General features: G+C 38.2%; 5 protein-coding genes, 1 long non-coding RNA gene and 1 other non-coding gene across 7 annotated transcripts; 3 read left to right on the forward strand and 4 right to left on the reverse strand.

Annotated features, from left to right (window-relative positions):
• Positions 1-516: 516 nt before the first annotated feature.
• LOC134800376 (nuclear pore complex protein Nup88) lies at positions 517-74,490 on the reverse strand. The gene is made up of 15 exons (XM_063772876.1): positions 74,477-74,490; positions 74,221-74,412; positions 19,312-19,425; positions 18,324-18,536; positions 17,712-17,880; positions 17,080-17,199; positions 16,276-16,375; positions 15,048-15,219; positions 8,511-8,610; positions 7,377-7,490; positions 5,622-5,759; positions 4,715-4,803; positions 2,705-2,861; positions 2,219-2,307; positions 517-1,507 (listed from the first exon to the last, which is right to left on the reverse strand). Exons 1-15 carry the CDS (start codon positions 74,488-74,490, stop codon positions 1,441-1,443), a joined length of 1,848 nt encoding a protein of 615 aa, XP_063628946.1. The 3' UTR covers positions 517-1,440.
• Positions 61,301-62,332, forward strand: LOC134799816 (3-oxoacyl-[acyl-carrier-protein] reductase FabG-like). The gene has a single exon (XM_063772219.1). The coding sequence runs from the start codon at positions 61,518-61,520 to the stop codon at positions 62,298-62,300; it is 783 nt and encodes a 260-aa protein (XP_063628289.1). The 5' UTR covers positions 61,301-61,517; the 3' UTR covers positions 62,301-62,332.
• A 22-nt stretch (positions 74,491-74,512) lies between the features above and the next one.
• Positions 74,513-194,422, reverse strand: LOC134800158 (uncharacterized). The gene is made up of 2 exons (XR_010145517.1): positions 194,161-194,422; positions 74,513-74,609 (listed from the first exon to the last, which is right to left on the reverse strand). It is a non-coding gene; the product is annotated as an uncharacterized LOC134800158 (long non-coding RNA).
• On the forward strand, positions 154,082-154,155 carry Trnav-gac (transfer RNA valine (anticodon GAC)). Its single transcript has one exon. It is a non-coding gene; the product is annotated as a tRNA-Val (tRNA).
• A 15,837-nt stretch (positions 194,423-210,259) lies between the features above and the next one.
• Positions 210,260-211,037, reverse strand: LOC134799817 (A-factor type gamma-butyrolactone 1'-reductase (1S-forming)-like). Its single transcript, XM_063772220.1, has one exon. The coding sequence runs from the start codon at positions 211,022-211,024 to the stop codon at positions 210,260-210,262; it is 765 nt and encodes a 254-aa protein (XP_063628290.1). The 5' UTR covers positions 211,025-211,037.
• A 19,832-nt stretch (positions 211,038-230,869) lies between these two features.
• LOC134799818 (uncharacterized oxidoreductase TM_0325-like) lies at positions 230,870-231,643 on the forward strand. The gene has a single exon (XM_063772221.1). The coding sequence runs from the start codon at positions 230,870-230,872 to the stop codon at positions 231,635-231,637; it is 768 nt and encodes a 255-aa protein (XP_063628291.1). The 3' UTR covers positions 231,638-231,643.
• A 22,846-nt stretch (positions 231,644-254,489) lies between these two features.
• Positions 254,490-260,592, reverse strand: LOC134800132 (uncharacterized). Its single transcript, XM_063772597.1, has 2 exons — positions 259,514-260,592; positions 254,490-258,866 (listed from the first exon to the last, which is right to left on the reverse strand). The coding sequence occupies exons 1-2, from the start codon at positions 259,863-259,865 to the stop codon at positions 258,787-258,789; spliced, it is 432 nt and encodes a 143-aa protein (XP_063628667.1). The 5' UTR covers positions 259,866-260,592; the 3' UTR covers positions 254,490-258,786.
• Positions 260,593-288,358: the final 27,766 nt, after the last annotated feature.

The following is a 288,358-nucleotide window of genomic DNA, read 5'->3' on the forward strand; positions in this document are numbered from 1 at the left end:
TGACTGTACTGGTTGAAAATAAACGGAATCCTGAACCGTAGGAATGACAATAGTTATTGATGACATTATTATTGATAGTGTACTAGTCTGATAATTTGCAACTTTTATACTAAGTTTGTTTGTAGACATTCCTATTATAAGGCTTTTCTTATGAATTATGTAAGTCTTATGATTGATTCGCTCAATATTTGAGCGAAGAAAAAAAATATTATAAAATAAATATAAAATAAACAAAAAAAGAATCTCAAATAAAGTTCTGATAATAATTACTGGTTGAATTTTATTTTAACATTGTTAAATCAAATTTAGGCCCTTGGTTTTCTAAAAGTAGTTAGACCGATCGTCATGTTTTCTTGTTAATTTAAAACAAAATGAAACATAAAACTAATAATGATCATGACATTTATTTATTAATCTCAAACACCAATGACATTACTAAAGAAATAATCAACCGCTAATTACTAATTAATTATTGTAATTATTTTGTAGAAGTCAAGTCTTAGGCACAATTAGTGGAAACATAAAATACAGATAGAGTTAGGGCTGATTTAGACGGCACGCGAACTCGCATGCGATTTTAGTTACATTGCGGACTGTTGGTTACGTCCAATTCAACCGACCAATCAAAACCCGCAATGGTATGAAACTCGCATCGTCTAAATCAGCCCTAATACAGTTCAGTGAACTAATATAATGAAATTACATGTTACGAACTAGCAAAAAAGGGTGAAATTGACGATTATAATTATTACATGCGATACCTGCCTACTACCTACGTGGAAGGGTGGTATTCTACCTGTCCAATTTCTTGGCCCAATGTGCAATGTTGCGTCTCACTATCTCACTAAGCAAAATGTGAGACGCAAACACACATTGGACAATGAAATTGGACAGGTGAAATACCACCCTTAGTCACAGCAATTTTGTTTTCCTTCGAAAACTATTTGACAAAACGTCTACGCAATACTTTACAAAATACACATCTTGTAGGTCTACCCACTGAATAGCTGGAGAATTTAATACACTCTAGACAAATTTGGAATATATTTAAGTTCAATTCATTAGGGTAAACCCTTTACCAGGCTGACAGTTCAAAAACGACAATCGAATGTCAGTCTTACTGATCGAAAATAGAACACATGTTTAAAGTGCCGTATGTGGAAAATATATATCCCTTAGCCTGGTAAAGGGTTAATAGTCTGTCAAATCAAATTTGTCAGTAAATAAGAACAAAAAAACTATACTCATCCTTTTCTTTTGGGTGCTAGTGTAAGACAAAGATAGTATGATTCTCTCTGATGTTTGAAATGAAACAGTCCTTTGACTAACTATAATTATCAGTGGATATATCGAAATGGCACAGTTAGATGAAAAATTTAAGTAACATTCACATTTTCCAGAAGACTTTATAATTAAATTAATTCCGATTTTGTTTAGATATTACACTATACTGAGTTGATCTTTGAGTAACTTGGTTTCTTCAATCAGCGTCGAGATTTTAGCAGTTCTGAAATGAAAAAAACATGGTTATGGAAACTTCAAAATAATCTATTAATATGACTAAAGTCTCTAAAACACTAGAATCTTATTTTCATATATATTTTTTAAATCTTATTTGTGTAATCTATCTAATACCTTTAAACGAGCCATTCTTGTATATTTATTTATATATTTCGGGGATCTCGGAAACGGCTCTAACGATTTCGATGAAATTTGCTATATGGGGATTTTAGGGGGCGAAAAACCGATCTAGCTAGGTGTTATCCCTGGGTAAACGCGCATTTTTGGGTTTTTATATGTTTTCCGAGCAAAGCTCGGTCTCCCAGATATTATTTTATTATAGCAGTCTTGACTTGTGTCTACTTATTCTCATATCCACTCTCTACAATCCTGCACCATACTAATTGTTACTGTTTAGCCTAATGGTTGACTGGTAGAAAATGCCTTTGTCCTCTTTTTTATAACTTTGTGCAGTAAAGTTTAAATAGATAAAATCTTTGTAACTTTTTAACTCCGGAAACGACCTTGAGAAGAAAAGTAATATTTCCTTAAATAATACTACTGAGATATATATTTATCTTTTTTTTCATTATATTATCCTACACCTTATATACTTAGGGCATACTGAAAATTCCTGGACTGGCCACTTAGAAAAAATAAGTGGTCTCATATATCAGAATCCAGAAACTTTCATAATGTCCCACGTAATTTGACTTACTGTTGCTGCAAGATCGAGGAGATAGTGTCACTGTGAGACTTGCCGAGAGCTATGTCCTTCCGCTTGTATTCGTCTTGCCATTTGTTGAACTGAAATTTGAGCATAACGTTAATTAAACAATAATATAAATATGTATATGGTATACTAGCGACCCGCCCCGGCTTCGCACAGGTATCTTCATATTTCAACCAATTTACAGAAAATCTTAACAAATCATACACATTAAACTTACCTTTAGAATCACTATATTGATAGGCCAAAACCGCATAAAAAATCATTCAGTAGTTTTGGAAATTATCGCGAACATACAGTCATACCGACAGACAGACGTGATGGGAGACTTTGTTTTATAAGGTGTAGTGATTGGTAAATAAATGTGTTAGTAAGAAACAGACAAAAAGGAGAAATTTTCCAAGTTTTGTCAATAATGTGAAGCTGCTCTTAACGCGTCACATGGCGACCCTGCCAGTGCGACAGTATACTAACTTCATCATGCTTGTTGCGGGCGTGTTTCTTAAGCAGTTGTATCTGTTCGGCGATCTGTTCTCCGCTCCGCCGGTAGCGCTCCAGCTCGGCGAGCAGCGCGCGCTCGGCGGCAGTAGCGGGCGCGGACGCGCGCAGCTGGCGGATCACTGCTGAACATCTGGGAAGAAATAGAATAGAATAGAATTTATTTATTTGCCAGAATGCTTATAGTACAAGATGACAAAGGTTTTACATGTAAGTATCAGTATTCAGTCGAAGACACGACATGCAAATAATTGACAATTTAATAATTTTAACATAAAATAAAAGCACAATATTGGGTAAATTTTTCATAGTTAAAAAAAAATGTCATCCACTTGTATCAAATTGAATAGGTATTAAATAATAAAATGTCCAATTAAATAGTAAAATCGATAAATTAAAATATTATATGAAATGTCAAATTACAAAATAATAAATAAATAATAAATATTGGGGACATCTTACACAGATCAAACCTAGCCCCAAACTAAGCAAAGCTTGTACTATGGGTACTAGGCGACGATATACATACTTGTATAGATAAATACATACTTATATACATAGAAAACAACCATGACTCAGGAATAAATATTAGTGTTCATCACACAAATAAATGCCCTTACTGGGATTCGAACCCAGGACCATCGGCTTAGCAGACAGGGTCACTATCCACTAGACCAGACCGGTCGTCGAATAGTAAGATGTGTTTGATCCTTTCGCATTTTCTCAAAGGTTAGCTGAAAGAGATCCCTTTTAGGGATAAGTTCGCCTACATGTACATAACATTTTTATTTTTGTTTTGTTGTTGTCCGTTTTATGTAAACCTGTTTATGTGCAATAAAGTAACATACATACATACATACATACATACATACATGTCAAGAAATATACATAATACTACTTAAAATATTATTCTATCTGCTTTAACAATTTTTGCTCTAAAAATTCCCTTACACTATAAAAGCAATTTTCAGACAGCCATTTTGTAATCTTATTGCTAAATAGGTTACTATCAATTTGCTTTAGCTCATCGGGAAGACTGTTGAATATAGCTATACACATATTGTATGCATTTCTGTGTTATACAGTAGAATGTGAAGGAGGCTGATATAATAAGTTCTTGTATTGCGCTCTCCGATTTCCATTAAATACATCAAATCTCTCTTTAAAGAGTTCAGGGTGCTTTATGACAAACAGACATGCTTTTTGCTAAGCTGGCCAGTTACTGGTGAATTACCCTATAAAATAATAATAAAAAATAAAAATAATTCAGCCTATATACGTCCCACTGCAGGGCACATGCCTCCTCTCACTCGCAAGAGGGCTTGGGCTATAGTCCCCACGCTGGCCCAATGCGGATTGGGGACTTCACATACACCTTTGAATTTCTTCGCGGATGTATGCAGGTAATAAAAAAAAAAATGGTAGTTTAACAGCAATACTTTGGATGATTTAATAAAATTTGTTTAGCAATCATGAGATTGCCGTAGGCTACTTTATGTGTAGGAGTTACCCGTCTATTAGTGTCGTGTCCCGTCTGTTACACAATTAAAATTTACAAAAAATAAACTGGTAATATACATCATCATTCGCTTGCCCTTATCCCATTGTTTTGGGGTCGGCGCAGCATGTCTTTTTCTTCCATACCTCTCTCTCGCCCGTCATCTCATACACTCGCGTTCGTTTCATATCATCTCTCACACAGTCCATCCACCTTTTCCTCGGTTTTCCTCTCCCGTTAATTCCCTCCACATACATTCGTAATACCTTTCACGTCACATGACTTTCATCCCTTCGCATTACATGCCCGTACCACGCGGCTAGGCGATACTGCCGGCCTAGCCAAGGTTACAATCGCTATCGCTTCGACAACGAAAAGCATTATGTCTCTCTATCACTCTTCCATATTAGTGCGACAGTGACAGTTGCGTTTCGATCGCTACGGAGCGTAAGCGATCGGCATCTTGGCTACGCGGCCTGGTAATATACCTGTATTTAATATCGTCTTGGTGTTTTTCAGCAAGAAGTGCCTTTTCCTTGAGCACCGTCGACTGCAGGGTCACGTCTTCGATGTCTCTCTGCAAACATATTCAAAATGATAAAATCAATTAAGTATAGAATAGGCAAATATTGTTTGAGAAGAAAGTTAACTGATTCAATAATAGCTGTTTCCCCAGTGCCCCGTAGCCGCGATACCGCGTCGACTGAAGAGTATGAGTACCAAGAAAGAGATTAATAGTTATTTGTTTTACAAGGGGTTGTTGTTTAACCGCTCGTGCTAAAATTGATACCCGAACGTAGCGAATGGTTGAAAAAGTGGAATCTTGAGCGTTGTGAGGGTTTCAAGGCACGAGGGTTAAACAAAATTTGCCCCCGAGTGATACACAAAATTCTTACCACATCAACCCGAGGAAACTATTCACTGTAAGATATCAAACCAAATCAATTCAAATCAAATCCAAATGAATGTTATTAAATATTTATCATCCAAAATCATCATTTAAATGTCAATTCTACCACCCAACATAAGGAAACAACTCAAAATTTGCATCAGTTTACTTTGCCCCACATGTGGAGAAAATGCAACTTTCTCTTCAGTTTTTGAACAATCAAGAGAGCCTTTACCAGCTGGTGTGTTGAGAATAGTTATTTACGATACAAGTGCGGAAAAGAGGAAATTCGAAACGAATGGCGATCAATTAAAACACGACCGAAGGGAGTGTTTTAAATCGACACGAGTTGCGAATTACCTATTCGCACGTGTATCGTACAACGTTTTAAAGTACATATGGCCCTTTAAACTTTTGACATGGCACGAAAAGTGCTATTTTACGCACTAGTGCGGAAAATAGGGCCATATGTACTGTAAAATATGTATCTATCGTGTAATACTAACCTTCAAGTCCTTGTACCACTTGTCGTGTTGCTTGCTGAGCGACCGCAAGGCTGTCAGCTTCCTCGCGATGGCGTCCGCGGCTCGCTGCTGCCGCGACATGTACTCGCCGCGGAGCTTCAGAGTCGCAGCAGTTAGGAACTGAAAATGAATGCAAAACATGCTTAATAACTGACCATTTTATGACATATACCCGTGTAGCTGTAGTCAAACAAACTGAATTATTGTGGCATTTTTGAACTGTGATATAGAGTATTCATATATCTTTTAGTTGTATTCTGCATTGTATCGATATAGGTATCGATTTAGGTACCTACCCATATCTAAAGTTCCTAAAAACAATTCAAACTGCCACGAGAATTGCGGCCTCTGTAAATAATGTATAGTGTAGCACCAAAGAGTTATTGATTGTATTAATAGAGCGACAATGTCTATAAAAAAAACGGGCAAGTGCGAGTCGGACTCGCGCACGAAGGGTTCCGTACCAGAATGCAAAAAACGGCAAGAAAAAAAACGGTCACCCATCCAAGTACCCACCCCGCCCGACGTTGCTTAACTTCGGTCAAAAATCACGTTTGTTGTATGGGGCCCCACTTAAATCTTTATTTTATTCTGTTTTTAGTATTTGTTGTTATAGCGGCAACAGAAATACATAATCTGTGAAAATTTCAACTGTCTAGCAATCACGGTTCGTGAGATACAGCCTAGTGACAGACAGACGGACGGACGGACAGCGGAGTCTTAGTAATAGGGTCCCGTTTTACCCTTTGGGTACGGAACCCTAAAAAAAACCGGGCAAGTGCGAGTCGGACTCGCGCACGAAGGGTTCCGTACCATAATAAAAAAAAAACGGAAGAAAAATGCAAAAAAAAAACGGTCACCCATCCAAGTACTGACCACGCCCGACGTTGCTTAACTTTGGTCAAAAACGTGCTCCCTAGTTTGACAGATTTGGCAAAAACTTCTTAGATAACAGCCATGGATAAAAGCTTTTAAACATATTTATACTCGGGTCTATCGCGAATTTATTTTGTTACGATTATGTCCGACGTATAAATATGTTTTCATACTTATGTGTTCGAAACGCGAAAGTTTTCAATGTGATGATAGCTTTATAAGCCTTTATAAGATAGAGGGAATATATTTCCCACCCACTTTTGAACTTTATTTCAAAGTGATAGGGCTCAGGGCATAATTTCTGACACCCTTATACCTTATAAAGGGTGAAAATACTAGATATGCCATATTTATTTCATCATCATCATCATCATATCAGCCAGAGGACGTCCACTGCTGGACATAGGCCTCCCCCAAAGAGTGCCACAATGACCGGTCCTGCGCCACCCGCATCCAGCGGACTCCCGCGATCTTTACCATGTCGTCAGTCCACCTTGTGGGGCGTCTACCCACGCTGCGCCTTCCGGTACCTTAAGTGGCAGTGGGCGGGGCACATTGCCCGTAGAACCGATGGCCGTTGGGGCGGAAAGGTTCTCGAGTGGCGACCACGTACCGGAAGGCGCATATTTATTTATTTATTTAGAAATTTAAATCAGGCAACAAAGCCCATATTACAAATACCTTACAGACTAACATACATATGTTTTTTATAAACTTAAAACTAAACACTATTTACTCGACAAAACGGCGTGGCTCCGTTGTATCGGCTGCTCTTGTGTCGGATTCGGCAGTTTGCCCCGGAACCTCCGAAACACCTCTACCTCTAGACTCTCCTTAGGGCTAAATAAATACCATATTTACCTCTAGACTCTCCTTAGGGCTAGGTTCTTCCTTGCTGTTGATGTTGAGGATCGGCTGCGATACGTCTCTGGCCAATACTTCTTGGATAATCGCCGTGAATGACAGCTTTTGCCTCTGAAAAATGTTAAAATATTGCAACAATCAAATAACTGGAGTAATCAACATTATAAACAACCTTAGAGCATTTAGTAACTGGAGACGTCATGGCTGTCATTTTTGTACAAAACAGTCAAATGTATTGCTATTTCTACGTAACGTACAAATAGTCATGTCAGTCCATACAAAAGTTTATACAATTGTGCAAGGTTTTCGGCAGAGGGGTAAGCTCTTAAAGGCGACTCCAGTTATTAAATGCTCTAAGTCAACAACTACTTAATTCCGAATTTTAATTCAAGGCCAACCAAAGATTATCTGAAAATCACTAAGTAATAATTAACGTGAATTCAAGAAAAACAATAAAATGTTATGTCTACGTAGACATTCGGTGTTATCCAATTCCTTTGTTCAATGTGTATTGCGTCTCACATTTTGCTTTAATGAGAGAGTGAGACGCACTGAGATTGGACAAAGAAATTGGACAGGTGGAATAGAGTTAGACCAAGAAAAGTCTGCAACGATTTTGATAATTTCATAGAAATTTGACGTGAAAATAACACTTGTATTGCGTGAGCTATCATCATAGTTGCAGTCTGCACTTCTTGATCTAACTCTACCAAAGAGAATAGAGTGAATAGAGGTGGATTGTCAAAGGTATGGTGCAATCTATTCGAGCGATGGCGCCATAACCTTCAGCCTACTCTCGAATAGATGGCGTTAATATTAATATCTCTTCTCTTTGACTCTACGATCCTTAGCGGCAGTTTCGTCATTGTCATATTAGGTCACAGACAAAACATCCTCCAGACTGAGCATAGTCGCGCTACCCCCTCTGCCACGCATACGGTAATTTTACTCCATGTTCGAGTCGAAAGTGTCTTTGTGTGACGTCCGTGTCTTTGAACGGACCAATCACGGCACGGGACTTCGCTCACCTCGTCCCGCGCACCCCCGCACTTTTGGCGTCATCGGTTGCATGAAATAATTGCTCTAAACTCGGTCTAGAGGATTCCTAGTCTATGTATTAGGTAGATTTACCTCTTTCAGTATGTTGTTAATGTCATCCTGTTCCAGAGCCGGGTTCCGTAGCTGCAGCTCTTTGTATAGCTGATCCTCCAAATCATACGGTTCCAACGTCCTGGAATTATATATAAATAGGAAAGTTGTTGTAGATACGCTTAGGTAAGCATGTTCCATCCTATAGTCTGTATCTTTAGGTATTAAAAAAAACCGGCCAAGTGCAAGTCGGACTCGCGTTTCTACGGTTCCGTACATAAGTCCGACTCACACTTGACTGCACATTTCTAATAGGTTTTCCTGTCATCTATAGGTAAAGGACTATTTTGTGTATTTTTTTCAAAATGTTAGACCCAGTAGTTTCGGAGATAAGGGGGGGGGGGGGGGGGAATGATCATTTTTTGGCTATTTTCTTAAATAACTTCGAACCTATGTACCTATTTTAAAATTATAAAAAAAAACATGTCCATCTTTGGGTCACTAATTTACATAATTGTGTACCAAATTTCAACTTAATTGGTCCAGTAGTTTCTGAGAAAATAGGCTGTGACAGACGGACAGACAGACAGACACACGAGTGATCCTATAAGGGTTCCGTTTTTATGTGAACAAAGCCAACACAAATTATATCTAGTAAAGATAAATTGAAAGTAACAAAGATACTAATTAGTAAGTAACAAAATGAGGAATATTAAAGTAAAAATATTAATAATACATTTGTAGGTATTTAAGAAGGCGACAACACGCTCACTCAATAGACTCGAAATATCTCTGCACTACATTACGTCTCACGTTAGGGATTCTACAGTTGAATATATCAATATCAAATTCTTTAGACAACTCGTTAAGGTTACGACTGGCGCGCGTTAAAAAACTATTCTGTCTGTATTTGGAAGATGCATTTTTGATTGCTAATGGGGGATGATACCTTTTAGAACGAGAGGGGGTTTTGAAACACAGTTTACTTAGCAACTCGGGGCAATCGATTACACCATTAGTAATACTTATTAGGTAGCTAATATCGGCTACTTCACGGCGTTTTTGTAAAGGGACAAGGTGATGGTGCTTACATATTTTAAGATAGTTGGAAGAACTGTAGGGATATTTTAATTTAAAGCAAAGGTGTTTTACGATTTTTTGTTGAATGCGTTCGATTCTGTCTATATATGTATGGTAGCAAGGGTTCCAGACCTGAGAGGCATATTCTAACTTACTTCTAACATATGAACAATAAAGCACTTTAAGCGTCTTAGCCTGAGTGAAGTGAATAGAATTGCGCATTATAAAACCTAGTGCTTTATAAGCGCCACTAATAATGCTATTGATGTGATTATCAAAAATCAGTTTTGAGTCGTGCATGACACCTAAATCTCTCATACATGATACTTTGTGAAGAGTTTGGCCCTTTAAGGCATAGTTAGTGTCGATTAAGTTACGTTGGCGTGAGAAGGTCATTGTAAAACATTTAGAGGGATTCAAATCTAATCTGTATAATTGGCAGTAATCGTCAAGGCGTGCAAGGTCAGACTGAAGTAATATAGAGTCAGCAGCAGATTTTATCTTTAAGAAAACCTTCATGTCATCGGCGAAACATAGAAGCTTAGAATGCAGGAGACATTTGTCAATATCATTAATAAATATATTAAAGAGCAATGGCCCTAGTAATGACCCTTGCGGTACCCCACTAGGAACAGTGACCCAGCCAGACATATAATTATTTACCACAACAGCCTGGGTCCTATTCTCGATATAGGATATAAACCATCGCAGTAAATCCCCACTTATCCCGATGTTATTCAGCTTAGATATTAATAAACTGTGGTCAATACGATCGAAACATTTGCTGTAATCAGTATATATTACATCAACTTGGGACCCACTGTCCATAGCATCAGTAACATAATCGTTCAATAGAATAAGATTTGATACTGTAGATCTACGTCGCAAAAACCCGTGTTGATTAGCACTAAAATAGTTACTTAAAGAATTATAGACTTGTTCAAACACAATTTTTTCAAGCACTTTTGATATAATACATAGTTTGGAAATGGGCCTGTAATTCGCAATATCAGTTTTGGGTCCTTTTTTATGTACTGGGGTGATAAAAGCAGACTTCCAAATGGAAGGTATAGAGCACTCTGCGAAGGAACGCTGAAAAAGCATAACTATCGGCCTTGCTAGGTTCTCCGCACATTTAATTAAGAATTGTGCTGGGAGCTGATCGGGGCCTGCGGACTTGGAGGAGTCTAACCTAAGCAATAAGGTGGTGACGAGATCTGGGTCGACCTCAATTGAATTTATGTTGGCGATTGACTCAGTGCTAGAGACAAGTGAGTTACAACTTGTCGAATTAATAGATGGTGAAAAATTGGTAAAAAAATAATCAGAAAAGGCTTCACAAATATCTTGTCCTGTATTAACCGACTGATTTCCATACTTCATACTGCTGGGCAGACCGTGGGAGGTTGATCGTGATTTGACGAATGACCAGAATTGTCTAGGATTACTAGTAATATTTGTTTCAGCACGACGCACAAAAATAGTAAAGCATTCGTGTTCTAATTTACGAACTCTGTCCCGCAACACATTATATGAAATGAAGTCGGAAATATTTTTGTAAGTTCTGTATTTTTTTAAATATTTATATTTTTCTTTTATTGTTTTTTTTAAAGGAACCGAAAACCAAGCGGGATAATTGTCTTTTTTAATATTTTTGCTAGGAATATATTTGTCTCTAAGTCTACGAAAAGTCATGTAAAAGAAATCCAGCGATTGGGCCAGTGAGCGACCAGAAAATTCCTCTTCCCAGCATATAGACCCTAATTCACTATTGATAGATGTATAGTCACCTTTACTCCAATAATATTTAACTAAGGGAGCTGACTGTAGAGGGTTAATCGTAGTATACTCCATTTTAACAATAAGAGGCTCATGATATGGGTCAATAGGTACAAGAGGACTCGTGCAGTGACTAATAGATACAAGGTCATTAGATATAACCAAATCTAATATCTTGCCGAAACGATTTACAATGCCATTGTACTGGTTAAAATTAACAGCGTTAAGTTCGTCAACAAAACTGCACTCGTCGCTACTTACGTAATTAGACGGTACCATAATGGAGTCCTGCGCTGTCCATACAATATTGCTCATGTTAAAATCTCCAATTACCAAGAATTTGTCATCAGGGTTATTTAATACGATATTACTTAAGTTGCTCAGAAAATTATTTAATTGTTGCGAAAAAGTAAAACCATTGTTTTGTTTGCACAGATACAATACGCACAAATGTACTTTTATTGGTCTACCGCGGTTATCCTTGAGTGTGAGCGTAACCCATAAATCCTCTGCAGATGACTGGAAAGAAGGTTGCGGTGTTACCGTCAGTTCACGTCGAGTAGCTATGATTACGCCCCCACCGCGACTTTGTCCCGTTAAGCCGGCGTCCCGATCCCGCCGCCACACAACGTACCTGTCATCAAATAATTCGGAATCCAAAACTCCATCCACTAGCCACGTCTCGGTTAGAGTTACGATGTCAAAAGAGGCCAAACTTAAATTGCGATAAAATGTAAATGTTTTCGATCTAAGCCCCCGAACGTTCTGGTAGTAAATAGAAGGATAATTGTCACCTAACATATCATTAGCCATTTAGATAAAAAGACTAAGTAAAATTGAGTAAACAATAAATTATAGAGGTATTTTAAGCAATGCATACCACCAAAGGACATCAATAAATTAAATAGCAGAGCGCAGTGAAATAGAATGCGTAATTTTATTTTATAGTAGTTATAATCAACCATAGAATGAGTGCCATGAGTGCAAAAGAGAGCATAGACGAGCGAATTGTTAAAGCAATGCAACAGAGTGAAATAAGCATTTTTGAGTGAGCGTGTCGTGCATTCCTGGAAACTGCGCCGGGCAGCAACAAGGTCAAGCGCTAAACAATAAACAGGCCAGGTGTGCCGATCAGCGATGTTCAAACTTTTATCTGTCCGAATTAAATACACAAAACATGTTATGAAATTATACAGTAAATTGTAAACAAGCCAACTTAAGGTAATTTGTTTAAATCGCGCACGTTATTGATAATATGAACTTTAGAGTTATCGAGTAAACAAAATCTACCCCCAAATTGCTTCTTAAGCCAGTGAAGCACGTGAAGCACGTGGTCCGGCTGTGCAAAGCATGATGGCGGGCTACGCTAATTTGAGATAAGATGGCCGACAGTTGTCCCGCTCTAACATAGCTCGCGACTACGTCTGACTCACTGTAACCCACAGACATCTTCCAGACTGAGCATAGTAGCTCTACTCCCCCTGCCAAAAATATGGTAGTTTTACTTTATTTTCGAGTCGAAAGTGTCTTTGTGTGACGTCCGTGTCTTTGGACGGACCAATCACGGCACGGGACCTCGCTCACCTCGTCTCCCGCACCCCCGTATTTTTGGCAGCATCGGTTTCATGAAATAATTGCTCTAAACTCCGTACAGTGGCGTCGGTGCACAGCACCAGCAGCGCGGGCAGCGGCGGCGGCGTGAGCGCCAGGCCGGCGGGCGTCTGTCTCCCTCTAACCTACCTTGACAGTACAGTGGCGTCGGTGCACAGCACCAGCAGCGCGGGCAGCGGCGGCGGCGTGAGCGCCAGGCCGGCGGGCGTCTGTCTCCCTCTAACCTACCTTGACAGTACAGTGGCGTCGGTGCACAGCACCAGCAGCGCGGGCAGCGGCGGCGGCGTGAGCGCCAGGCCGGCGGGCGTCTGTCTCCCTCTAACCTACCTTGACAGTACAGTGGCGTCGGTGCACAGCACCAGCAGCGCGGGCAGCGGCGGCGGCGTGAGCGCCAGGCCGGCGGGCGTCTGTCTCCCTCTAACCTACCTTGACAGTACAGTGGCGTCGGTGCACAGCACCAGCAGCGCGGGCAGCGGCGGCGGCGTGAGCGCCAGGCCGGCGGGCGTCTGTCTCCCTCTAACCTACCTTGACAGTACAGTGGCGTCGGTGCACAGCACCAGCAGCGCGGGCAGCGGCGGCGGCGTGAGCGCCAGGCCGGCGGGCGTCTGTCTCCCTCTAACCTACCTTGACAGTACAGTGGCGTCGGTGCACAGCACCAGCAGCGCGGGCAGCGGCGGCGGCGTGAGCGCCAGGCCGGCGGGCGTCTGTCTCCCTCTAACCTACCTTGACAGTACAGTGGCGTCGGTGCACAGCACCAGCAGCGCGGGCAGCGGCGGCGGCGTGAGCGCCAGGCCGGCGGGCGTCTGTCTCCCTCTAACCTACCTTGACAGTACAGTGGCGTCGGTGCACAGCACCAGCAGCGCGGGCAGCGGCGGCGGCGTGAGCGCCAGGCCGGCGGGCGTCTGTCTCCCTCTAACCTACCTTGACAGTACAGTGGCGTCGGTGCACAGCACCAGCAGCGCGGGCAGCGGCGGCGGCGTGAGCGCCAGGCCGGCGGGCGTCTGTCTCCCTCTAACCTACCTTGACAGTACAGTGGCGTCGGTGCACAGCACCAGCAGCGCGGGCAGCGGCGGCGGCGTGAGCGCCAGGCCGGCGGGCGTCTGTCTCCCTCTAACCTACCTTGACAGTACAGTGGCGTCGGTGCACAGCACCAGCAGCGCGGGCAGCGGCGGCGGCGTGAGCGCCAGGCCGGCGGGCGTCTGTCTCCCTCTAACCTACCTTGACAGTACAGTGGCGTCGGTGCACAGCACCAGCAGCGCCGGCAGCGGCGGCGGCGTGAGCGCCAGGCCGGCGGGCGTCTGTCTCCCTCTAACCTACCTTGACAGTACAGTGGCGTCGGTGCACAGCACCAGCAGCGCCGGCAGCGGCGGCGGCGTGAGCGCCAGGCCGGCGGGCGTCTGTCTCCCTCTAACCTACCTTGACAGTACAGTGGCGTCGGTGCACAGCACCAGCAGCGCCGGCAGCGGCGGCGGCGTGAGCGCCAGGCCGGCGGGCGTCTGTCTCCCTCTAACCTACCTTGACAGTACAGTGGCGTCGGTGCACAGCACCAGCAGCGCCGGCAGCGGCGGCGGCGTGAGCGCCAGGCCGGCGGGCGTCTGTCTCCCTCTAACCTACCTTGACAGTACAGTGGCGTCGGTGCACAGCACCAGCAGCGCCGGCAGCGGCGGCGGCGTGAGCGCCAGGCCGGCGGGCGTCTGTCTCCCTCTAACCTACCTTGACAGTACAGTGGCGTCGGTGCACAGCACCAGCAGCGCCGGCAGCGGCGGCGGCGTGAGCGCCAGGCCGGCGGGCGTCTGTCTCCCTCTAACCTACCTTGACAGTACAGTGGCGTCGGTGCACAGCACCAGCAGCGCCGGCAGCGGCGGCGGCGTGAGCGCCAGGCCGGCGGGCGTCTGTCTCCCTCTAACCTACCTTGACAGTACAGTGGCGTCGGTGCACAGCACCAGCAGCGCCGGCAGCGGCGGCGGCGTGAGCGCCAGGCCGGCGGGCGTCTGTCTCCCTCTAACCTACCTTGACAGTACAGTGGCGTCGGTGCACAGCACCAGCAGCGCGGGCAGCGGCGGCGGCGTGAGCGCCAGGCCGGCGGGCGTCTGTCTCCCTCTAACCTACCTTGACAGTACAGTGGCGTCGGTGCACAGCACCAGCAGCGCCGGCAGCGGCGGCGGCGTGAGCGCCAGGCCGGCGGGCGGCCGCAGCGTGGCGCGCGGCCCCGCCGTGCACACAAGATGGCGGGCGACGCTGGTTCGAGACAAGATGGCCGACAGTTGCGTTTCGCTCTCCGCTGAAACATAAAAGGAAAATAAAATGATTGACAGAATCGTATTATGTTTAACAGTGGTGTTTACAAAGATTGGTCGCCTACACCTACTAAGGTTTACTGTCCCCTTGCCACCTAAAACTACGCCCCCGTCCCGGAATGGGACACCAGTAGTTTTGGTATCTTGGCAACGTTATTTTGGTATGAAGCTTACTGTTCTACATGATAAGGCTTCAATAATCAAGTCATTAATTCCCTGATTCATAAAACTTTTGACGACACAATCAATTTAAAACAACTAAATTTGAAACTTAATCGATTGAAATAAAACTTTTAATTCATCATCTCAAAAATGACATATGCTATCTGAAGAGTTTACCTCGAGCCGCCCGGGTGACTAAAGAACTCCAATTCCATTCTACTTTGAAATTTTATTTTGACAAATCATTCAAGGCGGGTTTTGACGTGTAGGCGGTTATAGAATAAAGCGTAACCTCACCTCATAATAAATGTTACACTTCATACTTTTTGTAGGGTTCCGTATCTCAAACGGAAAAAACGGAAGCCTAATAGGATCACTCATGCTTCTGTCTGTCTGTCCGTCTGTCACAGCCTATTTTCTCGGAAACTACTGGACCAATTAAGTTGAAATTTAGTACACATATGTAAATTAGTGACCCAAAGATGGACATGTAACGTAAACAAATGAATTTTAAACATGGGGAACTTTTAGGGGGTAAATGAGAAAGTTAAAAAATAAAGTTATTCAAAGTATATTGTGTTATATATCAAATGAAAGAGCTCATCGTGAGAATTTCAAATATATTTTTTTGCCAAAAAATGACCACCCCCCCCCCTTTATCTCCGAAACTACCGAGTTTAAAATTATGAAAAATATACACAAAATAGTTTTTTACCTATAGATGACAGGAAAACCTATTAGAAAGGTGCAGCCAAGCGTGAGTCGGACTTAATGTACGGAGTACCCTTGAAACGCGAGTCCGACTCGGACTTGGCCGGTTTTTTTTAATTTAACAAGTATCTTAAATGTTACTTGACATAATACCATTAAAAATTTACCATCATCAGCTAAAGCGTAGTCCTTAAGCTGGTTCAGCACGGGGAGCGTGACGGTGTGGACGCCACCAGCGTGCATGCACGCGTATGTGTTGTTTGTGCACTGGAAACATAGGATATATACAATTTATTTCATTACTTCGACCGCATGCTGTAGATCAGGGGTCTCCAAACTTTTTTAGCTGAGGGCCATATTGCGCCTCAGAAACTATCGCGCGGGCCACCGTCGGTTTTTGCGCCGGGGGAGGGTGTCTGGTTGCTGCTGTTAGGAACAGTTCCACTTTCAATGAATGCTGAAACCCTGGAGCCTGGCTCCCACGGGCCGGACAGTGGGCACTCATTTGGGTGTCCGGATTGGAACGCGTTGCGGGCCGGGGTTTGGAGACCCCTGCTGTAGATTATGCTCGGTCGACAAGCCGCATGTTTAAGAATAAGAAAATAATGTTCAAAAATTTATGAGAGTTAGACCAAGACAATTCTTCAACGATTTTGATAGCACACGCAGTGCAAGTGTTATTAACGTCAAACTTATATGAAATTATGACGTTTAAAATAATACTTGCACTGCGTATGCTATCAAATTCTTTGCAGACTTATCTTGGTGTAACTCTACCATTGATGACAATTAATTACTACCATAAAGGAAATGGCTAAGTAAACACATTATCAAAAAAAAAATTCAAAACAGACGCCGATCTAGGACCATGCATGATTTAAGTCTAACTGCATCTCGCATCACATCTCTAAAGTCTTGCTCAGAGCAAACTTACGGGCACTCTGGACAAGACAGCATATCTGGATACTTACCGGATAGAGATGGACTGGGTACGAGTACTGCATGTCTACATTGTCGTCCGGATTCAGGACTATGCTCAGCTCCACCGCCTCAACCACGTAGAGGGCGTGGCTGTCTTCCTTCTCTGTGGCCTGTGAAATTATCAAATAATACTTTTAAGTTCAGAAATATATGTTGCTGTCGTCCGCTGGAGGATACATTGCTAGAAGACTATCATCATTCTCTTGCCCTTGTCCCATTCACTTCATCCCGACCCCGTCATCTCATCATTCACTTGCGTTCGTTTCATAAATCACAGTCCATCCACCTTTTCCTCGGTTTTCCTCTCCACATTCATTCGTAATACCTTTCTCATCACATGAATTTCATCCCTTCGCATCACATGCCCGTACCATGCTAAGCGATTCGCCCTTACTTTTTCTACATTGCTAGAAGACTATACTGAATAGTAATTTAGTTGTACTTACGATGGGTAATAACAGGCAATGGAATAATTGTGCAAAACAAGTAGCCACCACAACTAAAGGTGGCATGTCTTTACTGTTGGATAAAGCTGTGATGGAACAGGACTCGGAGCCGTAGTTGTCATCCGCTGGAGTGTACATTGCTAGACTACACTGTATTCTAATATAGTTGTACTTACATTGGGTAGGAGAAGGCAGTGGTACAGCTGAGCTGAACAAGTAGCCACCACAACTAAAGGTGGCATGTCTTTACTGTTGGATAAAGCTGTGATGGAACAGGACTCGGAGCCGTAGTTGTCATCCGCTGGAGGGTACATTGCTAATGGACCCGTCAGTTTGTGCTGCAGTCTGAAATAGTAACATTAGTAACACATTTCATACTATAAGTAATTTATATATAACATATTATCGCTTGATGTTCCAGATTGTAAATTGAAACCATTCGACGTGATTTAGAGAATTTCGCAGGAGTGTCGCTTACGGAACACCACTATTTCAATAATTCTAAAAACAGTGTCAAATTAAAAAGTAAATTTTAGTAAACGAAACTCTAAACTCTTGCGCCATACTTAAGCTTCATTGCTGGTTGAAGACCTTTCCAAATTGGGTTTGAATCAAATGCAATCGCGTCGCGACATCGTATGTCTCTTCATAATTTGGCTTAGTGTTAGTATTAACACTTACACCAAAAAAAGTGCAAGAAAAGCTGTGTCTCCCAAACTGTCCAGGAGAGGTCGTGATGCTAGTAGACAGGCTGGCTTAAGCCCGATGGTGAATATAAATAGACTTACGTTTTAGCTTCCAAGTCACACTCCATCATATATACGTCTCCGTTTCCCCTCAAAATTAGGAGACTATCGGATCCAGGTGTAGTAGTGAAGTCCACGGCCGTGTCTCCCAAGCTGTCCAGGATAGGTCGTGATGCTAGGAGACCGGCCGGCTTAGGTCCAACGGTGAAGATCTTGACGAGCTTCGGACCGGATTTTAGGGCGATGTTGTATAGCCTGGAATTCAAGGATTTCGATTTTAGAACAGACGGTTATGATGAAATCGTGAATTGCTGGTTAAGCAGCATAATAAGTTACTTCACTTCTTTTGAGAAGTAAACGAAAAAGTCATCATCTTGCGAGTTTACCAACGGCATGTTACAACAAATATGTACCTATCATCGTATGCGATTTAAAAAAAAACTCAATAGATGATGGAAATGGTCACAACAAGCGTAAAACAGCACGGCTCCTGTTACCTTCGCAGTACATCACTTGCGTTGCGTTGATCCTAGAAACTTCTAAATGCTGGCTGTAATGTGTTCTATTATACGGATTATACCTCATAAGCACTGGTGGCCTAGCGGTAAGAGCGTGCGACTTTCAATCCGGAGGTCGCGTTCAAACCCCGGCTTGTAGCTATGAGTTTTTCGGAACTTATGAAAGAAATATCATTTGATATTTACCAGTCGCTTTTCGGTGAAGGAAAACACCGTGAGGAAACCGGACTGATCCCAATAAGGCCTAGTTTCCCCTCTGGGTTGGAAGGTCAGATGGCAGTAGCTTTCGTTAAAACTAGTGCCTACGTCAATTCTTGGGATTAGTTGCCAAGCGGACCCCAGGCTTCCCATGAGCCGTGGCAAAATGCCGGGATAACGCGAGGAAGAAGATACCTCCTATGGTAGGTTCCTCTATTGTACATTAGTAGAGGTAATGGTCCGCCGGCATAAGCAATAATAATAGATTGTATTTATGTGTTTGTTTGGATCAAATGTGCTGGGGTTTACATTACCTGATGGTGTTATCAGAGACCAGGACCCACAAGTGCGACAGTGAGCTGGAGTGCCACTGCACACGGCGCACTTCTCCCTGCGAATACAGGAACCGTTCGTCCAGAGAGAAACTCCTGAAAAGAAACGAGTCTGTTTAAAATTTGCATACAGGACAAACCATATTATAATATAAAGGACCGATCGCGTCCGGAACACTACGCTGCGCTCCAAAACCCGCATTGCTGAGGTTGGCATAAAACCGCCAGGCTTAAATGGGACTGGCCCGGCCACGTACATCCGTTCCGCCCCAATTTTGGGGAAAGCCATAAGCCGCGCGTGGCGCTGTCGCCACCTAGCGGCCATATCTGTGCTGATCGTAACAGACGCGTTTTGTTAGAGAGTGAGTCTTCTGTACCTAGTACTATTATTTATTCTGTGATAAACGGCAGTGAAAGGTACAAACACCAGCCAAAAACTTGTAGTATTTATATTCGGGCCGATCTCAGGCAGTCACGTATGTACCTAATTCACACATCTATGAAAGGCAAAGGTAAGGAAATCAATCTACATGTATCAAAAAGTATCCGTCAAAAAACCTTAAATAGGTGGCGCTATAATACTTTGAATATTTGATAAATATATTCAAATCATTGACAGCCGACTTCCCTCCGTAAATAACGCCTACGTCCTTAGCTACTCTAGCGCTACTCTGGAGAGATTTGGAACTATTATTATTTACTGCTGACTGCTGGACACTTTAACAACTGTTCTACCATAAGAGATTTCGCTCCTTTTACTCTATACTCCATCTCTACATATATTTTTAGCTATTTGGTTGGTCAGCAACAAACAGACAAGCGACAATCTTTTCGGCATAGCATTTTAATAATATTTTCAATGTTGCCAAAGTGAGAAAACTTATTTTTTTACGTCTAGCCTGAAGCGATCTGTGACAGCGAAACAAAAAGGCAACTGTCACTCTCACTTGCATATCTATTAGTCAAATATTTGTCGCGTTATCGCGTGGCTGCGTCATCGAGAACAATAGCAGACAATAGATAAAATAAAGGACGTCACGCTATTCACACACGTGAAAGAAAACTCATATTCAAACGTCCCCTAACACCCCACCAAAGAGAATAGAGTGTATAGAGGCGGATTGTCAAAGTAAATTATGTAGCCACTGTAAATGTACTGCCATCTTTCGACAGAAGATTAAACCTGTTAGAACGCCACTTGATCATTATTCTTTCACTGATATGTGACGACTGTAGGCCAAAGGTATGGTGCAATCTTTTCAAGCGATGGCGTCATAACCTTTGGCCTACAGTCGAGTAGATGGCGTTAATTTCAATATTTAACAAGTTAACACATATCAGTGAAAGAATAATGATTAAAGTCAAATGGCATTCTAACAGGTTTAATCTTCTGTCGAAAGATGGCAGTAAATGTACTGTAGCTATATAATTTACCATGACAGTAGCTCTCTATTTCAAATTCTCTTTGACCCCACCTAAATAAAAATCATAATTTTCACCCAAAGATCCGGTGGCCGGTGTCCGCACCATTATGATCGGGGTAAAAAAAGAACCATTCATATTCTCGTGATAAATACGAAGGAAGGTCTCACCCTTGGCTTTGATAATAATTTGATTATGGCAGCCATTTTTGTTTGCAAGGGTTAATCGGACGTTCGGAAATTGTGGTTGCGTTGAAAAAAGGAGTTCCATGGGAGTTGGGGAAAAGTAAAATTTTAATACTGTCGAACATCCATAATTTAATCAAGCATTGCTTTCTATTATTGTATGGGTACCTATGCTTATCTTAAGGTGTAAGTCTGACTTAACTATAACCTACACATGTAAAGGTGTTCAATTTAGTAATATGTGATTGAATTGTGTCTGCTACTGTAACCTGAGTTAGTATAATATACGCAGTAAATTTCAAAGATTCATTTGTTTTAAATCATGTCAAATGTGTCAGTTTTGACATTGATTGTCAGTTTTGTTATAACTTTCCACTAGAAAATTCTTATTCATAACGTCGCTAGAAAATGGCTTTGCGGGTAAGAAATGTATTTATTTATTTATTTATTTGAGATCTATTTTATCAGGCAGATTGTTTATTCTATTTATTATTACAGATTAGTCTTTAAGGATAAAATTTAAAAGTTAAAATTGTAACTTCTGCCCAACACACACGGAAATCACAGCTTGATGCTGAACATATCACTGTGTGAAATATAAAACTTAGTTTCATTATTTTTTACAAAGAAAATCAAGTAACATAGATGAGTTCCACCTTATGCCAAAGGTATCATAGCTAGTACACAAAATAATACAGTAAAACATTGACATGACGTCCCTAACCTTCTTGAATACCAATGTCAACGTAAGACGTGAAGTCAGTCCGAGCCGTATCAAATAGAATGAGTACTTCGCTCTAATGCTAAAGGTATCAGAGTAGTTAGTACACAGATTAATACAGTAAAACATTGACATGACGCCCCAAACGCCTCTTGAATACCAATGTCAACGTAAGACGTGAAGTCAGTCCGAGCCATATCAAATATAGTAGTGTGAGTACTTCACTCTAATGCTAAAGGTATCAGAGTAGTTAGTACACAAATTAATACAGTAAAACATTGACATGACGTCCCTAACCTTCTTGAATACCAATGTCAACGTAAGACGTGAAGTCAGTCCGAGCCGTATCAAATAGAATGAGTACTTCGCTCTAATGCTAAAGGTATCAGAGTAGTTAGTACACAGATTAATACAGTAAAACATTGACATGACGCCCCAAACGCCTCTTGAATACCAATGTCAACGTAAGACGTGAAGTCATTCCGAGCCATATCAAATATAGTAGTGTGAGTACTTCACTCTAATGCTAAAGGTATCAGAGTAGTTAGTACACAAATTAATACAGTAAAACATTGACATGACGTCCCTAACCTTCTTGAATACCAATGTCAACGTAAGACGTGAAGTCAGTCCGAGCCGTATCAAATAGAATGAGTACTTCGCTCTAATGCTAAAGGTATCAGAGTAGTTAGTACACAGATTAATACAGTAAAACATTGACATGACGCCCCAAACGCCTCTTGAATACCAATGTCAACGTAAGACGTGAAGTCATTCCGAGCCATATCAAATATAGTAGTGTGAGTACTTCACTCTAATGCTAAAGGTATCAGAGTAGTTAGTACACAAATTAATACAGTAAAACATTGACATGACGTCCCTAACCTTCTTGAATACCAATGTCAACGTAAGACGTGAAGTCAGTCCGAGCCATATCAAATATAGTAGAGTGAGTCTTTAATGCTAAAGGTATCAGAGTAGTTAGTACACAGATTAATACAGTAAAACATTGACATGATGTCCCATACGCTTCTTGAATACCAATGTCAACGTAATAGCTAGTTTGTTACTGCACGACACCTTGCACTTTGTGACTATGCGCTGAAACTTGGCACAGTTGATTCTTAGCTGGTCATGAGCAGATACAGACCGGGAGACCTCGAGAGCCACGTCTCATTTAGTGGGGGGGAGGGGGGGAAGTTCGACGCCGCCGCGCTTCACTTGGAGCAACATTTCTCTAAAACTGTACCTATTAGGGCATGTGATATATCATTTTCGGTTAAATTAAGGATGAGGAATTTTTTTTTGGAACCAAAACAATGCACTTTCTAACAAAAAAAAAGCATAAAGTAGAAAAGACTAAAAAACGTATTTTTGATTTTTTCATAATTACCATTTTTTTTTTAAGTGTAGCAGTAATCTGAAAACAAAAAATACAGTCGTAAAGCTATACTTATTACGTTTAAGAAAATATATAGTTTATTATACAAAACTCTTAATAAATGGGAGATAAAAAATAATATTAAGCGTGGGTGAGAGTGATCTCAATACAAAATATTATGAATGTGGGAAAGTTACTTATAATTTGTTCTACAATCGTTTATTTTTTAGTTTTTCGTAAATAACTCGTAAATGGTAGCCCACAGCAAAAAAATATCTTTTACGTAAATAATCTGTTTCAGATTTCTTATAAAATAAGTGCTCCTTTTTTTCGCTAAGGTCAATATTAAAAAAAATATTGAAGGGAGAAAATAAATACTAAGGTCCTCTTTTTTAGTCATTCGTAAATAACTCGTAAAGGATGTCCAATAGCAAAAAATATTTTAACACAAGAATAATTAGCATAAAATTTCCTACAAAAAAGGTTATTCAAACTTTTTCGCTAGGATCAATATTTAAAAAGGGGACCTTAGAATTTATTTTCTCTCTTTAATATCGTTTTTAATATTGATCCTAGCGAAAAAGTTCGAATGACCTTTTTTGTAGGAAATTTTATGTAAATTATTCATGTACTAAAAATTTTTTTGCTATTGGCCTTCGTTTACGAGTTATTTACGAATGACTAAAAAAGGGGACCTAAGTATTTATTTTCTCCCTTCAATATTTTTTTTAATATTGATGGTACCGAAAAACAGTAGTACTTATTTTATAAGAAATCTGAAAGAGATTATTTACGTAAAAGATATTTTTTTGCTGTGGGCTACCGTTTACGAGTTATTTACGAAAAACAAGAAAAATAAACGATTGTAGAACAAATTATAAGTAACTTTCCCACATTCATAATATTTTGTATTGAGATCACTCTGACTCACGCTTAATATTATTTTTTATCTCCCATTTATCAACAGTTTTGTATATTAAACTATATATTTTCTTAAACGTAATAAGTGTAGCTTTACGACTGTATTTTTTGTTTTCAGATTCCTGCTACACTTTAAAAAAAAAATGGTAATTATGAAAAAATCAAAAATACGTTTTTTAGTCTTTTCTACTTTATGCTTTTTTTTTGTTAGAAAGTGCATTGTTTTTGTTCCAAAACTAGATTCCTCATCCTTAATTTATCCGAAAATGATATATTACATTCCCTAATAGGTATAGTTTTAGAGAAATGTTGCTCCAAGTGAAGCGCGGCAGCGTCGAACTTTCCCCCTCCCCCCTCACTAAATGAGAGGTGGCTCTCCACGGCTCCCGGTCTGTATCTGCTCAAGACCAGCTAAGAATCAACTGTGCCAAGTTTCAGCGCATAGTCTCAAAGTGCAAGGTCCCCATACAACGGTGTGCAGTAACAAAGCAGCTATAAGACGTGAAGTAAGTCCGAGCCGTATCAAATATAGTAGAGTGAGTACCTACTTCGCTCTAATGCTAAAGGTATCAGAGTAGTTAGTACACAGATTAATACAGTAAAACATTGACATAATGTCCCAAACGCTTCTTGAATACCAATGTCAACGTAAGACGGGTCGAAGTCAGTTCAAGCCATATCAATCAATCTCACGTAAGCCCGCGGCCAACCCTCTTCTAATGCGTGGGGTTTCAATTTGAATAGTATTTATGATGAATTTGTGTTGTCCAGTCACCTGCAATAATAACTTATAGGTACAGTCAGCAGCAGAAGTTGCTAAGCGGCCGAGGTGTTCATAATTACCTTGACACGCTCTTATTCTCTTAACAATAAAGTCGCGTCAAGTCATTTTGAACACCTAGGCCGCTTAGCAACATCTGCTGCTGACTGTACGATCAGGCCAAAACAATATATAGGATGTCGTGTTTGATCTGTACCAAGCGAAGGCTAATTACTACATATGCAATTTGCGAAGTCTCCGAATTGCATATGTAGTAATTGCAAAAAAATTGTAGGTACATAGTTAAACACCTGTAATTAGTCTAAAGTTAATTGATTCCATTGTGTTACCACAGTTAAGCCATTTCTATTTAAGTTAGATGCATGAAAGTGTGTTAGCGTATGCTATAGACTTGTATGTGTACAAATTAAGTACAAAAATACAATACAATACAATTTACATAGTTAGACTTAAACTACGTACACATTTTTTGCAATTCACTCATATAATAGTATGTAAAATTAACGGTTTCGGAGACAGCCAATAGAATACCGAGGAGCGGAGGAGTTTCCAGGAAAGGTGGATAGGGAGAAAAGTTTAAAACCCATTTACCCACTTTCTACGTATAATGCGCTTTTTGCTCACGTTGCATTAATCCCTCTGTATCTAATTGGCGAGTAAAAGTTTACTGAACTCAGATTACTAATAGTGCTTACCTACCTACTAAGTACTAGTATAACAAAAAGCCCCAAACTCGAGATCGGTCAAACCCTGGCTAGTATCTATGTCCAAAAGTTGGAAGAGAAGAAAGACAGGTAATAGAGAAGTATACAAAGGTTACTTAGTTCAAAGTTTAAGTATCTCAAGTAAAAATTGCAAAGAGTCCCTAGTAACGGTATAAAGGTATACCTATAGCAAACATACCAGACTACGTGCGTAAGCGAGCCCCATAAGACAGAGTAAACAAACTCAGAGAAAAGGACAATAAATTATAAGTGATTCGCATGTACACAGAAAGGACCCAAAGAAAACGGCACATTTAAGAGCGTAAATCACACAATTTTTGCATACCAAAGCGAGGGTCATCACGAACACGTGAAAATAGGAAAAACGGTAACAAACGGCCCACATTAGAACAATCGCGGGCGCGCGATGTCTCCGGAACAAAAACCGATAAAAACGCGAAAAGGTTCCGATTCGGTAAAAAATAAGAATTAGACAAAGCGTTTGGGGTCTCTATACGTGTCCAGTTTTTTTTACGAGCAGCCCTTTTGTCCTTCCGGGCCTCTTTTTTAAATAGATCAGCGAGGGTAAGTAAGGCCGGACATCCAACCTGAATTATTATTGTGGATTTTTCTGCTCGGCATTCATAAATATTTTCCCGAGACCCCCGCCCAGGATTTACTCGAATCGGCGTAGAATTATAAATTCGTTTAATAAAATATGATACGATAAAGCCGCTTTTTTACTCGAGCGGACCTCTATTATATGTTGTTTAATTTATATATGAATAATTTAATTTAAAAAGGAAATCTCGGGGCTAATGAAATTTTTGTTTTCGAGATAATGAATTGAAAACACGTCGCCGGACGGTGTCGTCGCGCTGTTATTCTTTTCTCGGCCTCTCATTTGGATTCATCCTCCATATTTAAAAACCCAAAATAAAATATAAATATATAAATGTATTAATTATGGAGATGAATTTACGCGCGGTACTATCGCGGATTCTGCACACGTTTTTGTAAGGGATTTTTTGTCACGCATGTAAAAAAATAATTACGAATCTTACTGTGCGGCGAGCGATATAATTCGCGTGTTTTTACAGTTTTTTTGTGGGTTACCGGGTGCAAGTGAAGGTAAAAAGTATAAAACTCGGGCGGTTTGAGATATCGGTCCGCAAAAAGGCCAACGACGCCTTTAATCAACACGCAAACGAGCCGGCGCGCGATCAAACGGGCCCGTATTAAAAATAAAAACCACCACACAAATATAAAACGGAGAACATCGATCCAGACTGCCACGACCACGGGGGATTAAAATCGTAACGAACGCACAAAAATATTCAAATACAATACTAACAAATTGATACAAACACTCATTAGGGCCGAATCGCGGAAGGTTCCCCCTGCGGGCGGGCGGGCGCCCCCGAGCCGATCTCACCGACATTACAATCCACATCCAACGTACAAATATTATCTAAAATTCCTTCTCATTTATAATCCTTTTGTGTCCTCAGCGCGGTCCTCCGTCAAATCCCCTTCCCCCACCGGGCGGTGGGGTATTTTTATATTTTTAATCGCGTCGGGCATTATCCAAATGGACATTGGCGGTCGTGCCGACTGTCGCTGCCGCCGAGATGATAAATTCTCCTTTCGTTCGACACCCGCACCCTGTTTTGTTTCGTCCCTTCTCTAATGTGGCTCCTTTATTTCTACTATTGGCATCGAAGTGGAAAAAAATGTACGCTCCGTCATTAATTATGGGCGATTTGTCTGCGGCTGACTCGCGAGCATTCTTCTTCTTTCCGGTGTTCGACGATTAAAAATGGCTTGCCATCTGTGCCCTTCTTCGGCTGGGTTTTTTCCTCAAATGAGAATTGATTGTGGCAATCCGGGCGATCGTTTGATGCAGATTCGAAGCGCCGCTTTCTTGTTCCTTGATCGATGTTCGCTACATTGTCGCTTCTAATTACCTTCCGTTTTTAATAAAGTTTTTAATAATGGCCGACGGGAATGACGTTGCGATGAATAATGGTTGATACGGCGAGCCAAAAAGACAGCAAATTGTGAACTAAGAATTAATACGGCGTGCAGGTGGCGCGGAAAATGAAGATATTTGCGAAGAGGGAAAAATAAAGTTTGAGGCGAGGGTAATGACGCCATCGATAACCCATAAGCGGGGAAAAATCGGCGACAAATCATCCCTAATTTCCCTTCCGAGCGATACAATAACACCGATCCCCTTTTAAAATTGCCGAACAAGAAGAACAATATCTTCCGTAACATAAAATTCGAAAAAGTTTAATGGAACCCAAATCCTGACCAATAAAACATGAAAAACCGTAATATATTGTGGAAGAATCCGAAGCGTCAATCGTATTAGTGCGGCCGCAGAGAGGAGACGTGGTGGTCGCTACTTTGCATATAGAAAAGCAATTCGTGTTTTCGCGTGTTCACGAAAAATAGAAAAAATATGTTAAGCGGAGTTCCTCAGTTATGTGAGGTTCCGTAATATGCATGTAGATCTTCTTGAATAGATATTCGAGAACACCCTTTGAATAAGTATATGTTATATAACCAAATATTTTAAGTGAAAACTTCTTTAGCGGCGCTGTGCACTTTTTGAGATGGGGAAAAAATGTTAAACTCGCGACAGCGACGTAAGACGCTTCGTAAGACGGACACGTGACCTGATCGAAAAACTGTTACAATGTCATTGAGTTTTGACTTCTGCCGGCACTTCCGGAGTGCAACCCGTTTTTCTTTTTTTTTATTTATGCAGCTCGTAAGTATTTTAGGGAGATGGCTGGTAGGTTGCTTATAACTTGTCTACGGGCATCTGATAGGCTTCTTACTCTTTCGAAATTTGTATACATTGGGATGATAAGAACCACGCAGGGTCCTATTTCATAACAATTTATAACTCTCTTCTAATATAACCAATTGGAAACAGAGTTAATATCTCAAGTGCCAATTGTTACCTTATAGGCCCAGACTAGGTATGTGGTATGTATTACCATTGTTCATCGGGAATCATTTTTTTCATCGACCAACTTCCTTGCTTATTATTATTATTACTAGCCTATATGGCGTCCCATTGCCTGGGCAAAGGCCTCCCCTTCGATCTCCATCCGTCTCGGTTTTGAGCAAGTTCCCAGCCGTTGAGATATGCGTCCAGGTCATCCCGCCATCCGCCATCTCCACCTCGGCCTGCCAGATCCTCGCCCAGTGCTTATTTACTTATTACTTACTTGCTTATTTAGCATAAAAAAGAATTGACCAAAGGCCACTCCCGATTAGAGACCCTTTCCCAGTGTCCCCAAAAAACGGAAAAAGTGCAGTGGATTGCGGGCAAGAATTAATGGTGCGAAACTTCGGTTCGCCCGAAGCGCGATTCAAATTTATGTACGTCCACGTCCAGGCTTTTTTGAACAAGGCGATAGTGGTTTTTTTTGCTAGTTGATTATGTGGGGTATAAGTTCTTTAGTTAGTCTACTTTTTAAGTACGTTTGGGATTTGTTGCTATTCGTCTGATTTTATATGAAGATGTGGAAGTTTTAACACTTTTGTAAACGTCGGACTATAGGGGGCAGTTTGAGGGCAAGGTAAGGTTTACAAAAAAATCAATCTTATTTTTATTTAAAATTTAAAGGATATTAAAAAATAAACACCTAACTAACGTACAGCCTTAGAGCCGTGTTCATAGAACTTGACATGCCCAGTTAACTCATTTGTTTTGTTCCTTTCTCACAGCTGCAATTGTCTGAGTGACGGATAAACCCAAACGAACTTTTTCGCCATTTTGACTTATGTATAGTCCAAGTACGTTTATAAATAACGCAGTTAGTTGCTATGATATTTGGAATTTCACATTATATATACTAGGTACCAAATACTAAGTACAAATACTCGAAAGTGAATTGATTGATTTGCGAACCTTACCTATCATTCTGACATGCCACGAAAATGCCCGCTGGAGTCCGACGTATGCAGTTTTGTACAATAACACTGATCATCAGCTGTAGACCTTGCGTGTGTATTTAAAACTGAATAAATGTATAAACGCCAATTTCAAAAAATATCAAAACCTGGAACTACAAAAAACTTAGAGCATTGATAACTGGAGTCGCCTATAAGAGCTTACCCCTCCGCCGAAAACCTTGCACAATTGTGTAAACTTTTGTATGGACTGGCGTTTATCTGACATGGCTATTTGTACGTTACGTACAAATAATCATACATTTGACGTGCCCCGCCCCCGCAAAAATCGGCAGACTGTTTTGTACAGTAAATGACCGACAAGGGGTCTCCAGTTACTAAATACTCTAAGACAAAAAAAAAACTATTTAATCATCGAACCTGCTCACAAAAATTCAAGAGAATCGGTTGAAAATTGCGACCTGTAGAGTTGAACGTCCAGACATACGAAAGCATTTATGCCTAAGCTGAAACGGAGACCTTCGCTAACGCTCGGTGGCCAACAAGACCCATGAGCCCTTGATATACTTATCTATCAAAATCCAAGTCAGCCAATAGGTAGCCTTAATCACTCGCAGTTGACGAACAGCTAAAATAAGCAAGCCTAGCACGTGTTCTGTATCCCAACATTGCCGACGTCAACCCGTCACTCGCGCAAATATGCCGTTCGCCGGAATATGCCGCGCAAAGGCGGCATATTCCGCGAGTTGTTTACGATAGGTGTACCTGCGAGCCGCGGCCGCGGTGTCGATTGCGGACGACGTATTGCACAGGTTGTCGGTAACAGGTTTGATACTTTTGGAACGAAGTTCCTTATCGGACGGTTGGCGGATTAGTGTAGTAAATGAAGCAAGTTGTTGTATGGAGACCCATGCATTAATTTCTCAGTCGATGAAATTTAGCCTGGTTATTGTATAGTATGAGCCGAGACTAACATTATAAATATCCAAAAAAAAAAACACTCCTAAGTTAGGTAAAAACACAAATCTGATTATATATTGAACCGAGTAATTCCTCAGTCCAAAATTATTTTACAAAATAAGTTATTTGTATCAGTATGTGATACTAGAAAAAAATCTAAAAGTTTTGTCAAACATGAGAATATTTTTTTATGATACTTCCTTTTTTTGACGCTCATTTTCATCGGAAAATTGCTCTGTCATTTTTTTCTTCTTATATGATCTTAGAATATAATTTGGCGCAGTGGGTAAAAAAATCAAAAAAAAATGCGTATCGAAATGTATGTATTATAGAACTATTAAAAACTGAGAGTGGAAAATTTTTAGATTTTCATTTTGTAGGGTATAAAACGGCAATAAAATGGCATTCCAGTGAAAAAATTAGACTGAGCAATTTTCCGGTCCAAGACACGCCAAAAAATTTTATTTTATTAATACTGGTATTTCTGCTGGGATATTTTTTTGATATTTCATATATTGTTGCAATACGTTTCATGAATATGTCTGGTGAAGAAAATTTGAACGGAGCATTTTTCCGTAAAAAGATATTAACGATTTAAGACTTTAGGTATTTACCTTAATTCTATTATTATTATTCTTTGGAAATTTATACAATACTTTTTATTTATTGATACTTTATCATACTGTAAAGTTTTTTCTGGCTGAGGAATTACTGCGGGGTCCACTACCTTTATTTACTACACTAGATGGCTAGGCGAAAAAAATTGTCACGCCAACCCGTCACGACCCATACGATTGAGAAATATGTAATGAGCATGAGAATGACGGACACGGATACGGACACAGACACGGACACGAAGAACATAACATAATATAACAGAACAGACCAGAACATAACATAGCATAATAATGACCATGAGCATTAGCATGAGCTTGGGCATGAGCATGATCATGAACACGTCACCAGCCTTTCTTAAGTTCGTTCCAACCGAATGTTTCACGACACTCACCATTTTTTTTCTACCTCTTTGGCTGAGGTTACTAGTGGGATCAGATCACAAATGAAAAAGACCAAATAGAAAAAGAAGGCCTTTGTCCAACAGCAGGACACTAAAATAGATTGACAAAAAAAACTATTTGTTTATTTATAAGTTTTATAACTATAAAATATCATGTTCAAGTCACAAAAACTAAAATTCGCGTTGAAAGTTGAAATATGCAAATTACAATGCTTCTTCTTCTTCCTTGCATTTCCCGGCATTTTGCCACGGCTCATTGGAGCCTGGGGTCCGCTTGACAACTAATCCCATGATTTGACGTAGGAACTAGTTTTTATGAAAGCGATTGCCATCGGACCTTCCAACCCAGAGGGGTAACTAGGCCTTATTGGGATTAGTCCGGTTTCCTCATGATGTTTTCCTTCACCGAAAAGCAACTGGTAAATATCAAATGGTCAGAACACTGGCTAAACCAAACTGGATGCAGACAGGCCAAACAAGCCATGCCTAGCATCAACGGTAAGCTCACAAGGGCGCTCCTTCAACTAGGAAAGGTTCGACTGAGTATGGTAACCAGTGTCATAATAGGTCATGGACTTTTTAACAAACATCTTTTTATAACAGGTGTCATAGACAGTCCCCTATGCCGTGGATGCATGGAGAAAGAAGAAATAGCCTCTCACGTGGTGTTGGAATGCAGCGGATTGGCCTCATACAGGGCAAAACATCTCGGATCCGCGAGAGACCTCCCCGATGTCCTACTCAACATCAAAGGTTTGATAGGATTCCTCGTGGAGCTGGGCTGGCAAGACTAGTCCACCCCCTATCACGCAAAATAGGCGCAAGACGTGGAGTTGCGGAAAATCGCCCGAACTACAATACAATACAATATCAAATGGTACAATGCTTATACTTACTAAATAGTCCAGAGCTTCTCAAGTATCAACTCCCTGATTACCGCTTCGGCTGAACTATCACCTGGCTACTAAATTAGCAAGTACACACCAAGTATCAACACGCATCCGTCCCGCAAACATTATCGTGTGGTCCCAACGATCGCTTCACCTCGCCGGCCGTTCGCATTTTCACCGAGTTTTTTCACCGCCTTTCCTCTTTCCGCCGCGGTCGAAACTGTTTAATGATTTGAAAAACGTGTTCTATCAGGCTTTACGCGGAAACAACCGAAAAAAAGCCGACAACAAAGGGTTCACGGCAAATATAGACCGGTTCTCGTACATTTGCCGCCTTAAAACAGTTTTTCTGTTCGATTTTGAGCTTTAAAGTCAATGCGATTAGGTTTTAGGTTAGATTTTGATAGTACATATTGGGTTTTCCTGGTAGATCTCATCGGCAATTTATTATATTTTGTCCGTTGTGAATTTACGATTATTTGCGAAGGACAATGGGCGGGTGGGCGCGATCGGGCGGTTTTTAACGCCAATAAACGTGTGACGAATGCGAGCTTATCGGACGGTTGACAATTATCGGTATGTCACTGACACATACGCGTTATGCTAGCTAATCATTATTAAATCTGATCCAGATTTCCGGATGAGCTTCAAAATGGCGATGTCGTCTCGAGATTTTTTTTGCTCATTTATTAATGTTGTTTTTAAAGTGTAATAGGTTATTATGAAGTGAACTAACGTTGAAGTGCGCAGCTTATGAATAAATTAGTCTTGAAACAAGTTTAACCATTCTTTAGTCAACACCCGGCAATTCATCGTGGTTATTTGTAAAGTCCATCATCTATCACTTTAGGTACTAAAAGCAACTACCAACCTAACAACGTCATAGTCTACGAGCACACTTTTGATATTGCCGAAATCCTCATAAATTTAATGGAAACCATTTTTTAAAAGAAGGAGAAAAATCGGATCCGGTCTGTACCAGTGTCATTGAATGATTACCTAAGTACGATATTTAGGTATATGAGTCGATACTCAAATAATATTGACGTTGTTACGAAACTTCCTTTCATTCCTAATCATAACCACACACTATTTAAATTACAGTAAGACAATGCCCCCGTCAAAACCATAAACAGCGTATGATACAATACAGTGCGACATGAAAGAGTAGGAATTAAATAAAATGAAACAAAACAATTTCCATATAAAATTGTTGCCACGTTTAAGCATTTTACGTCAAAAATGTGACAGTTAAAAAGAAAGTGGCGCCCTCATTTATTTTATACTATTTTATATCGCACTAAAGGTATGGCACTATGTTGCCAGACGATAAATGATTTTTCATTTTGATTCGGCATTCGTATGGTCTAAAATACCTAGGTATGTAAAATTACATATCAAAGTATTAATCGCAATCCCTTGATGTTTTAACTGCTAGTCACGTTTACAATATAAAAACCAACATTTCACCCAAAATTAAAACAGCAAAAAGACCAATGGCTATTAAAAATATCCGTATAATTTATATATTTACGTACCCGATGAAATATAACGAACGAGGGTCACCCGATCGCTTCCGTTGTTTTAATTAAACAAACCGAATATAATATACGCGGGTGTAATATATCGTTACATGTATGTGGATTGGTGGGCTACCACGGTAACTCGATGAGTTTAGATGGTGGTATATGGGTCAGGTATAAAAATATAGGCCAAAGAAAATGCTTTGCTGACTATATTAAATGTAAATTACAAAAGAGCATACCTATGTAGTGAATTGATGAAATGAAATGTGCGCACGTCTAGACGGTGGCCAAAAAATAAGTGCATTCCCGTTGCCTGGGAAGTTTTGGGATTATACTGAGCATCTTTTACTATGGGACCAACCCCGAAATCGCGAAAAAAATATTACCCTCCCATAGAAAATGGCTGGTCCAAAATGTATGAAACAGCCAAATTTTTTCGCGATTTCGGTGTTGGTCCCATAGTAAAAGTTGCTCAGTCTAATCCCAAAACCTCCCTGGCAACTCGAATGTAGTTATTTTTTGGCCATCCTGTATATTCGCAATCAAAAGTCACCATGTACAGTCGACGTCACAGAGATATGTTTACACTTTTGCACCTTACTTCCTTTGTAATAAGGCGAAAAATGTAAACATATATTTGACGTCGACTGTACTCTTTGACTATTGTTACGATGCTTACGATAGTGCAAGTGTAAAAGAAAATTATCATTTTATCTGACGGTGAGTAGGTGTAAAGGCACCATTCGGATTCAGACTGCACCAGCATTACTGCTGACTGCCTTGCTGCTGCAAATGTTGCTGCCCGAAATTTTTGACTTTGCGGCAGTACCTTAACATGCACGTCAAAGCTGCTACGAAAGCGTATTGCATATTGTAAGCGTAAGCTGCTGTTAGTTGTGATTTTAGTAAGCTACGCTGCTACGGTGTGCTACTCCGTAGAACTGCCGATCCCGCACGTTAAAATTTAATCCTTACGTTTTACACTATTTGATCCTTACGTTTTACACTATTTGATCCTTACGTTTTACACTATTTGATCCTTACGTTTTACACTATTTGCACGTTTAAATCCTATTAACAAGGGCCAAAATACGGTGCCTTTATCGTACAGTGTTAGGTCGAAAGAATTGGTTTAAGAAATTGAACTAATTCAATTTAGAAACCCATGAGATCAACTGACAGTTTAATAAAACTTCATCATCTTCATCTCATTTATTCGTGATAAACTATAACATACACAAGTAAAGAAACAACAAAGAAAGTTAAACATAAAAATAAATAAATAGTTTACCACGAAATGGTCCCGCCTCAGCTTAAATGCTAACCCAAAAGTCAGCGCTGATCTTCCGGTGAGACCATTTCCCTTCATTTTCCTTCTTGAACTTGTATTCTGTACCCACATAAATAACTCACCTCAAAAGCGACAAATAGTAACGCACCCATTAAAAAATAGGGGAAGTACGAGTATGAATAGAAAAATAGGATTACACATTTATTCTATTTGCGAGTGACGTTTAGTATGCACGCGGGCCCCTAGGGGGCGCTAGGACTCGTGCTCAAGATCATTGGCCCGCAGGTCGATGCGAAGCATTGTTTTATTAAAAATGTATAAACTTTAGAATGAGTATTATTCAGTATCATTCACCGAGTGAAACACAAAAATTTACACCACAGGTGTGTACCTGTGTTGCGTTGGTGTCAACGCGAGAGAAATACTAACTGTGAAATATTAAACAAATGAAATCCAAATCAACGTTATTAGATACTAGCCCTGCCCGCGACTTTGTCTACTTAAAATGATGATGATGATTGAAAAAAAAAACTACTACTAATATCTCCATACCAAATTTTGTCTAAATCGGTTCAGCGGTTTAAGCATGATGAGGTATCAGACTGACACACTTTCACATTTATAATATTAGTATGGAAGTATGGATTTATAATTCCAAATGATCATTTAAAAGTCAGTTATAAAATGTATATAACCCCCGGATCTAAACTAACTCTGTGCCGTTTTGGCAAACGAATTGTGGAAGCAATAAAACTTTTTTTCTCATGCTCTGAAAGAGGCTGCCGTATTCGAACTTCAAGATATTCACAAGAGACGACACGTACTAGATCCATTCTAGATACGTTATAGTTTAGATTTCAACTATGGGCCCGATTCGGATTTTGAAATAGACATCTATTAGACATCTTTTAGACATCACCAAGATACGATAACGATATGTTTAAGATCTAACCTGTCAAATTTGACATTTGCGCGATTCTGGAGATACTGTTGAACGATTTCCACAGGATATGACTTAGAGATCCAATTCACATCAAATAGATATCTTACTCTATCTAACGTAAAAGTGACATTGGTTGCCCGAATTGCGCTGCAAAAGAGAACTAGTTGATATCTAAACTATAACGTATCTAGAATGGATCTAGTATACGTGTCGTCTCTTGTGAATATCTTGAAGTTCGAATACGGCAGTAGTTCTCTTTTGCAGCTCAATTCGGGCAACCACTGTCACTTTTACGTCAGATAGTGTTAGATATCTATTAGATGTGAATTGGATCTCTAACTCATATCTTGTGGAAATCGTTCAAGAGTATCTCCAGAATCGCATAAATGTCAAATTTGACAGGTTAGATCTTAAACATATCGTTATCGTATCTTGGTGACGTCTAAAAGATATCTAGTAGATGTCTATTTCAAAATCCGAATCGGGCCCTCAGTCATTGTTGTTCTAAAAGGTGTGCATAAAATGATACGTTTATGCACTAGAGCATTTTAGGTCCCCAAGTACGATTTTATTAATTTTTGTACTATAAGCAATTGAAATTTGGGTATAAATGGATTTGTTATACAATTTCCATCCTGATATTTGACTCTCAATTCCATAAATAACGATATTACTTTTGCCTAAATTGTTAATTGGAAGTACCCTCAAAAAATACTGTAAAAATGTATACTTAGTCATGTTTAAAAAACAAACACATGTATTTTACCTTACGTATTCGAAATGAAAAGTAGTGTTTAACTCGGGTGAACAATATACTATTTATTGTCATTGAATACATTTCTGCTAACGCCAATAAGTACATCAAATTTAATAAAAATATATAGGTATGCACTTTATTGAACCACCCCTTCTTCGGTCTGGTTAATGATTGTCCAGTGGCACTGTAAAAAGGGTATAAAATATTAGAATATATGCATATTTAATATCCAAGTCCGATGACCTTTCCAACCCTTCATATGCGCAATAATATTTGAGGGTCAATGCTCTATAGTTGTATTTGAACATAGACGATCAAAGTGCATAGGAATGTTTTAGATAAGTAGGTATCTATTATGAAAATAGTTCAGGTTTGGCTACCACAAGCTAAGCCTTATTACTGTCATAATAAAGCATATGTATGACTCATATATCACATACCTACCGGTAGACTGGGGTTACTTTGATTCGTGGGGTAACATTAATCATCAAGCTATAAGTGATTCGTTTCTGGACACATCGTGTATTTCTGTTAATGATGCAAATCACATCATCAAAATTCACGCTTACAAAAATATACTCCCTAGTTCCAAAAAAGGGTCTCTATTGTGTCCTATAAAGTTTTAAGTCATAATGTATTGTTTGTCCGAATTTTCTTTACTCATAATTTGGTTTTTCTCAGAAATGCGTAGCTTTTCAGGATTGCCATAAAACAAAACTAATCTAACCTATCTATAGGATAACCTTGCGAAAATCCTGAAAAGTTAACGGTTTCAGAATTATGACTAATGATAATCTGACAATCGTTACATTATGACTTTCAATAATTATGTCAAAAGGGATCCGTCCAAAAATCGATGATCTTCAAGTTAAAATTCTCTTCAATCGCAAACACACGGATCCAAAACAGAGGCATTATTATAGTAATCATTAATACAAAAGCGAAATTTTCCCGTACGGCGGATATAAAATAAAATTGGGGTCCATAAAATAAAATGGTTTCAATAAATTGCAAATGGAATCGGCTCCTGGATGTGACTGCGACTCCTGTTGGGAACAACAAACAAAATTCACCCCGCGACTTTCACTGCAATGATGTAGGATTAATAGAAGTGATATTATATTATCCAGATTTATTTCGAAGTCCATTATAATTATTTTATAATAATTTTATTTAATACAGAAAATGTTTATTTAAGTCAAGTCTTGCAAACAATATTGGTACGTGAGGTACTTTCCGACTTCCGTAATAATCCAATGTCATGGTACTATCAAGCTTGTCTGGGTGATAAAGGTCGCGACCGTGGTCTGAGCTGGTGAACTTTTTAACATAAGGTCAGCCAGGGAAATCGCAACGAACAGATTCAACTACTCTAGAAACATCTACAAGAAGTGAGTCTCGCTAGAGCCATTTATTCATGGCACACTTGCGCCAGTCAGAAAAAGAGGTCACTTATCGTATAAGTGTCTCGAGCTGGAATTACTTCTTGTATTTTTAATTTAGTTGAATTTGTCCCATAGTTGCAGTTGTCCCAACCCCCAGCTGACCTTACTTAGTTATTGAATATAGGGTCTATCAATTTGGTGTAGTTTTATTTTACGTCGACGCAGCGTTAAAAACTTGCATCGGAAACGATATTTTGGACAAATCTGGGACCGATAAAGACCGAATATAAAATAATATGTCAGGCTTCTAAATACGTCTTTACATCGAGAATGTCAGATATTTTCGCTGTCGTTCTGTCTAGAAGTTTGTAGAAAATATGTGACAAATAGCCTAGCCACTTCCAGTATCAGATCATCTGTTTTTAAATAATTAACGCGCGTCCCAGTTTTTCCGTTTAAATCGTCAGTGATCAATATTGTAACGATACCGTTAGGCCGGGCCAATTGAATTACTTATGTGTCGTGATTGGCCCAGGAATTGTGATTGTGATTGCAATGTTGATTGCGGCGGAATAAATGATTGCGCGGCCGATGGATCTTATTAGGTGTTGATTTGCGTTTTAAATTGGAGTGTGGAGTAATTAGTGGGGAAATTGCTTTTTTTGGAATTGAGTTTTTTGGGAGTGTGTAGGGAATATAGGGAATATACAAAATTAGTAAATAAAGATCTGAATGGACGAGGATAACAAATTAAAAAAATCTTTTGTTCATGTAGAAAGCTTGTTTCACTAAGCTTGAGATGAAATAGAGAATAGATAGAGAAATTCTCAAGATCAGACTGTGTTACAAATAGGGCTTGCAAATATTCGAAACTTTCAGGTATTCGAATATTCGACTTTTTCTGACGACATATTCGAATATTCGAATAATTATTCGAATATTATAAAAAATAAGAAAAAGAACGAGAAATCGGTTTATTATCGTTTTATTCAAAAGCTTATTTCACATATTGCTAAAACTAATGATATTTTGCAGAAATCCACTTAATTGACTAGATTTTATCATCCTACTATGAGATGTCCACATTTATAAAAACAAGTAAAACGCCAAAATAAGACGTATTCAATATTTCTAGATAAAACTTTTATTATAAATGCGCCGTTGAGTGAAATAATATAACTTTAATCATCTAAACCAAACCTAGGTACGTAAGATATTTTTTTTAGTAGGTAATTATTTTCTGATTTAAATTAACTTTGTAGTCACTCAGAGGCCTTAATTAATGGTCGGCTTAATTATATAATATTGGAATATTTAAGGGAAAAAGTTAGTTGACTACTGGATTATTCGTCAGCTAAAGGTGCATAGTTAGATTACCTAGTTGGGCAGGTTTGGTATGATCAAATTTGAGAATTGTGATAAGTGCGGGCAAGGTTTAGTCTTAATAAACAGAATGACCCTTTAACTTAAAACTTATGCACCGTAAAAATAACATACTATTTGATTTCGTTTCCTTTCAAATTGAGTTAGGTTTCACTGTATTCACGAAGTCTATCGAGAGGAATACAGTAAAAATATTATTTCCTTCGTATTTGGGTACCTACCATTACTCATTCACTGTAAATACCCGGAAAACACACAGAAACTGCAACTGCAGCGGATTAAATAGATTTTTATAGTAATAAAAAATATTCGAATATTCGAAACCTGAGCGGCCGAATATTCGAATATCAAAACAGGCCGAATATTCGACAAATTCGAATATTCGAATATTCGAATTGCAAGCCCTATACAAATAAATTTAAAAGTGGAAAGTGGAAAAATTACTGTATTGGGTGAGACTTGAACTCACGGCCTCTGGATCGATACTCCAGCGCTCTGCCATCTGAGCCATCAAGACCTCATCCATGGCCAAAAAAAAAAAAAAAATAAATATTAAAATTAGTATGCTCGGAGTAATTAACAATGGAGCCGCCATTAACAGGCGTTCCCCTCTGTCGAAAATAGGCGGCCAATGGTCAACCATATGTATGGACTGACGTTTATCTGACATGACGTACCTATACATTTGATGTGCCCCTCCCCCGCAAAAAACGGCAGACTATTTTGTACCGAAAATTTTATACATGGCGTTGGTTATATCCTCTAAGTTAGTATGGGTAGCACATCGTAACTGGTGAATTTCCAATATGACTTGGAACTCCGGTAGCCGTTTAAGAAGTGTAACACTCTTGCGGTAGATGTCGCTAAGGTCCCCTTGACCTATAATATGGTGGAAAGATTTGCTGGCTATGAATGAGGTCTTGATGGCTCAGATGGCAGAGCGCTGGAGTATCGATCCAGAGGCCGTGAGTTCAAGGCTCACCCAAGACAGTAATTTTTCCACTTTTAAATTTATTCTACGCTTAATAGCATCATTCGCAGACGTTTCTGCTTGTTAAAAATTAAAATTTGTGTTTCAAATGTTGTCAAACATGCCAGAAAACGTTCAAATATTTTAATCGAGTTTGATTGTTAATGTAAGAGTTTATTAATAATTTGAAATCTATAGTTGAGGAAAAGCTCATCACTCTCATCAGGTCAACATACCAGAACAATATTGGCTATGTGCGAAGTGCGTGGTGGGGATAAAAAAGCAATTACCACTCTCAATTTGGAAGAAATATAACATTTCTTCGGTTAAACTTTCAAATTATTAACGTTCGCGCACACACACTCAACATACAGACATCAGTCCTCACTTGACTTTAAGCTTATTATTTAGTGCATTAATCTGCCATCTAAAATGGACATCGCAGAACACAACATATATTAATCAAACCAATTAAGCGCCACGCGACCGCTTTGAACCTCCTAATCTGACTGTCAGATTTAAGCCAAAGAAAGGGTGCAGCGATGGACAATCCTGCGTCTTTGACGGACATAAGAATTAGTTGACGTTAGTAAGCTGGCCAGTTGTCATTACTTTCGAAAAACTCGTATCTTGTTATGTTACACTAGAAACTTTTTTATATATAAATTGACTTGACTACCGGTCTGGCCTAGTGGGTAGTGACCCTGCCGATGAAGCCGATGGTCCTGGGTTCGAATCCCGGATGTTTTCTATGTATTTAAGTATTTGTATATTATATATATCGTTGTCTGAGTACCCACAACATAAGCTATTCTAGATACGTTAAAGTTTAGATATCAACTAGTTCTCTTTTGCAGCGCAATTCGGGCAACCACTGTCACTTTTACGTTAGATAGAGTAAGATATCTATTAGATGTGAATTAGATCTCTAAGTCATATCTTGTGGAAATCGTTCAAGAGTATCTCCAGAATCGCGCAAATGTCAAAATTGACAGGTTAGATCTTAAACATATCGTTATCGTATCTTGGTGATGTCTACAAGATGTCTAATAGATGTCTATTTCATAATCCGAATCAGGCCCCTAGTCAATTTGTGTAAGAATGTCGCTTTAATATTTATTTATTTATTTATTTAACTACTATACCTAGTAATACCGTCTCGCTAGTAATTGAGTTCTGACTAAAGGGGCCCACTGATTAACAGTCCGCCGGACGGTATCGGCCTGTCAGTTAGAACAAAATTTTGACAGTTCTGAATAACTGACAGGCCGATACCGTCCGGCGGACGTTTAATCAGTGGGCCCCTTAAGGAAGTAACTAGGTAACTACACCTAACAGATAATCATATAAATTCTTCTTTAGTTAGATAAGAAGCGACCCGCCCCGGCTTCGCACGGGTTAACAAATTATACACAAACCTTCCTCAAGAACCACTCTATCGATAGGTGTAAACCGCATGAAAATCCGTTCATTAGTTTTTGAGTTTATCGCGAACATACAAACACACAAACAGAGAGACGCGGCGGGGGTCTTTGTTTTATAAGGTGTAGTGAAGTAGTGGTTTGAGGGTTTACCGAAGCTCTAGGCTGTCACCGGCAGTCAGTTACATTTGTTGCATAAGGTGACATTCGGATGTCAACTGCAGCTGAATTACTGTTGCAGCGTCGTTGCTGCCATTACTGTATCTGTCAATTTGCTTGATAAAGTCAGCTTTAATCAGAAATAAAACTATTGAAACGGATTATATCGCGTATATTGAATACATCCCTTTCCGAAAGGGAGGCCGAAGATCGCGACCAATGGAGGAAAACCCTGGGTGAAGGGGTAGTTGCACACGATGAAGCGTGGTTTAGCCTTCTTCACACTAGGCGAGAACTGAGACACCAGCGCGCCGCTCTCCCACCGTCGTCACCGGGCACGGCATTCTCCTGCCAGCTATGCGGTCGCGGCTGCCGCTCTCGCATTGGACTTAATAGTCATTTGCGGAAGTGCCGCACTCTTAATATGGACGCTGTTTAAACCATCATCTTATTGATGTTACAGGCCAATGATGATGATTGAATACATACTACATTTCGACGTTGTAACCCTTTAGTCAACATTGCCTGTTACTATGATAACCTCTGACAAGTCCCAAACATGGTATCCACATAAGTTTACAATATTCTTACCCCCGGAGTTACACACAATGTTTTTCATCACACTTGCGAAGCTAAATAATTATTAAATACGATGACATCTCAAACATTCGTCTGCCTAGGGAGTTATAGCTTTTTTTTTCACAATCCATAACTCCTGCGGGAACAATAGGTACATATAGGCCTTTACCCTTCAGTACACCTAGCTAGGTAGTAGCTGTTATTTATTTTTTAATTTATTTATAATGTACTTTGACGATGCAAAAGAGATTGTAAAATCCTACTTGACTAAATGAGATTCTATTCTATTCTAAGACACCTGCATGAAATAAGATCTTTTTCGAGCAGGTGTGATGAAAACAGTATTAAACAGCACAAAATATATTCATTATTAGGCACGCTCCTATTATTCCCAAATATATTTCTTACTCAGCCTGCGAGTGTGTGAGATACGCTGTCAATACGTCGTACATTTGTCTAAATGGGCCGGAGCGGCAGTAAATGAAATACATCGCTCTTGCTTAGCGGAGACGCAGACTGGTGTGCCTATTAGACGATTGTCAACTGCCAGCTTGCTTGGGTACTGATTTTTTTAAGTCGATAGACTTATTAGTGTATTTTATTAAACACAAAACCTTACAATATGTGAGTTAAATGGAATGATAGGTAATGGTTATAGATACTGTACAGCATGAAGCCTCATTAAGACGGTTCATGAACTTGCATGCAATATTCGATAATCCTAACTGTAGAGTACAATGAATTACGTCGATCGACCATATACCGAGTATAACGAATGTCGAATACGAGTTCTTCATACAATTATTGATTACGATTACACTGACACCACCAATAAATTATATAAAAAAACAACGAGTTGCACTCCGGGAGTGCCAGCAGAAGTGAAAACTCAATGACATTATAACAGTTTTTCGATCAGGTCACGTGTCCGTCTTACGAATTTTCAATCTGTCGAATCTGTCGGTCGCGTGACCTGTCGCGAGTTTAACATTTTTTCCCCATCACAAAAAGTGCACAGCGCGGCTAAAGAAGTTTTCACTTCAAAATAAAATACCTAATACGTTGATTAATGGAGGGATTCTATCACCGATAGCACTCTTTTGGAATTCCGATTTACATAAATATATCTGCTCCAAAATTAAGCGATTTATGTTCTCTTTTTTATGTGCTAAAAACATATATTTTTTTTAACTTACCTTACCTATTAGATATTTTGTCTCTAAAGGGGCCCACTGATTAACAGTCCGCCGGACGGTATCGGCCCATCAGTTGTTCGGAACTGTCACAATTTTGTTCTAACTGACAGGCCGATACCGTCCGGCGGACTGTTAATCAGTGGACCCCTTAAGACCACATTTCCCTCTTCCTTACTCCATTAACTGAATAATCTCAATAAAGACAGTATCGGAAATCTCAACATTCCTCTTAAAACAAAGGAAAAAACCTGACACTACAAGAAACCATTTCCCGGTACTATTACTCCTTACAAACTACGGGTATCACATAGCACATATCCTCATCTGTCGATCTGGCAAGACATTTTTGACAAAGCCAAGAATCTCACCAAAAACAAATAACAACCTGACATTAAAAGAAAACATCTCCTAGTTACCTATTATCGCGTACAAACTACGGGTATCAAATAGCAAACTACGAGCACACATCCTCATCTGTCGACCCGGCAAGACATTTTTGACAAAGCCAAGAATCTCACCAAAAACAAATAACAACCTGACATTACAAGAAAACATCTCCTAGTTACCTATTATCGCGTACAAACTACGGGTATCAAGTAGCAAACTACGGGCACACATCCTCATCTGTCGACCCGGCAAGACATTTTTGACAAAGCCAAGAATCTCACCAAAAACAAATAACAACCTGACATTACAAGAAAACATCTCCTAGTTACCTATTATCGCGTACAAACTACGGGTATTAAATAGCTAACTACGAGCACACATCCTCATCTGTCGATCCGGCAAGACATTTTTGACAAAGCCAAGAATCTCACCAAAAACACAAATAACAACCTGACATTACAAGAGACATCTCCTAGTTTCCTATTATCGCGTACAAACTACGGGTATCAAATCGCAAACTACGAGGCCACATCCTCATCTGTCGATGCAGCAAGACAAAAGCCAAGAATCTCACCAAAACACAAATAACAACCTGACATTACAAGGAAACATCTCCTAGTTACCTATTATCGCGTACAAACTACGGGTATCAAGTAGCAAACTACGGGCACACATCCTCATCTGTCGATCCCGCAAGACATTTTTGACAAAGCCAAGAATCTCACCAAAAACAAATAACAACCTGACATTACAAGAAAACATCTCCTAGTTACCTATTATCGCGTACAAACTACGGGTATTAAATAGCTAACTACGAGCACACATCCTCATCTGTCGATCCGGCAAGACATTTTTGACAAAGCCAAGAATCTCACCAAAAACACAAATAACAACCTGACATTACAAGAGACATCTCCTAGTCACCTATTATCGCGTACAAACTACGGGTATCAAATCGCAAACTACGAGGCCACATCCTCATCTGTCGATGCAGCAAGACAAAAGCCAAGAATCTCACCAAAAACAAATAACAACCTGACATTACAAGAAACATCTCCTAGTTACCTATTATCGCGTACAAACTACGCAAACTACGAGGCCACATCTTCATCTGTCGATCCGGCAAGACATTTTTGACAAAGCAAGAATCTTACCAAAAACACAAATAACAACCTGAAATTACAAGGAAACATCTCCTAGTTACCTATTATCGCGTACAAACTACGGGTATCAAATAGCAAACTACGAGCACACATCCTCATCTGTCGACCCGGCAAGACATTTTTGACAAAGAAAGAATCTTACCAAAACACAAATAACAACCTGACATTACAAGGAAACATCTCCTAGTTACCTATTATCGCGTACAAACTACGGGTATCAAGTAGCAAACTACGGGCACACATCCTCATCTGTCGATCCGGCAAAACATTTTTGACAAAGCCAAGAATCTCACCAAAAACAAATAACAACCTGACATTACAAGAAACATCTCCTAGTTACCTATTATCGCGTACAAACTACGGGTATCAAATAGCAAACTACGGGCACACATCCTCATCTGTCGACCCGGCAAGACATTTTTGACAAAGCCAAGAATCTCACCAAAAACAAATAACAACCTGACATTACAAGAAACATCTCCTAGTTACCTATTATCGCGTACAAACTACGCAAACTACGAGGCCACATCTTCATCTGTCGATCCGGCAAGACATTTTTGACAAAGCAAGAATCTTACCAAAAACACAAATAACAACCTGAAATTACAAGGAAACATCTCCTAGTTACCTATTATCGCGTACAAACTACGGGTATCAAATAGCAAACTACGAGCACACATCCTCATCTGTCGACCCGGCAAGACATTTTTGACAAAGCAAGAATCTTACCAAAACACAAATAACAACCTGACATTACAAGGAAACATCTCCTAGTTACCTATTATCGCGTACAAACTACGGGTATCAAGTAGCAAACTACGGGCACACATCCTCATCTGTCGATCCGGCAAAACATTTTTGACAAAGCCAAGAATCTCACCAAAAACAAATAACAACCTGACATTACAAGAAACATCTCCTAGTTACCTATTATCGCGTACAAACTACGGGTATCAAATCGCAAACTACAAGCACACATCCTCATCTGTCGATCCGGCAAGACATTTTTCCCGGACGCCGGCTCGCTCCGTAAATTAAAATGTGAATAATTAACACCCCCCACTACCCACCCCCCCACAGTATTAGTTTTAAACCTGCACGATTTGGGGGGAAAGTCGGAGTTGACGTTTGGAATTGTAATTACTGGGTTTTGATAGCATTTTATGTGTTATTGGGATTAATTTGGAGTTTTGAGGGGTGGATTGTGAAAAAGGATTATGATTGCGTCTGAGTGGCTCGGTTTAAATAAGTGTAATGTTTTGTGTAAATCAGTAATCCTTTATTATATTAGCTATTTAGTATCACAAGAGCAATTTAAGATAATTTAGAGGAGAGAGTTCTAGTTTATGAACAATTATTTAAATCATACTTTGTTTTGAAAATTGACCTGTTCATCAAATTGTACTTAAGGGCTGATTTAGACGGCGCGCGAACTCGCATGCGATTTTAGTTACATTGCGGACTGTTGGTTACGTCCAATTCAACCGACCGATCAAAACCCGCAATGTAATGAAACTCGCATGCGAGTTCTCGCATCGTCTAAATCAGCCTTCGCAAGGAAGGTTGGATTGGCAATTGATGGATAAATAGATGATAGCGTTAAAAAATGTTCATCTGTGACGTTCTTAAGCAAAAGGTCCCACATTGTCGCTTGCCATAAGGACGCTCTGACAGGTTATTTGTATAAAATACAAGCAAATTTCGTCCTTATGTTAAGCGACAATGTGGTCCCTTTTGCTTGAGAACGTCAAGTATTATTTAACAATTCCGCTACAACAAATTCCAAACTCCAGCTGGTTTTTCTAAGGCTGTGTCGGGGCAGAATGCTAGTCTCCACCTGATTCCCAGTGATAATTTTGTACAATAACTGAGTCATATGTGGTGCTGTGAGAAGAGCGTATGTGGGGCACCCGGGGGGGAAACGTCGGTCTGGGCGTTACCGCTACCGCTGGAGTGACGAAGCCCAAAAAGACCTGTCCGCCCTCGGAATACCCAACTGGCGTGAAGTGGCGCAGAATAGGGCAGAGTGGCGCTCTCTTGTGTCAGAAGCCAAGATCCTCTTTGGGTCACTGAGCCAGTGATGTATGTATGTATGTACGTAACTTAGTCATAGGTTATTCAGCACATGCGTACGCAATAAACATTCAAACGGTAACGCGTATTAGCCATCACTTTAATAACCTAACCGAACCCACTTCCATTTTTAGGGTTCCTTCTGTGGCAAAATAAAGCAATTCACAAGAGCTGGTGCGGATAGTTTATGGAACTATTGTTATATCAAAACTAATTTTAATCAAGCAGTCTGCGAGCGATACTACATTTTTTATATTATAGCAAATATCGAAAAATTCATCGCTTTCAAGTCGTACTCAAGTACGAGATTTTCCGGAAGCAGAGAATTTTTCTATTTTTCCTTTAATATAAATATAAAAATCGTTTTATCACAAGAAATTTACGCGCTTTAATCTATAAGTTACTTTTTTTGTTTTTTTATATCATTGAATATAAAATAAATAAAAAATGCTGAGGTTGTCTCGCTTAGGACTCTCCTACCAATACTCGTCTTTTTAATACTTATTTATAATTGTTAAATTAAAAACTAAATTGCAATCGACCATATCCGAGACCATCTATCTTGTCTTAAAATTTAAAATGCTTTAATTCTGAGGACTAAGCTTGAATGCCTACGATTGTCAAACCATAATCAACTGTGTGATTGATGTTTGGACAGGAAAATTGAATTAATATCAACTCAAAAAAATGTGGCAACTGCCTACATCGAAAGCCAAAACTAACTGTAGCTTTTAGGAAGCGCTCAACATTATTATACTTCCTGCAGTTTTCCGTCTGGAATGCACATCGAATAAAAGGAAAATGTCGAAGATAAAGCCAACAAAACAGTGTTATTGCAAAATGATATTTTCCCATCAAAATTCCATCCGTTCGCAAATTATCGTTTTTTTTACCCGTCAGCGTATCGGCGGAACCAACACGAAACATTGGCACGCAACAAAACGGCATCCCATTCGATTCCGTCGGAAAAAAAGACAATCCAAATACGTACACGCGATTGCCATCTAAATAATTCAAGCCCGTGTCCTGTACTTGCGTTCCTACCAACTTTATTTTACCGTCGATGAAACGTATCACTCAATTCAGTGGCTCTAATTTCCGTTAGGTTAGGGGCTAGTTTGTAGGAGTTGTGAGTTTTGGGAGCGGTAAAGTTATCTCTGCGTTTACATATGGAGTTTTTACAAGCTCTTACGCGAAACGTCGATCCGAATTTGCCCCCTATACTGATGATATGGGAAAAACAATGAAAGTCGATCGTAAAGCAAGACGTAAGGCGTCAATCACTCTGTTTTTTCGGCTTTTCGCGGATTGCGTTTCGAATGAGTATGGAAATTTGTTCATCTTTCGGTAATTTTCGCGTTTCGAATCGGGATTTGGCAGTTGAATGACAGCGTAATAACCCCCGTTTTGGTTGTTTACTGATCGGGCGGAATTTGAATAGGGGTTCCTGATGTACTTTTGCATTTAGCTACCAAAGGTTAAAATACCAAAGGTTAAAATTAACCTTTGGTATTTATAGAACTTGAACATTTTCGTCAAATTATTTTGTTAAAGTTAAAATTTTAGCATTTTCGAAAGCTCACTCGTACGTAGTATTCGCTGAAAGCCCAATGCATAGTGAATATTTTAGAGCCCGCATATATCTGATCTGCGATAAGTATTAAGTTTTGAGCAACTGTGTCGAAACTGTTGTCCGAACACTCGGATTCTCCTACTAGTATAGTACATAAATATATTAATGCAGTTGAACTGTGATCAAAAGTTTCGATGTAGTACATTAAGCAGTTAAAGTGTTATCGAAAATTTCTTACTGTTGCTATATTGATATGCAAATGTTCTGAGTTCCGAACTTCCGAAACAAGAAAACAATGAAAAAAAAAATGTGATGCTGGCAAACGTTCTGATGCTTTTAGACATTAAGAAGGAAATTGTAGAAAACGTATAAGTAAAATTTAAGACTTGATTGATTGTTTGTTTAGTTTGCAAATTAATCTTAGATAGCTTTTCTAAAATGTCTACTAAGGCTGCTATTCCACTAAGGCAGAAATGAGCGAATATGGGGGGATTAAACCAAGCATTGCTGCCCGATTTGAACTTTAAGATACGTCAATTAATAGATCTAGAAACGATATGGATTAGATGTGTCAGTGTTAAAAGTGACGTTATCGTTTGAAGAAGCTTCACATTTGACACTGACATATCTATGATATCTAATCCATATCGTTTCTAGATCTATTAACTGACGTATCTTAAAGTTCGAATCGGGCCGTTAGTTGTAGTCCACATCCCTTCTCCACTTCGCTGGATTACAACCAATGCTATTGGTTAATTCCTCTCTCTCTCCACCTCAGTGGTAAGGCCACCTAAGACGATTAAACTTAAAAAATTCAAAATATACGTTCCAACAGAAAATGTATGCTTACACACTTAACTTCACACTCAACACATTGCTAGGGCCGAATAAAATACAGACTAATGGCGTTATTTATTAACGCGTTACTGGCCTGAATTAGCTATGAATCGTTTGTCTTCATCTGTCAATTTGACTTATGTACTTGTAAGAAAGAGATAAAACATAAGTTTTATAAATAAGGGGGTAAATAGGGACCCGGACCAAAGGTGCTTACTCGTATTCATTAGCCAATTTAGAATTTACAAGCAGATGTGTACGGACTAATCAATTTCTGCTCGCAGCCGCGTTAAAGGTGACATTCTGACATTAACATATTTTTGCAATGGCCGTGTTATTTCAAAGGGGCTGGTTTCAAAAATACGACGTCGGCACACACTCTCATTAACTTTGTAACACATAAGGAGCGGGCTGAATACTAATTGAGATGTTGGTGATGGGGGTGTAGATGGGACATATCTCTGATGTGCTATGAGGGTCAAACACAATCTGGGGGATAGCCAAGATGACAATCTTACATCGACAAACGCCAAACATAAAAAAAAACAACGGGTTGCACTCCGGGAGTGCCGGCAGAAGTGAAAACTCAATGACATTGTAACAGATTTTCGATCAGGACACGTGTCCGTCTTACGTCTTACGAATCTTACGGTCACGTGACCTGTCGCGAGTTTAACATTTTTTCCCCGTCACAAAAAGTGCACAGCGGCGCTAAAGAAGTTTTCACTTCAAAAATATGGGGATGACAGATGCTACGAAAAGTGATCAAGGCGACAAGCGCAAGCCTTTCATAGATTGTTTACTTACTCGGGAAATTGCTACAAATGATAAGTCACCCTAATTTAAGAAATGGCGCCAGCTTCAAATCCTTAAGTTGCTTTTTATAAATATAAATTCGTAAGAATTTACCACGCTTAGTTTTAAGTGAAATTATATATTGTGAGATATAGTTATTTGTACAACAAGAGATCAAAGTTTGATATTTCTTCGAGTGCTTATTTTGAGTCCCGTGCAAGCGAAAGATTCTATAATAGATTCACGAGCGTAGCGAGTGAATCTAATTTAGAATCTTGAGCGTAGTAAGGGATTCAAAAGCGCACGAGATGTAAATAACTTTGATCTCGTGTAGTACACAAAATTTTTCACCCTAAGCAGTGAGAACATACCTAGAGGGACAGAGATAATAGAACCCAAGTATATCGAACTTGTATTAGACCCCGCATGTTGAAATGACATTTGACTATAAAGGTCACTTGAATGTCATTTTGTCTCACTGAGTGAGACACACTCAGTGAGCAAAATGCGATTTTGCTCACTGAGTGAGACAAATGGACTCAGTGAGCAAAATCGCATTTTGCTCACTGTTTTTAAGAAGCAAAGTACCCTTGTTCGAGCTGCTGAGGTGAAAAATAAATTATATCATATCATATAGTAAATGTTAAAATAATAGTCTATTAAAAACACATACAATTGACTTTTGGATACTGATGTGCCGTCAAAAAGTTTGGAACACTGAAAATTTTAGGAAACTTCATATAATGACATTTCATAGTATGAACATAAAATAACAATTCAAACTATGAAATGTCATTTTAGTCTACTGAATAAAAAAATAGACTTTAGGTACTTTTATATGGGAAACGAAAATTTTCATTTGCAAAATAAAAAAATAAAAATGAAAGTTTCCTTTGTTTCCTGCAAATTTTCGAAAACTTTTACAACTTTTTGGAAGCTTTTCGCAACTTGCACATATGTACTTTGGATAACATGGCATGGCATCATACCATCCGTTAACCCTCGTCGCGTCTACGGCTGTACTCTCTGGCACCGGCCGCGTGGGGAGCGTAGGGGGCCGCGATGGTGTTAATTATACGATTTTCTTTGATAATAAGTTAATAAATATTGGATAAGGCTCACCCTCGGCTGGCCCTTTAATGAACCCGCTCTAGGTGTTCGGTTGCTCTGTAGTGGCAGCGTGATGTGAGGTGTAATAGGTATATTATAGGATAGGTAATACATATTTGTCGTGATGCCTATATAAACAAAACTTAGCTAAAAATTTAAGTGTAATTGACTGGCTTTAGACTATTCTACTTTACCGTACTGGGAAAATACCACTACAAAATCTACCGAACATCTCTATACGTAGGGATAAATAGGTACCTAGTACTTATTCAAGCAACGAAGTACATCATGTACTTAATACATTCAGGGCCAAGAACCCGACTGTCGGGTACACTGTTCGTAGCGACTACGCGCTACATACGGCGAAACCGTGGCTACACGCTACGAGCGTAACCCGTAGCACTTAGTGCCAATGAATGTGTTAATAGCTCATTTTTAAGCTTTTAATTTATTGTTAGTCCTGTCTCCATCCCTCAACTATCATAAAATGAGGACACTAACCGTAGGTTAAGCTGTTACTTTGGCATTAGAGCAAAAGTTATGTTGTACATCGACATACAACGTCAATTGAACTAGAGTCAGACCGAGAAAAGTCTGCAGCGATTTTGATAGCCCACGCAGTGTAAGTGTCATTTTAAACGTCAAACTTCCATGAAACTATGACGTGTAAATAACACTTGCACTGCGTGGGCTATCAAAGTCGCTCCAGACTTTTCTTGGTCTAACTGTACAAACATTGACCCTTTGACCCACTTATTCTTCATCAATTTGTTCTTTTTGTCACCGAAGGTTGCGTCCTCTAAAAGTTTTTCTTATAATTTTATTATTGAATAAGTTTATTCTTTGATTTTCGACTGTTAACTTATTCGGAGGTTAAAAAGGGCGACGGTCACATCCCAGGTGTCTGTCAGGATCGAACGTATATTGATCTTTTGATCTCCGATCCTTTGATCAGGCGGTTAACTCGATTAGGAGGGGTCGCCTTTAACTAATGCTCGTGTGTAGCCATTTACGGCTCGGCCACGACATTGAGCGACTTGCGACGGCGGGAGCGATAGCCATAGGTTGGAGCGTGACACAGCGATCGGACCTTTCGCTCCAACCTATGGTTATCGCTCCCGCCGTCGCAAGTCGCTCAATGTCGTGGCCGAGCCGTCAGCCAATACTCAGCTTTGCCGTTGGTGGTTTGGTGTAAGCGGTCAATAATAGTGAAAATAAAATTCAGCAAAATTTGGATCACACAGCATCTATTTGACTGTATTTAAAAAATATATTTTACACGATGCATGAAATAAAGCACCAGGCCCCAATTTCACCACAGTGACAGGTGCGACAATTGTAAAATCACTGTTGCTGACGTCACAGGCATCCATGGGCTACGGTTACCACTTACCATCGGGCGGGCCGTATTCCTGTTTGCCACCATCATTGTATTATTTAAAAAAACTTTATTATATCGGAAAAAAACAGATATTTCTTTTGCGAAGTTTCTGACAATTGTCAAGATTTAGAAGAATTGTAGGTAATTCTTGACAGGTAATGAGGTATATGTCGGAATTTCGTGACAATTGTAGTGTTTCTTGTGACAATTGTCATAAACTTAGCAAGAGAAATATCTGTTTATTTCCGATATAATAAAGTTTTTTTTAATAAAACAATGATGGTGGCAAACAGGAATACGGCCCGCCCGATGCTAAGCGGTAACCGTAGCCCATGGATGCCTGTGACGTCAGCAACAGTGATGTTTTACAATTGTCGCACCTGTCACCGTGGTGAAATTGGAGCCAGAAGATAATTAGAGAAACGTATACAGCAGTTATTTTTGGACACAATTTCTATTTTAAAACTAGTTATAAAGAGTAGGTAATTGGATCGTGACGTCACATGCTAGTGTTTCATATAAATTTCATAGTAGCAAAATCGTTTTGACGATTCGAAAAAATAAACTGATTTGACTAGTAGTCGAATACCCTGTAGGGTTCAAGTAATATCTGGCCAATTCGAGTTTTAGTTATTCGATCTGTTTCCGACATGATACTGATCTGTCAGTGTCAAAAGTGACGTTTTTGGTTGAAGAAATGTCACTTTGGACATCGACATTTCAGTATCATATCGGAAACAGATCTCCTCCTCCTCCTTGTCGTATTCCTCATTGCATAGAGACATTGACATGATTTAATTTATACATTTAATTATATTTTATAAATAAAATAGACAATTTCGAATTATATTAATTATGAATTATTCTATTACATAAATATAAATTATTTAGAATATTTATGACAGGTGTTTTTAATTGCGAATATTAATAACTTAACCTAACGAAGTCAGGATCAAAATGAGATTTTTGAACGATTCGTAACAGTCGTGGCCTCCACGAATTATTTTGTGGACTAACTCCTTCCATTTGTTGCGATCTTCAGCAGTGTGCAGTGCATCGTGGATTTTAGATTTAGTGCCTTCGCGGATCAGATCTGTCCATCGCATTGGGCTTCTTCCACGTGGTCGCCTTCCTTGGACTTTTCCCGTTACCAGAAGCATCTCCAGGATGTCATTTTTCTTTCTGGCTATGTGTCCATCGGAAACAGATCTAATACGTAACTAAAACTCGAAGTGCAACATATATTATCCGCTACTTTTTAAACTGGCCGGGCAGTAATGCTTCCTAAAGTAAGCAACGGAATGGTACAAGGAATGGCTTCCCAGATTTACTGTTATACGCTGCCGGCTACTCACCGTTGTTTAACGCGAGTGATAGATAATGGGAACCAAGTTCCATTTTAGGGTTCCGTACTCAAAGGGTGAAAACTCACCGGGTTGATACAGCCTGTTGTTATAGCGGCAACAGAAATATATCATCGGTGAAACTTTCAACTGTGACAGATAGACGGATTGCGGAGTCTTAATAATAGGGTTCCGTTTTTACCCTTTGGGTACAGAACCCTAAAAACCAGGGTGCCTAGCCAATATACCAATCGTTTGCGCTAATACGACAACGAAACATTAGCTGTCTCAGTATCGCACTAATATGTAAGAGTGATAGAGAGAAAGAAAGCGTTTCGTTGTCATAGCGCAAGCGATGGGCACCTAGGTGCATAATTATTTTCCTTCGTATTTTCACGGATACGTACAGTCAACGGTAAAAATATGGGTGTTGACAACTTAGTCAAAAATACGTCCCATAGTTCTTAATTCACCGACATAAGAGTTATGGGACATATTCTTGAAATGATTTGTACACCCATATTTTTACCGTTAACTGTACGAACGTGTCTTGCTATTTCAGTCAGTCTCGGTACAAAAAGTACTGAGGTTCACTGAAGTAGCATGACAAATACGAACGTTTCCGAGAAAATACGATGGAAAACAATTATGCACAACATCTGTATAGTTAAAGCGCCTATTCCACACAAATTCAGAATAAGGCCCAGGCCGATTTGAGACAATGTCAACCGTATACACGCCGCAAAAGCCGCATCTTGCGTCTCGCATGAAGACGGCGTCTGCACGCGACAAATCCTCACCCTGCTCGGTATTCCAATTTCTAACACTGTCGTAGCCAGTATAACTGAGACCTTGAAATCCGCAAAAGTTTAAAAGTATTGATACAAGCCCTAATACTACTATGTACTTGCAGTATAACTATTTTATTACCAAATCCCTTATAAGTCTGTAAGGGCCACTTGCACTAGTTGCACCATTCGATAACCCGGGGTTAACCGGTTAAACCTGGAGTTACCATGGTTACCAGTACAATTTGACACCGGGTTTGGGTGGGATGGTGCAAATGGCGCTAAGTGTCTGGCGGTCAAATCTGTCAATTTATTGCGGGACTGTATACGTAGATCTGTCTGCAATGACATTTGTACCCAATTTCCGCTATACCTTAACAGATTTAGCCGCCAGACACATCTGTACGTATATCTAGCTTATGCCCAAAGGCTTTCAGTGGAACCAGATACATTTCGATATTCGGAAGATTGCGGGCCACTTCTGGATGACATTAGTTCGGGACAACTGACGTACAAGAAGAGAGGCTTATACTCAGCAGTAGGCGATAAAGGGCTTATCAGGATGACGATGACATACTTTCAAACCAGCGGCATGAAGTTGTTGTTTCCATATTTTTTGTATGCACAGAGGTCAATTTAAACTGGTAAGTACTTACTTACTTAGTAGGCATGGGAATGGCATACCTTAGGGTAGAAATCGTAATTTACAAACGTCCGAATTTACGCAGACTTGCGGTGGCGCGTGAAACCGGAGGTTCCTCGTGTTGTCCAAACATACATGAATAGTGTTACCGCGGTAGGCTCACATCTTGTGATTTTGCTAAACTAATATTAAGATATAGGAAAACCGAGGAAAAGGTGGATGGACTGTGTGAGAGATGATATGAAACGAACGCAAGTGAATGATGAAATGACGGGCGACTGAGAGGTGTGGAAGAGTAAGACATGCTGCGCCGACCCCAAGTGAACAAGGGACAAGGGCAAGATAATGATGATTAAGATATAGGAAAATACAGTCAACATGATGGCGGATGAGACAACTTGTCATAAAAATCTACATCATCTTTAAGAGATATGTTTCTATATGGAAATAGAAGGATTGGACTGAGGAAGATACTTTCTAACGCGAATTGTAGAGAAATGCCTATGCCGAACGATAACTTGTAAGTGACCTCGTGAACATCAGCTGCCGATCCGTTGGTTGAGTAGCCATCTAAACACATAAAAAGGCCATCAACACCGATAGGTAAATAAAATGATCAAAACAAACATGACCCATGAAGGATGTCACAGTACAGATATCTGAAGATAATATATATGACAGCTAAAATATGTTAATTATATTCTTCTATTAAATATAGGACTAAACTAGACGTCTACACGAATTGATCAGCAATGTTCTTGTCTGCTTCGAACATAGATAAGTCTAGAGAATAGGGGGTATTACTGCACTGTTCTGCCGCTAGAGTGCAGCGCTAAGCTAGCTCGTAAGCCATAGAGTAACTTATACATACTGTGCCTTAAACTGTTTTTTTTTACAAGTTTTCACAGACAATAAAATATGACACTGATGCATCAAGGCGGTTTGTTAACAAGGGCCTACCGGGAAATGCGAAAATCGAAATTTAGTTATCTGCCTCTTTATCGCTCGCATATGCAAGAGTGATAGAGAAGTTAGATAACGAAATTTCGATAGATTGTGATGGATAGTGGTGGCGCCCCCTATGCAGAGTTTTGCGTCATATTCCCTATAAACACGATCCTTTCAAAAATTTTAGCATAAATCCTAGTATTCCAAGTTACATATGCATGATATCTCACAGCTAAATAAAACCGAACCTACATCAACGAGAGGCAGACTCGTCCAATAATATAGTTATATATTAAGTATAATAAAACTAAGCGGAGCGCAGTCATACATATTCATTGGAGCGGAGCGCGCCCGGCGAGCCAAAAAGTGAGATCCTTCATTTTAAATGGAATCGGGAATATCAATACTTTTATGAAATATGTTAAACATTTAATATAATAAACTGAATTTTACTAAAGTAGTAATAATAATCCGATGTTGTATGATGATGATATGGATGACGAGAACACTGGAGCGCAGCTGGAGACAACAAAATTAGAAGCAGACATATTAAAAGAGTAAAAAACTTTCTAAACTAACGACTTTGATGTGACATAGTGTCCAAACAAGATTGTGATGATTTTTAAGGTGCATGTGTACCGTTATCCACACCGTTAACTGCATTTTGTTATTGCAAACGGTCGATCAATGGTCAATTAACCTCTTCTCAGTGTATGAAAAGAATCCAGACAGAAGTTTTAGTCAACTTTTTGCATTTTTTTCGAGGACGATATTTTTTGCTGTATACAGCACAACCGAGGTTTGACCTATGATTTTTGATTATCACACACATATAAAGGGTTATTAACGGTGTTTATGGTAATAATGTCACAACCTAGCGCATCCTTGACCTCACGAAAACATACAACATTCGTAATTATAAAAATAGACACGGAAATTACAAATGGCAGTTTGCCTTAAATGAGGTTTCAACATTTATTTTGGTTACCTATCTATCTATCTATCTGATCCAACACATGACCATAGCTGTGATTATTCGAGTGTCAACCACCTATAAAAGTGCATATGAAACAAAGACGACCTACTAGGAGTACTTATACTGAAAGTCCATCAGGTATTAGCTAAAATATGTAAGTATAGCAAAGCTAAAGAAACAACCATCGCAAACGCCATCACGGATTATCATAAATGTAAATACGAGTCCTATTCGAGTTTCGAATGTAAACGAATATCTAAGAACGCATAAAGCCGGGCTCATATTAATATTATCACATATCCGGACCACCAGTGCTCACTGGAAGAATTTTTAATGCTATGCTTTAATTATTTTGCTGCCGGCGTGGGCGGGACTAAGTTTTCATTCACATTAGAAAATTCATTTTTGCACACAAGCGCGCCTACGTTAAATTATTAAGTCGCTTGCCGAAAACTGAAATTTGGAGATCGCTGTATTTATGACTGCGTACATTTTCGAGTGGGATTCAGAAACCGTTTGTATTATGAAAAGAGCTAATTAACCCGAGTTGAGTGTGATTAATAATGGAAATGTGGACGGACGTGTAGTTCTGTTCTTAGGTTCGCGAAAAATTGGGTACGGAAAAATGGGTGGGGTAGGGGATAGATTAATATTTAACGTAGAAGGATTATTATGAGGGCGCTTTCGTTAAAATATGAAAGGATATTATTAACAACATGGACAGAATATGTCCAAGCTCTATTAAAACAAATTCCTTATTTGTTGGTATTCTAATATGTATATAAAAAAAAACATACAACCGAATTGATAACCTCCTTCTTTTGAGATTTGGAAGTCGGTTAATGAACAGAAATAAATAGAAAACGTCTAATAGTTAAAATTCAAGAAAAAACTACTTACTAGAACATCATAAAACTCATAAGAAACCCTAAACTAACTATAAATATATACATATTAAACCGATTAGATAGCTAATTTTGTAAACTGTCAGTCAAAGCCATAATATTGTTTTCATTTAATTATGTCATGATATTGCAACTTAAAAAAACTTGTCAGGTGAGATTGTAGTCAAATCCTTAACTTTTACCCATAAGACATGAAGAATATAGAAAATCATCAATCATTATGAGACAAATAATCTTGGAGTTAATATTTTGTAGCCCGGAAGATATTTAATTTTGCACGCAAGTGTACCGGTGCCTTTACAAAGCAAGACACAAAAATAAAAAATGTAATATGATTAGAAACAAATTACACACGGGGCGCACCGCGATAAGTCGGGTCGGCGGCTAACTAACCGCGGCCCCACGTTGGGCGCCACTTTGCCTTTGTTCCCCCACTTTCTTTGTATTTTGTTTCATTTCATGCAAAATTTAATTTCGTTTTCAAGACTCGTGTGGAATGATATTACGCGCACCGGCCGCGGCCGCCGGTTGTAATTTCATTGCTACTCCTCAAGTGTACGTGGACATTATGCCTTTTTCATCACATACCCTTTCGGTGGATGGCTCGGTTGTTTTTCGTTTAAAGCTGACCCGGGAGATCGGAATTCGCAGCCGGATTGTGTGGACGTTAATTGCGGGACATAACTATCCAAAGGGTTTTTTTATTACCGCCCGGGCGACAAAGGAGCAGAGTGCGAATCCTATGCTATTACACCTATTACACGACCAATATTTGTATTCTTCTTTATAAAGTATAGAAATCAATTATGTTAAAGAGTTTCATTTAAATAGTAGAATCCGCTTCATACGATAATGTTTAGGGGCATTCCACAAAAAGGTCCGTAATTTGTCGGGGACGCAAAGCATGTAGCATCTACCTTTATAACCTGCAGTAATCTGTATTATATACCGTTGAATTTAAAGCTAAGTTTATCAAACGTTATAGATGATGTAATGATCATAAGATAAATTATTGCTAATTAATACATATAACTTCAGCATATCTAGGTGCCGTAATGACATATTATTATCCCATCCCGCGCTTGTTCGATGTCTCGGATATTGTTTGTTAATCAACATCACAAAACGTAAAAGCCCACCAATCGGAAAAAGGGTCCTGCGAAGTCAAGACGTGAATCTTAAAAAGGAAGAAATTCAATAAAGACGGCCCCTCCTTACAAGTGACACCAAATCCCTTTTTAACCTCTACAAGAATCGACAACCCCAATTTGGCATCGATACCGGTAATGCAGTCCAGTGGCTCGGGGGCGCCTCCCCAAGGTAAAGGGATAAAAAAGGGATTCTTTGTGTGATCTACCCGCAAATCGCTGCGGTGTACACTCAATAGGGGACGATTACGGTACCCAAATTGGGGCGTGTGAAAGAAATTCTTAGGAAAAGTTGGAAGGTATTTTTCGGTGTTTTACCGGATAAAACAATAAAGGGTGAAAGACATCTGGTAAGCTGTAAGGGTACCGTGTGAAAATAGAGGGGAGTTTGATTGAAAGTGTTGGGGAAGAAAAAATGAGCGAAGGCGATGACAAGCTTGTCTTTAAAAATAAATTTCAGAAGATTCGATATTCGGTGAATAATGGCTTAAGGTTTAGACAAGATTTTGAATCACAGGAGTAGAAATATCAATCAAAATGCCTTTTTGACTGATTTTATTAACGAAATTGAAAGTGATGTAACAATGACGAGCTGTAACTTGTACATAAGAAGAGTACTCTCATCTGCTGCTGCCTAATTGATGTTTAGTGAAGGATACAAAATACAGCGGCAGCTAAGATCCAAGAGTCTTCACAATAAAAGAAAGAAATACTATAAGTAATCAACAAACATAAACAAAAACACAAACGAAGGAACACAAAGTCTGAATAAACACATGTAAGATGTCATAATCTCATAATCTACCGCTAAGCACACTAGTTGTTTGACCACCGTCGGCACCGTCCACTGGCCTAAACAAACTGACTGCAGCCATATTTGCCGATCGGTCACTTGATATACAGGCTTTATGAAGCGCTCCGCACTAATATTGTAAACATGAATTCGACGGTTTGTGTATTTACGTCTCAGTAGTTTGAATTTTGTAGGCAAATTTTATGATTATCCAAAATTATTATTAACACACGCTCTTATTATCTTAACAAAGTTAACCACAGATCCGTTACAAATAATATATGTTCACGGTCAAACATATTAGGTCATGGGATTACTTACACATGTTGTTATGCGACTTTTATATGAACAAGAGTTACCCATAGGCAACTATTGTGCACCTATTAGTAAACAAAAAATGATTTTGACTGTCTCATAAACAAGGAAGGCGGTATATACCAATATTGTAGTAGATTTTAATGTTTCAGTTTGGAAAGCCTAATTCTATAATTAAATAAACAATATGGCAATCGATATGGAAATCATTCCATATAAATCATGTATTATCACCATGGCACTGCGAGCACAAACAATTGAAATTTGTCCTAGTTCCCATGCGTCTCGTTTTTACACATCCGTGTGCGATACAGGTAAGAATAGGATCGAACGGTACGCCGAAAATAGTTTATTAATTTGAGGGTTTGGTAAGTGTGGGATCGCCCCGCTTGGTCAAATATAAGCCATGTTTTCTTGAATAGTAATTCATTCTTCTTCTCGACCCCAACTATCAAACATCTGTGAATATCAATTCTCATTCGTAATGAGTTTCTCCGGAAAAGTGGTGTTAGTAACTGGCGCGAGCTCCGGTATCGGGGCGGCTACCGCTTTGCTGTTTTCGAAAGAAGGTGCTCAAGTAGCTATCGTTGGCCGGAATGAAAAAAAACTGAACAAAGTCAGGCAGATGTGCGCAGCACTCGACTCAGATCCACTCGTCATCAAAGCTGACGTTGCAAACGAGGAAGAAGCAAGCACTATTATTCAGCAAACCGTGGACCATTATGGGCAATTAGATGTTCTTGTAAACAACGCGGGTATCATGAGAGCTATGGCAGTCAGCGATCCAAACATACTGCAAGTATTTGATGAAGTTATGAATACGAATCTTCGTTCGATCGTGCAGTTGACTAGCCTTGCTGTAAATCACCTGGAAGCTACTAAGGGGAACATCGTGAGCGTGTCAAGTATTGCTGCTATGTCTGTGAGTGGGTCTAATTTCATGCCATATTGCGTGTCAAAGGCAGCCTTGGATCAGTTCACTCGTTGCGCGGCCTTGGACCTGGCACCCTTAGGGATAAGGGTCAACACTGTCAACCCTGGGCCGGTGAAGACAGACATTATTGAAAATTCTGGTTTGGCGCCGCCAGGTGCTGATGAGGTTGTGTGGGAAGTGATGAAGAAATCAACGGCTTTGGGAAGAGTAAGTGATCCAGAAGAGATCGCGGAAATAATAGCATTTTTGGCGAGCGACAAAGCGAGAGGAGTCACCGGGTCAAGCTATGTCTCTGATAACGGCGGTTTGATCAATCGTCAGCTTCTTGGATAAAAAGTAAATTAAATAGACAAACATCATATTGATTTAACTTACAACTACGATATTAATATTACGACTTTCGATTAGCGTATTTATCGATTCGTGAATATAATTTTAATGTTACAAGCATATTTTATTATTTGGTGTTCATTAAATATTTTACAAATTATTTGTGCACAGCGGCAGCTGTTTCCAGTTATCAATTTGAACAAAACTAAGAATTTAATTTGCTGTTATCGCTACCCAAATTTTACGTCCCTGACCCTGAAGTAAAACTATTATATGTTTGACTTGTGCAATAAGAGTAATTGTACTGTAATTTGCGAGTCAGAAAGTGCACAATAACAATTATAAAATATAATATGTTTCATAATCAAATGATTATATACGATAATTTGATGTCCATTAAAAAAAAACATTAATTTTAATATAATAGAATTAATGTCATAACTCATAAACGTTAACAAAACATATTTAAAGCTTTTACGAGCAATACCTACCAGTAAAAATGTGTTTATTAGTTTAAGCACCGAATGTAAATTCAAATACCTATCTTATAATAAAAAACAGTTATGTACTGGTAAATTTAATCTAAATTTAAACATTGAAATAAATATTCTTGTAAAAATGCTTTTATATCTTGTCCGGTAGACGAGATAGTATATTTTTCTTGAACATGCACAAGGATTTAATTACCTAGGACAGTGAGCCATTATAATATTATTTTGTTGTATAAAAGTAGTGGGTCAGTGGTTTTTAATTAATTATGGAGAAACGTAGATAAAGTATTCCTGTGTTATTTCAAGCAACGAAGTGCGTTAGAAAATGTACAGGTAAAAGAAATTCTGCAATGATGTACGTACGCGGACAAGTTTTGTTTCATACAATTTTAAGTTTATAAAATTCAGCTTAGTCAATGTTAAATGTTGGCAATAGTTCCTTTCTGTAGGACACACTGATACAAACTTCCCTTAGTTTTTAATATGCCTAGTGCTGTATTTAGATTCATAAATCTATTATGGTTTTGATATTTATATAATACGATCGTTCGCGATTATTGGTGAACACTGTAGAGTCGTGCACAAGGTCGTATCGTAACAATAACATATTAACTTGAAATCGTCCTATTTATTAAAGTTATAAAGAGCTTTGTAACAAAGACCAAACAAGTTCCTTACACTTATTCCCGGAACAATCTCCAACGAATAGTGTCCAAAGAAGAACCAATAAGGAATTAAAGATCAGATAAGATAAAGATTTATGGTTGTTTATACGATCGGGGGAGGCGTCGGGGTGCGGATTAAATGGCAAATTGGTTTAAGAACCCCCATTTCGGGATCCGCGGGCACAAATCAATCGCATCGGAGTTCGCAAGGTAATGATATTCATTTAGTATTCCGGCTTTTAAATTAATAAACGAACATAGTCACTTAAGTCCCAGAGTAAATTTTCAAGTTTTGAATTTAGAACGTTCTATAATTCTATAAAAGTTCAAAATTCGATTTCAATTTGTCCTTTCAAAAGGGCATTAGAGTTTAGGAGGGTGATTTGGTCAAACCTGTCAAAACTCACATCTTACCATCAATCTTGAATGGATAACACAGCTTGTTCTGAGACTTGTATGATAAGATATTTACTTCAACTCACAAAAATATTTTTACGATTGTTACGTGATTTGATGATATTGCTGATAAAATAAATATTTTCATTATTAGCAACAATAATGTCTCCCCCGATAAAAAATAAATAAATATAGAAAATGCTTACTACTCAATCGACGAATTCATAGAGTCTATGCGAAACGATTATTGATTCAATATCTCATATAACAATCTGTAACATTAGGTATATTAACTTATTATTGTTAATAATATTTTTATATTTAAGAATTGAATGACTTGTAAAATGTACTTATTTTACCAATAAAGGTCTGTATATCTGATATCTAGACACCCGTATTCTACTTTGTATCTAAAGAAAAAGTACTTTCATCAAACAAACGTTAATTATTTTATTTATTACTCCCCAAAACTAAGCACTAAACTAATGAATATCCCGAAGCAATTAAAACAAACAGAATGTAACCACCAATAATTAACAAAGGTACTCCATCCACCCAAACCTCCAATTCCAATAGATTCTAATAAGATTAGTGTTGTCGCACGGGTGTTAGATAAAATAGTTTGTGGCCTATAATTGGGGTCCGTTTGCACCGTCCTAAGTCGCAGCCACGCCATTGTATTTTCCTCCTTATTCCTTGTTACTTAAGATTTAAAATTGAAAAACGATTGTGTTATCGATGGTCATCACTCGCATGACTAGACAAGATCGACTTGGAAGGTGACGCTTACAAGCATCAAGCTAAAATGAATTCTGTTGCTCTGGGATAGAGTTGTAACTGGCGCAGTCGGGTAGGATGTATAGTTTTCTCCGATCGGACATGGTTTACAAATTGGTTGTGTCGCGGGTAAATCAGGGCGGTGTAATTGAGTCTTACGGGACGATTCGGTTGGGTTCGGAATGTTGCGGTCAAAGGATTACGGGGTATCACTATTTATTGATCGTTTGCTTTTGTTGTGTTTTGATGTTGAGTGGGCTTTGTGGATGAGGGATATATTGGTACTTGTTGATGGTTGAAAGGATAGACATACATACTTAGGCTGCATAGTGACGGGTTAAGGATCAATAGAAAATTACCGACTAGAGCTCGAGAATAGGTAAATTAAGTGATTGTATTGGTAATTTCAGGAGCGATAACGGATAAATATTATTTTAACATGGCATTTAACAGGTTTCTTTTTGTAGTATGTGGTTTATCTTCAAGCCAATTCTGTTAAGCCCTGGTATTTAATCACACTTCGCTTTTATCATATAAGATGTCAGTGTAACATAGCTTGAGAGAGCAAATTTTATTTATGGTTTTAGTTTTACAACACAAATTTTGTCATGTAGTTAACATTTTGATATTAATTCTATTACATATATGGTGATTTTTTTCAAGTGAAATAACATCCATGCCCGCTTTCTAATAACAAATCAAGTCTCTAAAAATACTTCATTCACTAGAAGCAGGGTATAAAGAATACAAAGATAGCAAAGCAAGCTGGATAACTCAGAATGGGGGGTATTAAAGATAATTATGTTGAGTAGGGAGGGATAGAAAGGTAAAAAAAAGACTCGATGCGCTGTAAACTTTTACAAGCTCATATGTGTCTATTGAACTTCAATGAATTGTGAGCTGTATCATCTACTGAATAAGGTGGTAAATGCTATGGAGTAGTTGAAAGAAATAAGAGGTTTGAAGAGGAAACAGTCGATATGCACTGTAATTACAGGAGTGTTGAGGAATGTAAGCATTTAATGAGTGCAAATTCAATGGAGATTCGTTTTTCGATTTGGAATTAGAGCTGGTCTGTGTTTTGTTTGTGCAAGATATTGCGCGGATGGTAAATGAAAATGAAACTGCTAATACAAGCAGGAATTTAATTTTACATCATTAAACTTATAATCAAGTGGAAAAAACTTCAAAACGAACACTCGAATAGGCAGGTACACTATTTTTATTTAATTTTATATCTATTTCAATAATTCCTAGATGTATTCAACGGCCTCCTAGCCTAGTCGGTAGTGACCCTGCCTACGAAGCAGGAGGTCCCGGGTTCGAATCCTGGTAAGGGCATTTATTTGTGTGTTCATCACAAAAATATTTGTTCCTGATTTATGGATGTTTTCTATGTATGTAAGTATTTATATATATGTGTATATTATATATATCGTCGTCTAGTACCCACAACACAAGCCTTATTGAGCTTACTGTGGGACTAGGTTGATCTGTGTAAAATTGTCCTATAATATTTATTTATTATTTATTCATACTGTCAAAAGAGTAGTTGGTCATAGATCGACTGAATTTTGAATCTACTACATACGCTTCAGTAACCGCAAGCCTTACTGCTCAGTACCAGCACACAGTATTTCAAGATTACAATATGCCAATGTGTAAGCGTCCATGCAATTACTCGTACCCTTAGCACCATATAGCGTCTTAAATTTGATTCACTTAAAATCGTCATGTGTGAAGTTTACACATAGCGATTTGTTTCCAACGTAACATAGTACGAGAGATGATACATAGTGGATTTTAGGGTCAATGTCGGGTAATCCATTCTACAATAAATCGCCATGTGCAACATTATCGCCATCACCCTCGACGGAAAACAAGGCATTTAATTTTGTTATGTGCTAAAAATCACATAGCTACTTTTTGTACAAATGTTGTTCTGTGTTCACATAGCGGAATTGTTATTTTCAAAACGAATAAAGATATAACAAAAATATTTATGTGGGTCGACGGGAAATTGAAAAAGGAATTCAAATATGCCAAAATCAAAAAATCGTAAATAAACACATTGCGATTTTTATATTCGCACCGACGATATGCTTTCTTTCACCGAAGATCAACTGGTATATATCTAACCATATATTGTGCTTAAATCCCCAAAAACTTTTATCGGTACGAGCCGACTTCGCACCTACGATGTTCTATACGCCATAAGAAGCACACGTTTTGACTCCTCATTATGATTAGTTTTCGTAGAAGCCTGCGTGCTAGTAACTTCTCATAAAAGCACTAGCATGAGTAGGTAAGTACATAAGTATATATACGCTTATTAGCGCCCGTCGTTAAACGGCTTCATTATAAGAACTAAAGTGCAGCCATTGTTATAATCCGGGCTGTCTTCGGCGATAATAGTCGTGCTCAGTATTAATCCGCACAACTAATATTAGCAATAAACACCCTTACGGTAATTATGCTAAGATGTTTCGGGAACTTGGCCGTCTGCAGCAGGGATTTGACTTTAACTGTGCGCGTACATTTTGAGCGCTGTTTCGTTGTATACTTTTAATGTTTTATTTTTTGTAAAATGTTAAATTCATAATTACATTCCTCCCACCTCCAAAACCAATATTTGCTAGTTAATTAGCCAATACATACACATATGTACTCGTACAGCTTTATCTAAATATATATAAAACAGTCGGGTGTGTATGGGGTCTAATAGAATAGAATATAAATATTTTTATTCGTGAGAGTGAAGAAAATTATACAAGCAGAGAAACATAAAAAAGGAGAAAGTGCCACGAAATGGTCTCACCTCAGCATGTTGCTGGCGACTTCCAGCGCTGATCTTCCGATGAGACCATCCGGTGAAACAATCACGACAGGTAACATTAATATAACAACAAAATTAATGTATACATACAAAAGACAAGGATAGTAATTAGTTAAAAACACATGACAATAAGTTACTATGTACGGTACAATACATTCCACGACTCTTCTCTTTCCGAACAGACTCTATAGACATTGACGGAAATCGTATAGTCAAAGACATATGTAACTTCGTATAAGATGAATAAAGTCTAAGGAAAAAACGTGCCTCGGAAATCAAGAAAAAGTCATTCTCGGATAGATGGAGCACACACCTTTGGCCTATGCTCGGCTAGATGGCGCGACGACACCGTTTAATATTTAACAATTTTAACACATAGATAACAGTGAATGAACATGGGTCAAAATGATATAAAAAGAATAAAATCATTTATCCATATATATATATTTTTTTGATAATTTTAAAAGGTATCATTTTGAGTTTTAGTCGAGTGTCGATAGATGGCAGTAAATTTACTGTGACTACAAAATTTACTATGACAGGACCCCTCTATACTATCTATTCTCTTTGGTATAGTGTAAACCGTTGAACCTTGAATGAAACGTAAGTTTTTAAAATGTGACCAAATTCGAATAGTTGAAATTCAATCAATAAGGAGCTGAACATAGGGTTGAAGGGTTTCGACTTATACGCGGACGCAGACTAAGTAATCGAAATCATTTTTAGCATTTTTAAATCTACTTGTGATCTCTAGTTAGTATTTTGGTGGCGACTATTAAGCATTCGAAAAATCTAGCTATCGTTTAGTGCCTGAGCCTTGTATCGTAGTGTATACGCGCACCCGGCGGCGTATTTCTTTGATAACCCGTTATCGCGGGCCGCATTACCTTATGAATCTTAGCGCAGCAACGTTGTAAAAGCAAGTTGGCTACGTTAGCCGTGGATTCTTAACAGGGATGTTGCGGATGCAGATCTTTTACATCCGCGGATGCGGATGCGGATGTCAAGGTTAGGTACTTAAAAACGTCAAATATTAAATGTTTAGTAATTTTTATTTAAAGAAACGGAACGTTTAGCAATTTTGACCAAGAATATAGGTTCGTTATACTTAATAAACAGTAACTTGCTGCCCGATTTGAACTTTATACGTCAATTAATAGATCTAGAAACGATATGGATTAGATATGTGACGTTTCTTCAAAATAATGCGGAAGTTCCGCGGTTGCGGATGCGAATATTCGCTAAATCCCTGATTCTTAATACTGTCGCGATTTATTGGTAGAATTTATAATTTTACAGAGCTGTGCTGATATGACGGTTGCCATTTCATCGTCTATTGCGCTAACGTCACTCCCGCACTAACATACTATTGTTAGAGCGTTCCGGTCACCACGAAAGACTAAAATCGTGACATTCGTGACCACGTTAGGTCGCTGATGGAAACCCGGTAAACAACTGGGGCTTGGTGACCCTCCCGATGACGTTACTATACGTATAAATAAATCTAATCTAATACCTTTAAACAAGCAATTCTTGTTTATTTATTTATATATATATATTTCGGGGATCTCGGAAACGGCTCTAACGATTTCGATGAAATTAGCTATAGGTTTTCGGGGGCGAAAAATCGATCTAGCTAGGTCTTATCTCTGGGAAAACGCGCATTTGCACAGGTTTTTATTTGTTTTCCGAGCAAAGGTTGGTCTCCCAGATATTAAATACTAATAGAACAATTTTACATAGATCGATCTACTCGTAGTCCCACAGTAGGGCTTGTGTTGTGGGTACCTACTAGGCGACGATATATATACCTATATCCAGAACTGAGAGACAAATATTGATTTTAACATACAAATAAATGTCCTTACCAGGATCCGACCCCGGGACCTCCTTTGTAGGCAGGGTCACAACCGACTAGGCTAGGAGGCCGTCAAAAATAGTAAAAACACATCTCTTGTGTCAATAAAGGCGCTTTCTCCCGCTTTCCAAACGTGTCAAGGGTAACTGTTAAGTTATATACATGATTAGTTCCACTCTAAAGTGGCCCACTGTTTAACAGTCCGCCGGACGGTATCGGCCTGTCAGTTAGAACAAAATTTTGACAGTTCCGAACAACTGACAGGCCGATACCGTCCGGCGGACTGTTAAACAGTGGGCCGCTTAAAGGGCACAAATCTCGAACCATTCTCTATAAAATGTCAACCTTCTGCCATATTCGAACTTCAAGATATTCACAAGACACGACTTGTACTAGATCCATTCTAGATACGTTATAGTTTAGATATCAACTAGTTCTCTTTTGCAGCGCAATTCGGGCAACCAATGTCACTTTTACGTTAGATAGAGTAAGATATCTATTAGATGTGAATTGGATCTCTAAGTCATATCCTGTGGAAATCGTTCAACAGTATCTCCAGAATCGCGTAAATGTCAAATTTGACAGGTTAGATCTTAAACATATCGTTATCCTATCTTGGTAATGGCTAAAAGATGTCTAATAGATGTCTATTTCAAAATCCGAATCGGGCCCTTTGTCTCCGCACATGGTGAAAGAATCGTCCACTTGTAACAATAGAGAAGCAATAAGCTGATCACAGATAGACCTTATCCCTTTGAAATAAGGTACATGAATGTTTAGTTAGTGTTGATTGTACAAACTTGTGACCCCTGTTTGCTCAGGACTGTTTGTCCGCCGTCTGCGACAAATCTTTGATTACGTCCGCATTGTTTTTGAACGTTTGATGTTCGATTGTGTATTGTACACCGTGTTTTTATTGAATTCCGTTAACTTCGGGGTATGGTTAAGTACGTTTAAGAGAAGTAAATGGCATAGTTAATTTTCAAAAAAAAAAATCTTTTTGCTTTTTTGTAATAAAAAAAATTTGTTTAAAAAGTAATTAAATGTAGCATATAGCGTTGTTGTAACACGGGCATTACATTTAACTCAACCAAACAATTGAAATCTGTGACATATCAATATCATTTCGAACATCGATCGACCGAGATTGTATTTAAGTTTAATAGCAAATGTATGAACTCATTCTAAACACTAATCAATATGCAAACCGGCCCTAAGGCAAGTGTACACGCTTGTAGAGGCCTAATAGGAAAAACATAAATTATTAATTATCTCCAAAATGGAGTTAATTAGAATACCGGTGTCTTTGAGAAAGTTACTTGAGTTAAGCTCAGGAATGTACCCTAGAAATTAACGGAAATCAAAATAAACACGGTGTATAGTTGATACAACTAGCAGTATTAACAATAAGTCTTGAAATTAAAACGTGGTATCAGTGGTGGAGGGGGCAGTGGTGTTTGTTAAGGGGCCCACTGATTAACAGTCCGCCGGATGGTATCTGCCTGTCAGTTGTTAGGAACTGTCAATTTTTTGAACTGACAGGCCGATTCCGCCCGGAGGACTGTTAATCAGTGGGCCCCTTAAGACGCGCACCCACCGTGTAAAACATCTTTAAAAAAAAATGTGAAAAAATATGAGTGTATTTTTTTTCTAATCAAAATGCATGCCAAGAATTTAGTGACATGGTAGCCATAGGTACGGTCGGTGTCCCAACTTAACACATTCACTGCCAGCAACCCGCTAGGCGGGTTCTCTGTTCGTAGGCGCTTTTCGCTACACACGGTTTTTCCTGTGTTATCTGCATAGCTCACGCTGGCACTGAATGTGTTAAGTACCCAAGTTGAACCATTATTAAAATAAACTATTTTGGTTCAGAAAAACTTTAAAAACCGGGCAAGTGCGAGTCGGACTCGCGCACGAAGGGTTCCGTACCATAATGAAAAAAAAAACGGAAAAAAAAATGCAAAAAAAAACGGTCACCCATCCAAGTACTGACCACGCCCGACGTTGCTTAACTTTGGTCAAAAATCACGTTTGTTGTATGGGAGCCCCATTTAAATCTTTATTTTATTCTGTTTTTAGTATTTGTTGTTATAGCGGCAACAGAAATACATCATCTGTGAAAATTTCAACTGTCTAGCTATCACGGTTCGTGAGATACAGCCTGGTGACAGACGGACGGACGGACGGACGGACAGCGAAGTCTTAGTAATAGGGTCCCGTTTTACCTTTTGGGTACGGAACCCTAAAAACGAATACTAATTGTATATAAAAGTCGATACTTATGTTAGGGAACCGACTGTACTTGTACTTTAAAAAGCTGTAAAATACCAATGAGGAGAAAAGTATTCAAGGTATGTAAAGGCTTACGTTACTAATGTACGTAGCACTTCGGCTACAACACTCGTAGAAGGTGGTATACTATCTACAAGTTTTCGTAGCAAGGAGACAAGATAACGGAACGTAGCACAAGTCAATGTATAAACATTGTTTAAATAAAAATATACATATATTTCGGTGGTAGGACCTGTCCTTCTAATTAGTCAAATCTACTCTTTGTCTTACAGGCCTATTCGGATTTCGAGATAATCACAAGATCTTGAGGCGATTTAGAGATCAACTAGATATACATTAGATATCGACTAGATGTGACTTGGATATCTAAGTCATAACTTGTCGAAATCGTTCAGGAGGACCTCCAGAATCGCGGAAACGTCAAATTTGACATATCTATCTTACAAATATCTTTAAATTATCCGTATCGTAACTTGTTGAAGTCTAGTAGAAATCTAATTCATTTTCCGAAGCCGTTAGCCTCCAGACTAACGGCTCGTTTCTTCAAACAATACGTAACTTTTGACACTGACATATCCGATCCATATCGTATCTAGACCTAATATTTGACGTGTCTTAAAGTTCGAATCAGACCGCAAGGCACGAGACGACTGCAGGCACTCATTGCCCCAACGCTCTCCAAGAAACACTACCATACCATGGTCATCCCTGTTAACTGTTATTATTATTACACATTGACACTTTTCTTAAATAATCGTATACATAGTGACTCTAAAATCTTTACACAAGTAAAGCCTCAATCAGAAACCGAAACACCCCCGAACTCAGTAATGCACAAATCCAAACCCCCCAAGATGTCTGGATCGCGGATGCGGGCAAATCTTCGAATTAATTTTACTGCCGAAATATGCAAATCGGGAGATATAGCCGCCTAATAACATGTACAAAAGAGTGGTGACTTGGGCGCGGGAGGGGGGAGAGTAGAGATGTGGTGGGATATCAGTTAGTGCCTAAAAGGAAGTCGCATCTGTGAAGACAGTGATGTATTTAGTTAAGAAAGTTACTAACAGCCTGAACCGTTACGATTATAAATGTCTTTAATTGAGCTGGTATAGTAGTTAACAATAATCTAGCGGTAACCATGTGGGATGTTGTTTCGCCGATCATTGTACCTATAGTCGTTTCAGTGAACGGTCTAATAGCGAAGAGACTCGACCAACACCTTGAGAGACTCTTGCTAGGTGGTTGGATCAAGGGTCAGATGCAGAAGGCGGTGATCTTGGACCCGGCGCAGATAGTCCGCCGGTTCCTCTCTCTGCGGCCCTGACCACCGGCAGCTTGAGCCTTGCCCCGCTGCTGGCGGCACGCTAGGTTAGGTTTTTTATAATGTATTTATATGTATTTTTATATTTTACTTTTATATTCATATTATAAAATGCCTAACTTGAAAAGAAAAATAATTATAAATCTAGCGGTAAAACATATACTAAGAATAACTTTCTTGTCTCGCTTTATGTGTTAGGTCGTCCCTACCCTATGCAAAACTATAATATGCGTACAGTTGTCAGTATTTCATATCGATCGTCGAAAATATTTGTATTTAACGGATCTATTAAATAAATTACATAGTAACTATTTAGTATAAGTGTTATAAATATTTTATTAAATTTCAAATTAGTAAATTTATTTCAAGTTTGTTTAAAAACTTGCAAGACTGCAATCCCATACAAAAAACATTAAAGCCAAAACATCTGTTCTAAACTTGCCGCTGCGGAAATGCATTCTTAACAGAATCGTGTTTTTTGTGATGCTCTTTTTCATACTTACGAGTACATGTCTCTACGACATGACAAATAACTCAATCACCCTTTGCTTGTGTCTAAGGAATGCAAATCGGTTATTTTCGGTTATTTTTTGTATGGAAATACTCGGTTATTAACCAAAACCGCGGTTGTTTCCATACAAAAAATAACCGATTTGCATTCCCTACTTGTGTCGCGTCTCCAAAAAACGTCTGCCCTAATCTATGCCTTAATCGCTACCTCAGGCTAGCATTATAGCCGCTTCGAGGAGCTTAATAGGTAACAAAATTTACCGTGATAGTAGAAAATACACGCTTACGTGCCTCGCCAACCTATCTGCCGTTATGAAAGAGGCGTTATTAATTGGGTTTATTATGATGCATAATCTCGTTTGAGGTTAGGCTTTGGTAGTTAATACAACCGTATTAACCCTTATTTTGACATTTTGAATATTTACTGGTAATTTTTTTATATACCACTTTTTTTCTATATACGTCGGTGGAAAACAAGCATACGGTCCGCCTGATGGTAAGCAGTCACCGTAGCATATGGATAACTGCAATACCAGCGGTGTTACATGAGCGTTGCCGACCCTCTAAAAAACCTGTATACTCCTTTGAAACTTTTTTTTTATCAGCAATAAATTCAGCGCAAAGGAGGTTTGAACTTACGACTTTCCGTGTTTTCTGTCGTCTTCCGTTATAAAAGAGGCAATATTACCTAATTAAGTTCCTCTTAAGCACTGGTGCGAAGATCACAGTACCTGGGTGAAACGTTAGTTTATAAAAAGTCTTAGCACTTACTTGCACAGCACTGTCTGACTGCCATCATCGAACAGGCCTCCTCTGCCCCATCTTGATGGTAGCTCCACCACGGTAACTCCTCGGGAACCCCAGACGCAGACGCGACTGCCACAGCGGCCGGTGGTGATACTTTCATCCGTGTACGTTACATATGTCGTACACAGCAGCAACTTAGGTTCCTTGTCGTTGGTGCTAAAATAACAATAGATGATTACTCACTTGCACAGCACAGTCTGACTGCCATCATCGAACAGGCCTCCTCTGCCCCATCTTGATGGTAGCTCCACCACGGTGACCCCACGGGAACCCCAGACGCAGACGCGACTGCCACAGCCGCTGGTGGTGATGCGTTCCACAGTGTACTGAGGCGGAGAGAGAAGGCATAGTTTCTGGAAAGAGACATATTTTATTAGGTCAGTACAAGAACTTTCAATAACAATTATTCATTTCACATTTTTTACTACATTAATGATAATACAACGTGGGATTAATTGTTATTCGAAATGATTATATATTTATTAGGTATATTTGATTATTGATGAGAAAATGGATATTCCGATGTATGTACTTCTTTTGTTATGTTTTTTTTGACATTTAGATTTTATTCTAGAAATTCTAGACTAGTATCCTTTTGTGAAATTCTTAGTGTTAAATTTGATCTGCATAATAATCCAATGTTATTATTGAATAATATTAACATCAATAAATTGCTCTGATAATTAGATTAAGATAATATGTATTTTGACTTTGACTTTGACATGTACCAATCACCATCTTCAAGGTCATATCAAAACCATAACAAACGGTTAAATTTGAATCGGGATCGTGATATCAGGCATAGCGATGTGCCGTTCTCGAAATTTTCCCGAGAACAGAGAAATCTATCGGAAACGTTATCGGAAATGTATCTGAGAGTTTTACCCTTTCGTCGCAAAAGCGATGAATTCTTTTGTTTAATCGCTTAGTATTGGAGATAAGACAACCATGGAAGCTTAAAAGCAAATACTTGGCACCATCCTAATTGATAAAAAGGAGTAAAACAACACAAACTTACCTAAACAAGTTATTTGAGACAAAAGGTATAAACATAAAAAAAAGTAAATATGTCATTCCATTAAAAAAAAAATTAAGATTATTCATAACTTATTTATGCTAATAGGAGAACGTTCTCGAGAAAGTTGGAAGTTTTCCGGAAATATCTTCGGAAAGGAATTCTCAGAAATGAAAACGTTCTCATCGGCACATCACTAATCAGGCAGGAATTGAACCCATATACAGAGCAGTATCTAGAAATTACAACAATGTGTACCGTGTTTTCCCAATGACGTATACTCGCTATCTTCCTGGGTTAGGGTTGCCTTACGTCAAGATGTTCCCTGACATATAAATTTTTAGTCCTTTGTCAGGATTTTGGGGGGACTCGACTAGTGCCAACGTTCTTTAGTAACCTAATCACTAGAAGCTAGCCAAAAACTTGGAGTTGGGCAAAGGTTACGCTGCAGCTACAGCATATGGTGGCGAGTTAAATAGAGAGGGAAGTAGTGTCGCCCAACGTATGGGACGTGCAAATTTTGGTATCGGATGAATTCACTTGGCACAGATGTAATATACGTAAAGCTAAGCTAATTTAGCCCGGTAGCCATCCGCCGGCCCCTGATGGGTAGGCAAGGGGGCATCCAAAGTTACACGCCGCTGATACTGATAGTTGAATAAAAAAATAGCAAATCGATTTGATATGTTCGTCAATATTTTTATCCTGGGTATATGGGCTACCCAGGATATATCAGGGCTTAGGGCGTGTCCCGACTTTTGTTAAGTACATTCCATTTTTTCACGTGGTAACCCTCGGTAGTCTACAATTTAAATTAGCACACCCAAATTCCTAATCAAAGGTAAAATGCGGCTCACATGCAGCAGCATAACTCGCTATAAATACGGGCGCGTTATTGCAAGTGCAGTTGCAATTGCAATATAAATTAGCGGGCTTTAGTAACTTCGGCGCGTAATGGGCCGGAAAGATTCGGACTGTTAGAATAGCTGTTGTTTAGAAATGGTGGCTTTAGATACACGAGTTATGATCCTATGTAATGAACTGAACATGCTAAATCTAGTGGGATTGTATGGCTAGGTTGCACTGGCCGCATCTGACGAGTTGGTTAACAAACGGACGATAACGAGTTTATCGTTGCATAGACTATTGTCAACTTTTCCGTATAAAAATGTTGAAGCGAACACATTTAAATATGATTAGAGACGTTTAGTGCAACCGTTCCGAATACATTGAAATTTTACTTCTTTCTTCTTGTATTCTCATGTTACAATCCTTACTTTCACTAGATAAAGCCAGCCGTTCGAATTTTATGTACTTGTATTCAGCTACTTCTGAGTTAGACTTTTTTTTTCTACAACTACAATTATTAGTTAACTGGAAGAGACTTCGCGATTTCTGCAAATGACTTGTGCGCGCTGGGACCCCAAAGGCCCTAGAGTTTCAACACCAAATGGTACAAAATGGTACTCTCTACCGAGGCTCTTATATTTATTACGTCTTATTTAGTTGTACCCAAGAAAAATCCATCATCACTTAGTCGATAATCTAAAAGCGAAACCAAAACAGCCATCATTCCCATCCCACTTACCTCACACTTGACGATCAACTTTTTCAATTTCCCGGCCTAACAGCGAAGCCCGGCCATCAAACGATAAATGATTATAACTATGACGTAAGAGGAAGCCGAGGCGGCGCGTAATGAGAAATAAGGCTAAAAAACCGGCCTAGTGCGAGTCGGACTCGCGCACGAAGGATTCCGTACCATTAAGGCTGATTTCCCGAGGACCCGGGTATGTCCTTAAACTACGTCCAAGACCACCGGTGGACGGGCAGCAGCGTCCCTCAAATTCGGTGTACTCGACTGCGATCGCCAACCCGCCTGCCAAGCGTGGCGATTATGGCATTCACCCCCCATCATGATGAGCACAATAGAACCACGGCCCCGAGGTTCCGGCGACCCCCGGTGCTCTGGCTATGGTAGCGGTCAGGGCATTAGCGGGGTCAGGGGTGCTAAGAATCTCCGGCAAAGATCCGGCTACCCGCCCCGACGACGACTGGCCCTGGTAACACACAACATACGCACTATGAGGACTGACGAAAAGATCTGCGAGCTGGAAGAGGAACTGAGCAGGTTACACTGGGACATTGTAGGGTTATGCGAAGTCCGTAGAGAGGGGGAGGACACGACAACCCTGAAGTCTGGTAACTTGCTCTACCACCGGGAGGGCGACCAACAGTCCCAAGGTGGTGTCGGGTTTCTCGTTCACAAGTCCCTCGTAAACAACATAATAACCATCGACAGTGTGTCGAGCAGGGTGGTATACCTAATACTCAGAATATCCAAAAGATATTCGCTGAAGGTCATTCAGGTATACGCACCGACCTCGTCACACTCCGATGATGAAGTAGAAGCTATGTATGAGGACGTAAGTAGGGCCATACATACTTCTAAAACCTACTTTACTGTTGTTATGGGGGACTTCAACGCAAAGTTGGGCAAGAGAAGCGGGGATGAGTTGAGAGTGGGGCAATTTGGGTATGGGCAACGGAACCCTAGGGGTCAGAGGCTGGCCGACTTTCTGGAGAGAGAGGAACTCTTCATGATGAACTCTTTCTTCCAGAAGCCGCCTCACAGGAAATGGACCTGGATGAGTCCTGACGGTTCCACGAGAAACGAGATAGACTTCATCATGACCGACAAGAAACGGATATTCAGTGATGTCTCTGTGATCAACAGGGTAAAGACCGGTAGTGATCACCGAATCGTAAGAGGCACACTGAATATCAATATTAAACTTGAAAGGTCCAGCCTGATGAAGTCTACGCTCCGACCTACTCGAGCCTATGTTCAAAACCCCGAAAGCTTTCAACTCGAGCTCTCTAACCGCTTTGCATGCCTAGAGAACTTGGCTTCAGTGGACGAAATCAACGACGGGCTAGTGGAAACTGTCCACACAGTAGGGTCTAAGTTTTTTAGATCCCGCCGTAAAGATAGACCTCAGAAATTGACCGAGCAAACCTTAAACCTCATGGCTGAACGACGCTCGCTACAGTTGCAGTCTCCCGATGACGCGGAGTCATATAGGCAGCTCAATAGACGTATATCTAAGTCCTTGCGACATGATCTGCGTCTCTTTAATACTAACCGTATTAAAGAGACTATTGAGCGAAACCAAGGCTCCAAAGTGTTCGCAAAGGACAAGTCTATTGGGCAAAGCCAGCTGACAAAGCTGAAACGGGAAGATGGCAGCATAGCGTCGAGCAAAGCGGAGGTTTTAGGTGAGATCGAGAGGTTCTATGGACAGTTATACACTTCGATCGCAAAGCCCGTTGACAGCTTGGTAGGAGATCCAAGAGCCAAGCTGTCCCGACATTATACCGAAGATATCCCGGACATCAGTCTGTACGAGATTAGGATGGCCCTGAAGCAGCTTAAGAACAACAAGGCGCCGGGCAAAGACGGAATCACTTCAGAGCTTCTGAGAGCGGGTGGAACACCGGTACTTAAAGTCCTCCAGAAGCTCTTTAATTCCGTCTTGTCCGAGGGCATAACGCCTGAAACATGGAATAGAGGCGAGGTGGTGCTGTTCTTCAAAAAAGGTGATAACAACCTATTGAAGAACTACAGACCCATCACGCTTCTGAGCCATGTCTATAAGCTGTTTTCAAGGGTCATCACGAACCGTCTCGAACACAGACTTGATGACTTCCAGCCTCCCGAACAAGCCGGTTTCCGAAAAGGCTATAGTACCATAGACCACATCCATACGCTGCGGCAAGTTATACAGAAGACCGAAGAGTATAACTTGCCATTATGCTTAGCGTTTGTGGACTATGAGAAAGCCTTCGATTCGGTGGAAACATGGGCGGTGCTTGAGTCTCTTCAGCGATGCCATATTGACTATCGGTACATCGAAGTGTTGAAGTGTTTGTATAGTAACGCCACCATGTCGGTCCGAGTACAGGAGCAGAGCACGAGGGCGATTCCATTGCGAAGAGGCGTAAGGCAGGGAGACGTTATCTCTCCGAAACTGTTTACTGCCGTAATGGAAGACGCCTTCAAGCTCCTGGAATGGGAAGGACTTGGCATCAACATCAACGGCGAATACATCACTCACCTTCGGTTTGCCGACGATATCGTAGTCATGGCAAAGTCGATGGAGGAACTCAGCATGATGCTCGATGACCTCAACCGAGTTTCACAACGGGTGGGCTTGAAAATGAACATGGACAAGACGAAACTTATGTCAAATGCCAATGTTGTGCCCATCCCAGTCTCTGTTGGGAACTCGGTACTCGAAGTTGTTGACTCGTACATCTACCTAGGACAAGTAGTCCAATTAGGTAGGTCCAACTTCGAGAAAGAGGTCAACCGCCGAATCCAACTCGGTTGGGCAGCGTTCGGGAAACTACGTAATGTCTTTTCGTCCGACATACCTCAGTGCCTCAAGACGAAAGTCTTTAATCAATGTGTGTTACCAGTGATGACTTACGGCTCCGAAACGTGGTCTTTCACTATCGGCCTCATCTCAAAACTTAAAGTCGCTCAGCGAGCTATGGAGAGGGCTATGCTCGGAGTTTCTCTACGTGATCGAATCAGAAATGAGGAGATCCGTAGACGAACTAAAGTCACCGACATAGCCCACCGGATTAGCAAGCTGAAGTGGCAATGGGCAGGCCACATTGCACGCAGAGAAGATGGCCGATGGGGTCGAAAAGTGCTCGAGTGGAGACCACGGACTAGCAAGCGCAGCGTAGGACGTCCACCCACAAGATGGACAGACGATCTTGTTAAGGTCGCCGGAAGACGCTGGATGCGGGTCGCTTCCAACCGGCACGTATGGAGGTCCAAGGGGGAGGCCTATGTTCAGCAGTGGACGTCTTATGGCTGAGATGATGATGATGAAGGCTGATTTAGACGGCGCGCGAACTCGTATGCGATTTTAGTTACATTGAGGACTATTGGTTACAACCAATTCAGCCGACCAAATAAATACCGCAATGTAATGAAACTCGCATGCGAGTTCTCGCCCCGTCTAAATGATCCTTTAAAAAACGCCAAAAAATCACGTTTGTTGCATGGGAGCCTCGCTTAACTATTTATTTTATTTTGTTTCGAGTATTTGTTGTTATAGCGGCAACAGAGATACATCGTCTGTGAAAATTTCAACTGTCTAGCTATCACGGTTCATAAGGTACAGCCTGGTGACAGACAGAGGGACGGACGGACAGCGGTGTGGGTGTGGGTACGGAACCCTAAAAACAGCTTTAGAGTTAGACCACGAAAAGTCTGCAGCGATTTTGATACCCCACGCAGTGCAAGTGTTATTTATACGTCACAATTTCATAGAAGTTTGACGTTTAAAATTACACAGCCTGGGTAACAGACAGACAGAAGGACGGACGGACAGCGGAGTCTTAATAATAGGGTCCCGTTTTTGCACTTTGGGTAAGGAACCCTAAAAAACGGCGGAAGAGCTTCCTCTGCCTTTTTGTTCATCTTATTGATTAAAAAAGTTTCTTAATCATATTTCCGAGCGAGATAGTTGCTGCTATCGGAGGAGCGGCGAGCAATTTCCTTTTTTTCGATTGATGTTTAATTTGGACTTTTGTTTTGGTCCAACGGAATTCTTTCGCCAAGTTTCCGTGCAATGATGGATTTTTATTTGCGGAAACCGCGGTAATTTCCGATCGTAATCTCTTTTACACGTAGGCACAGTCAACGATTTTAATTTCGGACCCATTTTGTACCTTATCACAGTGACAATAGTATGAGGTCTCTAGCGACTTTTATATTGATTGTCACTGTGACAAAGTAAGAAATGGGTCATAAATTCGACCGTACTAGGAGCTCGATTCAAATTTAAGCACTTTTCCAGTTTTGATCTTATCTCTCCTATTTTAACACATTCAGGGCCAAGAACCCGACTGTCGGGTACACTGTTCGTAGTGACTACGCGCTACATACGGCAAAGACGTGGCTACGCGCTACGAGCGTAACCCGTAGCACTTAGTGGCAATGTATGTGTTAAATTATCTCCAACAGCATATCAAGCATCTCCGGGCCAGTTAGTCTTATCGTGTTTGTTTTATCTTGTCCAAGACATGTATATCGTCAATTGAGGGACCTCAGTGATATACCAATGGCTTAGAGCATTTAATAACTGGTGTCGCCTTTGAGAGCTTACCCCCCTGCCGAAAAACTTGCATAATTGTGCAAACTTTTGTATCGACTGAAATGGCTATGGCAAATCATGTAGAAATAGGAATACATTTGACGTCCCCTCCCCCGCAAAAATCAGCAGACTGTTTCGTAAATAAAATGACAGCGATGACATCTCCAGTTATTAAATGCTCTAAGACCACTGGTCTATCAGTCAGAATAGTCTGAACATAACAGATGTACCGTTTACAGTCAAAACTAAATAAAACCGACCATAACACTCGTACCACAGCATGTTCCCGGTAAAAAAGCTTCAGAACGTAAGCCTCCAACGCCGATAAAAATGGCATCGGCACAAGTCGCCGAGCCGTGAAATTGTTAACCATTATCGCCTGTAGCTCAGGTCGACCGGCCGTGTTGTGCGTTGCCACTGCAAGCGGCATTATCAATGGCCACTGCATCCCTGATGGATGATTGTTGCAACGCTGTGTCAAGAGTGGTTGAGACGGCCAATGCATTTCCGCCTATGACTATACAAGCCTATCGCTGCACGGCACTTCTTGCCGCATAAGTCGCATACATGCGTTTGTTGAGTCTCTGGAACCGAGACCAGGCTACCAGCCCGATGCACTACTGTTGCGACGTTACTGTCATTAATTGTCTTGTCATTCATTTAACTATGGAAATTGACAATAACATGGACGTGTCGGAGCAATAGTGCAGTTGCGGTCTTAAATGGAATTAACGCGGCGGCAAGCGGAAGCGGTAAGCAGTGATTCTGATTTGCCATCAGAAGGGGATATTAAGTTGAATGGAGGCGTCTCACTCTCACATACAGCGCACGTTAGGTGGTTAAGCCGTAAGAATTTGAAATGAGATGAACTTGACCCCTTTGTGGGTCACCAAGGCCAGTGGGGTAAACGCACTTCCCGATAATCACTCGCTAATGCACTTTGTAACGTGAGTAGCCGGCCTGAATCATGTAAAATTAACCCGCTCGATGAACTAGAATAACTATTATATAGAAGTCTGACTAAAGTTCAAAAATTACCCGCGGGAATTGTGTCGCGATCGACCCTACTGAACAGCGCGCATGTTGGCGTCAAACATTGTAATGTCGCGCAACTCGCGCAAGAGGTTTGATAGATTTAGACCAGGAAAAGTCTGCAGCAATTTTGATAGTCCACGCAGTGCAAATGTTACTTATACGACATAATTTCATAGAAGTTTGACGTTTAAAATAACACTTGAACTTCGTGGGCTATCAAAACCGCTGCAGACTTTTCTTGGTCTAACACTATATAGAATTGTATTTTTTGTTTATATATTTATTTATTGAGAACACTTATACCAAGTGTCAGGCATACGATTATGGAGCGTTTTTCAAAGTCAAAAATGTATTAAAACTGTCGCTGATCCGCTTTTGTACAGAGAACTTCGTCTATATTTACTCCGTCGCCGATCCGCTCACAGTGGCACCCTACCCCCTTGTGGGTCACCCAGTGGGGTGAACGCACTTTGATTCTTTCCGATAATCACTCGCTAATGCACTTTGTTTTCTGTGGATCTCGTGTAATCCAGGTTTAAGGGTTGAGTGCGAACTTTATTCAAATTTCACTGCATTACGGAGCGGAGTTACTGGATGGAAACGATTATCGGTTTGGGATGTTTGGTTTAGGTTTTGTTAACTCTTATTCTGTTTTCACAAAATTTTGGTAAGATAATGCGATGATGAAGAGCTAGTTAAGTTGGAAAGCTTATTAAAACAATACACTCTATTGGTAGCCTTTAATTCCAGTTGCCAAAAGGCAGTTTTTAGGGTTCCGTACCCAAAGGGTAAAACGGGACCCTATTACTAAGACTTCACTGTCTATCTGTCTGTCACTAGGCTGTATCTCATGAACCGTAACAGCTAGGCAGTTGAAATTTTCACAGATGATGTATTTCTATTGCCGCTATAACAACAAATAGGTACTAAACACAGAATATATTAAATATTTAAGTGGGGCTCCCAAACAACAAACGTGATGTTTTGCGGTTTCTTGCGTAATGGTACGGAACCCTTCGTGTACGACTCCGACTCGCACTTGGCCGGTTTTTATTCAAGTTTTGGCTTGGTCCTATAGCAAAAGACATTCAGTATGACCATCATGTAAACTAATAGGGGTGCATGTATGACTTGCGTCGCGCTTGCTGTTAGACATCACGCGCGACATGGAGGCATGGCTAAATTTTAATAACAAAACTTCCGTGACACACAGACATATTACATATATCAAGAACGGGTCACTCACCATCTGCTGCGGCCCGCAGTCTGCACCGATCTGTCACCGTCAACGCAAGCTTCTGATGATATTCCTCGGTACGGATTGAAACATGTCGAGCGTTTTTCGACTTAAAGTACGTGAGTGACCCGTTCTTAATATTTTTTAGCATGGCTAAATGTTCAAAAAACACTCTTAGTATTTAGTATAAAATCTTAAAATCCTGATTTTAAGATTTTATCCAAGATTCCTTTAAGATTCATGTGCTCATTTTCCAACAAAAAAGAGCACAAAGCCTTCGCCATTTTATCAACCGACGAAAAAAAAAACGGAGGAGGTTCTCAAGTCGACGCGTATATTTTTTTTTTTTTTTTTTTTATGTATGACCACGCATAACTTTTTATAAAATATACGTTTTCCTAGCAAAGTTGGAACGTCTACCTTCACCCAGAAGTCAGGTATCCTATTAAATGAACCAATACGGGATCCGGAAACATGATTAGCGGCGTCTCAGGTCAGCGGGTCGAGGGGGGAGGAAAGAGGGGGGTTAGAGCGAGATGGCTGCTTAAAAATGCAATGCTTTTTAATGCAACTAGTTACTGCTAGATAGCGTTCTGTTAGATGTAATGAAATGTAATGATTATAACATTTTAGTGTGTCTAGATTAGTGTTGGTCGAATAAAATAGTAATGTATCATGATAATATGTAGTGTATTCTGTAAACCAATACCCTCACACTCTGATGCATATTTTAATGCCATTATGTTTCTTTTTATCTCAATTATAAGTCACTGTATAGGTAGTACGATACGAAACAACAGCCCTCGAAATTTTACGTAGCGGCACCAAGTTTTCGAATATTGATCAAGTACATTAAAAACGGAAATCATTGTATTAAAATTCACACAAAAAGACCTGTTTTCATAGCTAGGGAGTGTAGTTTCTTTCTGTTGAAGTATACAAATTAGAAATAGAATTTATATAGAAATAGATTTTAAATAGAATTTATTACAAAACAGAAAACAATGTATTAAAGATGGCGGCAGACAACGATCTTATCGCCAAAAAGCGATCTATTACCGATTTTTTACTGCAACAATATATCGTAATTTCGTCCGGGACATTAACTCCACATGGCTAAGTCTTAATTACCTCATCCGCCATAAAAACAAATGCAAATCTCGAAGTACAATAAAAAAGGCGGGATTACGGAACATATTAATATTCGAGATTCATACATTCGCTATAACCCTGCTTATTTAAAACGAAATTGTATACAGGGTAAGCAAGTTATATTTTTTTTGAAGTGAAAATTTCTTTAGCGGCGCTGTGCACTTTATGTGATGGGGAAAAATGTTTAAACTCGCGACAGTGTAAGACGCTTCGTAAGACGGACACGTGACCTGATCGAAAAACTGTTACAGTGTCATTGAGTTTCCACTTCTGCCGGCACTGCCGGAGTGCAACCCGTTGTTTTTTTATTGTAGTTTTTATAGATAGCAAGTTAATGGGTCAGGAAAAAGAAATGTGAGAACGTAAGAGATAAAACTGATAACCATTCTGATTTTAAGAAGATGGCGAGATTTTTTCAAATCACATTTTTATTAGTTCCTTTCCACTTTATACACTATAATTAACAGGACTTGTGTTTATTATTTGGAACATTTGAAATACTTAGGATCCTATAACCTATAACAAAACTATTTCTCATTCTTTTTTTTAGAGCACTGGACGGGAACGGCATGCTGTACGAATTTTTTTCTTTTAAGATAAAGCTAAAACGAATGAACCAACAGCATTTGCGTGGAAAGTTTAAGAAAAAAACCATATTGATTAAAAAAGTTGAGGTATATTTATTGTAACTGCAAATGTTACGATACTAACCTAGTTCTCAGAACTTCATTTTCTTTGTTACTAATGATTATGAAGTCGACTTTGCTCATTTTCATTGTGAAGTTTTATTTATTAACAAAGTACAGGGGTCATAAACTGAACTTATGCTTAGATTATATTTTATTATTTAAATGACCACTCACACACTGCAATCCATCCTGTATACCGCCTTTACGTCGTTCCGTTTCTGACCACTACAATTAAAAATACCCCCCTCTTTATTCTATATTTGTGATATAATATAAGAATTTATTCTGACCGCGTGCCCGGTATCGCGATCGGTGCTCGCGGATTTTTTAAATGTTATTTTTTTAAATGTTTTGCTTACGTGACCGAGGCGGGCGGTTTGCGAAGATTACGTGCATCCAGTTCGGATTTTGGGGGTGCGCTGTCTGTTTCTGAAATACTTTGAACATTATTTTATTTATCGTATATTTAGGTGTTTTAGACAGCAATACAAGCATGAGCTGAAATTGACATTAATTTGTAAGTTCTGTTCTTTTTGGTTATTACAGGTTGGCCCAAAAATATGTTGACACACAATTTTTAGGAACATTTTTCTTAATCACACGTCTTTTATAAAATTTCATTAAACATTAATGGCGTTATTCAAAAACACGTGAATGCCCTGAATTAGCTGCATATGAATCTTTTGTAATTATCTGTCATTTTGACTTCTGTATTTGTGAGAAAGGGATAAAACATAATTTAACTAAATCAAGCCCGTAAAGTTTTAAGTAAGACAACAATAAAACCCATTATATTCAAAAATATTTTCGTTCAGCAATATTTTAGGCCATCCTGTATGACTTATCTACACGTGTTCGCACTTACTCTCATCGTATTCAAACAGATGAAATTTTGTCATAAGTCATAACCAAAACATTAGTTGATGAAAAAAAACTGGGGGGTGATTTTTGAATTTCGATCGCTCGATTTCGTGACTCGAAAATCGGTGGAAAACGGCGAAATGCTAGTTTTTGAAATACGAGCGATAGAAATTTGGAATCGAGTGGTAATGACCACTCGTTTTCAATTCTATCATTAGAATTTAAATGCCTAGTAGTGGAGATATTATTAAACAAAATACACGAAATCGAGCGGTCAAAATTCAAAAATCGGTACCCTGGTCGAAAATAAATTTAGGCATGCGCTTAATATATTTCTTATAAAATGGATTTCATTATGTTAATATTGACAAGCTGTAAAAGTAGTGATCCATAAGACTCGAGCCTTTGGAGCTCTTTTTTTAGGGCTCGCCTCAACTCTTGAAACCTAAAAGGCTGAAAGCCTATTTCGCTCTTTAGCCCCGGAGCCTAGTTCTATTTAAGAGCCTAGACTCTTGGGGCTAATAACCTTATTAAGCCCCTAAAAACAAAGCCTATTTAGCTCTTTAGCCCCCGAGCCTAGTTCTATTTAAGATCCTAAACTCTTGGGGCTAATAACCTTATTAAGCCCCAAGAGTCTAGGCTCTTAAATAGAACTAGGCTCGTCCTATCCTATTTAAGAGCCTAGCTTAAATAGGATTAGGCTCGGGGGCTAAAGAGCTAAATAGCCTTTTAGCCTTTTAGGCGTCAAGAGATATTTTTTGTTTTCAGTGTTTTAAATAATCTATAATATTCAATGTGTGAACTTAAATAACTGTATACCTAATACACCTACCATTTATTTACGCAATAAATTGTATCTGGTACAGTCACCAGTAATAATATGTTACACAATGAAGGCCGCAAAAATATGTGACGCGCACTTATTGTATTACGAATAAGATCGTGACAGATATTTTTGCGGCCTTCGTTGTGTAACATATTATTGCTGGTGACTGTACCTATTTTAATATTTTTCCCGTCCGTAATACTTAGGTAACTCATCACGATAAGCTATGTATTAAGATAAAATAATCATTCCTTCTGCAAATTAGTGCTAAATTTCCTATCAATATAAAACTGAACCCTATCTCACACTAATTTCGCATCGCGCTTGTCCCCACTTTTTTCCACGTCCAAAATTGTGATCGGACCAAAGATCTTGCCGCCTGATTTATCCCCCAGACGTGTCCAACACCGAAATAATACCCTTTGTTTTGTCATTTGTCGCGTGCATCTGAGGTGCAGTAAAACATGATGATTATGAGCCATAACGGCGGCGAATTAGTTTGACACGATATAAAGAGTGAGTCCGCTACTCGACGGGAGATGGCGCTGGGTGTAGCGTTTCGTGCGGTTACTCAGGGTTTAATACTCGAACTCGTAGAAATAGAAAAAAGTTACATGAACAATTGAACATTAAAAATTGTGGTACCTTACCTAAATAATAAAAGGTAAGATAACTCAAATTAAAAATATTAAATATTCTATTGTAAAGTTACTGATTTTTTAATAGGCTCCAGAATCGAGTAATCGATTTAAAAATACGATTTCCACTTATAAAGTCGTAGGACAGAACCAGTAAATAGTTATTTACGATATAAGTGCGGAAAAGAAGAAAATCGAAACGAGTGCCGATAAATTAAAACACGACCGAAGGGAGTGTTTTAAATCGACACGAGTTGCGATTTACCTTTTCGCACGTGTATCGTACAACGATTTACAGTACATATGGCCCTTTAAACTTTCGACATACGCACGAAAAGTGCTATTGCACTAGTGCGGGAAAATAGGACCATAATAATATGTACTGTAATAGTTATTTACGATACAAGTGCGGAAAAGAGGAAATTCGAAACGAGTGGCGATAAATTAAAACACGACCGAAGGGAGTGTTTTAAATCGACACGAGTTGCGAATTACCTTTTCGCACGTGTATCGTACAACGTTTTACAGTACATATGGCCCTTTAAACTTTTGACATACGCACGAAAAGTACTATTTTAAGCACTAGTGCGGGAAAATAGGACCATATGTACTGTAAAATATTTTTACAGTTAGTATAATAAGCTAAAATTGCATACCCAGCAAAGTCATTACATATTTTTAGAGGGTTCCGTCTATTTGGCATAACTTCCGTGACCCGAAACGCATCTGGCATAACCTATTTGGCAGAAATGTTTTTCGACGAATGTTAAATTTGCAGAAAGCTTCAGTTTGTATAATATGCAATAGCCCGAATGTTTGCAAGTCCGAATCTTAAATAGACTACTACTATAATGGCCGAATTTTGATACGAATAATTTTATTTTGCGTTTGTTTAAATGTCCGAAATGTGATTTGCATAATCTGTTTAGCATAATAGGATTTAGGCGAATATTTACATCGAAGAAAACGTATTTACATTCTTTCTATTTGGTATAACTTGTATGACCTAAAACGCATCTGTCATAAGCTACATTTGGCAGAATGTTTTTCGACGAATGTTAAAATTAAAGAAAGCGTCAGATTGTATAAAATCAAAGTCTAATTTATATTTAACAATGCATAAAACACCTAAATATGTGGCTGACTGACTCATTAACGCAGAGCCGTAACTAAAAGCTCTGCCTACGTTTATAATTCGTAAAAAAAACATTATTATTGTATTTTTTGAAACTTTGGGTGGGAACATAACGGGTGTCCCAAAAAGGAAGCAAGATTTCAATTTGCCGCCATTTTTGTATTTTAGTGCTGGCAACCCTAAAAAAAAACTATTTGACAGCTGAATGTTTAGGGGTTTGTAAAAATGGCGGGTTATACGAAAGATCAACGCGTTTTTATTATTGAACAATATTTCAAAAGTAATGAAAGTTTGGCGGGTACGGTTGAAAAATTCCGTGCAAAATATGGTCGGAATATTGACTTGACTTCATCAACTGTGGTTGGAAAATTCAGAGAGAGTGGATCAATTCATGATGTTCATTCCACTGGTCGCCCAAAAACAAGCCGTTCAAATGGCAATATCGAATCAGTGCGTCAGAATGTCCGTGAACATCCAGGAACATCCATTAGGCATCGTGGACAAGAATTGCAAATTTCAAGAAGCTCTCTCTAGCGTATACTCACTATCGCGACTAGAGATGGGTCGCGGGTATTTACCCAATTTACCCACCCAGGTAAATACCCGGTAAATACCCATCTACCCGGTATTTACCCGTATCTACCCAAATGGACGGGTAGATTCATTTCTTGTTGCACATGTCGATTTGTGTTAAAGTGGAGATATAAACCGATTACAACCATTAATGTAATTATTGTGTGTTATTTAAAATGAAATGGTTTAGTGAAACTTGCAGTTGTAACTAAGGAATTTTTAGTACAATTTTGATAAATATTAAAAAAAGGCCGTCATAAGAGTATTTTTTTAGATTCGAGTAAATTATCGTACTTATACGTTGATAATACACATTCCAACTGCGGTCGGCGGGGGGTGTGGTTGGGGGGAGGGGGGTAGAACTGAACTTTTTCATATTTCTTGGAATCTGTCATTAATATCGAAAAGTGTTGTATGTACAAACTAAAGTAGACATAATTTTCTACAAAAAAGGTTATATACATTTTTGTCCTAAAACTAACTGTATTTGACTTATGAGCTTCCCAAGTTGTGATACGGCACAATTTTTTTTTATTATCATTTATAAGTAGTCTTTATTTTCATCTTTTTAATGTATATTAAAAGCGTTTTAAAACATTTCCGGAAGCCAGGGAATGATTTTACACGATTTTCATAATTGTACTGATATGTTAAAATCGAACTTCATCTCATAGCAACCTTTTCATACTTAGTTTGAACATACATTTTATGTAACATTATAAAAAAGTACTTAAATTAATCTTATTTATACTCACATACCATTTAACAATTGAAATTTAGAAGAAAAACGAAAATACCCGCGTATTTACCCGCGGGTAGGTAAATATCGGGTATCTACCGGGTAAATACCCGCTCTCGGGTATTTACCCGGGTAGTTACCCATCTCTAATCGCGACATGATAACAAGGTTTTTTCTAGCCGAATTAGAGGATATCGATGTGGAAGCAATGTGGTTTCAACAAGACGGGGCCACTTGCCACACAGCCAGAGAAACGATGCAATTACTGCATGAAACATTTCCTAGTCGTGTGATCTCTCGATTCGGTGATCAGAATTGGCCCCCTAGATCTTGCGACGCCTTTAGACTTCTTTTTATGGGGTTTAAAGTCTATGCCAGTAAGCCCACAACCACTTATGCTTTAAAAGAGGAAATTCGACGCTGCATTGGAGAAATTCAGCCGCATCTATGCAAAATGGTCATAGAAAATTTTGACAAAAGAGTGCCTATGTGCCAGCAAAGCCTAGGAGGACATTTGCCTGACGTATTATTCCACAAATAACCCTATTTTATGTATTTCAAGATTTTATATACAAATATATTATAACGAAAAATAAATGTGTTTTTCATCAATTTCAAATCTTGCGTCCATTTTGGGACACCCTTTATTATTGGCATTTTGGATGTATACAGATTTTTAGCTCACAAAACAAACGAAAACAAACTGTTGCCAGAAAAGTGGGTTAGGTTAGGTTAAAACTGCGTCCCCCAAGAAAACGAACTGTTGTCTGAAAAGTGGGTTAGGTTAGGTTAGAACTGCGACCCCCAAGAAAACGAACTGTTGCCAGAAAAGTGGGTTAGGTTAGGTTAGAACTGCGACCCCACGAAAACAAACTGTTGCCTGAAAAGTGGGTTAGGTTAAGTTAGAACTGGAACCCCACGAAAACGAACTGTTGCCTGAAAAGTGGGTTAGGTTAGGTTATAACTGCGACGGGGTGCTACGGACAGGAAACCTCCTAGAGTGCCGAGTCTCTTGTCATTCCTCTTGATCAGTTGATCCGGGGGAAAGGTAAGGGTTCTTGGACGGTGCGCCCCGGGGGCAACGGTAAGTAATCTCTTGATTTTCAAGTAATTCCTTACCGGTGCTGCCAATGTCCTGTCGTGGGGGGGTTGAGGGGGTTCCGCACAGGGTGTTCTTCATTCATTGAGGGAGAGTTCACCCGAGTGTGTGCTGGAGGGGGGCCTTCGGGCCGGGCGGCTGCGGTCGCGGATGAGGCCTTCGGGCCGGGCGCCTTCGGGCGCGTGAGGGCACAGGAATGCCGCTGCCCTGTATAAAACTGCGGTCCCCGTAACTGTCTAGGCAGAGGGCCTATGATGACGGCCGTGGGGGTTGCCACTGCTGGCCGGCGCCGGCGTGGTGGCCACGAGGATGATCACCTCTATAAAAAATCGCTAAGACAACCTGAGGGGGTGGAACCCGGGGTTTTTCCATCTCCTCCCGGCGTGGAGGTTGTCATGAGGGATCAGTGTGTGGTGTCGCCCTGCATACTACCTTCGAGAGGGGGAGCTTCGGCTCCAGGGCCTTCGGGTCCAAGGAGGGGACAGCCTCGGCTGTCGGCAGCAGGCGGTGTTCGCGGTAGAATGCTCTGCGATCCCGTGTTCACCGTCACCATTGCTGCGAGACGGGCATACCGTGGAGGGTTTAGTCGGTATTTGGCCCCTTGGCCACGAGTCCGACATATCCATCCTAGTTCCCCGGCTAGGCGGAATGCCTAAATGCATTACTCCACGTAAAAAAAAAAAAAAAAAAAAAAAAAAAAAAAAAAAAAAAAAAAGTTATAACTGCGACCCCACGAAAACAAACTGTTGCCTGAAAAGTGGGTTAGGTTAGGTTAGAACTGCGACCCCACGAAAACAAACTGTTGCCTGAAAAGTGGGTTAGGTTAGGTTAGAACTGCGACACCACGAAAACAAACTGTTGCCAGAAATGAAATTATGAGAAAATAATAGTTGCGAATTGGGAAAAATTGGGCGAATTAATTTACGCCAAAAAATATTCGGCCTAGAACATATAGGTATGATTCTTGCAAGTATGCAAAACATTTCTATGCCATAAGATTTTATGCTTGTAGTACTTTATGCTTAATGGCGAATTATGCAAAAATAAATTATTACAAATAAAATTATGCGAAATGAAACAGATACCAGGTCTCTATTCGGACATTAAATTTATGCCAAAAGATACTTCGATCAATAAAAATTATGCGTAGAGTAAGTATGCGCAACAATCCAGTACCAAGTGAGTTTATGCTAACAGTATATTATGCCTAAAGTTATTATGCACAATAGAATTATTACAAAAAAAAAATGCCAAAGATAGGGGAACCATTTTTAGAAAATGATTTTTAGTTTTCCAAGTAAGTAGGTACTTAACTGCGTAAATGGTCACAGTGCATGTTTCAAAGAGTTTTCATTGTCATATTATCACGATCATATCACGAGTATAATTCATACCCATACTCCTAGTATAATCCTAGTATTTTTCAGTTCCCAGACTAAGGTAGGTACTGCTGATATAGTTTTATTTTTCTTTATACATTTTTAACCCGATGTTTTAACCCACTAGTTAAAGCCAATAGTTCACTGCTACCATTTGACCACCAAATTGGATCAAATATCTCGCCATGAAATCGTAAAGCCCATTTTCGGTGGATTAACGACGATTGCGACCATTACGTTCCCCGGTTCGAATCCTGCCAAGAACATCGGCGGGTGCAATAAAATTTAGATTTCTTATCGTAAAATATCCGATTGGATGGCATTGAGTATTAATTTTGGATTAACTGCGTGGAATTTTTTACACTTAATCGAAAAGTAGGTTTTATCGTTTATAATTGCTAGGTTATATGTAAATATATTAGTTTAAAAAAATGCATATCTATTTATCTGTAATAAAGGCGCAACATAGAAAAACTCTATTGATTATAATTCGTAAATTAATTGAAGCAACTGAATAGGCCTCCTGTCTTTACAAGTATAATATGAAAATACGTAAAAGTATTAAAATATCATTTTCATACAATTTCTACATTCACTCAAAATTATTATAAGTGTCAATGTATCCTATACCTACATACAAGTTTTCATTGTTCTTCTTCAGTAGTATATTTTATTAGATTTGTGTAGGTACATACCTACATCAGTTAGGAATTACGATACGATACTATTGTATCTTGAAAGTGTTTAAAATTATAATATTACGTTCTAAAAGTCGCGCCTATTGGTTATTAAAACATAAGCAACATTACATCCGTGAATACTTAACCTGTAGCCGCCCAGACATCAAAACATGACAAGACTAACGCAATTTAGATTTTTCAAAATGAAGATTCAAATTAGAATGGAACGGGGGACCTTTTTAAAGGCCCTTGGGCGGCAAGAGGACAAAGCATAATTCTACCTGAGCCGCGACATCGAACGGATAGTTGCCAACTCCTCACATAAATCACCAACTCGAGCCAAACCTACTCTCCTCAGGGCCATTAGCATTTTTTATGCATACGAATCGATCCGAGAGCGTCTAATGCCTCCCACGATACATTAATATCTTACTTTTTATGACTCTTCTGTAACAATCCATCTTGTGTATAAAGACTCAAGTCACGGAGCAATCATCAAGCAATTTTGAAACGTATCAGTTTAGAATAAGGTTTGATTCTGGTTAAAGTTTATGAATGAAAGATCGGATAGGTGCGAAAATTGCGTGAGTTTCAGGAGTTGATAATAGGTGGCGTTGGCGATTTTCTTAACGCTTTCATTTTTCTTTCACGGGCACTTTGAGATTAAAAGTTTGGAAAATGAAATGAAAAGTTCGCCCGGAGTCAGTTAGAGCTCCGTATCGGGAGTATTGGGGGCCGTGGGGGTTTCGGGTGGGGCAAAATTAAATTATTCAAATACATTTCTTTTCTTTGGTGTTATTTTGATCGGAATCAGCCCGGAGGAGAAGTATGTAATGAGTTCGGACTTCGGTGGCGAGTCGGGTTTTTACTAGTCGTTTATGCGCTGACTCGGGGAGTTCGGAATTGGGGCAATCAATTTATTCAACAAGGTTTGGAACTTCGATGAACAAAAAATTGCCGGTGTAATTTTTGAACGGAATGTCATTTTGCAAGCGTATTACGCTTCATAAAGCCTATAGAGGGCCTCAGAGAAGAGCTACTTACAAACCAGATGGATATATTACCTCATATTTACGGATGGTGAAGAAACCTTATAACAACATCCTGAGGATGGTGGCTGGACGCCTCGACTGTCCGATATTAAAATATTGGGTCAGTATTGTGACGGGTAGGGCTTAGAATTCTAGTTTAATTATGTATTCACACATATTTACTAACATGTAGTTTTTAAGTTTAGATATAAGTAGACTAACACAAATATGGATTGTTAAAAAAAAAAAACTGAAATAAACATTTATTTTTATTTTTATTTTTTATAACAATTCTTCGAAAAGTAATCAAACTTGATAGCGACAAACAGGCAAACTCAGACCCCTTAGTTTAATACCAGTTGAGATAATGTAATTTTTTTGGCTGAATCAACTATTCCTTGTTGTTATTTTGTTCCGTCAGACACAACAAAATAATATACAGTAGATTATTCTAACACTTATATTAGGCAGTAGAATTACTAAAATGCTTAGCGCTCTTATTTAGGGTCGATTTTTCAGTTACCAGGCCGGATAACCAGGCCAGGTCGGAAGGCCTACCGGTGGATCGACGAGGTCCAGAAAGACTTATGCGACATACAAGCGACTGAATGGCGTCGGATAGCACAGGATAGGAACGAATGGCGAAATCTAGTTTCCGAGGCCTTGGATCTTGATCCACTTCGGGTCGCTGAGCCAGTGAAGTGAGTGAGTGAGTGAGTGAGTGAGTGAGTGATTTAACTTGTCCGATAACTATTGCAACGAATTAAGTTATGAGAATCGTGTTATCAATGGAATAAATCCAATCTATCTGGTTAACTAGGGACTGAAAAATATTTTGTATATGTATCTTGTAAGATACATTGCCAAGAAAAGGGTTAGAGTGACCATGGCCACGAAACCATGGCAACGATGAAACACATGAAACTCAGTCACCATCTAGGTATTTCTTTGCCCATGTGTTATAAAAACTACCCCGTTTTTCCTGCAAGCAAAGTCCGGCTTCATCCTAGTGTATCTGGCAGCGAGCCAGCCGTCTTATCGGTCGCTTTTCAGAGGCGAATATTACTTGTCCGATAACTATTGCAACGAATTAAGTTATGAGAATCGTGTTATCAATGGAATAAATCCAATCTATGTGGTTAACTAGGGACTGAAAAATATTTTGTATATGTATCTTGTAAGATACATTGCCAAGAAAAGGGTTAGAGTGACCATGGCCACGAAACCATGGCAACGATGAAACACATGAAACTCAGTCACCATCTAGGTATTTCTTTGCCCATGTGTTATAAAAACTACCCCATTTTTCCTGCAAGCAAAGTTCGGCTTCATCCTAGTGTATCTGGCAGCGAGCCAGCCGTCTTATCGGTCGCTTTTCAGAGGCGAATATTACGACCAATGCAATGAGATTAAGCCGATGTATTAATACATACTAATATGTGGGTGCTGCTTACGTAGTGACGTAACCAAAGCTTACAGTTTTAGGACTTGGGACTAGCATATAAAATTGATTGCAGGGAAGACCGCCACATGGCAAGTACTGTCGTATTTGTAGACGTACGTCGCTCAGAGACAAAAAGGAAGAGCTTCACTGCTGCGTTCCCCTCTTCTTCCTTCTTCCTCGCGTTATCCCGGCATTTTGCCACGGCTCATGAGAGCCTGGGGTCCGCTTTGACAACTAATCCCATGATTTGACGTAGGCACTATAGTTTTTACGAAAGCGACTGCCATCTGACCTTCCAACCCAGAGGGGAAACTAGGCCTTATTGGGATTAGTCCGGTTTCCTCACGATGTTTTCCTTTCACCGAAAAGCGACTGGCAAATATCAAATAATATTTCGTACATATAAGTTCCGAAAAACTCATTGGTACGAGCCGGGGTTTGAACCTGCGACCTCCGGATTGAAAGTCGCACGCTCTTACCGCTAGGCCACCAGCGCTCCTTTCCCCTTCACTGTTGCTTTCCCCATCTTCTGTAAGTGAGTCGGTTAACTTCAAACACGGGTAAATCCATCTATCACATCATGCGATTTTGGTATTAAGAAAAGGTAATAGGGTAGATATTTGCTGAGAGGGTCGAATGGATTTCCCGAGTTTGAAGTTAAGCGACACAAGTGGAGAGTGCGTGCAAGTGTTAAAAGCGACGAAATAGCTTGTAGACGGTCTTACCCACATTGACCGTATTGCTTATTTAACAGGCGTAGCCAAGATGACAATTGGTAATCGATAACGCCAATCATTTGATAAGTAATACAGGCTGTTTGGTACATCGTTTGCCAAATTAAAACGGCAGATAGGTTGAGTCATTTGCTATCTACTCATGACTAGAAAAATTGGCATTGGTTTTTTTTACTACTGCGCAAGTAAAAATTTGAAATTTACGAAAAACTGGCATACTGGAAACTGGAAAAAAAACGTGCGCAAAATTAAAAACGTGTAGGCCTGGCAAACGATGTACCAAAAACCCTGTATATGGAAATGATAATGTGACTTATCGTTCGCGTCATTCCTATACATATTTACTTAGTAGGTATTCACTTTTCGTTTGGCGTAATCAATTATTATCTTGGCTGCTATAGAACGATAGATAAAAACTAGTTTAGGACTTCCTAACGTTGCTTGGAATCGATAAAGCCAGCTTATGGATTAAAGAGCAGATAATTTGGCAATCAAATAAGAGCTTGGCCCGGAGCCAGCCAGTATCGGGTGTATAAGGCTCTTAGCGAATTAAAGTGAGCACGAAAAATGGCTGGCACGTGCAAATGAAAGTTATCCGTATTGGTAGTCCCAGGGCTACTTAAGATAAATAATTATAAGAGCTTATAAGGATCATAGCATTCATAGCATACTCTTATGTAAGCTTCACACTACGCCAGTATAAGTTATAGTACTTAAAAGAAATAAACCTCGACTATCTTACATAAACCCCAAATCCGCATTGGGCTAGCGTGGGGACTATAGCCCAAGCCCTCTCGCGCATGAGAAGAGGCCTGTGCCCAGCAGTGGGACGTATATAGGCTGAATTATTATATTATTATTATTATCTTACATAAATCAACTTACAATCACGTCTGAAAATATAGATACGGACAAGTGCCATAAATATAATTATTGTATACACTACCTTAATATATGGGCAATAAGGTCGTGTATACACTTTATCCGTATCGATATTTTCAGACGTGATACTGTACGATTGATATATTCTGAAGTATACAAAAATATGTAGATAGCAAATCACGTAAACTTGGTGCTAGTCATTGGGTTGCGGAAATCAGGAACCTGATTCAAATTTAACAATTTTTTACTGTTTTGAACTGGTTTTGATAAGTCTTGACGATCGTCATGGTTATTGGGGCATCTCATGCACGACTATCTTTTCATTCCGCATGCACCAATCGGCGAAAGCGATCTTCAAATCTCTCTCTCCTCAGCATTATTATTCCCATCTGATTGTGGGGTCTGCTTTTCTGGTCTTTTCTCTCCACTTCGCGCGATCGGACGTGTCGTCTACTGAAACGTCGCAGGCCCTCATGTCTTTTGCGATGGTGTCTGCCCATCTCATCTTCGGTCTTCCTCTTCCTCTGGACCCAACAATGTCAATGTCAAAGCGATCTTCAATATCGTATCAAAATAAGATCAAACCGTACAAATTGTTAAATTTTAATCGGGATCCAAGTGTTAGAACATCTATTTATAAGGACCCACTCATCAACTGTACAATTGGTATTCAGTTCCCACATTAATTTGCGGTTAAAACACAGGTCTCAGCTCGTATAAAAATCTCTACCGTTTAGTAAACACTTAACACTCTCGCGCACATAACCTACAGTCTTCCAGTTAACTATTACAGGCGCTAATGCAATACCTAAATATACGACAACGGCCGAGTCAAGAGAAAAACGGCAACCCATAACGTGTACAGCCCAACACCCTTAAAGCCCCATCACCCTGGCCTTTTAAAAGGACTTGAGGCGTTTCGTGATTGGTCAGAAAAAAAGCGGCGGCCATAATGGCTCGCTTTGACTTGCTAGATGGAATTTTTAATGCAATAATTTCGATAATTTATCGTTAGATAGCTCCTTTGTGGCGCCGGGCCTGAGCGCGGGAACAAATTGGTTTTCTTTTTATCAGTAAACATTATACTGGACTAGATTGACCTCCGGGTGTTGTGCTTCGGACATACGGCTGTTGAGGTCGCAGAATATCTTGTAGTCAGGTTGTATAAGAAAAATACTCGAGGTTTTTAGCTTAAGTAAAAAAAAAACATTGCATTCTGTGTTAGTATTTTTGAATCTGTCGGTAAAAATAAAAAATATTTTTGTATTTGCACAAATTGATGAGGGTGCTTACTCAGGTATTAATTATACTAAATGTTGAAAGGACTTTATTAAATGCTTTGGTTGTAGGAGGCATACCTAAAACAATAATATTCAGATTCTCCACAAAGCAACAAAACCAGAGTTTTATGTGTATAAAGATTACGAGTCTGAGTATTTTTCAATACTCTACGGCGATACATACTGGGTCAAAAGAGAAGCGTGAAAAAACCCAGAGCAAACTTTCAACCCCGACTGATTGAAAATGTTGTTCAAAACGGCCTTGTGAGTTAAAGGTCAATTAATTCGGGTATTTTTCATGAACTAAATGCCAAGACTTTCCATCGCCCCCACCACTGTGTCACATAATGTTAGCTTTCAATTCTAAAGCGACACTTTTGAGGTTCCGTAGGCGTCGTAATTAAATACGTGACGTTATTTAGCGATGGCCTCTCTCCGTAATTTGCGAAAATGGAAAGATGGCGCGACGATAATGTGACGAGCTTTTGTGACCGCTTTTTTTATTAATCGGCCGCCATTTTGGCTACGGAGTGTTTTAAAGTAATTTGTGTTTAAGGAGGTCAGATAGATAAACTTGGGATCTTGATAAGATATTAGGGATTTAGTAAATTAGAGTGAGACCAAGCGAGTTGGTTAAACTCTACATCAGAATCCCTAAAGTGTAAATTTAATTCGATAGCGTGACGCGTTCGCGTTTGCGTTAAGACTATATTTGTATGGGATTTTGAACAGCGCGCCAAGCGGGACGTTTTGGAGACTCAAATTTCCATACAAAATGACAATAAGGCAAGGTAAACTAAAATAAGGCATGTGTAACATGAAATACGCCAAAATTTCTTGAAAATCAGTCCGATTTTACGCATACGCTATGGGCTTTAAACGGTTAAAGAAATATCTAAATCTTGATTTTGCGCACATAATTGATGCGCACACTTAATTGTGCAAAATTTCATAACCCTATGAACTTCACGAGATTATACCAACACCAAATTTCGCCCTGATTCGAACATTGCTTCGTAAACGTAACTTTTGACCCTGACAGATATCGTATCGCACAGAGACTTCTTAGAAGCATTCTTCGAATTGGGCCGTTAGTCTGTACCAGAGACGATATTAAGAAAAACATTATAATTTCCCCCGAACGCCGAAATTAATTGCCTCAGCAAGTGCATCCGCGGGCTACGCTCCACACATAATTATAGCCAACAATCTCCCACAAATCTTAGCGCATTAATAAACAATGCACATAAAGTGCAGAACTCGTGTTCATAGGGATTATACGAGCTCGGGTGAGTCGAGTTTCTGGGGGCCTAGCCAAGATGTCCATGGTTGGTACATCGACAAACGCCAAACTAAACGTTAAAATGTATCGGGATGCGGGATGCTACAAAATCCACGTGACTATTTCCATAGATTATTTAAGTTTCGAATGGCGTTTTCTTTCAAAATGAAAGTTTCCTTTATTTCCTGAGTAATTTTCCAGATCATTTCGAGAACTTTTGAACTTTTGCCTACGTTCCCTCTCATTTTCGCTCAGCTCCGCATCACTGGGAAAGCCTTAGGCTGCTTTTAGTGTCACGCGGACCGTCCGTGCGGATCGCTCCGCACCGCCAAATTGTATGAGAAAGCTACGGTCGTCCGCGCGGACCCGTCAGCTTTACTCTATAACGCTCCCTGAACTTAATACATATTGGTCCGGTGCGGAGCGATCCGCACGGACGGTCCGCGTGACACTAAAACCAGCCTTAGAGTTAACCATATAATGGTTCACCCAAATCTTGGACTCATCCGTGCTTGGTAAGGGATATGACGAAAACTCTAGAATCTCCATACAAACCAGTACAAAGTGTGCTGTTCAGTCAGTGTTGTTGTAGGGATCTAAAGGTCAATTTGTGAAGGTTTTAGTAAAATACTTTGTGAATAAAGCCCAAGTCTAGACTCGTTAGGATACGGAAGGAACGGAAATTGGCTGCCACCTTGCACGTGCTCGGATTAGGCTGGACAAGAGGCCATTTTAATACGTAAGTGGACTTGATGGTAGAACGAAGACGTAAGTCCGTGATGCGTTAAATAAACCCTGGTAAGGCGCACCCGAACGAATCTGCTATAGGTGATTTACTTATAAATAAATAAAAGTACATCAGAAATTAGAAAATATTCAGGATGTAGTTTTCTTCTTCTTCTTCCTGCCCTTATTACACGTTATGTGGGTTCGGCAAAACATGTTTTCTCTTCTATCCTTCTCTATCTTTCGTCACCTCAGCACTCACTCCTTTCTTTCTCATTCATATAATATCCTCTTTCACACAATCCATCGGGATGTAGTTTTACAGGTATTAATACAAGATATATATAAGTACTATATACGCGACTATACCCATTACTGTGAACATCTTTTTTAATAAGAACAACGCTGAAATCACAAAAAAAATGAAGGTGTTCCAATACTAAAGTTCAATTCGACACAATGTATGGACCAAGATTTTTTCTGTGATTTTTGGTTGCTGCTACGCTGCTTATCTATTTTAAATAAATTGACTAAGAGCCGATTTTTCAATCCCCAATTAAACAGGCGGATAGGATTTATTTTATCGATAACACGTTTCTCGTGTGTCATTCTCATAACTTAATTCGTTGGAATAGTTATGGGACGAGTTAAATGGTAACTAAAAAATAGGCCCTTAAAAACCATCAAAACACGTGTCTGTGGCACAAAAAATTGCTAATAAAGCCTCATTTCGGGGGCCTATTTAATCTTAACGACATACCTTTGATGTTAATCTATAATTCAGCTTCTCGATCTACCGATAAATAACGAATAAGCAAACAAAAGGCGGAGAAAAAGATGGCCGTCCCGCCCCAGCCTCCCCTAATAATTTCATTATTTGGAGCTATGGGCGCGCATCACTTTAAATTATTCGAGGTATAGGTGTTTGTTTGTGGTTGTGGGTGTTTTTGTTTTACATGTAATTAAGTGAGAACAGTAAAAACGGTCAGATGATAGTTTTGGAATGTTAAAATGTTTTATTTTTAATGAAATTAATGTCTTTAGAGTTACGAACGATAATATATCAATAATTGTTTACAAAACTTGCATAGGTGGTCGAATATAAAATGCTTGTCAGAAAAGAACTAAGTTCAATGGAGCTTGAAGATAATGAGATAGTTTTCATAGTAAAGTATGACCCAATATTAGATCTATCTATACCTAGTATACGTCCGTTCTGGGAAAAACTTTGTTTTTAGGTCAAGCAATCCTTAAAATAAAATAAAACAACGGGTTGCACTCCGGGAGTGCCGGCAGAAGTGAAAACTCAACGACATTGTAACTCAAAATATTAATAACATATAGTGCAAAATGTCTGCAGCACTATGTGTAATTGGTGTTAACGCCATCTAGCGTTGTATCGACGCATTACTGGAAACCCCTAAGCACATCACTGTAAGTACTACTGGTACTACAGTTAGGTATATTAATACCAGTTTGAGGGAATCTCACTAGATGGCATTTAAATAAAAAAAAAACAATGACATTGTCCGCCACACATCACGCAAGCGCACTGCGCCGCCTAAATGAAACAGCAGGCTCAGGCATACATTTTCGCCGCGCGGTAGAAAGAGAGGAGAGACGCCTTACGCGTTACGCCTTACGCTGTCTCGAGTTTATCATTTTTTCCCCACCTCAAAAAGTGCACAGCGCCGCTAAAGAAGTTTTCACTTCAAAAAGCTCGCTAAAAGTAAGACACATAATATACGTCCCCCCAATCTCAGTCACAGGCAGGGTCTCAGAAAATGGCGTGGGAAGCTAGTTTTATCAATCGCTGTATAAAAACGAAAAACTATTTTTCGCTCCGAGAGAGCAATCCATCACACATTTCATAACCTGTCAAACGTATAATCGGAACGCCACGCAAATACTTCACTCCAACAATATTAAGCAAACTTATGTATACCCATTCTTGCCCCACCTCCCCAGGGAGGCGGGGTGGAAAAAAAGATGTGTTTTTGTCGTGTTTTTATTAGTGAAAAACAATGATGAATTAGCGAACGCTGTTTATTAGTCGATCTTTTCTCTCGTCTTAATTTGTTTTTTTTCACGTAACGTGCCAAGAGATGGCCCGTGAAAATTCGTATTAACAGGGGGAGGAATTCAAAATGTCGGTGTGAGGGGCCTTCTTGTTGTAAATTAAATTGTTTGCGTTGCGTTCAGGTGTTTTATTGAGACGTGGGTGAACTTCGATGTTTGTAAGTAGTTAACGAGAAAAGTTGCTTTTTAGCGTGGGGCGACATCTATGTTTGCGGAACAATTTGTGGGTAACGAGTTTATGTTTGGGTGTTTTATGAGAGTTCTAAAGAATGTTGTAATCGATAAATGATATGATTAACGTTTATAATGATTTGCATCACATCGACGATGGAGTGGTTTCAGAATGAACCCCGGCGAAATTGCGTCTTAAGCAGGAAAGCGTATTTGCCATTAAAATATGTAGCTCTATATGAAAACAATTTACAGGGACGGCGTATTACGCAAGAACTCGTATTAGTCGGATTCCACGGTACTCAGAAACGAAGACAGAATGCAATATAATAAGCACTACACTTTCAAAACATTGAAGTAAAACGTTTACAATGTTTTAGAGGAATAAGCTTTTACCTAATTAGGTATCTAATGAATACGTATTAAATATGTAGGTATCTAACACGATATACAGCTTCACTTTTAAAAGTAGTGTTAACACAAGCAATGTTAACAGCGAAACACTAGAACGTAAAACTAATCCTCACGGATGCCATTTCGCCGCAATGCCATTCCCTTCCGCGCTACATTTTAAACTTGTCACCCGATCACACCCCAGTGATGGCGTCGCAGAATAGAGTACACAGAGGAATCACGTTTTTGGAAACCGCCAACTTACGTAACCAGCTAGTTTCTATTTAATGAACGGTTGCCTCATGCACCGGGTCGAAGACAAAAGATTAGGTGGTTATACTGGTTATTATCCATCTCATCAAATCAACGCCGAAGTGCTTTTCTTGCGCCGCGCATAGGGATGTGTTGAGAAACGTAGACAAATCTGTGGTCACAGCTATGATTGACGAATAAACACGACAGTGTCAAGAGTTACCTATTAAGACGTTACGATCTTTTATAAACTTCAGTAGCGTGTAAAAACCTATTACAATTATTAGGATTATTACCTAGTTGAATACCAAGCTGCTCCTAGCTTGGTCAGATGACTAAAATAACGGTAAATGTAAGTAAGATAAAGAGGTTAATACAGAGAACCGAGGTGGAGGAGTGGATGAGTCATGGTGATTCTACACTTTGTCTCTCTGTTGTCTCTGTCACATGATGTTATATAAAGTTATGTAACTGTCAGTGTGGGATCATCATTAAAGAAAATTAAATACAACAAGCAGCCACCAATTGAACCTTCGATATTTTTGTGTTTCCATTTAAAGTCAAACTCAGCGTGCGAAACTTCAACTGCCCTAGCTGCACTACTCTGCGTCCCGACCATCGCATGGCAAATTTTATAGCGGTTCTGGATATTAAGAGGGAACCGGGGATAATGGAGCCCGATTCGTCGGACAATGCTTCGGGCATCATTCGGCCGCGTTCATTAAAAACAACAATACGTGACGTAACGAGCGTTCGAGGATTTTGATCGCTTTTCTTAGTGTTTTGTGCGCTGTGGACATTTTAATTCCATAGGGGGTATATGGACAGTTTTGAATCGTTGAATGTTTCATGGGTTTTGGTAAACGAAACCATAGTCTAATAAAACATGGTCTTCTATTCCCAGAGTGACACAGGCCTACGTCACAATAACATGGCCGCTATATATAGCGCTATCGCATATTATCATATAGGGCTGTCGCATGATGACGTAGGCTTGTGTCAGTTAGGTGACCTAGAAAAGACGGGAATGGAGTACCAGGCGGAGTATATTATTATACCATGAACGAAACCATCATCAGTTGGATTTTATTATACATATTGTATTTTTTAAACATTGCAAGAATAGCATGGCAGTTTTCAGCTTGCGGCTGAAAATACTAATCAGATATAATGTTGTACATTACTAACTACCTTCATATCACGCACACGCACTGTAAAGAATTCATAATTATTGTAACTTACTTGGATTAGATATGTCACTGTCAAAAGTAACGTTTTTGTTGAAGAAACGTCACTTTTGACTCTGACATAATATATATGTTGCAGTCAAAAGTGTGAACTGGTCAAAAGAACTTTTAACCGACAAAAACAGGCAAAACTGCTTTTGACTGAGCATGTTGGTCAAAAGTAGTTTTACCTGAAAAACATACCTATTTTTGGCAGCAGTTTCGTTTTTAGGGCGTAGCAAAAAAAAAAAATAACCCTAACCTACCTATCTCTGGGAACAGTTTAGTTTTTAGGGCGTAGCAAAAAAAAAAAATAACCCTAACCAACCTATTACTGCGAGTACTTTTGACTGATAGTAACAGTCACAATTACTATTAACCATTGATTTTCAGGTAAAACTACTTTTGACCAACATGCTCAGTCAAAAGCAGTTTTGCCTGTTTTTGTCGGTTAAAAGTTCTTTTGACCAGTTCACACTTCTGACTGCGACATATATAATCCATACCTATCGTATCTAAACGTAATATTTGACGTAAGTATCTTAAAGTTCGATTCGGGCCGATACACTCAAACAAACAAGCTAGTAAAATTTGTAGGAGTAGTACACCGTTCACGGTGTGCTGGTACGTTTATTTTAATGCTGGGTTTCTTTTCAATTAGCGTTAAATTAAATTGAATACCATTTGAGAACATTTTACTAAGGTAAGTCAAATAATATCGTGTTAATAATAATACATTTTATCCAAATTATCATTATCTGCATGTATGTGTTCCACCGCTGGAGGCGAGGCGGTATGCTTCTTTCTGTACATTCAGCAACAGAAGTAGCAAAGCGGACAACCTGTTCAAAATGATCTGCACGAGCTCGTATCGAATCTTAAAAACAAATATGTGTGCACATATTTTGAACACACTGTCTGCTGTTACTTCAGCTGCCTGTACAAAACGACATCATAAAATAAAACAGTCCTGCATCACATTATCTGCTCCAAAATCACCAGCACGGACAAGTGTTTTCGTATTCCTAACCTAACCAATCTCCCCTAAAAAAAAGCGTGAATTAATAAAACATCCACTAAAGTGAAAACAGGCGGAAAAATAGCGTCTAGGGAGAAAAGTAAAAAAAAACGTGCTCTTCATTAACGCTACGAGCGGATGGATTGATCAATCAGAAATTTTATGGCCCGGAATCACTCAACGGAAAATAATTCCAGGGCCATTTTAATTTTGTCGCCCGGATCGAGTGTCATCCAATCTTGAGGAGTAAAAAACACCCGTCGGGCTAATCTTGGCGCGACTTTAATGTATTAATGGACAGTGATGTCTGATAGTTATTAAGTGGAAATTTGATCGTAATTAAAAGCTGTTTTTAGTGGCCGCCTTCGACCGGGTCACAGTGTAAAAAGTAACAGTGGTCCGACGGCCTTTGACGTGTACCGAGCTACTAACAATGGCGATGACAGCGATGTATGCAGCTTGGGTGCGCGCGACGTCTCGTCGAATGACTGTATAGATTGTAGCTTATTATCTGTGATAGTCTTTAAGACGTCGAATCTTCTAAACTGCTGGTTGGATTTTAATGATTAAAGTGTATATCGATTTATTATAACCTGTACTTATTGGATATCGGCCGTTAAGTAAATCGAAATGAACTAAATGGACTTTATACAGAAATGTTGCGTAAAATATATGGTGAGGTATATGAATACGAATAATATAATATTAATTGAACATTTTGTAATTAAACATTAACAATCGTTTACAAATCTACAACAGGCGCTGTTTGTCATTAAGTTGAGGAAAGCCATGTTGTTTGGGTATGCGTTAAGGCATACCCAAAGAGCATAATATTTTGTTTAGGCTTGCCAAAACAAAATATTATGCTGGTCAAAGCTAAATGAGTCCAGTAAGATAGCATTCCAATTAGGTTCAGATACCTACAAGGCCAAAATTCTATGCTTGTAGCCACCGAGTAGGGTGACTGCTAGTTATTACATACTACATAGTAATTGGCCTTTCCTAACAAATCAGAAAGAAACAAGCGAAAAGAAGTCTTATTATTAGGAGTGGCCAATTACTATGTAGTGGCCAATTTGCACATCTTATGTGCAATTATCAACCCCCTACAAAACATGACACTGGCCACCTAACAACATCTACTAAAACAATCGCAATAAAAAATGCTAATCAATTTCAAATTAGGAACATCGAAGTAATTACCTCGCATCATCGCATCGCCTATTCCGTTTGCTACACCGTCCCGCTTCAAAACGACGTATCTCGAAGGAAAATTCTCGTCGGTTACGACGTTTCGAGTCCGAGGTGGTTGTATAACTAATTAATCAAGATCAAACGAGCAAGGCTCGTCCACATTCATCATCGTAACGTCTTTGTTCTGGAAAAAAAAATGGCGATGGCATACGGTAGTTGAAAAGGTGTTTGAACTGTTTGAAGTGAAATTAGAACTGGAAGTACTGTAACTGAATGATTCTAGTTTTTCAGATTTTTAATTATTTAAATAGTCTTGGGATTGCCTATATATGCCTATTCTTGATTGACTATGAATAATTGTCTGGATAATTAATCGATCATATAGTTTTAGAAAAGTGGCTCTTTTCAGTCAATGAACGTTATTTTTAAGCTATCAATTTACAATATTTGAATTACATTATCTATTCTTTACTATTATTTGATGCCTACCGCTCAAATGTGAAATTTGAGACCTGTTATTTGTGTCAAAAATATAAATTTTTACACAAAATGCACAGGCTTCAAAATAAACTAGTATTACAACACCAATTTCTATTTCTTGTTGTCGATATCTACCTCAAAACTGGCCACTCATCTCGGAGTAATAATCATACCCAAGATAATCTGTAAAAAGAAAACTCCGAAGCATTAAAATGGCAATCAAACTGGCAATTTGGGGAGTTCCAATTTTAAATCCAAAAAGAAACGGCCTTCCGATTTGTAATTCAAACGTGGAAGAAAATGGCGCGATATCCGATTTGAATAAAGAACGGACCGGAAGTGAGGTTTGGCGTTCGAAGCGCGTGCTCGCATTTTGAAATTGTAACCGTCAAAACCTCTACTTCCAATAATCGCTACCATTCCAATTTCAACCTTACATCAATCACTATTAGGTTTCTTATGGAGCTTGCTCTGTTTTCTAAAAAGGTTGTCTAATGATTGTACTTTCGAATTTGGAATAATGAAACGCTTAATTCTTTAGTCGGTGAGGTTGGAGTCAATTTCTTGGGGCCCGGTTTGAGACTATTGCTTCATTAAAGCTGATATTTACTGGGCTCAATCGTACATCGGGGTGAGGAATTAAGCCGAATTGCTTCCGTTGGGCGTTTCGTTTCGGGATTACTACGTTTTATGGAGTCACGAAAATGCTGAGTAGTCATTGGAAGTAACGTGTGCTAGGGAAATTTGCGTTCGCTCCGTCTTTGGAATTTTGAAATAAGAACATTCGTAGCAGCGTATGTTTGTTATTGTATTTTTTGCTACAAATTTTCGAATATCTGACATTCACTGACATGCCAACGCCACCACCATACAATCTTCATCGTGGGTTGTGTTTTCTGATACGATACTATGGCTAAGAGAAAAGCAAAATGATGTTTTTCGAATAAATTTAGTCCCTAGTTTTTAAACTAGTACCCTCTTAGTCTCCGAATGTAGGATGCAGGCGAATAGATAATTATTTTTACAGTATTCATACCAAACCGCATTTCCCCCAGCCTCGTCAATATACATAAAAATATACCTTAAAACACTCAACAGATACTACTCGCGCTTAATCAACCTCCTACTTACCTCAATTAGTAACTAAAAATAAACCTTAATCCATAATCATAAAGTCTATTTGAGAAGTAGTAAAATAAAGATAGGAGGTTAAAAAATCAAGTAAGTAAAACAGTATACACCCCACCGCTCACTCGAATGATCAGCCTAAAGCGCTTCTTAATGAACGTCGGGCCTTGACATCCGGCTAGAAGGACCATTCGATTGATTATTAGGGGGAAAATGACAGTTTAAAATTGAAATAGACGTCACAAATGGAGGTTGATTCGATTTGGAGTAAATGGTCTTTTCATCAGTATTAATTGTCAGTAAAATACAGGGATATTTCGGTGTAATATCGCATTTCTTACAGGGCTTTCCTTAAATTAAGACTTTTCAATTCATATCCTAGTAGGCATTTGTGAAAAAATACTTAATAAGACAAAATGCCGAATTAGCAGATACATACTAAAATTAGGTAAGTACATAGAAATACAATCACTAGATAAATGGATCATCGATGTCGCTTCATACCACACACATTTCGAGAAAGTTATAATTGGTAAAAGTTTTGAGGTTTGGAGTTTAAGCGACAGCGCTAAAACTACTTATTAACAAATCTTCCCTATCTCATCAATTTGGTAGATAATATCCAAGGCCACCTGAATACCTCTATATTCCCTATACTTGTCTCAGAATCAGAAATATCAAACGGCGGAGAAATCGGACCACGGCAGTTCCAAAGATTCGAACTTCATCAAAGGTTATCGCTATTCGAAACTATAAATGAATCGATAGAAATCCAAACTACCCGGACCGCTCATTTCCTTAGTGAACCATCGAGTTACAGACACATATATGTATACATTATTAATCTTAACACAATGGGATAAGGTGCAAAATCGCTAACATAACTTTGACGTCGAGATAAATTGACGGATCAAAGATCAGTCACAAAGCTAAGCTATCTCGTGTGAATCAGTCAGGCGGGCACTTCGGTCAATTAGTAACGCTTTGATGTGCTAACAGCAACACATTTAATTGACCAATGGTAGACCGTAACCCATTGCAATAAGGTTCAAGAAGAGCACGTCACATTTGTCGACGATGGTACATATTAGTTTCAGTGGAAGAAGGGCTGATGTATTGATGGTTTGTGTGGCGTATACGGCGTTTTGAGTTTTCTTGATGTGGCTGTCAAAATTTGTGGATTAAGGGGTGTGCTGATAGTTGTGCACATAAAGATCTTACAGATTAACTTTTTGGTAACTTAAACTTGTATATAATGATTTTAAGAAAAAAAAAACAAAAACATAAATGATTAGCGGATTATAGTTGTGGAAGCATTACTATAAACCAGATCAAAGATAACTTGCATCTACCATTTCAATAAACAGGCAAGCAATAAATAGTAAAATTTTTAATAACCATATACCCCCAATGGGATTTTGTTCGTTCCTCAGCAAAAAAACTCCTACACAATAATATGATTAACTTGCAACCTTGAGAAGTTCAGATCATAACTAGTTTTTGTCATATATGGGCTATGATATTAACCCATTTTATCAACAGCCCAAGACTTCCGAAAATTTCCCAAAAACGACGCCCCCAATCTGTCCTCTCACACGAAACTGTGTCACACCGCATCACTCAACTTTGGGCCCCGACTTTTTTAACAGCTACATTATCAAAATTGTCCCCCCCCCCCCCACCTTAATGAGCCCCCCAGTGTCTCCCGATTTTATAACTGCCGATAACAGGGGTACATTGAATAATTGTCGTAATTTAGACTGCTTGTTACGCAAAAACACGATGCCTCGGCCTTTATTATGTAACGTGATAGGGAGATAGGTATTTGCTGATAGAAGGAAATTGGGGGGAGAATAGGTGAGGCTTCGTTATGTCTTGTTTGGAGTTTTTGCTTTAGAATTTTGCGTAAAAAGACTTAAGGTCACTGAGAAACGTAAGCTGATATGTCTATTAGTTTCAATGATTATATTCGTTCCAGGTTTTTAAGTGTTAATGAATATTTGATTTTATTTTTTTAATATGAAGAGCGTGCAAAAAATGTTTTTCTTTTACCAGTGATTTCAAGATACTTTAAACTGTGTTACTGTTGATAGCTTTTTACTTATTAGAGGATTAGAACACCATTTCTAAAATGATTAGCCAAGGTCTCTTGAATTATTTAAAAACAATAGTGATGAATTTCTTAGATAACGGTCAAATTACTATTCTTTAAAGTCTCAATCATCCGGTTGTTGACCTTTCTAGCGTTTTTTTTTAATGTTGGACAATTCCTTGCTATGAGACGATTATGAAGGATCTGGGTCACCTAGGTTTATTTACTTTACCTTATGAAAGTTATGCATTATTGCTATCATAGCATTTAGGCGTACATAATCCACCCTCGCTACGTCAGAATGAGACACATCTTCTTCTAATGGGCTCTCACAAATGTACAACGAAATTATGATATTCCCTGATTTTTGGAGTTCCGTACCTCAAAAGGAAAAAACGGAACCCTTATAGGATCACTCGTGCGTCTGTCTGTCTGTCCGACCATTCCCCCCCTTTATCTCCGAAACGACAGGGTCTACAATTTTGAAATAAAAAATACACAAAATAATTCTATACCTATAGATGACAGGAAAACCTATTAGAAATGTGCGGTCAAGCGTGACTCGGACTTAATTACTTAGTTTTTGGTCCGACCCCTACGGGTTTTTTTTAAGAGATTTCATTAATGTTTCACACAAAAAATATATTGTTAAAAATAGAGTAAGTATGTGAACCCTTCGTGCGCAAGTCCGACTCGCACTTGACCGGTTTTTTACCCCTACTTTGTGCTTGTAGACTGTAATAAGCCACTTGTATCTTGTACGAAGCCATCCGATGTTCTGATATCATTATCGAGGTATGTTTTTTTAAATATGTAATTGGGGCAAAATTATGTTGGTGGAAAGCAGCGGATTTTTATGGAGTTAACTGGCTAGGTACAGTAAGCTGCAGAGATAACTGAGTCCCCCTGCATAGAAACTTATTTGCAGGGTTCAGTTTTCTCTGCAGCTTACTGTACATGTTGAGTTATTAATAAGGGATCATAGCTAAGAATCAACTAGGTTGATAGTATAAACATATGGCCTTCATAATCTCAATTGGAGGCGTAATAATATTTAAACCAGGATCTATAGAACTGTGTTGTATGCATATGCATAATTATTAGACCGCAGTTTGACTTCTGATCGAATTGCCGGCATAGACCTATCTCCTACAAGAAAAAATTGTGACTATAGGTACTACTAGTAGTAAGTACTGTTAAATGTCAAATAAAAGAGAAGTGCAACTCATGTGTCTTTTTAAAGTACGTGCATGGATCTCTAAACTTCAACTAACTAACTAATATGGCTCAGCGATCCAAAGAGGATCTTGGCCTCCGAAACGAAAGCATGCCACTTTTCCCGATCCTGCGCCGTTTCCTGCCAATTATCGGCTTGAAGCTGACGCCGATCCGCTTCCACACTGCTTCTCTAAACTTCGCTTGACTATATCTAAAAAAACAGTTTACCCATATTTTACTGGTAAAAGGTTTATTCCCAATTCGAGATGTATTGTATTCAAAGTTGGAGTAAGTACCTAATGTTTGTGCAACCTGCTGCGTTTCCCCACATAGTTATCTCAGAATTAGACATATAATATAGCATGTAAACAAACTACAAACAAAACGTGAAGTGTTCGTCGCGACGCGGCGAGTGCCGAGTGCGCTGAGCGTTTTGCCGCCATTTTGACACGAGGGCTGAGCGATAGGGTCACCAGATAATTAGGAAATTAAGAAAGTTTGTCTGTCCATAAATAAATATTTTGACGTTAAGTAAATTTAATTTAAAATATTTGAAGCCATAATATTTTAGTATTTGAATTTATGCCTACAGTTTTTATGTCAAACTAATCAAAGTTTCTAACTTACCACTACCAGTACAGTTAATGGGCAGTAAGAGATTAGCTTTGTAGGTATAATTTTGTATTATGCATGGTCTAAATATTTAGGTTATAGGCAGTTTCACCATACTTACATGGCGAGTTTTTATTTTCAATTTTATATTTGTAACCTTGGCTTGCATTATAGCTGTCTGTAACACCACAAAACCTTCATTGACGTTACGGGCTGTCATTAAACTGAGAATGACACACAGAGTAGTCCTAAGTATATTTATCTCACCCTTACTTAATTTTGAATGAGTGAAGAAGAAGCAAAGAGAGATGTGCATTTTCTGTTTAACTTGTAACACATAGCCTCCATAAAACTATGATTCTAGGCGTTATTATTTTCATTAGACCTCCTGAATAACCTTAGAAGCCTGGTCACCCTAGCCGCGCGCTCCAGAATTTTCTATTTCACATTTACGCCACCGATTAGTGGGTGTAAGTTGTCTTCAGCATTTTTTCCAGATTGAGTGGCGTGCTTGTAATTTAATTTGTATAAAACGCTAAGATATGAATGTATTTTTAGTGTAACATAGTCCTCAAGTCCGGTGTGTATTTGCTGCGGGATATTTTAGTTTACGTCATCCTAGCGACTGCGCCAGATAATATTCGTTGTGAAAGACAACTACATGAAGTTTTACGAGTTATCGTTAATATAATAAAAAATATCGTTGCAGCTGGGAAGAGTCGCCTGCCTGTCACTGTGGTGCCGAGGAGCAGAGTATCCGACATATTTTCCAAGGGTGCCTATCTACTCGATACAGTAGAGGCCCCCCGGACCTCTACTGTATCGAGTAGATGTGGATTCTCAAGTGGATTAATTCTCTGGAGTTAGATGCAACGCTTACCAAGGCATCCTGCGTACGGTTGCTACAGTAGCAAAAGCGTCTAGTTTAGTAGATATTTGCCATTTTCAAAATTACCTAGCATTCGACGTTATCCTAATGCATCTTACAAAATTAGGGGTTAGGTTTTGCAGGGCTCACGGAGGGTTATAATTCTAAACTGAAATACTTAAGTAATGCTTTGCGTCGGGGTACCTACTAACTCAAAACTTTCGATGCCCGGCACAATTAAAAATTCACGCACAAAATTTGCAATAAACGCTCTTACCTCCCAACGATACACCGTAAATTAAGTATTAAAAAATACTAAAATTTCATGGGCATACATTTTAGCCCGTCGTAAACGCGTCGTCATTAGGTACAACTGCTCATTTAGTATTCATCAGTTCGTCGGTACGGTATCGCGTGGCCACTTTGCGCATCTTTTTTTAGGGTTCCTTGGGGACCAAATTTTGGTTATTTGATGGTTGGATAATGATGTGTGGGAGTTAAAAATGTATGAGTTTTGAACGAGGTGCGTGTTGTCCATCGAATGTGGGCTTGTAATAATATAATAAGGTGTTTCAAGCGGAGTTTAGATTAGAACGTAGTCATTGTGGTTCCGAGGCGTATAATACAAATAACAGTATCAGGGTCGTTAATCAGACAAAATATACAGTTTTTACGATAAATGTGATGCCTTCACCTTGTAGAAACTGATGCATTAGTACCTGTAAAATAAAGAAAAATAAACTTAGCAGGTTAACCGATCGCATCGACTGAACAGTATTTTACCTTGATAATAATCAATGGACCTAAAGGGCGAACAAGTTTACTCCTAACGCTTCTTTTTTCTTTCATGCAAAATAAATATACTAAAAAGCACACAATGATTGTTAAAATTTTGTAAAAGCGATTGTAATTTTTCCATTCTTCTCTTGAAGAAGTTGAAGATCATAATTATAAGTCGTATATGATAGTCGTATCTAAAACTAAATTGGAAATGGGCTGGTCAGTTCAGATACAGGGACAAGCGGTGGACTGTTCAAACAACAAAATGGAAAGGTCCACTGTGCAAACGGAACTCAGGGAGACAAAGAAAAAGATAGGTCGACGACATCAGAGCAATTGCAGGGAAGAATTGCGAAAGTACTGCTGCAGACAAACAGAAATGGAAAAAGATGGAGGAGCCTTTTACCTTCAAAGGATCACAAGGATCAGGAACATAATACAGCAAAAGAAAAGACAATTCTTACACGTTCTAATTTTGACATATAAAATAATCAATAAAATCTACTTGGCGCCGTTCTGTGGAGCAAGAGCTGGGTGTATTGGGGATGGGGTGGGAGGAGGCTACCCAAGCTGCCGGACCGGAGTCAGTGGAAGAAAAATTCGAGCCCTAGACCCCAGCAGGGGGTAACAGGATGGAAAGAGAAGAAATAACCAATATATTAAGAAACGAATATGAACCACAAGTAAACAGCATCTCGTGCTTGACGTCTTTAGTAACGAACTCCGTTTCAACATTTGTAAATTACAGCTATTGAAAAATATGCAGCGTCGGAAGCCTTGGATTTTATATTTATTGTACAAACAGCAACACACTTAACTGTCCAACGCTGGACCTTATGCCTTTGTAATAAGGTTTACGAACTGTCAGTTAACAGTGTGGGCGATGGTACAGTGTATTTGGGATGGCCTTACATTCGTCTGGAACTTTTTAAGCCTGCATACCTAATTCCTTAAATTAAATAGAAAAAAAAAGGCCCCGTGAGTTCAGGTTCTTCTGACACTCTCACTTATCGTTAAGCATGAGCGAGATGGCTGTGCGTACCCGGGATCGCGGATATGATGTATTTTGAATTTTATTTTTTTGTAAGTTAAACAAAATAGTAATCGATAAGTTTTCAGAAGCAAATTTCATATTTTTAGCTATTGTGCAAAAATTGTTACACATTTTAATGTGCGTTTTAGACACAGTGGTCGTGAGTTCTAGTCTCACCCAAAACGGTATTTTTTTTCCACTTTTAAATTAATTCTAAGCTTCATATTACAGGTAGGTTGGACAATTTTTGACAAACGAGTCGTTTTAGTACCTATCTGAGGGCCTACCGCAAGCCACGTTCGACGTGTTACCGCTTCGCACTTGTAAATTCCCAGTCTGTGGCGTCACTCAAGGCTAATCTGAAGAAGCTTTGGCTTTCCAATCAGCGTGATCTGGTTAAGTACTAAACCTTTATTTCTACTTTAAACTTGTATATATATATATATATATATATATATACATATATATATATTGTATTGTATGTATGTATGCTAGTATGTATTTTATGTATTTTTATTCTATAATATTATTTATGTATTTTATGAGTTGACAATACGTTAGTTTACTTTTTCTAAATATTACTGTACATCCCGTAAGTTTGTCTATCTGACCTGACTGGAGTTTTCCTCTCATCTAATCGAAGGTTAGCTGGAAGAGATCCCTTATAGGGATAAGTTCGCCTTTGTACTTCCATTACTGTAATTTATTTTTGTAAACCTGTGTTGTGTACAATAAAGTGATTACTACTACTACTACTACTACTAAATTCGTACATAGTGTGATAGGGAGGCAACACGTCGAACGTAGTTCGCGGTAGGCTCTCTGGAGACCTAATAGTCATAGTTCATAAGAGCTTGTTGCTAGGCCTACATGAATAAAGTATATTTTTGATGATTTTTGATTTTGTCAAGCTGACCTTTTTTAGAACGAAATTCCTTATCGGGCGGTTGGCGGATGGGGGCAAGGCGAAAAGAAGTGTAAGATTTGACCATCACACCTCATACGATTGAGAAATATGTAATGAGAATGATAATGAGGATGAGGATGACGGACACGAGGAACTTATCATAACAATGAGCATGAGCATGAAACTTCCTGAACTTCGTTCCAACCGAGTGTTCCACGACACTCACCATTTTTAGGGTTCTGTACCCTAAGGGTAAAAACGGGACCCTATTACTAAGACTCGTCTTTCCGTCTGTCTGTCACCAGGATGTATCTTATGAACCGTGATAGCTAGACAGTTGAAATTTTCACAGATGATGTATTTCTGTTGCCGCTATACGAACAAATACTAAAAAGTACGGAACCCTCGGTGGGCGAGTCCGACTCGCACTTGTCCGGTTTTTGTTTTATAACATCTGTCATCCAGATACATTATTCGCTTGGCGTTTGTCGATGTAAGATTGTCATATCGTCGGGTGACAAGCAAAAGTCACTAAGTACAGTAGAGTCCGGTTATAACGACGCTGAAGGGACCGCGGATATTACGTCGTACTAACCGGACGTCGCACTAAACGAACTGCCAATTGAAATATATTTTTGAAACAAAATAATTACTTACATCATTTAATATTTATTAGTTAATACAATGCGATAATTAAAGAAAAAAAACATTTCAATTAAAATATTTATTTACGTTAGTATACAACCCTTTGTCTTCAATGGAGAGACTTTTGTGTGTTTAGAAGAAGGTACTTTTGTACGCAACGCGTAAGACTCATCATCCGCAAATTACTCGAATCCCGTAAAATAAAAAGTCGTAATTCTTGGGAATCTAACCTAATCAAGATGGCAATCGTACATCGACAATAAAAAAAGTCAAAAAACATTTCATTTTTCACTCAACCTTTTATCGCTGACTGTGTACTTTTTTTTCAACAAGCAACTTATACTCAATTGAAACAATTCTTACAAACCCAAACTCAATTAGGATGCGTTTTGTCACACAGTTCCTATGGCCACCTCCTGAGTCCATCATCAGATCAGCTCGCCTACGAGATTTTTTTATTGTCGTTGTACAGAAATATTGCATTGTCACCCAGCTTACATAATTGTGTATATGAAGTTTAAGCTCAATTTTATTGTATAATGGGAATTGGGTTTTAATTTGTTTGCAAGATTACAAAAAGTCGCATGACTATTTCATCTTCCTGCGTAAAGGGAGGAGAGGAGTTGAGTGCGCGGGACGGAGTAAGTTTTTTACCAACAATTTATTTGTAAACACTACGTCGCTCGTCGTTGTAACCGGACTTGACGGACGGAACACGGTTTATTGTCCAATAATTTCAATGGTGTTAGTTAGTGACTTTTGCTTGTCACCCGACGATATTGTCTATGCCCCCCGGGATAGAAACAAGGTTTGAACTACAGCTTACCTCACAAGAAACCCTCATCCTAATCAGAATCCCCCTTAAGAAAAAAAACAATAAATCAAAAACATGCAAATCCAGCTAATAACTTGCACAAAACCGAAAACCATTTCACGGTGCCGAAGCCCGCGCGGTAATCCGGGAATATTTAATATAAGATATAATATGTTTACAATTGAACCTTACGCCCTTGTAATAAAGTCTAAGAATGTAAACATATATTTAATATGGCGCTGTATAAGGCGGACTCAGGGGTGCTATTTCCATGCTGATGCTTAATAATTGATAATGCCCCGCGAAAAACGTGGGGGCGGGTAGGTGTGGAGTTGGTTTAACCGCATGGGGTTTTTTGAGAGTTTAGAAACAAGAATCTTCACTAATTTCTTGGTTCTGAGTGTTGTTGAATTGACAAGGAATGCAAGACTCAGAATAGTATATGTTATGAATGAATGAATGAAAATCTTTATTTCAGGCAACTAATGTTATCTTCTAGGAGGTTGGGGACATTCCTAAATATGAAAAGTTTGTAAAAAGGGGTATCGAAATGGTTATTGAGAATTTTTCTGTACACTAAAAGCGCGTGATTACAAGTATATGCTTATACTTGAAATTCTTATTGCGAATTTTAATTCCTTTTTTTAAATTTGAATATGTATATTTCGCTACGACATGCAATGTCATTGTCAAGCCTACTAATGTGCCGTCGGAAAATCGCAAAATTGCGTACGTTCTCATTGGAAAATTTTCGGAAACTTCTTATTTTTGTTATAGGAATGGAAACTTATCCATTACCAATACGAAAGTAAATTTTTTGCTGTAAAATTTTACTGAAATTTCCGAGATTTTCCAACTTTTTTGAAACTTTCCGCAACCTGCACATATTCTGTAGTCACACCAAAATAAATCCAGTCACACCCCCACCAGCCCCGTGAATTTCACAAAACACCGGTATCACATTATCAGCGGACTTGTAAACCGAGCTCAATCGATAATCATCTTACAAACAAAGACGGTGTCTTCAGTATTGGGGTAGAGTTTGTTTTGACAATGAATTTCTCGCCAATTTGACAAGAAATGTCTCTGAGATGTATTAAGAGAGGGGAAGTATGTGTTCTTTTGTGGTATTTGCTTAAATATTACGAAAAAAATAACTTGTTTTTACAAGCTTTTATTTAGTTTCACCTGACCGTTGTCCGTCTGTCTGTCTGTCTGTGTGTAATCAAATCTTGCAAGTTAAATTTGATCCACTTCCCGATTTCCAATTGAGCTGAAATTTTGCATACATACATAAGTCGGGTGACAATGCAATATTATGGTGTCACCGAGCTGATCTGATGATGGAGACCGGAGGTGGCCATACGAACTCTGTGATAAAACAACGAAACCTAATTGTCTTTGGGGTTTTTAGAATAGTCTCGATGAGTATTAGTTGCCTGTGGAAAAAAAAGTACAGTCGGCGATAAAAGCTTGTACCAAAAATGAAATTTTTGCCAAAAACTTATTTCTGTTTTCCTTTCAAATTTTAAGACCGCCATAGTATGAAATTGTCAGTCGTTGATGTATGCTGTTAAAAAATATACGTACACACATACATGACCCAAAGAGGATCTTGGCCTCTGACACAAGAGAGCGCCATTCTGCCCCATTCTGCGCCACTTCACGCCAGTTGGGTATTCCGAGGGCGGGCAGGTCTTTTTGGGCTTCGTCACTCCAGCGGTATCTGCACTGAGAGAAAAATCACCACCAGGAATTAATAAACAGTTCTGTACTGGGGGAAAAAATGAAGTTTTAGTAGTAATCATGGAAGTTTCACTATTTCTGTAAAATTTATTTATTTCTACAAACAGCTCAGTAATACTAAATCTAATTTCAGCAAACAGACTTTAGTAAATGGAGCATTAAACAAAGTTCAGTATTTGTTACAATCCATTTTTATTACTACTAAAATTCTCCGATTTTTACTAGTAAAGTTTGTGATTTTTGGAAAAAAGCATCTGTGATTTCAAGTTATGATTTTAGTAAATGTCTCACTTACATAGTTTTGTAATATCTAAAAAACGAGTTCGCGGGAATAACATTACCCCATTTAAAATAACAATTCAGTTGTTACTATAGCGACATTACAAAGTTTACTGGTATTTAGTAGATAGACTTGTTGTGTTTATGTTCATTGTTGTACCAATCACTAAACGAGTTTTGTAATACCAACACAGCTACTTGCTACGTTCATTTGGTTAGAGTTAGTATTGTGTCGGATGTCGGGCGGGCGTGTCTCGTGTCTTCTTTGTTTAAAACATACTTAAGTTAAATAATAAATTTAGGATATATTGTGGGCCATGGACATATTAACCCGCGACCTACTGTGTAGTTAGGGTCTACAGGAATATATTGTTCTGCAACTTCGAGCTAGCTGTTGTTATTCTAGTGATAATGACATCAAAGGTAAATCTAAACTCACGCCACGTCCTGAGGAGGACGACAGTCTTGGCGTCAGGTGGCAACCGGCCGTAAAACCCATTGCCAAAACAACTTCTCCTCGTTCAAATGAAAAGTAATAAAAAAGGAATTAAGGCTAATATTAGGGCGTCCCCCGCAAGCGACGTGAATGTGAAAAAGAGCGATATAAATACTAGGGCGTACCCCCGAAGCGACGAAGAAAATGACAGAAACACGCATTCGCGTTCGCAAATAAATAGTAGAGCCATAAGAATAGCTACGTGGAATTTGGGCACGCTAACCGGTAGAACCCAAGAACTTAGTAAGATCTTGGACAAAAGGAATATAAATGCATGCTTCATTCAAGAGACCAGATGGAAGGGTTCCAAGTCGAGGGATATAGGTTTCGGTTACCAACTGATCTACCATGGCTTAGGTAACAAGCGCAATGGAGTCGCTATTGCATTAGACGTACACCTCAAACAAAGAATTATCCAGGTTGAAAGGAAAAGTGACCGTCTTATAGCTGTGAAATTGGCCATGGACAGCCAATCACCCCTAAACCTTATTTCGGCATATGCTCCTCAATGTGGCTGCTCAGAAATAGAAAAATCACAGTTTTGGGAAGACTTCGATGAACTCGTCAATCAGATACCACTGACAGAGACAAAATACATTGGGGGGGATTTAAATGGACATGTAGGGACCTTCAACACCTTACATCGACGAGTACATGGGGGCTGGGGCTATGGAACAATTAATAAACAAGGGCAGGAAATTCTAGACTTCGGAGCGAGACATGACCTTGTCATAGTCAATACCTTCTTCCAAAAGAAACTAGAACATTTAGTAACCTATAAAAGTGCAGGCCATGAAACCCAAATAGATTACATTCTAGCAGACAGAAAATTGTTAAGGAATTTTAATGACTGTAAAGTAATACCTGGAGAGGCACTTGCAACACAACATAGAATCCTAGTAGCTTGCTTAAAATTACCAAATCCGATTAGAAAAACCTTAGCAGATAAAACGCCAAAAATTAAATGGGGGCAGCTATACACGCCCAAAGGAGATGAACTGATAGACTGTTTAAGGAAGTACTTGGAAGAGGATCTGCGCACGGACTACGATAATAATGCGGAACACATGTGGTCTAATTTCGAAAAGACCTGTAGATCTCAATCGTCAAAAATCCTGGGCATCTCAAAGGGAAAACTGAAAACTGACAAAGACCCTAGATGGTGGAATGACGAAATTAAGGACGAGGTCAATGCCAAAAGGGATCTCTTCAAACGATGGCAAACCACGCAGCTCGAGGAAGATCTCATGGCATACAAACATGCAAAGAAACTAGTCAAGCGCAAAGTGGCACAAAGTAAAGCACAATCTAATGAACTTTTCTACAACAGACTGGAAGAAGCAAAGAACGAAGCAGAAGTGTTTAAAATTGCAAAACAACGACATAAATCGACCCTAGACATAAAGGTAAACAAATACATAAAAGACGAAAGTGGTCGGCTGCTAACCAGTAATGAAGAAATAAATATTAGATGGTACCAATATTATAAAGACCTCCTAAATGAAGAATTTCCAAGTCAAGAAATACCACCACCACATCCAACGGCGGGTCCAATTCAAGAAATCGACGTCGCCGAGGTGAAAGCCACGCTTTCAAGAATGAAAAATCATAAAGCTGTTGGTCCTGATGAAATTCCTTCCGACATGTGGAAACAGATGGGACCAGTAGGATTGATGTGGCTTGCAAGGTTATTCAATGCTATCCTTATCTCAAATAAAATCCCGGGCGCATGGCGTCAAAGTTACATAGTGCCTTTCTTCAAAAACAAGGGTGACGTCAGCGCCTGTGGAAATTACAGAGGAATAAAACTTACCTCTCATACCCTCAAAATATGGGAGAGAATATTGAACCACCGCTTCCTTAAATATGTGTCAATATCCGAAAACCAGTACGGCTTTACTCCTTCGAAGTCTACTATTGATGCCATTCAAGCCATCCGTATCGTTATGGAAAAATACCGGTCAAACCACGAAAACGTACACATGGTTTTTATTGACCTTGAAAAGGCTTTTGACCGGGTTCCAAGAGATCTAGTCTGGAAAGCAATGAGGGCACAAGGAATACCGGAACATTACGTAGCTCTTGTCCAGGACATGTACATTCGGAGTAGTACGAAAGTAAGAAGCTTGGCAGGAGAAAGTAAAACCTTCGAAGTCAAAGTCGGCGTCCATCAAGGTTCCGCCCTGAGCCCTCTACTTTTCAACATGGTTATGGACTTTCTTACCAGAGATATCCAGTCCCCCTCGCCCAGCTGCATGTTATATGCAGATGATATTGTCCTAATTAACAATAGTGCACAACAGCTACAAATCACTCTCGAACGCTGGCGGCACGTCCTCGAAACCAGCGGCCTTCGTATCAGCAGAACTAAAACTGAGCACCTTGAATGCAATTTCAGCGGTGACACCACAACTCCCAGTACGATCTACATCGAAGGAGAGCCACTACCTAAAGTATCTCAGTTTAAGTACCTAGGAGCGATGCTGACAGCTGATGCTAATATCGAAGCTGACGTAACCCATAGAGTGAATGCTGGCTGGCAAAGATGGAGGTCCCTTACGGGAGTTCTTTGTGACGCTAGAATGCCGATCCGGGTAAAAGGGAAAGTTTATAAATCAGCTGTCAGACCTGCATTAATGTACGGGGCCGAATGCTGGGCTATAAAAAAAGTGCACGAAAACAAAGTCCATGTTGCAGAGATGAAAATGTTGAGATGGGCAGCAGGCGTAACAAGACTCGATAAAATACGGAACGAGTATATCAGAGGGAGTTACAAAGTTGCGCCCATCACAGAAAAGATCACTGAAAGCCGACTCAGATGGTATGGCCACATAATGAGACGTCCCGAAGATCACGTGGTCAGGAAGGCGCTGGCAATGCCATGCACCAGAAAAAGCAAAGGAAGACCCAAAACCACGTGGCTGGCTACCATAACCCGCGACTTGGAGCGAGCCCAACTTACAGCTGCGACAACCCAGGACAGACCGTCCTGGCGCCTTAGAACGAGGAGAGCCGACCCCAAATGATGGGAAGTGGCAAGGAAGAAGAAGAAGGTAAATCTAAACTGTTTGCAATTCCAACCTCCCTAGCACAGGTGCGCCGCGAGAGCATGTTGCGCGCGTAATAACTACTAGTCTCTTTCTGACTGTATGAATAAGAAAGGAATGGGTAGAATATCTCGACAGGCTTTTATAGTGCCTCTTTAGTACAGAGATATACTACCCATTCCTTTTTTATTCATACAGACAGAAATAGAGACGGGTAGCTACCACGCGCGCGACATGCTCTCGCGGCGCCCGTTTGCTAGGGGCGGAGGAATTGCAAACAGTTTAGTTTTTGCCTGTGACGTCATTATCTCTAGAATAACAACAGCTAGCTTGGAATCGCAGTACAGTTTAGTAAAACCTATGACGTCATCGTCTCCGATATTGCTAAAGCACGCTTAGAATTACAAAACGGTTAGTTTTCACCCATGACGTCATCACCTCCGATATTGCTAAAGCACCTCTCGGAATAACAAAACCAAATTTCTGAAATTACTCTAGCATACTTCAAATTACAAATATAGAAGTTGTATTTCCTACTAAATGGAAATTGCAAAAGTCAATTTGTTCCTATTAGTTGACTCTCCTTGTCCCCGGATTAAGTTTTATTTTTGTAATTCTAAGTGTGTTTTTGTTAGTTTTTTCTCTCAGTGTGGGACGCCCAGACGGACGTTTTCCCCCCGGGTGCCCCACATACGCTCTTCTCACAGCACGATCCTCCCCCATCCTCTCGAAGTGACCAAGCCAGCGGAGTCGTGTGGCTTTGATCTCGCCAATTATATTACGCATCGCAACGAACTCCAAAAAAATTAAAAATATAGCGTCTTAAAACTTACCACGTAGTTGTACTTGTTACTAGGTGATTAAATTATCAGCTGAACCTATAAAAACCTAGTTCACAACCCCTGACCATTAAAACACGACACATCCCAATTTGTAAAACTAAAACAAAAACTAATTATTCCAAGTGATCAACGGCCCAAGTTCCAGGGGCGCTCAACCTTTTATTATTCAGCGGGGATAATAAAATAAATGATTTTTCCTTTTTCATCATTCGCAGTAATCCGGCCTCGGTTGCCTTGTTCGCGTTTTATTTAACACCGTCGTCGGTAATATATTCATCTGCATATATATCGGCAGTGAGGACTCGAGAGAAGCATAGAGCGGTATTTGTAGACAGGTAACTTCATTTTTGCTTTGCGATTTCATATTTTTAAATATATAGGAGGCAAACGAAGCGCTGATGGCCTAGCGGTAAGAGCGTGCGGCTTTCAATCCGAAGGTCGCGGGTTCAAACCCCGGCTCGTACCAATGAGTTTTTCGGAACTATCATTTGATATTTACCAGTTGCTTTTCAGTGCCGGAAAACATCGTGAGGAAACCGGACTAATTCCAATATAAGGCCTAGTTTCCCCTCTGGGTTGGAAGGTCAGATGGCAGTCGCTTTCGTAAAAACTAGTGCCTACGTCAATTTTTGGGATTAGTTGTCAAGCGGACCCCAGGCTCCCATGAGCCGTGGCAAAATGCCGGGATAACGCGAGGAAGAAGAAGAAGAGAAGAACGAATCGTCTGGTGGTAAGTGATTACCGTCGCCCAGGGTCACCCACATCACAAGAGGGATTGCAAGTGCGTTGCCGGCATTTATGATGGCAGTACGCTCTTGTGAAAACCTTTCACAAGAAAAAAGTTTTTCCCTAATGGGCTTCAACGCACTTGCACGAGCAACCCATCAGGCCGCGTAGCCAAAATGCCAATCGCTTACGCTCCGTAGCGATCGAAACGCAACAATCACTGTCGCACTAATATGGAAGAGTGATAGAGAGACACAAAGCGTTTCGTTGTCGAAGCGATAGCGATTGTAACCTTGGCTAGGCCGGCTGGTGTTGCAGGAGTCCACGGACGACGGTAATTGCTTACCATCAAGCGATTCGTCTGCTCGTTCGCCTTCTATATCTTAAAAAACCGGTCAAGTGCGAGTCGGACTCGCCCACGAAGGGTTTCGTACCATTACGCGGTAAACGGCAAAAAATCCCGTCTGTTGTATGTGATCCCCACTTAAATATTTATTTTATTCTGTTTTTAGTATTTGTTGTTATAGCGGCAACAGAAATACATCATCTGTGAAAATTTCAACTGTCTAGCTATCACGGTATTCACGGTTCATGAGATACAGCCTGGTGACAGACACAAACAGACGGACAGCGGAGTCTTAGTAATAAGGTCTCGTATACGGAATCCTAAAAACGACGTCCCTCCTACGACTGACTGTTAACCTTTTACTCACATCGCTTTTCATTCCCGTGACCCCTTACTCTTTGGCCCTGGATAAGCGCGCGCCGCAATTGAAATGTTTATAGATACAATAATGCCGTGGGATCAATTCCCGCGCAGGTAACGTCTAGTTTATTTTTCCGACCCCGTCTTATTCGGGTTCGGGTTTTCCGGGGAAAACGTCGGGAGGGGGTGTCGGGGAATTAATAAGTAAATATTCTAAACAGGGTGCGTTGAGTAACAGATATGCATATGGGTGAAAGAAAAATGGATATCAAGAGGGTACTTTGTGCAGATATTTCAAGATCGTGAATGTGCTTAGGTATTATTGGTATGTATATGTAGGATGCCTTATAATTCGCAAGGGATCGGATAGGCTGGAAATCTGCGATCCGGAATCATGTGCTCCACTAGGAGGTCACGATCCTCAGCCTAAGGAGAACGAAACAAGGAGGATGTAGGTTTCCAAAAAAACAGTAGTAAAATAATACCAAAAACATGAGACCTTTGAACGTTCTTTGTCGTCTATTGAGAGATATTGGGTTCTAAGTCAATGGGATATTGCGAAAGTCGGGCAAAACAGCAAGCAACCACGAGGATTTTCTCAAACAATGGAATTGGCCCTGCAAACTAGTCTCCAACGCCACTGTGCAGACAGAAGATACTGCAGGATAAACAGGAGCCGCAGAAAAAACCGTAAAACGTAAATTTAGACTTATAATTTATGTATTAGTTTACAAGTGAATGTAAATAAAATGACTCGGTTTAGTAGAAGTAGTAGTAGTAAACACTTTAAGCGCTGGTGGCCTAGCGGTAAGAGCGTGCGACTTGCAATGGAGGTCGCGGGTTCAAACCCCGGCTCGTACCAATGAGTTTCTCGGAACTTATACTAAATATCAGTTGATCGTGAGGAAACCGGACTAATCGCAATAAGGCCTAGATTCTCCTCTGGGTTGGAAGGTCAGATTGCAGTCGCTTTCGTAAAAACTAGTGCCTACGTCAATTCTTCGGATTAGTTGTCAAGTGGACCCCAGGCTCCCATGAGCCGTGGCAAAATGCTGGGATAACGCGAGGAAGAAGAAGTAGTAGTAAACACTTTATTGCACAAAACGAGTACATAACACAGAGAGAATACAGTAAATACACACACAGTACAGTTTATTCGAATGTATTTTTAATTTGGCGTAGGTATTTGTAAATGCTCAGGCCTTAATAAATAGCTCAAATGAATCTCCGACTAGAAACCAATTGGGAACACCCCAACTAAATGTAGTACAACTATGTAGTACAAGGGTCAAGTCATCGTAAAGGGTGTAAGCCCGCAGACATGATCGGAGATATTGTTCTAGTTGATATCGTTATCAGTTCGCTAATGGCCAGTTAATAGGGGTACGGTTATGTTAGTAGACGTCGAAGGATGATTATTTTAAGGACTTCCATTTTGGTGGAGTGACTTTAGAGACGTCTTACAATTTCATTAAAATAGACAGAATTTACTTTATCTTAATTGATTCTCATTGCATTGTGTTATGAGCTTATGTGCAATTGGTTATTTTTAGATATTGAATATTTTTCGTTACGTTTGGTTGGAATAGACTACCAGACTTCCAATCTACTCGATTATAACAACTCTTCTTTTAAACTTTGAAATTGTTAATGTCGTAGAAAACATAGGTATTTCAAGTTATTTTCTGAATGTTAACGAAATATCTCTAATGTAAATTAAATGCTCAATGTTCTTTCATTTTCAAAAGTTCTTTAAATACAAGTGCTATTGTGGTAATATTATTGGCCATATAACCTATATACCTGCTTCCTAGATGAAATAAGAACAATTTGCACAAATCTCTCAAACAACTATGCGGAATCGCATTCGGATTCGGATAGAAATCGGCGGAAACTTACATTTCGTCAAAATTGACAATTATCTAAAATTCCACCATCTAAACACCAAAAATAAAGCCAACTGTCAAAACAAACATGTCACTCTCAACATAAACCCACCGTCCACCCCCACACACGTGACCAATAAACTTGAAACAGAATTTAATTTACACCAACACAGAACACATACATATTTTCGTCGAAATAATACTACGGTAGTAATTGAATCGGCCCGGCGCGGTCATTAACGTTCCTTAGGGCTATATGCACTAGGATAAGGGGGACGGAGATAAACGGGACAGGTGGGTGCGAGAGGGACGTAATGGAAAGTGTTTATTATAAACAAAGGATACAGTCTTATTGGTACGGTTTTAATAGACTATTGGACTGCCTGCGGAAACACCTCGAGGTAAGGGTGGGGTTGGATGGGTAGCGGGGGTTGAAGAGGATGAGATGAGATGAGACAATTTTATAGTGAAATGTAAAATGCACTAATTCTATGTCAGAATGCATTATTTTGATATTAATAGGTCGATGCTCGCGATGATTAATGTAAATATTTTGTACTCGATTTTGATTCAAGGTAAGTTTTGTTTGAGTTACTTTAAACTATATTTAAATAAGATTATTTATTGTAAATGGATCCTGGACCTTGGCGTGTAATATCTAATAAAAACTTAGCGTAAGATAATTTTAGCAACACCAATTAAGCTCAACACATCTAATTCAAACCCAGGTACCAGACGTTGGGCAAAAGCTTTTCAAAAATCTAAGTAATGCTTGTCAAATGCTACATGCTACTATTTTAGGTCAAAGCATCAACGTGGTACGTAAGATATATGCAATCACCTACAAATCTGACCACTGATTTACCGTTCGCCTAAGACCAGATTCGCCAATCAAAGGCAAAGTTTATACAATAAATTTCGTTATTTGCCACTGTTCTTTACCTTTCATACTCGGTTGTGCTGTAAACATAAGCAGAAAAAATTTATCTCGAAAAAAATGCAAAAAGATGACTAAAAATTCGGTATAGTTCCTTTCTTTATCATACACACAACTTTAACCGTAAAGAAACCTCAGAATTATCAGTTCGGGTATCCGCTCTACCTTTGGCCACACCCCTATGAAGACGACACACAAATTGTTAGGGCCCCGGGTTAATACCAATGTTTGGACGAAGGCGATTTTGCTCTGAGCGTATTAAGATGTGCTTTGATGTCCTGCGGTCCCAGCGTTGGGTTTGACCGGTTAATTAAATGTTCTAGATATCAGACGTTCGCGGATTTAATGTTTAATGTGCTTGACGTGTTTTGATGTCAGTTCGGCTGTCGGAGCGATTTGTTTTGAGTCAATGGGCGAGTTTGCGAGGCTGATGTGTGGTTGTATGATAAATTAATGGGAAATCTGGATTTGCGGTTGAGATATGTTGGGATTTCTGGAAGGGCTTTGAGTTAAAGGCATGATGTTATTAAGGTGTAAGAGAAAAGCGTAAATTTGTATTTCAAGCATAACAATAAAAAGGTAGTATGAAAAAAAAAAATATATTTGAAACCACACAACACAATCTTCAAACTAGAAGAAGATATTTAACATGTGTCGATGCACGCCTGTACGCTTATGTATAATAATAAACATTAAAAAGTTAAAAATCATGTGAAAGATCAGAACCTGGTGCATCGGCATAGTTTGAATACAAATTGCGACTCCAAAAATGCCGTAAACAGTAACAAAAGATATGATTGACTGGAAACTCAGCTTTCGTCCCAAAAATCTCCCAAGGAACATTCAAAATGTCCAATACCTCTCCACAGCGCTCCACCGAAAATTCTGCTATTTTTACCCGCAAAATCAGGAATAAAATAAAGCCAAAGATAAAGATAAAGACTATATCCGTCAGACACAACCGAAGGTTGCGGCAAATTTAAAGCCCAGTGGTGCAGATCGCAAATTTAATTGTGCCATTCGGAAATGGCCTAGAAAATTGAATGGAACGGAGAAGGCAGATAACGCCAGGGCAGTAAAATCTAATTGATTCAGTGAGGAATGTCGTGGTTTGTGTGGGTGGAATAGCTGATTATTTTTTTGTGGAAGATATACCCGTCTTAGATTGAGACATGATGTTGTTGATTAACTAGGTACCAGAGGATTCAATATTTCTAAAATATTTTCTTATAGTTGATTCGGTGACAAATGTCGTTGGTTTGTGTGAGTGGAATGCAGCATAGTTTTTTGTGGAAGATAATGGAATGAAATGATATACTTCTAATGTCTTATGTTGACACAATGTTTTTTCTTTATTAAAGGGCTTTTTCAATTAAACGAAAATGTCGCCCGAGATATGATCTTGTTGATCAACTAACAGAGGATTTAATACTTCTAAAAATAGTTTGTTATTAACTGAAAATGATGCTTTACGTTGTTGGAAGCAGTTTATGTTATATAATACATGTGGTTACAGATGACATTTAACGGATATTAAAGATATTTTTTTTGAAGTTTGACGCTGTTCCAGCCATTTTGTTCATTCCGAGTCGTAATATTTTTTACACTTGAGCAATGTCATTTGGTGTCAGGCAATCTTTAGATTTAGATTTATAATTATCTGGATCAGACAAAAAACAGTTTTAGGAGCAATGTTACAGGGCCAAATATCTGGAAAAACTTAAACATTTTTCACGCTTGATGAGTACAATTTTTCATTAAACCATCGCAAATTGCTTGCACAGTCAAGTAAATAGGCATTCCTTAAAGATGGCCGCAATTCCGAGCATCGGCTCAATCCGAGACAGCCTAGGGATGCATTTGATTGCAGTCGGCCGAGTTATTAGTAGCCCAGTCATTTAACGAACTGCTACGGAATAATTGAAATAATACATTTTTTAAGAAGCAGAAACGTCTGCGAACGATGCTTAGAGTAAGCCTAGAATACTTAAATCCAGAGGCCGTGAGTTCAAGTCTCACTCAAGGCAGTCATTTTTCCAGTTTTAAATTTATTCTTAGTTCAATTGAAATAATGTACTATTAATTCTAAATCTTTCGTGAACTAGAGTACAAAATTTAATCCAATAAAAATCGTTTTACTTCCTGCTTTCAGACAAATATGCACGTATTGCCTTAAACGTTTTTTCTGTATTTTTTTTTTATGAAACTATATTTTGAAAATCATTTAATAAGCATTTAAATATGATTCCTGTCACTTTTCGCTAGTCGCTTACGACGATTTCGCTTTTTACTAGTTTTATTGTTTTACATTAAGAATCAGTGTTTATTTATTAATATTTATACCTATTTACTTACTTTCGCATGGTAATTTTAAGAGATCATCTCACACTTTTTGTACATATTTCTCATTAGACTGAAATTATCAAAAATCTGGTTATTATATTTCCTTTTGCGTAACACTATCTTTACTGGGCTACAAGGAGCACATTCCGTACCTGATGTCTATTTAGACTAATTTGCTTGTTAAGCCCAATCAGCTGCCGAAAGATTGCCTGGAATTTTGTTAGGCTTTTTGGGTTCGGGAAAGTGAAATATTATTAAAACTTTTACAAAAAAAAAAGAAATCCGACTTCAAAAAGGATAAAATAAAATATAATCCGTTTTTAAGTATATGCGTTACTAACTGATATGTTTGAAGTCGGTGCCAAGCCAAATTTGAAACATACCATGCTTTTAGGGCGATCCGGTAACAATGTTTGCCATAACAAGGATTGCCTTACACGACAGCAATTATCATACTTTCTGTAGATACCTAAGAACCCACTGTCAATCCACCTTGGCGCAGTCCGTACCATATTTGTCGGTACTAGTATAAAACCAATGCGATTGCCGATATGTTTTTTAAACAGCAATTTTTACTAATTTTCGAACTGTCCATAGTACTCAGGTGTGGGATTGGGACTGAGTTATTTCCCGCCTCTTATCTAGAGAACTTGATTTCAAAATATAAAACAATTCAAGAACCATCTACAGGGCTTTAACTTTTTACCTGCATGGCAAATTTCACCAGTTTACATGGCAGTTGTTTAGCTGAAAAGGTGACAAAGAGACAGACAGAATTACTTTCACTATTATAATACCTATTAGTACAGTTGTAATGTGATTTATATACATAAAGCTGATTATTTTTGACCGGTATTGTTACTATTTGTCTTGGCACCGACTTCAAACATATCAGTTAGTAACGCATATACTTAAAAACGGATTATATTTTATTTTATCCTTTTTGAAGTCGGTTTTCTTTTTTTCTGTAAAAGTTTTTATTTCTCCATTTTTAATTGTAAGGCATTGTTAACAGTATATGAGTGACGCGTGACGCATGAATGAAAATAATAATGATGCGTATCACTAAATTCGTAATCATTCCTGTCACTACAGTGCACAAACACAAAATCCATCCTCCGCCCCGCCATTGACCCAATCCCTCAACCCCCAGATCACTCAACCTCATAGCACATCAACCCCTGATCACGGAACCCCTCGACCCTGAAGCCTGAACCACCAACCCTTCAACCGCCATTTCCCGACTCCTCAGTAGCCTTACCATAAGTCTAACACTGACATATATTAGCTTAGCGAGTGCGTAACTTACTTTCTATGCGTCTCGCTCGTACTGGCATCCTATTAGTGCGAGCGAGATGTATAGAAAGTAAGTTACGAAGACGATAGCGAAGATGTAGTGTCAAACTCGTGGTAAGGCTACAGTTGGACTTCATCAAATGGGTTATTAACGGGAGGAAATGTTTGAGTTACTATAAAAAACAACGATGTCGCCATACTCGTACCTTTAAAAATTGAGGAGTTCCCTCATTTCCTTATGAATTCCGTCACCAGATTATAACCAACAATATTATGGGAACACCTTGGAGGTAACTTCGTTCAAACAAAAAAATAATTACTCAAATCGGACCACGGGTTCCGGAGTAATCTACACTTATAAAATCATCATCATTTATCATCAACAATCATCATCATCAGGTCCACTCCATCAAATTAGTGGTTTTTAAGAGGAAATGCTTGATTTGCTTAAGACAATACCCAAATCACCATACATGTGCCTTTAAAAATTGAGGAGTTCCCTCAATTCTTCACGGATCCCATCATCAGAACAGCACCAGATTAATGTGGGACGCTGTTGGAGGCAGTTCCCTTCAAACAAAAAAAGAATTGCTCAAATCGGACCACGGGTCTCGGAATAATCGCTGAACGTCGTACATTTTAAGAACTCGTCATGATGATCATCAAAACAATCATCATCATCAGGTCCACTCTATCAAATTAGTGGTTTTTAAGAGGAAATGCTTGATTTGCTTAAGAAAACACCCAAATCACCCTACATGTGCATTTAAAAATTGAGGAGTTCCCTCAATTCCTCATGGATCCCATCATCAGAACAGAACCAGATTACCACCTTGGAAGTACCTCCTTTCGAACAAAAAAAGAATTACTCAAATCGGCCCACGGGTCTCGGAGTAATCGATGAACATACATAAAAAAAAAACATAGCCACAACCGAATACAGAACCTCCTCCTTCTATGAAATGGAAGTCGGTTAAAAAGTAGTGTCCGACCGAAACATGTTTTTTTGCCGAAACCGAAACCGAAACCGAATGTTCGGCTTTGGCTCTAGTTTCGGCCGAAACCGAAACCGAAACCGAACCTTTTGTAGACTTGTTAAAATCGTTGAAAAAATTTCATAAAACCGCTTTTACACACATATTATAGGGCTGTCAACACCCAATGCCCTTGAAATTGATGTTACTTAAGCAGTTTTTTAAGAAAATTACTAGAGTTAGACCAAGATAATTCTGCAACGATTTTGATAACACACGCAGTGCAAGTGTTATTTTAAACGTCAAATTTCTATGGAATTATGACGTATAAATAACATTTGCACTAGTTGCACTGCGTATGCTATCAAAATAATTGCAGAATTTTCTTGGTCTAACTCTATTCATTCACCAGTCAAACCAACATGATTGTAGATACAGGGTGAAACAAAAGCGCGAGCGCAGCGAGCGCGAATTTTTTGTTAACAATATCGCAAGGCCGGGTACCGATCTTCACCTGGGCCTAAACGTCCGAAGTGCCCCAGTGAGGCGACCTTTCATGCGAAGTCAACGCCGTGCTTCAGGCTTCAGGATAAGTAGTTGTAGTAGCACAGACTCCAAGCAATGTCCATTGTATTAAAAAGCGAGATATTTCCTTGAGCGCACTTTCAATCCGAAGGTCGCAAGGTACAAACCCCGGCCACGTACTCTTGACGTACTCGTACCAATGAGTTTTTCGGAACTTATATACGAAATATCATTTTGATATTTACCTACTATTTGCATTTCGGTGAAGGAAAAACATCGTGAGGAAGCCAGACTAGTCCCGATAAGGCCTAGTTTACTCTCTGGGTTCGAAGGTCAGTCTGATGGCAGTCGCTTTCGTAAAAACTAGTGCCTACGACAATTCTTGGGATTAGTTGTCAATTGGACCCCAGGCTCCCATGAGCCGTGGCAAAAATTCCGGGATTACGCGAGGAAGATGATGAGTTTTCTTATTATTCCTTTGCCCAGGCCCAGTAACATGCGACAATGCTAATCTCATTTACTCCGATACAATTATTAGACAGTGTGCGCGTTATAGGTATTAACAACCTCTTAAGACTGCGTCAACCGTCTAGTGGCGCCCTCATTAGTGGAATTGTGTTTTATAATAAACCAATTAATTTCTGTACCTATACATGAATCAGTATATGTGGGTACATATTAATAAATATTGTTATCCTACTTATTCCCCAACTTTTGGTCTTTGTCACATAGTTTAGTTTAATAGTACGAAGTACCATTTCTTAAGTTTCGGCCCGGCCGAAAGGTTCGGCCGATTTTTGGCCGAAACCGAAACTACAGCCGAAACATGATTTTTTGGCCGAAACTGGCCGAAACCGAAACCGAAACCGAACCTTCGGTCGGACACTATTAAAAAGTAATTTATCACGGTCTCAACGTGCATAAGTAAATTGTTGCTAATATAACCAATTTATTTCTAATCGATATGTCACCTGAAGACGATAAGAAGTTTGTCGTTAATACCAAATATAAAAATAATGCGGTTCTATAATCTATTTAAAAAAAACGGCCATAAGCGTATCGGACCATCCTCAGTGTAGGGTTCCCCGTCCATCGCAATAGGCTGCCTTGAACGGGGTTTATTAGTAAGTATAAAGTCAATAACAAGCAAAACGGATACGCAGCGCTTTGTAGGTCTTTTAGAAGGGAAGAATTTTTGCGATATATCAAAAACGGCTTAACTGATCATGTTCACTATAGTTTTCGTTTAATTTCCTTATTAAGCTCTACTTTTACGAATTCTATGAAATTTTAAAATGATAAAGAACGTGTGTTTCTGTCTTCATTCCGACTCTAAAGCCGATAAGACACTGTCTATGAGAAAGTACAATAGACTCGAGTAATATGTAATGTGTTAACATGAATAACAAAAATAACTCACGCCTTATTTCATTTCCATGACACGGAAAATGGATCGAAACAGAATCGAGTACACGTAAGCGGAGGAGATGCGAGAGACGAGAGAGAACAAGGGCCGTCTGAATAACATGTATACTACAATAGTGATATAATCAAGCTTTTCAATCTGGTGCCATATTTAGGCCACTCAGCAAGCTTCTTGGCCTAGACACGGCACTCGACTAATATATCTCTTTATTACAAGGTATATGTATATGACACTATATCCACGTCTTATTATTTTTTCCCATGACACGGAAAATGGATCGAATCACAATCGAGTACTCGTAACTCTCGTAAGCTTGGTCGATTGAACGATGGCCGTCTAAAGACGGACTCGACAGCTGATCCATCATACCACCTATTCGGCACCAATTCAACTTGGTCTATGGGGTATCCGCTGTGGCGTTTAAAGGAGCCTTTGGTTGTAAATACTCTATTAGGTAACCTTCAATAATAGGCACTGGCTCCGGTGAAAAAAAAGTAATCTGTCAAGTCAATCAGTCAATAGACAAAATAAAGGTAGGTATAAAAAATCATAGGCAATAAAAATACTTAAACAATATCACATTTACTGAACACACCGAAACGTAATCTCTTGTCTATTAAGATAAGGATCCTGACCGAATTTAATCATATTTTTGATTTTTTCTCGCGTAATTTTTTTTCTGTTCTATACATCACAAACGAGGTTAGAAGTTTTGAACCCATGATTTTGACCACCACACGCAGTTGAAAGGTTAAAGAGGGTTCCTTCTTTAACCTTCCAGAAGAGTACTATTCTGGACAGCCTTTGAGTTTACATGGTAATTATTTTCCGGTGACCGAATTTTCGTGGCAGACTCGCTCCGTGTAGATTCGCCTTTAAGGAGGGATCAAACTGAACTGGTGGGTCGTGATGAAATTATTTCCACGAATGGACCAGACTGACGTTTCGATCTGCTCCCAGATGGATTAATTTGATTATGGCACAGCAGATGTTTGGTGGGAGAGATTTGTTGGGGTATTTTTCTTTGATTTTAAATTTCGTCTTTTGTGTAGAAGGAATTTGCAAGAAACTATGGAAAAGTTAAGTATTTCTTATATTCATAGGTATCCCTTAACTTGCTGCTGGAAGAGCGGGGTCTCCTGACACAAGTATTGATATAGTTAATAGGAGGTCCCAACCCTTTCACATTTTGTAACACAATGATTGTGACCAATATAATGTGACTATAGCCGAATTAAAAAATCCTTTCTTAATCTACTTTCATTCTTTGATACTACAAAACATACTAAACTGATTCATAAGTAGTTCGATTTTGTACATACTTAGATCTATATATTTTGCATAACGAAGCTCTAAGAATACAAGATATTATTGCAGGTGACTGTATGAAGGGTGCTGAATAAAAGATTAATGCAAAATACACATGAAATATCCCCGAATCAATACCGGAATCTTTAACAAGCTCCTAACAAACTTTATAATAATATACAGCCACATATTAAAATTAGCATAAGTTAATATTCACCTCGCACAAAACCCTCAATCAATATCGTGACGCCATCAAAATACGTAATTAAAATACCTACCGAACATTTGCATATGAAAACCTTTGTAATTGATCGTCACCCCTTCGATAAGACAATGGGTGTAAACAAATTTGACTGCCTACAATAACATTTCACCCTGCAGAAAACACCGCGGATGTATTTTAAGGTTTTCTTAATTATTCCTTTTGTGTATCTTTGTAATGTTTTAATATGTATCTTTATGTGCTATCTGTAGTGGCATCACCGAATGGGCCAAACGGAAGACCAGCGTTTATGCTGTTGGGTCCATTTCGTGATGCACACTTATTGATTGCTTCTTTCCTTGCTGTTGTTGTCTGTACATGTTCGTACATCTTTTGTGATCGTCACGAATAAAAATCTTTTATCTTTATCTTATCTTTTATCTAAATGTTCCTAAATATACGAGGGTGGATCGTTATTGTGTTGTTTTTCTATACAAAACAACTTCTTGTTTCTTCCTAGCGTTTGTCTCGGCTTATTGCCACGGCTCATGAGAGCCTGGAGTCCGCTCGGCAACTAATACCGAGAATTGGCGTAGGCCCTAGTTTTTATCCAAAACAACGACTAGAATAACTAAGTATAGAAGTCTGACGAGCGTTCACTAGAGCTAAAAAATGACCCCACATGTATTGCATGTGCCGCGAGCCGCTAGCGACTCAACTGTTTGCGCGCATATTGACAACGTCAAATATTGTAAGGCAATTTGACATAGAATTTTATATTAGCCAATCAAAATATTCAGTGACCAATCAGGGTTTTTTAAATAGCGGGAAATTATGTATTGGGTAATATTCAAAGCTGCGGGCGGGGTATATTTATAGAAGGGATAACTGTCAGTGATACCTGTCAGTCATGTGGACAGTTTTGAAGTCAAAAATGTACCTACTTAGCTTCGTATAGATATTTAGATATATTCCGCCGCTAGTCCAAAATAGTGTAGATACTTTTGACGCGTAGTTTGATACGATACTGGCTGTAGGAACAATAAAACTTCTATTGGCTCGTTTCTTTCTGATTTGTAAAGAGTGGCCAATTACTATTTAATACATTTAGTGGCCAATAACAATAACAGTCACCCTACATTAAATTTGGTCACGATAGCGAAAAATGATGAAGGCTTTGCAAAACACGAATTTCGTTACAACACAAGCACTCTATTAACTCGCTGGCATAATTATCTGAGCATCGCTAAAACGTCTCCAAATATTTCCGGAGCTAAGATACCCTCATCAATTTTTACGACCACCAGCATATAGAAACAAGCTGTCAACACCCCCCAATATTAAAACAGGGTAAATATTTCACAATTCCTAACCTAAATCACCTAATACGAAAAGCCCCTAAGTAACAAAATCGCCTAAACTCAGAGGGAGGTTATTAGGCTATACTGAATTTATCGTGCTGTATCAGCCTCGAAATGCTCAATTAAAATATTAATTATTCTCAGTTGTGACACTTCGGCGGTTTTACGGCGGGATCGAGGAGATTAGGAGCGAAGTTTTAAAGTGGATTTTGTGTGGTTTTATTATTTTCGGTGTCTGAGGGTGTGACGATATTGATAGGGAATTTTGAGCTTTGTGCGAATTTTGTGACGTTTCTGAATGTAACCTTCATTTAACACAGACTACAAACATGAATAGCGACAATGTCAAACACGAATACTTAACTTCTTCATTCTTGAAATTAGTCGGTACAAAAATGGGAGAAAGGGTGCACACTGTAGGAGAAAGAATCAAAAACAACCTAGGCACCTACAACATACCTATAGGACTATCTCCAATGATCATCCCAACCCTTTTCTACCTTCAAACAAAGAAATCGTTAAGCAAATATCGCCCCCCGAATATTAACCGCCAGCGCCCCCTGGCGGATCAAAAATTCAACATTAGTTACGCTCGTGAAGGGTTGACTAGGGTATTGACGGAAGTTATCTGCGGCTTGTACTAGTAATGAGTTGATAATTTATGCATGCAAACTGTGAAGTGGATTGACAATTGACAAAGAAGGTTATAAGCTGTTTCGAGACGCCTCAAGTTAGGCATGCCTTTAAGGCTTATTAAGCATGACAAAATTAAAAATACCGGCCAAGTGCGACCGGTGTGAAGTTATCGGCCAAAGTTATCGGCGAACGATAACCCGACCAAATTAAGAAGTCGATATTTTCAACGTTTTTTTTCGTCATTAAAAAGAGCGTAAGTACATTAGTTTAAGGAAAAGTTGAATATCATCAATACTATTAATTACATTTCATCATAAATTTTACTATATAGCTGAAAAACATGCATCGTGACTGGTAGTAGAATGTTGTGCTTATCAAACAAAGAAAATCCTACTTTCTAGTCAATAAAACGCCTTAAGTCTATTATTTGTAAAAGCTATTGACAAAAGCTTGCATTATTGTGTTAAAAAAACTTACTTTATTTGATAATCAAAGCTTTAACGATGAACCTAAAGATTCTAGACATAATTTATCAATTTGAGCAACTTCCGGGCAGTAGACCACTGTCTAACTGACATCATCAGAAACTGTACATCAGAATCTTTCATAAAACGCCTTCAGAACCCACTTACCGAGCTAACTGTAGCTGCATCAGCTGAAATGAAGTTAGCGGCGGAACGATTTTGTAAACTCATTTCAACAAAAGAAAATTACATAACTTACATAAACTGAAAATTTACGTCGAGAGCTTTTATTTTAAGCTTTCAGAATCCACCAATCTAGGTATTCAAGTATTTTTTTTAATAGTTCATTGCAGAGTCAATGGCTGAAATATTCCAAATACACATAACTAATTTTGACCCACTTCTAGACGAAAGACCACTTTCATTTTGACAACATCCGGAACTGTACACCAAGATCTTTCATAAAACGCCTTCAGAACCCACTTACCGAGCTAACTGTAGCTGCATCAGCTGAAATGAAGTTAGCGGCGGAACGATTTTGTAAACTCATTTCAACAAAAGAAAATTACATAACTTACATAAACTGAAAATTTACATCGAGAGCTTTTATTTTAAACTTTCAGAATCCACCAATATAGGTATTCTAAGTTTTTTTTTTAATAGTTCATCGCAGAGTCAATGGCTGAAATATTCCAAATACCTACACATAACTAATTTTGACCCATTTCTAGACGAAAGACCGCTTTCATTTTGACAACATCTGGAACTGTACACCTAGATCTTTCATAAAATGCCTTCAGAACCCACTTACCGAGCTAACTGTAGCAGCATCAGCTGAAATGAAGTTAGCGGCGGAACGATTTCCTTTGTAAAAAATAATAATTTTGACCCACTTCTATATGAAAGACCACTTTCATTTTGACATCATCGGAAACTGTACACCAAAATCTTTGATAAAACGCCTTCTGAACACACTTACCGAGCTAACTGTAGCTGTATCAGTTGAAATAAAGTTAGCGGCGGAACGATTTCCTTTGTAAATTCAGGAAAATAAAAATAACTTTGAATCTTACATGATTTGTGAATGTAAATCAAGAGCTTTTTCATAAAGCTTTCAGAATCTATTAACTTAGGTGTTCTAAGATTTATTTTTTAAATAATTTATTACCAAGATCATGGCCAAAATCTTCAAAATGCACATCACTAATTTTGACCCATTTCTAGACGAAAGACCACTTTCATTTTGACAACACCCGGAACTGTACACCTAGATCTTTCATAAAATGCCTTCAGAACCTACTTACCGAGCTAACTGTAGCTGCATCAGCTGAAATAAAGTTAGCGGCGGAAGGATTTATTTTGTAAATTCAGAAACAGAAAATAAAATTGAATCTTACATGATTTGTGAATGTAAATCAAGAGCGTTTTCAAAACGCTTTCAGAATCTATTAACTTAGGTGTTCTAAGATTTATTTTTTAACTAATTTATTACCAAGTCCGTGGCCAAAATCTTCAAAATGCACATCACTAATTTTGACCCATTTCTAGACGAAAGACCACTTTCATTTTGACAACATCCGGAACTGTACACCTAGATCTTTCATAAAATGCCTTCAGAACCTACTTACCGAGCTAACTGTAGCTGCATCAGCTGAAATAAAGTTAGCGGCGGAAGGATTTCTTTTGTAAATTCAGAAACAGAAAATAAAATTGAATCTTACATGATTTGTGAATGTAAATCAAGAGCTTTTTCAAAAAGCTTTCAGAATCTATTAACTTAGGTGTTCTAAGATTTATTTTTTAAATAATTTATTACCAAGTCCGTGGCCAAAATCTTCAAAATGCACATCACTAATTTTGACCCATTTCTAGACGAAAGACCACTTTCATTTTGACAACATCCGGAACTGTACACCTAGATCTTTCATAAAATGCCTTCAGAACCTACTTACCGAGCTAACTGTAGCTGCATCAGCTGAAATAAAGTTAGCGGCGGAAGGATTTCTTTTGTAAATTCAGAAACAGAAAATAAAATTGAATCTTACATGATTTGTGAATGTAAATCAAGAGCTTTTTAAAAAAGCTTTCAGAATCTATTAACTTAGGTGTTCTAAGATTTATTTTTTAAATAATTTATTACCAAGTCCGTGGCCAAAATCGTCAAAATGCACATCACTAATTTTGACCCATTTCTAGACGAAAGACCACTTTCATTTTGACAACATCCGGAACTGTACACCTAGATCTTTCATAAAACGCCTTCAGAACCCACTTACCGAGCTAACTGTAGCTGCATCAGCTGAAATGAAGTTAGCGGCGGAAGGATTTCCAAATTAATTCAGATAAATAAAAATAAAGTGCCATCTTACATGATTTATGAATGTAAATCAAGAGCTTTTTCATATATCTTCCAGAATCTATTAACTTACGTGTTCTAAGATTTATTTTTTAAATAATTTATTACCAAGTCCGTGGCCAAAATCTTCAAAATGCACATCACTAATTTTGACCCATTTCTAGACGAAAGACCACTTTCATTTTGACAACATCTGGAACTGTACACCTAGATCTTTCATAAAATGCCTTCAGAACCCACTTACCGAGCTAAATGTAGCTGCATCAGCTGAAATGAAGTTAGCGGCGGAACGATTTCCTTTGTAAAAAATAATAATTTTGACCCACTTCTATATGAAAGACCACTTTCATTTTGACATCATCGGAAACTGTACACCAAAATCTTTCATAAAACGCCTTCTGAACCCACTTACCGAGCTAACTGTAGCTGCATCAGCTGAAATAAAGTTAGCGGCGGAACGATTTCCTTTGTAAATTCAGGAAAATAAAAATAACTTTGAATCTTACATGATTTGTGAATGTAAATCAAGAGCTTTTTCATAAAGCTTTCAGAATCTATTAACTTAGGTGTTCTAAGATTTATTTTTTAAATAATTTATTACCAAGTCCATGGCCAAAATCTTCAAAATGCACATCACTAATTTTGACCCATTTCTAGACGAAAGACCACTTTCATTTTGACAACATCCGGAACTGTACACCTAGATCTTTCATAAAATGCCTTCAGAACCTACTTACCGAGCTAACTGTAGCTGCATCAGCTGACATAAAGTTAGCGGCGGAAGGATTTCTTTTGTAAATTCAGAAACAGAAAATAAAATTGAATCTTACATGATTTGTGAATGTAAATCAAGAGCGTTTTCAAAAAGCTTTCAGAATCTATTAACTTAGGTGTTCTAAGATTTATTTTTTAAATAATTTATTAGCAAGTTCGTGGCCAAAATCTTCAAAATGCACATCACTAATTTTGACCCATTTCTAGACGAAAGACCACTTTCATTTTGACAACATCCGGAACTGTACACCTAGATCTTTCATAAAATGCCTTCAGAACCCACTTACCGAGCTAACTGTAGCTGCATCAGCTGAAATGAAGTTAGCGGCGGAACGATTTCCTTTGTAAAAAATAATAATTTTGACTCACTTCTATATGAAAGACCACTTTCATTTTGTCATCATCGGAAAATGTACACCAAAATCTTTCATAAAACGCCTTCTGAACCCACTTACCGAGCTAACTGTAGCTGCATCAGTTGAAATAAAGTTAGCGGCGGAACGATTTCCTTTGTAAATTCAGGAAAATAAAAATAACTTTGAATCTTACATGATTTGTGAATGTAAATCAAGAGCTTTTTCATAAAGCTTTCAGAATCTATTAACTTAGGTGTTCTAAGATTAATTTTTAAATAATTTATTACCAAGTCCATGGCCAAAATCTTCAAAATGCACATCACTAATTTTGACCCATTTCTAGACGAAAGACCACTTTCATTTTGACAACATCGGAAACTGTACTCCAAAATCTTTCATAAAACGCCTTCTGAACCCACTTACCGAGCTAACTGTAGCTGCATCAGTTGAAATAAAGTTAGAGGCGGAACGATTTCCTTTGTAAATTCAGGAAAATAAAAATAACTTTGAATCTTACATGATTTGTGAATGTAAATCAAGAGCTTTATCAAAAAGCTTTCAGAATCTATTAACTTAGGTGTTCTAAGATTTATTTTTTAAATAATTTATTACCAAGTCCGTGGCCAAAATCTTCAAAATGCATATCACTAATTTTGACCCATTTCTAGACGAAAGACCACTTTCATTTTGACAACATCCGGAACTGTACAGCTAGATCTTTCATAAAACGCCTTCAGAACCCACTAACCGAGCTAACTGTAGCTGCATCAGCTGAAATGAAGTTAGCGGCGGAAGGATTTCCAAATTAATTCAGATAAATAAAAATAAAGTGCCATCTTACATGATTTATGAATGTAAATCAAGAGCTTTTTCATATATCTTCCAGAATCTATTAACTTACGTGTTCTAAGATTTATTTTTTAAATAATTTATTACCAAGTCCGTGGCCAAAATCTTCAAAATGCACATAACTAATTTTGACCCATTTCTAGACGAAAGACCACTTTCATTTTGACAACATCTGGAACTGTACACCTAGATCTTTCATAAAATGCCTTCAGAACCCACTTACCGAGCTAACTGTAGCTGCATCCGCTGAAATGCTGTTAGCGGCGGAACGATTTCCTTATAAAAAAAAATAATTTTGACCCACTTCTATATGAAAGACCACTTTCATTTTGACATCATCGGAAACTGTACACCAAAATCTTTCATAAAACGCCTTCTGAACACACTTACCGAGCTAACTGTAGCTGCATCAGTTGAAATAAAGTTAGCGGCGGAACGATTTCCTTTGTAAATTCAGGAAAATAAAAATAACTTTGAATCTTACATGATTTGTGAATGTAAATCAAGAGCTTTTTCATAAAGCTTTCAGAATCTATTAACTTAGGTGTTCTAAGATTTATTTTTTAAATAATTTATTACCAAGTCCATGGCCAAAATCTTCAATATGCACATCACTAATTTTGACCCATTTCTAGACGAAAGACCACTTTCATTTTGACAACATCCGGAACTGTACACCTAGATCTTTCATAAAATGCCTTCAGAACCTACTTACCGAGCTAACTGTAGCTGCGTCAGCTGACATAAAGTTAGCGGCGGAAGGATTTCTTTTGTAAATTCAGAAACAGAAAATAAAATTGAATCTTACATGATTTGTGAATGTAAATCAAGAGCGTTTTCAAAAAGCTTTCAGAATCTATTAACTTAGGTGTTCTAAGATTTATTTTTTAAATAATTTATTAGCAAGTTCGTGGCCAAAATCTTCAAAATGCACATCACTAATTTTGACCCATTTCTAGACGAAAGACCACTTTCATTTTGACAACATCTGGAACTGTACACCTAGATCTTTCATAAAATGCCTTCAGAACCCACTTACCGAGCTAACTGTAGCTGCATCAGCTGAAATGAAGTTAGCGGCGGAACGATTTCCTTTGTAAAAAATAATAATTTTGACCCACTTCTATATGAAAGACCACTTTCATTTTGACATCATCGGAAACTGTACACCAAAATCTTTCATAAAACGCCTTCTGAACACACTTACCGAGCTAACTGTAGCTGCATCAGTTGAAATAAAGTTAGCGGCGGAACGATTTCCTTTGTAAATTCAGGAAAATAAAAATAACTTTGAATCTTACATGATTTGTGAATGTAAATCAAGAGCTTTTTCATAAAGCTTTCAGAATCTATTAACTTAGGTGTTCTAAGATTTATTTTTTAAATAATTTATTACCAAGTCCATGGCCAAAATCTTCAAAATGCACATCACTAATTTTGACCCATTTCTAGACGAAAGACCACTTTCATTTTGACAACATCCGGAACTGTACACCTAGATCTTTCATAAAATGCCTTCAGAACCTACTTACCGAGCTAACTGTAGCTGCATCAGCTGAAATAAAGTTAGCGGCGGAAGGATTTCTTTTGTAAATTCAGAAACAGAAAATAAAATTGAATCGTACATGATTTGTGAATGTAAATCAAGAGCTTTTCCAAAAAGCTTTCAGAATCTATTAACTAAGGTGTTCTAAGATTTATTTTTTAACTAATTTATTACCAAGGCCGTGGCCAAAATCTTCAAAATGCACATCACTAATTTTTACCCATTTCTAGACGAAAGACCACTTTCATTTTGACAACATCCGGAACTGTACACCTAGATCTTTCATAAAATGCCTTCAGAACCTACTTACCGAGCTAACTGTAGCTGCATCAACTGAAATAAAGTTAGCGGCGTAAGGATTTCTTTTTTAAATTCAGAAACAGAAAATAAAATTGAATCTTACATGATTTGTGAATGTAAATCAAGAGCGTTTTCAAAAAGCTTTCAGAATCTATTAACTTAGGTGTTCCAAGATTTATTTTTTAACTAATTTATTACCAAGTCCGTGGCCAAAATCTTCAAAATGCACATCACTAATTTTGACCCATTTCTAGACGAAAGACCACTTTCATTCTGACAACATCCGGAACTGTACACCTAGATCTTTCATAAAACGCCTTCAGAACCCACTTACCGAGCTAACTGTAGCTGCATCAGCTGAAATGAAGTTAGCGGCGGAAGGATTTCCAAATTAATTCAGATAAATAAAAATAAAGTGCCATCTTACATGATTTATGAATGTAAATCAAGAGCTTTTTCATTTATCTTCCAGAATCTATTAACTTACGTGTTCTAAGATTTATTTTTTAAATAATTTATTACCAAGTCCGTGGCCAAAATCTTCAAAATGCACATCACTAATTTTGACCCATTTCTAGACGAAAGACCACTTTCATTTTGACAACATCTGGAACTGTACACCTAGATCTTTCATAAAATAAAAAAAAATGTTAAGAAGCCTATCGTGTGTGGTATTTTTAGAAAGGGCATTTTAAGCCGGTTCTTAAAATATATCACATTATTATATTTCCGTCACTTGCATTCAATTAAAATAAAAATAATTTTCAAAACATATCAAGTTTGGGCTCCTCCAGATACGAAATCGTTGGATTATTTTCTGTAAAATATACCTCAAGTAATACCCAATATCCTCATATCTAACCGCAAGAAATTAATTTCGAAAATATTTATTTTTAGTATTATTTTTAATTTTTTTATTATTACAAATTGTGATCTATTAATCTATCAATGAAACGGCCTCCTAGCCTAGTCGATAGTGACCCTGCCAATGAAGCAGGAGGTACCAGGTTCGAATCCTGGTCAGGGCATTTATTTGTGTGTTCATCACCATCATCACACAAATAAATGCTCTTACCAGGGCTTGTATACATGTGTATATAGGCATAGGCAGGGTCACTATCGACTAGGCTAGGAGGCCGTTTCATTGATAGATCACAATTTGTAATAATAAAAAATTTAAAAATAATACTAAAACTACATATTTTCGATATTAATCTCTTGGGGTTAGATATGAGTATAATGGGTATTACTTGAGGTATATTTTACAAAAAATAATTCAACGGTTTCGTATCTGGAGGAGCCCAAACTTAGTATGTTATGAAAATTATTTTTATTTTAATTGAATGCAAGTGACGGAAATATAATAATGTGATATTTTTTTAGAACCGGCTCAAAATTCCCTTTCATTTAATACCACACGCGATAGGTTTCTTAACAATTTTTTTTATTTTTCCATACAAAAAAAAGATGACGTCATAACTCCTTTCCGTTTGTGTTTCTTTTTTGGTGCTACGGGTCAAATTGATTCAAATGGCCTAAAGATTAATCGTGCCGATTTTCATACCTTTAACACCATTTGCAGCTGATTCCCGAATTTCAGGCTGTACCGCTATCACTAGCAGCCCACTGCCATACGCCGCGCGGCACGGCGCGCCGGCCAAATGTACCTAAACTGCGTAGTGACACCCCCCTGGTTATATGTCAGTTCTAACTGGTATAATCACCTCTTACAAAAATTAATGAAATCACACCAAAAACATTTCATGTAAAGTGTTGCCAAGACTAGGTGCATAAAGCTTTAACACTAAAAAGTTATCAGATCCCGTAATAGGTACCAAGACTTTTACTCTGTAAGTCCTAACTTTAAAAGCTCTAACTGTATAAAGCCAACATCTTGGTCAAACAGTACGGCTTGGCCGTTTCGTTGCAATCACATTAAAACTCCCTGGGTGGACTTTTTGCACAAAGTAGTAACACAGGTCTTACAAATTCTGAAAGTGTTCATAAATATGGCAGCAACGAAACGGCCAAGCCGTATTGTTTGACCAAGATGTTGGCTTTATACAGTTAGAGCTTATAAAGTTAGGACTTACAAAGTCTTGGTACCTACTACGGGATCTGATAACTTTTTAGTGTTAAAGCTTTATGCACCTAGTCTTGGCAACACTTTACATGAAATGTTTTTGGTGGGTAATAATTACGAGCGGTGGTGGCCGAGTGGATATGACGTCCGACTTTCGATCCGGAGGTCGCGGGTTCAAATCCTGGCTCGTACCAATGTGTTTTTCGGAACTTATGTACGAAATATCATTTGATATTTACCACTAGCTTTTCGGCGAAGGAAAACATCGTGAGGAAACCTACATACATCTGCGAAGAAATTCAAAGGTGTATGTGAAGTCCCCAATCCGCATTGGGCTAGCGTGGGGACTATAGCCCAAGCCCTCTCGCGCATGAGAGGAGGCCTGTGCCCAGCAGTGGGACGTATAAAGGCTGAAATGATGATGATGATGAATAATTACGATGTTAAGAATTGTGAAGTGTCTTCAATCTTTGGACTTAATAAAAACTATGAAGTTACACATTTTAATTGGCCATTTAGCTCGGTAAGTGGGTTCAAAAGGCATTTTATGAAAGATCTAGGTGTACAGTTCCGGATGTTGTCAAACTGAAAGTGGTCGTTCGTCTAGAAATGGGTCAAAATTAGTGATGCGCATTTTGAAGATTTTGGCCACGGACTTGGTCATAAATTATTTAAAAAATAAATCTTAGAACACCTAAGTGAATAGATTCTGAAAGCTTTATGAAGAAGCTCTTGATTTACATTCACAAATCATGTAAGATTCAATTTTATTTTCTGTTTCTGAATTTACAAAAGAAATCCTTCCGCCGCTAACTTTATTTCAGCTGATGCAGCTACAGTTAGCTCGGTAAGTAGGTTCTGAAGGCATTTTATGAAAGATCTAGGTGTACAGTTCCGGATGTTGTCAAAATGAAAGTGGTCTTTCGTCTAGAAATGGGTCAAAATTAGTGATGTGCATTTTGAAGATTTTGGCCATGGACTTGGTAATAAATTATTTAAAAAATAAATCTTAGAACACCTAAGTTAATAGATTCTGAAAGCTTTATGAAAAAGCTCTTGATTTACATTCACAAATCATGTAAGATTCAAAGTTATTTTTATTTTCCTGAATTTACAAAGGAAATCGTTCCGCCGCTAACTTTATTTCAACTGATGCAGCTACAGTTAGCTCGGTAAGTGGGTTCAGAAGGCGTTTTATGAAAGATTTTGGTGTACATTTTCCGATGATGTCAAAATGAAAGTGGTCTTTCATATAGAAGTGGGTCAAAATTATTATTTTTTACAAAGGAAATCGTTCCGCCGCTAACTTCATTTCAGCTGATGCAGCTACAGTTAGCTCGGTAAGTGGGTTCTGAAGGCATTTTATGAAAGATCTAGGTGTACAGTTCCAGATGTTGTCAAAATGAAAGTGGTCTTTCGTCTAGAAATGGGTCAAAATTAGTGATGTGCATTTTGAAGATTTTGGCCACGGACTTGGTAATAAATTATTTAAAAAATAAATCTTAGAACACCTAAGTTAATAGATTCTGAAAGCTTTTTGATAAAGCTCTTGATTTACATTCACAAATCATGTAAGATTCAATTTTATTTTCTGTTTCTGAATTTACAAAAGAAATCCTTCCGCCGCTAACTTTATTTCAGCTGATGCAGCTACAGTTAGCTCGGTAAGTGGGTTCTGAAGGCATTTTATGAAAGATCTACCTAGATCTGTACAGTTCCAGATGTTGTCAAAATGAAAGTGGTCTTTCGTCTAGAAATGGGTCAAAATTAGTGATGTGCGTTTTGAAGATTTTGGCCACGGACTTGGTAATAAATTAGTTAAAAAATAAATCTTAGAACACCTAAGTTAATAGATTCTGAAAGCTTTTTGAAAACGCTCTTGATTTACATTCACAAATCATGTAAGATTCAATTTTATTTTCTGTTTCTGAATTTACAAAAGAAATCCTTCCGCCGCTAACTTTATTTCAGCTGATGCAGCTACAGTTAGCTCGGTAAGTAGGTTCTGAAGGCATTTTATGAAAGATCTAGGTGTACAGTTCCGGATGTTGTCAAAATGAAAATGGTCTTTCGTCTAGAAATGGGTCAAAATTAGTGATGTGCATTTTGAAGATTTTGGCCATGGACTTGGTAATAAATTATTTAAAAAATAAATCTTAGAACACCTAAGTTAATAGTTTCTGAAAGCTTTAATGAAAAAGCTCTTGATTTACATTCACAAATCATGTAAGATTCAAAGTTATTATTATTTTCCTGAATTTACAAAGGAAATCGTTCCGCCGCTAACTTTATTTCAACTGATGCAGCTACAGTTAGCTCGGTAAGTGGGTTCAGAAGGCGTTTTATGAAAGATTTTGGTGTACAGTTTCCGATGATGTCAAAATGAAAGTGGTCTTGCATATAGAAGTGGGTCAAAATTATTTTTTTTTACAAAGGAAATCATTCCGCCGCTAACTTCATTCCAGCTGATGCAGCTACAGTTAGCTCGGTAAGTCGGTTCTGAAGACATTTTATGAAAGATCTAGGTGTACAGTTCCGGATGTTGTCAAAATGAAAGTGGTATTTCGTCTAGAAATGGGTCAAAATTAGTGATGTGCATTTTGAAGATTTTGGCCACGGACTTGGTAATAAATTAGTTAAAAAATAAATCTTAGAACACCTAAGTTAATAGTTTCTGAAAGCTTTAATGAAAAAGCTCTTGATTTACATTCACAAATCATGTAAGATTCAAAGTTATTATTATTTTCCTGAATTTACAAAGGAAATCGTTCCGCCGCTAACTTTATTTCAACTGATGCAGCTACAGTTAGCTCGGTAAGTGGGTTCAGAAGGCGTTTTATGAAAGATTTTGGTGTACAGTTTCCGATGATGTCAAAATGAAAGTGGTCTTGCATATAGAAGTGGGTCAAAATTATTTTTTTTTACAAAGGAAATCATTCCGCCGCTAACTTCATTCCAGCTGATGCAGCTACAGTTAGCTCGGTAAGTCGGTTCTGAAGACATTTTATGAAAGATCTAGGTGTACAGTTCCGGATGTTGTCAAAATGAAAGTGGTATTTCGTCTAGAAATGGGTCAAAATTAGTGATGTGCATTTTGAAGATTTTGGCCACGGACTTGGTAATAAATTAGTTAAAAAATAAATCTTAGAACACCTAAGTTAATAGATTCTGAAAGCTTTATGAAAAAGCTCTTGATTTACATTCACAAATCATGTAAGATTCAAAGTTATTTTTATTTTCCTGAATTTACAAAGGAAATCGTTCCGTCGCTAACTTTATTTCAACTGATGCAGCTACAGTTAGCTCGGTAAGTGGGTTCAGAAGGCGTTTTATGAAAGATTTTGGTGTACAGTTTCCGATGATGTAAAAATGAAAGTGGTATTTCGTATAGAAGTGGGTCAAAATTATTATTTTTTACAAAGGAAATCGTTCCGCCGCTAACTTCATTTCAGCTGATGCAGCTACAGTTAGCTCGGTAAGTGGGTTCTGAAGGCATTTTATGAAAGATCTAGGTGTACAGTTCCAGATGTTGTCAAAATGAAAGTGGTCTTTCGTCTAGAAATGGGTCAAAATTAGTTATGTGTAGGTATTTGGAATATTTCAGCCATTTACTCTGCGATGAACTATTAAAAAAAAACTTAGAATACCTATATTGGTGGATTCTGAAAGCTTAAAATAAAAGCTCTCGATGTAAATTTTCAGTTTATGTAAGTTATGTAATTTTCTTTTGTTGAAATGAGTTTACAAAATCGTTCCGCCGCTAACTTCATTTCAGCTGATGCAGCTACAATTAGCTCGGTAAGTGGGTTCTGAAGGCGTTTTATGAAAGATCTTGGTGTACATTTCCGGATGTTGTCAAAATGAAAGTGGTCTTTCGTCTAGAAGTGGGTCAAAATTAGTTATGTGTATTTGGAATATTTCAGCCATTGACTCTTCAATGAACTATTAAAATAAATACTTAGAATACCTAGATTGGTGGATTCTGAAAGCTTAAAATAAAAGCTCTCGACGTAAATTTTCAGTTTATGTAAGTTATGTAATTTTCTTTTGTTGAAATGAGTTTACAAAATCGTTCCGCCGCTAACTTCATTTCAGCTGATGCAGCTACAGTTAGCTCGGTAAGTGGGTTCTGAAGGCGTTTTATGAAAGATTCTGATGTACAGTTTCTGATGATGTCAGTTAGACAGTGGTGTACTGCCCGGAAGTTGCTCAAATTGATAAATTATGTCTAGAATCTTTAGGGCGCTGACTATTATCCATCGTTAAAACTTTGATTATCAAATAAAGTAAGTTTTTTTAACACAATAATGCAAGCTTTTGTCAATAGCTTTTACAAATAATAGACTTAAGGCGTTTTATTGACTAGAAAGTAGGATTTTCTTTGTTTGATAAGCACAAAATTCTACGACCAGTCACGATGCATGTTTTTCAGCTATATAGTAAAATTTATGATGAAATGTAATTAATAGTATTGATGATATTCAACTTCTCCTTAAACTAATGTACTTACGCTCTTTTTAATGACGAAAAAAAACGTTGAAAATATCGACTTCTTAATTTGGTCGGGTTATCGTTCGCCGATAACTTTGGCCGATAACTTCACACCGGTCCAAGTGCGAGTCGGACTCGCGCACGAAGGGTTCCGCACCATTACGCAAAAAACGGCAAAAAAAATCACGATTGTTGTATGGGAGCCCCACTTAAATATTTATTTTATTTTGTTTTTATTATTTGTTGTTATATCGGCAACAGTCAAGCTATCACGGTTCATGAGATGGACGTATTAACGGACAGCGGAGTCTTAGTAATAGGGTCCCGTTTTTACCCTTTGGGTACGGAACCCTAAAAATGCCGATTTGAAAAATGCTTTTTTGGATTTGAACATAATTACAGTTGGTTACAATATCATCACGAAGTGAAGGAACCTCATCGGTTTTGGTGACTTGTGGACTCTCGGATAAATGGACATAAAATAACATTAATAAAACATGTGTTATAAGAGTTCAATGTTCGGAAAGCATCATTTATAACCTAAAGTAGAACTGCGGATGAAAACAATAGGTTTATTCTTTAGCATATCTATGTTCAATTAGTCTTAATAATACTTTAATTAAGCTATCCGCTCACTGATGGTGAATGGGACTGTGCATATTGAAACATTACAATCCCTGCCAATTCCACAATTATTTACCGCGTGCTATTATCCCTCGCTTTCCTATTGAGTGGGGCCATGAAACGGGCGTGTTTTGGTCGTGAAGAAGACATTGTCCCCTAGCCGTACGGATACAGCCAGTGTGACTGCTTACTAGAGATTAGAGCATCGCTGCATGATGCATGGTTAGACCATGGCAAGTCGGGTATTAATTAAATATATTTTATTTTATTGCGTCTCCAACATTCAAAGCTTTAGTTTGTATGATGATAATGCGACACAGTTGGGGTCACCTTTCCACTGCAACCTAGGCACGCTGTGCACGTTAGCTCATTTCATCAAGTCAGTCATCAGAGGGCCTACCGCGAAATCCTAAATTCGCAAATTGCGGAGATCTTTCTCTTTTAATCTAATGAACGCATGATTAGAATGACAGAGAAAGATGCCCGCAATTTGTGAACTTCGATTTTCCCGGTTATTGCCCAGAATACAACGTTGCTATGGCATTCGACCGCAGCGTGGACAGCGGGAACAGCGTGGATCACAGCGGGGCTTTGCCTGTCACGCGCGCTAGCGTGTGTTTGGGGGGCACTTCGGAACAGGCCACGCGTGTGTCAGTGACGTCCTTCCGTGCTCGTGTACTGCTGTGGAAGTATCTACCCACACTTTCATACAAAGCGTTTTTGTATCCACGTGCGCAGCTGTGGGTTTCCGGCTTAAACGTCTGATCGCGTACCATATGGCCCCACATACAATCGTCAGGCGTCCGCCGCACTCGCGACTGTCTGCGACGCCCGCGGCGACGCTCCAAGAGCTCACACAACGCTCGTTGAAAAATTAATATATAGACGGATGCACTATGTACGGCGGGGGGCGTTTGATGTCTACATTCTATTGCAGATTTTTGCAATATTTGAAACAAGAATCTTTAAAAATAGCGGTTTTTAGATGTCCACACGTGGATAAATACCTCCTGCAATTAGTATTAGGTCCTTACCTATGAAATTGGCGTTTTTGTTCATAGATATAAGTCTGATCCTAGTTTTTTTTTTTTTACAAAAGTACATACACAATTACAATAAAACTACAATATGATTTCGCCAAACTGCTTGACAGCAATTAATTGTTATTTTTTATTGTTAAGTGTTCAGAATTAAGCCTTGAAAATAGGTCTTTTCATGTGCTGTCGGTTCGAGTATTAAAATTACTTATATTTTTCTAATGGTACCAATTTTCAAGAAATGGAGATATTGAAAACATACCTTAAAGGTGTCAAAAATTACTGGAAAAATTTTGTTTGGTTTGAATTAGCCATCAAAAAAATATCCGCAAAATTAATTGTATGGAAATTCGTGTTTCGTTGAAATTCTCCGAACAAAACGCCAATTTCATGGGTAATGACCTAATATATACAATGATTCTATCAGAGACTAAACAGACACCGCATTATCAGCGTTTACAAAGAGCACGAGAGTCATTTCTTTCGCTCGAGACGCTCTTTCTCACACATAGGAGCAATTTCACTTGCAAAATGCTACGATTCGAGCAACTGGTATTTTACACCATTTTATACTATAACAGTAACAGCCCAGGTAAATGTTAATCTATTTCAATCAATTGTAAATGCAGATGTCGCTAGTGACGTTGTCACAGTTGCAATGACTAAATTCACGTTGATTGACGGATGGTCGGCTGGCGGAATTGGTAACGCATAATGGACCGACAATTCAAGGATGTGGGTTCGAGTCCCACGTTGGCCAGAGTTGATCATCGTTGATTTTTTCATTGTGATTGACATCTGTATTTACAATTTATTGCCCAGGTAAACCCCAATAGCTTAATTATTGTAAATATTTTTAATTTCCAGGAGTAGGTACTGGTCGTAATTGTGGGCGCAACTGTAATAAGCGGTCGCGCTTCCATACTGAATTTGTACGGGAGAGCTTATAATGTGTGTGGTGACCTCAATTGTCTTAATAGTGTTCCGTCTAGTAGTTGTAGTCTATACCTGCTACATATACATAAATAATAAATACTTAAAAATTCACGTTTCTACTGGACATACAGTAAACAATCCGCAAAATGTTTTTACTATACATCGTGTATACAGAGTGTTCTTTTTCCGCCAACCAACTTTAAGCGTGAATTTCCGCGTTTGAATATTTCCGATGATTACAAGAGTCGAATGATTGCGCGCGACTTCGTCCGAAGCCGTCCTTTGACGCACTTGTGAGCTCTAATGAGCCAATATTAGGGTTGACACCATTTTTATGCGCACATTTTTATACAACATAGAAAGAAAAATAGAACAAATTTTACGAATATGGCGAGAAATACAAATACTTTATTTATAACGCCATGTTACATGTCTTGATGGTATTCATATTATTAGGTACCTACATACATATTATTAAGTAAAAAAAATATTATTACATTCCTAAATCAAATGACATACCTGTAAGCTGTTTTGACACATGAATAACTATTTACTTTCGTAAAAGAAAACATATTTACGAGTAGAAGTTATTATATACATGTATATATAGTATTCTTGGAGTGGTTGGTTCTCTTATCTTAGCTTGGAGAGGGAAGAGAAACTACGAATTAATGTTTAATTTGAATGAAAATGCTTATTCCTACCAAACAAGTTTGAACAGTTTGTAACATTTATAGTTTTCGTTTATAGTACTCTATCTTAATTTTTCACTCAGTTGCCACCTTGAATTTTAATCGATATTAAACTTTAGTGAGACATATTTTAAAATATCGCCAATAGCGACTAAAAATTCAAGTGAGTGAAACCGTTGTCGTATAAACATTTTGAATTTTAATGGTTATTCGACATCACCTCCATTGGCAGCCCTAGGCGACCGCAACACTTACCGGCAGTTTACGATAGCGATCCGCGTTTAAAGCGTATTAAAAACGCCCCGCGCGCACCTGACTTAATTGCTGTCTTTGATTATTCGCATCACCCTGTATATCGCTAATTGTATTGATCTTTTGGCGTGAAAATTTCAAGTGCGCTTGCTGTTTTTGACGCTGTGTCAATTAGTTGGAATATTTTTTTGTTTTTTTTAACGATTTAAGTTTATTTATTTGATTTAATGTTGTACAATGTACTTTTTGTGTTAATATGGACATTTTAATGTTATTTCTGCTCATAGTCACGAGCTTTTTCAATCTTTATAGAAGAAAAAAAAGTGTTCCATGATTTATTAATTGAAGTTTTACCCCCGACGCAAAAAGTTTCGTTTATGGTACTGGCGAACATAGATGCAAAATTTGGATCCATTCAAACTTATAAAACTATGAAATTTTGAAAGTAGACAACCTTAAGAACCGGGCTTTCTTTTGCACAGCTTACTTTGTATGATTCATTGAACACTGTATGTGTGAAAAGTCTGCGCACTATTTACTCCACAACTATCCAGCATCCCTGATTAGGCAGCTACCCTCTCAAACACAATTAGCAGGATGATAATTAAAAGGGTCGGCAATCGCGTCCCGAGGCGGCGCGCAATCAATAAATCATCGCATCTCAAACCACTTGTTTATGGTCGCTTTTGTACGGGTAAGAAGGATGGCGAGCAAGTTCGATATACGTAAGCCAACTACGTAAAATAGTAGAATTAAACAGGACATCACATTAAACAAACACCTACATAATATGGATAAAACTGATAGCCCCAAGAAGAGAATACATCAAAACATATTCTCCTAGACTGTAAACAGGTAGAAGTATACTGGAGTATACTGGAGGAGACCTAGGGAATCCGTGCACACTGAAGGCAGTTAGCAACCTGAAGACCTTGCTAGGTTTCGTGGAGGAGCTGGGGCGGTTAGAGTAGAGGTAGCCCAACTCGTTTCACGCAAAATAGGCACAGTGGATGTCGTTTTGCGGAAAATGCCCAGCAAAACTAAGTTCGACGCACGGCAACGAGGCATATCTCGTTGATAAAATTTTACATTCTGCATGAGGTCCAAGGAATCTCCTTCAGCTCATCTTGCTCCCTACATGAAGCTCGAAAATACACGAAGCTTATTATCGAGTCGAAAAAATGTACAAAAGGGATTCGATGAAATTAATTCATGAAAATGTTTCGTCAATGTCTGCCAATTACTCTACTAAAATCAGAAACATCGCATTTAACGAGACTGTTGATTCAACACTTGCGCAGTATTCAGCGTTACGTTTTGGTTGCTCCTCGTTACCTCATTCGTCTGTTTTATTAATATGTAATCATACGAATTAAATATTTTCTGTCGATATTCATACAAAAAATGTATTATGTCCTATTTGGTCTAACGGAAGATCAATAAATAATTGATAAGTCATAGGTTTTCCAGTGATGTGACGCCTAATAATAGTTTCGACGTACTTAATCGCGCATAACTGCCATCCGTGCACATTGCGTTCCGTTCCCCACACCTGTGTGTATCGCCAAGTAATACAAACTGGCATGTGATACGCGCGTAAACCCTAGGAGTCATCCGCAAGCCACAAAACGCTCTAGCGAGATCCCTTACTTGCCGCTTTACTGATAGCATTCCTATAGCATATCCATAGACATTTCTTACGGTGCAATGTCTTGGTAAATTGTTCATATAACACATGGAAATTTAAAAATAAATCTACCAATTAAGTAATATTTGTAATTTTCTGTCATTTCTACTTAATACATTGCGTCCCGTTCCCTACATCTGTGTTTATCGCCAAGTAATACAAACTTGCACACGATACGCGTGTAAACCCAAGGAGTCATCCGCAAACCGCGAAACGCTCTCGCGAGATCCCTTACGCACCATTTCCGACTGATAGCGTCATGTAGACATTTCGTCATGGAGTATAGAGTAAAAGGAGCGAAATCTCTTGGTAGAACAGTTGTAAAAGGTGTCCAGCAGTCAGCTGTAAATAATAGTTCCAAATCTCTCCAGAGTAGCGCTAGAGTAGCTAAGGACGTGGGCGTTATTACGGAGTGAAGTGCGCTGTCAATGATTTGATATTTTTTATCATTTATTCTAGATACTGTAGCGTCACCTATTTCAGGTTTTTTGGCGGACACTTTTTGATACAAGGAGATTTTTTCCTTACGTTATTTTACAATGCCTTGGTAAATGTCAAGGGATATTGGAGTTATCCGTAAATGAGGTTGTCAAGAATTGACACATAAATCTAAATGAAATTACACTGATAAATGAAACCGGAAACTGGGCTAAAGTTTACTAGGACTTCTGTCTTCTCTTAATCAATTAGCTATGTGACATTGGTATTGCAGGCTTTCACAGGCTGCGGTAACCGCTTCCCATCAGGCATATGCTTTTAGTTTATTTATCCGGGCATTCTGTTTATTATTGGACAGAGTTTGCAATCGCGACGAAATGTTATATTCAAAGTAAAGATTATAATTTCAACGCTAAATTAAGATAGATACCTAGTAACCCTTCATACAACCAAACTAGCAAATCGTAAGATAACGGATTGTCTTCATTCCCCGTTAACGACTATGCATATTGAATGAAAAGTCGCAACAAAAATGCATTATTCATCGGATGCAAAAAGTAATGGATCCTGAGATATAAATTCAACTTTATTGCCTTCTACAGATACTAAAGTGTCCAATATTATGATACCGTATTTAACATACCGCATAAAAAGTAACAATGACAGATCGTGAACGGTGAGACGCGAGGAAACCCGCACAGAGAAGAAATTCAAAAGTGTGTGTGAATACCGTGGAACCTACTTATGTACAATGAGGCATGTGCCCAGCAGTGGGACGTGTTCAAGGCAAGTATGCCTCTAGTTATCTAACTGTCTGTACTTATGTTATTGACAACAAAAATGCAAACATCCAAAGAAAAGTATTTAAGTGATTATAAAAATCACAACAGCGTCTCGCACTAAAAAAAGGGCCCAGTAATCGTACACATATTTACACCCCCTCTAAACTTGGACAAAGTGTTAAGGAGAGTTTTAAGCTCTTACAGAATGACACAAATTTCGGAAATGAAAAATTCAAATGTTTCTTAGCACTTGTGCGACTACAGAACTGGTAAAGATTCTATACAAACGTACAGTTCGGCTGCCCTAAGCAGAAAACAAGTAACTCGAAAATTTTCAAAAACGGTTTTTTTGGATTTTCGGAATCTACAATTTCAGGCGCATCTTTCACCAAAAAAATAATTGTAAAATAATGTGTAGTTTTCAAAATATTCATGTTTTTAAAATCCGAGTATCTTTTTTTGACCCTGAATTCTACGCTAAATTCAAGTATATGTCCCATTTCTACGCTAAAGACAAGTAACTAAACAGAGATACTTGTAATTCATATAGATAACCGAGATACTTGAGTTTAGCGTAGATGTTCGTAAGTGCGATTTAGTTTATTACAATGGTAAAACAAGTATCTCCCAACACAATCTGCGATTTAGGTTAGAAATTAGTTACATACTTATACAAAAGGTACCTTGTTTAAAAACATACATAGAAAACAAATTTTCTTAGCAAAATTCCTGTCAAAGGTGAAAAGTCTGTGAAATTTAAGTTTAAAGAAAAAGTGTTGTTAAAACAATTAAAATTATCTGTATTGTCTACACTGTAGACTCTACAGTAATGAAAACAGAACACTAGAATACGCCAAAGAAAGAGAAAATCATAATAATGCCGTATCCGTGCCAAAGGTTTTGGAAAAAATTAGAAACAAACAACAACTGACTGTATTCAATTGACCAAAAGGGAAATATTTAATCCAGGCTAATGCCAAAATTTGAATTTTTATAAAGACACTTATTATGTGGTAAAGTGAATCATCTGAGGTCAATCTCGAGAAGTCTATTAGTAGAGTTCGACCAAGAAAAGTCTGCAGAGATGTTGAAAGCACACCAGTGCCAGTGTTATTTATATGTCATAATTTCATAGAACTTTGACGTTTAAAATAACACCTGCACTGCGGTGTGCTCTCAACATCTACTCGTATGCAGACTTTTCTTGGTCTAACTCTACTAATAGACTTCTCGAGATTGAGCTTGTGCTGTCAAAATCTCTGCAGACTTTTCTTGGTTTAACTCTAGCCACTAAAGCGATCCACCAATTACATATACTTACCATATTAATAGGTGTATATCAGCAAAATTTCAGATCGATATGGTTTTATAAGAAATAGGTAAAACTGACTTGAAGGATTTAATTCGATTTTTACTTTGTTACAAGTAAAGTTAAATAGTAAATAAAGTAACTATGTACCTAAGTATGTATTTATCTATACACGTATGTATATATCGTCGCCTAGTACTCATAGTACAAACTTTGCTTAATTTGGGGCTAGGTCAACCAGTGTAAGATTGTCCCCAAATATAGATTTTTATGAACTCACCAGCTCTCACCATTCCATGCACCTGCCTCATTCCTATCAAACACGTCTGTCAAATAGGACTATAAAAAAATGCAAGTCGGACTCGCCCACCGAGCGTTCCTTACAAATTTAGTTATTGATTTTATTTATTTTTTACAAATGTATAGTTTTCAGATTATAGTACTTATAATGTAATACAATATTACTTGCCAAATTTCATAGTTCTAGGGCAACGGGACTTCTCGTTGGCCTAGCTACCTACTGCCCACCTACTTAAATTACCCTTTAAAATTTTGAATCCCTTGAGAATGTCGTAATATACTTACGTATTTTGGCATAAACCACCGTATCTTTTTTTTACGTTAATGTAGATGTTTGATTTTTTCTACATCTTTAAGGGAATGTAGACCTGAGTATATGGTTTTAATTTCAACTCGATACCTCCACGCGTTTCCGAGATAAAGGATCTTGACAGACAAATGGACGGAGGACGGACGGACAACAAAGTGATCCTATAAGGGTTCCGTTTTTTCCTTATGAGGTATGGAACCCTAAAAAAGAAAAGTTCGGAAGCAGGATCCTGTAGGTACCACCCATCCACCAAGACAGAGGGTTTGTTGAAGGAATGGGTCATCGTATCACAAAATAATCTTTGAAAATAAATAAAATCGATGAAATAAGTACCAATAACCATGTGTCAGAAGGTACGAGGATGGCATCATCAATCACTAATTAAAAATAAGTCTATTTTCCAATATAAAAGAACTTTAAAATATATAAAAAAATATTTTTTTTTTCAAGCGTTTTATTATCTAACAGGGATTTTGAAGTCGATAAACCTGACAGAAATAAAAATCAGTTTTCGGTAGCCTATGTTATTAGCTTTCATTTGGTACCATTTCCTTCAGAATTGCATGAAAATTGGAAAAGTTATTGAGCGGAGAGCCAAATATGTTTAATATTTAAGAAGCTAAAGTGCTTGCTATTTCCAAGCTAAACACGAGATACTTGAATTTGTGTAGAATGGTTCTGAGATTTTCGGGCAGTAAACTACACAGAAAACATTTTATGCCCGTACAAAGTTTAATATACAAGAATAACAAAAAATAAACTCCGTATAAGCTTAATTTTATCGCCTTTAACATAATGGTATAAACAGATGTTACATTTTAGACCAAATACCTAACAAAACTGACAAATTACGTTTTTTTGCTCTCCTCAAAAATTTGTCAAAACTGGGTTACTTGTTTTCTGCTTAGGGCAGCCGAGTTTGTATTTATCCACTTATGTTCTTAATAACAAATAGCAACAAACATGCAAAGCAAAGTATTAAAGTGATTATAAAAATCACAACATCGCCTCACACCAAAACAAAAGGGCCCAGAAAGGGTTGTCCACATCGATACATATTTACACCCCCTCCCTGAACTTAGACAAAGTGTTCGTACACATTAGTGGGTGGCGGGGAGATTTTATTGCCACCTCTCTCGAAATATTGTCTGATTCATTAGAGGATATTCCACATTTAAGTTTCGTGTGAGTCTTAAGCCGGCTTCCTATGCGAGCGCGGATGAAATTACCAAGCGAAGACATGGCTTGTTTAAGTAGCACGCTTGCGCTGAAAAAAAATAATTGGTAAGTGATCGCGTAAATTATGTAGAAGGAATTTCACATCATGTGCGTTTGAGATGCTTACACGTCCTGCACGAATATAACACGTGATATTTAGTGCCTGTAGTGTCATTTATTTTATCACAAGGATATACACGTCCTGCACGAATATAACATGTGATATTTAGTGCCTGTAGTGTCATTTATTTTATCACAAGGATAACGCTATCTATCATACGTGTACATTTTTTTATCACTGTGGATAGGATATATGCAATTACTGTACGGATATGATGTAGTATTTGTCTACGTGACAGGGTGATACTGGCAGTGTCTGGTGTTTTTCAATGGCGTAATGTTACCAAATGACTCTAATTTTATCACGTGGATAAAACCATCCATAATATGCCTGCTGCACTGACTTATTGAAACTTCACAGTGGACTTAGCACAGGAGTGCCGCGACAGTATCTCGCCCGCGAGATAGACTTCCCGTCTTTTTCTAACTGTATTAATTAAAGGGACGAGTAGTCTATGTCATGGGCGAGATATGTCGCGGCGCTCCTGTGTCTACAGATATCGCGATAAGCGACAAAAACATACCGTGCGAATAGGGAAGGGACGTTAAGAGGTGCGTGGCTGCGTGCTTAGCTGTTGAATTTTGACACGCGCAAATTTCCCCGGTGATCATTTGCCGTTGTTATAACGATGTCTGTTACAATTTTCTAAAAGGATACCGTTACGCGCGTAATAAGATGCTAAGATTCTCTTATACCGTTAATTATGGTGGGGTGGTAACACGTATGTAAATGTTGTAACGACTGAGGTAGACGCGTTGGTTAATGGTGGCCCCTGTTTTCTTTGATTAAAGAATTTTATTATGTCTTATAATTCACGATTAGACGTTAAGGGGTGCTGTGCGGAGATAGGGTGTAATGATGCGCGTGATTCGGAATTATAATTTGTTGGCTAAAAATGTTATTGGGGAAAGGGTTTGTTTTGAGGGTTGATTGTATTGGGAATAGGTGGTGATAAATTTGAATTACGTTACCGAAGACGATGCCTTGGAGGCCTGGAGGGTCTTCTTACCTGGAAAGAAAAAGTTTTTAGTTAGGAATATTTTACAATTAAAGATTTATACTTAGGGGTCATCCATTAATTACGTCACACGAATTTCTAGGTTTTTTGACCCCTCCCCCCCCCTTGTCACATTTGGTCACATTTGGCAAACCCCTCCCCCCTAGTGTGACGTCACATTTTTTCTACGAAATTGCCAAATCGAATTAAGTAAGTATTATTAATATTTTAACAAAATATTTTTGACGATATAAATATTAGTAATTTTATAACCCAAAACTGCTTAGGAAAGAAAATTAAAAGAATAAAAACGATTATCGTTTTAAAAACTTGTTATTTAAATGTACAGCGAATAAAATAATTTCAAAAAAAATTTCGGTTACTGATGAAGTTAAAGTGACGTCACAAAGTTTGTGTCTCCCCCCTCCCCCATGTCACAATATGTCACATTTTCTTGACCCCCTCCCTCCCCCTAAACGTGTGACGTAATTAATGGATGACCCCTTACTGAAAAATAAATTTATGATAAAATAGGATTTCAAACTATGAAAAAAGAGAGTAAGCTTTCAACAGTGACGTAAAATATGATGTAAAGTGTAATTCCCAAAGGAATAAAGTACTAAAAAAGTGGCGGATAATTCCGAAAAGCGGAATATGAGTGATTTAAATGGTTTTCAGGATTATCTAATTACCCGAATACACCTCACATGTTACAGCAATAGAGATGCTTGTTCTCTTGCTTTTACATAACAGACCAGTGCGAGTAGGTACCCAAAATAAGGTATGTATAGGTATGGGATATGATATGAAACATATAAAACACGATAAGTCCGGTAACAAAAATGCGATATTCTTGTCTTTCAAGTTATAAGATTCAAATGAATACTAATTTTCCGCAAGTATTAAACTCATTCCCAATAAATTTTCCAGTAAGTGAGCCCTTTTTTGTATAAGTACTCTTGGCTTTTTGGACGCTCTTTTGTAGAAAACTGCGAATAAAAACTGACAAGGTTTAAAGTTTTGTCATTAAGTAGTTTGACCATACACGTGCATGCCTTTCATACTAATATCATTACCAGAAACAAATAAAAGATTTTTCAACCAGATCATTTTCATAACAGTAAGTTCAAATATCTACTAACTTCTGTTTCTGTGCGTAACAAAATGGTGAAGCTAAAATACTAACAACGTCAAAGATAAGCGTATCATCAATACAAGCCTTCCTATAACCCTTTCCACACACAAAGTCACACCTAAGGATTAAACAGTATCCATAAACACACACGTATAATCACGTAGGTAAGCACGCCCTCCTTTAGGATTTTATACCCGGCGCGCGTTTTAAATTTTAATGAATATAGATATCTTTATTCGCTTTGAGAGCGCGAAGCGCGAGAGCGTTGATAAACCTGGGGTTTCATTCACGAGAATGGCGAATTCGTGCCAACTAGGTTTCCTTGTCCTTGTAGGTCTAAGCACAAGAATGTCGCGGCAGTATATCGCCCGCGAGATGCACTACCCGTCTTTTTCTAACTGTATTAACTAGAGACTAATTTTTGACTTTTGTGACTTGAAATACATGTGGCGTCATGATAGCTTTAGCTAAGCTGTAAAATTAACAACATTTTATTAAAGAGGGTGGCATAATTCTAGAAGAAGTGACAATGACAATATACCATCAATCTGCGGAAAAAATAATAAATAATAAACCAAAATATATAATATTACTGCTACAATACTCACTTTTTGATTCAGCGAAAGATATTACCATCGCAAACGTGCCTGAGGATGGTATTTCCATCTGTCCAATATCTTGGTCCAACGAGTATTTGCGTCTCACATTTTGCATAATGAGAGAGTGAGCAATGCACATCGGATAAATAAATTGGACAGGTGGAATACCAACCTTAAACATAAACACTTACGTAACATGAATATTCTGTCTGGCCAAACGTATTTCAGTAGAAAAAATCGCAAAATTTAAATTTCTACAGGAGATCGATTTTTCACGACTTACAATTTTCAAAATTTCCGGTTTCTTGTGTTGACAAAACTGGTTCGCAAGACTATACCACAGGGCGGACACGCCATACATCAAAAATCATTTGCGTTTATATGTGTGCGCGGCACGTCTGTACACGCGTCATTGTGTATGTGTGGGTAAGTCGCTTTACTGAGAGGACGCCAGAAGTCCGCCAGATTCATGTCGCGGCCAGTCGCGGGGCGAGGTAATGCGAGTCGGGGCGGGGCGATGCGTAACCGTTCTGTATGATAATAGTATTACTTATTCTGTGACTATACTTTCGATGTACCTAATTCGCAGCGAACATTCGTTTGCCGCTCGCGTGAGTGCAACCCGAACATAACTGTGATTAAAACGTTCGGAGCGCGCCATTAAATCTAATATGCACTCGTATAATGCGAGATGTTTTAGCTGCATGCGATTTTTTTGTAATTGTAATTAGTATTAACTACGGCCGAGAAATGGAAGGCTAAGTATAACTTATTATAATTAATTATGAAACAGTGGTCCACTAGCTCGACCAAAGGATCTTAGCGCAAAAGCTTCTGTACGAAGTAACATATAATGCAGTTTGAGAAACAGAATTCGGTTTAGATTTTATTTTAATGTTATATGGGGCTCCAAATTCAATGTTTTATTTTATTTATTACCTAGTACCTATATTTGTTTTTGCTAGGTTACTTTTTAAAAACCAGTATGTTCTGAACCTATGCCTACTTAACATTATAATAAATAACTCTGTCTGTCTCTAGGCGAGATAACGACTCCATAGAATAGAGCGACTGGTCGTACAAGGAAGAGTGGAGGGAACCAGATCGCGCGGCAGATCACCTATACGCTGGACTGACCAAATAAAATCCGTAGTGGGCAACCGCGTATCTGACTGTGACAGACAGTCTGCCAACAGGGAGAGATGGCGGGAGATCGTGCGAAGGGCTGTGTCCGCCTCTACTACCGATGCGGACGCCTCAACGTGACCACGACCGCTCTGTCAAGAGCGATACGACAGAGAAGTGAAGTTACCTCATCACACTTAAATCGCTGAGCCGATTTAGATGTCACGAACCCCATCAGGAAAGTACATAGGATAGTTTTTGTCAATCATCATCATTGCATACAAACAAAGTCGCGGACAGAAACTAGTCTTCGATAAGTCTGATCTAACGACTTTTACAACTATCATTGATCTTGTACATATCGATTAAGTACCTTGTAGGAAACCCAGCAAACAGTAAACATCGTTATTAACCTATTAGTCATTTGTCCGCTAATTACCTATAAACCGGACAAGTCTGTAAGATCGTATTCGCCAATATTTTCCAGAGGACATACGATCTACTGCATAAAACGGGCAATGCTAGGGCATTCAGAAAACATACTTATTTCTAATTTAACCAGTGTAAGTCTGACCTATGATAACGTACGCGTGGTATGGTATGGTATAAATATAAATATTATAGGGACATTTTTACACAAATTGACTAAGCCCCACGGTAAGCTCAAGAAGGCTTGTGTTGTGGGTACTCAGACAACGATATATATAATATACAAATACTTAGAAAACATCCATGACTCTGGAACAAATATTTGTGCTCATCACACAAACAAATGGCCTTACCGGGATTCGAACCCAGGACCATTGGCTTCGCAGGCGGGGTCGTAGACCATTGGCCTACTCCCGCTAGGCCAGACCGGTCGGTCGGTAAATTCAACTTGCTTGTTACAAGGGGCCCACTTTAACAGTCCGCCGGACGGAATCGGCCTGTCAGTTAGAACAAAAAGTTGACAGTTCCGAACAACTGACAGGCAGATACCATCCGGCGGATTGTTAATCAGGGGGCCCCTTTAGGGATTAAGTCACAACCCCTAGTGTACATTTCCTTCGACAGCATGACGTTACTGACGTGACGCGTTGCGCTAAGTGTCATTTTGTATGGGATTTTGAGTTACCAAAACGGAGCTCGGCGCGCTGTTCAAAATCCCATACAAAAATAGACAGAAAACAAACCCGAACGCCCGTCACGCTCATCATCAACTTCCACGCGTTGTCCCGGCATTTTGCCACGGCTCATGGGAGCCTGGGGTCCGCTTGGCAACTAATCCCGAGAATTGGCGTAGGCACTAGTTTTTACGAAAGCGACTGCCATCTGACCTTCCAACCCATAGGATAAACTAGGCCTTATTGGGATTAGTCCGGTTTCCTCACGATGTTTTCCTTCACCGAAAAGCGACTGGTAAATATCAAATGATATTTCGTACATAAGTTCCAAAAAACTCTTTGGTACGAGCCGGGGTTTGAACCCGCAACCTCCGGATTGAAAGTCGCACGCTCTTACTGCTAGGCCAGCGCTTCTGACGTAGCTCCGGATTGAAAGTCGCACGCTCTTACCGCTAGGCCAGCGCTTCTGACGTAGCTCCGGATTAAAAGTCGCACGCTCTTACCGCTAGGCCAGCGCTTCTGACGTAGCTCCGGATTGAAATTCGCACGCTCTTACCGCTAGGCCAGCGCTTCTGACGTAGCTCCGGATTGAAAGTCGCACGCTCTTACCGCTAGGCCAGCGCTTCTGACGTAGCTCCGGATTGAAAGTCGCACGCTCTTACCGCTAGGCCAGCGCTTCTGACGTAGCTCCGGATTGAAAGTCGCACGCTCTTACCGCTAGGCCAGCGCTTCTGACGTAGCTCCGGATTGAAAGTCGCACGCTCTTACCGCTAGGCCAGCGCTTCTGACGTAGCTCCGGATTGAAAGTCGCACGCTCTTACCGCTAGGCCAGCGCTTCTGACGTAGCTCTGGATTGAAAGTCGCACGCTCTTACCGCTAGGCCAGCGCTTCTGACGTAGCTTCGTGATGCACGTCACGCTATCGAATGAAATTTAAGGGGCCCCCTGATTAACAGTCCGCCGGACGGTATCGGCCTGTCAGTTTTTTGACAGTTCCGAACAACTGACAGGCCGATACAGTCCGGCGGACTGTTAATCAGTGGGCCCCTTTACACCAGGGGTCTGGACTACACCTTATAGTGGGGTAAAACGTTTAGTGAATAGATAAGCTGGATAGTTAGTATGTGACATCGATGGCACGCCCTAGCAAAACAGATATTAATTGATGTGGTAATTAACTTCTAATGGGAGTGGCCGCTTATCGGATAGTGATGGGGATTGGTATAGTCGAACGGTGGAGTATATTCATGATATTCATATATTTTCATAGGAATCTTTATTATATCACCTTTATCAAGCTTTACTGAATATAAATTTGACTTAAGGCTCAAATTATTATTATTAGCATATGCTTCGTATTTAAACATAGCGGCTTTTTGCAAATTGCGGAGCGCTGCCTTTTTACATCTTAACACATTCAATACCACTAAGTGCTACGGGTTACGCTCGTAGCGCGTAGCCACGGTTTCGTCGTATGTAGCGCGTAGTCGCTACGAACAGTGTACCCGACAGTCGGGTTCTTGGTGTTGAATGTGTTAAAGACTTTGCTTTGCTACGCTTTTCGTTCTTTTGTAGCAGGCTACGTTACGTAGCACTGTACGTCAATTGCTACGAAAGTGTAGCTACGAGTTTTATCAAAATATCGGCGCGATTTGGGAAATGAATTAGAGATTCACTAGATATGAAATAGTAAAGATATGTGACGTTCCACGGCAAAAGGTACCTTATGGCGGCTGGCGCTTACGTCGCATAGCGCATAATATTGGAGCGGCGTTAATAATCGCCCACCGCCATAAGGTACCTTTACCCGTGGGACGTCACATATCTTTACTATTTCATATCTAGTGAATCTCTAATTCATTTCCCGAATCGCGCCGTATGCCTAAATTGCTATATTGGTTTTCATTTTTTTTAATTTCCTTACTCATATAATGTTCCAAGGGAGGCGCACTGAAATAATTTTAAAAACATATATAAAAACCGTTCATGCGTATTTTTTGGGACAAAAGTGATCAATATATGTTTCTTGAATTAAATTCACGTTACCGAACTTTATGCAATTTCATAAGCCCATTACGTCAGAATTTTTTAACCAAACGGTGTTAATAACTTTAATGAACATCCTTGTAAACACACATCCCTAAACTATCGATTTGGGACCAAAACCTGTCATTATCGCCATTAAATAGCGATTATTTATTCCAATGGCCGCCAGCGATCGTCAGGGATTCTCCAGAGATTACCATTCCAAATGAAAAAGGTTGTAACTACATATGTGACGTCCCACGGGTAAAGGTACCTTATGGCGGTTGGCGCTTACGCTATTATTAACGCCGCTCCAATATTATTGCGGCGCTATGCGACGTAAGCGCCAGCCGCCATAAGGTACCTTTTGCCGTGGAACGTCACAATGAAGTTTAAACATTGTTGTGGCGTTTTTAATATAAATAGTTGCAGCTGTTAAATCTAAAAGAATAAGGTTGTAACTACATATGAAATTTAAACATTGTTGTGGCGTTTTAAATGTAAATATAAACCTCTTATAGTTATTAGTTGTAATTGAAAGGTGTGACCAAATGATGGGTTATTAGAAGGCTTTGTTTATCACTACGTTCATTTAATATGTATGGTTACAAAGTGTAAGCGCAGGTTAAATTTCTTAACACGTATTTAACATTTTCTTCGCATTAATTTTAAATTTTTCACTATTTTATGGGGATGTCAGTGATTGCCAATACTCAACTATTAGGGTAGACCGAGGCAAATTGGATCAAGATGAAAAATCCGTTGATATTGATCGCCTAGCGATATCTACCAAGCATTGACATATACCTAAAGCTTCCTACGCCGGGTATAATTTTCTAAATATTCCATAATTTATCAAGTTTAATTAAGTAATTAAGGTCCACTTGCACCATTCCACTAACCCGGGGTCAACCGGTTAAACCTCGAGTTACCATGGTTACCAGTACATTTTGACACTGGGTTAACGGTTTAACCGCTTAGCCCCGGGTTAGTGGGATGGTGCAAATAGGCCTAAGGGTTTGAAATACAAAAACAAAACAATTACCTAATTCTGGCAGCCTGATTCGAACTTACAGATACGTCAAAAATTTCCTAAAGATACGACTTGGATCGGATATGTCAGTGTCAAAAATGATGTTTTTGTTTGACTTTTGACACTGACATATCCGATTCATATCGTATCCTTAGCAAATTTTTGACGTATCTTAAAGTTCGGTGGGTGGGTCTCAGGAGGTTAAATAGATACCAGCAAAAAGTAAGGAGAAATATCACTATGTACAGCACGTCACATAGTCACAAATCAAATTGTCCACCAAAACAACAATCGTGACGCAACACATCACGCCCGATGTCCGAGTATCACTATCGGATTATTCAAAAGTATTTCCCAAGACGCGGGGTCTTGGCTCTGATGTGGGGTGACGGATAAAAACACTACTAGAAGTGACTATACGGAAACCCATATACTTAACTAGCGACCCGCCCCGGCTTCGCACGGGTTAACAAATTACATCTAAACTTAAAAACCAGTAGTTTTTGAGTTTATCGCGAACAAACATACAAACATGACGCGGCGGGGGACTTTGTTTTATAAGGTGTAGTGATTATTATTTTTAGATAGGACAAAATGTAAAAAATTGAGCTTGCGACCTTTAAGAACACCGGTCCAATCGCTATTATCCAAGTAAGCTACCGAAACTTACGAGAAGCGTCAATATAAACATGTATGTCAGTTAATATTTTTTCTGCATGTAACATCATACCAATCCCGTCCCTATTTACGACCCGTTATCTAGAAAAAAAACTCGACAAGGATTTTGTTTTACACGCGTGCCTAGAAGCCTCGCAATGCTCAAGATTCCACTTTTCGAACCACTCGCTCGCACGAGGTATCAATATCAGCACGAGGGATTAAAAAACCACTTTGCCGCCATGTAAAATGAATAACTATTGTTTATGTCATGTTCTTTCTAGATCGGAAAATTCCGTGACGCCCACGCATCCCCTGGCCACTGGTCGCTAATCAAATATGTTTTCCGGCGTCGCTGAGTAGGTGACAATATGTGACGGATGGCAACGGTACTCAAACTGTATGACAAAAAAGTACTACACATATATTCGTAATAACTTTCTCGTTGCAGAGTAGTATCTTCAGCTCTTAAGCGATAATACCGCCTGTTGTGTTGCCTCTAAATGTCGTTTGATTCGTACATGTATTGTAAACTGTATGAGGTGTGCAATAAAGAGTATTGTATTGACACCAAATAAACTATTTCTATTGTATCTTTGGGAAAGTGGATGCAACGCCATGAGTGGCATTCGGCAAAAAAAGATTTCAATATGTTTACTAGTTTGTATTTACATAATGGTAAAAACGAGCAGCACTAATTGTGAACAAATATTTGCAGTTGAAGTGCTGCTTCAAATCGCTTTTACTATTGTCGGGTGTCAAAAACGTCTCCAGTATCATCATTATCAAAAAGAATAGATAGTATAGAGGGGTCCTGTCATTGTAAATTTTGTAGTCACTGTAAATTTACTGCCATCTATGGACACACGACTAAAACTCAAAATGAAAACGTATAAAGTTATCAAAAAATTTATATATATGGATAAATGATTTTATTATTTTTATATCATTTTGATCCATGTTCATTCACTGATATCTATGTGTTAAAATTGTTAAATATGAAACGGTGCCGTCACGCCATCTAGCCGAGGATAGGCTAAAGGTGTGTGCGGCATCTATTCGAGAATGACTTTTACTTGAATTCCGAGGCACGTTTTTTCCTTAGACTTTATTCGTCTTATACGAAGTTACATATGTCTTTGTCATTATGAAATATTTCATACTGACAGTTCTGTTTATTGTCCTAACGAATGCATAATTTGTTACGATGTAACTAAAAAAATTAGCCTTGCGTGAGATAGTAGCTAAAACTATGATTCTTCCTATTCTTACATGATCTAATGAACCACACAACATGTCGCGCGAGTGACATAAAACAAGAGTCTAAACCGTAAAATTATTCAATGATCTAATGAAGTTAAGAACTTCATTATCAAATAAATTTAAGCCTAAACGCATGATTTGAGCAAAAACATTGTTGTTGTTTTTTTACAAAAGCCATTTTTACTTGACGTACATGTGTACAGTTTGAGCACCGCTCTCGTACGAGGAACGAATAGCAAAATGATAAATAAAGGTAATCCCATTAGTCGCGGGCGCGGCATTCGATTACGGTATTACGCGATTTGTCAATACCCGCCCCGCTGGGGCACACTAGTGTGGGGTAATGACAGTCCCAGTGGTCCTCCTTGAGAAATTAGTAATACTTACAAAAACTTTTTGTTTATGAAACAAAGTCCTGACTTGAATGAATTGTTAGACCTTACTTTAATAGGGTATTCGACTACACTAGTACACACTACTGCGGGGTAGTTACAGTCGTGGAGTACCATTGAGAAATGGTCAAGCTCCTTGAGAAATGTGTTATTTTTTGTTGAGTAAATGTCCTTACACGAATTAAAGCAATAGCAAAGCAGACGGGCTTGTAACGGCTTGTTAACATAATTGAAATTTTTTCAGGATTTATGGTATTGTTTAAAAAAACAAGCACTTTTCACCTTTTTGTTAAATTGTTAAAATAGTGAGATTGTAGATGTAATGGACAAAATAGCGAGATTATAGACATGTGTTCGGTATACTATGTGATATTGCTTTGGCACAAGAGTGTGGGGTAATGACAGAGACAGTGTTAAGAAATCACTTGTCTACAGTTTAAAATCATTAGTCTATACTATATAATTGTATTTGTCTTCATAATATCTCTACTTTTCGTATTCCACCGTGAGCAGAGTGAATATTCTAATTCACACCATCCTTCACAAACCTACTAGAACAATGGCGGGAAAAAAACCACAAACAAGGGGACAGTCTATAATCATTTATCTCGAGTTTAATAAAAGGCGCATTATTAATGGCGTCCGGGATGCTAATGTTGCATGATATAATCCCGTTTCCATCGGGAAACGTGCCAGATATCGGTGCCCGGGACATAGGACAATCTTTTGATCTGCTCTTAGTCTGGTTGTACAATTGTTTGTATTGAATAGGCTTATTTTTTGTTTATACGGTATTTTAGCACTTGTATCCAATTTCTTTGCACTATTACTCTCACTAAATACAAATTCAACTATGTTAAGTACTGACCTATCTGCTTGATTAAAACCAAACCATATAAATCCTGACACTATTATGTCGGTCCAAAACCCACTGTGTTATCAGACTGTATGTATTTATAGCGAGCTGCAAAACGCATGGACACATTATAAACGTAATTCATTCATGCATTTACCTGTACGGCTGAGTGTACATCTAAAGAAGAATCCATTATTTCCATCATATTATGTTATATCCAAGCGTAAAATTATGACAAATTGATAAAATTCAAACAAACTGACACATAATGCAAAGTTACAAAGAAAAATTATAAGTACATATTTGATAATTTCTAATTGATTTTGGGCCTAAGTAGTTGTATACAACTATACACTTCTTACGATCAAGAAATCCCGAAAAGATAAACCTCTCAAGACCCCGCTAAAGTAAATAATGCAATTGACGAACAAACGTCAATGAATGGGAATCTTAACTGTTTATATCTTAACTATACCCCGGATCCACATAATCCTCACATTATATCTCACAATGAGACGCAACCATTGAACGGAGAACTAAACCCCATTATATTAGTAGATTAAAGGGCACTTTGGTCGATATTCCCTAAAATATTGCGCCGTAAGCCGAGACGTGATCTACCCGGTCCAAGTAATCCCTTTAAAAATTGCCAAACAGAAAACAAACCGGGAGAACGGACGCTTATACATCAAGTGGCTTAAAAAGAGGAAAAAACATCGTCAAGCGAGAAACGGAGAAGGTGAAATAAGGCCAAGAAAATTTTGAAGGCTTTGACGGTGGAATCAAATGCTTGATGAAATGGCTAGACGGCAATCGTGAATTTCCTACCGAATGCACTTTGGAATGTCTTGAAGAAATTGTTCAAAAAGCGGAATCGCTGCCAATTTGTGAATTAATATTAAGTAATTGAGCAAGAAAAAATTTCAAGATTGTATTTTACTGGGAACAACTCATGAGGGAACATTAACATACTTAGATAATTACTTGGGAGGAATTTATCACTGGATTGCCAAGAATATGGCTTTTTTATGAGCTACATTAGAGTATACAAGGCGCTGATAAAAAAAAAGAATAATTTAATAAGTAAATGACCAAAGCGTGATATTTTTTAACAACCTTGCATCTTATGTATTTGACGAGTATATTGAAAAAAAATGCCGTCAATATAACATGGTATAACTTAAGCCGATGCCACTGACCAAACGATCACTCAATCAAATAATCACACCCATAAAAGCAATAAGTGCGTTCCCGCGTCACCGCATTTGTCTTTATCAATAAAAATGCTGGCCCCTAAAGCCTTATTCTGAAAAGTCGCGAATGACGCCAAGACAGATCCGGGCAGCGGCGACAGGAACGAATGGAATCGGGTGGTAATAGAGACGGTCAGGCCAAAATGACCGCCATCCGGACGTAGACAAAAGCGGATCCGCCGTAATAAAGCAGGATTGATGAAAAAGCGCTAAGCCACGCCGATATAACGGGAGGGTGCGAGTGAGAAGCGGGAGCGGAGGCGGGTTACGTAACTCGATTAAGTTAGTTTAAGATTTTGCATGCCATATTTTGGTAGATCATACATGCATGTACACAATAGCTACAATATGTAGGTACCTATAATACCCCAATGACATGTAACCATGACATAAATAATAAATAAAATTTGAAATTGAAATTGATGTATGTAGAAAACTTCAGAAATAACCCTTAGGACTATATGCTACAAAGAAAGTTACATGACAGAATTGTAGAAATAGTTGTGATTACATGGCATGTCGATAAGAAATTAAATAAAAGACTTCAGATGCTTACTATAAGTTACAAATGTCGCGTGTCGGTTTGTTTTTGTCTTTTCGCAACTAGCATAAATGTCATAGATAAGTCATAAATAAGTGGCTCGTCAGTCATAGATGATTTGACAGACAAACAGATTTTAGTTGCAACCGGTTTGGCAAATTATAATTAATAACAGAGAAAGGTACAACATAAATAAAGACGAAAAATTCTATCGACATTGGAATGGAATGCATTCAGTTTTTAAAAGTTCTATTATTAGCAATTTAAAGTTAACACATTTTAACAAAAAGATGGTACCTAAGCCAAAACCCCATTTCCCCAAAATTATCTATTGGATACCACGACCTCCTGTAATCAACAAAAAGAGCTACAACAATATTCGTAGTCTAATCGAAGTAACACACACATAAGTCACATAACACAGCAAAACTAATAAATAAACACCAACAACAGAACCTTGCGGCACACCCCAACAACGTCTTCTGTCGGGCTTTAATACGAAGCTATTGCTATTACGAAGATCGCGAGCCACCATCGAACACTCCCGGCTTTGCTGGACTCACTTTACCGGGATTTCGGATATGACGTAAAGCACTCACTTACAACGGGATCTGACCGAGTTTTTCCCGTATTTATTAGCTTAGGATATAAGAAATGGTTGCGAAGATTCGCGGGATTATTGTCGGAATACAATATGGTTTGGGATTTGGTTGACGTGTAGTTAATCGTTTAGCGTTCGTTGGAACAGGTATCTTGACGGGGTATAGTCCGTTTTTTCTTATCTGTGGACAACTTGAACTTTGTATTGTTTAAGGGATTCGTAAAATTGTAAGTCGCATAAAGGTTTGAAAACTTTACAAGACTTGCTAAAAAGGGAACATTTATTGAGTCGAAAAATACAAAACACTCTTCATCCAGATTTTGCACTGAATAATCAGTCAAAATTTGCTTTACTCGTATCTATTTGAAACAAAGAAAACTATAGATTAAAGAGGACACAATCAATTTATACACAATAATCATCAAAAACGATATAATCCTCACAAAACTGAAACTAACGAGCTATGCTATCAAAAATTAAAAGCAATATTTAACTAGTCTAGTCCGGGTGACGGGAAAATCCTCTCAAAGAAGCACCAAAGATCCAGGAGCACAATAATGCGAACAAAACAAACATGTCAGTCAAACACATCCTCGTTTGGAGTGCGGGGCAAAAAGCGAAATTGCTACAATATTTACAGCTGACCTCGCATGGGTAGAAAGGAACAGTATGGGAATGAACATGAACAAGACTCTATAGCAAGATGCTTTAAAATAGCATCTTCTGTCCACGTGTCCATCTGCTGATGATCATAATCGGTATCGCACGATTTCGGTATCGACACATTTGTCAGCAAAAACATTTTTGTGCAAACTTCGTAATTTTTGCGAAGCTTGCATAAGCAACTTGTGGTATTATACGAGTACAGAATTATGGTAATGTTATTTCTGTATTAAAGTCTCATATCATGAGGCTTCTTGGGTTAGAAATGTTTAATGGTAACACTATTATTTTAATCTAAGAACTATTTAAAACTACGGAAATCACATAAATTGCTCTCAGATTTTACAATACATATTGACCACATTTTTGATTGTTGTAGACTCATGATGACAAATCTAAAAAACAGATACTGGACTAGGTAAATACTACTGACGTTGAGAAATTAAAGGTTTCGAAAAAATTTGGAGTGAAAATATGAATTTTAAGCTTACTATTTTCATGGCTAGCGTTGAAAACGCCTCGCATCACCCTACTGCGCTCCTCGCACTGCGTCCAAATTACCGTTTCTTAACCGTTCCTTTCTCTAACGAAACAGAATACAAAATACACCCCCCGGGGACACATGCCCACCACACGGTCACAGTTAACATATATTAATAACACGTTAATTTATTAACAAGCACTGTTTATCCAGGGATTAACTCAGAATAGTTTTAGTTGAACAACAAAGGGCCGAAAGGGTTCAAAGCGAATTTCTTGCCGACATATTTACCTAAGGTTACCTTCAGGTGATAGTAATTTTACGCGCCAGAGGTCCGAGCTTTGGTTGTGTACATTGTTATGCCTGAAATTTGCGCTGGAGTTCACGCAAGAATGACTTTTGGATGGAAATTCGAAGTTCGCAACGTTTGATGGTTAAGACATTGATGGGATTCATTTGGTTATGGTTTTATGTTTGTTGTTCATTGATCACCAGCGACTTTTGGGGATGCGGATTTAATAAGTGTCACAAAAGGGAAAGTGGTATCTGGTTAGATTTAAATGTCGTTTGAGGTGGATTCTTCCGCTTAATGTAAAGCTCAATAGTTTTACAATTTTGTGTTTTAGTTTGTCGTTATATTCTCATTGCGTGTCGTATATTAAAAGATAAGACAATAGGTTCTTCTTGACTTGTCTCTGAATTAACAATGGTGAATAACTGTTCATATCATATAAAGGATAAACATAAAACGTAACCAAATATGTAACAAGATTTTTTACTAAGTACCAATCCAAAAATATAACGTAATAAACATAAAGTAGTTAATTCAACAGGTAAAGCCTCAGGTTCGTTTAAAACTAGCATCAAAATTCAAATTACAACCACCGCAAACAAAGATCACACAAAAGGCGAAGGTCCGAACCGAACGTGCATCTTTAATGACCAACACGTATTGTTGCACTATTTGACTTATTTAACTACCCTCGAGAATTTCGTAAAATTAAACAATTGTATAGAAAATAAGCTCTGCCGGACGGTGCAAACAAAACTATTGTTACGTGTATTAATTAATGTGAATTTTAAATTTGAGGTTGTGTGGGTCTTTTGTAACGTTTTGTTAACGACTTCAAGGCAGGTTATTTGAAGTTTGAGGTGCCCAAGGGTCAAGAAAGGTAGGTATTACATGCAGTTCAAGTTTCATATAATTATGAAACACAAGAGGGCGAAGAAGATGATGATAATTTAGAAAACTAAAGTTTTATCTATATTTTTTCGTTACTAAGTTCGTATGTATACTTACAAGTAAAACAATACATGGGGGAAAATGCTATTGCACACCCTCTGGTACTAGACTTAATTTCAAAACTTAGCTACAAATCTATAGAAAAACACACGGACCATTTAATTCGAAAACCGTAATTTGGCAAACACGGCTTCCGTCTAAAAACAGAGACGGAGAAAGAATCAGATTTCCGAGTGGGAACCCTTCAGCTTCCTGTGGAGTAGATGATAATTATCCCTTAATGATCGGGGCTCCATCGGTGACGCGGGGGCAGTATTAATATAACATGCGATGACTGCGCGTTCAGACTTGGACCTCATTAAAAAATATACTATCATTTTTTATTTGGGAGGAATTTTTGATAGAGATTGGCGACCAAAACCGTCTGATATTTGACGATCAAAAGATTACTATTACTATTGGGATAGTATTTTCTCTCTTGTACCTAGTTAGTACCTATCAGTGCCAACGAAGTTAAGCTGAGTAATTTTGGTATTGATGAATTTAAGATTCGTCTTGACTTATAAGAAAAATTCTCATCTAAATTTGCCTTATGTGTCATGTAGATAGGTTTGTGTGATTAAAATTAGGGGATATATTTAACATGAAATTTTATTTAGCTAATAATTTTCCAACTGGAGTATACATTTTATAAAAAAATAATTTCGCTATATACACTCGCGTGCAAAAGTATTGCATCACTTTGTATTTTTTCGTCCGCACCCAATATATTTGTAAACTGGTTAATTTCACTAAATTATTTTAATGTAATCATGTTCCTTGAAGTTTTAGCTTTACGAAAAGTAAAAAAAACATGGAAACCGACCCAGTATTTTTCAAATTATCGGCATTTTCCCGATGTAAGCGGTTTCACGTTATCACGCGCACGAGTTGCGCTACCCTTGACTCCTATAAAACGGGGGGCAGAAAGGGGTACATATCTCCGCGTATTTTCCCGTGAAAAAATGGAAACCACTGAAGCTGAAGTCCGCCAAATCGTCCAGCCCCTGCAAGCGGGGCGTAGCCAACGTTCAGTAGCTGCCGAGCTGAATTTAAGCCAATCTGCAATTTGTAGAGTTTACCAGAGGTTCCAGGGGACTCGATCCTTTACTTCAAGACCAAGAAGCGGCCGCAGAAAGTGTACATCAGAGAGGGACGACCGCTTCTTTGTCACAACATCTCTCCGAGATCGACACCAGACAAGCATTGCCATCCAGCAGCGTCTGCGTGAGGTACGAGGAGTGGCTGCCAGTAAGTGGACAGTAAGAAGAAGACTTAAGAAAGCGAACCTGATACCCAGGAGGCCCGCAGCGGGGCCCAGATTACTGGCGCGACACCGTACAGCCTAAAGAGAGTTTTCTGAAAATCACAAGGACTGGGCCATTGAGCAATGAACCCCAGTTCTCTTCTTGAAAGAGTGCAGAATGTGCTTGAATGGATGTGACCGAAAAGGAAGTCTACAGAAGGCCAGAAAAACAGTTAGTTCAATGTTACTTCTCCGAAAGGGTCGCCAATGGCGGTGGATCCGTAATGTTCTGGGGCGGCATTTCCTACGACGGGCGGACAGAGCTGGTTTTCGTGCCTGGCGAGGGCCGTGACAGTGGATTGACCGCTGCCAAGTACGTCACTGATATCCTGGAGGAACATGTTGTTCCTTATGCCGGTATTTTTGATGAGGGGTTCATCCTACTGCAGGATAATGTCCCGTGTCATACCCCTAGGGCCACCGCAGCCTACCTTCTCGAAGTGGGCATCGACACCATGGACTGGCCACCGATGAGCCCGGACCTTAACCCCATTGAACACGTGTGGGACTACCTAAAAAGCAGGGTTTGGAAGCGGAATCCTGCCCTGGTCAATGTTGAGGAGCTGAAGGGAGCGTTGCTGGAGGAGTGGGGCGCTATTCCTCATCATCACATTAAAAAAATAATTAGGTCTATATAACCACTTGGTTTGTGAAAGGAAGTCTGTGGGTGGCAATACCAAGTATTAATTAAATAATAATAATCGATATTGTATTAAAAAAAAATACTTTTAATCTTAAGTTTGCAGATTTATTTTTGAAGCATTATGCGACTACTTTCAGTTTTCTGTTTTTTTGTAGTCTTCAGATTCGAAATTTCATTGTATTTGCCATTTTTCTAATGCGTTACATTATAAGCTTTCAGTTGATACCTAAATTTTCAGAATCGGGTATAGAATTACAAAGATATTGGGTGCAGACGAAAAAATGCAAAGTGATGCAATACTTTTGCACGCGAGTGTATTAAGTAGCAGAGCATTAGAGACCACAAACGTCTACCATTCCTGAAAAACTACTTGCGCTTATGTAAAGTTGTGTCTCTGCGTTATTACGTAAAAAAGAGTTTGGCCCATCATGACGTATTATAGACATGCGTTCTAAGAATTCTCATGCGATATTCCCAGTAAGTCGCGTTTTCTATTTCTTCTGAATTCAGATCTTCTACTATTTAAAATCTTTGATTCGAGAAACCGTCACCATCGTATGTACGAGCCCTAAGGCAGTGTGCTTTCGACTAGAGTATAATATTTATGATAATATCTTTTACTTATGTAACTCTTTGTCTCTGCGTTATTTTGTAAGAAAATTAGTAGGTAGGTATATGTACATTTTCTTCTTAATTCAGCTCTTTCACTATTTCAAATCTTTGAATCATGAAACCGTCACCATCGTCTGTACGAGCCCTACGGAAGTGCGCTTTCGACTCGATTGTTCCACGAGATTTTAATAACGGTGCAACGCAAAGAAGTAAGGCCCATTGTTGACTTCAAGATGGTGGCCACTTCTGCTCACTTCGAATAATATTACACTTTGATTTTATTAAATCTTCAGGATTGGGAATTCGTGTTGGGGATTGTGTTCGTTATGCAGAAAGTTCAATGAGTTTTGAACTTTTGACTACAGAACATTGTACAAATGAACACATGTTTTGTTAACCAGGAAATTCCATTAAATTGAATCTATCGTAAGTCATACTTACAATAAGATTGAAATTATACGTCGAGAATTCAGACTGACGTGAGTTCAAACGCCGTGTTTTTGTTTTAAAACTAGAACAAAAATCATAAAATGTTACTAGTCACATGAAAAAAATAAGCAGTCGTGTACATTTTTCTCAGAAGAGGTAAGCGACAATACCTACTTTTCTGGTGCTTCGGCGTTTACACTAAGTTAAATTAATATTTGCAGGTTATGGTCCTTTTCAGAAGATGCTGCTTATACATATTTAACATTGCCAAAGTGGTCGTTAGTTATTTTAAGCACTTTCCCATGTCTAATACACGCTGATAATGGCACAACTATAAGCGCCATCAAACTATCACCGTTAATAAAAGCCATTCACGACCCGCTAATAGACAAGTCTTTGTCCTAACCGCCTGGATCTTTAGGGGCCATAAATAACTTCATTAGGTACCTGTTCGTGGGCACGTAAAGCATCTTGACTAACAATACGTAAATGTGGGGTATTAAATATATGGGGTGACAGTGGTTTACTGCTAAGGATATAGGGGCATGGGGTTAAACGCAAAATTGGTATGGAAAATTCATAATGTCGCGATGCCCGTGCCGTGGGTCACGGGTTGCGGGAGGGCGATTCTCCATGTTTGATTTTGTAAAGGTGTTCGTTACCAATTTCAAAATATGAACTTACGTGTGTAGATGTTTCAATTGGGGCATATTTTGGATAGTAAGCATTACGAAAGTCGCATAAAGTCATTGTGATTTGTGCTATCTAAAAGCAAACGAACTGACAATTAAACATGGCATTAAAACGCACATAAAGACCGTATTGTTAATTGTAGGGACAACTTTACTTAGCCGTTTTTTTTGGTATTATATTTTTATTTCAAAATTACGCATGTGTTTAATTAGTGCTTTAATAAGGAACACATTTCGTCCTGGGACCTCGACGTAAAGCATATGGTTTGGAAAAAAATTACCCAATCCTCTCGAGTAACAATTACGACTGCTCACAAATACTACAAGAAAATTTGTGGTTTGCGAACAAGACAATATCACACAAAAATAAGTGTTCCGTGAACAAAGTTTTGTACGGAACACTAAAAAATCGTACTATGTAAACAGCAATTACACATGATTCGTATAGCGAAACATCTGGACAGTCTAAGCATTTCTTTTCGTTAAGAAAACAGTTTAGGATCTGTGCATGGTGGCCTTTTAGAGAATATGGCATGCTACTTACGACAACTATGACTTTGACATCTAATTTAACTATCATGGAGCGTTTCTATCGACCCGCTCTAGCGATGGATCAACGCCATGAATGTCCGTTAGGCTTTGGTTTTAAGCTTATTCTTCTAGCTGTCTCCATCATTACGCTTGCATCAGAAATTGAAGGGATTCCAAAACGTGGGGTGAAAAATCGTTTTTATGTGAAAATAAAAATTCACCACATTTATTCCGCAGCTGCTCAATTGAACAGTCATGAAGAGGACACTTAGATAACATGTTTTGGCAGCCTATTAACCTGTCGTTACTTTAAATCGTACCAAAGATCGGTGAAATAGTCTCAAATTCAGCTCGATAGGCTTGTCCGGACTGTATTTGCTATACGGTATTAAAAGCATCATTAAGTCCCTAAAATAAAATAAATGTCAAACCTTCTTAAATCAGATATAGCTTAAAAATACCCTCAGATCAAACTCTTAGAACATAGTAATACAAAATAATACACATGCCAACAGTTAGACCAGGTTTAATCTGTCCCTATACTTAACAATATTGTCTTTATGGTAACAGGTCGTTATTTATGTATTTAGACAGTACAGACTACACAGCTACTTATGATCAAGGAACATAACATAATCAAATAATTCTGGCACAACTCGCAGAGAAGAAGCACCACCGTCGCCAATAAATTATGCAGATCATACACATAGATAAAAAGTAAGTAACTTTTTCTGACACAGTCTTGCACGCTATAAAAAGTGTCAGAAAACTCATTAACACTCAATACATAGAAATAGATACAACCGGCTCTAAGGCTAACCAAAAATCCAAATAAAAGAAACATCATGAAGAAACACACGTTCCACACTCAGCTAATGAACCCGGACGCGGATCCATCATTACACGCGGAGTGTCGCGCAAACAATCGCGTTCCAGTTTTCCAAAAGGGACCGGCTGATAGTAGTGGATTCGTTACAGCACCGAGTCGAGGGCCCATTGTGACTGGAGCGCTGTTGTGTCCGACTTGTGGATAATTGCCCCCGTGCTGGGGATTAGGTTTTCTAGCATTATGATAGTGTGAGGTGTTTATTGAGGAAGACGTGGAATAATAATCAAGGAAATAGTTTCTAGTGTCAGATCAATTTGTTGTTTTTCTGTTCCGCTGTTAGAAAGACATTTCAAATATACCTAGTTAAAAAAATGGTTTTTGCACAAATGTTCTAGTCATTTCAAGAGTTTTCTACGTATTAAAGAATATTTAAAGACGAAGAGTAGCAAACAATCGGAACCCTATGGTTAAGTATGTGGATGTTGCAGTGGTGACCACTAATTGTATTTCTTTCCTTTGCATTCTTTCATGAGCGGTTGATTAAAAGATTTGAATTGAAACTGATCTAAAAATTTGGGTTTGACATTAATATAATTTTCTTTCATTTAAAAGCTTTTATGTAGATCAGACGCAGAACAAATAGAAGTTTGGCTATCAAATGTTGAAACACCTTGAAGTTTTCTCTTAAGCTTCATCTACGGAACTGACCGATAACCAAGATCAAATAATACACTGTTAATCACTTGTCCGACATAGGAGACCTCACCCCACATTGTGTCTGGGACAAGGGTGACACGCGCACAAAGCTTGTTTATTGGCCGAGTACACCGCTATCCATCACCCACTGTTCCCGGACCTCGTGCCCTGATCATTATTTAAAATATAGATGAGAGTGTTTTCTTTCCGATAATCGAGACCGCGATTGAGGGTTCCACACAATAGCGCCTTTTGAAAGCGTCGCCCCGAGCCCTAGACGGGCCCGAGGACCGAAGTCTCGCTTATTTGTATTAGTAAATTGAAGGTACACTGTCCACTCTATTCAGATCCACGCCAAAGCAATCCGAGTCTCCCTTTGGCTCGGATTTTAAAAAGTGGTGGGGGCGCGGGGGGTTCAATTAAGGTGGTCTTTGTGAACATTCTATCGGCGCGCAATGAAAAGAGTTGTGATTTTCTTTGATATGCGGAGACGCGGTTTGCCGAGTGAGAAATCAAAGGGCTCCATAGCGATGCATGACGGGTTTTATTAAGATTTAATGCCGGCAACGACACTCAGAGGCGGGAAAAGAACGAGTCTCAAGTATTCTGTTACGATGTACATTTTACATGGCGCCATTCGTTCGCGAAGCAGCATGGAAATGTGGCGCGAAATTCGTAACAACATTGCATCAAGTGCGAACTTAAGTCGGCTCTCATAATCCTTCGTGCTAATGACGACGCCACGTCACTATCCTTTAGACTATATGAAAATGTACAGATTCAAGTTATCGCGAAGAGGTTCTGCCAGTGAATTTACCACTATTATGTTAGAAAATATAGCGATAAATCACTGACATTTATGCAAATACAGCTCTTCTTGGTCAAACAAAGAACACATAAGGTTTGAATTTAGATATATTTCAGAAAGGTAAGAAATCTATATTTGAAATAACACAATATATATGTCAATCGCGGAATATCCATACAACTCGATTCCCACCGGCTTGCTATATATATTTATTTATTTAGTGTAGGTACCATATGTTCTTCGAAGACGAATACATACTTTTCTATATCGGACTTCCAGTTAAAATGTTCGTCATAAACAATCCTCAAGCATTACAAACCGCCGCGTCACCGTATCCACCTATCAACTTATAAAACGAAAGCACTCAACATTTTCGCAACACCCGACAATCCTGTAGTGTGTGGCGCTCTTAAGACGCTCCAAGATGAACCTTTCCTGTCCGGCCCGCCCACCTCCCTAGCTGTGAATATGTAAGCCTGCGGTGTTCATTAACTTAGCATGTTAAGCCGATGATCGTAGATAGTGTAGGTGCCGTTTTTGGGCCCGATTGAGAAAGGATGTATGTTCGTTTATTAAAGTAACCTTGAGATTTGAGTTGCTCCAAGCCGGAACCTGTGTTTATAAAGATTTAGTGTTTTCATTAAATGACTAAAGAGTTTAAGAGTCACGTTGGGCAAGCCGGACCAGACCGAATTTGGTCTGCTGTTTCTTTAGAACCCATAAAATAAGAAGCTCAAATGTGATAAGTTTGTCTTTTCATTTTATTATAATATTAAACAAGCAAAAGGCATTATAAATTTGTTGATTTTCGATAAGAAATATATCAAAAATCTGATACTGTTAAACAAGCAATGTTTATTGATAAATTAAATATGTAGAATGGGGTTTTGAAAATAGATTAAACAATTTTCAGGAAACTTCTTTATTACGCAAAGCTAGAAACGACATTCAATTTGTTCTAAATATTTAAGTTATGTGTATATTTGCATTTTTTTTCTAGTAGCGCTTAATTCACAACAGACACCCCCATCAATAAATCGTTTAATACATTCTACTTTACATTCTTCTTAAAAATTATCAAAAGCCAACGTGTAGACAGTACCAGAATTCAATTAGTCTTCCACACAAAGGACGGAAACCCGTTAAGTATCCCTTATATCAACTATCGGCATATCATACAATACTCTGGAGATAATAACTTATGACGTCAGCAATGTGCAGTTAATTTCACCAGTTCGTTAGTTCGAGGGGGCTCGAGATATATTGTCTCAGTGGGAATTGTGTATCTTTAGCTGTTATTAAGACCATTCTGTGTAATAGTCGATGATATTTCGATGATGCAGACGTAAAGTTTGGAGATAATATGTGTAGTATGTGCTTTATCGTTTTAGGACTGTTATATCGATTCAGCGTCCGTTAGTAAAGATAGTTTAAGGTTGCGAGATGAAGGCACATATAGACAATAATGATGTTTACGAAACTTAAATTGTTAACATTTTTTGGCAGATAGTTACTGACTTGAGTGGTGATCACGCATAGGAATTTGGTCAAAAAAGGAAACCGTTGGATAATGGCGGCACACTAATGGTTATTGTAGAGATCTTCGGGGGACGCATTTATCTAGTAGTAGAAATTTTCTATAAAGAATCATATTAAAAAGAAAAATACAATGAAACTCCTAAGACTCGCAAGCATATCCATTTAAAATGAGTTACTCATGTAACTGAAGTGAGATTTGATTCCGATAAATTATGATCACTATAACAATGACACATTTGAATCAAGCAATAAAAGTAAAATTCCCTTTGTCTTGATATTGAAGATAAATATCAGACAATCTAGACGTGCATGCAAGTGCACGGACATTTATATAGACTGCGTTTTCACAAAGCGGAGTGCTTTGTCCGGAGACAACAAACGGATCCTCACTCAAAACGCTCGGAGAACGTGGAGATAACTTGTCTTTTAGAAATAAAGGTCAACCTTGCTTTATGAAAACTGGAAAAAAAGCAGTCAAATAACATGCGATATGAAAAATCAATAAGAATAATATGAGGCCATTTGTTATTTATTATAATATCATTAATTAGTCCTATGACTCCTATGGAGCAAACTATAATATTAGTCAAGTCAGGTGGGGTAATTTATACTATACATTCGCTGGAGGAAACCAATAATGAGAAAATATTAATTAAGGAGAACTCTATCAATGGCAAAGTCAACAAGAACACAAAATACGCTACTCTAGTTACATAAATAAAATGTCTTACATTAACACGGTTGTAACTACAAAAAAAAAATGTTTAATTAAAACTCAACAAGCCGATCGAACTTTAGGTCATACCTAAGAATTAGACACACATGCAAAAATATAAATATATAATTTCACTCAAAAACTTCACCCTAAAATTTCATCATCTCTAAGGTAAAAATCACGTCTTTCTCCTTTCAAGTTCTTTTAATCCTTTCAGGTAAAGAAAAGTTTCCCGTGACCAATCTAAAATTGACAAGAAAACCACGAAACGGGGGTAATTTGCAACGGCCTTAATTCCGTCCCGTCCTCTGATAAATCAGACCCACACACTATCGGGACATTATTAATTAAAATCCTGCCTCGGAAGCCCCACCTGTCCCAAGGCGTAACTCCAATCGGTTTAGACAAAGAACGGGCCGATTCGCCTTGGGCCACCAAATCCTTTATAGGGTAGTTAATCCTAGGAAGGACCAAGTATCGATACAAGATAGTTAATAGATTATGTCGATGAGAGGTTTCATAGTTGGGAGTTCGACCCAGTTTTAAGAAGCTTGCAAAGCTATAGCTTCGGATACGAGTATATTTCTTTTGAGATAAACTATTCCTTCTGATATTTTCTAAATTGGTCTACCTTTAAACTCGAAAATATGAGTTTACCGCTAATCTAAGAAAAAACAATATACACAATAAGACGATGTACTAACTCGAGTATGCAAAACATCCAGTCACCATTATCGAAAAAAGAATGAATATTTCATTAATTTATCCTACCGGATATACACTCACTCTTGTTAAGTGCGCTAATCCGTTCAGAAAGAAAAAAATCAGAGAAAAAGGAAATCAAAGAGGAAAACGATCAGTAACAAATAACGTACAAAAAGAAACCACTTAACAACAGCGCTACTTAAAAGAGCATCCAATAAAACAGAAACTAACCCGAACAAACTTCGCAACCAATCTACAGCGGCACGATAAATAAGGCCGAAATCGGAACAAATGGACAGGCGGCAAATTAAACGCGGCTACATTTGGATTCCCATACATTAGGCACATCGATCTCACACGTCTAAACAAAGGCTCGGCGAAACGCTGGTGAACACGCGATCGTCTTAAGTTCTCCCCAAAACCTTCTCGGAAGGGGTCATCGGGATTTAGAAGCTATGCCGAGGTGGGTAAAGCGTATATTGGTTTGGGGGTTTTGGGAAAGGACTTTATAGAAAGGGAGGCAGTTGGACTGTAGTGTAACTGATACTTTGCGATTGTTCAAACAGGTGTTTTGTCAATAAGAACACTGTTTTTAGAGGTCTTAATGAGGTTAGCGATTTAGGAATGAAGCTTAAAAGATTAGGCTGCATAATTTTGACAATTACAATACAAATACTCAGTTTTGCACATCTCAATAGAAGAAGAAAATATATGTTTACGTTTAAGTCCATTAAGTTCAACTTTCTCAGTGAAAGAATTTGAAATAAATAGTTCAAACATTTTCTAATACCTATCTCATTGAAAACGTTTCTAAGACTTTAGTATACTTTATCTGCAAATATTCACAAATCAACTGACAAGATTCATTTCTGAGCAACGAACTCGCTGATCCGATTACTATTTTCTTCCAACAGAGATATCTCCCCCTGAAAGAAACAAATGTTTAAAGCTGCTTCAAGCAATCTAGCGGGTTCATATACCTGTTTTAGTAGTAAAAAGTTCCGCGTTGAGTTTGGCTGAACGACGTGGCTAACGAGCAAACTTAACAAATCCGGACAAATCTGTCGAAAATCAGTCTCCCTGCTAAGTGGACCTTCAGCACAATAATACAAACGAAAAACATTATATCCCATGCCTAGTAATTTGCCCTTACAACACCGTGTGACAAGCGGACGCCCCTTTAATGCGGCACAAGCAAAAACAAAACAATCCGATGCTCACCTCCTCGCGTCCGGTTCCGTACAGTAAATTTACATTCCCCACCATCCATCCCAGAAGTCCATCCGGGCTGGTAATAAAACGGTCTTGAGGCGCAAGTCTTGAGGGGGCAAGGCATGTGAGTGGAGCGGGAGACTATCGAGATTTAAATATGGACGAAACACTACAGTTCACATGATCTCTGTAAATAAAAGTGTAAAGTGAAGCTCCAGTTACCTACATTTGGCGCTGAAGTCCCAGTAGATTTGCTGAATGATCGAAATTTGGTATAAAATTGAAAAAGGTGGTTAAGTAGTGCTCTTGTATAGTCCTTCAAGCAATTTTCGTCAGTAGAAAAAGCGGCAAAATTTAAAAATGTAAGCGCGAAGGGTGTTCGTCCCGTAGAAAATTTGAATTTCGCGCCTTTTTCTACTGACAAAGTTGTTTGACCGGCTATAAGTCATTTAAGACACTCAGGAAATATTCAACACCAGATTTATTTGAAATAAGCTTCAAAGTTGACAATCACATTTCATAATCAATGCGTACAAAGTCCTGCAGCTTGCAAGGAAAGAATAATAGCAAAATTTTTCGGATTTTTCCTTATAATACAAAGATGAGGACACATCAGCCGCTAATTCTTATTGTTTGCCCCTGACTCAAGACGGCCGTTCAGGCCTTAGAGATATATGCCGAAGGGTACACGGTACACCCTGTTTACAGGATGATGGTATCTCGTAATTGTGACAATATTTGCTTGAGGCTTTTATGGTTAAGGTACAGGTAAATTGGTGGGGTCATTTTCCACTAAAGTTTAAGTGAAGTTGAAATTTGTGATATCTGATTAATTAAATCGCAAAGTTTAATTGGAGCCTGGGGTCTTATCAATTATGGAGCTGATTAGTCTAGCGTTCTGGTCTTGTTTTACTTTAAATGTATTGTAACATCGGAACTTTGGAGTAAACAAATTAGTAATTAATCTGAGAAACGAAAAAGATTATAACTCAAGTCGTGTGTTTCAAACACTTAGAAAGTAAATTCCAATAAAAAGTTGTGTAAAAATTCGCGACGTAAATAACGCATTAAAAAGTATAAACGAAAACACTAATAATATAAGAGTCATCATCATCATCATGACGTCTGTATAATCCATCCTGTGTGCCATTTGGTCTCACCACTTAACCAACATATCCAAATGGCTCCTTCTAAGTTTCAGCACACCCCTTGCTCCAGATTTAGGGTCGCACTCACAACGGGCTAAGGTGAAAAGTACACCTAAGTTCAGATTAACAATCGGACCGGGCAAAGGTCCGCCGGCCTCGGCGATAAATTCCCCTGGATAGAGCACTCCGCAGGCCCTTAAATATTGAGACGATCTAAGTTTTTGGATGGGTTAAGTGGACATTGGTTGTGTAATCTTGCCTTTGCCCAAAAATGATGTTTCTTTTGAATTATTTTAAACAGAACACGCGCGACGTTGAATGTTATAAGTGTTCTAACTTCTAAAAGGATCATAAATTGAAAAATTTGGCCAACATGTGTCACTGGAGAATAATATACAGAGAAAACAGTGTTTCCTTTTTTTTACGACAGTATACTCGTATAGCTACGAAAAAATGATGAGTAGATACAGAATTTTATTCGCGTACTAGTGTCTGCATGACACATTTAGTCCGGCATACTATTTTACATTGAATCGTCTCTTTTTCGTCTATTTTTTAATACTAGTTACATATATTATCAGCACACGTATCGTTTAAGATATTTTAGCAATAGTTGCAAATGTAGACACATTTTCTGTTCGGTCACACACTATTCGGTTTTGGTCAAAATTGCCTCAAAAAAGAAGGTTTAGGTTTAGCCATTCTCATTCAGCATTTTATTCAGACAAGAATTTTTGAAAAATGTTTGGCGCTATTAGCCGTTTCTAAGTCCGCATAGATCCTTGCGCACATCCGTCGCTACATCGTTGGCCACTATAAATCGGCCAATGAGAAGTAGTGATTTAATCGGAAACCCCAGGGCCCGAGGAAGCCATTAAATCGTATGGTCAGAGGATAATTAATTCTGCGGGCACGGTCAAGTGAGATTAATGGCAATAGTCTTTCGATGGGCAGGCGTGGATTTAAATGTACAACATAATACTTCAAGAACAATGGCTTATAGGGTATTACTTTCGGGTTCGACGCTCACGCTTCACCAAATACACTCAAGAGGAATTAAATCGGGTAATGGGATCACTTCGGTCTTGCAAATCGGTTATTTTGTATGGAAATGTCGCTAAAAAGCTCACTTTTTATACATTTATACTCAAAGGTACTGTAACTTGTAGGTAGGTACGCTGTACAACTAGTGATCCAAAAGACTCGAGCCTTTGGAGCTCTATTTTTTAGGGCTCGCCTCATCTCTTGACGCCTAAAAGGCTAAAAGCCTATTTAGCTCTTTAGCCCCCGAGCCTAGTTCTATTTAAGAGCCTAGACTCTTGGGGCTAATAACCTTATTAAGCCCCAAAAAAAAAAGCCTATTTAGCTCTTTAGCCCCAAGCCTTAATAAGGTTATTAGCCTCAAGAGTCTAGGATCTTAAATAGAACTACGCTCGGGGGCTAAAGACCTAAATAGGCTTTTAGCCTTTTAGGCGTCAAGAAATGAGGCGAGCCCTAAAAAAAGAGCTAAAAGGCTCGAGTCCTTTGGATCACTATTGTACAACACAATTGAGTCTTTTTCAGATGACTCTCAGTTTATGTAAAGTCGCCATCAGATATATCGGAGCGGCAAAGGCGCTCAAAAATATCTGAACACGCCTTTATTATCAAGACGTTAGAATGTGTTCAGATATTTTTGACCACCTCGACCGCTCCGATGTCTGATGGCGACTGTACAGTACAGCTGTCGAAGTGGGCAAAAATATCTGAACACGCACTCTAGCGCCTTGAAAATAGAGGCGTGTTCCGATATTTGTGAGCACCTTGGCCGCTCCGATATATCTGATGGCGACTGTACATACAGTCAAGGAATTTAATTTCCGACCCATTTCGTACCTTGTCACAGTGACAATCAATATGAAAGTCGCTAGAGACCTCATACTATTGTCACTGTAACAAGGTACACAATGGGTAAGAAATCAAATTATTTTTAACATACGTGAGTGACCCGTTTCTCACTGAAGTTTTGTCAATAATCAATATCATATTATGTACCAATTTTGGACAAAAGCGCTGGTGGCCTAGCGGTAAGAGCGTGAGACTTTCAATCCGGAGGTCGCGGGTTCAAACCCCGGCTCGTACCAATGAGTTTTTCGGAACTTATGTACCTACGAAATTAAATATCATTTGATATTTGCCAGTCGCTTTTCGGTGAAGGAAAACATCGTGAAGAAACCGGACTAATCTCAATAAGGCCTAGTTTCCTCTCTGGGTTGGAAGGTCAGATGGCAGTCGCTTTCGTAAAAACTAGTGCCTACGTCAAATCATGTGATTAGTTGTCCAGCGGACCCCAGGCTCCCATGAGCCGTGGCAAAATGCCGGGATAACGCGAGGAAGAAGACAGATATAATAAATTTGGGACTATAATGACAGATGGGTCGAACAAATCGGCCAATCAAGCTGTGAATTTAGTAGCTGGAATTTAAAAACAAAGATCAGTCAGACAACTTGAATTTTATTTGAGGATTTCCACAAAGTAACGCCTGATTCTATGAATTATTTTATTTTAAGACTATCAAAACGAAGTTGTCCAAAACACATAATAGATATAGTAATGTTACTTTGTACAGAATCATGTTGCCTCAACACTACTAGTTTCAATAGACTTGATGATGATTTTAGGTATAAGTCCTTTCCCAGGCCTCAAACTTTGTACTTACCAAAATTCATTTAAATTGAGTGGTTTAAGCTTGACGAGGTATCAGACAGACAGACACAGTAACTTTCGCATTTATATTATGAGTGGGGATTGTATGTAACAGAAAACATATTTGATGCGCTGCCACATCAAATTTATTTAATGGGATGCTGGATTTAGCTTTTGCTTTCTTTATGACTTAGGACTGATACAGACGGACTGAAACCCGACTGCATATAGGAACTGCATGTCGACTGCACGCCAACTGCAACGACGGCGTGCAGTTCCCATACAAGTCGCAGTTGGGTTGCAGTATGTACCGGCCCTTAATGAGTTGTAGTAAAAGTACTTAAAGTGTCATTCTATGAAACTTGCTAACTATGTAAAGAAAAGTCACTAGTAAATTCATCATTTTTGACAGTTTCAATATGGCGGTTTGTTTACATAGTTAGCAAGTTCCATAGAATGACACTTTAAGTGGTCGTGAGTTCAAGTCTCACAAAAGACAGTACATTTTCCCACTTTTAATCTATCTTTAACTTTGACTGTTCTGCAGGAAAACAAGAATATTTGAAGAGAATAGTGTTGAAAATGCTACCAGGACAGTAACCTGCAGCTCTAACTGTAGGCCTAGCACATGATTGGCGTCACAGTATCTCGCGGCGAGATAGACTACCCGTCTTTTTCTATGTGAATAAAAGAGGGTCAGGTAGTCTATCTCGCTACTACAAGATACTGTCGCGCCAATCAGCGGCAAAAGTTGCTAAGCGGGTGAGGTGGTCAAAATTACCTTGACAGTCTTGACACACTCTTATTGTCTTAACAATAAAGTCACATCAAGATCATTTCGGACATCTGGCCCGCTTTGCAACTTCTGCTGCTGACAGTACAATCAAAGGTACACTCTCATTTTAAAACTATACCGAAATAACATTAAATTTGATATGAACATTCAAGTAAAATACAAAGGCTAAAAAATAACTGCATTTCTTTTCATTTTTCGCGATTTCGGTATTGGTCTCATAGTAAAAGTTGCTCAGTATAACACCAAAACCTCACTGGTAACGGGAATGCAGTTATTTTTTAGCCACCCTGTATATCTATGACTGATACTAGTTTACGTTGCTAGAAATTGTAATACAAAGAAATTAGAGAGTAGAATTTTTAGACACAAAACTGAATATTTTTTGACATTATGATACAACTATAGTTTTTAGGGTTCCGTACCCAAAGGGTAAAACGGACCCTATTACTAAGACTCCGCTGTCCATCCGTCCGTCCGTCCGTCCGTCTGTCATCAGGCTGTATCTAGTTATCTGTGATAGCTAGACAGCTAAAATTTTCACAGATGATGTATTTCTGTTGCCGCTATAACAACAAATACTAAAAACAGAATAAAATAAAGATTTAAGTGGGGCTCCCATACAACAAACGTGATTTTTGACCGAAGTTAAGCAATGTCGGGCGGGGTCAGTACTTGGATGGGTGACCGTTTTTATAGATAATATTACGGAACCCTTCGTGTGTGTGCGAGTCCGACTCGGCCGATTTTTTCTAAGTAATAACCTCATGTGGTGGTGTGGTAGACCATGTTGGTCTCGCATCGGTCTATTCAGCCACCAAAAACATTGTTTCTCCGGTGTTACACCATAAATCGTCTGCAATAGACGAATAGGCCTATGATGAATGATGAACCTCATTATTACATGTTAGAATAGGTGATTGAGATGAATCTAAATCGAGCTCGGAGCTGAGTCAGCATATGAATATCTTGTAGGTTATTATGCAACAGTTTTCTAAATAGAATATAGAATTACTGTTACATTAATACTTACTTGATGGTAAGAAACAAAGCTATCTGTTAAATAATAGTCATATGCTTTAGTTTACAACAATTGACTAAGAGACTATTTCAAGAATCATACAAGATTTATCCTGAATAATGTTAAGACATTTAGGAATATTGCTGCATTTAATAGATTTATTTTGTCAATTATTTTTGAAACTAGCTATTCACTACAGAAATTTGAGCTATTACACAATATTAGACCATCTCTGGATAAAAAAACATTCAATAACAACATAACCTCAAAATAAGGTTGGCTTTCGCGCCGGTAGGCCAAAACCAGCGTCACGATAACTACAAACAGTAGGCTTATACACTAAAACATACCTGATAAGGTGTCTCTTCATCGTGTTCCTCCAAATGCTTCAAGTTTAAAGTCGCTAAACAGTTCTCGATCGAATTCCACACATACAAAACATCATCTCTTAATTCTAGCAAATTGCGCAATTTTCCACTTGGATTCTCCTTTAAACTTTCACTGAGGTCCTGAAATATCTTGTGGTTAGATAATTTCATTTTATTCGAGTGGGAAATCATGTTAAAAACGAAAATAGCAGTTTGTTTTTACTTTAAGCGCGACGTTTTTAGAGCTGACTGACAGCGACGCGACGACAGCGTGACAGTGACACTGACAGCTGACAGATCTTTTTTTTAATAGCGTTCGGTTAAGCGTTTCGTTATTCCTATGCTAAAAAGTGTAGGGCCAAAAGTAAAATTCAAATTATTCAAAATTACTTTCAAAAAAGGATTTTCAGCACGCTGTGTTAAAGGAAGTTGCCGCTTTCCGGGTCCGTCGAGTAGAAAATAGTATAGGTAGGTACAAAATGGGTACAAACCTCAGTTGTGTGTTGACCTCGGCTTCGCCTCGGCCGACAAATAAAGCTGGTCAAGCAAATCTTGTCAGTAAAAAAAGGCGCGAAATTCAAATTTTCTATGGGATGATATCCCTTCGCGCCTACATTTTTTAAATTTGCCGCCTTTTTCTACTGACAAGATCTGCTTGACCAGCTATACATGTGATGTGACAGTCTTAGTTATATTGAGACATTTCTTACTTTATTGCCCTAGGTACCTATGTACTATGTAATATACAATTGATATCGTAAGATAATAGGTAGATATTTTACAGTTCACGAACTTTAGCTTATTGAACCATTTACGGTTCAAACTAATTTGGTTGTGTAATACTTTCTCTATGAAATGTCAAATGTACCTAATGTGAACCCCAAATAAGTAGGTATCCTACACCATTGAAGCCCAAGAAATGTAGGTACAGATGTAGTGCATAATTGTATTCCATCGTATTTTCTCGTTCGTATTTGTCATGCTAGTTCAGTAAATGTCAATACTTTTTGTACCGAAACTGACTGAAATAATCACGTTCGTAAGTTTCCGTGAAAATACGATGGAATTGGTGCAGAATTAGCTTTTACTGAATTCTACCACCCCTATTAGGCAGCTGCACAGATTGACATCTCAACTAGAACCAATTACCTCTCCCATAAACCATCACGAATCCTCTTTCCAATTTCTCACCAAGCAATCGCGTAAGTACTCCGCCAACGGCTTGTACTCGCAATATCTCACTTAGATTCCAAATGGTATCACGTAATTTCATCCCCCTGAGCTCCTACGGGCCTTTTCTTATAAATAAACCAACATATATGTGGCAATAAATTTTCCAACTCCGAGATTTGTACGTTTCTATAATTTAATTCGCATTTTGTTAAAGCATCCTGTTATTGGTGATGGCATTGAGTTATCGCGTTTTGGATTTTCATATGTTTAATTGGATCTTATGCGTATCATGCGTATGAGAAAAATAAGATGTAAGATGGATATTTCTTAACGCATACGTGGTTCTATTGAGTCAAATACATTAAAGTTTAAAAATACAAGAAAGAATGTATGCAATAGACTCCACGCTCACAGGAGCGCCTACCTTACTTATTTCAGTAATTGATGCCGACAGGGACGCAGCTATACGTTAGACACGGTAGACACATCTGCATCTCACTTCTACGTATTGCTGCGTCCCTGTCGTCAGTTAGGTACTGCAGTTAAATAACACCTGCACTGCGTGTGCTTTCACAAATTTCTGCAGACTTTTCTTGGTTTTCCCTGCCCTGGGTGACCCTGATTGGGAAGCTTATGATCCTGAGTGAGCACGGATATTACTTCCTAAGTTATTATCGACGATTTCTGTGTATTATTTATTAATTGAATTATGCACGTCGTCACCCAGTACGTATTCACAACACAAACCTATGTGGCTACCACCAGTTCTGGGGGGCTACCGCGAAAACGGAAATTCGCAATTTGCGGGGATCTTTCACTTTTACTCCAATGAAGGCGTAATTAGAGTGACAGAGAAAGATGCCAGCAATTTACGAACTTCGATTTTCGCGGTTATAGCCCTGTTTGGCACTGACATAAACGCTATCGAGAACGTCACTTACTTTCAATGCATCTCGCTCGTACTCGCATATTAGTGCGAACGAGATGTATAGAAAGTAAATTACGTAGACGTTAGCGAATGTGTCAGTTTTGACTCTGTCAATCACTCATGCTGTACGGGTGCTGATTGTACAGTCATCAGCAATAGTATCTTACACAACTAGGGCCGCAAAAATATGTGACACGTTCTTATTTGGAGCGCAATAAGAGCGCGTCATATATATTTACTAACCGTGGGATTACGTCGATTTGTTCAACATGGTATGTTGTAGTAGTAGTAGTAGTAATCACTTTATTGTACACAACATAGGTTTACATAATATTTACAGAAATAAAGGTACAAAGGCGAACTTATCCCTGTAAGGGATCTCTTCCAGCTAACCTTCGAGTAGATGAGGGGAGAATTCAAATTAGATAGACAAACTTACGGAATGCACAGTAACATTTTAAAAGTAAAGTGTTGTAGGTCATCATCATCATTAACTTTTTGCCACGGCTCATGGGAGCCTGGTGTTCGCAAAATAAACCTGAGCTCTTCTTCCCAATACCATAAAGACCTAAAATAAAATAAAAAATTGAAGCATTTTCCCGTATTTTCACATTAACTCTTCATATGTGTGTTGTGGTCAAAAGTCAAATTCAAGTTTCGGTTGTACTGTATGAGCAGAAAATATCGTTAGCGAAACAAATGCAAACAAACTACAAAAAATCCGGTCACAATCTTTATTATACCTGATTATACACAGACAAGAGGTTAACTACTGGGGTCGGCAATTGTCAGCATAGATGGCGCCACCATAGCTTGCCCCTTTCTCTAGTTTTGTTCTTTGAGATTTGGCTTAAAAAAACAAGAATTTGACACAATGACAGGGCAAGCAAATATACTTCGACCGGGCAACCCCATTCTATAGGTCGTTTTTTTAGCATTAGAAATAAGGTAAACAATATTGATGTGTATTTTAATTGAAAAACACATTTTAAAAATAAGTTACGGCAAATATGTAACAATTATGAATCTAATACGATCATTTATATTCTTCTGCTTTCATAAGTAATAGTTACTGATTTAAAAAAAGCGTTTTCCAATTAAAAGACATGTCAAGATCGCTTACCTTCTTTCAAGTTCTTTCTAATGCTAAAAAAAACGAACTATAGATATTAGATGGATGTGATCGTAAAAGGACTGTCGGGGCACCACCGTGCATTTTAAGATTGAACTCCATTAATATTTAATTTAGCAAACAAACAAAAGGCCGGCTAATGTATACGGGCCAGAAAAGTATTGTTTCCCGGATTGTAGATCATAAATAAGCGGCAGACAGCGGAGGGACACGCGTCACCTTTTGATACATTTCCTCTGTCGTTATTAATGACAAGTCATCGGTGCCGTCCCGGCGGGTTGGCGGCCAGGGATGCCACTACACAGTTCTTCAATCACATAAAGTGTCATTCTATGGAACTTGCTAACTATGTAAACAAACCGCCATATTAAAATTCGGCGCGATTCGGGAAATTATTTAGAGATTCACTAGATATGAAATAGTAAAGATATGTGACGGTTCCACGGCAAATGGTACCTTGTGGCGGCTGGCGCTTAAGCTATCATTATTCATAAACGCCGCTCCAATATTAAGCCGGAGCAATGGTACCTTTTGCCGTGGGACGTCACATATCTTTACTATTTCATATCTAGTGAATCTCTAAATCATTTCCCGAATCGCGCCGTTAGTCTCTGAATGATGAATTTGTTAGTAACTTTTGTTTACATAGTTAGCAAGTTCCATAGAATGACCCCCCCCTTAGGTACTTATAGTCTGACAAGAAATTGTAGAAAAGTACTGAGGGCGCCATTTCCTACGTAACTCTCACATTTTTGATGTAAAATGCTTAAACATGGCAACAATTTAGTATGGACATTTTTTAGTTCCATTTTATTTAAATAGTGAATAGAATCAGGCGTTACTTTGCGGAAATCCATACTAATTAAAACCAAAATATTACTTTGCTAATCCGCGAAAATTTAATTTCTACTATTATATGTCGCACTATATACCAGCACTTCGCCATGTTGCGGATTTTCAGTGTTACTAATTTATTTTACTGGTAAGGAGAGGAGACTGTTTGACAACAGACGTTGAAAGTTATCGAATGTCTCCGATGTAAACAAGAAGAAATATTTCGCATTTGTGAACGATTTTACCCAAAAATGCCAAAAAAGCTTGTCAAAGATGCAAACATTTTTTAATAGTATCGAGACTATCTCAGGGTTAAATAGAAACTTGTCAGGCTTTAGTAGAAGACTAAAACATCCTCACATACTTGTGTAAAAAACTCATTCTTTGTATTAAATAAATAGAATCAATAAAACACTTTAAACTCTCGCGTTTTGTACACATATTTAATTACACAAACGGGTCTACCGCGATATAATTTAATTGTTTTTACCTTTAATTCCGACGTTTCAGCTGAGTTGCACCAGCTGTGGTCACGGAAAGACTGACGACACTGACGTCCCAACAAATGTCAACGGAGATAGGAACGGGTATATATGTCGGGTTTAACGTCGGAATTAAAGGTAAAAACAATCAAATTATATCGCGGTAGACCCGTTTGTGTAATTAAATAAGAATCAATAAAGTAAATGCTACGAATATAAAATAAATAAATATTACTTATTGCATACTATTGTATAAAATACGTCAAATACGTCAAATCACAATTCTGCGCATGGTCCTAAACAAAAACTCTACTAGGTTAGGTACCCTAGGCCACTAGTTGCCTGAAATAAAGATTTTACATTTCATATTTTCCATTTCATTAGTCCATTAATCTCTAATAAATTAACAATAACAAAAACCCCCAAATTTCTTTACAAGCCGTCGCCAACCCTAACTCCATACGTCGCGACCTGCCCAGCATAATAATAGATCGGGCAAGGGTGGCAATGTGCCACCCCTTAATATCATGTGAGAGACGTTGGTAAATTTATCAATAGCATTATATCTCGAAACTGAGCACTCGTCTCGCTTATATTTTATTCAGGATACGATGTTTTGACATTCGTCTTTGCTTTCGTCGGATCAGCTATGGGTTTATGGTCTGGGTAATGGGAAAATACGGGAACATGTTTCGAATATTTTTTTAAGCTGTTTCCGTGTACCTTGGGGGTCTAGCCAAGATGACAATAGTTTGCAGAAAACGAAACAAAAAATTAGGTGTAGGGGAGGTACAGTCGAAGTCAAATATAATTATGTTTACATTTTTCGCCGTATTATAAAGGCGCAAAAGTGTATCTTTGACGTCGGCTGTACCCTAAAAAATATTTTTATTTTTTATTTTACCACTGTCGCCCTGATCATCATCATCATCATCATTTCAGCCTATATACGTCCCACTGCTGGGCACAGGCCTCCTCTCATGCGCGAGAGGGCTTGGGCTATAGTCCCCACGCTAGCCCAATGCGGATAGGGGACTTCACATCCCTGATATCCATGCCAAATTGCAGCTTTCTAGCACTAACGATCACGGAGTAAAACCCCGCACGGACAGATGGACATGCCGAAACTATAAGGGTTCTTATTTGACTACGGAACCCTATAAAAAATTGTTATATACGAGTATTATCGATTGAAATGCCTCATACTTATAACATATTAATAATCTAATTACATATCATAAGAACATACTTGTATTATCACTAAGATATACCAATCTACAATCATTCAAAAAACATCCGCACCATCAGTCTTGGGACACCGTAGGGTAAAGGCGCCCATAGCTGTCACGTACGAAATATGGGTATACAATTTACACAATATCGTCATATGTCAGGGTGTCACTTGGCTCCCGAGGCGTCTACCCCAATTACCGTTAGAATTGTTTCATCGCTCTCTATCTATTACTTTTGCGACTGGGGAGTAAGGGACAAAAAATAGTTTTTGTTTGCAATTAGGATGATTGATTTGGCTTGAAAGGTAATTTATTGCGCTCGAATTGCGTAGTGTCAGATGTTTTAGGTTGTTTATTGTTGGTTATAATATTTTTCGGCATTGCGGTTAATTGAATCATTTATTTTTTAGTTTTTACAGTCTCCTTATTACCTAGGTAAAGTTTAAAGTGTCTGAGCGGGTCCCATATATTCTAAGGTTACGATTACACGATTATACGATTATACATTATCAACTTTATTAGGCCATTTCTTCTCAAAAGGATTGTATTTATGATTGTATGTATGTGTGATCAGTCAACTGTAAAAATATGGGTGTAGACAACTTACTCAAAAATATGTCCCATAGTTCTTAATTCGCTGACATAAGAGCTATGGGACATATTTATGAGATGAATTCTGCACCCATATTTTTACACTTGACTGTACATAAAAAAGAATTACTAAAGTTCACGTGAATGTTTGAGAAGTACCTATTTAAGATGTATTTCTTAAAATAACAACATCTTGTATGAAAATGTCGATGAAGAGACCCTTTTTTTTTGTTTCTTAGTTATTGGCCGGTAGACAGCTAGAGTTAGACCATTAGACCAAGAAAAGTCTGCAGAGATTTTGACAGCACCATGCAATGCAGGTGTTATTTTAAACGTCAAACTTCTATGAAATTATGTCGTACTGCGTGTGCTGTCAAAATCTCTGCAGATTTTTCTTGGCCTGACAATTTTTTTTATCATCATCATCATCATCATCATTTCAGCCTATATACGTTCCACTGCTGGGCACAGGCCTCCTTTCATGCGCGAGAGGGCTTGGGCTATAGTCCCCACGCTTGCCCAATGCGGATTGGGGACTTCACATACACCTTTGAATTTCTTCGCAGATGTATGCAGGTTTCCTCACGATGTTTTCCTTCACCGAAAAGCTAGTGGTAAATATCAAATGATATTTCGTACATAAGTTCTGAAAAACTCATTGGTACGAGCCAGGATTTGAACCCGCGACCTCCGAATTGAAAGTCGGACGTCATATCCACTCGGCCACCACCGCTTCATTTTTTTTATACCTACGTGTATTTTTAATTAAATTAAATTAAACAATGTATCAAACCTACCCCTTCTCGATCAAAGTCCCCAGCATATGTGTAAGTAATGGCTCCACCTCCTAATTTATGCACACGCGAACAAAACCAATACAGGCGTCTATAAATTCACGGCGACGTCCGAAACACTTGAAGTCTTAACTACCTCCACGTAGGTGAGGTAGGGATGGGGCTGTGGCACAGAATAAATAATAGTAAGTATAAGTACCTACTAGGTACAGAAGACCCACTAACAAAACGCGTCTGTTACGATCAGGACAGATATGGCCGCTAGGTGGCGACAGCGCCACGAGCGGCTTATGGCTAGCCACTAAAATTGGTGTGGAACGGATGTACTTTTAGCTACCTGTAGCAAAGCGACGAAATCGCGGAGTGAGCCACGCCTGGCTGTGGTAAGACATGTAGTGCTGCTAAGGAGGTTTTCCTTACGTGTCTTATCATCAGACATCGTAAATTTTATAGCATTTTCGGTGCAGCGGAGTGGTGTTAACGGAATCGGTATAAACAATTTCAACCCTAATGATTAATTAGCGTTAATTACGTTAATATTAACCTTAATTTACCATTTCAGTTGGAATTATCTATGCCGATTCCGTTAACACTACTCTGCTGCACCAAAAATGCTATAAAATTTACTTTATCTGCTTATCATGTAAACAAACGTGACGTCAAAGTGTCATTCCAACAATACGATTCATAGACAATCTAGACATCTATAATATTTAAAACTTTCGCGTTTTGAACATATATTAACTCACATTTATAGACGGGTCTATCGCGAATATATTTTATTACCTTTATTTACCGACGTTTCGACACAGGTCACACAATCTAGAAATCGTAATGTCAGATGTTTTGAGGTGATCCGTTCGTTAACTGCGATTATTGATAAAAATATTATTAGAAATGATATTTTTCAGTGGTTATTTGGTTGATTTCAATAATTTGTGAGTTCCTTTCAATATACAACAACATTTCAAGTGACGATTATTGTGTAATTCCAGAGAAAAGTGCGATACTGTCTTCGACAAGTGTTTGTTTACATGATAGGACAAGTTAGGAATGAATACATTTTACTAGGTGAACCTATAAAAAAAAATAGGTATTTATTTTTTATGTATATGATTTGGCTGATCAGTTTTTGATGTTTTTTGTGCAATAAAGTATCAACGTCATTTTGCAGAGACGATATCTTTAAATTTAATAAAAGCTAAATACCCTTATTTATTTGCACAGTTTTTTAATACGTTTTTATAATAAATTTAAACAAAATAGAGTTTAATTTTGATAGATTGTTTTAATTCTTCTATCTTCATTGAATTCAGATTCTTTTGATAATCCCACTTTGCGATTGCACACATTTAATTTTTGTTCAGCGATGTAGAATAAAAAAAAACATTTTACTATCAATAACTCAGTCAATCCTCATTTTTAAACGATGTGTAACATGGCATTGCTTGGATCTGCATCAGCCATTGCAGTTGATTGCATTGATAGTAGTAATTTGTAATTGTATTATTTGTAATGATTTGTTTGTAGGTACCTGATTGTTATTTGTAATAACTTATATGTTCCTATTTGTTATATGTTAATTTTATGTTTCATAGCGCATTAGATCTTCTGTAAGGTCATGTAAACATATTTTACAAATATAACAAAAAAATAAAAATAAAATGTAAGACTATATAAATATGAAATACATCTGACAATCATTTTTCTTTAGGTACTCAAATTAAAAATTAACGGTCATAGGGATCATCATTCGACGCGCGAGCTATAAGCAACCACATAACTATAAAATGAAAGTACATAACCAATCTTAAAGTCTGGCATATAGCATCACTACACGGCTGGTAAGGGTAGAGGCTGCGATACGGGTGGATTTACACCGCTCATTTGTTTGCGATGACCCCGCGCCATCGCGTCTTGCTTAGTCTAGGCTTATATGGAATTTTAAAATTTATTTTTAACCCCTGTCGGAAAAAATATGTACCTATACCTATCTTTGACACATCGTTGCTCTCCAACGGATGAGCCAATATGAGTGTATTTTCTTTAATCGAAAGTGCTGTCGGTCAAGATAGGTTTCAACTCACTAGATGGCGCTGTTTTAATTATATCAGCAGTTTTTTTGATAGGTTATTATATGCATAGATACATACTTTGTTTCTTAGTCTTTAAAACTTCTTCGTTTTGACTTATTATTTTCTCAGTATAAAAATTTTGTGCGTGGTCAAGACTAATCGGTATTTTTTCTGGTTGCGTTTATTACGCGATAGAAACCTACGAGTGCAACATTTGTTTCTTATTATCAGGTGGTGTCATAAACTGACATATTAATATTACATTGTTATCGCACAATAAACGCAATAACTGCCTTAGCGTATTTTTTCTAAAAAGTTTGCAAAATTTGAAGACATACATATCTACATACAAACACAACCACGGATTTAAAGGGAAATTTGTAAAACATGTAAACCCACCTTAATCAGTGACGTGTTAACGGAAGGTTTGTATGACCGTTTTAATATTAAGCCCGTTGGCGATATTTACGCGCGGTATTAGCGGCCCCATTACAGGAGCACTTACCCTAACTTTTTGCTAACTGCTTTCTTACGATAATGGGGATAGTGTTTAAACTTTATTATGTTCTAAAGATTCTTAGTAAAAGTATCGGAAAATATCAACAAAGAACTTTATAAAAAGATTTTAGGACTTAAGGTTTTAAACTAAATAGGTTCTTAAACTTTTAAAAATAATGGTTTGAGAGGTACCTTACAATATATAAGGTAAACGTACTGGTGCTCGATGCGGTCTCAGTGTGGTCATTGCCAATAGAGGTGACAGCAAGGTGTCATCTATTGGGCATTAGCATGTCGAGAACTAGTACATTTACCTTAAACATACTCTGTTAGAATAATATTAAGTAGTCCTTTGTAAACGCCTCAAACAGTCGCCATCAGATATATCGGAGCTGCACAAGGATCACATATATCTGAACAAATCCTCTATTATCTAAAGTGTCATTCTATGGAACTTGCTAACTATGTAAACAAACCGCCATATTGAAACTGTCAAAAACGATGAATTTACTAGTGACTTTTGTTTACATAGTTAGCAAGTTCTATAGAATGACACTTTAGACAGGCGTGGCTCACTCCGCGATTTCGTCGCTTTGCAACAGCAATTTTGGTGGCTAGCCATAAGCCGCGCGTGGCGCTGTCGCCACCTAGCGGCCATATCTGTCCTGATCGTAACAGACACGTTTTGTTAGAGAGTGAGTCTTCTGTAGGTACCTAGTACTATTATTTATTCTGTGCTTTAGATATTAAAGTGCGTGTTGAGATATTTATGAACACCTTGGCCGCTCCGATATATCTAATAGCGACTGAACAGTCGATGCACCTTCCGATAATTTTAATACATCTGACCTTATTTATTTCCTCTAGATTCTAGAACATTCGCATATATTTCCTATTTTGGAGAAATATATTACCATATCTCCATTTATCTCTGAATAAGATAAATTTCAGCAGCTATGTTTACAGAGAACAATTCAGGGGTGCCCAAGCTCGCCAGAGATAGCGTTGCTTTATAGACCCTCGCTGGAATGCGGCCCGCTGTTTGTAGCCGCTGATGTCGTAGGTTTACGTGTATAATACCTATTATACCTGCCAAATTTACGATACTATGAGGTCACAAATTAAATTACTTTAATGAATAATTACTTTAAAATATATATTTGTGTTATTTCTAGTAGAAACATTACTAAACATAATATACCGCGCAAAGGATTGATATCCCTATCACTGTGTCGAAACGTCGGTAAATAAAGGTAATAAAATAAATTCGCGATAGACCCGTCCATATACCTATGTGAGTTAATATAGTATAGTATCTACAGTGAAAATATTTCATTTTATTCATTTTAATTGGGTAAAATTATTCAACAGTATGTACTAGGAACAAATTGAGCAATTTTCTTTGTGTTCGCTTTACCAATAATCTTTTGACTTATTTCCACCCCTCACGGCTAAATTGTAAACAAATATTGGCGAAGATTCAACCCCAAGTGTTCGAGCCAATTTGGATACTTCAGTGTGGACAATGGGGGATCGAATAAATACTTACCCATATAAATATCTGCAGGATGTAGCAAAAATATATAGGTCTCATTTTTTGATTCGGTCCAAATTATGTTTTTTGAAAAACTAATTATAGCCAGGGAGGCGATTTTTGAATTTCGATCGCTCGATTTCGTCACTCTAAAATCGGTGGAAACGGCGAAATGCTAATTTTTGAAATACGAGCGATAGAGATTTGGAATCGAGTGGTATTGACCACTCGTTTTCAATTCTATTAGTAGAATTTAAATGCCTAGTAGTGGAGATATTATTGAACGAAATACACGAAATTGAGCGGTCGAAATTCAAAAATCGGCCCCCAGCATTCAATGAATGTAGTATGGTGCTTTACGCACACGAGCGTTCCATCCCCTCCCTCAGACGCAACCCCCCTCTTTTACCATAAATATGTCTCGGTTGACAGTTTTTTTTTACTACATTCATTGAATGCTGGCCATAGATGGTTTGTCTACATAAACACATACATTACAACATACATACAGATACTTACATTAGAACATAACTTAACCGAATCATATGGTTTTCTTGAAGTTTTGTTTTTGATGATCATTGGATTTGCTTAATTAATTAATTAATAGAAAGATGGTATCTATAAACGGTGTGTCCTGTAATACCAGCAAAAAATAAACTGTAGGCTGTAATCCTCAAACTATGCAACATTTGTTCAGCTACTTTTAAAAATAACTTGTATTTTTATTTTTAGCACACTTTAAAATTTAATCTACTTAAGACGCAAATTACTCTAGGCTGGAATCGACCAAAAACTGCCTCCAGATTATGAGATTAATACTTAGATCACTATTTTGTAAATGACATCTATTTCAGTTTACAGTATTGTTTGCTAACATAAACACCACAAATCAAAATATTTTTAGAATACAAATTATTATTGTATACTTAGTATTACATAATACATTGTGTCTGCTGGATTTAAAGACTTCATTGCATGACCGAATTAAACAAAATAATGAAACAAACAAATTATATCATAATTAAAAGTACAGTAGGTATGCAAATACATTTAACATAAAAAAAACTATATAGACGGATGGACTATCCGTCTAAATAACAGCAACATACCTACATTATATTACAAATTAACTTATAAATTAATATAACATTTATAAAAGGAGTAAATGATAGGATAACATTACTGCATATAAACAAATTCAACCTAATTCTAGACACATTCACATTTGATTAAAATAAAAAAGTCTAAATCAACGTGAGGAAGACTGGCATATACAATTATTGACTGGGGGTTGGAAAGACCGTCATAGGGTAGGTACCTACGCACTTCGCTCAGATACAGTCATGAAGATAGAGCAACGCTCCTTCTGCTCTCCCGACTTTCTGTAAGTCGAGTATGTGTATAAACGCAAGAGTTAGATGCTACGAAAGAGCTTGTTGTAAATAGACGGTCTTCCTCCCTTTGACCTTAACTACCAGTTTTATAATTACAAGGATCATTTTAAACAAATTCTCGATAATGTACCAACGCCCATTGCTTACATGCGTGTTGCCAATCCACAGGGTATTGCCAACAAGGCTTATGCCACACCAAAGTTGCAACATCATAAACTTCAGCACCATGGAGTTCCCTAAACTGCTTCACTGCATCCCCTGGTTTGCAACCGCCGTTACAATGGCATCCATACATGTCGCAGTCCCCAACCCCACAGTCAAAGTAAATCGAAGGATCTGTGCCATCACCACACACCATGGCGTAGCAGGAACCATCATGGTGTCTCTGTGCGTTGTAATCATGGCAGATTTTATTTGGGTCACTTCTTTCGAACTGTATAGGTTTTGGATAGCAGCATTCGGCGAAAATCGATGGTAAAAGGAAGAGAATTATAAAATTACACAGCATTACTGTATTTTTAAATTATTGTTTTTTTTATTGCAGAAAATAACACTTATCAGAGCGGAATCAGAAGGGACGGCGAACTAAAGCGTTCAGCTCAAGATTACACAAACAACTTAGCTAAGGTGAATAATCATCTGACCCTTACAATTACATGTTTACTTTATTTGTCTATAAATACAATAACTACTACAATAGGTATTATTGACCGAAGCGAAGCGAAGGTCTACGTTTTGACTCGGGCATTTTGCTTTCGTATGTCCGGATGTTCTCCTCTACAGGTCGCAATTCTTAACCGATTCTCGTGAAATTTTGTGACCGAATTTTATGACTAAATAAAATTTTTTTGTCAATCCGGTTTTTGGAAATTTTTAAAAATGGCGGAGTCGTGATACCTGGCGCCTAAACAAATAGTCGTATCGATATCATAAGACTTTTTTCTTTTTGAGACATGTTTACAGAGTTAATAGCAAAAAATGCAGAAAAAAATTATCGCTGGTTTAGGCGGTATTTAGATATTTAATTTTAACTAATTTTAATTTGAGAAGGAGTAGCTAAATTTCGTCAACCCATCTAAGAACTATTTGGCTCAGTTTGTAAACGTTCGCTTTTTCTGGTTGCACAGAGGGTCTGGGTTCGATCCCCAGTAATTGTATGCTGGGATATTATAACTTTTTGTATTTTTTTACACATAAATTTCGTATTGTTTTTCTTTAATTTACTATACACCGTGTTTTTATTGAATTCCGTTAACTTCGGGGTATAGTTAAGTACGTTTATAAGAACTAAATGGCATAGTTAATTTTCAAAAAAAAATTTTTTTTTTGTTTTCTTTTTTGTTTAAAAAGTAATTAAATGTAGCATATAGCGTTGTTGTAACACGGGCATTACATTTAACTCAACCAAACAATTGAAATCTGTGACATATCAATGTCATTTCGTACATCAATCGACCGAGATTGTACTTAAGTTTAGTAGCAAATGTATGAACTCATTCTAAACACTAATCAATATGTAAGCCGGCCCTAAGGCAAGTGTACACGCTTGTAGAGGCCTTATAGTAAAAAAATAAATTATGGATTATCTCCGAAATGGACTTAAATAGAACATCGGTGTCTTTGAGAAAGTTACTTGATTTAAGCTCAGGAATGCACCCTTGAAATTAACGGAAATCAAAAAAAACACGGTGTATTTAAAGCTCTTAGCACCATGTTATTTCAAGCTCTGCTCGCGAGGTCTACAGCTCACAGAGCCACTAGTTTATTTATTGACAGAAGTGGGAATACTCGTGGCATTTTTGAATTGACACAGGGACTCCTCATGTATCGACTTCCGACACACATAATATATCGATACAAAGATGTCGGAACGTCTGATAGGTGTCTCGGGAGACCACAGAGGAGCGGGCTCCTTCTTTGCGCAGAGGTTGAGTCTGGCGGTGCAGAGAGGTAACGCCGCCAGCATTCTGGGGTTTATGCCAGAAGCAGGGGATTTGGGGGAGGTGTTTTATATTTAGTAGTATTTTAGGTTTAGCCCCTTTAGGTTTTAAGGTTTACTTTTAAGGTATAAATTTTATCATACCTGCTTTGTGTTATGTATTTTTGTGTGTTATGTATGTTGTATATGTGTATTAAGTATTTTTGATTAATAAATGATTCTTAAATATATCGATACGATGTGGATCACAAGTAACGTCAATGACACTGATGACAGCGTTCATTGAAGACAAAATATTTAATTTGTATGAAAAATACGAAGTCTAAAGTCTTCATTATTTTTAAAAGTCTCTGAACAAATGTTGGTCTGAGGAGTATAGCTTACAGTTTAATTTTTTGCTCGTGTTACAGGACAGAATCAGTATAAGAAATATCGATATAATTACCTCTATTGGTTGGGACGGATCCTATTATGATTTTCGATGGATTAAATTATGATGTGTACCACCACGACTAATACAAATATTTTGTAGGAATAAATGAACAAAGAACTTTTCAAATAATTTATTTATGTGCTTAAAGAAATGTAACGGTTAAATTGAAACTACACATAATAAACTCTCCTGTCTGTCTAAGTATATCGGAATCAGGAACCACTATAGAGGAAGTAAGCAGTATAAAATTTCTAGGTGTACACGTTGATTCTCATTTAAATTGGAAGGCTCACATCGAACAAATAAACAAAAAAATATCTAAAAACTGTTACGCACTATCCATACTATCAGAAAATTGCTCTGAAAATATAGTCATTAGTGCCTACTATGGTAACGTGTATCCTCTATTAACCTACGGAGTTATTTTCTGGGGTAATTCTGTGGATGTGAATAAAACATTCATCCTGCAAAAAAGATGCCTAAAAATAATATATCGCATGAATTTTAGAGACTCACTTCGAGACGTTTTCCGAGAGAAACGCTTCCTTACACTGACCGGAATCTACATCCTAGAAGTATGCTTATTTGTAAAAAAACAGCCTAATTATTTTACAGCTCACTCTTCAACTAAGTACAATGCTAGGACCCAATATAAATATAACATTATACTACCAAAAACAAACACGTCTATATACAAAAAGAGCACTTTTGTAACAGCTATTCGAGTATTTAATCACCTTCCAGCTGATATTAAGGCACTTGAAGACAACCGATTCAGGGTAAGGTTGAAAAACTGGCTATTAGATAAAACATTTTATAGTCTGAAAGAATATTTTGAGCATTAATTGGTATGTAATTATCTTTGCAATGTTATTTAAGTTTAGTTCATAAGTTATTTAAGTATTGCATACCCGAAATGGGTAACTGTTGAAACTAATTGTATCATGATTACCATCCACAAAATTTAATGTACACAGTACTGCAATAAATCATTCTTATTCTTATTCTATTCTTAAAACTATGTTAAAAAAATAAGATTTGACTAATTTTTTAGCAAATATCCGTTGTCAGACACATAAATAGACCCAGTAATGCTCCTCGCCTTGTCACTGGCCAAAAACAACATGAGTTCAGCTATTTCATCAGGCTCTCCAATTCTATTCAGGGCTGTACCGATTTTGAATGTCTCCCACACAGCATCGGGGTTTTGTACACCAGAATTTTCTAGAATATCTGTTCTCACTGGTCCTGGATTAACGCTGTTCACTCTAACGCCCGAAGGTGCCAGTTCTAAGGCCGCGCAGCGCGTGAAATGATCCAAAGCTGCTTTAGAAATGCAGTAAGTTGCATGCGTTGGTATTTGAGGGACGTGAAGAGACCCAGTACTGGACGTGTTGATAACGTTTCCTTTTGTTTTAATTAAATGAGGAGCTGCTAGGGTTGTGAGATGGATCGCAGCTCGGACGTTAGTTTTCATTACATCGTCGTATGCTTCGAGAATCTTTCCGTCGAGTAGCGAACCTAGTTTGGAAAATCCAGCGTTGTTGATGAGGATATCTAATTTACCAAACTTATCGACAGTTTGCTGGACTATAGTGCTCGCTTCTTGTTCTTTGGAGATATCTGCTTTGATGACAAGAGGTGTTTCTCCTTTTTCCGCGCATTGCCGTGCGACGTTGCCGAGTTTGGTTTCATTTCGACCGACGATGGCGACTCGAGCGCCTTCCTTCGCAAACAAGATGGCGGCAGCTGCTCCGATACCGGAGCTCGCACCCGTCACTAGAACTACTTTATCCGAGAAACTCATATCTATTTCGTAAGAGTATTACAAGACGACTGGCAACTAAGACAGCATACGCGTATCTCGTTGCGATACATGTGTTTGTTTTGTTTGATAGGTATATTATATGGCCCCTATTTCACCACGGCGACAGCTGCGACAATTCGACAAATGTCACTGTTGCTGACGTCACAGGCATCCATGAGCTACGGTTACCGCTTACCATCGGGCGGGCCGTATTCCTGTTTGCCACCATCATTGTATTATTAAAAAAAACTTTATTATATCGGCAAAAAACAGGTATTTCTCTTGCGAAGTTTATGATGATAATGATGACAACTGTCACACGATTTAATAGAACTTTCGGTAATTCTTGACAGGAAATGGGTTCTGTGTCGAAATTTCGTGACAATTGTCGTGTTTCTTGTGACAATTGTCATTAGCTTCGCAAAATAAGTACTTATTTATTGGCGATATAATGGAGTTTTCTTTAAATTAATATGTTGGTAGCAAACAAGCACACCGCCCGTCCGATGGTAAGCGGTTACCGTAATCTATGGAAGCCTGTGACGTCAGTAACAGTGATGTCGACAATTGTCGCACCTGTCACCGTGGTGAAATAGGGGCGGTGATAAACAAAATTTACTAACTACATAATATCAACACATTACTGTCCATTATGGACCGTATCTCGTTGCAATACGATTTATGAATGTTCGGGGATTGTACATTTATGTTATCTGTACCGGATTGTATAACTATATTAACTGTTATCGTAGAAATATTTCGTGTAAATATTTTGGTAGATAAGATGTGATCTTTGAACCAGTCCAATTACCAGATTACCACGGTATTTATAGTCAGAGTAACATAATTCAATCAATCAATCAATATTTTTTATTGCGAGAACACAGTTGAATTATGTATAGGTAAATAAGGTGATAACATTTTTAAGAGCGTCTTATGTTCTACCAGAGAAGGCATGCAATAATATTTACAATTAGTACATTACTACAGAGTCTGGGAAGTAAGGGGTTGCCGGCCGAATGCATATAGACGGCCGAACGTAGTGAGGCCGAATAGTTATGAGGCCGACAACCCCTTTTCACGCCGAGGTATGTATAGTGCTTTTCTTAAACATGCAATGAAATAATAATAAAAATTGATGATAATGATTGTTTCATGACCTAATGTGATAGGTTATTCAGTGCGTGGGGTTCATAAGGGGAACGAAAATTTTATTATTTTTGCGCTACGACGCACGGTTTAAGAGCATTATAAAGTATTTTTAGTTTTTTTTTTATCTTTTTTTTCGTTTTTTAGGGTTCCGTACCTCAAAAGGAAAAAACGGAACCCTTATAGGATCACTCGTGCGTCTGTCTGTCTGTCTGTCCGTCTGTCACAGCCGATTTTCTCCGGAACTACTGGACCAATCAAGTTGAAATTTGGTACACATATGTAAGTTTGTGACCCAAATACGGACATGTAACGTAAACAAATGAATTTTAAACATGGGGGCCACTTTTGGGGGGTAAATGAAAAAATGAAAAAAAAAAACATTTTTCAAACTATATCATGTTACATATCAAATGAAAGAGCTTATTGTAAGGATTTCAAATATATTTTTTTTATAATTTTCGAATCAACAGTTTAGAAGTTATTCAAGAAAATAGGCAAAAAATGACCATTCCCCCCCCCTTATCTCCGAAACTACTAGGTCTAAAATTTTGAAAAAAATACATAAAATAGGTCTATACCTATAGATGACAGGAAAACCTATTAGAAATGTACAGTCAAGCGTGAGTCGGACTTAATTACAGTTTTTAATCCGACCCCTACGGATTTTTTAAAGAGATTTCACTCACGTTTCACATAAAAAATACATTGTTAACAGTGCCGGATTACTTAGAGTAGTAGTTTTCTTAGAGTAATTGGTGATAATTTTCTGATAAGATAATCATTTTAAATATTTAACGGTCTTACCTACTTACGAGTAATTGTAAGGTCAAATTAAAAATAATGTTTAAAAAAAATGTTAAATTGAGAGCTAGCTTAAAGTTTTTTGTACTCGTCGACTTTAATGGTTGAATTAATAAAGACTTTGTAACAAATAAGCAAAACAAGCACGTGCTTAGGGCATCACGTTCAGGAGGGGCACCAAAATGCCAGGTTGAAAAAGGTGAACAAATTTTAAAATTCGGGACAGACACATCGTTTTTACCACACGATTTTTTTTAGCTGTCCAAAAGCTAATTTGCAAAAATAATGGCGCGTAATTCTTTGGGAAACAATCGGTAGCAGTAGAAGAGTCGTGATTACATGCATAGATTCGATTTCAACCCACTCTTTTGCGGTTCGGCGTTAGGTCTTATGCGAGGCCTTCTGCCTTAATTACACTTGGGCGTGGATCCAAATCCAAGCTTTCCTCTTTCGCAGCTAGGCCTACTGCCTTTCTCACACTTTGCCAATTCAATTCCAAGCTCTGCTTTCTTGCATATTTTATGCATGAAAACAACCTCGAATATCGATGCCTAAGAAATATCAAGCCCTATGCGAAGCTAGGCTGATAGAAAACTGTCCCATCCCTTCTCTGTATGAAATCCTGGATTCGCGCCTGGTTGGGACTAAAAGTAAAATTGCGTTTGTATATCGAAACATTTTCGCGCTCGCTTCGCTCGCGTTTTCAATAACTTTATAAGGTATGATAAAGGTGACATTCGGGTGGCGACTGCAGCAACATTACTCTGTTGCAACGTTACTGCTGCAGTACTGTCAACTTCCGTGATAAAATGATGTGACTGATTTCCATACTAAAAGTAAAAATTTACAACTGTCTATCATATTGCGTTTTTATATCGAAAAATTTCCGCGCTCGCTTCGCTCGCGTTTCTATTACTTTCTAAGCTATGATAAAGGTGACATTCGTGTGGCGACTGCAACAGCATTAGGTACTCTGTTGCAACATTACTGCTGCGGCACTGTCAATTTTCGTGATAAAATGATGTGACTGATTTCCATTCTCAGCTGTAACGCGGCAATGAACTTCTCTCAATTTACCAAAAAATCAATGTAATCTTGATGACCCGAGGGAGAGGAGGCACCTAGAAATCCTAAGGGCATCAACATATCTTAATCCGGCACTGATTGTTAAAAATTGTGTAATATACGGAACCCTTGGAACGCGAGTCCGACTCGCACTTGGCCGGTTTTTTTAATATTAATTAGGGGTTTCTTACAGAGGAACGAACATTTTATTATTTTTGCGCTACGACGCATGGGTTAAAAGATAAAACTTTTTTTTCTTTTTTTTTTCTTTTATTGTGTTTTTTTAAATATTAAGGGGTTTCCGAAAGGGGAACGAAAATTTGATTATTTTTGCGCTACGACGTACGGTTTAGGAGATACAGCATTATAAAGTTTTTTTTTCTTTTTTTTTCTTTTTTGTGTTTTTTTTAAAATATTATTTAAGGGTTTCTTACAGAGAAACGAACATTTTATTATTTTTGCGCTACGACGCATGGTTTAGGAGATACAGCCCTATAAATGTTTTTTTTTGCTTTTTTTTCCTTTTTTTCTTTTCTTGTGTTTTTATAAATGTTATTAAGGAATTTTCTAAAGGGGAACGAAAATTTGATTATTTTTGCGCTACGACGTACGGTTTAGGAGATACAGCATTATAAAGTTTTTTTTGTTATTTTTTTTCTTTTTTGTGCTTTTTTTTAAATATTAATTAAGGGTTTCTTGCAGAGGAACGAACATTTTATTATTTTTGCGCTACGACGCATGGTTTAGGAGATACAGCCCTATAAATATTTTTTTTGCTTTTTTTTATTTTTTTTCTTTTCTTGTGTTTTTTTAAATGTTATTAAGGGGTCTCCTAACGGGGAACGAAAATTTGATTATTTTTACGCTACGACGTACGGTTTAGGAGATACAGCATTATTAAGTTTTTTTTTGTTATTTTTTTTCTTTTTTATGTTTTTTTTTTTATATTAATTAAGGGTTTCTTACAGAGGAACGAACATTTTATTATTTTTGCGCTGCGACGCACGGTTTAGGAGATACAGCCCTATAAAAATTAAAAAAAAAGAAATCGTACCATAAACCATAAACTGCCCATAGTTTTTTTTTAAAGCGGTGCGATAGTGTGTTATCACTTTAATGGCTGAATGCCACGATGGTGTGTCACACATATCTGTGAAATGGAAATTTAAAAAAAAATTACTTCCCGGCCTAGGCCTTAAATTTTGTATGAAATTCCTTTACAGTTCTCTGGAGTTGCTCCGCCCTAAACGTGATACTTCGAAGCCTGATATAACGCCCGGAGTGACGACATTTCATTGCATGTTTGAGAAAAAGTTATTTACAAGTACAAAAACAAAATGCTCGTACACATTTTTTTTGTACCAAGAATGCATCATTAATATCTACCGAATTTCCCCAGATAATCAAGCCATAGCTAAGTAGAGATGACACATAACCGTGATAAGCAGTTAGTGCTACGTCTCTAGATGAGGTTCTGCTTAATTTTCTTAATGCAAAAACAAACTTGTCCAGTCTTTCACATACATAGGCAATATGAGCTTTTCAGCTACAAAATTTGTCAATAAAAATACCTAGAAATTTGGTTGTTTCGACTTCTTCTAATTGGTAATTATTATAATTTACGTTCAGATCAATGTCAGTATTTTGATATGTCCTAAATTGCATAAAGTTCGTCTTGTTAGTGTTTATTTTTAATTTATTGGTGTGTAGCCAGTCAATTATATCTGCGAGAGTTTTATTAATGTCATCGTTAAAATTATTTATGTCATCTGATTTAATTATTAGAGTAGTGTCATCAGCAAACATTATGCAATCTTGTTTAATATGCAGTGGCAAGTCATTAATATATAAAATAAAGAATAAGGGCCCTAAAATACTCCCCTGGGGTACACCACAGCTGTTGTGGCTGTACTGTAATCGCTTAGTTATCAGTTCTCCATTTTCAATAGGTTGTATTTCCGTACATTGTTTGCGATCTGAAAGGTAGCTATTTATCCAAATGTACGCATTCCCTCTTATACCATACCATTCTAATTTATTTAAAAGGATCGAATGGTGGACAACATCAAAAGCCTTGCTCAAGTCTAGGAATATAGCTGCTACGGGCATTTTGCTGTTTATCGAATCTGTCACTGGCTTTATAATGCATGCTAACGTGGTTGAGCTACCCTTACGAAAACCATAAATATTGATTTATGTTTAAGACGCAGTTTAGAAAAGATGATAAGCGATTATGCATGGCTTTCTCTATAACTTTAGAGAGAACCGGCGTTAAAGTGATGGGCCGATAGTTATTGATCTGTGTTTTATTATCTTTTTACAAGCTTTTATTTAGTTTCACCTGACCGTTGTCTGTCTGTCGGTCTGTAATCAAATCTTGCAAGTTAAATTTGATCTACTTCCCGGTTTCCGATTGAGCTGAAATTTTGCATGCATGTATAAATCGGATGACAATGCAATATTATGGTACCATCGAGCTGATCTGATGATGGAGTCAGGAGGTGGCCATAGGAACTCTGTGATGAAACAACGCACCCTCATTGTGTTTGGGGATTTTAGAATTGTCTCGATGAGTATTAGTTGTCTGTCGAAAGAAAAGTACAGTCAGCGATAAAAGCTAGTACCAAAAATGAAATTTTTGCCAAAAACCTATTTGTATATCGGTTTAACTATTGATAATTTGAGATCTTTAGGAAAAATGCCTTGTTTAAAGGATAGATTTATTATATGTGCCAAATTCATTCTTTAAAGTTCTGACTTACTTAAATATACACGGTGGCTAAAAAATAACTGCATTCTTGTTGCAAGGGAGGTTTTGGGATTATACTGAGCAACGTTTACTATGGGACCATCCTCGACAGCGCGAAAAAAAATTTTACCCTCCCATATAAAATGGACCAGCCAAATTTGTTTTTTGCGATTTCGGAGTTGGTCCCATAGTACAAGTTGCTCAGTATAATCCCAAAAACCTCCCTGGCAACGGGAATGCACTTATTTTTTAGCCACCCTGTATATTAAGCTAAGCCCTACCGTTTTACAGATATATACCTATATAGCCTTAATATCATTTATACAAGGGTCAATTCATAAATGTCAAAAGTCAATTCTTACGTTGTGTTACCGAATACTGTTTGGTAGGTATCTAGATCTACCATATTTTTATTCACTTTTTTTAAAGTTCGGTCCTATATTAATTATTTATGTATACCTTTGAAAGTAAGGAATGTAAAAAAATAGTAAAAACGCTGTGTTGTTATTGTTACAGTTGTTTAAACAAAATACAAATGTTACAGTATATTTTTTTTATTTTTTTTTTTTATTATAGGGATGACTGCCTTTGTAGCTTATCTAAAATATAACATTTTGAATATTTTACTGTATTTCTTTTCTGTTGCAATTCACATCCTCTACGCCTTTCTTCGAAACCGAAGGGGAGTATCAACATAATGCCCTTTCAAATGCCGAAATATCCTTAAAATTGGAAGTCTATTGAATAAAAGTGAAGGTAGCCCCAAGGGTCCGATTGGCCGGTGTCCAAAAGGGCTTTCCGAAGAAGGGATGAAAACATATGTTCGGTTTGTTCGACATCAATAATATTTTTATAGAGTTAGGGTCAAAGATTCCAACAGTCTTCCTGTTGGGGTGGCTTGATCGCTCTATGAAATTATATTTTTTGACTTCACTCTTTTTTTAAAGTGCAACTTAATGTTATGCAAGAAATGGCATTCGTAGATCTTACTGCAAAAATATAAGGTCTAAAAACCGGCCAAGTGCGAGTCGGACTTGCGTACGAAGGGTTCCGTACTTCGAGCAACACCGGCTTCCGACACGTCGGAAGGGAGGGGCCCAAGCGATATCTTACCGTACAAATCTTTCTGCCATTTTTTGCGGGGGGAAAGGTGCACACAGTCGCACTTCTCACACACTTACATACAAAACCCAATCTGTAATGACGACACAAATACATAGAAAATGACACACGTCAAAGACAAATCTTGCAAACCTCGATCTCTTTTTGTGTACGGACGAGTGACAAGTGTCACAACACGCACACTAACACATTTTCGTCGAAGAATTTTATTGTTTTCTGAGAGATCGATGAGAAGTCGGATTTGTCGCTCGACCGATCCGCAATTTGTACTGGGCGAGCAAAATCGATAAATCCAACAATTACATGAGACTAAAATATAATAATTGTGTTAGGAAGTTTTATTGGAGACATAAGCGATAAAACCGACTATATAGGACACAGGATATAGGATATAGGTCGTATATACGACAAAAAACAAAAAAATGGATTGATTGCATCCTTAGAATAACAAAAGCTTGTGAAAAATATCCTCAAGCTGTACATACCGCATTTACTAAATCACTACAATGCGAGTGGCAATACCTACAAAGAGTGACTACTGGAACAGACGAAGACTACAATGACCTAAAGAACGCAATCAAGACTCATTTAACACCCTCCATACTAGGCAGAGAAATAACATCTATAGAACATGAACTCTTTGCTCTTCCAGCGAGGCTCGGAGGCCTTGCAATTAATGATCCCACAAAGCAAGCTAAAACCTCACATGCAATATCATTAAATGCCAACAAAATACTTTAATAGATGCTATTCGAACCGGCGATGAAATTAACATAGAAGACCATCAAAAACATGTATATGAAACTTTAAAAGAAGAAAGAAAAAAACGAGAAAATAATGAACAACATGAATTAGAATCAATCATGGATAAGCTAACAATAAAAACAAAGAATTTCATCCAAATTATAATTAACAAAAAATCATCACAGTGGCTAACAGTAGGTACTACCGACCAAAGCTGATGATACCGACCTAACAGCAACGCAGTTTCGTGACGGCCTTGCGATCAGATACGGGCATGAACCTTCTAGCCTGCCACTAACCTGCGATGGCTGTGGCGAAAATAACTTCAACCTAAACCATGCACTTAATTGCAAGAAGGGAGGGCTCATAAAAAGAGGCCACGACCAACACAGAGACGATATCAAAAGTTGGGCTGAACCAGCATGGGGTTCGGCTACTACTGAGCCAATAATGCGAGCCGCAATCTTAGATCAACCAGGGCTAATAAGCGACTTACTACTGGAAAGTGTATGGGAGCCAGCGAGGAAGGCGTTCTTTGACGTTCGCATTGTAAATGCCGACGCCGCCTCGTATGGTCTACTCACATGGCCCACGATTGCCCAAATACGCGCTCGCGAAAAACATCGCAAATACGACCTGGCTGCAGAAGATCTCAGAGCCTCATTCACTCCTCTTGTGGTCTCCTGTGATGGCGCTGTCGGAACGGAATATGAATCCTTCATAAAAAGAACATCCCTTAAGCTCCATGAAAAATGGTCCAAACCATACTCACAAATAATCAACTGGATCAAAGTCAAAATACAAATATCAATCATCAGAGCTGTCTCTCTAAGAATTAGAGGAACGAGAAGGATAGAAGGATTTGGATCTGAAGACGGCTGTGGAATACCCATCCTTGAAGATTAGATTTATCTTCTTTCTACCACACAACTGTATTGAAATAAGCTTAACATTGTATTATTTAACGTAATAAATGTGTTATCATAATAATTGTGTTTAAATGTAATTAAACGTATGATATGTAAAAAAAATATTACATGTGAAATGTAACACCTTTTTGTTGTAAATTTGATGTCCCCGACCTCTTTTTACAACAAAAAACATTTTTTCTGCTGATGTGTTCACGCGCACGTCTGGACTCGGTTCTAGTTAAAAATCTGATTGCAACTAGTTTTATTACCCGCGCTAGATCAGTTGATCTTGTACCTAGGCAGAGGGGAAATAGTGCGAATGCCGCCTCCCTTCCGTGTTGCTCGAAGGTTCCGTACCATTACGCTAAAAACGGCAAAAGATCACGTTTGTTGTATGGGAGCACCACTTAAATATTTATTTTATTATATTCTGTTTTTAGTATTTGTTGTTAATGTTGTTATAGCGGCAACAGAAATAGGTACATCATCTGTGACTTGGCACAGTTGATTGTTAGCTGGTCTTGAGCAGATACAGACCGGGAGCCGTCGAGAGCCACCTCTCATTTAGTGGGGGGAGGGGGGAAAGATCGACGCTGCGGCGCTTCACTTGGAGCAACATTTCTAAAAGGTTATTCAAACTTTTTCGCTAGGATCAATATTTAAAAAGGGGACCTTAGAATTTATTTTCTCTCTTTGATATCGTTTTTAATATTGATCCTAGCGAAAAAGTTTGAATGACCTTTTTTGTAGGAAATTTTATGTACATTATTCATGTAATAATAGTAGTTTATGTGACTGCTACATAATGCCTAATTATGTACAGTTACATACACTGCTTTATTTACACACATATTATAAACTTTCTATGATGTATTCACTAACCTTATATTACAGCCGACATTGGGGCACTTTCCTCTCTGGCGGAACTCGCGGATATGAGGTGGCGTCTCCGAAATATCTTCATCGCACATTTTACACGAAACTTATAGTTACTTTAAAAACAACAAAACAAATTATTTTTTACTTACAAATTAATTAAAAGATAAACTGTACGTCAAATGGCGGTAAATGAAAACTTTTTTCACGCACGTCACGCATCCGTAGTTTTTTTTTTAATTCAGAGACAAACTAGAGTCGGGATCGATTGCAATCGTTCGATACAAATTAACATGCGACATTTTGTCAATATTGTATGCAACTGTCATTTAATTTCGAATAAAACTTCATCTCGACTGATATTAGAATAGGGGTCAAATCAAATTGCTTTTTTTTCAGCGATGTTCGAAATTTGAATGCATTGCCAAATCGATTTTGATATAGTAATGAAGCTATTACCACATTTTCACAGATAAGATATTTGCTGTAACAAAACAGTTTATCGTAATGTGGGCTATTATTTACGGATTTTGAAGGCATCATAGAGGGTTTATGATATGTGTGTAGATAAAACATTTTTTGCTTTTGGCCATCGATTACGAGTTATTTACGAATTACTAAAAAAGGGGACCTTAGAATTTATTTTCTCCCTTCAATATTTTTTTTATATTGATCCTAGCGAAAAAAAGTTGCACTTATATTATAAGAAATCTAAAACAGATTATTTACGTAAAAGTATTTTTTTTGTGTGTTTACGAGTTATTTACGAAAAACTAAAAAAAAATATACGATTGTAGAACAAATTATAAGTAATCTTCTCACCTTCATATGAGATCACTCTGACCCACGCTTAATATTATTTTTTATCTCCCATTTATCAACAGATTTGTATAATAGACCATATATTTTTTTAAAGGTAATAAATATAGCTTTACGACTATATTTTTTGTTTTCAGATTCCTGCAACACTTTAAAAAAAATTGTAATTATAAAAAAATCAAAAATACGTTTTTTAGTCTTTTCTACTTTATGCTTTTTTTTTGTTAGAAAGTGCATTGTTTTTATTCTAAAAATAGATTTCATCCTTAATTTATCCGAATATGATATATCACATGCCCTAATAGGTATAGTTTTAGAGTAATATTGCTCCAAGTGAAGCGCGGCGGCGTCGAACTTCCCCCTCCCCCCCCCCGCTAAATGAGAGGTGGCTCTCGATGTCTCCCGGTCTGTATCTGCTCATGACCAGCAAAGAACCAACTGTGCCAAGTTTCAGCGCATAGTCTCAAAGTGCAAGGTCCCCATACAACGGTGTGCACTAACAAACCAGCTACAATAACAAATCCAAACTTGATGCGTTTTAAATTTTAAACTTTCTCATGATGTTTTTTCCTTTTCTCGCCCATCCGAAAACATATTCATACCTCTAACACGAGTCCCCGGAAGCATAGAGTTCGAAATTTAAAATTCAACGAAACAATATCGGGCGTGCATAGTGTATGCCGTTTGCCGGGTATTTTACGAGGGAACTGGGAAATGTCACAGATACTGGTTCGAGAGAATAATGAAGGCGATTTATTGTTAGAATACATGTTTTTATAAACGAGGAGTTGAAGTTTAAGTTTCGATTAAGTTGGTAATGTCTTTGCAAATAGTGTAAAATATCTAATGTATAAAAATAGTAGTTTGTGTTACAAGGGATCAAAATGATATATTTCCGTCAAGGGCGTACATTGAATCCTGAGCGTAATGAGGGTTTCAAGTGTTAATGCCCAAGATGAAATAATTTTGATACCGTGTGACACATACTGCTTTTCACATCAACTATGAGGAAAATAAAAAAATAAATAAATGAGGAAATTATAATGGATTTAAACACAATTTAAGAAAAAAAAAAATGTATGTAAAAATGAAAAAAAAATGTGTCCTATACTTAACAGAAAAGTACCACTTTGATCCCTCCTAGCAGGGAAGAAAAATGCCACTTAAATCCCTCCTAACGGGGAAGAAAAAGCCCTTTTTCGAAAAGGTGATGTGAAAAGGTTTATTTCAGTCTTGAATTGAACTTGTCTTATGTTTAGTTTTTTTTCATACTAAATCAGCACAATTGATAATTTAAACAAAACTTATTAATACCTAAATATATTCAACTATTGAGGTTTTATATTAAGATTAACTTTTGAGAAAATAAAATAAAAATATTTAATTATACTTAAAAAAAAATATACGCGTCGACTTGAGAACCTCCTCCGTTTTTTTTTTCGTCGGTTGACAAATACTACAAAGAATAATTTATAAGCTCTAGTGATAAAGATTATCTGTTAAATATCATCAAAGACGTATACAAGTAACTTAATCAGGTTGCCTTTATACCTACTGCACGATGAAACAATATTCCGACACTGTCAAAAAACACTGTATTTTTCAACGTCCAAACTGATCCTTTAAAATCAAAGTGATATTTCACCATCGCCATTTCAAACAAAACATAGAGGCGGCTTATCAACACCGACTGCAATATTAGAAAAACTTCATCGGAAAGCGGTTACCACTGCCGCAGCATTGCGCCCAACATAAATTCAATAGCGTCGTATGCAATTGATTTAAAGATCAGATTCGAAGGGCTTTTATTTCAGCAGCCGCAAATGAAATGCTGCTGGGTTGTAGTTAATATTGACTCGCGAACAGTGAATTTTGTTGAGAACTTTTCTCATTTGGCGTCATACTGGAAGGACTCGGCCTTCCGCCGCCGCTATGAATTAGATATCACTGGGAAACCGATAAGCTGTATAATGCAATAACTTTTTAAAGGAGTTTTGGAGTTCAGGTGGATATGCAAAAAAGACTAGCGTATCAAAGAGCAGTAATAACAGACTGCTAAACTTATAGTAACTCGTACGCAGGTAATTATATTTCAATATACTTATTGCGAGAAGTCGTACGTAGATACTGAAATATATTGCGAGGAAAAAGGAAGCGCTCCAAGAACAACCTTCGAACCATTTATATAATTATGTGTTATATTATGCATGTTTTTTTTTATGTTTTGGAAATTTGACGACGCTTTCTTATATCATCGTGAATTTTTTTATACTTAACTGTTAAAAATGTAATAATATGACTGTGTTATTTGTATTTAACAATCCCCGAGCAAGGACTACATCTCAGATCACATTAAAATAATAGATGGAATATTTTTTATAAATCTTCAAAGTGACGTAGATAATAATTTGTTATTAAAGTTTTTTTTTTATTATATACAATAGCCACTCTATCTAATAATGTTAAGTCGGTGTCATACATACTGAAATGCAAATATTTGTACACATAAGTTATCTATGGGATCACAATTTGCTCGCCGTCCACAAATTCTGCCTGACAATGTAAATTAATCCACAATACGCTAAAAGGCCGCTAATCCATCTAATATGGGCCAAGAATGGGCCATTTTAAGCCGTGACGGATCAGCATTGTCTTGGGCCACAATGAGGCGTAATATCTTATTGTTTGGCCCCTGGCCGAAGGTAACCCATATATTCCTCCCATTATGTGATCTTGAATAACGCCCCCTGCGTGACACACAGAAACCAAAAGTAGCACGTTCCAATGTGCTTCCAATATAATAATAAAAAATAAAAAGGACTTCGTTCATTGATTTTATGTTACTGTAGGTACTTTTGTAAGGCACGTATTTAACCGGTCAACTAATTTATCGAATTTGAGTAGTTATAAAAAATAGAAATGGGTACTAAAATTAATAGATTGGCAACAAAAACAGAGCCTTAAAATATATCACAATATGAGACAACATTTTAATGCCGTTACAGCTTTTGTTTATTTTTAGCCAGGTACCAACTATTTATTTGGCAACTAAATTATTACATTGGATACCATTCAATTTTATGAAGCACATTTTAAAAAGAAAACGGCTATCTATTAATTCAAAAATGAAGTTCTTTTAAAATATTTTCTTTGGTCACTACACGGTCAACCTAACACGCTCCTCCTCGCTTCGCTCGTCGTCGCACCTATCTTTTGACTCTTGCAGAACACCGTGATAACGATAACTATTGAAATTAGTAATTAAAAATTTAAAGACCTAACGGTATAATGGCCATTAGGTGTTTCATGATTAGGAATTTCGACTAAGTACATATTATAAGTGTAGGTACTGACCATTGGTAAATAAATTTGTGGTGTTTTGTGGATTAGGAAATTTGTCAATTTGAAGTACTAGGTATGCATATGTAAAATTATTTAAAATTGGAGTATTTAAAGCTTATGTATATATATATATATCTTAGTTATTCTGTATATGTACATATATAAACAACTAAAATTTATGATCGCTTTACAATATTAGTTGCCAACTTATTATTTTAGACGCCAGCCTATCAATTCAAGTTCCCTATAATTTTTTTGGGTGGCTTGATTTTGCTGCCAGTTTTTTAATAATATATTGCTTAAATTTGAGGCTAATATAAATTTATTGGCGCTAAAATATTAATGTACAGCCAAATTATATTATTATATGCACAATGAAAGTTCCTGTCCCTTAATATTTTAGTTGCCCGGTTAATAATAAGCCCTTTTGTAATTGAAGAGAAATAATGAACTAAGTATAAAATGAAAGATGAATAAAAAATCATAGCCTAAACAAGGACCTAGCAAGGATAACAGTAAATGCATGTCATATCATATTACTATATTATCTTCAACACACAGAAAATCACAATTTATAGTGAAGTTAATCATAACATTCATAACAATCAACCTATTTTTTATTAGTCAATCAAATATGTTTTAGTTTTGTATCATAACAATTAAGTAATAATTGGGTACTTATTTTCAAACTAAGTATGAAGTCGGTTTTTTGTTGTTAAAGATTATTGAAATGGAAAGAGTTATTCTCAGTTGAACTTTTAAAAAACCCAGGTATACTCTGGCAAAGGCATTTCTTCAGTAGAAAAAGCTGCGAATTTTATTATTGTGAGGACAACCCTTAGTTCCTACAATTTTTAAAATTGCGGCCTCATTCTACTGACGGCAATGGCTTGCCAAACTATTTACATACATACCTTGAGTTGTTCACTTTGCTCGTTAATCTTGCCATCTGTGTGTCACTTAGGTACCAATCCAACAATTAAGATTCCTCAGTTCATTGTAATTACACCTATGCGGGTATCTTAATGAAGTTAACGGGAATTAATTATTCCAGGGAACTTAAATTAATTTCGGTTATGGACGCTAACTCGATTGTCCAGGGCTTATCTTGTAGATTAGATAGTCTGGAACATGTATTTTTGTAAACACGACGAATTAATCCATCGGTACCTTTTTTTAATACGTGGATTAGTTAATTTTGTGTAAGACTTTTGTGTGAGTTATAATAATAATTTAAGTATATGTAAATAAAAAATAAATAATACTACCTATATACGTCTCACTGCTGGGGACAGGCCTCCCCTCACGCGCATGCGAAAAGTATAGATAAGTTATTGAGTTTATCGATGTAGAAACTCACTGACTGTCATTCAATTTTGCCCCCTGAAATCCGATCTCTAAAAATAAGTAAAAAAAAAAACTACAAACTGTTGTTAAATTTATTATTACAGAGTTTTAGGGCCAGTTGCACCAACCACATTTGACAGACTGATCAACGTCAGCCGGCGCGCCCCGGCGCTTTGCTATGAAACTTTCCATACATAAAAATTTTGCGAACTCTTTAACGATACGAACAGTTTGGTGCAACCGACCCTTACTCTTAAGAATAAGAATGGTTTATTGCCACATACATGAAAATAACATACAGTTAGAATTACTTAAGTACATACTTACATAATAAAATTACTTAAGTACTTACTCTTCTTAATTGAAGGATACAATTTTCATTTCAACTTCATCTCGAACGCAAACCCCAACAAAAATAAACCTACGACCGCACTATAAAACATTGCGTGAAAAGGAATTATTAGGGGTACAGAATGCAATTTCCCCGTCCAAGGCACCGATATGTCTCCTGGGCCACCGAGGCCAAATGAATAAAAATCAACCGCGTGCCGCTTTGCCAGTGCATCTGGCTGATTCACAAAATTTTATCCCCATTTTTGCCTGTCTGCCAGTCTAACTTGACTTCTATATACTGACGAGACAGAAATTTTTGTGGCAAAAAAAAAGTGCTTGGCAAAAATGACCTAACGATAAATCTGTTATCAATAAGTCCATGTATTTTATGTTTTTATTTTATAAAAAAAAAGAAATGTTATTAACAATGCCCAAAGTTTGAAAACTATTCGTAGAAATACATATATTGATTAAAGAAGATAGCGGACGTGTTCTTGATAGAAATTATATCCATAATGTTACAGATGTAGTGTATTTGTCATGCTACTTCAGTCAACCTCGGTGCTTTTTGTACTGAGACTGACTGAAATAGCAAGACACGTTCGTACGTTTCCGTGAAAATACGATGGAAAATAATTATGCACTAGATACATCTGTAAGATAACATCGGCAACAGACATATCGATATTCCATTTTGTCAATCTCTTCTCTTTGCCAGGAAAAGTTCTATGTCTGACACTGACTTAACAAGTATATGTAAATCATCATAAGTTTCAAGAACTTGCATGCAATAATTATTCGACACATTGCTAACTACAGAGTACAATGAATTCAGTCGATCGACCAAATACCACAATGTAACGAAAATCGCATGCAAGTTCTTGAACCGTCTCAATGGGGCTTTACCCTCGTCCCCGTGTACTTGTACAAGTACAAAGTAAATTCTAGTTTTGAACTCATATAGAAATAAAAGAAAGTTCCAAATTCAAAAGCACAAAATTTGCCTTGGGTCTTACGAGGTTTACAGAGATCATAGTTATACTGGTGTGGGTGCGAGAGGTGTGGTGAATGTCCAGTGCGGACTTTGTTGTTTATTTGGTTTATTTACGAGAACAAATGCTATTCGGTTGGAAGAGGGAGATAGAGCGTAAATAAGATATCGGGAGTGGCTAATTGTATTGTAGCAATGTGATGAGCATATTGCTCATATGTGATATGTTTATATCGCCATATTCGACTTCGGAAATTGACAAAGTATTTTGTAGTTATTAATTTTTCAAAATTGCCATTTTTGTGCCGAGTTTACATTCAGCAAATTTTCTGATCAGTACCTAAATTATACAATTATTTTTACATTACATTACTTAATTAAAAATTACACGATACAAAAATCTGAACAATTGACCTAAACGATGAATCTTTCATCCATGATTGAAGATAAATAATTAATTAGGAAAATTTTGGAAAAGCGCTGGTGGCCTAGCGGTAAGATCGTGCGACTTTCAATCCGGAGGTCGCGGGTTCAAACCCCGGCTCGTAGTTTTTCGGAACTTAATGTACGAAATAGCATTTGATATTTACTAGTTGCTTTTCGGTGAAGGAAAACATCGTGAGGAAACCGGACTAATCCCAATAAGGCCTAGTTTCCCCTCTGGGTTGGAAGGTCATATGGCAGTCGCTTTCGTAAAAAACTAGTGCCTACGTCAATTCTTGGGATTAGTTGTCAAGCGGACCCCAGGCTCCCATGAGCCGTGGCAAAATGCCGGGATAACGCGAGGAAGAAGAAGAGGTAAATTTTGGAAACGTGACTTGACTTTCGGTCAAAGTTGATAGCAAATGTACCTAAAACATCAACGTATGACAAATTGGTATAGTGATGAATTCCATGGAAATTGTATATCAGACACCGCTAAAAACGTTTTTCTGTATTACGCCGGCACGCGCGTCATTCATCTTTTGTTGACAAACTTATTACCAAGATGGTAGACAGCAGTGACCAGTGGCGGATTTGCAGTCTTTGCCACCCTAGGCCCCAGGCCTTGAAGCCGCCCATTTCTCACCACCCATCATATTGACTACAATTTGAGTTATTTCTTGTTATCATCAGCGAATTTTTTGTCACAATTTGCCACCCCCAAAAAACTTGCCGCCCTAGGCCCGGGCCTACTTGGCCTTAGGGCAAATCCGCCACTGGCAGTGACCAAAGCGTTGGTCAGTCTGAAACTATCTAAGTAGCCATACTGCCGTGTCCTTGTTTTAGGAGCGTTGGTTTTGTTGTTTGTGTTGTATTGTTTTACCCCGTGTCACGTACTTTTGACGCTATATTTCATCCGCCACTATTGACGCTGTCTGTACATAATTAAAACTATTGACAGTCACAAGTATCTACACTCATTACACCAGGAGAACAAGCCAAAAGCCTCCCCGCTAGTGGCGCCCTCTATAACGAGTCATTTGCTTCCGTGCTCTTATTAAAACGTGCTCTCCAATTTTTTATCTGTCGTCCGACCACTTAGGCCCACTTTTGTTAGGATATGCACTCATTAAGGAGGCATTGCAAAGCGTGAAGCGTGATTCACGATGTGTTTGTAAGGATTGCTAGAGTTGTGATTATCGTTTTTTTTTTGTTAGCCTACTTTAGTGTCCCACTGCTGGGCAAAGGCCTCCCCTCCTTTCCTCCGTCGTTTGTACTTTCCCGCCAATCCGGATAAAATGCGTCCAAGTCGTCCCGCCATCTCCTTTTCGGTCTGCCTGAACCCCGGCGATGGCGCATCGATGGTGATTTTTTTTTAAATATTTACCTATTAAATCTCTACTAATATTACAAATGCCAAAGTAGTTCCGTCTGTCTGTCTGTCAGTCGGTTATCTCTTCACGTTTAAATCGCTGATAGTTTGAGGGCCGGGAAAGAACATAGGATAGTTTTTATTTACCAATCAAAATAGTAAAACAAATAGTAGTAGTAAGTAGTTTTACAAGGGAGCAAAGTTGTTGTTTAAATTCTCGTGCTTAATATGTATGCGTAAGCAAGCGAAATACCTCAAATGTGGACCACGAGCCTAGCGAGCGATTTAAAAAGTGAAATCTTGTAATCTTGAGCATTGCGAGGGTTTCAAAGCATAAGGCATGGGACAAATTATTCACAGCCATGAAACACTCAATTTTTCATCACGCCAACGCGAGGAAAATACTAAATGTAAATATTGATCATTCCACATTGAAAAGTAAATTCTAAATTTTATATTAAAGGAAAAAATTGAAAAATTACGCTTCCGGCAGGACTTGAACCCGCAACCTCCGCAATCCGTGCGTTAGCTAAATAAATTAAATAAAGTAAATAATTTCTACCAGCTAACATGTGGAAACAACTAAAAAAACTTACCCATTTTTGTGGATAAAATGCAACTTTCTCATCAGTTTTTGAAGAATAAAGAGAGCCTTTACGAGCTGGTGTGGTAAAAACGACTTTTTGGGGAAACAAGAATATGCTGGTAAAGCCATGTTCAATCATCAAAATTATACCCAGCGAATGTATTAATACAACAATATTATTTGAAGGAAGTAAATGGAACGGTTTGTAATTTCCATTTACGATACAAAGTCCACATGAATCACTACACTGTCAATATTAATGTCAGAATACTGATAATGTCCAGTCCGGGATTATACATTGCCAGAGAAATTAACTTGGGATATAAAAAAAACTCAAAGCAATCCTTCTTCAAATAGCGATGCCTTGTACCTATCTATAGACAATAGAAGAGTTGTCTACGGCACGCTTGCATTCAAATTCCACTCGCTCCCGCTGAATACGTAAAGCGCTAGAACCTAAAAGAAAGCGCTCGATGTTTCTACTTGAAAAGGAACGCTCTTGTTCTAAACCTATGTGATGTATCTCCATTTAAAAACTCAATCAATTATCTACCTTATTTTATAAGCTCAAGGTACATAATTCAACGAGTTTTCTAATGCAGTTACAGCAGATAGCTTCGCGCGACAGAACGGCATGTGTTTGTTTTTCCCTAGCCGTTGATCGTTCGATTTTGAAATTTACGCTTTCTTTGTTTCCGCTAGCTTTGAAAAAGGAACAAGCTGTTGATTGGTCCAGTTCGTGGGTGTTCTTTTGTTTTCTTACTTTGTTCACAATGGGGGGCAATATTGTTTTCGAGATTGCCGTTGAGGAAATTATAGGGAACTGATTGTGATTACTATGAGACTATGACGTTTCGAAACAAGGAATAGAAAAGCGTTTGACAAAAACAGACATGACAAACACTTAAAACTAACAAAATTAAAATGATCTGTGAAAAAACAGGTGCAGTGATCGCATCAGCTTTCAGTTGCTATTGTATTAAATAATATTCTTAGAATGAACCTTACTGCATCGAGATTAAGTCGGCAAACTGTATCGTTAAACATTCATAAAAGTAAATTCGGGGCTAATAATATTCACGATATGACGAGTTCACTTGCTTACCTATACTTATCAGAGTTATCAGTTCGCTTGCCAAAATACAAACACGTTTATCATAATGAGATTACACACAAAAGATATTTTAGTTACCATACTCCTACAAGACAGACATGAGTTTCTCCGGTAAAGTGGTTCTCGTGACGGGTGCGAGCTCCGGCATTGGAGCAGCAACCGCCATCTTGTTTTCTAAAGAAGGAGCCAGCGTCGCGATTGTTGGTAGAAATGAAACTAAACTAAGCAACGTTGCGCAGAAGTGTGCGCAAGCAGGAGCACAACCTCTCGTCATCAGAGGCGACGTTGCCAATGAAAAAGAAGCCAGCGCTATTATCAAAAAAACCGTAGATCATTTCGGAAAGCTTGATGTGCTAGTGAATAACGCTGGAATTTTAAAGTTAGCTTCAGTCGCTGATCCAGATATTTTGAAAGTATTCGATGAAGTCATGAACACAAATCTGCGCTCCATCGTTCAGCTGACTAGTCTCGCTGCACCGTTTTTAAAAGCAACTAAGGGGAATGTAGTAAACGTGTCGAGTGTAGCATCAACGAAAGTTATTGCTGAGAATTATATGTCGTACTGTGTGTCAAAGGCAGGCGTGGATCACTTCACTCGCTGCGCTGCCTTAGACTTGGCGGCTTCTGGCGTGAGAGTGAACAGCGTCAACCCCGGGCCGGTCAGGACTGACATCTCGGAGAATGCTGGATTGCTGCCTCCTGGAGCTGGCGATATTATGTGGGAATATGCAAAGAAGTTAACAGCTTTGAACAGAGTTGGAGAACCGGAGGAAATCGCTGATGTTATCGCGTTTGTGGCCAGCGATACAGCGAGGAGCATCACCGGTTCTATCTACGTTTCTGATAATGGTCAATTGTTGAAGTGAAGAAGCAAATTAAACTGTGGGAACATAAACATAAGGCTACATTTTTTTTAAATTAAACATCTGAAATTATATTATGATTTTCAACTTATTAACTTCTACTGAAATACTTAAAAAATTCACAGATTTCGTGCCTCACACGACTATCGAGCACATTGGAAATGAATCTACGGAATTCGAAAAAATATTGTCGCTGAGCGACGAGAAAGTCTGGATAAGGAAAAAGTTACAAAATAAAACTACAACGTTGAATGATAATTATTTTATTCTTAGACTAACACAAGTATCCTGGTCATAACGCATGTGAACAAACAAATTGCAAAATTTCCACACGAGGATCGAAGTTTGAATAATTGTCGCCGTGGCGCATAAGTATAGGTACATATTTCATTTTTCGATTAATAAGCAGGATATATTAATGTTCAAAGTACAAGAAAATTATTACACGGCAAATCCGTAGTCAACTCGAGAAGTGGTAGCCACATCGCCGTTATCGTCACTCGAGTCTTGATCGGCAGCGGCTCATTTGCTGCAAGATATGTATTTTTCTTGACAGCAGTTTGACGCGACGAGAGATGACCATAACAGCGTTTGTCTATGTTGCACCAAACCTGAGTTCCAATAGGTGCTCTCCCTCTCCCTCTCCCTCTCCCTCTCCCTCTCCCCTCTCCCTCTCCCTCTCCCTCTCCCTCTCCCTCTCCCTCTCCCTCTCCCTCTCCCTCTCCCTCTCCCTCTCCCTCTCCCTCTCCCTCTCCCTCTCCCTCTCCCTCTCCCTCTCCCTCTCCCTCTCCCTCTCCCTCTCCCTCTCCCTCTCCCTCTCCCTCTCCCTCTCCCTCTCCCTCTCCCTCTCCCTCTCCCTCTCCCTCTCCCTCTCCCTCTCCCTCTCCCTCTCCCTCTCCCTCTCCCTCTCCCTCTCCCTCTCCCTCTCCCTCTCCCTCTCCCTCTCCCTCTCCCTCTCCCTCTCCCTCTCCCTCTCCCTCTCCCTCTCCCTCTCCCTCTCCCTCTCCCTCTCCCTCTCCCTCTCCCTCTCCCTCTCCCTCTCCCTCTCCCTCTCCCTCTCCCTCTCCCTCTCCCTCTCCCTCTCCCTCTCCCTCTCCCTCTCCCTCTCCCTCTCCCTCTCCCTCTCCCTCTCCCTCTCCCTCTCCCTCTCCCTCTCCCTCTCCCTCTCCCTCTCCCTCTCCCTCTCCCTCTCCCTCTCCCTCTCCCTCTCCCTCTCCCTCTCCCTCTCCCTCTCCCTCTCCCTCTCCCTCTCCCTCTCCCTCTCCCTCTCCCTCTCCCTCTCCCTCTCCCTCTCCCTCTCCCTCTCCCTCTCCCTCTCCCTCTCCCTCTCCCTCTCCCTCTCCCTCTCCCTCTCCCTCTCCCTCTCCCTCTCCCTCTCCCTCTCCCTCTCCCTCTCCCTCTCCCTCTCCCTCTCCCTCTCCCTCTCCCTCTCCCTCTCCCTCTCCCTCTCCCTCTCCCTCTCCCTCTCCCTCTCCCTCTCCCTCTCCCTCTCCCTCTCCCTCTCCCTCTCCCTCTCCCTCTCCCTCTCCCTCTCCCTCTCCCTCTCCCTCTCCCTCTCCCTCTCCCTCTCCCTCTCCCTCTCCCTCTCCCTCTCCCTCTCCCTCTCCCTCTCCCTCTCCCTCTCCCTCTCCCTCTCCCTCTCCCTCTCCCTCTCCCTCTCCCTCTCCCTCTCCCTCTCCCTCTCCCTCTCCCTCTCCCTCTCCCTCTCCCTCTTCCTATCGATAATTCACAACAAACACCGATAACGAACTCTGCGAAACATGAAGTCATAAATGTCATGTGAAAAATGTCGTTCTGACTTTTTGACTATTTAAAGGTTAGGCGACAGGGCAAACCCTTAACCCGATCGTCTTTGTTTTAGGCTCAAATTGTAGCTGACTAAATTGTCCAGAGCCGTTTTTCTCAAATTTTTGATATCATTCTTCGTTTCCAAATTATCGAGCACCAAAATCAAAAATTCGGAAAAAAATTAATTTTATTTTCACTATTTCGACCATAACTTTTTTTGTTTTTGACATTCTCGAATAATTATTTTTGCACCTTACAGCTCTCGTGATTATGCGTATTTTGAGCCTATTTTTTAATATCATATCTTCACAACTTTCCGAGATATAAGGGGATCGCACTTTTTCGTGAAATCGGAGCCTATACTGGAGCGAACGAAAAGACATTTCCAATGTCAAAAATGTTATTCCTATCTATTCTAAGCAATTCCCATTGAGTAACAAACACCTCTTTAATATTCGTGACTCACAAGACTTCTTCTAGGTTAATTTTTAGTGACCGTAACCACGGGTTAGACTTTAATTCTTTGTTTCTAAAAACAAAGACAATTCAGTGCTAAATATAAACTTAAAATGCATTTTCATCCCAATATATCAACATAGTATAGTCGATATAATTAGCACCCATTCGCCATCAAAACTGTTTGAGAAATCGTTGGAAATTAAATTTCGTAAATTACATAACAACATATCTTCGAAAAAACATCGAAATATAATCCTTGCTTGTCTCGGCTTTGGCCGTACATTTTTGACGAGGAATCTTTTGATATCATCCCCTGCATCTACTTCGATAATGCGAGTGCCTCACTGTTTGAAAGGATAGCGAGCCGACTTTTAGTACGAAATTTGGTTTCAAGGTAAGTACTTTAAGTTTAAGGTCCAGTAAGTTCGTGTTCTTCTCTAACTCTGAGCGTGAGCGTGAGCGCGATGGAAGTGCGTGCCCGGAAGCTTATCGTATAAAAGGCGGATTTAATGCCAAAAGCATTCTCTACCAGTCAACCTTAAGGCAAAGCAGAGAGATTGTGGGCGGTGATACTGCTACTACTAACAAAATCACAAATAAATAATTTTCTCTCATCTGACTTTGTGCATCTTGGCCAGGCCCCCTGCATGGTGTCCATCCGCAGCGCACACGTATTGTAATTGCATGAATTCTATAGAAATTTAAGTGTAATTTATACTCGTAATGCATGTTAATTATAAGATGTAATGTTTTGAAAAGATGTGTCCCGCCGAGTTTGTTGCCGGTCCCATATTGGGATACCCTCCTCCAACTAAGGGGGGATTTAAATCTTATTAAGGCAGAGATGTAGGGTTGGAGCCGGTGTAGCTTTATTTGACGTTCATAAGCGCATTGTAATGCCTACTGGAATAATAAACGATCTTTATCTTTACTTAGTCCACGGTTTTCGTGTAGGTACTGTCTGTACTTACTTTTGTTTATAGGTACATATTTGGTAACTAAGCGCCACTTGCTCCATCCCACTTACCTGGGGTTAACCGGTTAAACCGTTAACCCAGTGTCAAATTGTACTGGTAACCATGGTTACTCCAGGTTTAACCGGTTAACCCCGGGTTAGTGAATGGTGCAAGTGGCCCTAAGTCAAATGTAAAGGGGTTAGCAGAACGCTGCGTCCCTGTGTCTCGGCCCCGGGCCCCGGGCCGGAGCGGTGCGTATTGAAAATTTCGAATATGCCAACACTAGAGTCAAGTGTATCCGAATTTCGGCGCAATTACTGCGGTTTAGTTGCGTTTTTATTGCGTTCCGAGATGTTTTGCAGCGAATGTGAAGTGGGCAGGTTTTCATGTTGATGATGCCCGGTCTTGGGTAAGATATTAATGAATCAGTCGTAAAATACAATATGAGTACCTATGGGTAATAAAATCAGTCTGGTATTGGAAAAATTAAATATTATGGCCATATTAGCGTAAAATTATAGGATGATGACGATGGTTATAAAACGGTCTCTGTTGTTTCCCATAAAGTTTTAAGTCATATTGTATTGTTTGTCCGCATTTTCGTTAGTCATAATTCGGTTTTTCTCAGAAACCCGTAACTTTTCAGGATTGCCATAAAACAAACCTAACCTAACCTATCTACCTATAGGATAACCTTAACGTAAATCCTGAATAATGACTAATGATAATCTGACAATCATTACATTATGACTTTCAAAGAAATTCGTTATAAAACATAAGAGTCATCTTGCTTACTAAAATTAATTAAAAAAATCTATAGATTACCTGATTTAATGGACAATAATATTTTTTAAAGCTGATTTGTAGTTTTAATTTTACGTTACTTTTTATTCGAACTTTGTTACTTAGCTTGTGACGAAAACATATTTTTTAACCTCCCTCAATTTGTAATAATAAATTATGGACATCCTTTAACCAGAAATTTCGCACAGTTATAAACAGAGGAACTAATAAATTTTACCTTTACCAGAAATTTTACACAATTATAAACAGATTCCATTCCCTGTAGTATATTTTAAAATGCAAAACAGAATAAATCCAAAAGTAAGCATCTTCGGTAGCCGACGGACGTCGTTCCTTTTTGGATAGGCCACGAGAATTGCATGCGAACCCGATGGGAGATGCACTAATGCTGATGCATATCTTAGATGCAATATGAAGTAGAGGTGCATACAGGCCTTTTATTACTTGTATTATATCATTTATATGTCTATCCTATTTAGCCCGAATGGACGTTCTAGGCACCGTTGGAACGACGTAGTTGTGTGATCTGCTCAACCTCTACCATGGCGACGGGCGAAAGCTATCGCAAGACCGAGAGGCATGGCGTGATCTGGTGTCGGAAGCCAGGACTCACTTTAGGACGTTGCGTCCGTAAAAAGTAATTATGTACATATATCCTTACTTTTTTTTTTTTTTCCGATTCTTACTTATATTATAAATGCAAAATTAACTCTGTCTTTTTGCCTGTTTATCTGTTACCTCTTTACTCTTAAACCGCGGAACCGATTTAGATTAAATTAAATTTGGTATGAAGATATTTGAGTCCCGGGGAAGGACATAAGGCAGTCCCCGTAAAAAGGGGAAAAGGGGGTGGAATTTGCCATGGAAGTGATATGGCATAGACATCAAACATCAAACATTTATTCAGCAAATAGGCCACATGCAGGGGCACATTTACATGACAAATATTTACAAGCAATAAAATAACCAAAAATTAAAAAATACAATTATAAATATGGGATATGGAATCAATGAAATATTAGATACTTTGTTAAGGATGTATTCAGTCTCTAAATGTCGAATTACACAAAAAAAAATACAAACAACAGGCAAACACTAAAATTCTTAAGAGATGTAAAAGTGTCTAAGTGTCAGAGATAAAATATATACGGTGGCTAAAAAATAAGTGCATTCCCGTTCCCAGGGAGGTTTTGGGATTATACTGAGCAACTTTTAGTATGGGACCAACCCCGAAATCGTGAAAAACAATTTTACCCTCTCATAGAAAATGGACCAGCCAAAATATATGAAACAGCCAAATTTTTTTTCGCGATTCGGGGTTGGTCCAACAGTAAAAGTTGCTCAGTATAATCCCAAAGCCTCCCTGGCAACGGGAATGCACTTATTTTTTAGCCACCCTATAAAGTACCTATCATAAAAAAAACGATCATCGATGGAAATACTAATTCTATGAGTAAAAAGTCGCGGGCAAAAGCTAGTTTCCTATATATTTATACCGGTCCGGGTTCGGTTATTACCGAACCTACCGTATCTAACGCGACCTGGATCTAACCGCATCCGTTCACCTCGACGTAAGTTTCAGCCGTCACGTTAACGTTTTTTATCCTTTTCCCGTCAGTCCTCTTTCCCGCAATCCCTGGAGCATAGATTCGTATTATTAATGACCAGTCAAAAGTAAAGAATGGTAAATACCATATAAAGGTGCGGTCGGGTAGTTGTAACATTTATTTTAAGCCCACTTGCACCATCCCACTAACCCGGGGTTAAGCGGTTAAACCGTTAACCCTGTGTCAAATTGTATTGGTAACCATGGCAACTCCGGGTTTAATCGATTAACCCCGGGTTAGTGAATAGTGCAAGTGGCCCTTATTGGTTAACCAACCAAATACAAAACCGCCTGGATCAGTCACTGAACGACCTGACTTCAACCAACATTATTTTGATCATGTAACGTTTTCATCTACCCTCAACTGGCTTAAGGAGCCATTTGAGGGTAGATTTTGTTTACTTTTATTTAAATAGCTAAAGATACAGAGCCTTATGACGCTTTGGCCTCCGTCTACTTTTACCTATGCAGAATGATTTTTACAGTACATCTGGTGCTATATTACGACACCAGGTGCTATAATAAGCTTATTACGTAACCACAGGGCCATATGTACTGTAATTCGTGTCGATTTAATGCGAATTTCCTATTTTTCGCACTTGTATGGTAAATAACTATTAACAGTCCGGTAATAAAGTCTAACCCCCTTATTCATCGTTGCTCCTTATCTGTCATTTTGACTTATGTATTTGTAAGAAAGGGATAAAACATAATTTAACTAAATCAGGTCCGTAAATGAATAAGGGGGTAATATTGTTATGCTGCGTTCAAGCAGAAACTCTACATGTATACATCCAACTTATTCTACTGTATAATAGAGTAGACATGCGCAAAATGTGTCACTGAAAAGAAAAGATTGATATGCATCTTTCGTACGCCGTGAAGTACTTCACTCTTTTAGTTCACTAGTTCAGTTTAGTTCAGTAGCTCAAAAGATCCATCTATATCAAAAGTATTGGTTTCATTTCTCTCATTCGCGGATATATTGAGTTGAATGAAGAATTTGATAGATAATTTCATTCAATATGAATCACTCAAGTAAATTAATTTATGAATCGAAGGTTAACATGGCGTCCTTGTCAGTCTCAAAGGGAATGAGCAAGTAAATGAAAACGTTTTTAAACTGAACTGCTGAAGTAAATAACTAAATGAATCCGAGCTGAACTAGTGAATGAAAGAGTGACATCAAGTGAAGTACTTCATTTGAATCTTTCATTCGCGAACTACTCATGTCTAGAATAGAGTTTTATGCGTCGTGAATGCGTATTATTTGTCTGTTTTGACACATGTTTGACAAAAAATCTGGTGGTTCTACTTTAATTCATCTTAATTTAACCCTCTAGTCTAGTGCATGTCATAAAAAAATGTTCAAATTTGAACTTTAACAGATGTCAAAAGAGTTCAATGTTATAACTGCCATATATGGCTTCGTATGAACTAGAGGGTTAATTCTACTCTTTACTGTACTATTGTAGGTAAAAGGGGGTTATAACGATAATATAACGATAACGATGTTCCACGAAATAATAAAAAAGCGATTAATAAATATGAATCTGAGAACGTGTTGTGTGGCGTCATCTTTACGTACCGTAGGTACATCCTTTATTGTTTGGATTGTTTGTAAATTGACAGTCTGTGCAGTAACTTATCTCTGCTATTACTGTTCAACTATATTTAACTGGTTATATCCGGTTCCTTTGGGATTCGATGTAGCAATTTACACTTCAGGTGAAAAGCTTGGAATTTCAATTTTAATTTGTTCGCCATTTTTAAAATCCGGTTGTTGTCTCTAGTGCCAGTTCTTATAAAACAATATAATCTTTTAACCTACCGATGTTTTTTCAAACATTTTAAAAGTGTGTATCACTCAATTAATAAATTTATTTATTAGTCGAAAAACAGGTGTTACAGACATATAATTAAGTGCTCCACTTATAGCCATATGAGGCATACAAATATTTTATTTATTATTTATTATTTGGTTGAAAATAAAGAATATTTTTCAATTTAGGCATAAAACAATGCATTTATGAATGAATGTTAAGTTAATCTGAATAACTTATTATTTTTTTTAATAAAAAAATATATGTAAGGTTTACTCGGGTAATTCCGAATGTCGAAAACTGTCGGATAATTCCGAAAGAGACTTTTATTATGATGGAATTAAGGGTGATTTTCATCTGAATTTCGGAATTATCCGACATTCGGTAATACCCGAATACACCTTACATCAATAAATAAATAACAAAAGAATAAAAAAAAATGATGTTTTGTCGATATTCAAATAAATGACATATTGTCGATATTAAAATACTTAAATGATATATTGATGATATTTTAAGTGGAAATTTAAAGCGATTATAGGAAAAATAAACATTTAATAAAAAAAAACTATTGAAATATGACTGATTACCACAACCCTGCCTGATTGTTACGTGTGGAAGCTAAAAAATCACAAATTAATTGAAATTACAAATCCCAAGTCAGCATTTTCATTCAATCAGCAAAAACAAAACACACCTCAATCCTTTCAAATCAACACACGGAAAAATAGAAATTAATGACTTGAAATGTACAATGACTAAAATATACATTGAAAATGTGAAAGTTTGTCTTTTTGGATGTTCGTTCTATTTCGGAGAAAACAGTATTCCAAAATACAAGGTCTATATTTCGAATTCTTAACTTACTTAAGTCAAGTCCACAGATATATTATGCTCTGAGGTCAAGTCCCAACCGGCCAAAAGCAACAACATACATTCCGATGAATTGAGACACTCCTTTTCTGAAGTCGGTTAAAAAAGGAAGTCGTCAAGTTCCTCTTCCCCTTTCCCCTCTTAATTTTAAGAGAACTTTTTTTTTCATTGTTGTTCGAACAAGCTGTTGAATACCTACTCTCCAACTTGCAGAAATTTGGCATACCCATAGTCTAATAAAACATGGTCTTCCATTCCCAGAGTGACACGGGCCTACGTCACAACAACATGGCCGCTATATATAGCGCTATCGCATATTATCATATAGCGCTGTCGCATGATGACGTAGGCCCGTGTCAGTTAGGTGACCTAGAAAAGACGGGAATGGAGTACCAGGCGGAGTATATTATTATACCATGGGCATACCTACCTAGGTAGGACTTAGGTATAACCTGAATTAGGAGGATACTTTACAATCTATAGCACAGTCTAACGATTTATATGCGGGGGAAGTCGCGGGCAAAGGCTAGTATACCATAATATAACATATAGAACAATAAACTCCATCATATGATAGGTGTGGTCATAGGAATTCATAAATGTCGTAATAACAGATCTAATCTGCGCCATGGGGTGATTTTAATTCCACTAATAGATTTAAATGTAGGGATTTTATTATAAGTTCGTTGGTGGTATTACGTGACTCATAAAAATATGGCTCTCTTGGTTAAACCACAGAATAATTAATAGTACTGCCGTACAGAAAGGAAACTTCCTACAAAACCGAAGTTTGACAGCGGTTCAGGGTCGAATCATGCTATCCCTTTCTAATATATAGCACTATCCCTTTTGGCTATTTAGGGTTGTCAAAATTCAAGTGATTATCTTATCTGTGGTCGTGCACGCAAAAGGAAATCAAGTGGTGCCAACCCTAATAATTGCTCGGAGCAATGCTGAGCCGAGCGGAGCCGAGTTTGGCCGAAGTCAGGAGTTTCGCACCCCTGGTTAAACTACAAAAATGTTTAAGAATTATGTTATATATTCGTTTTATAATGGTTCCAGCATACCTAAGTAAAAGGCAAGCAAGTGAAAATATTATATGTTATAAGAGCTAGTTTAAATTACTGGATAATTTTACCGCAAACGTATAAAGTGCCCAATAAAAAAAACCTCTTGCTTTTTCCTTTCCAAATGTTACATTTGGATTGTGACTGCAGCAGAGTAGCTTCTACATTTGCAGTAGAGTAGGTAACTGGTGCATTTTGCAGCAGCGAGGATAGGCAATGTCACTACTAATGTATAAAATTGACGACCGGCCTGGCCTAGTGGGTAGTGAGCCTGCCTGTGAAGCCGATGGTCTTGGGTTCGAATCCCGGTAAGGGCATTTATTTGTGTGATAAACACAAATATTTGTTCCTGAGCCATGGGTGTTTTCTATGTATATAAGACATATAAGTATGTATTTATCTATATAAGTATGTATATCGTCGCCTAGCACCCATATTACAAGGTTTGCTTAGTTTGGGGCTAGGTTGATCTGTGTAAGATGTCCTTAAAAAAATCAAGACAATTTAATTGTGTCCCTGGCGCCATAAGAACGTTCCATAAATCTTACATTGCGATGATGATGTCAGTCGTGCATGCATTTCGCTTGTACTTGCCCGTACATGTATAGGTGCGAGCGAGGCGCTTGGATTGACATCATTTAGATATAATTTTGATGTCACAATGTACGTAAGTTTGAATAGGCCTCAGTGACATTTACTTACCACTGCTGCGACGCTGTAGTACTAAAGGGGCCCACTGATTAACAGTCCGCCGGACGGTATCGGCCTGTCAGTTAGAACAAAATTTTGACAATTCCGATGAACTGACAGGCCGATACCGTCCGGCGGACTGTTAATCAGTGGGCCCCTTAACGCTGATGCGGTCGCGATTCGTTATAAGTAGTGTTAATGCTAAAAACTGGTCAAGTGCGAGACTCGCGTTCCAAGGGTTCCGTACATTACCCAATTTTAAAGAATGTTTCTTTTTATGAGGAACGTGTTTGAAATGTCTTTATAAAACCCGTAGGGGTCGGATCAAAAACTAACTAATAAGTTCAACTCCCGCTTGACTGCATATTTCTAATAGGTTTTCCTGTCATCTGTAGGTAAAGAACTATTATATGTATTTTTTTAAAATTTTTAGACCAAGTAGTTTCGGAGATAAAGGGAGGGGGGGGAATGGTCGGACAGACAGACAGTCAGACGCACGAGTGACCCTATAAGGGGTCCATTTATTTCTTTTGAGGTACGGAACCCTAAAAACAGTATACTATAACAGTTCGTGTGACAACTTTAGATGTGTCGGTTTATATACACAAGTATTATTTCAGTCGCACCCAGTATCGGCCTGACCTCCGATGACACACTGAAATTATTATACACATAACGACTTTTTTATTACCTCTGATAATTAGGAATATTATATTTCGGCGAAGCATGTTTACGAGACGGAATAATCCTACTATTATAAATGTGAATGTTTGTTTGTTATTTTCTATTGAGCCGATTTCGTCGTTTAACTTATAATTATAACTTAAAATTAATAATAAATATTAATAAATATTAAGGACATTAAATTTTTACACAAATTGACTAAGCCCCACGGTAAGCTCAAGAAAACTTGTGTTGTGGGTACTCAGACAACGATATATATAATATATAAATACTTAAATACATAGAAAACAACCATGACTCAGGAACAAATATCTGTATCATCATACAAATAAATGCCCTTACCAGGATTCGAACCCGGGACCATCGGCTTCATAGGCAGGGTCACTACCCACTAGGCCAGACCGGTCGTCTGTACGTCTGTGTCTGTAAAATTAGATAAGTACTTATACGGAATATTAAGTAATTGCGAAGCGTCTGGTTGACGTAACTGGTGACCGAAGAGCTGGCGGCTACTTCGCACATCAGCATTGCGATACAGCGAGGAAATGCCGCCAGCATCCTTGGTACAATGCCTCAAGGGCCTATTCTAGATTTAAGCTAGTTATTAATTTCGTTTAGTAGTAGGTACTACTGTATATATCTTGTATGTAGGTAAATAAATGAGTACTAGTAATTGTTAATTTCAATTTCACAATTTTACCTAATAGTGAGTGCGATTTCTATTTTAACACTTAAATAATGGGCATTACTCTAATTAATCTAATCCCTCGGATTGCTCAGATGCCGGCAAGTGGGATTGATTAGTGCAGATCAAACAACCGACCGTGTTGCCAACTATGTACAACTTGTACCTTTTGAGCTGGGGTGACCATGCGGTGACAATTTTCTAAGGAACTTGTTTACTAATTCAAATTTGTGACTTAAAATTCTGAAGTATAATTTATTTATTCAGTCGAAAATACATTATGTAAAAGTAAGTTTTTTCACACTAGGTATTATCAATATGCTAACCTAACCTAAAACTAGAATCACTTACTTAAGTAGTTACTTAACTCCGTTGGCTCAGAGAGCCAACATGAAACTTGCTTGGCCTTCAACACAAGACCCACTTTTCTCATGCTGCATAGATTCAGTGCTTTTCTCAACAGTCAAGTTTAAAAATATGGGTGCACTCATCATACTCAAAAATATGTCCCATAGCTCATATGTCAGCGAATTAAGAACTATGGGACATATTTTTATGTAAGTTGTATGCACCCATGTTTTTACACTTGACTGTGGAACGTGCTTGATTGATGGCACATTATGGAAATATAATACCTCATACACCACAAAAATGCATGTTTGATTAATTTAAATACCATAAAACTAAGATTTAAAGAGTGACCCAGGAGAACGTAGACAACAACGAGTGCCAAGAAAAAGTTGATCTACCCAACTCGTAAGTTTATTGATACTTGCCAAAACTACGAGACTGTCCCATCTCACCCACAACCATGCCCACCCTACCCGAAGATTCCAAAGCGACCAAACGTGATGTTTGCCTTTCAAGTTACTGACCCATATTGACTCAGCCGATTTACTCGACTAAACCGTTTACAACTGGTTACTTGTGTTATTAACTACATAATGGGGTAATTGCATGAGTAAATGGTGTTTGCTCGCGGTTGTTATGATGTGGTCCTAGTATTGACCATAATTAGGTGTCTTGACAGTTGTGTGGTGATGGGTAAACGTGCCTATTAAGGGCCGTTGAAGATATACCTACTAAACGTTTGAAGTCCGAATTTGCTGTATTGAATAAAGTTTGAGAAAATCAATACTTGGTATTTTTCAATTATAAAGAAAACACTCGAATAAAATGATTGTATTTATATTACTATGAATATAAAAGTTAAATTGAATCACGAGTTATCGCATTATTATTTCAATTAATTCAAGAAAACTGTACCAACATAAGAGACCTTCACTTACCTACATAAATTAAAATCAATATTAAATCAAGATTATATACCTACATAAAATTGGAATTCGCTGACGAGAGTTTTCAAAAATACCTGCTATGCGCTACGAAGTGCCACGGCTTGCGTTTTGCGCTACGTTATACGTCTCTCTACGTCAAGGCGTAACGTATTAAAATATTGATTTTAGTGTAATAATTTTACATAATTTTGATAACTAAGCACATCCCGATCACTCACATGTACCTATTATTTGAAAACTAATTTGAAAATTGGTTAAGTATTCAAAATTACAAAACATATTTCATTATTCTACCTTAATCCAAAAGCCGGGAACACCTTCAAACTATGTCAAGCCAAAAAGTAAATACCAAATCGTTAGCATATTATTTAAACCAAAAATAACAATAACCTTTCAGTGTAATTATGGGCGCGCTCTATCAGTGACTTTTCTTCACAAGTGTAAACTCATGGATCAACTCAAATAACCAACATAGCGAGATCCCTCGTCACGAGCAAGGGTTGAAGGTCTTGGGCTCAACGTATGGTGGATATAGTTCGTAGTTGAGGCAGTTTCGTGAATGGAGTCAGTAATTCGATGGTGACGCCCAACTTTCCATCAAACCCCGTGCCGTGGCCGAGGCATGCGCGGCAGCGGGTCATTTGGAACATGTTCGATGTTATAACGAGTTTACGACTAAACTCTCGCGTTTTGTACACATAATTAATGTCATTAACGGGTCTAACGACAAAGAACATTAAACTAAAACGGTTAGATCATTTTTAGGGTTCCGTACCCAAAGGGTAAAACGGGACCCTATTACTAAGGCTTCGCTGTCCGTCCGTCCGTCCGTCTGTCACCAGGCTGTATCTCACGAACCGTGATAGCTAGACAGTTGAAATTTTCACAGATGATGTATTTCTGTTGCCGCTATAACAACAAATACTAAAAACAGAATAAAATAAAGATTTAAATGGGGCTCCCATACAACAAACGTGATTTTTGACCAAAGTTAAGCAACGTCGGGAGTGGTCAGTACTTGGATGGGTGACCGTTTTTTTTTGCTTTTTTTTTTGTTTTTTTTTTTGCATTATGGTACGGAACCCTTCGTGCGCGAGTCCGACTCGCACTTGCCCGGTTTTTTTTGCCTACTAAACTAATATCGGGTAATTTAGTGTTGTTTCCGAATATCTCCATTGACATTTTGCTGGGACGTCAGTCTTCCGTGACCAAGCTACATAGTACAATCTGGCTGAAACGTCGGAAAAAAGGTAAAATAATGAAATTGCGGGTGTCCTTGGGCAACCGTAATTGCTTACCATCGGGCGATCCGTCTGCTCGTTTGCCTCCAATATCATAAAAAAGCGTGATCGATCCTTACAAAATCACTACACCTTATAAAACAAAGTCCCCCGCCGCGTCTGTCTGTTTGTATGTTTGTTCGCCTGCCGCCCGCACCTTCCCCGCCACCCTTAGTCGTCTCCCCCCGTCGCCCCCCGTACCGCGCAGACGAGGACTCATTTAAGCGGCGGTCGGTCACTACCCAAGTAGCATTGCAAGCTGTATATAAGCTGTATTAAAGTTTATTTGTATACTATAAGCTGTACAGTTAGGCTGTACAAAGGCTGTATAAGCGCTTATACAGCCCTTATAAGTAAAAAAAGGGCCCAAATTATACAGCCTTTGGCGTTATTAGAGCTGTAGAGTAGCTGTATAAGCAATACATAAGCTGCATAATAGCTGCATTACAGCTATATTTCGGTGTAAAAGGAAACCTTAACACTACAGGTAATCTCTTATAAGTACGATATAAGAATATAAGTTTTAAATGAGTTATAAGAAAGAATTACAAGAGAATAATAATCATTTAAGAAACTAAAATGTCTTAATCTTGTTCATTCGTAATATAGTAATGGCGACAATAAAGTGTTATAGTGGATGGTAAAAGTAAAAGTAAATATTATACAGGACTTGAATGGAATTTTACATTATTGGTAAGTGCGGATTATTATTTATTGTGAACCTGTGTATCATTTCTGGCAAAATATTTACGCGCCTGCAAAATAACAAAGAGAAACCATAAGGAAAATATCAAAAATCGGCAAAGTTACTGTTTGTTTTTAAGGTTAGAGTATCAAAAATATTTATAAATATTAATTCTAAGGCTAAACAATTTATTTTAGCTGGTAATCATAACACGGCGTTAGTCTGCTAAATATTTGCAAGTATTTCTTTAATTATACTTACAAATACGTTTTTTTATTTCTTGTAAAATGGCGACAATTTTTAAACAGCCTACAGGATAGTTGGAGAGCATTATAATCTTAGTAGCTGTGCTGTGTAATAAATAGAGTATCTCTTACAGCTTTTGTAATTAAAACAGCTTTATAATAGAATATTTGTATTCGTTTGGCTGTATTTCGGTTCTCCGTACATAAGTTATAATTCTCTTTAGAGATCCGTATAACAAATAAAAAACCTGTACTGTAACTGTCATTCATTAAAAACATAGTCATAGTCATAGTCATAGTCATTTATTCATAAAACAATATACATTGCGTTTGAATTTTACATTATATCACAATTACAATTTATAAATAACAATTAGAAATTAAAGTATTACAAATTATCTAACATAATAACAAATTGAACAATAATTGGCTTATAATAAAATATAATTAATAATAATAATAAAGTATATGTCAATTGGTCTAAATTAATTAATAACTATTATGTCAGAAAGAAAAAAAAAATACTACTTAATAATACTATGTTGTACTCTGAGCTGACAAAAACTCATCCACAGAATAGAAGCCCTTCTTCAACAAATAAGTTTTGAGACAATTTTTAAACAAATTCAATTTAGTGACTGACTTCAAATCGGATGGCAATCTATTGAATAGATTAACTGCCTGATAAGCTGAAGAGTGTTTAACCACTTGCAGTTTAGTGGTTATTGTTTGTGGTAAGTCCTTCCTTCTAGTTTCCAAGCGCTTTCGTCTTTCTTCCAGCGTTTCAATACAGTTAAGGTACTTTATAAGGTCGCTAAGAATCACAAGAATATAGAGACTAGGTACTGTGAGAACTTCAAACTTATTAAAATAAGGTTTACATGATGTCATCTGTGGTATTCTGGCTATTGTTCTGATCGCTCTCTTCTGGGCCACAAAGGCAGACTGAATGTTGTAAAGGTAGCTATTACCCCAGAATTTTACGCTGTACCTAATTTTAGATTCAACCAACGCGCGGTATACCATTATTAGTTGAGCCGTATTTACCTCTTCTCTAAGGCTTCTTAGTGCATAGCAGGCCGAACTTATAGAGTTGACTAGTGACGATAGTTCTACTTTCCAACACAAACTCGAATCAATCCTGACTCCGAGAAATTTAACAGAATCCACTTGTTGTATTTCAACTCCATTTGATATAACCTGCAGACTGTCTTTGTTTCTGGAGGTGGTTTTAAACAGTAAAGCATTGGTCTTGGTACAGTTCAGTTTGAGGTTGTTTGTGCTGAACCAGGTATTTAGAGCTTGTAGAGCAAAGTTAACCTTGTAGCTCAGCTGTATCATGTTTTCCGCCGATACTATAGCGTTGGTATCATCAGCATAGACCACAAGTTTAACGTCCGGAACAGAATGCCCTATGAATGATACCAGGTCATTGATAAAAATTATAAAGAAGATAGGACCCAGGATCGATCCTTGTGGAACTCCTCTTTCCAACTTGGTTATTTTTGATCTGTGTACAGTTTCTTTGCTGTCTTGAGTCCATTGAACTTCAACGAACTGTTGCCTGTTTGCAAGGTAAGACCTAAAAATGTCAAACATTTTCCCTCTTATGCCGTAGTGTTCCAATTTTGCAAGCAGAACTCCATGGTCAACGGTGTCAAAAGCAGAGCTCAGGTCGAGGAATAAACCTGCTACTTTCCTTTTGCTATTGAGTTGGAGAACTATGTCTTCAATGAGTCTTGTGATGGCATCATTTGTGCTTCTGCTTTTCTGATATCCGTATTGTCTCTCACTTAGTATGTTATGTCGGTTGAGGTGTCTTGTTAGTCTGTCTTTCATAAGTCTTTCCAGGATTTTGGACAGCGTTGGTAGAAGAGAAATGGGCCTGTAGTTCGTTGGATCAGTTTTTGGTCCCTTTTTATAAATGGGCAGGACTTTTGCCACCTTAAACTGGTCAGGGAAAGTACCAATCGTAAAACATTCGTTAAAAAGGTACACTAATGGTTCGGAAAGAATATCTATGTTGTCTTTAATGATAGATATGGGAATCTCGTCGTATCCACAGGATGTCTTAGGTTTTATACTTTTTAAAATGTGTTTTAGCTCGACTTCATTTACCGGATCAAAAACCATGTCATTTTGAGTTTTGACGGCATGAGCCCGTAACAGTGAGAGTGCTTCTTGTGTAGTATTACATTTGCTGTTACTTTGTGTGAATTTGTCCAAGAAGGTGTCACATACATCCTTAGGGTTTTGAAGAAGATTTGTGGGCCCATTTTCTTGGGCTATTTTCAGACAAATATTGCTTCTTGTTTGTTTGACAGCTTTGCTACAATGCCTGTGAACGACTTTCCATATTTCTTTTGATGAGTATTTTGCTTTTTCAAGTTGTTACTGTACTGCTAATCTCTTGGCATGCCTAATGACCCGTTTGAAAATTGTTACATATTGTTTCCTGTACCTGACTATTGAGTCGTCTGAAGAAGTTTTGTGATTAACAAGAACGCGCTTCATGATGCTTGATATTTTGATGCCCTTTGTTATCCATTTTATCTTAGGCCCATTGTTTCGTAGTATCTTTACTTTCCTTTTCCTAAAGCTTTCTTTGAATAACCTGCTGAATTTTTGAATGAAAGTGTTCATGCCTATGTTAACCCAGTTCTCATCCATGATTTTCTGACGAAATTTAAGTTTGCTTCTGGCATCAAACTTCCTAACTGATTTCCATACTATATCGTCGTTCGATTTACTGCTGTTTTCTAGCGTAAAGGTAGTTAATACACCTGCGTGGCCATCAGCCAGGCCATTGTGGTTAACCAGTAGAGAAGCCACACAGTCTTCAGATAAATTTGTCAAAAAATTGTCCAAGCATGATCGGGAATTATTGCGCATAAAAGTAGCCTCGGAAATAAGAGGTCTAAAACCATAGGCTGAAAGCAGTGATAAAAACTCTACTGTTTTTTTATCTTTCTTCGACAAGTCAACATTAAAATCACCGCAAATGATGCATTTTTTACCTATAAAGTGCTCCAAAAGGCGTTCAAGCTGGCTAATAAACAGATCAAAATTTACATCAATTGGGTTTCTGTAGCAGCATATAATATTAACATTCGTGTTACAGTCTTTCACACCACAGACCTCGAAACATTCGTCTTTATACAGCTTTTTACAGATTAAAAGATCTTCGTATGTCCTGTTTAAATAACCTAGAATTAATGTTCCACCCCCCTTCTTTTTAGTCCTAGTATTAAAAGCAATAAGTTTGTATTCTGCTAATTGAAACAGTGGAGCCGAGATACTGTTTAAAAAGTGCTCAGATATACATACATAGTGTTTAGTATCGGGTAGATTGTGTAGATACAATTCTAGTTCATCCTTCTTGTTCGTGACGCCGCACAAATTTTGATAAAAAATACCTAGTTTAGTATGAGCTTTTATTAGGGCGTCGTTAGAAGGGGATAAATCTCTCCTAAAAAAGAAGAGGAAACATCATGGTCTACTTTCTCTTGACTTGGTGATTTTAAGTCTAGTGTACATGTCTTCGTTAAAATATTGATTGGCTGCGATTGGTAGGTATGACTTTGACTAAGCTGAGAAATATAGTATGCTAAGTCCTTAAAAATAATTGAGAGACCTTGGTTATTTATGTGTCCTGTTCTTTTCCAGAACATACTATACGAATATTCAAGGTTATTGCACGAATCTATTAAATATGCATATTGGTGCGTAGATATATCTGTATACAATAACTTATTAAATAATTCAATTCTTTTGTTGAAAAAGTGACAATATTTACCTAATTTAAATGTGGGGGAACAAAGTATTATATTTGTATGTGTTATGTTCTGGAGCTTTTGCCTGAGTGAAGCTATAATTTGAGTGTAATTTTGCGTAGTATAGAAGTCCTCATGTCCAATGAAAATAACACAGTAATCGTTATAAGTAAAGTTCAGAATTTTATTGTCCATACCATCTATTAGCTGCAAAACACCTCCATGCGTAATGATATGATGACATACGCTGTCTGTTCCAAACACATCCTTGGCTTCCCTGATCACCGAGTTTACATTGTTACTACTAATAAAGCATATTTTACGCGGTTGTTGTTGGCTATTGTTTAAGTTAGTTTCGAGTACATTCGTAAAAACTAAAAAACTAAAACTAGTGCCTACGTCAAATCATGGGATTAGTTGTCAAGCGGACCCCAGGCTCTCATGAGCCGTGGCGAAATGCCGGGATAACGCGAGGAAGAAGACTGTAACTGTCATATATTCCTTTAGTTTTATAATACACTTATTTTCAGAAATCATTACACTACTATACTTATACGAGTGTAAAATTACGCCAAAAGATTGTTATAAGCGACTCTATCAGTAATACAGAAAAAAGCTGTACTATAGCTGCCATTTATTCATTTGGTTTTATAATACCCTTACAGACAGAAGTTATACAACTACTATTCTTATAGGAGAGTAAGATTACGCCATAAGAAATAGCTTTAAAACGGGGTTGACAGATACATTTGTACAGGTACAAGTGCCAAGTGATACTACAATACAGCCTGTATACAGCTTTTACGATAAAATTAGCTTGTAGTGTTTCATAACACTTAATGTTTTAAAACGGAGTTGACAGATACTTTTGTACAGCTAAAAGTGCCAAGTGTTACTACAATACAGCCTGTATACAGCTTTTACGATAGAATTAGCTTGTAGTCTCTCACAACACTTTTAGTTTTATAGTAGATTTTTTATATTCTGATAAAGCACCCCATGCTTCCGCAGAATCCTTTATAATGATTTTATACAGCTTGAGCTGTATAATGTCTGTAAAGTACCTTTTATACAGCTTAAATCTTTTCTGACACTCTTATACGTCCCTTAAATCACTCTAAGTTCTTAATTGGCTGCTATATTGATGTTGCCGACACTTCCATGCTACTTGGGTAGTTCACTTCGCTACATATATATAGTTCACTTCGCTACAGCTCTTCCCTTCGACTCCGCCATCGCATGCCACCGCGCCCATTCCATATACGCACGGTATGCAAATACGACATAAAGGTAATATTTCGTGATAACATTCACTGTAATTAATAAAATATGTCCTCTCCATAACTATTATAATTATGGGCGCGGATTCCGGTTTTGGCTGATTGCTTTGCGGCGTGATTTATAGTTGTAACCTTAATTGTTTTTGCGTATGTTTAATCATAGTAATGTGATGTTGTTGGATAGGGTTGCTGATTAATCAATCAGACGTGTGTGTCGTTTGGATGAGAGGTGTGGCTAGAAATTATAGATACAGATAGAATACTCTTTATTGGCACACCTCAGTACTAGAGTTAGACCAAGAAAAGTCTGCAGTGATTTTGATAACCCAAGCAGTGCAAGTGTTACACGTCATAATTTCGTTTAAAATGACACTTGCACTGCGTGGGCTATCAAAATCGCTGCAGACTTTTCTCGGTCTGACTCTACAAACCTTACCTTAAAGAAAAACAATTGTTTTAAGATAGAGCCAGGCAACAGGCGATCTTATCGCTAAATGTGAGTCCATCCAATTTTGTTTGTAGTTTATTTAAATTTTCAATAAAGTTTCAAAATTTTAGTATGAGTTAGCATTTTGCTTATTTCCTGTAGAAATCATAAAATAAGTTTCCTATTAAGCCTTATTTCCTTGCTGGGCTTCGTTAGATCATTTAGGTTCTGCAGGAATACTAAATATTTATCCTCCTAAGGCCCAAGGTCCTACTTATAGTACTTATTCAGTTCAATGAACTTTAAATCATATTCAATTAGAACAGAGTTGCTTTTGCTTTATTTCGTTCAGTTTTTGAACAACGCAAATCAACTCTATTTCCTACATTGTAGGTTCAAATTTCTGTGACAAATTTTGCAAATTTCATTTGTACAATGGCTGGGTTAGGAGGGTATAGATTCAGATATCTGCTTGTTACTCGTAAATAGGCATAAAAGTGCAAAAAATTAAAAATATTATATTAACCTTGCACGCAAAATGGTTTACGTTAGAAATTAATTACAATAAAATTTATTTCAAGTAGGTGAGTAAACAGCAGACTGTTGCAGAATGTTATTGTCAAAATTTATCGTATTTTTGTTTCCAATTTGCCTCTATTTAATTGCTACAATTCATTAACAAAATCTAGGTGAATATTACTATCAACTAAAATAAATTAATAGGTAAGTAGCTTAAATCTAAAATAGGCCCTTGAGGCATTGTACCAAGGATGCTGGCGGCATTTCCTCGCTGTATCGCAATGCTGATACGTTGTGCGAGGTAGCGGCCAGCTCTTCGGTCACCACTAAGTTAAATATAAGTTGATTTAACTTATATTTACAAAAAATACAGTTTTCGTCCCTAATTGTAGGTCTCGCATTCCAATCGCCCTGCCCGACAAACCAAACCGACTAACGACTATTATTAATAACCAACGACAAATATTAATTAACACGCCGCGGCATGCGTGGATGTTGGTAATTAGTATATATTCTGCCCCCTCGATGTTACGGTTGGATAAAAATGATAGAGACACGTGTGATCATTAAAGGCCATTAATAATCTAAGAACAGATTAAATTACTTTCTATGAAACTATTTTAATTTGTGTTACCGTAAAACGGGGTGAGTAGGTTTCGCGGGGAGAGGTGGGTTTTGAATGGGGAGAGAAGGTTTGAGAGGGGGGTGAGAAGGGATTTTAAGGCTACTGCTACAAAAATAATGTATTCCAATTTAAAATGGAGCTATAGTAATACGCATAATAAAAAAAAAATCGATCCAACAATCTTCCAAAATCACCTTTGTATGAAAACCCCTCTCACCTCAAATACGAGACACTACGGGGTGAGGTGGATTTTCCTCTTTATCGTCAAAGTTATGAAATGGAACTACCCAAAATAAAATAAAAACTAAAATACAAACGTCCGGAACACTTATTATATACACCATTCAGTTTTCATACGTAAAAATAAAATGTTATCGAGGTTTGAATTTCAGTTTTGACCCTACTCACCCCATTTTACGGTATTTCAAGTTGACTCACTACTATTTAAATTATAAATCGAAATAAATGTCATATACGAAGGAAAAAACCTGCCAAGTGAGTCTCATGAACCGTGATAGCTAGACAGTTGAAATTTTCACAGATGGTGTATTTCTGTTGCCGCTATAACAACAAATATGTATGTACTAAAAACAAAATAAAATAAATATTTAAGTGGGGCTGAACACAAGAAACATGATTTTTTGCCGCTTTTTGCGTAATGGTACGTGCGCGAGTCCGACTCGCATTTGGCCGGTTTTTTATACTTTTCAACAGATGAACTTTTAACATTATCTGTAAATCAAAAATACAATCTCAAATACAAACAGTGCCATCCAAACTTGCCGAATATATCACACTTACATAAATAAAGAATGCTTATAACTCCGTTGAAAAACCCATTAAAACCCCTGAATTTATTAACCGGCATAAATAACATTTATTTTATTGTGCACCTTGTCTTTTAAAGAGCAAAACTTTCAAACATTAATGGCTGACCTTTGGTGACATAAGGTCTTATCTCAGTATGGATTTTGTGATCAGATAAGACCTTGTCTAACTAAAGACTGGAACTTCCTTGGATTAATATAACGCCGTCACACTTCTTAATTAATAGGAGTTTCCAAAGAAAACAATATCATTTTATTAGCATAAGTATTGTGGGCATAACAGACGGGCGTGTTTTACACAGAAATACAGCTCAAAACACCTTGCCTTTGCTCACCTTTGCTATTGCGAGGAATCTAACTATTTTCTTTATCTCTTAGTTAATTATTAGTTAGGCTATTTTTCAAAATGACTTGTCTAATTCTTATATAATGAATTCTGTTTGAATCAAAATGCGATTAGATTTATATAATTATCAACTTTTATTGAAAGCTAATTTTAAAAGCTACTACATCCAGTTATGGCACAGAATGAAGAGAGCGCTGACAGCGCGTCAAAGACAAACTTATTCTAAAATGTTGCAAGCAACAAATATTAACACTAAAGTTAAGTATACAATATTTTATAAGCTATGTTCAGACTTGTCCTGAACATAATTGGGCCGGGCGAGTTGAGTTAAATTTAGATTTACAGATCAAAGACAAGAATTTAACGAGACAGACAATATTTAGTCAAGAGGTAAAGGACACAGCTTAGTAATAGGTCTGACATACAATTTGTCCCCCATTTTCACCTCGGCCACTCTGACTCTACCATCCTTTCCAGGAAATATCTTAACTATGCGGCCCATTGGCCAACACAACGGGGCAGTGTTTACATTTTTGACAAGAACTAAATCACCTATTTTTAAATTTGGTAGGTCATGCTTCCACTTGGGACGACTTTGCAACTGACAGAGGTAGTCTTTAGACCATGTCTTCCAGAAATCCTGCTTTAATCTAGTAACAATGCCCCAAAACTTTCTTAATCGATTAACTGGAACTTCAGTTAAATCAACATCTGGGTAACTTGTTATTGCCGTACCAATAAGAAAATGACCTGGTGTCAAGTATTTACCCTCATTAGGATCCAAGGATAGCAAGGGTCTCGAGTTCAAGATCCCTTCAAATTGAACGATCGCCGAATAAAGTTCCTCAAAAGTTAAACAATGATTTCCAACCACACGTTTTAAATGGAATTTGACACTCTTGACTCCGGCTTCCCAGAGGCCTCCAAATTGAGGCGCATAGCTTGGTATAAACTTGAATGAAATATATTTCTTATTACAATATCGATACACAGAATCTCTATGTTCATTTGAACATTGTAAATCATACAATTCTTTGAGCTGGTTTGCAGCACCTTTAAAAGTTTTAGCATTATCACAATAAATAACAGTGGGCATGCCACGTCTAGATATGAAACGATCGAGACATGCTAGAAAGGTTTCAGTTGTAAGGTTCGACACTAACTCTACATGTATTGCCTTTGTAGCAAAACATACAAAAAGGGCAATATAGCTTTTTGTAACAAGAGGTCTTCGTATTCTAGCAACTTTCGTGCTAAATGGACCACAAAAATCAATTCCAACATACTGGAAAGCTCTACTAGCTGTAATCCTCTCTACTGGCAAAGAACCCATCAACTGCTTTGCAGCTTCAGCCTTCAGACGCAAGCATGTAACACACTTGTTTACTACTTTCTTTACTTCCCTAATACCATTAATTATCCAATATTTTTGAGCTAGAGAACTCAGAACAGCTCTGGCACCCAAATGCAAAAGACGCAGGTGCTCCGTTTTAATCAATAATGAAGTAAAAAATGACCCTTTCGGGAGAATTGGCGGATGCTTTCTAGCTTGCGAAATGTCTGCATTTTGCAGCCTGCCGCCCACGCGAAGGACACCACGCTGGTCCACGAAAGGATGTAAATCTGCTATCCCTGATTTAAGAGACCTACCTGACAGCAATGTTTCTATTTCGTTAGAAAAATGTTTCCTTTGCACATTTTTTATAATGACAATTAATGCTTCTTGAAGCTCTTTAGGGGTTAGCAATGTAGAGTCATATTGATGACCTGACTTAGAAGCATTTTTATAAAAGCGATAAATATACGCTATAACATTTTGAAGCCTATGTAGACTAGAATATTTTTCAAAGAGATGCTCGAATGAATCATCCCGCTGACTAACATTGCAAGATAAACCTTCGTTAATATTAATATCAAAATGCTTATCATGCAAGGACTGACTGAGAGCCTTGTTATCAAATGCAGGGTGCACATAATCCCCATGTGACAAATATTCAGGGCCGTGCCACCACAATTGCTTTCCTTGCAAGCTTTGGGGCTCCACTCCGCGGGAAATTAAATCCGCGGGATTATCGCATGACTTTACATAGGACCACTGATCATGGTTTGTGAGTTCCAGAATTTTCTTCACCCTATTATTAACATAAGTATTGACTTTTGTTTTTGTAGACTTAAGCCAGCACAAAACTATTTGTGAGTCACTGTATAAATATGTATTATGCGCAAATCTAGCTTTTAGCTTTTCGCTGACTCTAGATGCCAGCTGCGCCAATAGTAGAGCGCTGTTTAGTTCCAGCTGTGGTATAGTAAGGCTTTTAGCCAGTGGGGCCACTTTTGACTTGGCACAAAGCAATTTCGACTCTACAACTCCGTCTGATTTAAAAACTCTTACATAAATGCAACAACCGAAAGCTTTGAAAGACGCATCTGCATAACCCACTAACTCTACCAACATACATTCGTGACTATGCACTAGCCTAGGCAAGGAGACTCTACCCATCATTTTTAAATTAGCAAGAAATGTTTTCCATGCCTTAAGTTCAGCATCTGGTAAAGCTGTGTCCCAGCCCAAGGGCATAGACCACAAAAGCTGCATAAATATTTTAGCTGAAACTATTATAGGAGCTATGAGACCTAAAGGATCATAACATTTTCCAATAAATGAAAGAACTGTTCTTTTAGTATGATTGGTATCCTCATCATAGGGGGGACACTCAAATGTTAAGGTGTCTGAAGTAATATCGTACTTCAGACCTAAAGTTTTTATCACATTACTTGAATCTAAGTTTATTTGCTCAAAGTACTTCAAATTTTCTGGCAAATCGTCCAGAACAGCTGGGTAGCTAGAGCACCATTTATGTAATTTAAAATTACCTAATTTAAATAACTCAATCAACTCATTTTTAAGTTGGTAAAGATCATTGATATCATCTGAACCAGCTATGACATCATCTACATATGTATTATTCAAAATGGCTTGAGACGCAAGCGGGTAATCATGTCCAAATATTTTTACAAGCTCTACCAAACACCTAGTAGCTAGAAATGTAGAGCTCTTTAGGCCATACGTAACTGTCTGAAGCTGAAGGCAGCGGATGGGCTGGCCAGGACTATCCCGCCAGAGGATATTTTGAAGGTATCTATGTTCCGGGCTGACCAAAATGCACCTAAACATTTTTTGAACATCACATATCAAGGTGAATAAATAGGTCCGAAACAAAATTAATATGTCAAAGAGCTCACCCTGCACCACAGGTCCATTCAGCATGACATCATTGACAGACAGCTTATTTTTGGATTTCATGCTTCCGTCCATCACGATACGAAGCTTTGTACTTTTGCTGGCCTCGTTGAAAACAGGATGATGTGCTAGAAAGCTTACTGGTCCATTCAACATATCGTAAGAGTTAATATTGACCTCCCTAGCATGTCCCAATTCAACATATTCATCAATGAATTTTTTATACTGCTCTAGCAACTCTACATTTTTCATTAATTTTCTCTCTATCGAGTAAAATCTTTGTAAGGCAGCCGAAAAGGAGTTACCCAAATTTAGTTCACCTAAGGGGTGTTTAAGGGGAATGTCCACCTGAAATGTGTTATTATTCAAAGTAACAGACTCCTGAAATATTTTTTCAGCCTTTTCATATTCATCAGAAACCTTTTGTTGGGGTTCTGGCACCTTTTCGGCTAGCCAAAATTGATTCATAACATTTTCTAATTTTGTACTGTCACTAACAGCAAAATTTGTTACTAAAGCAGTGTTTGAGATATTGCCAGATTGGTTCATCTTGCCACCAACAACATAGCCAAATACGGTGCTTTGCAAGACAAGCCCCTCAGGCAATTTGATACAATCATTTAATAATGATTCAAAATAAATATCACTTGCTAATAGCAATGAAATTTCTGATGGTGCATTAAAGTTTTCGTCAGAAAGTTTGACATGGCTTGGAAATTTCAGATTTGAACAATCAATATATTGTGGTGGCAAATGTGCCGTTACATCATCAACAACATGACAGTCAACATTAAATTTAACGTCTTCATATTGACAAGACCCCACAGGAATAATTACTGACCTATCCATAACGGAGGTCTGTTTATTGACACCAATTATATTTACACATTCTGCCTCAGTGGCAAAACCTAGCCTTTCTACAAGAGAAGTTGCGGCAAAAGATTCACTTGAGGCGGTGTCAAGCAATGCACGGCAGTAAACATCCCGGCCAAATTTATCAACAATTTTTACCTTCACTGTAGGTAATACTTTTTTATAAGATGCCTTCTTGACACATGTCAAAACAATAGATGCCGCCGCTGGTTGCTTGACATCTGAAGCATCCTCAGTATGCAAAAGGGTATTATGATGGCCTTTACATAATTTACATTTAAACTTGTACTTACAAGGTTTATCTGAGTGTGAGTTTATACAAACTGTACACAGCTTCTTCTCTTGCACAAAAGCCAAGCGGTCCTCGACGGAGGCTTCCTGAAATTTCACACAATTATAGATTGCATGGCCAGGTTTAGTACAAAATTTACAACCAGGTAATGATGCTACAACATTAGCAACCTTGGGGTAAGATTTGAATTTAGGAGTACCTACATTCTCATTTAGGGTAACCTTTTGAGGCAAACTATCCTCTAGCGCCATAGCACGCCTTTCTAAAAATTCAATAAACTCCGACATTGTTGGAAGAATTTGTGGGTCTCTCTCTAAGTGGAAAGCCCGGCTAGTATATTGATCTAGCTTTCTGCATAATATTGAAATGAGCAACATATCCCATTTATCAACAGGTTCTTTTAAGTTTTTAAGTGCATGCAGCTGCTGCTGCACTTGTGATACAAATGACCTTATAGAGGCCGCAGTTCCCTTAGCCATGCATGGGATGTCTAAGATAACATGTATATGGCTTATGATAAGCCTGGACTTATTGTCATAACGCTTTTTTAATAACTCTAATGCCTCTGGATATGAGGCGTTGACTAAAGGCAAATTTACAATGACAGATAGCGCTTCATCAGACAAAAACTTTCTCAAGTAAAACAACTTCTGTACATCTGATAATGTTTTGTTTTTATCAATCACTGCTATGAACATTTCATAAAAGGGTTTGAATAGGGTAAAGTCCTTACCGTTGTACACTGGTATATCAACATGGGGCAACTTCGAAGAAGAAACTCCAGCAACTTGAACTGTATCTGACCCTCGTAGAGACCTGAGAGTCTCATTAATCTTAGCCATCGTGCTAAAGTAGCGGTTCTCAAAGTCACCTGCATCCTCTGTGTCCTTGTCATCAAGGTTCAATATATCAAGTTGGATTGCCTCATAATCTTTGAGGGACGAGGCTAGTTTTTCCTTACGAGCCTCCAAGGATTCCAACGAGGCGGAATTTAAACTATTGGGGTCGTTAACAAACTGCTCGATGCGAGTCATCGACGCCTTGACTTGGCCGCGCATAATCTTTAACTTCTTAAGCTCCGCCATTGCCGTATTTCACAAAACAAACGCTCAATACCACTGGAAACACTATTTAAGCACAAACCCGCACTTTCGTACCAGAATTTGTTAAAAATTGCAGTTGAAAACTATAATAACTGTATGTTTATGCAGTACACAAACCGTGAAGAAAATTCCGATTGACAGACGTCACTGTTGACAGCTACTTGTCACTTTTACCGCCAACTCTGAAAGGGCAGTCACACACGCACCGATGACGAAGTTCCGTACTACCAACCTTACAATCTAGTCCCACCTGAGTTGACAATCTGTCAAAGTGTTCTCGATGTACCGCTCATACAAATCTGCCGGTACTTGCACAAAAATTCCTTTGTGCCGGCGAACTGGAACTTTCGCGATGATGGTTGCAGCACGGCGATAAATGATTTCGGGTTAATATCAACCGAAATCACAATGATAAATTCGTCCAAGCTATGGGTTGGACGAGGTTGCGGCGGGCGGCGACAAGATATAGCAAGTCACCTTCGCCCTGCCAGCAAGCGATCTTCGTAGCATAACCACCAAACCACTGATTCTAAACTTTTTGATAATCTCGAAGGACCAACAATCGCATGTTTGAATCAAAATGCGATTAGATTTATATAATTATCAACTTTTATTGAAAGCTAATTTTAAAAGCTACTACATCCAGTTATGGCACAGAATGAAGAGAGCGCTGACAGCGCGTCAAAGACAAACTTATTCTAAAATGTTGCAAGCAACAAATATTAACACTAAAGTTAAGTATACAATATTTTATAAGCTATGTTCAGACTTGTCCTGAACAAATTCATAACTTCTAAATTTAATTCTAATAATAATAGCTTCTTAGCGGCAATAGGAGAGAGGCTAGATAACCCTTTTAAAAGATATTGGGTGTCGCTGCATGCTCCTAAGTACCAGGACTGTAAATAGTTATTTTTAAGTTTTTATTAGGATAGGACTAGGATAAACTAACATAGATATAAGTAAATAGTATTGTACATAACTAACAAATATGGACTGTAATTTTGGTCTGAAATAAATATATATTGATTGATTGATAATAATCAAAATGAGCCGCGGTAGGCCTAAGAAGCGCTGGCTGGACGTCGTGATAACGGATATGGAAGATAACAATCTCACATCGGAGGATGCCGAAGACCGGGCAAAGTGGAGAAGACTGAGCAGGAACGCGGACCCTGGCGCTAATAGGCCGGGAAAACGCTAGGTTGAAGAAGAGAAGTCAAAATGGGCAAAATTTTTATTAATATTCCCTCAATGTTTTTATACATTTTTAACACACGCATAATAATTAAATGTCGTAAAGTAAATTGATTTATTACTTTGTATGTACAATACTACAGTCAGCAAAAGAGTGCGGTAAACATTTCTGTATAGAACTATAGGTAAAAGTCACTTCAATATAGGATATAAAAGCAGATAATAATAATATACTCCTCAAAAATATTTCCAAACGCCGAACATACGTTTTCAAACCGCACAAACGTTCTCACCGTCTGCCCCTTAATAATTGATGACAAGTTAAAGCGAAGTTCAGCAGTTACCGCCCTTTTTTGACAACCATGAGTCAAGAACATACCTGTGTTCATTACAAAAATAAATGCCTTTACCTGGATCCGAACCCAGGGACATAGACTTCATAGGCACTTAGTCAGGCTCACTACCAACTAGACCAGTCGTCACAAATGTAGGTATCAATGTAGGTATAGAACTGTCTAAGAGGGCAGATCACTTCTACGTAGTGCATATAAAAAGCCTAAACACCTAAAAAAAAATTAAAACGCCCGAAAAACGCGCCCCAGACGCCGAACGCACGTTTTCAAAACGCACAAACGCTCTCACCGTTACTTAATAAAGCCGATGACAAGTTAAAGCGGAGTTCAGCAGTTACCGCCCTTTTTCGAGCAACTTTTTTGTTTCGTGATACTTTGAATTGATACATGACGCTATTAAGAGCACTCGCTGCTGAAACTGTCTGTCTTCGTACTCTGTTGCAAGTTTGGATGGCGTTAATTGTAGATGCGTTGTTTATGTAGGACAAGCTGTAATGGGGTTTTGACATTGGAAATGTCTTTTCGTTCGCTCCATTATAGGGTCCGATTTCACGAAAAAGTGCGATCTCCTTATATCTCGGAAAGTTGTGAAGATATGATATTAAAAAATGGCTCAAAAGACGTATAATCACGAGAGCTGTAAGGTGCAAAAATAATTATTCGAGAAAGTCAAAAACGAAAAAAGTTATGGTCGAAATAGTGAAAATTAAATTCAATTTTTTCCGAATTTTTGATTTTGGTGCTCGATAATTTGGAAACGAAGAATGATATCAAAATATTGAGAGAAACGGCTCTGAACAATTTAGTCAGCTACAATTTGAACCTAAAACAAAGACGATCGGTTAAGGGTTTGCCCTGTAGCCTAACCTTAAAATAGTCAAAAAGTCAGAACGACATTTTTCACATGACATTTATGACTTCATGTTTCGCAGAGTTCGTTATCGGTGTTTGTTGTGAATTATCGAGATTATGACGGCAGAATAACACTTGCACTGCGCGGGCTATCTATCAAAATCGCTGCAGATTTTTCTTGGTCTAACTCTATCTATCCTGTTTGAGAAGGGCGTAGATAACGCACTATTCGACAATCTATGCATTCTTGTGGTGGTGGAAATAGAAATAGAGGTAGAGGTGGAGGTAGAAATAGAGGTAGAGGCAGAGGCAGAGGCAGAGGCAGAGGCAGAGGCAGAGGCAGAGGCAGAGGCAGAGGCAGAGGCAGAGGCAGAGGCAGAGGCAGAGGCAGAGGCAGAGGCAGAGGCAGAGGCAGAGGCAGAGGCAGAGGCAGAGGCAGAGGCAGAGGCAGAGGCAGAGGCAGAGGCAGAGGCAGAGGCAGAGGCAGAGGCAGAGGCAGAGGCAGAGGCAGAGGCAGAGGCAGAGGCAGAGGCAGAGGCAGAGGCAGAGGCAGAGGCAGAGGCAGAGGCAGAGGCAGAGGCAGAGGCAGAGGCAGAGGCAGAGGCAGAGGCAGAGGCAGAGGCAGAGGCAGAGGCAGAGGCAGAGGCAGAGGCAGAGGCAGAGGCAGAGGCAGAGGCAGAGGCAGAGGCAGAGGCAGAGGCAGAGGCAGAGGCAGAGGCAGAGGCAGAGGCAGAGGCAGAGGCAGAGGCAGAGGCAGAGGCAGAGGCAGAGGCAGAGGCAGAGGCAGAGGCAGAGGCAGAGGCAGAGGCAGAGGCAGAGGCAGAGGCAGAGGCAGAGGCAGAGGCAGAGGCAGAGGCAGAGGCAGAGGCAGAGGCAGAGGCAGAGGCAGAGGCAGAGGCAGAGGCAGAGGCAGAGGCAGAGGCAGAGGCAGAGGCAGAGGCAGAGGCAGAGGCAGAGGCAGAGGCAGAGGCAGAGGCAGAGGCAGAGGTAGAGGTAGAGGGAGCACAAACACAAAATAAAAACTTATACAGAAAAACATACAAAAGAAAAAGTGCCACGAAATGGTTTCACCTCAGCATGTTGCTGGCGGCTGCTAGCAGATAGCTGATGCTGAACCCTGGCAGTACCTAGTGGAGCTCGGGTTTAATACAACATAAGCACACGCTGTTTTGGTCATCGGACTCATCTCGATGAGCACTTAGGAGAGTACCCAAGATAGAGCTGATGCTGAACCCTGGCTGTACCTAAAGGAACTCAGGTTTGTTGCAACATAGGCACACGCTGTTTTGGTCATCCGACTCGTCTTGATGAGCACAGGAGAGTAGTACTCAAGATAGAGCTGATGCTGTTCACCCTGGTTGTACCTAGCGGAACTCAGGTTTGGTGCAACATAGGCACGCGCTGTTTTGGACATCCGATTCGTCATGATGATCACATGGTAGAGCATTACCCAAGATAGCTGATGCTGAACCCTGGTAGTACCTATTGGAACTCAGGATTGGTGCAACATAGACAAACGCTGTTATGGTCATCTCTCGTCGCGTCAAACTGCTGTCAAGAAAATTTCATATCTTGCAGCAAATGGGCCGCTGCCGATCAAGAATCGAGTGACGATAACGGCGATATGGCTACCACTTCTCGAGTTGACTACGGATACGAATTCCGTAGATTCATTTCCAATGTGCTCGATAGTCGTGTGAGGCACGAAATCTGTGAATTTTTTGTATACAATTTTACTGGCAAATACAAATACGCAAGTTGCGAAAAAAATCCGAAAAGTTTTATAAGCTCTCGGACATTTCAGGATAGTTTCACAGGAAACGTTAATAGCGGAAGTGGATTTTTTTTCCAAGTAGAAATTTCACAATGTTGGAAACATTCCGACGGAACATATTCAGTAAATACTGGCAAACAATCATAAATCCCATCTTATGAATTTCATACAATTTCATACCTAATCCTAAATGATTGAAGAATACCAAACCGTAATCATTTAAGTAAATCTTGACCAGGACTAAGGTTGTTGGTCTCATTTAATGACACTTCTATATTGGAATAAAATCAACCAAGTTTGGAATAATATAAAAAAACATAATTCAAATCATACCTACTCAATAAATATTGTACCTAGACAATTTTTAGCGGTACGAGCGTACGATAGGTAAATAAGTGGAACATTATTTATTTTGATTTACAACATTTCGATGTGTCTTAAAGCACGCATCTAAATAGCATAATCGCATCTATCCACTATCCGTTCCATTTCAAACTTCTACTCAGATAACCTGTCACCCAAATGGGAATCAAACCCAGTTAAATATAAACCTTAATTAACATAAAACAATGATTAAGACTCCCTCCCAAGTCTTAGATCCGCGATACCGCGAATATAAATAAAATGACAATAGAATAATTACCTACAAACAGGGCAGAACCCCTTTATCTGGTTTTTTGTGGGGTAGTAAAATTTTCATGTTATATTTATGAAGGGTTCGGGTATTTGGAGTTATCTTTGAATAGTGATGGTGTTTTTGGATTTTAAATTGTTTGATTTTGATAATGGGTTTTGATGAACAAATACTTTTGATTTTGATGATAATTTTTGATAAGCAAAAATTATGATAGATCACTAACCTTAGTCGTTAGTAAACTTTTCGTCTCAAAAAATAGGCGTGAAACTTTAAATTGGTATTTTTTCTAAACGGGAATTGATGACCTTTATCTAAATGGTGAAAGATAATTAGTTTCATACTTACCTTACCTAGGTATTAGGTACTTCAATATATGTTGAAAGTCATTATCAATATTATCATGATAATTGACAAGGTGTGTGACTGAGGCAATGTCTTTGAAATGTCAACAAAATAAACAATTATCTTAAATTTTCAAATGCACTTTAATTACATACATCAAATGATTAACTAAAACTAAAAATGTGACATCAAATGTTTAACTAAAACTAAAATCAAAGCATTCTCGACATAATTCAGGCCAAAAATTTCGCGAAAGCCTATTAGGCCTAATGAATTTAAGTCTCCCCGAACTAGAAGTTGGGACACAAATATGCCCAATAACCCAGTCCTAATTAAGAGGAGGCTGCGACAGCAAAAATCCATCTGGAACTTGTCACTTAAGGGCTCTCTGGCACCTCTGCCTGCCCGCGGTACGCTGCGGAGCGGGGAGCTAAGAAAATTTTGATGCGGTTGCTAAAAATTTCTACGTAGGCAAGAAATATACACGATGAAATTCGATCGGTGATCAAATCGGTGAGTAAAAAAATATTAATTACCAACTTAAATAGAATGAAATACGCGAGATCTCCTGCAATTACTTCAACATCAAATTAATTACAGTTAATGATATCGTTAAAATTAATAACCACTGGATACATGGACACCCTATTTTTAGTGAAGGAAAGTAGGTGTACAGATGTGCATAATTATTTTCCATTGTATTTTCACGTAAACGTACGAACGTGTCTTGATATTTCAGTCAGTCTCGGTACAAAAAGTACTGAGGTTCACAGAAGTAGCATGACAAATACGAACGTTTACGAGAAAATGCGATGGAAAACAATTGTGCACTATATCTTCACGTCAAGTGCCATCGCTTTGGCGGGGAATTTAACAATTTGTCAATCAATCCATCAATCAATACTTTATTTCCAAGAATATGGTACATACAATGTTGGTTAGTAAAAGGTGTTAGGCCAGCATATTCTGCCTGCATGCATCGGCGTGTGAATATCAAATTGACAGTTTATTGCGCATAAGGCTTTAGTTTTTTATATCTGCTGCTTTGGAATGAGTTTTAATACTCTTCGAACATAAATTATTGTACGCTTGTTTGGCACCTTAGTGGTTAAAAACAGTGGCTCCGAGGCTGCTTAACATATTCACTGCCAGCGACCCGTTAGGTGGATTCTCTTTTCACTACGAAACGGAAAAAACACGGCTACAAGCGTTGCACGTAGGTCGCACTGGCACTGAATGCTTTAAGAGTTCCAATGCAAATTAATGCATGGTCCGCGTTTCGAAGGATATAAATTGAAGAAAACGAGGCGCTATGGGAACGAAAAACAATGACATTTAAATATAGAACATTTTTTTTTCTCCGTTGGTTGGGCCACGTCGAGAGAATGGATGAAGACCGGAACGTGAAAAAAGCATACCTGGGCCATCCAGCAGGGAGACGTCCTATCGGACGCCCCAGATATCGCTGGTGCGACATGGTGGAGGCGGACCTGCGCGAACTTCAAGTCAACAATTGGCGAGAGGTCGCACAGGACCGAGAAAAGTGGCGCTGTCTTGTGTCGGAGGCCAAGTCTCATTTTGGGTCGCTGAGCCAACGGAGTGAGTAAGTAATGCAAATTAACCGCCCTCGCTCCTTCGCAGCTCCTCGGCCCGCAAGGTGCGACCACATTAGCAACGTCAGCTCCCCAACCCGTGATAGAAACAATAATGAGTCTCCGAGATTTCCCAAACGTGCCCTAGACCACGGGATATTGTGTAAAGTTATCAAATTTTCAAAACTGCCTAACGCATTACGCGTACGCTAATTACGGAGTGCGGATGCTTCTTTCGCGGGATTGACCTTGGTTGAGATGGTATTTGCGTACATTAGTGTAATGTGTGAATGTGAACGTTGCTGGAAACAGAGGCAGAAAGCCGTAAGAAGAATCTGTTATTGACGTTATAGCACCTACATACCGGTATAACGGAGTGTGGGTGATCCGTTTAAAGTTATGGTTTGGATCGCAATGATTAAAACGTTTTGAACTTGTAGCTTCATAGTGCATAAGTTAACTGTGAAAGTGAACAATTGAACATGGCTTGGTATGGGCAGGCAACTAGGAAATCGCGTAGGCTTAAGGCGTGCGGGCGAGTTTTTCAAAGATATAACTTTTTGAGAAATTGGTATCAAATATAAATATGAAATTCTTAATTTAAATAAGAGTAGATACAATAAGGGACTGCGGAGCCCGTTTCTAACGACGACTCACACTAGACCGGGGCGAGGCCGGCCCGGAGCTTCCGAAGCTTCGTTTTCTATGGAAAGCACCACGTGATCACCGATCAGCCGTCATAGAAAATGACGTGTCAGACGCATCGGCCCGGGTCCGGCCCGGTTTAGCGTGAGATCTTTACAGGCCGCGGTTTTGGCTAGCCAGCTCATATCCTAGTGAACACGTACTTTAATATAAGCTAACGTCGCTAAACTATACCTATAGATGTATATTCACTTCACAACAGCAATGTGCATGAGATGTAACAACAGACAACGTGGTAACAACCATTATTAGGTCCTCTAACTCCAAATGACGTCACAACTGCAGCGGCGAATAGCGCGTCTAATTCGCATTACCCGCGGGCCTGGCGCGTGCCGAAACCTTTTAATAATAAATGAACTGAAAATTGCTATGTGTCAAATGGCATTATTAGGTGGAAGTTGATAGAGGAATCAAGGTGTGTTTGGAAGAACTTAGGTGTGACCAACAAGTTAATCATCCATTAAAATAGGTAGTCTCGTAGCGTTATGGTGGAAACGTACCTATTTAAAACAATATTAGGTAGAGGGAATTTTAAGGATCTTTTCGATTAAAGTCCATTACATAAAAGTAATGCTACATGTAGAAGTAAACTCAGTGCAGATGACTGGTTTTCAATTCTTGTACTATCGCCCACAATGTTAGCCATCCATCGGTGGACCTTATTCCAAAGGGGTAAGGTCCACCGATGGACAGTTAAGAGTGTTGCTGTTTGTAAGTACATTGTTTTTTTTATTGGTCAGCTGTAATACTCGTATATGTAGTTCTATTTTGCATTAATACAGACAGTGATTTGTTTGTTCGAAAATCCTTGTTTAAGGATTTTGTAATTAAATTTATTAAATCCTAAGATTCCGGATTAGAAAATATACCTACGACAGAAGATATCGCATCTTCGAAACACCGGCTTAGTGAAAAATATTGACGTATAAATGGTAGTAACTGCTCTATACAAGATATCGGTGGAATCATTCGCGCGCGAGTACCTACTCACTGAATAATTATGCACGCATTATGGCGATGAGCGCTGCAAGTTTTAACCTATCGACAGTTGCGGCGTGGCCGTACATTATTAACGATACGCCTGTGGGGATACTTATCATACATCGTTAATACGATACACTGATAAACAGACTATGAGGTTTATTCGTATAGATTGTCTATAGAAAGTCTTTATGATTTAATTGTACCTACGACGATGCTGAAATGCAGACATTTTCAGTACGTAATGAGCTCTTTAAGATTTAACCTATCGACAGTCGCAGTGTGGCAACATTAGATATTGTAGATACTGCATGGAAAACTACATTGTACATGATTTTCAACTATTTTTATTTCATCAAAATATCTCTGCAAGAGAAAAGCAAAACAGTGTTGCTCCAAAACAATTAAATACCTAGATAAAAATAAATAGATAGAAAAAAGTCAATTTAAATCATGAATTTAAAAAAAAACATCTATGCAAAGCCGGGAGCAGGAATGACAAAATAAATAAAGAAAACAAAAACCGATTATAAATATTATAATAAAAGCTTCGAATCGTGAAAACGCTTAATAAAATAACAGAAAAACTTATAAATATTCACAAAACCGACTTAAACCTTTTGCAGACTGACGGATTCGTCTTTACTTATTCCACAGAAAATCTGCTTAAAATCCGTATTAAAAGAATCACTCGGAATTTATTTAGGAGGCGGTCCAAGTGTTGGTTTACTAGCGGAATTAATTGATAATTCTTCGTGTGACATTATAAAATAAATTAAATAGGTACACGCATTTTGAACAAGCACCTACTTTACATCTCAACCTTTCGGTAACAAATCTTTGATAGGTGCTCGTAATTATTTCTATAGCACCGCAATTCAATAGTGAATATTTGAACTAGTAATTGGAAACGTCGTTTTACGTTTTGAGCAAAAAGGTAGGGGATGAGAAATAATGTTAAATGAACAATTTTAAAGATTTATAATTATGTTTGTTCCAGTTTGATTAAAACATGTTTCTGGCAAACAAGTGTAGTAAGGATCAGAAATTTATTTTAATTCAATAAAAATATTGAAGGTGTCGGTACACATCTCCAACCTTTTATCCGAGTAAAGGATGACTCACGTTAGAACGGCCCGGGTCCAGGATAGGGCATCAGACACTTCGTTTTCTACAGAAAGCATCACGTGATCACGATGAAGTATCGTTTTTTCTAGCGTGAGTCATCCTTAAATCATTTTCTATCACACCAACGATTTCTTAAGTCTTTCCAGCTTTCAAAGATAATTTTTGATTTTCGAACTTCATTTTTAAAGAAGCAATTTTTAAATTCAATCCCATTTTCTTATGCCTTGAAGCCAACACTCTTGGTTTCTTATCTCGCAGCAATGGTCGCGATTCAGCGAGGTTACCCTTTGGATGTTGTCGCCGCGAATGATTTTAAATGTAAAAATTATTCAAATCGCGCTCGATCTGACGTCCGCTATAGATTGACGAAGGCTTATTAGCTGCTGCGATTGTGGGCTTCTGGATGTTTCGGGATAAACTCAGCGTTCCGAGTTATTGTTAAAAGTTTGGAATAATATCGTTTATATGGCTCCGTATTTGCTTTAATAAGATTAGGTGAGCTCAGTATTAAGGTGAGGTTTCAAGTGAAATATAAACATTCAGCAGCCCTAGTGTAAATTTAATTCGATAGCGTGACGTGCGTTAAGTGTCATATTGTATGGGATTTTGAGTTTCCACAACATCCCGCTTGGCGCGCTGTTCAAAATCCCATACAAAATAGACATAACGCAAACCCGAACTAGTCACGCTGTCGAATGAAATCTATACTAGGGGTTCAGAATGGATGTTAAAATATAAATAAATACAAATCCACCGAGTAATTGTGATTTTAAGAATACAGACTCTTATCATAACATATTTTAAATTAATGTTTCTACAATTATTAGCGTCATGTAATAAAAATGAATCAACAAAAATAGTAACGAATTTTATATTTAAAAAGAATATGAGACACGTGGAAAATAAAATACGCCAAGCACAAATTGCGTCGCGTTTCTCCGTAAACATCATGTCAAATCATAATGACGTCATACAGCAAAAACGCCTCCAACATCCCATTTGATACGTCAACTCAACAATTAGCCGGAAAATACTTGAAAAGAATTTAACGTACAATTTGCCTCGCTTGTTGAGTCTTGTTGACACCCCGGTGCTCCATTAGATACGTAACAATTGCACATCTAATTAGGAGTCGAGTTTCTGGCTAATTGAAGTTTTACACTTCATCTTTGCAATCTTTTTTTTCTAGTTTCATTTATAACAGCGATAGCGCGTTAAGTTGACTGAGGTGTGTGAAAGTAGACTTTTATGCAAGGTTGTGTTTGCATTAGGACTTCGATGAAAATATAAGGATGATAGTGGAATATCTGCTGTGTTGTTAAGTGGAACAGATTTTAATACATTATGTCAATTTTACATACGGGACTAAATCGCGTTATATATAATATTTAAGTTAAAACTAAATCTTAAAACTTAAATCTATAGCCTAAATAGGCGATTAAGTCTCACTGTACAATTTAATAAACTGTAAGTATTTACTTATTATTTATTGATTAATATGTTAGTTTAAGGCTCAATTAATTAACAATAATTAAATAGTTTTGTTCGTTTCGCAATTACGCTGAGACTATTAAAGTTCAGCCCATAATGATAGTCAGACTCCTATTTATCTTCAGTTCGATGTTCCAGCTATGATTACGAGACTTACACGGCGTTTATGACGTATAAGGGCCGCTTCGACTTCGCCCATATGCCCTTTGGAGTCTACAAACGTGCCCATATGAGCTGACTGTTTGATGTTGGCTCCAACTCGTGATATTGGTGAAGTTCCTTATTTGTCGATCTGGTAATGCTCTATATGGGGCTTAATGTGACTTTGTGTACGTTTACTAAGTAACTTTACATGGTTTATTATTATTAAATATATGTACTACCTATATACTAACTGTAACAATAAGTTATGGTACCCGAGTTCCGTCTCCGCCCATGAGACTTCGGCAAAAGTTTGCTTCACGAGTAGTGTTATTGTTATATTTTTTTAAATTTAAAAATATACATAGAAAGAACATTTCACATTTTTTGTCCATAAAATCATGCGTACCTACAAATTACTCCACTTTTCCCTGGAAAAGTTGGAGCTTATGTTGGAATTCAGTAGGAGTTGCTGGAGAGATGCTCTACAGTAACCCCAACTTCATTTGGCTTGTACTCCCAAACTATAAAGGTACATTTTTTTTCAAATAAGTACAAATTCAGTACCAATTGTGTACAAAATACTCATTTAATAAAAAATTACAAAACGCAATGTGGGGTTGCTGGAGAGCTATCTAAATCGTACTTTTTAAGTTTCCTTAAAAATGTTATTTGCGTCAATGTATTTCTTGATTGTGTTTATTGAAGCAATTTTGCCATTATCTTTTCTAAACGCGGAGGAAAAATCATTAAAAAACGTAGTTAATTACGCGATTCAAAAAAATGTTTCTGTTATTTTTCTCTATTTAGCTAATCCAATCTTTTTAATTGGTTGTATTAAGCCACCCTGAACGTTTTGATCTGGATAAAAATTCAATTTTGCGCCGACATTCATTGCGCAGATCTTTGACAATTCGTCCGATACTGCCGGGAAGGGTTGCCGATTACGGGGCGAAAAAAAAGTTAATTTAACTTCGAGAAAACGGGTTTTTCTATGGGAGATGGCGCTGTGACTGTTGGTTGTTTTGCTGTGATATTATTCGACATAATTTCTAAAACACTGCGTTTCTAAAACTGACCTGTAGGGACAATCAACTTGTTTAAATTGTTAGTGTTTGTCAAGCGCTATGAAATTTATCAATGTATTAAGTATTTTTGTACCAACATCATTAAAATAGTAAGCAAATATGTACATACATCCTGACAGTAAATATAGTCTAAAAACGTGATTAATGTACTCGTAATGTTAATATATTTAGGCAATCATAAATATTAAACTGTTTCAATATTAGATTGTTTCGTTAGTGATCGCGCCATGTTATTTTTGTAAGTACTGGGCGAAACCTATTCTACTTCTTTAGTTCATTATATTTTCAAATAAATTAACAGTAAACAGGTGGTAATATCCTCTCTCAGCAAACACCAATGATCACCCAACTCGAAAACTCCGAAACACAACCGGGACATTTTTCTAGTAAACTTGCCATTATAATTTACCCCTGATTGGGATCAAGTTGAAATTAAGAAAAAATAAAGGAACAAAGCGAAGGGCTGATTGTCTTTTTTATCTACGCCTTGATTTAACAAACAATCCCTTTCTTCTGATCCTTTGTTCAATTCTTTTTGATTAACCGGTCTGAATTGGTAGGAGTTTTCTTATGTATCGTGCTTAGGTACGAATAGGTAATAGGAAAAACTATTTGTACATATATAACGGCCTCCTAGCCTAGTCGGTAGTGACCCTGCCTACGAAACAGGAGGTCCCTGATTCGAATCCTGGTTAAGGACATATATTAGTATGTTTATCACAAATATTAAATTTGTTCCTGACCTATGGGTATTTTCTATTATGTAGTATTTATAAAAGGAAAGAAAGGAGGGGAGGCCTTTGCCCAGCAGAGGGACACTAAACTAGGCAAAAAAAAATATATATTTTATAACTATATATTATATACATCGTCGTCTAATACCCACAACACAAGCCTTATTGAGCTTACTGTGGGACTAGGTCGATCTGTGTGAAATAGTCCTATGATATTTAGAAGAAGAAGAAGAAGAAGTCATTTATTGCTTACCGTGTACAATAAGGTGGAATACAATGTTATACACATACAGTCACAACGGCAACCCATATCGGGTATACAATATTACATTTTCAACTTAACTAATACTTACTTAATTTAACTAAAACTACATATTTGTTAACATGCTAGTTGGTCTCATACATAAAGTATTCATGCAAATTATAAAAAACACGATCAATCAACCATCCCTTTAGCTGTAGTTTGATTTTTTTTCCGCTTAACATTTTTATGCTTGAGGGTAGGTGATTGAAAACTTTAATTGCAGTTATAAATGTGCTCCTACAATAAGCTGCATTTCTGACTGCCGGGAGCAATATGTTGTATTTGTATTGCGATCTCACATTATCACGTTGTGCTGAGTAAAATGAAAAGTCGCATTTATTGTTTGACACAAATAAGCAAAGCTCGTAGATATACAGCCCAGTTAATGTAAGAAATTTGTTTTCTTTAAAGACGTGTCTTAGGGACTCATTGTTATAGAAGCGGTATATAATCCGGATGCATTTCTTTTGCAGAATAAAGGTTGATTCTACATTAACTGAATCGCCCCAGTAAATTAAACCATAGCTTAATAAAGGATATACATTTCCATAATAAGCGTTTTTAACTGTATCTTCTGAACATGTATTTGATAATATGGATAAGGCATAGCACTGACTGGAAATTCTTTTGTTAATTTTTTCCACATGAGATTTCCAATTTAAATGTGGGTCTATGGAGACGCCTAAAAAATTGGTACTATCTACATCTTGAATTTTTTTACCCATGTATTCAATATTCATGTTCAGTGGGTCTGTTTTGTAGTTCCTAAATTGCATAACTTTCGTTTTACTTGTATTCACATTTAAATTAATTGAGTTAAGCCATTCTACGACAGTACTTAAGCAATTGTTTATTTTCTGTTGAAAGTTGCAATCTTTGTTTCCATCGGAGAACAAAATAGTTGCATCATCAGCAAACATTACACAAATGTCATCTATGATTTTGGGAAGTTCATTCACATAGATTAAAAATAAAAGAGGGCCAAGTATGCTCCCTTGGGGAACACCAACTTTGGTAAGTTGAAATTGGGACTGTATCAACTCTATACATTTGATTTTTTTATTATAACTTTCTATGACAGTGGCTTGTTGTCTGTTGTCTAGGTAACTCTCAAGTAGTTTTAGAACGTTGCCTCTAATACCTACGTTATTTAGTTGTGTTAACAATATACTAGGAACGACACAATCAAACGCCTGGGACATGTCCAGAAATAATGCAACGCAGGGTCTTTTGTAGTTGATATCATCCCATATATGTTTAAACAACTGAAATATGGCAAGCGATGTTGACTTGCCCTTTTGAAAACCAAATTGGTATGGATGAATAATATTATTGGAAACAAAAAATCTTACAATTCTATTGTAAATACATCGTTCGATTATTTTAGAGAAACTTGGTAAGAGAGCAATAGGACGATAGTTAGACATATCAGTTCTACTACCCTTTTTATATAACGGTTTGATCAGGGCTTTCTTCAAATCATCTGGAAATATCCCCGTTTGGAATATTAGATTTACAATATGAGCAAGTGGTTCCGCTACGTACTCTAGACATGCTTTAACAAGTTGAATTGGTATGTTGTCATATCCAGAACTTTTTTTGCTTTTTAGGCATTTGGTTATCTTTTTTATTTCATATGCGTCTACGGGAGCTAAAAATATACTTTTGCAGATAGTAGCTGAAGTTGGCTTGTAATTATGTGCTGATGAAAGTCCGTCATGGTTACGGGATACAAAATAATTATTAAATATATTTGCTATTTGTTGAGGATCTGTGATAGAGGCATCTTCTGATATAATTTTTTCAACTGTAGTCGTTATTGTATTAGTCGATGACGTGTGTTGTTTAATTAAGTTCCAGGTGGCTTTTGTCTTGTTTGAGCTACATTTTATATAACTATCGCTACTCAACATTTTCGACGTGCGTATAACCTTTTTGAGAATTTTGCTGTATTTTTTAAAGTTAGTTATGGTACTCGTACTCTTATTGTTTTTTAATTGCAGATACTTTAAACGCTTTACTTTGCTACATTTTAAAATTCCTTTGGTCTGCCACTGTAGTTTTCTTTTATAAGTGATTTTTACTCTTTCAAGTGGTATGCAAAGATCAAAAATTAGCGAAAACAGGTCAATAAATATTTTATAAGCTACGCAGGGGTCAGATTGCAAATATACGTCTGAAAAATTTACCTGAGCCATATATTTAACAAAAATTTCTAGATTAGCATCTATTTTTCTTCTATAAATATACCAAAACTTTTCATTGAAACTCAGATTTGTGCGGACTTTAAAAAGTTGACCTGTATGATCAGAAATTCCTAGGTTTAAAACTTCAACATTATAATTTTTGTAATTCGTTAATACATTGTCAATACAGGTTTGTGAGTGTGCCGTTACTCTTGTAGGTACATCAATAGTTGCTTTCAGGTTATAATTGCATAATATTGACTTAAATTTTTTTGACATATTGTCATCCTTAAGCAAATTTATATTGAAATCTCCTGCAATGATAATTTTTTTGCTAATTCTACACGTGCGTAAAACAAGTTTATTTAAGAGCAATTCAAATTTTTCCACAAAAAAATCAAAGTTACCATTGGGTGTTCTGTAAATACACACAATAATAGTATTTAAATCTGGGATATTAACACCACATACTTCGAAATCTGATTCAATTGACATAGCGGAGATCCATTCAAGAGTTACATAATTAACGGAATTTCTTATATATATACATGATCCTCCTCTTGATTTATTCTTTCTACAAAAATGAGCGGCTAATTGAAAGTTGTCTAGTTGGATTTTAGTTGCTTCATCATGTTTGAGGAAGGTTTCCGTGAAACAAAAAATGTGAATATTTTTACTATCTGATAGAATTTCAATCTGATCCATTTTTGATTTTAAGCCTTGAACATTTTGGTGGTATATGTTGAAAGTATTAGTCACGAAAAAAAGATTCAGAAGCGACAAAGTCCTCACATTGTTGTTGATCCGTTTGGGTACCTTGGGTTGTATGACTCAAGTTATACTTAGGATCTATAAATTGATTGTAGTCATATATGTATGCAATGGTTTCGCTAATGCCCTTAAAAATTGTCCTAATACCATGGTTGTTTATGACACCAGTGTACTTGCTAAACATATCATAATCATAGGACAAGTTCTGGTTTGCATCTAATAAAAAGCAGTACTCGTTTTGCATATTATCGAGATAAAGAAGCTCATTAAATCTTTCAATTCTCCAGTTATACATTGTACCTATGTTGTATTTGAACGTTGGTGAACATAAGATAACATTTGTATGATCTAATTTCAACAATGTTTCCTTTAACATATTAACTAGGATTAAATAATTCTTCGTAACCTTGAAGTCTTCTTCCCCTATAAATAGTATGCAAAAATCATTTTTTGTATAATCTTCTACTTTCTCGTTGATATTGTTTAATAATTCGGTGATGCCTGAGCCTGGACTCAGGAAATGACAAATCTGAAATTCTTCAAGTTCGTCTTGAGCAATGTTGAGAATGTTGTTTTTTTTTATTACTACTGATTATACAAAGTTTGTTACGTTTGTCAGGTACTTGTAAGGTATTATTAAATGAATTATGAGTCACTTGCTTCGACAGAGTTAAGGGTGTCTTATTAATCTCTTCCCGAGTCGTGCTGAGCGTTGATTTCACTTGTTTTTCAAACTCTGCGATACAGTTTTTTAATCGCGTGATTTCTTCGCAAGCTTCAGCAAGCTCGAGTTGAAGCTGCTTTATTGTATTATTCAGATCTTGAATCTTACTTACCGGTGTTGATATACTCGGTGTATTTACGGAAGTTAGAAATTCCAATCCATTTTGATCTCCACGTGGTGATTGAGGGAAAATACAGATGTCTTTAGATTTAGAACTTCGCTTCGTTTTGCTTGTGCTTGCTTTCAGTCGTGAAGGTGTAGCGCATAATTGCTTGAGTAAGGTGACTTCTTGTGTTAACTTGTCTATCAGTTTGCGTAACTCTACGTTTTCCAATATTTGATTTTCAAGTTCATTTTGTGTTGATTGGTGGTTACACGAGAGCTCTTTATTTTTGGTTTTTAAGATATGTACCAGTTCCATTTCTCTATGATTACTTGACTCGTATAAGCTTTCAAAGCTTCTAGATGTATCCGTTTCTAAGTGGCTTCCACTAAGGTCATTTTCGCTTGAGTTCAATGACTCGAGAGATTTTGATATGCCTAATTTGCTAGGATTTGGGACGCATGATAAAACGTCGTCGTGTGTTTCAGTGCCATCAGGGGATTCATGGTCCTTATGATCTCCATATTCACACCTACTTGTTTGAGGGGTCATTGATTGTACTTGTATCTCCTCGTATTTTTCAGTGGTTTCAGCGGTCGTAGGTTGTGGTTGTAAATTTACCTCATCTTTACTTAGGGTAGTTTCAGGGGCCAGTGATTGCACATGAGTCTGATGGTCAGGATTTTCGTCACAGGTCACAGGGAAGGGAGAAGTGGCGCCAGTTGTGGATTGAATTTCTTCTAGTTTTCCAGTAATTTCAGGGGGGTTTGGTGGTTCTTGAGTCCCATCTGGTTTTTGCGCGACTTCGGCGGCCGGTGAGTGCGCTTTCGTTTGGCCGGGATTATGGTCACAGGTCACAGGGAGGGGAGATAAAGCGCTGGTATTCGCGTCGGTCTTTGAGGCTGTCCTTTCAATGCATATTTTACATTTCCACTGTTTCCGGGATTCCAGTGATCTCAACCTGTGTAACTTTTCTGAAACGCCTGCGCAGTCATATTCGTATCGTTTCTTACAACTTGAACATGCTAACGTAGTTTTTGGGTCTACGGTTGATTTGCACTTGTAGCAAATTACTAAATTTGACGTATTTCGGCTGCATGTAATCGCTTTAATAGGCCTTTTAGATGCCATTATGTTAGTATGATATCTGAACGCACCTTTTATGGGTTGGCAACACTATTTTTTATCTGTGCAGTACGGTACGTCAAGCTGCCAGTTGTCAAAACTTCGTCCAATCAGCTGTGCGTGGTGTTCTTTTTACCGTTATAATTAACGGGGTTATTTGTTTATACAAATGATTTTTAAATGTAAAACGGCTAAAAGGGTGATCTTACCGTTGATATAAGGTGCCAAAAAATGTCACTGTGCAGTTCAGAATAGCGTGTATTCAATTGCGAGGCGTTATCTCAAACTTATGTATGCACGATAACCTTATGGGTACGTATTTATTAATTTTAAGTATTTAATTCACTACGAGCACTTTTCCTGCGTGTTTACATGGCCAGGGTTGCCAGTTCTTCCTTTACTTTATTTCCAGTTCTTACTTTATTTATTGATTATATCGATTCCAAGTACAAGTTGCATAGAATACCTTATAATTTGTAACTCTATATATATATGTATATATTTATATATGTTTGTCTGTGTATTTCTTATAATTGTATTGTGTTCGTACAGGTACGTAATTGTATCATCTGTACCACCTATTTTTGCACCGCCTACAACTTATCTGCTTTGCCTAAAGGTTGACTGGTAGAGAATGCCTTATGGCATTAAGTTCGCCTTTTGTACAGTGTGTTTTCTTATGTGTAATAAAGATTAAATAAATAAATAAATAATTTAATACCTATTATACTGCGTATATTGCGTATCTGGACCTTAATGAGGAATTGCTGGATAAACTTGAGCGTTTACAAAATGTTTGCATCAAGTATATATTTGGCCTCCGTAAATATGATCACGTCTCCAACTTTCGCTCCCAGCTCGAGTGGTTACCGATCCGCCGACGCAGAGATGTGCATGTCGTGTCGTTGCTGTTCAATATACTCTTCAACCCCCGTTCCCCATCTTACCTAACGGAAAGATTTAACTATCTGGCTGAAGGAAGTGATCACCGTTTACGATCTAGCTGTAATCTCACGCTTACTATTCCGCCTAATAAGACGCGAACATATGCAAATTCTTTTACGGTGCGCGCTGTGAAGTTGTGGAACGAGTTGCCCCTGTCGCTCAGGCGGTCCCAGTCTGTGGCGTCACTCAAGGCTAATCTGAAGAAGCTTTGGCTTTCCAATCAGCGTGATCTGGTTAAGTACTAAACCTTTATTTCTACTTTAAACTTGTATATATATATATATACATATATATATATATATATACAAGTTTAAAGTAGAAATAAAGGTTATATTGTATTGTATGTATGTATGCTAGTATGTATTTTATGTATTTTTATTCTATAATATTATTTATGTATTTTATGAGTTGACAATACGTTAGTTTACTTTTTCTAAATATTACTGTACATCCCGTAAGTTTGTCTATCTGACCTGACTGGAGTTTTCCTCTCATCTAATCGAAGGTTAGCTGGAAGAGATCCCTTATAGGGATAAGTTCGCCTTTGTACTTCCATTACTGTAATTTATTTTTGTAAACCTGTGTTGTGTACAATAAAGTGATTACTACTACTACTACTATACTGCCTACTATACACTCTAAATAAAATTCTATTGTATCACAATTTAAGGTTGACTCACGCTAGATCGGGCCGGGGCCGGGCCTTCCGGTGCTTCGTTTTCTATGGAAAGCACCACGTGATCACCGACCAGCCGTCATAGAAAATGACATGTCGGACGCCTCGGCACCGGCACAGCCCGGTCTAGCCGTGAGTCATTCTTTAATCAGTCAAAATCGCAACCATCATTATAAACAGCTGCAGAAGGTAGAGAGGCAATAGAGAGTACTCTCTCCAGGCGGGTGTTATGCCTGGGGACCGAAGTCCACTGAGAGTTGGTCGGAAGTTATATATATAGCAACTGACATTTAAATCTCCGTAAGCGCGATGTAGGTCTCTTACTAATTGCGTTCTAGCTCCCTAACGCCATCTGTTAGATTATTATGGCACGACGTTGGCAGTGACAGCTAGAGGGGCCCCAAACAGCGAACAACCTTTCCCTGATCTTTTCACCTTTAAACCGGGACTTTGTCTCACAAATCGGAAACTCCAGTATCGCGACATCAAAGTCCAATGGCAGTATCAGCATGAATGGCCGCCATTAGGCTCGGTCCACACTGACCGACGTTTCTTTCAATGTCTGACCGTCAATAGGACATCATTAACTGGGAGAAAAGGTGGGTTTACACGGCGAGTGTGCTGGTGCCAGTTACTGTACCTTCCATCGCCCACATTGTTAATTGTACATCGGTGGGCATTAATATGCCTTTTGTAATAAGGTCCACCGATGTACAATTAGGAGTGTTGCTGTTTGTACCGCTAGTAAAAATAAACGCATATACTTGGCTAATAATGTATCGTCTTTGTGTCGTTTTTAAAGACCTTTTAATACTTTGACGTTAATGCAAGACTATTTATTTTGTCGGCTGAAAATATAAAAGTTCTATGTCTCGCTTTCTGAATGAAGCTCCACAAGTGTGTTAAGTTTCAAAATAATGAAATAGCAAAACTTTAGTAATAAATGTGCATAAAAGTGTGTGATACAGGGATACCTACTTTTTCAGCAGAGTCTAGAATAGATTGTTGAGATAGAATTGCAATCCAGCGAGGTAATGCTGCCAGCGTCTACGGCACCTTGCCGAGGGGCGATTTTTTATTGTAGTTTAGGTTTTATTTTTATTAATTTAGTATAATTTTACTTCACAAGTTTTTATACAACATTTATATTTATTTAATAAAGATATATTTAATTTAGAAAAGTAACATTTATTGTTGTTTGCATGCATGTTGCACTTGCATTTGTTGTTGCATTTTATGTTATTTCACAGCATAACCAGTTGGGTTATGTAAAAAGGTGACCTAATACTACTCAATATTAAGGCCGAACTTGATCTAATCTTGAGGTTTGCTAAGGCAGTAAGTAGGTAGATACTCAGTAGTCTAGAAATACAAATAAGACTGCCTTCGATACGGGAATGCGTAACTTTCGGGCCAACTTGAACGTATACTGACATCAGAATGACATCTAAATGATGTTAATTAGTTATCGTGCATTTCGTTCGTACTTGTCCGTACATTTACTGGCGTGAGCGACACGCACGATACCTCAAATCTGATGTCATCGTACGTTCAAATTGGCCTGTTTCTCAATGGGGTTGGCAACTGTCAAAGGTTTGCATAGATGGCGCCATCATAGCTTGCCCCTTTTCTATGAGATTTGGCTTAAAGGGCCGGGTCCAGGGCATAAAAATCCATTAAAAAACAATAATTTGACACAATTCTAGCGATTGGCAGGGCAAGCTATGCTGGCGAACACACGTGCAAACGAAGCACCGTACGGGTCAACATAAGTCCGCTACTGAGCTGAAAGACGCGCAATGGCCGCCAAATAAACATACATGACCACAGCTATCAATAGTGGATGTATGTTTGTCATAGGGGCGTTTGAGACAGCGCTATAGCTGCTAGCATTTTACAATTATAGAATAGAATAGTTTTTTATTCGTAAACACACAGACAATAGAGATACATAGAAAAAACATAGTGAAAAATAAAGTGTCACGAAATGGCCCCACCTCAGCATGTTGCTGGCGACTTCCAGCGCTGATCTTCCGATGAGACTATCAAGTGAGAAATAATCACGGAAGGTAACAGACAAAAAAAAGAAACATAAAGGAAAGAAAGAATTATCATGAAGAGACCAGGGGAACTACTATTTCTAAGAGATATTAGTAGTAGTAATCAGTCTATTGCACACAACACATGTTTACAAAAATAAATTACCGTAATGGAAGTACTAATGCGCAACTGTTAGCAACATTAAAAAAAAAAAAAAAATAAATAAAAAAAAGAAAAAAAAATAACTACTTACTTACTCCGTTGGCTCAGCGACCCAAAATGAGACTTGGCCTCCGACACAAGACAGCGCCACTTTTCTCGGTCCTGTGCGACCTCTCGCCAATTGTTGACTCGAAGTTCGCGCAGGTCCGCCTCCACCATGTCGCACCAGCGATATCTGGGGCGTCCGATAGGACGTCTCCCTGCTGGATGACCCAAGGGCCTATTTCTCGAACGGTATTAGACTAATATTATTAGTCCACACACTGTCAAATCGTATGCGTTACCATGGCAACACACTAATAATATTAGACTAATACCGTTCGAGAAATGGGCACCATGTATGCTTTTTTCACGTTCCGGTCTTCATCCATTCTCTACGTGGCCCAACCAACGGAGAAAAAAAAAAGTTCTATATTTAAATGCCATTGTTTTTCGTTCCCATAGCGCCTCGTTTTCTTCAATTTCTATCCTTCGAAACGTGGTTTATCCAATAAATCTTATTTTTTCGTATAAAAAAACCTTAAATTTAAGACCCACTCCACCTGACCTAGGCCAAGGCCTTTCCACGAACTTTTATCCCTATAAGAAATCTCTTCCAGCAAACCTTCGAGTAGATGCGTGGAAAACTCTAGTCAGGTCAGATAGACGAACTTTATATGCGATGTACAATAATATTTAAAAAAGTACTTAGACTATATATATGTCGGACCCTGACACCAGAAAGACGTATTGCAGCGTTATAGTTCATTATTTTAGACGCCTGTATAAAATCGATTAGCAATGTTGAGCTACATTTTATTTGATTGTAACAAAATAAATAAAGTTGTGTAGAGAGTAACTCCGTCTATTGGCGCATTGTTGAAATAAAGTTGCGTAGAGAGTAACGCCATCTATTGGCGTGTTGTTGAACTGAGATGACAGGTAGAAGGCTTTGGAACGTCGAGAGGTTTCTCTCGAGTGAGCGTAGGCACGAGTTGGTGTTTTTGTCGGTATGTTGGTAGACTGGTCGAGCAGGTTTGCCAACTTGACTGAGGCGGGAGCGGAGAGGCTCCGCCGCTGGTATTTCTTCTTGATCGGACCGCGCTAGAGATCGGACGTACTCGTTAGCCAACCTCGTGCCTAACTCGCTACGTTCCTGAAGGTTTATACCTGAAGGATTATTCTGATAGCTTATAGAATCCCGCGTTCTTTAACCATTTAGCTAAGTGTTTTATTTCAAGTGTTATTTTGATTTCTTATGTTTCATTAGAAGCTTACTTTTGTGAAATAAAGAAATTATGTGTTATGTGTTGTTTTAACTTGTTTTGAAAAGATTTGTCCTCTGAGTTTGTTGCCGGTCCCATATAGGGCTAAATCTTCTCAGGTCAGATATGTAGGGTTGAAGCCGGCCTAGTTTGACTTGAATAAAGATTTAAACGGTTTTTTTTTACTTTCATATCGCTCCCTTGAGTTAAAAATAGCAATTAGTTCTTTTAAACATTTAGTACTGAAGTATAGTAGGCACTAGTATGGTTAACGAGTCCTAAGGTTTATTTCATGCACTGGTAGCATGGTAGCATACTGCTTTAGCTGTGAAGTAATACATCGAGATACTACCCCACGCGCCCACCGCCTTTGAGACCATCGTAATTCGACATATATATATATGTATATACCGTATACTTATAAAATACTTAAATAACATAACATTAGTACATTATTGTCGAGGCTCGGAAGTAGCTACTTGCAGGCTGAGGATTCGTTTTAAACGGACGACCTTGGGAGTCCGTTTAATTGAATCCGAAGCCAGCAAGTAGCCTTCCAGCCGAGTCATATATAGTGCTTTTCTCAAAAATGGTGCAACAAATATAAATATCATAGAAATATTTTACAAAAGCAACTTTCTTACGTATATATTTTCACAGAAAAAAGTAGAAACAATTGAAAAAATTAGCTTTGCCGCCTTTTTATTTTTTTAATAAAAAAATAGAAGTGTATTTTTCTGCCGAAAATACGCCAACCTATTTGAGACAGCTAAATAGTCGCGGTACTAATCATCTGTTTGGCTGTTTAATGGGCCTGTGCCTTCATTTGATATGGCCATTTCAACTTTTAAAAAGTTTGGAACTCGACAAATAATGGAATTTGTATGCAACATTGCAGTCCCAAAATCGAGACTGCAATGTTTTTAACTTTTTAATTTTTGACTGACCATAAACTACGCGCTTCGCAACCTATTTTTTAAACGGCAAAGTCGACTTTGCCGTCCATTTTTGAGAAAAGGATATTTATGTCCTAAGAGCCCATTCGAAGAGATATAATAGAATTGCTAACTGTTGACAGCAAAGCCGATCGGAAACCAAGAATCGTTCCCACTTATTTATTACCTATCTATCTTCACAAACAGGAAAAAGCAATTATCGAGCCCCCGTCGGGGTTCGAACCTGCTACCGCTAATGGGCAGGCTCTGATTTAAGAGTGCTTCGATACCCAGTTAAGGGAACTTGATTTTCTTTTAGTAATACCACTGTATATCTGGCCTATTCGGATTTCGAGATAATCACAAGATCTTGAGACGATTTAGAGATCAACTAGATCTACATTAGATATCGACTAGATGTGACTTGGATATCTAAGTCATAACTTGTCGAAATCGTTCAAGAGGACCTCCAGAATCACGGAAACGTCAAATGAGACATATCTATCTTACAAATATCTTTAAATTATCCGTATCGTAACTTGTTGAAGTCTAGTAGAAATCTAATTCATTTTCCGAATCGAGCCGTATATCTTGTATGTAAATAAATTACTTGATAAGTGTTTAAACTTTTTATTTAAATATAGGTGCATACAAACTTAATATCATACATACCTGGAAACAAAACATAATTAAATAACTAACCTACAAAACTTAAAAACTAAATCTAAAAATAAATAAAACTTTTATAGACGGGTCTATCGCGAAGCTATTTTATTACCTTTATTTACCGACGTTTCGACACAGGTTTCACTGGTCGTGGTCGCGGCTGACGCCCCAGCAAAATGTCAAAACTTTGTGCAACTATCCGACGAAACGTCGGTAAATAAAAGTAATAAAATAAATTCGTGATAGTCTATAAATGTGAGTTAATGAGTTCAAAACGCGAAAGTTAAGAAATCTTATTAAGCAAAGGCTTGTATGTTATTTTTAAGCAGACTGCCTCAAATGTGAAATAAGTATAGATAATCAACAAAATAACTAATTAAATTATTGCATTTAATATTTTTGATATATGTACCTACCTATGTTTTATTTGTACCTATTGTACATTTCTGAGGGGTAGACAATTAGTTTTTCATTTAGATGTCTTCTGGATCTGGATTTGATTTAGTATATACTACCTCATTTGATGTTTAAAGTAATACTTATTTTATTTTATTCGTTAGATTTCGAAACCTCAATCTTGTTGTTTTATACTAGTTTTTTTAAGTTTCTTTGTTTTTATATTGATGTTGTCTTGTTGGTTTATTCCAGTTTTATTTTTAAGTTTGTTTGTTTTTATATTAATTTTATAATAATAATCTAGTTGGGTTGTTAACAATGCGTCTGTTTTTTTCCCCACTTTCATATAAATCTTTACTATCTATGTAGTTAATTTGATTTGGGTAAATATTACTATATTTTTTATACTTTTACTTTACCAATTGAAATGTTCCATTGTTCTCTTTAACCATATAAAAAAAAACCTATAGCTACTCCAAAACCGACGCTTACCGTTTACAGTAACTGTAATAGTTCCGCGTCCGAGGGACAGGGCAGAGGGTAAGGGTACCGATGTTACCTACAAGTACTTTGTGTAGTGTTGGTCATTGTTCACAGCCAGGCACTATTTTAATGTAATTAGAATTTAATTATCAATACTCTTATCCACTATTTATATGTACCTGTAGAGTGTAGTCGTCATTTGGCTTTGCTCTCTTTAATCGTGAGCCGAAAAAGGGACACCTTCCTAAAAATAAGGGATATCGTTTACAGTAACTGTAATAGTTCCGCGTCCGAGGGACAGGGCAGAGGGTAAGGGTACCGATGTAACCTACAAGTACTTTGTGTAGTGTTGGTCATTGTTCAATGTTCACAGCCAGGCACTATTTTAATGTAAATAGAATTTATTTCATTATCAATACTCTTGTACACTATGTATCTACCAGGTAGTGGTCATTTTGCTTTGCTCTCTTTAATAGTGAGCCGAAAAAGGGACACCTTCCTAAAAATAAGGGATATCGTTTACAGTAACTATAATAGTTCCGCGTCCGAGGGACAGGGCAGAGGGCAAGGGGAACGATGTAACTTACACGTACATACTTTGTATTGTGATGGTCATTGTTCACAGCCAAGCACTAATATAAGCATAAGCAAATTTTCCATTTATACTTACTTGCGTACTTAACTGAAAAGTGGCTTACGTGGATTTTCGTCGAGTCTAGCATAACTTTATTTTTTATTTATTTACACAAAAGGTACATGCTTACAAACAAAATTTATAATACCGCCAAACTTTAACCAGTTTGTTGGGAATGGGAACTTGAGAACGTAAATTCTTTATTGTACATTTTTATATTGTCCAAAATAATGTAGCTAATGAAAAATAAATGTACTCTTCGAACAATAAGCTTGTACACTGAGCTGCGTAAATTGCATGGAGAAATTATGAATGAATTCATTGATAAAGGCGCCATGCACTTTTGCGGTTGATGATACAAAATGGTACAAAATCATTGGAGTAACGTAGCTAAAATGTTTGTATTATAGGTAAATACACGGAAAGCACCCATTACTCAGGAATTAATATTAATTCCTAAGGTATGGGTTCACTGGAAGATATCCCTCTTAGAGATAAGTTCGCCTTTGAACTACACATTTATGTTTCATCTGATGTAACGATTATTCCTTTCTTTCCGTACAATAAAGTGTTTACTTACTTACTTAATATTCGTCATAATCTTACCGGGATTCGAACCCGTCCTAAATTATGATTCGTTCTTCGATTATCTTCTGTGTCCTAAGATTCGTGGGTCCCACATTGAGTACGAGTGGCGAGTGCGAGCCGTAAAGGGCACGATGTCTTTACGATACGCCGCTGATCAACTGGACGCCGCAGGCACGGACTTGTCGTGTTTTGTTTGAAACAATTACTTGCTTACTTACTATAAGTCTGTATCTTTGGGTATTTAAAAAAGAGTAAACAAAATCTATCCTCAAATGGCTTCTTAAGCCTTAAGGGTAGATGAAAAATTGAAAACATTACGTGATCAAATAATGTAGGTTAAAGTCAGGTCGTTCAGTGACAGAACCAGGTGGTTTTGTATTTGGTTGGTTAATCAATAAATGTTATAACTACCTGAAAATGTACAAATTATTCGTTTACTTTTATTTAAGTACCCTAAAGATACAGAGTATAGTTTGGCGCAATGACCCAAAATGAGTCTTGGCTTTCAATTCAACACAAGAGCATGTCATTTTACACGGAACTGCGTGGATTCCCGCCAGCTTTCACTGACGCCGAGCTCCCGGAGATCTGCCTCTACTCTATCCGCCCGCCTACTTAGGATGACCCACAGGACGGCATCCAGTCGGTCGACCCAAGTATGCTCTCTTTACAGCACGGTCTTCACCCATTCTTTTAAACCTCGAAAGCTCGAATGATTTGTAGTTGTGATGGGTAACCCTAAACTCACAGTTTTTACTGGACAAGACTGATTACAAATCATAGCACTCGATATATTCCTCAGGCTGAGCAAACCAGTAGGTTAGATACAGGAACCACCACCGATGTCACTTTCTCTGTTCCTTCTCATCTGGAGATATAATGACAGCATACTTGTGATGTCATCTTTCTTTTTGGCTTGACAGCGCACTCTGATGACACCTTTTTGACGCTGCTTAGCAGAGAATGTTATAAGTAACAAATTAAGTATTTTGTTAACCGTGCGGTTAAGTTTTATTAACTTTGTATAGTACTTCAATAGAAAGCCTTGGAGTTTGTATAGTTATAGTCAGTCTTGAAATTTGAATTTTTACAGCGGCTTAAGAAATTATTGTGTTTGTCTGTACCTATTACCTTAGTGCGGCCCTGGCAACCCAATGGTCCAGTGATGGCGAATTTAATTGCGATACGCAAGTGGGCATTCACGAAACGGCGGGTGTATGGCCGCCCTTACGCCTGTAATGTGCCCATTCATTGTTGAACCGTCTTGGGTGACCTTTGATTTACGCAAATGTACTGTTGCGTTACCTAATCTTTGAGTGTTCGACGACTTGCAAAGTTAGACTGTTGCGTTACCTAAGATCTTTGAGTGTTCGACGACTTGCAAAGTCAGATTGAAACAAATGTGTTAGAAAATGTGT

This window comes from Cydia splendana, chromosome 19 (genome assembly GCF_910591565.1).
Source record: "Cydia splendana chromosome 19, ilCydSple1.2, whole genome shotgun sequence".
NCBI lineage: Eukaryota > Metazoa > Arthropoda > Insecta > Lepidoptera > Tortricidae > Cydia > Cydia splendana.

Excerpts from the sequence above, each read along its gene's own strand:
- LOC134799816 (XM_063772219.1), top strand. The coding sequence starts at position 61,518 with ATGAGTTTCTCCGGAAAAGTGGTGTTAGTAACTGGCGCGAGCTCCGGT.
- LOC134800376 (XM_063772876.1), bottom strand. Across the intron at positions 17,200-17,711 it reads ACTGCCTTCTCCTACCCAAT|GCCACAGAGAAGGAAGACAG; the intron begins GTAAGTACAACT and ends ATAATTTCACAG. Across the intron at positions 2,862-4,714 it reads CAAGACGATATTAAATACAG|ATGTTCAGCAGTGATCCGCC; the intron begins GTATATTACCAG and ends ATTTCTTCCCAG.
- LOC134799817 (XM_063772220.1), bottom strand. The coding sequence starts at position 211,024 with ATGAGTTTCTCGGATAAAGTAGTTCTAGTGACGGGTGCGAGCTCCGGT.
- LOC134799818 (XM_063772221.1), top strand. The coding sequence starts at position 230,870 with ATGAGTTTCTCCGGTAAAGTGGTTCTCGTGACGGGTGCGAGCTCCGGC.
- LOC134800132 (XM_063772597.1), bottom strand. The coding sequence starts at position 259,865 with ATGGCGGAGCTTAAGAAGTTAAAGATTATGCGCGGCCAAGTCAAGGCG. Across the intron at positions 258,867-259,513 it reads TGATATACCAGTGTACAACG|GAAGCCTCCGTCGAGGACCG; the intron begins GTAAGGACTTTA and ends GTGAAATTTCAG.